The sequence below is a fragment of the Microcebus murinus genome, chromosome 2 (assembly GCF_040939455.1).
Source record: "Microcebus murinus isolate Inina chromosome 2, M.murinus_Inina_mat1.0, whole genome shotgun sequence".
In the NCBI taxonomy this organism is placed as follows: Eukaryota; Metazoa; Chordata; class Mammalia; order Primates; family Cheirogaleidae; genus Microcebus; species Microcebus murinus.
Window position 1 is genome coordinate 4,925,646 of NC_134105.1, and position 225,392 is coordinate 5,151,037.

The following is a 225,392-nucleotide window of genomic DNA, read 5'->3' on the forward strand; positions in this document are numbered from 1 at the left end:
TAAGTCCAGTTCAGGACATTTATTCTTTAGTTCCTTGGGCATTAATAGATAGCAGGTACCTTGTCGAGAACAATGGTGAACAAAAGAAGCAAGGTTCCTGCCTGCTCTCCTGAAGCTTGCATTGCAGGGTGGGAAGGACAACTTAAATCAACAAAGTAACTGCAGAAGCCTAATTCGATAGAGTCATGTGATAGACTGTGCTGCAAGGGTGGCCAGGGAAGGCTTTGCCATCATTTGGGGGCGACCTGGAGGTTAGCAGATGCCAGGTTGAGTTTGGCAGTGACCCAGGGATATACACATAGAGACGCAGTTTGGATATCTCAGTCTGGATTGGACAGCATCAGAAAAGATAGGCCAAGAAGCATATCACGAAATACATGCAGCATATAATACTATTCACAGGAAGATAAAAAATATACATAATGACCTGTGGGTACACTTGGGGTTTAGGCTGTTTAGATCAGCCTAAGCTGGGTGGTGAATACAGAGGTGTGAGATGTAACCTGTAATTTGTATACCTTTTTGCACACATAAATATCACAAAGTAAAGTTTAAAAATAAAAGGGTAAGGCGGAGGGCCTCAGCTAGGCTTTGCTAGGCCTGACTTCTGCCCCTGAGCGAGGACCAGGCAGCCACAGCCAGTTTTCACTGCACCCACACTCTGCCTCTGGCCTAGACCGGCACCCGCACCAGCCATGCGCTCAGGGCGGGCCTAGCCCTGGGCTGTGCAGTCGCCCCGCCCACACCCGCCCCCCGGCCAATGGGCATGAGGAGACCGGGCCCACACCTCCGGCGCGCCCCGCCCCTGGCCGCGCGCGCCAGGTGACGTCACGGCCCGGCCCTCCGCCACGTGACGGCCGCGCTCCTGGCTCCAGCTCGCCGCCGGGCTCGCGCCGCAGAGGCGGGTAAGGCGCCGGCGGCCACGCCGCGGAGGGCGCCGAGCGGGCGAACCGAGCCGGGCGTTGGGGCCCGCGCGCGCATGGAGACAACGCTGGCGGCCGCCTGAGGACAGCAGGCCGAGCAGACCCGGCGACCTCACGCATCCCTCGAGCCGCCAGGCGCCCGGGGCACCGGGCGGCGACGGGCCGCGGAGCCGGCGCAGCCATGGCGACGGGCACTCAGCAGAAGGAGAACACGCTGCTTCACCTCTTCGCCGGCGGGTGAGCCCCCTGGGCCGAGCCCGCGCGCCCCGCCGCCCGCGACTCCCTCGGCCTCCGCCCCGGCCTCCTCTCCGGGCGCAGCGCCGGTTACCGGCCTCCCTCCCCCCCGGGCTGAGGCGTCGGCGCCCGGGAGGAGGAAGTCCCGGCGTCCGGGGCCGGGGGACAGGTCGTGCCTTTGTTTTTCCCCCCAACCCTGACCGCATCCCCCGAGGGTGATTTTCCCCCGCGCTGGTCGCGCCCCCGCCGCCCATCCTCCTCCTCTCGGCGTCCCCGGCTTTCTCTCCCTTTGAACAGTTAGTGGCTGATGTAAGTGTCACTCGGGGGCGGTCCTGCCTGGCTTCTGTGGCTGGGGCCGTGCGCTTCCTCCGCGGCCCGGGGGTTCCTCAGGGCGGCCCGGGAGGTAATTCAGACAGTTGAAAGGGCCGCAGGTGCTGGACGTCAGCAAGGGCCTGGAAAGTGCTGGTGATGCTAGCCAGCAACACGTGGGGCTGTTGAAAGAGGGACCTCGGAAGGGTGTGTGGAAATGCTTTTCACCGGCTGGTGGTTGCTTCCAAGCGTCAGAGACCACATAATTTGTGAGATATGCCTTCTTTTGAAAGCTGCATTTATATAGTTCGCTCGTCAGGCAGCTTAAATTTTCTTCAGTGGTGGAATTAGGAATAGAGCTGTTCTCCCCTCCCCTTCCAGGAAACAAGTTAAAATGTTATTGAGTATTCGTAATTTTTTTTTTTATTTTATCGTAGCCGGTGGCTTTGGGTCCTTCTGGAGTCTTTGCACGTTTGGCGTCTTATTGGAGGACCTCATGGGTCTGCCACAGCAATTTTTAAGGACATTTTGCAAAAAATAGAATTTACTGTGGATTATCATCTTGATTTGAGTATTCTAGTTGCAGTCTGGACTGCTGCCTAGGTGTAGCTTCCTCGGGACAAACAATGGTTGAGAAACTTACCTTCCACAATAACTATGATGAAAGTGTTCCTGAACTCTGTGGTTTTACTGTAGGTGGCCACTGGCTTACTTTCTCCAGCCGAAAAACTATGGTGGTTCTTCATAGATAGGAAGAATGTCTCATTCATTTCTTCCCTGTCAGCCCTTCCTCCATGTCCCTGTTGATACTTCCTTTCAGAGTAACACAAAGGGGAAACATTCTTAAATTAAGACACTCTTTATATACATTTGTCACTTAGGGGAGTTTTAAATGAGTTGGCCATATTTTTAAAATTCTACACATTTTTAAAGCCAAGAAGGAGAATATTTTACAAAAGAATTTGTTTTCAGTGATTTTGACTTACTGTTTTTTTAGTAAAGTCTCTGTATTCCAAACTGGGAGAGTTACATGCTGGAGCAGCCTCTGCTGGTGCTGACTGTGGAATTGATGGCCCTGTCTTGGACAGTCTCCTTGTGCACCCTTCATAGTGCCCTCTGGCTGCTGCTCTCCTGCTAGAGCACCAGCCTTTTACCTGGTGAGGGAGGAAAGCTGCAGTGGCCAGCACAGTGCGCCTAGATTGATTAAGATGTGGGGAGTTTATTAGGGTAGTGCCTGAAGCCATTGTATTTAACAAGTTTCAGTTCCTTCAGTAGCAGTAGTTAGGGGTTAAAGAAAGAAAACAGGAGTTTCAAAGGGTATTTCAGAGTAACTAATTGGATTTTGATCCATTCTCACTAACCCAAAATATTTTATTTCAGTTTTCTTTTTTTTTTTTTTTTGAGACAGAGTCTCACTTTGTTGCCCAGGCTAGAGTGAGTGCCGTGGCGTCAGCCTAGCTCACAGCAACCTCAAACTCCTGGGCTCAAGTGATCCTTCTGCCTCAGCCTCCCGGGTAGCTGGGACTACAGGCATGCGCCACCATGCCCGGCTAATTTTTTATATATATATCAGTTGGCCAATTAATTTCTTTCTATTTATAGTAGAGACGGGGTCTCACTCTTGCTCAGGCTGGTTTTGAACTCCTGACCTTGAGCAATCCGCCCACCTCGGCCTCCCAAGAGCTAGGATTACAGGCGTGAGCCACAGCGCCCGGCCTATTTCAGTTTTCTTTAGGGTAGAACATGAAAGGAGCTGAGTATAGAATGGATATATTATATATTAATAATTAAAATTAGTCAACCCAGTAGTCCCACCTAGTTTAGTGGAATAGTGTTGCTTAAGAAGTCACAGCTCCCCCTCCTTTAAAAATCTGTCATATTTTTCTTGTTTATTGGAAACTATAATATCAAACAAGTTCAATGCTATCACTAATGATATTGAACAAGTATTTTTGTCAGGTATGATAGCCATGTGAATAGTTGAAAATGAGTTTTAGATCCTAGTAAATAAAAACTACACCAAAACAACCCAGTCTTTTAATTTCTTTGATTTTTTTTTTTAAAGATAGTTTTTGGATTCTTTGTGAAAGGGAAAATACGCCTACATTAACCTGTAATAGTCATATTTTTAATACAGTGTGTTGTCCTTTGAGAAGAGAATGGGAGGAAAAACCACCCACAAACCAACACCTAGAAATAAACACCTTAGGAGAGGTTCTATGCATGCAAATAAGAAATGTGTGATTTCATATTCATTTAAAAAATAGGCTCATGTTGTGTTTTTTGTTGTTGTTTGTTTTGGGTTTTTTTTTTTTTTTTTCGGGTGACTGTCTAACTCTTTTGCCCCTGGTAGAGTGAGTGCAGTGGCGTCGTCATAGCTCGCTGCAACTTCAAACTCCTGGGCTCTAGTGATCCTCCTCCCTCCGAGTGCCTGGGACTACAGGTGCGAACCAGCACTCCTGGATAATCTTTTTTTTCTTTTCTTTTAGAGACGGGGTCTCGCTCTGGCTCAGGCTGCTGGATAATGTGGGGTCTTGCTTTTTGAGCTCTTGAGCTCAAGTGATGCTCCGCCTTAACCTCCCAGAGTGCTAGAATTACAGGCATGAATGCCACCATGCCTGACCATGCTCATGTTCTTTATATTACTTTCTTCTTAGTAATATATTGAGCTTTAGTGGCAGTGTGGTATTGTATTCTCTGAATATATCATTAGCTGATCCTAATTGTCTACCATGCAAAGCCTAGGTTGTGGGGAGTTAGCAGTGAAGAAGGCAAACTCAGTTTCTTTCTTTCTTTTTTTTGCCAGTCTCTGCCCACCCCAATTCGGTTTCTGAGCCCAGTGACAAGTTCAGTGGATATCAGAGTCATTTACAACAGGGCCACCTAATTTATTCTGACTATATAATTTCTAACTCCTATCATTGCTCGTTTTTTGCCATTATGCATAAGTGGACATCCTTCTGTGTACTTTGTCTATTTCCTTTGGATAAACCAGTACAAGTACAATTGCTGAGTCAAAACATTTTTTAAGGCTTTTGGTACCCACTCTGCACATTCATAAACTTTCTGTTAGGGTGGGTTATTTCTGCATGAGGGAACCTCATTTGTTTGATGTTGATTTTTAGTACCTTTGGTATTTCTGCTTTCTTCCTTCCCACCCCAAAATCTGGGTGATACTGTCAAAGCAAAAAAGTACTCAAACACATTTTATTGTTACTACAGAACAAATAAAACTTGTCATTCATTTTCTACTGTTTAAACCATTTTGTCAGTAAAAACACTGAAACGATCTGAAGTGGCCCTTCGATGTGTAGGCCAGATGTGCCGTGGAGGAAAATCCTGTAAACTTTATCTGTCAAATAACTTGGGGGTTCTGGCTGTCTGGTCAGTGTTAGTGATGGCCTTCACCTGTCGGGCAAGTGCTTAACATCGCAGGGTGGTGATTTAGGAAATCTACTCAGCACCTGAAATAGCTGGACTAAGCTGTCCTTGGATTTAGAAGTTGATGGCCTGGATTAGATGCTCTGTGTCTTATTTTTATGGCGTTTTGTTTTGTTTTGTCATCAAATATACTTAGCCTTTAAAATGTATTTTAATGGGAATGTGGTGTGTGTGTCTTTAAGGCATTAAACTATTGAATCGACAGATATTTTCAAAGTTCAGTATTTTCCCACGTTTTATGGGCAGCTGTTGCCAGGTACTGGGGTACTTGTTCCAATACATTTAATGGTTGCTTTTGAAGTATTAGGGAATACAGAGATGGTGCAAGTTGATCTGTTTTCTAGGGGAACAGTGTAGAGAAGGTGCAAGACTTATTTGAAATGCTTAAAGACATTTTGATAAGATATAGTATGTACACAATTTTTTGTATAAGGCTTTATATAAATATATTGCTATGAATATAAATTGACTTTGATGTCATCCTATATGTGACACACATTTCTAAAAATTGGTACTTGGGTGAAAATTTCCACTAGAATTTAAGCTTCTTGAGATTAGGAACCATGTTTGTTTTCTTTACTGGTACATCCTAAGTACAGATTGCTTGTGAATTATGAACTTGGTTCCATATTAACATTTATTGAAACTGTATTGGCATAAAGTAATGTTGTTTTGGTTTTGTCTATATGTGAAAGATACGATTCTCTTCAGGTTCAGAAAGTACTAGAGTTTTTTATTCATTTGGAGTGCTATTTAAATTTTTCTTTCCAAATGAGATAGAAAATAGGAAATAGCATCTAAAGAATTAGCTACATCAAAAACTATTTTGCTTTAATCAAGTCAGTACAGAATTTGCATAACCAAAATATCATAAGCCTGTGCCAGGTATTTATTTTTTCTAACACATGACTTGTTCTTCTATGAAATAAGTCATTGTAATTATAATAGTTTGTGAAAGATTTAAAGCATTTATCTTCATGATCTTTTGGGTCAGTTATCAAGATAAAAGTCCCAAGTAAGCCTCTCTCTCTCTTTTTTGTGAAACTTTGGTGTCTGTTTAAATGGGTCTGCTTGGCTGGGCACGCCTGTAATCCTAGCACTCTGGGAGGACGAGGCAGGCGGATTGCTCGAGGTCAGGAGTTCGAAACCAGCCTGAGCAAGAGCCAGACCCCATCTCTACTATAAATAGAAAGAAATTAATTGGCCAACTAATATATATAGAAAAAATTAGCCGGGCATGCTGGCGCATTCCTGTAGTCCCAGCTACTCGAGAGGCTGAGGCAGTAGGATTTCTTGAGCCCAGGAGTTTGAGGTTGCTGTGAGTGAGGCTGATGCCATGGCACTCACTCTAGCCTGAGCAACAAAGCAAGACTCTGTCTCAAAATAATAAATAAATAAATGGGTCTGCTTTGAGTGGTCTTTCTTTAGGATCAGTTATCTTGCCTTAAGGAGTTCTTCCATTATCTTCGGTGCCTATACCAGACCCTCAATAAATGCCTGTTCAACAAACTATCAGAAAACCAAGACAAGGATTCAGTACAGGTATTTCAGGGTACTCTTTTGTATCAAATAGATTGATTGGGGGTAAGTCTCATTACATTCTAAACTCCACCGATGTCCTAGATCCATTCTGGGGATGGGAGACACTGTCACATAAATTTCTTCTCTCAATGAATTCCATTCTGCAGAGGACTAGCGATTAAGTCTAAAATCTTAGGATTCTGTGATTTATGTACAAAACACTGTGCTCACTGTGGTGGTGGTGGTGGTGGGGAACCACAAAGGAGTTTAAGAACACTCCACAATCTTATATAGTAGGATTTGGGAGCCACAGGAGAGTGCACATAAACACGTATGTTCAGTGAATTCACGGAGACAGTATGTGGGCTAGATCTAACCTCAGATTGTAGAGGTTATATTTCTACTTGCTTGACAGCTCGGTAGGAAGGGCTGTGCTATATCAGCTTGAGAAACTAAGACAAACCATGACCACCCTATTTTCAACTGGTCTGAAGCAGTGCTTTGCAAAAATTATATTCTTTCCTTTCTCTCTTACACTGAGTGCAGAGATCTGCCAAGTTTTGCTCCAACTCTGCTGGTTGAGGAGGGGAAGCCCTAACAAGTCAAGAGTCTCACAAAACCAGAGGCTTGAGAGACCCCCAGAGCGAGCCGGAAACAACCTTTCCATAGGAAAGCACCCACTCTCCCACCTGCGGCTTGGTGCGGCAGCTTCCTCCCTCCTTCCTGCTCTGCACCCCACTTCTCATACCTTCCCTACCTCAGCTCTCCAGGTGGACCAGTGGGAGATGCGTAGGGATACCTGGAGGTTGGATGAAGTGGATGCCATGGAGGCAGTTCCCTGGGCGGGGTGGAAGGAGGGCTGAGAACAATAGCAGTGACGTCAAATGGCACAGTGTGTAAGAGTCCCCAGACTGGGGGTGCTGGTGGCTCTCTGACCTCGAGCAGTGAGATGTGGCCTTCATGGCCTCCTGTACGGAACTTATCCTAAAACAACACCACTCTCCACTGAACCGCCTGACCCTCACAAAACTTCCACAATCCCTAGCTCCTCTGTGTGTGCCAGGTATTCAGATAAAACCTTACAGAAGATTATAGTGTATACAGAAAAGCAACTGATGTTTCTTAAACAGTGACTGTAGAGGTAGCAGATAAAAAGGAGAAATAACCCGAAACTCCAAAGATGAAGAGGATTACCGGGTATCTGGCAGTATCATATATTGGTAAAACCCTTTCTGTCCATATGTATAGCTGTGAGTATGGAAACCAGTTTACCATTGCTTGGGAATAATTACTGTAATAAAGAGCACACTGGCCTTGGCTTTAGTGCCTAATGGGAGTGTGCATAGGAAACAGGTTCTTGTTGAAAACATCTAGTTTTAAAAATTGCCATTGTGATTTGAAACTGAGTTAAAAGATAAAAATCTGTGTGTGTAATTTAACATTTTTTGTAGCTCTGATCACATATAGTAGAAAAACCCAGTGTGTGTGTTGTAGTAGCAGTATTTTACCTTTGTTCTGCTGTCATCAGCTGGAGGAGAGGAACCTAATCCGCAATCAAGGGCTGTGGGTAAAATGACAAAAGGTTAAATATGTCTTTATATAATAAACACCAGACATCAATTCTGGAAATGAAAAATGAGAGAAGGTAGAGAAATGGGGAGGGAGCATATTTTTATAGAAAAAGGAATGCATAGTAAAAAAGATGCAGAAAAAAATCCAGTTAATAGATTTTTTTTTAGAAAGTTAGGCAAATAGATTTGAAGTCTATCTCTTGTGACTGCTCTTAGGCAATTTAACCACTATTCGTAGCCTTTTTGCTACTCAAATCCTTCAGACGTTTGCTCTGAATGGAATATCCTACAGAGAATTTTCTCTGGACTTTGGCATCAGTGACTAGAGCAGTAGGGACAAAATTAAATTAATATCCAGGAAGTTTCCTCATACCTGTTAAAAACATAGCCTGCCACGAACATGAGTCCCAACTGCTCTTTGAAAGGTTATTTATAATAGTAAAACTCTTTAGCTTTCTTGAAAACTTTAGGTACGAAGTTTTTTGATTAGGTTCATTTAGGAAGCTTTTGGGTTTAAGTAATAGAAAATTCACTTCAAACTGGCTTAATTATTGGTCCATATACCTGAATTCTAGAGGGAGAACAAGCTTCAGAATAGGGCTTATCCATACAGCATAACAGTGCCACTATGGGACCCATCTGTGCTCTGCTGTCCAGTAACTCTGCTTGATTTTAAGGTTGGTCCCTGCGTGGTCACAAAATAGCTTCCAGCAGCTCCTTGTGTTTCTCCCACCATTGAACAAGTCTTGAGTTTGACTCTGATTGGACCAACTTGAACACATACTGATTGCTCCAAACCAGTCACTGCCCCCATGGGAATTAAGCTGAGTATCTTGGGCTGAATCGTGTGCCCATCTCTAAACAGATAACATGGCAAAGTAAAAAGTGAGTCAGGACTAAAACTGGAAATGGGTTCAATCCTATCCAAACCATATGCTTCAAGAAATTTGGCATCTTGTTAAGAGGAAGAGAGGAATGGATGCTGGGGAGGCAACCAGCAATGCCCACCACATTGGTTATACTGCCTTCAGATATATTGTCCATTTGATTGGCTTAGAACAGGGTTTCTCAACCTAGGTTGGATAAATTATTTGTTTTGTGAGAAGGGGCTGTCCTGTGTACTGTAGGATGTTTAGCAGCATCTCTGGCCTCTACCTACTAGATGCTAGTAAACTCCCCTTCCTTCCATGTCCTCAGACATTGCTGTATGTCACGGGGTGGGGACAAAATTGCCCCAGTTGATAACCACTGGTGTAGAATAGTGGTCTTCAAACTTTAATCACAAAGCCCTACGATTAAAGTGTTTGTGCATATCCCCATGTATAATTATATTACACATTAATTTTATGCATATTATAAAACATACAAATAGAAATTAAATGGTAGAGATTATAAATAAAATGAAATTTTCTTTCTGTAATATTTTTCTTCTGTGTGCCAGTAGATCGTTGTGCGCATCTCATGTAGAGTACTGAGAGAGGGTTCTTCTGTCACTGTCTCCCACTCTGTCCCCAGGCCCTAATGGGTCTGGGCTGTAGATTGAGGGAACTTGTGAGGTTGGGAGACTGGTAGCTTGCTCTGCAGCCAGATGCTTCCTGTAAGCAGGCATCTGCTGCATCAGTCCGAGCCTGCAGGATGAGAAGGGACTGGTGTGTGCCTCGAGCCAATCTTGTTGGCCCTGGAGGGCATATAAGGATACTGTAGTGGGCCTCATTGGCTTGGTGTCGAGGAGCCTGGGACTAGAGGAAGAGAAGGCAACTAGTGCTACCTGCCAGGTCCCCGGGCCAGTAAGGCAGAAAGGTAATTGGGGATGGACTGTTGGTAGGACCAATGTGGGAGCTCTCCTTATTGGGGCTTCTGGTAGGTTGAACACTGTCTACACCGAAATCATAACATTTGCTGAGGCCTCCGATACAACACACAGCCACATAGACTCACAAGACAGGGACTGATTATATAAGGCCAGCTTTCCCCTCCATATCTGCCAGCCCAGAGAATCCTAAAAAAGAGAGAAGAAAAGTAAAAAAGCACAGCAAGTCCCTTTAAGCCACTGTCCAGCTGGCAGTGATGGAGGGAAATTGTTTTTATTCTTTTTCTAGAGGTGAGGTCTCACTATGTTGCCCAGGCTGGTCTCAGACTCCTGGGCTCAAGTGATCCTCCCACCTTGACCTCCCAAAGTGCTGGAGCCATAGGCATGAGCCACAATGCCCAATTAGGGAGGCAAGTTTTGAATCAGATTTGAGTTTGATGTTTTCAGTGGACTGAACTTGAAAAACTACAAGTTATTGGGAAGTTAGGGAATCTGCCTGTGATGTCATTGAAAGGAAAGAGGGACTCAGAGAACAGCCAAAAAGGTAGTGATGGATGGGGGACCAGACATGGGACTAACATCTGTGCCCCTTCTGAACTGATACTCTAAAGAGGCTCAGTTAACACCAGAGTCAGTGTGGACAGGGCTTCAGCAGACTGTGTTGATTAGGGTTAGGAACCAGGCAGGATGACAGTATTCTTTGTATTGAGAATTGACAGGAACTTTTTTTCTACAAAGAATACAACTTATCATCTTAAATGCAAATACTTTGGATCTGACATGATTAAATAATTTTGGGAAAATTTGGGAAGCCAGTCTAGATAAGTCAGCATTTCATATTTATAGCATCATCTCAGATTGATGAATGTCTTGTATATGTTGGTTCATGAAGAAAGAAAAAGAAGTTGAGCTGAAAGATACTTGAAAAATGAAATGTTTTAAATTTCAGGAAGAATCTTTGGAAATTTTAGTTTAATATTAGAACTTGTTTTTTTCTAAGAGTATTTTAGTGAATGTGTCCAACACAGCTTAATGACTTAAAAATATCCTTTGGACATTTAACATCTAAGATTTTTTTTCCAGTAGGTAAAGAGGGACTTGCCTAATAATAATAAATACTACAGTGTTTGGTTTGCAGTGTTTTCCCATTTTTTGGTTATTTGCTGTGATACTGTATGGCTGGCATGATCCTTACCTTTTAGACAAGGCACCTGAGCCTTAGCATGCCCTAGTTCACCCAGTTGGTAAGCGGTTTAGAAGGCCAGGCCTTTCTGTCACCACCACGCTCTCCTGCTGTGGTCACAGTGTATGACATATAAAAAAGTGACAGTGATAGTGAGTGTGCCCTGCCACCCTCAAAGGGGTCACCAGCTGTCAGTAGGACATTTGCTTTTCCAAACAAATATACATACACCTTCCTATTGGTCATCCTTTGATCAGGGCATAGGTTTGGATGACAGTTGGCTAGGGCAATGAGTGCAACCGACTTTGGGACAAAGCAGTGGTAGTTGACCAGTATGGTATTTGAACTTATTGACTTTCTGATGAAAGAATTTACCAAAAAGCTCTTTTTTCAGTGACTTGGAGTTAGGCTATTTGAACATAAATAGATTTCAGATGTCCTTTATCTTACTCTATAGCAGGTAGGTTTTCCAGTATTTTAAAATGGACTTTTTTTTCTTTTTTTTATTTCAGCATATTATGGGGGTACATATGTTAAGGCTATGTATATTGCGCTTGCCCCCCCCAAATGTTGTACTTTTTAAACGTGGTTATTGTTATAATAGATAAGAGTAATTTGTTAATAGATGTAGGTTAGAAAGGTTTTTATTTACCTCTATTTCTAAACACTCCTCATTAAACCCCATTATATTTCATTTTCTTTAGATATATTCTAGTACTTAGAGCAAATTATACAGACTAATGTTAAGTTAGACTCACAATTTGTTTTGTTTTTTAGAGACAGGGCCTCATTCTCTCCCCGTGGCTGGAGTACAGTGTCATGAGCCACCGTGGCTGGCCTGTTTTTTCTTTATTAAAAAAAACACACACACACATTAGAGTTTTAAAGGCCTAATTGTCTAATCAACAGTTTCCATTTTTTTTTTTTTTTTAAGACAGTCTCACTTTGTTTCCCAGGCTAGAGTGAGCGCCGTGGCATCAGCCTAGCTCACAGCAACCTCAAACTCCTGGGCTCAAGCAGTCCTGCTGTCTCAACTTCCCGAGTAGATGGAACTACAGGCATGCACCACCATGCCCGGCTAATTTTTTCTATATATATTAGTTGGCCAATTAATTTCTTACTATTTATAGTAGAGACGGGGTCTCACTCTTGCTCAGGCTGGTTTCGAACTCTTGACCTCGAGCCATCCACCCGCCTCAGCCTCCCAGAGTGCTAGGATTACAGGCGTGAGCCACCAAGCCCGGCTAACAGTTTACATTTTTGAGTGTGAATGTAAATAGTCTAAATTAGTTAACAAAGCTATATTGCAAGTCCAGGTACAGTGGCTCACACTTGTAATCCCAGCACTTTGGGAAGCCGGGTGGGAGGATCACTTGATCCCATGAGTTGGAGGCTGCTGTGAGCTATCATCATGCCATTGCACTCCAGCCTGGGTGATAGAGTGAGACCCCATCACTTAAAAATAAAACCAACCCAACAAAAACCCACAAAGCTATATGCAATAGCTATCTTTACATAATATTCTAAAAGAAGATTCGTTAGTATAGTGGAAAGAACATAGGCTTTGGAGATGTTAATAGAGAGACTGAATTTGGATTTTGGTTCAGACACTTAGTTGTTTTGAGACTTTGAGAAAGCATGTTACCTCATTGAGACCCAGGCTCGCCATCTGTAAAGTAAGGATACATCCTTCCTCCCTTCCAATTCTGATTGTAACTCCTTAAATTGCTTTTGTGATTGATGGGCTTTGGCCTATCAGTTAAAAAAAAACACTGTGATATGTTATCATCATGATTTAAAGCAAGTTTAAGTAGCCAAAAATAGTTAATTTCCTCTGTACATTTCTGTCTCTTTCGGACATTTAGGTTCTTCATTGTAAATTGGGGCTAATTAATAATTCCTACCTCACAGGTTGTTGAAGAATTGAATTGTCATAAAATAACCATTTAATCAATGGCAGTAGTGCTACTATTTAAACAGCTTCCAGTTATCCAGATGTTACTTGCTGTATGGAACCAGTAGGCTCCTGATTTTAAAATTTTACATGGGGATTTTATTTCATTCATTACTTCAGGGTCTGTATTCAGTGCTGGATTTCCTTTCAGATTTCCAACACTTAGATCTAGCAGAGTAGGGAAGCTAACATAAATATTCTATGTGCGCCAAGGCCCATCCTTATTTCCTGTTGTTACTTTTCCCAGTCAAGAGAAGCTGGTGCTATAGCCAGGCATGGTGGTGCGTGCCTATAGTCCCAGCTACTCGGGCAGAAGGATTGCTTGAGCCCAGGAGTTTGAGGTTGCTGCGAGCTAGGGTGACACCACAGCACTCTAGCCTGTGTAACAGAGTGAGACTCTGTCTCAAAAAAAAAAAAAAAGAATCTGGTGCTATATTATTTTTGTTGACCTACCTGTTTCCCACCAGGTGCTACACTCCAGCTAAGTGCAAGAATTCATGAATTCATAGCTTGTGTCAAGGAGCTCCAGGCTAGTGAGAGGTGCTTTTTTCAAATATTTAGATACCTTAAAGGACATTTTCCTTTTGAGTTCTTTTTTTTTTTTTTTTTTTTTTTTTGAGACAGAGTCTCACTTTGTTGCCCGGGTTAGAGTGCCGTGGCGTCAGCCTAGCTCACAGCAACCTCAAGCTCCTGGGCTCAAGCAATCCTTCTGCCTCAGCCTCCCGAGTAGTTGGGACTACAGGCATGCGCCATCATGCCTGGCTAATTTTTTCTATATATTTTTAGTTGGCCAATTAATTTCTATTGCCCGGGTTAGAGTGCCGTGGCGTCAGCCTAGCTCACAGCAACCTCAAACTCCTGGGCTCAAGCAATCCTTCTGCCTCAGCCTCCCGAGTAGTTGGGACTACAGGCATGCACCATCATGCCTGGCTAATTTTTTCTATATATTTTTAGTTGGCCAATTAATTTCTATTTTTAGTAGAGACGGGGTCTCCTCTTGCTCAGGCTGGTTTCAAACTCCTGACCTTGAGAGCCACCACGCCCAGCCCCTTGTTGAGTTCTGATGCCAGGAATGCAAAGATGAGTGAGCCCCCAGGTCCTTATCTTGAGGAACTCAGATTGCAGAGCTATGTTTGCCACACAGTGAGGCCTGTGTCACCAGTAGGTATGGGTGAGGATGGAGATGGTTCATGACATTGTTAATATAACTAGCCCATCAAAGGATAAATAGGTGAATTGTCTTGAAGAAAAATATTCAGATAATAATTCAGGTAATCTCTGTATAAACACATTGAAAGGGTAGTACTCAAATGACTGACTTGGTAATAACCCTGATCCAGAGAGACAGTGTGACTAATGAAAACACAGAGGATGAATTGATTAGTTGTAAGTGAAGGAAACCAAGGACTTCATTGTTGAAAGTAAGCTTTAGCTTAATTTTCAATGGAGGTCAGATTAATTAGATTTTAATAAAAGTCTATGTTGTAGTAAACATCGATTTTCAAAATAGTAGCCTTACATGAATGAGTAGTTCATTTGAGTGTGCAAAGTAATATTCATTGGAGCATGGTAGTGAAAGTGCAAATGATATGACTGTCCAACTGTAGGAAATTGGTTAAAATATTATTCATTGATACAGAGAGATGGTATGAAACCATTACGGATGATGACATATTGACATAGCAGGGTACTCATCATATCTGGATGGGAGGGGTGAAGTTAAAAAGCCAGTAATGTAAAGCCTCAAAGGATGTGCCAACATGGTAATAATGATAGTTACCTTTTTAGCTGTGGGATTTCAACTGATTTTTTTAACCTCCTTTGTGGTCTCATTTTAAAGAGAGAAAAATTAAACTTCACATTCCGCTTGTGTAGAGAATAGCACAGCTTTTCTGATCTTGCTGTGATTTCCTTTCTTACAGGTGTGGGGGCACAGTTGGTGCTATATTCACTTGTCCACTAGAAGTCATTAAGACGAGGTTGCAGTCTTCGAGATTCGCTCTCCGGACAGTCTATTATCCTCAGGTTCATCTGGGGACCATTAGTGGAGCTGGAATGGTGAGACCAACATCTGTGACACCTGGACTCTTTCAGGTTCTAAAGTAAGTTCAGTCCCCATTTAGTCGTCCCCTCTGCTCCTGCCACTGTCAAAACAGAATGTCCATCAGGCTCATCAGATGGGATGTCCTGTTTGCTTAGTCTTGGTCCAAACTTAAGAATTAGGTTTCTTTACTAGTATCTTTGAACTCTGACCTTGCTCCCTTGGCAGTAGGGGTCCTGGTGTGCATGTGATCATCATCCAGGGGTAATTCGAGTGCACCTAACAAAGCAAACTGAAATCCCTGTGCAAATTGTCTGTTGCTCAAATCTTTTGAGGGTTAACTTGATAAGAGATAGTAAACTTTTAAAAATTGCACAAGAGAAGGGTTGTGAATATTAATATTTTAAGAGGAAGTAACAAGGAAACAGTGTTTTTATTTTTTACTTTTTGTTTGGAAATAATTTTAAATTTATAGAAAAGTTGCAATATATTTAATGAAAAAGGGTTTTAAAATTTTTGTTTTATACCTAGGCTACCTGCCCATTTTTTTATTTTTACTGCAGGAAAAACATCTAGTTCGCTTCCATAGCAGCTAAATATTCATGAGTTGATTTTGGCTTATTAGTCTCTATGTTTATTTATTTATTTTTTTTTTGTTTTGTTTTTTTCTTTTTTTTTTTTTTTGTTTTTTTTTTTGAGACAGAGTCTCGCTTTGTTGCACAGGCTAGAGTGAGTGCCGTGGCGTCAGCCTAGCTCACAGCAACCTCAAACTCCTGGGCTCGAGCGATCCTTCTGCCTCAGCCTCCCGGGTAGCTGGGACTACACCAATTAATTTCTTTCTATTTATAGTAGAGACGGGGGTCTCGCTCTTGCTCAGGCTGGTTTTGAACTCCTGACCTTGAGCAATCCGCCCACCTCGGCCTCCCAAGAGCTAGGATTACAGGCGTGAGCCACAGCGCCCGGCCCAGTCTCTATGTTTAAAGCAAAATCAGAAATTCAGAATAGCACTTGACGGTATCTGATTTTTGGCTTAGGGCCTTGTACTTTAAAAGAGATGTTCAATAATAGTTGAATTTAACTGAGCATGATATTCAGATCTTTGAAACTTATCCTTGAGAAAGAGTGTTCAGAAAGACATTGCTATTTATCAGTATAGAAATTTAGTTGGGAGATGTTAGAAAACGAAGCAATAAAATAGAAATGCTCCATCTTAAAAACCACAGTGCTTAGCACTTTTAGTCACAATTTAGATAAGGTTGGATGAGTTTATTTTTAGGTATGTTTTGTTTGTAAAACCTGCCTATAAGCCACTCAGGAAGCCATGCCAAATGTGTATGCGGGTGCATCTGAGCTTACTGAGCAGAACTGGACAGCAAGACCAGCTGTTGAGGACAAGGTCCCAGGTGAGGGAATCAGAAACCCAGCTAGAGAATGGTGAGGTCAACATCTAAGACTCTAGGAGAATTGTTTTTTAAACTAAATACTGAGAAGGGGAGTGGAAACACAAAAGGCTGGAAGGTTAGGGATAGGCATAGGAAAGACAGAAGCACAGAGATGTGGAGGGGAACTTTGATCTCAGGACAGATCCAAGCCCGTGGTCCTCAACAGCACATGGCAGTGAAAACACCCCCTTGCTGCTTTGCCTTTTCACACACTTAGGCAGTACCAGTGTCTCAGGTGACTCCCGTCGTCCAAGGAACATGCAGTGCTTTGGACATAATGGAACTGAGAGGTAATTTGTCCACTTCACTAACATTTCAAAATGAACTTCCTCTTACATGCTTGCCAAATAACTCATGACTAGTGAATTTGGATTTACTGTAATTGGGAAATTGTTACCTAGCACGGTGGGTATAAACAGGGCCAAGCCTATAAGGCAATGGGACCCCGTCTCTGTATTTTAAATTTTATAGGATGTACAGGTAGAGCACCACTTATCTGAAATGCTTGGGACCAGAAGTGTTCTGGGTTTCAGATTTTAGATTTGCTTTATACATATGGGTTCAGCATCCCTACTCCAGAAATCCAAAGTGCTCCAATGAACATTTCCTTTGAGCATTATGTCGGCCATCAAAAAGTTTCCAATTTTGGAGCATTTTGCATTTAGGGTTTTCAGATTAGGTATACTCAAACCTGTATGTTCAGTATCTCTGGTATCTTATGTTTCTCATATTTCCAGTAAACTCCCCCCATATGTGTGTGTGTGTATATGTTTATATCCTCCACCATTAGCACAATTATTTATAAAATGTTAACCAAAGGGGAAAGGCTACCCGATCTTTTAAAATGTAGAAACAAAATCCACACCGCATAAATGACAAACCTATGTTCACTATGGACCCACAGCATCCACTGGTTAATACAGCCACAGCTATGAAATACTGAGACACCATTTACATGTGAATACTTTTTAAAAGACTTACACTATATTCACTTCAAAATGTAGAATTGGAACAATGGAATTAAGTAAAATTTATTATAATATTTTGTTAGGAAAGCATTTGTAAGGTGGCATTTTTCATCCTAGAGCTCTTTTATTTAATTAAACTTTATTTTCTCGGCTTGATACATATATTTTTGAGGTTCTCTAGCACAACTTAGCTGATATTTAATAGTTTTTAAGTATAAAAGACTACTTTTATGTAGTATTGTGTTATGGATTTTTCACAGCAATCTTAGGAGATTAGCACTCAGACACGATATTACCTCTTATTTTACAGAGAAGGACATGCAGATTTGGTTAAATGACATACCCAAAGTCATGTTTAATGTGCATCTACTTTATTTCTAAGAAAGATTTGAAACCACTAAGAGTGAAGTAAGAAGCAACCATGAATACGCCCTAGAAAAGAAGCCGAGTCTCTGCTGCTTTCACGTGGAGATAGCAGTAGTTACTGACTCAGGGACTTCTAGGACCATGTCCTCTTAGACCCCAGCTGCTGCTTCTGTTCCCGCTGCTGTGCCTACAGCCCTACAGCCTACTGCCGTTGGAGAGTCCCAGAGCGCAGACTCTGGCCCACTAGCCTAGCTGCGGCCACTCCCTCAGGAGTGCGCTTAGTCTCGTGGCTGTTAATACCATCTGTGAGCTGGCAGCATTTCTCCTCTGATCCTCATGTGCTCCATCTAGCTATCTGTTTAACAGTTCTGATGTTTCCTGGTCATCCAAAGCATAACATGCGCAAAACCAAACTCCCTAGAACCTGCTGCTCCCAGAGACTTGCCTGTCTCCATGAAAGGCAACTCCATCCTTCCAGCTATACAGATCTAAAGCCTCAGAGTCATCCGTGGGTCTTATTTTTCTCAACCCCCACAAATCCTATCACCTCTACCTTCAAAATATATGTACAGAACCTGACCCCTTTTCACTACTTCTCTACTGCAATCCTGCTGGAAGCCGTATGTCACCTGTATTAGTGCATTACTTTCCTGGCTGTTCTGGCCTGAGACCTTGCTGTAGTCCATCCTCAGTCTGTTCTTGACAGAGCAGCCAGAGAACCCTGTGCTGGGATCTCTCTGTGGCTGCCATCTCCCTCTGGGTAACAGCTACAGTTGTCCCTGTGGCCTACTGCTCTCTAACAATTGTCATCCCTCCCATTACTTCTCTGACTTCATCTCCTATTCCCCCCTTGCTCCTCCAGCTTTATGCATGCCACCTTGTTCCCTTTAATAGGGCAGGGACATTTTCCCCTGCAGAGTCTTTGAAGTAGACGTCATCTGCATGGCTTGCTCCCAACTGTTACCTTTGCAGGAAGGCCTTGCAGTGACCATGCTATTTAAAACTGAACCCTCCTGCCACACCCCATCTCTCCTTTCTGCTTTATTTTTATCCGCAGCCCAGCACTTACCTCCATCCGGCATATAATGTAGTTTACTTACTTGTATTTTTTCTTTTCTCTCTCTCCTCACCCCGCCCCATGCAAATTCCTTGGTTTGCTTTAATTACTGAAATAGTCCCAAGTACCTAGAGTGTTTGTTGCCTGTCACATAGTAAGCATTCAGTATAAATTGAAAGAATGAATGCATTTTGGCACATCTGTAAGATACTGCCTATAAAGGGCTGAACAACCTCCCCAACACACATACATATGCACCATGTAAATAAATATTAGCTGCTGTCATTGTGCTATGTACCCTCTGTGTTTTTTTATAGATAAGATTTTTATGCTAACAAAAAGGCATGGAAAAGAAAATAAAGATAAGATTTTTAATTAAGTTTCTATTTGGTCAAGGCAAAAAAGGGAATATCATATTACATAATTCTCTTCTGAAGAAAGCACACTCCCTCTTTCAGGGAAATGTGTATCTTTTCCTGTTAATAAGTTCTAAAAGCAGTCTGTAACAATATACCAACACAAAAAGCATTATCTTTTGGGTGATTTAACTGATGATGACTTTTTACCCTCTACTCTCACCTGGATTGTTGTTTAGCTTTCCATTTCTTCTATTAACCCTCCCTAAGCTAAGGGCAGTGGCCATGGTTTACAGAGAAGATATTTATCTAGTGAATGATAAAACAAGGACAAAGGTGCAGGCCTTTCTCTATGCCACAAATCCCATCTTGGTTTTTATTGGAAAAAAAAACAACAACAATATGAATAATATGGCCATTCCTTTAAAATTTCTTATTATTGTCTTACTCTTTCACAGAGTCCTACTTTAAAAAATTTATCAGACAACAGAATTTATTTATAGGAAGCTTACTTTTCAATATGTAAATCATGGTTTGCTGGTATCTCAGTTTACTATTACAGAAAAAATATTCTCCGTTGGAGTACCAGTAACTTTTCTTTTTTTTTTTTGCTTATACTTACTTGAAAAGAAAAAAGGCAAGATGTTAACAGATCAGGTTCTCACTATTAAATTTACCACAGTAATAGTATATCTAGTTTTTTCAGGTGTCTTTTTTTTTGAAACAGAGTGTCAGCCTGGCTCACAGCAACCTCAAACTCCTGGGCTCCAGCAATCCTTCTGCCTCAGCCTCCTGAGTAGCTGGGACTATAGGCATGTGCCATCATGCCTGGCTAATTTTTTATATATATATTTTTAGTTGGCCAATTAATTTCTTTCTATTTTTAGTAGAGATGGGGTCTCCCTCTTGCTCAGGCTGGTTTCAAACCCCTGACCTTGAACAGGTATCTTTTTTTTTTTTAAAGTCTTCTGGCTTGATTTTTTTTTTTGTTATTTATTTATTTTTCTTTATTTGCAACAACTTCCAAATGAGGCTTGTTTTTTTTTTTTCAACTGAGCTCTTATTCTTTAAACTTCCCAGGGTACCTTATTTTTGTTTTTTTCAAGTGCCTTTTTAATCTGAAAAGTAATGTATTAGTGAGCTAGTACCTTTCTTTTGAAAACTAACTTGCTCAGATGAGACATTTGACTTGGATTAGTCTGGGGTATGCATATTATGATCTAAAACTAGTGAAGAGAATGAAATGCACCAAACAACTCTGGTTTTTTTGGTTTTTTTTAGTTTTTTTGCATTTCTTTTGAGTTTGTGACTTTCATTTGTGGGAAAATGAGTCTGAATCCATACATGCTTTATTTTGAAGCTAAAATGTACCATTTATATTAGGAACTTGACTGTTCCAGAGAGTTTTGTAAACATCCAGATAGAAGTTTGGATTATGTAACAGGTTTGGTTTTTTGCCAACTGTTAATATGCGTAACCACGGAGACATCTATCTTAAAAGGCCTGAGTCACTTGAGGACAGGACACAAGTTCCCTGCTGCATTATGGATGAGAGGCTTTTGTGCTTCCTGGAGCCAGAGATTCTTATAATTGTGTTTAAATGACTCCTGGAGCTGCACAGTGTACATTAATGGGGACCACAGAGAGAATCTAAACTTTAAGCAATTTTTTAATATACTTAGCATTTGAAAATCCTTATTAAGTACTATATTATAAGGTGCAGGTCACTTCAAGGTGTCATTTGAGAGAAAATTTTGTTCAGAGAGCTCAATCTTTTAAAAACAATACTGATTTGAGAAAGATAGTAAAAGTAAAGTATTTTAATTTGAAAATAAATTCCCATGTCTCTATTATGGACCAAATGACCTATTTTTGGCCAGTGTAAATATTCACTGAAACTCCATGAATTTCATTTTGAAGTGTTGTATTTATAGAAGCACAAGAATTGTGTTTACCCTAACCTTGTTCATGACTTTATTGGCTATTATCATGAGCTCCATATTTTTATTGCCTCTGGCAAGCTGTTTTTAAAAGAACTTTTTGTTTTGAAATAATTTCAAACTTATAGAAATTAAGGTGGCATAAATAACTTGTTTATACCTTTCTCTAGATTCACCAATTTTTAGCATTTGCCATATTTGTTTTTTCATTTTTGCTTTGTATTCATACAGATTGTTTCAAAACCGTTTGAAAATGGATTATATGCCCCATCATACCCTGTACTGTTAATTCTCTCCAGCATGTAGTTTCTGAGAAGAAAGATACTCTCTTAAAACCACAGTACATTTTCAGCTGCAAGAAATTTAGTATTGATATACTACTTTTTATTTTATTTTATTTTTTGAGACAGAGTCTCACTCTGTTGCCCAGGCTAGAGTTAGTGCTGTGGCGTCAGCCTAGCTCACAGCAACCTCAAACTCCTGGGCTCAAGTGATCCTACTGCCTCAGCTTCCCAAGTAGCTGGGACTACAGGCACGCGCCACCATGCCCGGCTAATTTTTTCTATATATATTTTTTAGTTGGTCAATTAATTTCTTTCTATTTTTAGTAGAGACGGTGTCTCCCTCAGGCTGGTTTTGAACTCCTGACCTCGAGCAATCTGCCTGCCTCGGCCTCCCAGAGTGCTAGGATTACAGGTGTGAGCCACCGGGCCTGGCCGATATACTCCTTTTTAACTAGTCTACAGTCCAATCTTATCAGTTGCTCCTTGTGATCGATTTATCATAAGAACTAAATTTTGTTTTCAAACAGGGTTCTACCTGTTTCTCTCTTCCTCTCTAGATCTTTTTCACTGAATCTCTTTCTTCTCTCCTCCTTGCCTAGTTTTACTTTTTAAAACAGTTTTATTGTTATAATTATTGATATAATTTACATATCATGCAGTCCACCCATTTAAAACATACTGTTCAACTGTTTTACTACTCAGCTTTAAGAAACGATGGTGATATAACACCTCTTGTATATTCCTGGATAGAGCTGGAACCCGTTCTACTAAATGAAATATCTCAAGAATGGAAAAACAAGCACCACATGTACTCACCAGCAAATTGGTATTAACGGATCAACACCTAAGTGGACATATAGGAGTAACATTTATCGGGTGTCGGGAGGGTGGGAGGAGAGAGGAGGGGATGAGTATATACAACCAAAACGAGTAAGATGTGCAATGTTTGGGGGATCGACACGCTTGAAGCTCTTACTTGGGGGAGGGGGGACATGGGCAATATATGTAACCTTAACACTTGTATCCCCACAATAATCTAAAATAAAAAAATATTAAAATAAAATAAAACATACAGTTCAACTTTATATTAATAGTATCTTCCAGGGTTTTGTGTAACCGTCACCACATTTTATTAATCATTTTAGAAAATTTTAATCCCTACTAGAAGAAACCTCTTAGCCATTTGCAGTCGCTCCCATCCCTCACCCCAACCCCCAGCCCAAGGCAGCCAATCATCAATCTACTTTCTGTCACTATCCATTTGTCTCATCTGAACACTTCATATAAATAAAATCATACTATATGTAGCTTTTTGTTTTTGGCTTCTTTCACTTAGCCAAATGTTTTTTTTTTGTTTTTGTTTTTGGTTTTTTTTTTTTGAGACAGAGTCTCGCTTTGTTGCCCAGGCTAGAGTGAGTGCCGTGGCGTCAGCCTAGCTCACAGCAACCTCAAACTCCTGGGCTCAAGCAATCCTTCTGCCTCAGCCTCCCGAGTAGCTGGGACTACAGGCATGCGCCACCATGCCCGGCTAATTTTTTCTATATATATCAGTTGGCCAATTAATTTCTTTCTATTTATAGTAGAGACGGGGTCTCGCTCTTGCTCAGGCTGGTTTTGAACTCCTGACCTTGAGCAATCCGCCTGCCTCGGCCTCCCAAGAGCTAGGATTACAGGCGTGAGCCACCGCGCCCGGCCAAATGTTTTTTTAAGGGTCACCCTTACTATAGCACATATCAGTACTTCCTTTTCACTGCTGACTAATGGTCTATTGTATGGCTAAATCTTATTTGAAACCCATTGCTTTGACCTTCCCCAGATGTAATGGGGAAAAGAAAGAAATGAAATGTCTATTGTGCTTGTAATGAGATTTGAGCTCCCTAGTTGTATAGGTATAGCAAAGCAAAGTATCTTCATGTGACAGTCAGGGTGGCCAGAGGGATTAGTCTGGGCCATATAAACAAGAATGTGTCTTGGGACCTCTTAAAAGGGCCTTTGTTTGTACCTGCAATAAGGAAAAGAGTTTATCATTAGAAAATTAGACTACCATCTCTATAATATTTTAAAGTATTAGATAAATGGAACTGAGGTCGAGCTTACTACTTTTTAAATAGCTTCATTAAGATTTTTTTGTAGATTCTTTAGTATTTCAGTATAAGACCATGCTGTGTGAGCATAGAGATAAGTTTACTTTTCTCTTTATAGTCTTTTTCTTTTCTAATTGCTAGCCTACTACTTTTTAGGGAAGCTCTTTTTTGTTTCCTGTGGGGTTTTTTTTTTCCTCCAAGACAGGGTCTTGCTCTGTCACCCAGGCTAGAGTGCAGTGATGTGATCATAGCTTGCTGCAACCTCAAAGTCCGGGGCTCAAGTGATTCTCCTGCCTCAGCCTCCTGAGTAGCTGGGATTATAGGTGTGCGCCACCACACCTGGCTAATTTTTTCTACTTTTGGTAGCGACAGGGGTCTCACTCTTGCTTAGGCTGGTCTCTAAACTCCTGACCTCAAGCAGTCCTGATACCTCTGGCCTCCCAAAGTGCTGGGATTACAGGTGTGAGCCACCGTGCCTGGCAGGAAAGCTCTTAAAAGTACAAATAATGCTCAAGCAATTGAAATATTTTATAAGCATCCAAAAATTAGGAGAAGAGAAGCTAAGATTCCAAATTTTTTTCTTTTTTAAGGCATCTCCTGGGAGTCTGAGGTGGGCGGATCATTTAAGGTCAGGAGTTTGAGACCAGCCTGAGCAAGAGTGAGACTCCATTTCTACTAAAATAAATAGAAAGAAATTAGCTGGACAACTAAAAATATATAGAAAAAATTAGCTGGGCATGGTGGTGTGCACGCCTGTAGTCCCTGGGCAACAAGAGTGAGACTCTGTCTCAAAAAAAAATAAAATAAGACATGCCACTGGTAGACAACAACTAGAGCGTAAAAAGTTATATAGTGATCTGAGGAAGGAAAGAGTGGGAGAGAAAGTTATGAACAGACAACACTTTAACATTATCCAACATGCCATAGACCAAAACATCAACTTGATCTCTTTTCTACCAAAAATTTCAGTTTGGATTTGGAAACTCTCTCCACTGGAAAAGTGGAAGTGGTATAAATAGAATTGGCAGTATTCACTTTACTATTAGCTTTATAGGAACATTTTTTTTTTTTTTCTGAGACAGTCTCACTCTGTTGCTTGGGCTAGAGTGCCGTGGCATCAGCTTAGCTCACAGCAACCTCAAACTCCTGGGCTCAAGCTATCCTCCTGCCTCAGCCTCCTGAGTAGCTGGGACTACAGGCTTGTGCCATCATGCCTGGCTAATTTTTTATATACATATATATATAATATATATTATATATATATATTTTTTAGTTGTCCAGCTAATTTCTTTCTATTTTTTTGTTTTTAGTAGAGATGGGGGTCTTGCTCTTGCTCAGGCTGGTCTCAACTCCTGAGCTCAAACAGTCCACCTGCCTCAGCCTCCCAGAGTGCTAGGATTATAGGCATGAGCCACCACGCCCCGCCCAGAACATCTTTTGGATAAAGTTAAAGATACCTTTTTCTTATACCTTCAGTGTAAGATAAAAGAAAAGTGTAAGGTATAATGAAGGTAAAACATTTTATAAATTTTGACTAGAATGTGATTGTTAGTTAAATCAACTTACTTAGAATACTAATACTGTCAAATTGAAGGTACTAGTTACCAAGTAAAGAAAAATCCATAATGAGATTAAATTACAGAAGACTATAATATAACAATGTAAATTCTATTAGGTGCCATGAAAATTGAGCCATTGAAACCAATTTGAAGAATCACTATGTGGCAGTGGAAAAAATGCCTCTAAGAATACTCCATGGAATCCTTTTAGGATTTTCTGAGTTTTTAGTCAAAAATACATTTTTTGTAAAAGGCATTTTGGTGAGGTTTTTGAGACATTAGAACCTTTGTGCATTGCTAGTAGGAAAGTAAGATGATGTAGCCACTGTAGAAAATGGTGGTTTCTCAGAAAATTAGAATCACCATGTGATCCAGCAATTTCACTTGGTATGTACACAGGAGAATTGAAAGCAGAGAGTCAAACAGATATTTGTATACCTATGTTCATAGCAGTATTAGTTACGATAGCCGAAAGGTGGAAGCAACCCAAGTGTCCATTGATGGATGAATGAATACTTTTTTTATTTGCTCTGTGACCTTTGAGAGAAGTATTGGATGAATGGAGAAATAAAATGTGGTGTATACCATAATGGAATAGTATTAAGCCTCAAAAAAGAAAGAAATTCTGACATGCTACAACGTGAAGACTAAGTGAAATAAGCTAGTTACAAAGGGGACGAATATTGTACGATTCCACTAATAAGAATTCATAGAGACAGAGAATAGAATGGTGGCTGCCAGGGGATGAGGAGGGAGGACTGGGAATTAGTGTTTAATGGGTGCCAAGGTTTAGTTTGAGAAGATGAAAAAGTTCTGAAGGTGGTTGATCATGATTATTGCACAACAGTGTGGATGTACTTAATGCCACTGAACTGTGTACTTAAAAATGGTTAAGATGGTACATTTTATAATATGTATTCATTACCACAAAAAATTGAAAAAAAGCAGTCACTGTATTATCTTTGGACTTGAGATACTAGGCTTTGGTTTTAAATAACTTATATCCTGCCTGTGAAAATAATTAGGTTTTTCTGTTCCCTATATCTAGGTAGAGGGTTCTGTAATAGGTAAAGGTCTAGCAGATAGGATTGTTATAAATAAGGAGTAAATCTAAAAGAAATACCATTGAAAGCTATCTCTGAACCTGATTTCTCAGTGAGTTTTGTTATTATGAGGACATTATTTCCTGTATCAAAACCCTTTGCCAGATGCTTATCCTACCTTAATAGGATTTTGGTGTGTAGTAGAAACCCTGAACCTCCTTCTCCTGTGTGAACAAGGGAAAAGGCTTCTTGACAACATCTCATGCTTTTGAAGCTTGTTTTTTCACTGTATTAAAGTATTCTACAGCCTTCTGATTCTATACTGTAATAGAATCAGATAAAAGTTTGGGGTCTCTTAAATATTTTATTCTCTTGAGGAACTAATGTGAAGGTTGACTCCTCATTATTTTGCATAGGCCTTACCAGAGGGGTTATAAAGGTATATCTTATCTTCTCTTGTCACTCAGGTCAATCTTGGAGAAGGAGGGACCAAAGTCACTTTTTAGAGGCTTGGGTCCAAATTTGGTTGGAGTTGCACCATCAAGGTAAGCATTATGTTTCAGCTTGCTCACTACCAGCAATATATAGTGCTAGGTCCTTTCTTACCAAAGGCTGATACTGCTAAATGACCATTTTCTTTTTCTGTGTTGGATTTGTCTAAATGTATCTGATATAAGGAATAGTGTAGGTGTGTCTTTTAGTGTGTGTGAGGAGATTCCAGTTACTGTATTCTTAAGTATGAAAATCTATTGTTACCTGTAATCCACTCTAAGTGTGCTACTCTGAGTATGGCGTGTGGTCAGCAGCATTGCTGTCATTGGGGAGCTTGTTGGCAATGCACACCCCAGAACCAGCATCAAAATCTGCATTTTAACAAGACCCAGATGATTCACATGCACTTAGAAATCTGAGGGAATTGTAAGGCTTTAAACTTTACTTTCTATAAAGTGATAACCTCATATTTTTGCAAGGCTTAATTCTCTTTAAAGGTTGTTAGAATATATAGAGTTATACTGTCTCAGTATGTACGGTAGCTGTTTAAATTGATTAAAATTAAAGGTTCAGTTCTGCAGTCTCACTAGCCATGTTTCAAGTACTCAATATCCACATGTAGCTAGTACCTACTGTATTAGAGAGTATAGACTCAGAACATTCCATCTTTACAGAAAGTTCTGTCTATTTATTTATTTTTGAGACAGAGTCTCGCTTTGTTGGCCATGCTAGAGTGAGTGTCATAGCGTCAGCCTAGCTCACAGCAACCTCAAACTCCTGGGCTCAAGCGATCCTCCTGCCTCAGCTTCCCAAGTGGCTGGGACTACAGGCATGCACCACCATGCCCGGCTAATTTTTTCTATATATATTAGTTGGCCAATTAATTTGTTTCTATTTATAGTAGAGACGGGGTCTCGCTCTTGCTCAGGCTGATTTCGAACTCCTGACTTTGAGCAATCCGCCTGCCTCGGCCTCCCAGAGTGCTAGGGTCACAGGCATGAGCCACCGCGCCCGGTGGAAAGTTCTATTTAGACAGTGCTAATAGAAGGAGAATAACTGTGTATGGATATAAAAGTGAAAGAGAGAATAGCATATCTCTGAAAAGTAGATAAGAAACTGCTTCTAGAGATAACCTCCAGGGAAACAGGGGCAGGACACTTACATTATTCTGTGTAATACTTGAAGAAACTTTAAAAATGATTAGATCTTAAAAATGAGAATATTGTCTTAGACAAGGTGAAGACCAAGCATTTAGAATTCTTCTAGATCTATACTCCAGTTTAAACACGTATCACTTGAGGATGTTGTAAAAATGCAGATTTTTATTGAACCCTTTTGTTCCTTTAGAATTTGATAACATGTGTAATAACCTACTTAAAAATAGAAAGTACTAGTCTGGGAGATAATATGGGGTATGCATTATTAATAGATGGTAAATGTACTGCCTGTCTGTAGAAAATAGAATTAGAGCCATGTCTGTTCATGGGCAGCGCTAATACAGTAACCCTGTTAATCCGATGTAAATTACTGGCCATAGCACCCATTTAGAACAATTGGGATTTAGGGGAAAAAGGAAGGCTTTCATATTTTATGACACAATAATGATAAGTAGTTAAGACCCTAAGTTGAAAAATATATTCTATGATTGGCCAATAGAAAAAAAGAAGCATTTTTCTTGGCATTGCTGGTGAAAGAGCAGGAAGAATCCCAAGCAGCTCCCACTCCCCATCCCCAGCAAGAGGGAAGACAGAAGGGGAAAGTGAACAGATAAGGGAAGATCAGAGGGTGGGTGTGTTGCTGATCGCTCTCTGCTGGGAGGAGACTGGGAATGAAAACACTGTATGATGACTGTTCTGTGTGATCCTGACTCATCGAAAAACAGTTCAAATTATATTTGACATTCTTATTTTGGTATAAGGCAAAATAAGTGTGGTATATTTTAGAAATATTATAAATTTTAAAAGTTACAGTATATGCTGGTGCTTAAAGGATTAACATATATCTAGAATAAAGAATGTAAAAAGGACTTTGTCTATATAATACCGAAATGTCATTTTCCTCAATTATTTTGAACACCTCTATCATCACTAAATAATTCCTGTAGGGGCAAGCAAGAACTTCCTAAAAGTACCTGCAGCAGGTTTTCATCTTAGCACAGGTGTGGGCAAGCTTTTGGTTACATGTCAACGTGTTTCCCATATTATTTTCCTAAAGTTTTCAAATGTTGCAAAGGGACACATATTTTATTGTGCCATAATGACTTCTTTATAATGTTCTCTTTGTTCTAACAGGGCTGTGTACTTTGCATGTTACTCCAAAGCCAAAGAGCAATTTAATGGCATTTTCGTGCCTAATAGCAATATTGTGCATATTTTCTCAGCTGGCTCGGCAGGTATGTTACCCTAATAAATGGAGATAGTTTCTTACTTTCCTGAAGCATGTGTTCTGCCTAACAGTTTTTCCAGGAATCAGAAATTAGCTCCCTGGCTTCCTTAGCACCTAAAATTATTTTTCTAAAGCTTTGTGTTAGAACTGATAGAATATGATTGTTTGAGAGCAATTTATAACTTGATTTCATTTGCTTAGACCACTAAGGCTTTTTATTCTCCCTCAAAATTTACATGTTCTGTGCCTGCTACAAGCGTTATGTTCTTTTAAAAGAATATTAATAGGTTTTTTTTATGTCTTTCTCTTTCCCCATTAAGTTATTTTCTAAAATTAAAGCTTCTTTCTTTGCAACTCCCACAGTGTCCAGCACACCTTGTGTGCAGTCAGCACATCTGTCCCTAACAACTGGGTTGTCCGGTGCAGGTGCAGGGCTGGCAGTAGATTTTCAGTAGGGGCACTGACAGCTCATGAAGCATGTATTCTCTTGAGGGAGTCATTCCACTTATTACAGAAAAGTCAAAGCAGGACTTTCTCCAGGAAGTATTAAATATTTTAGAGAACTTGGATAGGTATTATAAGCTTACAAGGTGTACACATCAGTTTTGTCAGCCCTTATTACTCCAAATAGAAGTATTAGCAACCTATCTGAAAATTTATAGGTAATAATTTCTGGACCCTGAATAGAAAATATTAAAATTGCTTCATACAAAGAAGCCATTTCTACTAAATAAGGAGCACTGGCCAGCCACAGTGGCTCACTCTGTAATCCCAGCACTTTGGGAGGCTGAGGCAGGAGGATCACTTGAGTCCAGGAGTTCCAGACCAGCCTGGGCAATATAGCGAGGAAAAAAAAATTAGCTTGGGTGTGGTGGCTCACACCTATAGTCTCAGCTACTCAAGAGGCTGAGAGATAGGAGAATCACTTGAGCCTGGGAGTTCAAGGTGGCAGTGAGCTATAATTGTGCCACTGCACTCCAGCCTGGGCAACAGAGAAAGACTGTCTCTAAAAAAAATTTAAAAATAGAAAACATGTTGCTCTGAGAAGGAAATATAGAGTTCTAAAACCGGTCAAGGTTTGCTTAATAGTAAGTTAGCCATAAGTTAAAGCTATCCATCAGTTTGTAACTATTGCAGAGTTAGAAGAACTCTGCTAGATAAAGCAGACCTCAAGGGAGTTATTTAAACTAGTATCTTCCTAGTATGTAATTAATCTGCTTACTCAACACTGTGGAGGGCATTAGGTGTTAGAGAAGAGGCACTATGTCTCAGACTAATACCATGGTGTTTCTTTTTTTGATTGGTCTGGAATGATTAGCAGTGCTAGGATGGAGAAGGCTTACTGAAAAAATGGTTCCTATAAGTACATAGTCTTAAAAATTCAATATCCTTAAATGATCAAGTTTTAAAAGTTCTAAGTGTAGGCCGGGCGCTGTGGCTCACGCCTGTAATCCTAGCTCTTGGGAGGCCGAGGCGGGCGGATTGCTCAAGGTCAGGAGTTCAAAACCAGCCTGAGCAAGAGCGAGACCCCGTCTCTACTATAAATAGAAAGAAATTAATTGGCCAACTGATATATATATAAAAAAAATTAGCCGGGCATGGTGGCGCATGCCTGTAGTCCCAGCTACCCGGGAGGCTGAGGCAGAAGGATCACTTGAGCCCAGGAGTTTGAGGTTGCTGTGAGCTAGGCTGACGCCACGGCACTCACTCTAGCCTGGACAACAAAGCGAGACTCTGTCTCAAAAAAAAAAAAAAAAGTTCTAAGTGTAGATGAGATAAATGGAGATTTAGTTGTTTCTATTCCAGGTTATGTGTAGGATAACCTTTTAGATTAAATCATCAACTTTTAAAAACACATTATTTCTGAATCTGAAGCTTATAGATTTTTAGGATCATTTCTTGTTTACCATAGGAACCACATTAATAGAAATATCAACAGCACCACCTAGAGGTTGAAAAGATGACATAGGGCTCTAGAAAATTGAGAGAAATTTATTTTACTCCCAACAATACCAATAGGTGTTAAACTTTAGGAGATTAAAGCTTCCATCTGCAGTATAGAAATGTAACTGTGTCCTACTACCCATTTTATCCATTGAGTTTTTTTGGATTTTTTTTCGGAGACAGTCTTCCGGCCTCATTGATTGTAGCTCACAGCAACTTCAAACTCCTGGACTCAGGAGATCCTCCTGCCTCAGCTTCCTGAGTAGCTGGGACTACAGGCACACTACACCACACCTGCCTAAATTTTCTGTTTTTAGTAGAGATGAGGACTCACTTTGGCTCAGGCTGGTCTCAAACTCCTGAGCTCAAGTGATTGTCCTGCCTCAGCCTCCCAGAATGCTAGGATTATGTGCAAGCCACTGGGCCTGGCCTCCACTGAAATCTTGATTTCAAAGTTTATCATATGATATACACATCTTTAGTAATAAGCATTGAATGTATAGTAATGATGACATTTTTGGGGTTTTTTTCTTCCAGCTTTTATCACAAATTCCTTAATGAATCCTATATGGATGGTAAAAACCAGGATGCAGCTAGAGCGAAAGTAAGTTATTAATTGTTACTTCCTTAATATGTGAATTCTTGGGGATTTTTTGTCTTCCCTCAATTCTAGCTTTGGAATAATATTCAGGGGCTGTCTACAATGTATCCAGCCATGTAATATGTTCTCATTATATTGATAATGGCTGGATACTTTCTGGACAACTCTTGTACAGAGTCCTTAGCTATCCCCTTCCTTGTTTTTTCAGAATGGAAGCCTATGTAGAAACACATTTTGCTTTGAGGTTTGTATTACAAGCATTGTTGGAGATAAGAGCGGACTGATAACAAACAAGGGAAGACAGGAAAGTTCTGTCAGCAGGGTCACTGATCTGTAGTCCCAAGGATTCTTTTTTTTTTTTTTGAGACAGAGTCTCACTTTGTTGCCCAGGCTAGAGTGAGTGCCGTGGCATCAGCCTAGCTCACAGCAACCTCAAACTCTTGGGCTCAAGCAATCCTGCTGCCTCAGCCTCCCGAGTAGCTAGGACTACGGGCATGCGCCACCATGCCTGGCTGATTTTTTCCGTATATATTGGTTGGCCAATTAATTTCTTTCTATTTATAGTAGAGACGGGGTCTTGCTCTTGCTCAGGCTGGTTTCGAACTCCTGACCTCAAGCAATCCGCCCGCCTAAGCCTCTCAGAGTGCTAGGATTACAGGCGTGAGCCACCGAGCCCGGCCTCAGCCAGGGGTTCTTTTTTTTTTTTTTTTTTTTTTATTTTTATTTTTTTTACGTTTGATAAAGGGCTAATATTCTTTGTGTTTTTTTTTTTTTTTTTAGGGGGGTTCTTAAACATTTTCTTTGTGCTGTGGATTCCTTTGGCAGTCTGGTAGAGCCTACAGGCCTTTTGTAGAAGAAGGTTTTTAAAAGTACAGTTAGCATTGATAGGTCGTATGCTTCTTAACACATTAAGTAACAAGATCTAGCAGCAGTCCAGTAACTACTGTAATTTCAAAGAACCGATGATGATAAAGTGTCCCATTATATTTGTGACATTATATTTGCGATATCTTTGTGTAAAATCATAGGTACGGCCAGGCGCAGTGGCTCATGCCTGTAATCCTAGCACTATGGTAGGCTGAGGTGGGAGGATCGCTTGAGCTCAGGAGTTTGAGGTTGCTGTGAGCTATAATCATACCACTGCACTCTACCCAGGGCAACACAGTGAGACTGTCTCAAAAAAAACAAAACAAATCACAGGTACTGATAATCCTACTGTGGCCTGTTACCTACATTCATGGTTGAAGTTTCTGATTTCAATTAGAGATTGGGGCTAAAGACACTATCCTCCCCCCACCCTCCCTGTTCAAGTTCAAGGAACTGCCTGAATTCTGTCTAGGATCTCCTGTGTTACTGTGTTGCCTAGACATGTGTGCACTAGAAACTTCCAGCTAGTCCTGTCTGACCTTCAGCCTCCTCTAAAGAAGGAGATGGGAAAGCCCCAGGAAGAGTAGTTAGGGCCTGCGTTAGTAGCCTCTGCACTGGCCTTTGACTGCAGGTTCCCCCAACCCATCCTACCAGAAAGCCTTCTGAAGTACATCAGGTCTAATTAGAACAGATTGCTCAGAATCCTTCAGTGAATCTCAGTTACTCTCAGTATAGAATCCTAATTCCTTGGCTTAGCATTCAATGGTCCTTTGAATTTTCCAAAAATGTCATAGACTCTTATGCTTGCATCTGCCTGAGTGTGCCGTCCCTCACCAGGAATCCCTTTCCCCCTTCTTGGTTGTGCTAACACCTCCCCTGGAAGCCTTTGGAAACCACTCCTAATTCTAAGTGTTCACATAGTGTCCCAATATCACTTCTGTTTAGCAACAGATAAAGGCCATCGGCTGAGGTCCTTTATATGCCTGCTGTTCAATCTACCTAGTAATGATCGCACTCAGAACATTTTGGTACTTTGTTGAGGTGGGCTTTATTAATATTTGTCCCTCAACAATGCATATTTGTTGCTTGCACTAGTCACTCGGGAAACAGCAGGGAACAAGACCTAGCTGCTGCCTTCTAGAAGCCTACTGCTGTACAGAAAATAAGTAAAAAGAATTACAGTTTGGTGGGATAGGGGCCTGAGGTGCTACTGCTGGACTCTGGAGGTCCCCGAACGCAGTCCAGGCTGGACGAGGAGAGCGGAGGTTGGGAGGTCCTCCCAAGGCAGCAGCATCCACCTTAGCCTCTGAGTAACCAGGTGGAGGTGCAGTGAAGAGTGCTTTGGGCAGAGGGCATGTTCCTATACAGAGTGAAAGTGTGGTTAGTTCTGGGGAGCTGTAAGACAGGAAGTCTCCATTTGGAGACGAGAGTAGTGAGAGAGACCACCCTGTACTCACCACCCTGCTGTCAATTCTGGTGAATTTCCCTTCAGTGTTTTCCTATTTGTATCATAATTACAATCACCGTTCACATATAATTTTGTCCTCTTTTCTGCTGAAAGCACTGCCTGTATCTCACTGTTGTTATGACTATTTTAATCTGGTAGATGTACTATAATTTACTTATCTACTCGTATTAGGAATTTGGATTGTTTTGATTGTAGTGGAGTTACGGTTCCTCTGTGAGGAACGTCATCCTCAGTACAGCTCTTTCTCAAATTAGGTCAAAGCCTGTGACTGTGTTTTTGTGACTCCCAAAACAGATGCATGTGCTCTCTTGTGGGCCTGCCAGGTGTCCAGCTAGTCAGCCTGGCCTGACGGTGGCCAGGGCGTAGCTGCCCACAGTGCAAGGAGGAGTTCTCCCACTGTATAATTTCTCTGTATATTCTGTCACTGTCGTTTGTAACTTGTCAGGGTGGTTGGTCTCACTGGAGTACCTTTTAACAGCCTGCCATTGATTTCCTTCGTGCAGGGTGAGGGGCTCCAAGCAGATGAACACACTCCAGTGCGCTCGTTACGTCTACCAGACGGAGGGCATCCGTGGCTTCTATAGAGGATTAACTGCCTCGTATGCTGGAATTTCAGAAACTATTATCTGTTTTGCTATTTATGAAAGTTTGAAAAAGTATCTGAAAGAAGCTCCATTAGCCTCTTCTGCAAATGGGACTGAGAAAAATTCCACAAACTTTTTTGGACTCATGGCAGCTGCTGCTATTTCTAAGGGATGTGCCTCCTGTATTGCTTATCCACACGGTATGTTTTGCTTTTTCCTTCCAGAACAGCAAAACAGTTGTCAGGTTTGTCATTTGTCAGTATACCTAGAGCTTTGTAGCACAAACCGAAACACAGATACCTGGAGGGAGGGTAAATGAGTACGAGTGGAACTGGCTTTCACCGAGTGGATGTGGGTCATGTGAGTAGTGGGAACCTTACTCAATGCTAACTGATCATGGCCCAAACTTGCTGTGCAGAAATGCAGGCCCTGTGTTGCTGAACTTCTTATATTTTTAAAGAAGCCAAAAATCTGCATTTTATTTAAAATTCTTTGATTCAAAAAAATTATGTAGGAGCCAAACTTAAACACATGGCTTCTACTTTGAATGAGGTGCTGAGTAAGGCTACTTTGGGTAAGTTTATTTTTAAAGAATTATAGAGTTATCCTACTGGCCTACTTCATAAAAAATGCTTAATTTATTGTGGCATGAAAAACAGGTTTTGTTTTCAGAAGCCTCCTGCACAGTTAGCTGTGACAAATGCACGTGGTCGACTCAGTAACAGTATTGAGTCCCCATTGTGTGGTGGGGCACCAAGCTAGCCCCAAAAGGCCTATGGAGAAGAGGTTGGTGATGCCATCTGGGGTGGGGCCTGAGGTCTGTGTGACAGGCAGGAGTGACAGATGTCCAGCTGTAGGTTCCTGTGGCAGGGAGAAGGGCAAAGGCTTGAAAAGGGAAGAGGAGAAATTAATGAAATCAGTGAAATTAATGTTTGTTTGATTAGGAGTAGAAAACCATGAATTATTTTAAAATTAAGTCCCACTCAATCTTTTTTTTAACCCCTTAAAAGTTATTTTATATTTTTGTGTGTATGTGTAAATATCCCTAATTGACCAATTCCCAGAGTTAGAAAACGTTCTAAAAGAACTTTTCTTTGCCTGTCTAGGTATGTGACTATCTTGTCCAAATAGACCTAAGATGGCAGACATAGTTTGACATTGACAATTATAGAGTCGTGTGCTTTGGATTCTTTCCCCATTTTATTTGAAGTGTAAAAGTGGTATTTCTCTCTCTGCAGAAGTCATAAGGACACGGCTCCGTGAGGAGGGCACCAAGTACAAGTCTTTCATCCAGACAGCGCGCCTGGTGTTCCGGGAAGAAGGTTACCTCGCTTTTTATAGAGGACTCTTTGCCCAGCTCATCCGGCAGATCCCAAATACTGCCATTGTGTTGTCTACCTATGAGTTAATTGTGTACCTGTTAGAAGATCATACTCAGTAACAGGCCAGAAAATTGTGCTCTAGAAGAATAAAACTGAAAAACTCTAGAGAATTTTTTTTCCATTGATGTTTAGAATGTTTGAGACTGAAACAGGGAAGGCCATAAAGTATCTGGTCATATCACCTGTTGGACATTTCCTTTTGGATTCGTGCTTTCTGGAAGGTTTCAATTCATTAACGTTAATAGTTAATTATAACTTTTTTTTTTTTTAACTTAAGAGGATTCAGGATTAAGCAGCAACTAAATTAAATCATGCTATTTAATTTAAGTATACATTTGGTTTGTGTCCTCTTTTATGCTCACTGTACTGTAAATTGTGGCTAAGGACTTAAGTATTTCAGTGAAACATGCCCTAGAAATGCAGAGAAGGATAAAGTCAAAATACATCTTGTTTCTAATCTGACTGCTGGACAGGGAAGAAGTGTCACATTTGGTGGTGCGACATTAAATATTTTAAACTATAAACATTTTCCTGAAGTTATCCTCTTCTTCTTCATTTAAACCAAAAGCAAGAGCTTTTAAGGAACTGTTTATCAGTTGCCTAGATCCTGGAAGGTAAGCCCAGGTACCTTGTGTGTTATAGCACAGCCTCCCAGTTCCACTTTGAATGCAGAGTGTGACGAGGAATAGCTATTCTCTCTGAGGTCTTTCACTCTGTTCTTACATCTCTGCTCTTGGAGGAAAAGAGCACAACTCAGGACTATTGCTTACAAGTTTGCTTTTATTCTGACAGGACGTGTTGGTATTGTTTAAATACTCCAGCTCAAAGTTATGAAATTACCAGAATTACCCACTTATTTTTAAAGCAAATTTAATAAGGGAACAACAAGATGGTACTAAGGCAGAAAGCAGGTAAAACCAATAGTCTTCCATTAGCTTTCCCTGGAATTTGAGTGTGTGGTACATGAAGGCTATTTTTCAATCTGAGCACCAGTAAAGATTGTTCTAATACTGATGTGTTGTAGTTTCAGATCCAATTGCGGAAACTCTGGCTGGGGAGGATATTTCCACATTGTATTTAAATTGAGTTTTGTTCACCTTTATATAGTCATAAGGGAGGCTGGCTGGTATTCTTCTACTGTCTAATATAGTTTGCTTCAACAACTTACCTACAAGTCAAAATGAGTGACTTTAGTCAAGCTTCAGTGCTTTTAAATGCATGACAGTAAAGCGATTTCCAGAAACTCATTTTAACTCTTTCATGGTAGTACTTAGTGGCATTTTAATATTCACATTTCTGTGTTTTTTTTTTAATTTTTTTTTTAACTACTGTAAATTGTCTTAAACATTTCTGTTTTAATATTCATATTTGATGATACTTAGCAACATCCTATTTTAATATCCATATTAAAACATGAATTTTTCCCCAAGATTTTTATCTAATATGAAGGTTAAAAATTGGTTGTTTAATTTTCACTGATACATTCTTGAATGAATAAATCTGATGTTGACCTAGTATAATTTAGTTCTCTGCTTCTCCTGTATCAGGGCATTGAAGTAAACTTGAGCACCCAAAATGGGAAGACAATAAGCAGGAAAGAAGTGCTCAAGAGGCTCATTGGATTTGAAAATTGGAAGCATCACTGTTTGAGCTGTTAATGGAGAAATCCCATCATTTATTTCTTTTCACAAACTTAGTCATTTGGATTTCATTATTTTCAAGTAATCATATATATGTGTATGTATGCACACACATACACCTTTTAAAACCCTCACTCCATACCCAGTGTGTGCCAGGCACTGTGCAAAGTGTTAGGTATCTTCTCATTTAATTCTAACAACCTTGGAAGTATTGTCATTCACGGGTTTTTTTTTGTTTTTTTTTGGAGACAGTCTCCCTTTGTCACCCTGGATAGAGTGCAGTGGTGTCATCATAGCTAACTGCAACCTCTAACTCCTGGGCTCAAGTAGTCCCTGCCTCAGCTTCTGGAGTAAGCTAAGACTACAGGCATGGACTTAGGACCATGACACCTAGCTAAATTTTCTATTTTTAGCAGAGATGGGATCTCACTCTTGCTTAGGCTGGTCTCAAACTCCTGACCTCAAGCAATCCTCCTGCCTCGGCTTCTCAGACTGCTAGGATTACAGGTGGAAGCTATGCCTTAGGTGGTTCATTCATCTGTTCATGACTGGTGAGAGCATCAAGGCCGCAAATGGAAAGGCTTTTGCTTGGATACTCACTTTCAAGAAAGAAGTCCAGTCCATACTTCAAGTCAACCCTTAACGGGTTTTTTTTGGGTTCCTTTCAGGCGCTCCTTCCCAACCAGTGAATGTGCATGATTAAGGTGGGGACAGATGAACAGGCAGTAGGAACAAAGATAACGTTTGCCCTGGACCCATCACTACCCACAAAGAACTTATAATGTTGACCTCAAAAAACACTGCAAAAGTTGTCAGAACACTGAAACATTGTGTAATTAGATAGAAACATTTCTATTTTTTAAACTAGTAATTAAGCTCAAGTTAATAAACACAGTTAATGTTCCCCTCTAATCCTCCCCACCAGATAAGTGTGCAGTTCAATGTTAACCATCCTCTATTTCCTGCAAACACATAAGGCTTTATTCAAATTTTGGATATTATAAAAGTCAATCTGCATGTTGCTTTTTAAAAAGCATTATCATCCCTCCAGTGTGATAATACTAGCTCTGACATTCTAATGGTTGCATTATGTTCCGAATTATGACTGTCATGACTTATTCAATCTAGTCTCTATCTATGAACGTCCTTGTTTCTAACAGACTAATTTTTTAACCATCTGAGTTGCTTAAGGACCTGCAATTCGCTGCAAAACAGCACTAAGCACATAAGCCAGGGTTTGGCTTGAGTCGCTAGACTATGGGAAGACAGGATTAGCAGGAGAAAAAGACTAAATTACAAGCAGTCGCTTATGCCCGAGGTGTTCCCCTTAGTCGCAGAAGCTTAGTGGACCTTTTGCAGCCTGAGCACCGGGCCCTCGCGGTGTGCCTGCCTTTCACGCCGGGCTCCGCGCGTGGTCTTTCCCCTCCGGCCGCTGGGGGGCGCACCAGAGCCGGCGCCGCCGTTTCCGCCGGCGCCCCGCCCACCCCGGCTCGCCTCGCGTTCCGATTGGCTACGCGGCGGGAGCGCGCCGAGTCAGGAGGCGGGCCCACGCTGGCTACAAAGCGGCGAAGGTCACGGCGGGAGGAGGCGCGCGCCGCCGCCCCGCGTCCCGCCTGCGGCCCGCTCCCCGGCCCCGCCGCCGCCCGCAGTCCCCCGCGAGCCATGGAGGGAGTGAGCGCGCTGCTGGCCAGCTGCCCCACGGCCGGCCTGGCCGGCGGCCTGGGCGTCACGGCGTGCGCCGCGGCCGGCGTGCTGATCTACCGGATCGCGCGGAGGTGAGTGCGCGGCCCGGCCCCACGCGGCCCTGGGCGCCGCCCCGCCGCACGGCCCGCTGCCCGCCCCCGGCCTGGCCTCTGCGCCGCGGACGGGCCCGCGGGGGCCGCGGCGGGGACGCGCTGCTCGCGGACGCGCGAAGACCTGCTGTGCGCGTCCCCCGGGGCGAGTTCGGATTGCCGGTCGGGAGGCGGCGGGGGAGTCTGGCTGGGGGCGGGAACTCCCGGGGCGCGGGCGGCGGCGGCGCGGGGGTTGCAAACTTCTTCCTTCCGGGAGCCCTGGGCCCCCGCATTCTGCGGGAGAGCGAGCGCGGGGTCGAGGCCGAAGCCCCCCTGGTCGTCGGCGGCACGTCGAGGGCGGTAATAGCTGGCGTCGAGGGCGGTAATGGCTGGCGCTCGCTCGCGCATTTTTCTGCACGCCTCGAGTCAGCGCAGTACGGAGTCGCACCTCCCACTCCCCCTAGAGAAGCCGAGGGACGACGGGCCGCGTAAATTGTTATTAATTAGGAGAGTCCACCGATTTGAACGGAAGGATCCTGCAGTGCTAACCCTGGGCTGGACCTGCAGAGGTGCGGGAGCCTGAGGTACCCGAGGGCTGCGGCCCCAGCGCTGCGCGCTCACAGGTCCTGCAGACCCGTGTTCAGAGCTGGCCTCTCGTCGACCTCCCTGGCCAGGGATAAAAGTGTGACCTCTTGCTTCAGCAGGGCTACATTTCCTCACCTGATCCACCTTCCCAGGGGACAGGGAGAAAAGTGGGGTTGTAAGGACACCCCTGGAGTCAGAGTAGTAAGTAGGTGGTTTTGCAGCTTCAGCGAGGGGTGTGTGAAGCTCAGGTCTTAAGTGAGGGGAGCGAAGGAACTTGCCCACACTCACCCAGCAGCAAGTGCCGGAGCTCGAACCCTGGCAGTCTGGCTAGTGGGTGTGTTCTTCTTTTAGTGATAGCGTGTACTGCTTCTCTCCCCAAGGGTGAAAACTGAAAAAGAAGTGAGAGTGGTTGAGTCACAGGCTTCCTGGAGGAGGATGAGGTGGGAGGGACATCAGCTGTGTCTGGAGGACTGAGGAGGGCGGGCAGCTGGGGATTGAGCATGCCCCCAACTCAAGGGTCCCTGACAACCCAAGTCTCTCCATGTCCCAGTTTCTGCCCAATTTCCGAAAGCTTAAGGGGTGTGCAGGACCAGCTGGTCCAAACCGGTCATTTTATACACAAGGTAACAGAGGTGAGGCGATTTGCTCAGATTCCCAGAGCATGTTGACAGCAGAGCTGAAAAAAATTCCCTGTTTCTTTCCCGGGTCATGCTGCCTCTCAGCTAACCCAGAATGGGGGAGCGTTGCTGCAAGGACCAGAGCCTGGGTGAGGGCATAGTCTCCACGCCACGCGCTGTCTCAGTTGTGTTTGGCGAGCCTGGATTTGGCCTGGGTGGTTCCCTGTGCCACAGTCGTCCGTGTCTTGGGCTGTAGCTGTTCTCAGGGGTCCAGCCTCCCCTTCCTGGCCTGCTAGCCACAGCTTTTTGTCTCCGGGTGATAGGCGCCTAGGGCCTTGGAGAGGTGTTGTGCAAGCTGGTGCAGTGGGAGCTAGGAGGGTACCTGGAAGTCCTTTCATGCCCCTGGGCAACACTGGAGGGTTGTGATGCAGCATTGGGACCATTACTGTTGACTGGGCAGAGAAGGGCCAGGCCCTGCCAGGATGCTCTAAAATGTCCTCATAGAGCACTGGGCTTCGCCTGGAGGTCATAAATTGGCCACTGTCACAATTCAGAAGCACCAGTAGTCTGGCAAGAGGCCCTTCTCCCCCCACTGACAATGAGGAAGCATTGGCTGTGGCCACAATGCTGCCTTTGGATGACCCTCGGGAGGGCATGTAAGGAGAGTTGTTTAGGGAAGGCGCTTTGGCTGGATGGGTTTTGCAGGCTCAGCACAGAGATGGGAGAGGGCAGGAAAGTGGCCCCGAGGAGGATGTGAAGGGAACGCCCTCTTGGTGCTCCAGGTCAGTTACGTCCTGTGCTGTAGGACTGGCTGGGGTGCTGGGGGAGGAAGTCCCTTTGCTGAAGGGCTCGGGTCCTCCCAGAGCCTCAGTCAGGGCTGGCCCCTGGAGTCCTCTTGCCCTGTCACAGTTATTGATGGGAGCAGCTGACACATCGGCGCGGATGATGTGCCATAAGCACTTGCGCGCTGCCACTTTGTGAAACTGGACGGCAGCCGCTCAGGGTCTTCCTGTTCTCCCCCTTTTACAGTTAAGGAAACCAAGGCTTGGGAGGTTGGGCTGCCTGCCCTGCATCATCCAGCCGTTAAATGGCAGAGCTCTGCCTTGTGCCAGCTCTTCAGCTGTTAGCCAGGCTTCACGCCCTCGGTGCTTCTCTGCACCCACTCTGCCACCGCTGTCAGCACAGTCACGGGGCAGAAGCCCACATTACACTCCCTGGGCTTGCTCACTCCTGCACCCAGGCTGTCGTGACGCCTGTAGCTTCCTCGGCTTCCTCTCCCCTTGACTCTGCTGCTTGAGTGTGTCCTTGTCCCTCATCGCATTGTGTCCAGGACTCATCCTCTGCAAGCACACCCCTGCTCTTGTCACCCTCTGCACATCTGTGGGTGTTTATTGAGATTGTCTACTTTCTAGCATCTGGCCACAGAGAGGACACACCCTCTCAGGTTACGCAGCAGAGCCTGGTGCTGGTGTTCAGAGTCCCCTCTGGCCACACTTGCTCTCCCAGTGCTGCATGCTCTCGCGGAGTTGTGTGGCCCCCTCCCTCTGCCTTTTGCTCTGCTTGTGAGCACAGCTGCTCTTTAGGGCGACAGCAGGTGCCCAGCTTGTTGGCCTCTCTTCTGTGGCATCTGTCACCAGCTGCCCTGTGAGGTCGTCATTCTTGTCCTTGTGTCCAGGTCAGAAGTAGAGTGTCTTGCTCACTTTTGCATCTCTGCAAGCCTGTCTTGGTGCTTGGTGAACTGATGCAATGATTCACCCTCTCCAGGCTGGGGTCTGTCTGTTGGGGGTTTTCTGACTCGGTGTTGGAGGCGTTGCAGTGGACTTAGCGTGTTTTGCTTTGAGGCTGAGGCCAGAGGCCCAGAGACCCATTGGGTCCTGACAGTGCTGAGTTGTGTTTTGGTGCCACTGTTGCTAAAGCCCCTTCTTCAGTTCTGCCAGTTGGGTGAGACAACATGTGTTGTCCACCAGAAGAGCAAGTGAGGAGCCACCTGTGACACTGTCCTGGGATGTCCTGTTGGTTCCCTGCCAGATGCTGACTTCTGGGTCCCTTAGGGAACCCCAAACCTGATTTTGTTTTCTTTTGTTCTCTATTTTTAGAGACTGGGTCTCATGCTGTCACCTAAGCTGGAGTCCAGTGGCCCAGTCATACTGGCTACTCACTGTAGCCTGCACTCCTGGGCTCAAGCTGTGCTCCCACTTGGCCTCCCAAGTAGCTGGGACTACAGGCACACACCACCACACCAGCTAATTTTTTTACATTTTTGTAGAGACTGTCTCAGTGTGTTGCTCAGACTGGTCGACTGTTACAATCTTTCAGAACTCCCACTGGGGCCAATACACGGTGCCCAAGGTCACTAGGCCCCTCTCGCGGAGGCCATGCTCTTCTCAGGGTCTGGTGGCCACACTGGCCTGCCACGCCCTCTGACCCCCCCCCCCCCCGGGGCAGGGAGCCAGCCCCATCAGTGCCTCCTCCACGTGGCACAGCGCAGGGCACACAGCAGGTGCCTGACCCCTGACCAGGGACCCATTTCTTTTAACTAAATGTCTGTGTTCAGGGCTGACGGAGTGGTGGTATAACAGGCACGTGTCCATCTTTTTCCCCATAACATGTGTTCTGGGATGGTGGCGGGACAGGTATGGAGCATGCAACTGCCCCGGCTCCCTCTGGGGGGCCCGTCCACCAAGGGCTGCCTCCAGCCTCCCCTGGGTCCCCAGGAGCTCAGCATCAAGGTAGCAGGAACTCAGAGAGCGGCTTCCAGATCCTCCCAGCCGCCCGCCCGCTTGTTCTGTGGGCCAAGTTGCTGTCCTGGACCTGTCCAAAACCTGGACCTCTGTTGCCTGTGTTATAGGGACATTGTTTGTCACCTCAAACCTCATCTATCAAGTGGTTTGTCCCACAGCCAAGTCGGGGACAGAGGCTGGCTTGAGGGAGAGAGTAAGTTGAAGAGTTTATGAGGGAAACTTGGGTGGCATTTCCCTGAGCAAGAACAGGGCCCGGGCTGGGCTGGTGTGGAAGAGATTGGCCCAGATGCTGCCTTGACAGGCTGGGCTGGAGCGCGCACGGGACCGCGCCAGCCTGCCCTGGGGACTTTGTCCGACCTGTGAGATGGGCTTGGGGTTAGATGGTGTTTTGCATTCGCTCGTGTGACTACCATGAGTCTCTGGAAGGCTGCAGCACTGGCAGGAGGGCCTGAGATTTGTACCCAGCACCCCATTGTGGCTCCCTCGCCCATCTGCCTCTCAGGGCCTGCAGGGCCTCTCAAAGGAGCCGTGGGAGAGGACGCCCTGGCGGGTAGAGCAGCGGAGAGAGCGCCTCCCTCCCCTCTCCCCCCCAAGGGATTACCAAGGGCTGAGGGTGACAGGAGCTGGAGCTGCTGGCCCTGGGGACAAGGGCTAATCCCTTGCCTCCTCTTCTTGCCACTGCTTCCAGGCCGGCTCATTCTAGATGCGTGCAGCCATTTCCCTAACAACGGAGCTGGAGAGTCAGAGCGAAGCATGACTTCCCAGGGCGGGCGGGCTTCATGGCAGGCTCCCTGGACTGAAGCCACAGTCCTTGCTCACCTGTCATTGGTCCCCTGGGCAGGCTCAAAGGTTGACCTTCCTTTTCAAACGGGGTAAGGGCCTTCATGGAGATGGAGGGGCCCATCACCCAGAGGCGGTTGGGTACAGAGCCTTGTCCCAGGCATGGGGCTCCTGGGTTGGGGGTAGCTGGGGGTCGGCATCTGAGAAGAGGTCACAGCCAGGTCATCCCCCATCAGGACACGCCTCCATGCACAGGGACAAAGAGGCTTGTAAAGCAGGTACAAATGAGCACAGAGCAAGCCAGTGCTTAATTGCTAGGAATGCCATGTGGGCACTGCGGCAGAGCAGGTTTCCGGGCCCCCTGCCGTGTCGCGTCTGCACCTGCGAAGCTGTGTGAATGCCCAGCGCCTTGCTCCATCCTCTTGCTGGGTCCTCACAGCAGCCTCCCCGTCTGACAGGTGAGGGAAGGAAATGGAGGCCACCGTGAGCGTGAGCACGCATGTGCTGCCCAGCGTCTGGCTCCCTTCCACGCTGGCGCCTGCTGGCTCCGAGCTGCTGACAAGACGCCACAGTCCCTTGTCCACTGTGAGGGCTTTGGCCTGAGCTAGGGCCAAGGTGTGGTGAGGCTGCAGGGCCTAGTTCCACCTCCTCTGTCCAAGCCTCCCCTCTCCCACGAGACCACGACTTCCGGGGCACTTACTCCAGGCCAGGCGCTGTTAGGCACTTCCCAGAGCCATCCCTTGTGAGGGAGATGCTCTGCCCCCAACTGACAGGTGATAAGAGGACTCCCTTAACCTGCCACCGTCAGTAGAAGAGAGTGGGGCAAGGCCCGGTGGCAGCAGTGGGTCAGGGGCTGGAGCCCAACTTTCCAGGGGCCAGCCTCCCCTCAGGCCACTGACAAACCCGGGGACAGAGTCGTGACAGAACAAGCACCTTTCTGTGTCTTCTGTCATCGCATCCTTGTAACACGTGGAAGCCGTGGGTGCTCTCACTTTACAGATGTGGGCACTGAGGCTGGGCGGGCAGGAGTTTCCCAGAAGCATGACCCCATCCTTTGTCTGAGCAGCACCTCAGGGCGAAAAGGCCGTGGGGCCGTGCCGTCCCGTTCTGTGGACAGTAGGCCATCCATGTGTGCGGGGGTTGGCTGCCCGCTCTGGCCGGGACCCGGGCAGCACCCCAGGGCTGGAGGACGACAGGACAGGGCTCAGGACTCCAGCAGCTGTTGCCTGTCACCTATATTGTGTCTAGATTTCTGGGACTGGAGGGGTTTTCTGGGCAGTTGCTGTGTGTCTCCCCCAGGCCCCATGGTGCCCCACGGCCAGCGGGGTGAGTGGCGGGGGCCCAGAGCATAGATCCCCAGTGTCTGGGCTGGGATTATCCCGCAGGCCCCACCTGTCACCACACATGTGGTCAGCAAGCACCATTGGGGGCCTGCCCGCCTTGTATCCGCCAGGGAGAGTGGGCCCCAGCTGAGCAGCTGTCACTAGTCCCTACCCCTCAGCCTCCGTGTGCTCATGCTCTTGGGGACTCTGGGAAGCACGGGAGGCTCCTTTCCATCTGGAAGCTCCTCTGGCAGCACCACTTTCTCGCCTGGGGGCAGGCCCCAGGACATGGGGGGGCTGGTGGCCCTGCATCACCCTCTGGGCACACTGGAGCCTGGGGAGCCTCTGGCACTTCCGGGGAGGTGCTTTGCCTGGAGGGCCGAGGAGCCCGAGTTGGCTGTGGCCGCCTTGTGTGGCCCTGCTGGGTGGACACAGCAACGTTCAGCTTGAGTTCCTGGCCCTTAGCCATTGTTTCCTCTTCCTCCAGCCTGTGTCTCCAGCTCGGGGCCCCTGGGTCCTGCCTTTGGCACCCTTTCCCTGGTGGCCCCAGGGGCAGGCCATGGAAAGGTTGGGCAGGTGTCAAGGTCTTCCAGGCTGACCCCACTCTTTCCTCGTCCCCAGGATGAAACCAACGCACACGATGGTCAACTGCTGGTTCTGCAACCAGGACACGCTGGTGCCCTACGGGAACCGCAACTGCTGGGACTGCCCTCACTGCGAGCAGTACAACGGCTTCCAGGAGGTACCGGCGGGTGCGGGGCCACTGCCTCCTGGACGGGCACCCTGCGGCAGCCCGCCCACCCCAGGGGCCCCACACCCCCTCCTCTGCTGGGCCCTGAGCAGGGAGCTTCACCCACATCGCACTGCCCTGGTGCCGCGTCCTCATTTGAGAGGAGGAACCAGGCTCAGGGAGCCATGGTGACTTGTCCAGAGTCACACCACTAAAAGTGGCACATTTGGGGTTCAAACCCAGATCTTTCTGGCTCTACAGCCCGTTCTGTGTATTAGCTCAGGGTTAGCAAACCATTTCTGCAACAGGCCAGGGAGTATTTTAAGCCTTGCCGGCTGTATGGTTACTGTCACAGCTGCTCAGCTCTGCTGAGCCACTGTAAATAATACACGAATGAATGAGCCTGGCTGTGTTCCGGGAAAACTTCATTCCACAATCAGGCAGCCACTTTATGGCCACGGCCTGCCGACCCCTCACTAGACCCAGGTTTGCAGGCTGAGCGGGGGGTTCTAAGGAGCGTGTTTGGTAGCAGGGTGTGGGCGAGTAGCTGTCGTGCGCTCAGGCTGGGTGGCTTCACTCGGCATCTGGGCTTTTGGGTTCCCTACGAATGTCTTTGGAAGAAAAGCTGCTGCTGTTGCATGTGAGAAAGAAAGCATGGGCTGGGCGCGGTGGCTCACGCCTGTAATCCCAGCACTCTGGGAGGCTGAGGCGGGCGGATCGCTCAAGGTCAGGAGTTTGAAACCCTCCTGAGCAAGAAGAGCGAGACTCCGTCTCTACTATAAATAGAAAGAAATTAATTGGCCAACTAATATGTATAGAAAAAACTAGCCGAGGATGGTGGCGCATGCCTGTAGTCCCAGCCACTTGGGAGGCTGAGGCAGGAGGATCGCTTGAGCCCAGGAGTTTGAGGTTGCTGTGAGCTAGGCTGACGCCACGGCACTCACTCTAGTCTGGGCAACAAGGCAAGACTGTCTCAAAAAAGAAAGAAAGCATGGAATGCCTGGGAGCCACCGTCACTTCCCCAGGATGGCCCTGCACGGGGGTGGGGTGGGGAGGGGGCCCTGGCACCAAGCCTGAGCCAGCCGGGGAGGCTCGCCCGCTCACCACGAGTCCTGCCCTCCTCTCCCAGAACGGCGACTACAACAAGCCGATCCCTGCGCAGTACATGGAGCACCTGAACCACGTGGTGAGCAGCACGCCCAGCCTCCGCGACCCCGCCCAGCCGCAGCAGTGGGTGAGCAGCCAAGTGCTGCTGTGTAAGAGGTGCAGCCACCACCAGACCACCAAGATCAAGCAGCTGGCGGCCTTCTCTCCACGCGAGGAGGTGAGGCCAGGACAGGGACGGGCCCTGCTGGGGTGGGGGTGCTTAGAGCAGCCGAGGGGACGGGCAGACGTGCAGGGTGCTGGCTGGGCACCCTCTGGGCCTCCAGCCCCTGCTCCGCCAGACAGCAGCTTTTCTGTCCCGAGTGCCCAAAGGGCCCCCGTCACCCTGACCCCTGCCAGCCATGCATTCCAGGGTGTCTCAGTTCTCCCATCTCAGTTGTAGCTGAGCTGCTTCTCTGGGTGTCTTACGGCCACTGCTGTCAGGTTCCAAGCCTGGGAACACCGTGGAATACCCAGTGCCTGCCAGTCCAGAGGGGTTTGTCTCTGGGACGAGGGAGGTAGGGACCTTGGGCTCCAGCTGGGGCCCTGTTGGACCCATCCTGTCCTCATCCCTCTGAGTCAGTCTTGCTCATTGGCAACCTGGGCAGTTTGTTCTGAGAGTTGGCAGCGAATGCTGCTGGCTTGTAGGAGAGGAAGGAAGCTAGCTGGATGCTGCTGAGAGGCTTGGCGTTAGGAGTTGGCCTGAGCTGGGAGCTTCGCCTCCCCTGTGCCCACCATGGAGCCAGGAGCCCTGTTACCTGGTTACTCCTGTCCCCTCCCCCACCCCAGACCTCAGCCAGCCAGGGTCCTGTGACCTCAAGAGGCAGATCCCAGCTGACACCCAGAGACACTGGGTTTCCCAGGGTCCAGCCTAGGAGGGAAGGAGAACAGGTGAGCTCAGACCAAGGCAGAGAGAGCTGGGGAACGTGCAGAAGGGGAAGGAAGGTGTGACTTAGTCAGGCGGCTTTCCTGGAATGTTCAGTCCCAGCAAGACAGCACACTGATGCCCCTACCAGCCCCTGCAGACTGAAATGTTTGGCTTTCTTGGAAACAGGGAGGGAGAGGTGGGACGGGACTTGTCTTCTGGGCTGTTCCGAAAGCCTAACAAGCCCTCCACCCCCACTCAGGCCCAGGCCCAGGCAGGGGCTCTCTAGTGCATTTCACACCCTCAAGGCTTCAGGGTGGTCTGTGTGGCCACCTTGCTGTGCGCAGTGGGCAAAGGGACAGCAGGTTCAAAGTGGGACGATGTGCCCATGATCACCGACTTGTGAATGGCAAGGCCAGGATCTAAACCCAGGTCCAGCCTACAAGATGGGCAGCTCAGCAACCTCCTCTGCCCCCTAAACACCGAGCCTCTGTCCCCCACCCTGCAGGGCAGGTACGATGAGGAGGTGGAGGTGTACCGGCACCACCTGGAGCAGATGTACAAGCTGTGCCGGCCGTGCCAGGCGGCCGTCGAGTACTACATCAAACACCAGAACCGCCAGCTGCGCGCGCTGCTGCTCAGCCACCAGTTCAAGCGCCGGGAGGCCGACCAGACCCACATGCAGGTTTGAGGCGAGCTCCATGGGGCGCCTGGGGCATCGAGGCCCCGAGTTATTGTACGGAACCCTCTCAGGGCTGGGCCCTGGTGACCAGACGGCAGCTCTTCAGAGCTGAGACCCTTTGGAAAACAACCTGCCCTGGGGCCACCTTCCCACCCTGCCCCCCAGGTCTCTTCGTGTCATTATCCAGAATAGGTGTCCCCAAGGAAAGTGACCGGTATCATGTTGCATTCCTTATTTGCCTACCTGAGCGTGGGTTTGGGGCCGCCTTGCTGTATGGGAGCACTCTGACACTGCCGCGTTCGTGCCTCACAGCAGCCTTGGTGCGCACTCTTAGCTGCTGGGACCCGTTGACAGCTGTGGACACCAAACTCAGGGAGGCTAAGAAACTTGCACAGGGCCACACATAAGGCCATGTACTTGGTGTGTGGTGATACCAGGGTTTGAACCTGGCTAAAACTGCTCATTTTTATCATAGTACTCAGTTAATGGAATAGTCTGGTTTTTAAAAATCAGATATAGTAGCAAGTAGTTTTAGAAGTAAAAACTACCCCCTCAAGTCCCCAGATATGTGCCCTAAGTCTAGTTGGTGTGTGGTTTCTCGTCTGCGGCTGGACCTCTGACCACACGGCTGTGCTGCCACCGCCGGTCCTTGGACCTGTGGTTCTCATTCTGACCACCGTGTTCCTGGGCTGAATAACTTACTCCTGTATTTGTAAGTTTAGCTGTTGCCAGAGTAATCTGTACATTCATGTCAATTCCAGTTAAAGTAACTATAGCCACTTTTGGTGAGAACATGACATAATGATTGAAAAACGTGTTAGGAGGAATAAGGTCAGCATAATACGGAAGAGACTTCTGTAAACGCAGAGCGTGGTGGGCAACACCTTCCCCACACTGAGTGGGCAGTGCGGGTCCAGGGCGAGACGGGCCTTAGAACCGAGCAGCACCTTTGGGCAGAGTTGTGGTGGGGGAAGAGGGCGCCTGGCGGGATCCTTCAGTGCAGAGTGGCTGTGGCTGGCTCTGTGGCCATCTCGCTGACCTGCCTCTCTCCCTCCTCCTCAGAGCTTCTGCTCCTCCGCAGCGAAGGCCCCGGCCCAGGTCATCCTGCTCCGTGCCCTCGCCTTCCTGGCCTGCGCTTTCCTGCTGACCGCCGCGCTCTATGGCAGCAGTGACCCCTTCGCTCCAGGGGCCGCCCTGCCGCTGGCCCTGCCGCCTGGTGGCAATGGCTCTGCCACGCCTGACAACAGCAGTGCCCCTGGAGCTGAGGGCTGGCGGCAGCTGCTGGGCCTGCTGCCCGAGCACACAGCAGAGAAGCTGCGAGAGGCCTGGGCCTTCGGGCAGAGCCACCAGATGGGTGTCGTGGTGCTGGGCCTGCTCACCTGTCTCCTGGCCATGCTGCTGGCCGGCCGCATCAGGTGCGTGTGGGACCGTGGGCACGGGAGGTCTCAGGGTCTGCGTGCTGGGTGGCTGCCTGGGGGCAGGAGTCAAGAGGCCCTGTTGAGAGCACAGCCCCAGGCTGAACCCTCCTCTGTAGCTGGAGCAAGACTCAGTCCCTATTCTCTAGGGGTTGGGAGTTGGGTGAGTGAGGTTGCACAGCAAATGCCCTCAGTGACATTCAGTGACACTCAGGCCAGGTTACCACTTACCCGCTGCGAGCCGGGGCCCAGCCACCATTTCTCTGCCTTAGGCTCCTGTCTGTAAAGTTGAGGTGTGGTGACCACCTGCTCATGGGCTGTGGTGGCTCACTTGGGCTGCTCCCTGAGCAGGGGCAGGCCCTGTGCGAGTCTGTGTCCACGTCACCCGCCACTCCTCGCAGTGACTCAGCGGGAGCTGTCCGTAGCGCATGGAGCCAGGCAGCATGTGATTGTGAAGGGACTCCGAGGCCCACGCTCTCCTCCTGGCTCCGGATTCTGCCCTTTGAGCAGGGCCGAGAGGCCTTGCCCTGCCCGAGGGCTCACCTGCCGCTCTCCCTGCAGGCTCCGGAGGATCGATGCCTTCTGCACCTGCCTGTGGGCCCTGCTGCTGGGGCTGCACCTGGCGGAGCAGCATCTGCAGACGGCCTCGCCCAGCTGGCTGGACACACTCAAGTTCAGCACCACGTCCCTGTGCTGCCTGGTGGGCTTCACGGCAGCCGTGGCCACAAGGAAGGCGACAGGCCCGCGGAGGTTTCGGCCCCGAAGGTCAGAGAAGCAGCCGTGACTGCGGGGGGAGGACAGACGGACGGACAGGCCCAGGCTTTGCCCCAGCCCGGAGCAGGGCACTTCTCTGTCTTGCCTCTTCTTACCTGCCTCACTCATGCCCACCCCCAGCTTAGAGCCTGGGTCCTGGCCCAACCCCTCAGCCTGCCCCCCTTTTTACTTTATGGCACTGCGAAGCCATCCCCAAGTGTCTATAGCTACTCACCACTGCCATCACCTCTCTGGCCAAAGACCCTTTTGCTGCCCCAGTGACCAGAATATAGCCAGCACCCACACAGCCTGCCTGTGACCCGTGGCTTCCTGCTGGCAGCTCAGGCACCCTCCTCTCGCCACAGCCTGTTCCTGGCTCTGATGCCACTGGAAGAGGGCATGGCCTGCTCTCTGCCCCTCTGCACTCTGCACAGTGGCTGCAGGCTGGGCCCCTCTTACATGTCCTGACCACTCAGGCTGCTTGTCACAGCAGGTGCTGCTCAGCAGAGTGACAGGCCAGAACAGCCCGCCCCCGCCTCCCATCCCTATGTGGAACCTCTGGTCTGGGTGCCACCACGGTTTCCCCACGGTGCCCCCTTGCTGGGACAGCCTTGTAGGAGGCAGTGGAACCACAGGGAGGCAGGCCTGCCCCTCTGGGTCCACTACCCAGTCCCCTGCTCCAAGACCTTCCTGAGACCCTGTGATCCCTCAGCCTCCTCCCCCGGGAATGGAAACTACAGTCCTTGGGCCCAGCCTGGCCTTGACTGTGTGTTTGTGGGTTGAGACCCTTCCCAAGGTGGACAGTAGAAAGTCCTGCTTCTTGTGGTCAGCAGGTTTGCTCTTCACAGCCAGGCTGTGTGGGAGTTTGCCTGCCTGGAGGAATCTTAGTCCTTTGTTCATCAGGTAGTCACTGAGCACCGCTGTGGGCCAGGCGTGTGTGCTCTGCCCCTAAAAGGCGGGACCCCTTTCCTGTTAGCTGGAGGCTAGAGCTGGGCCTTCCTGGGCCACTCGTTGGCCCTGCTCCCCCTTAGGCCTGGGGTGTCCTGTTTCCTCCACTTACCCCATAGGATGCCCAAGGTCAACACAGATAAGAGGCCCAAGGGACATAGGCCCTCAGTGACACCAGGCCATTGTCATGTTGTCCTTCTCTGGCCTATCATAGCCTTCCCCACCCCCTGGCAGAATGCCCAGGCTCTGCTCTCTACGTCTCTGGCCACCACAGCGCCACACAGCCCAGCCATACTCTGCCCCAGAGTCAGGTGGGGGATCCCGTAGGGTGGTGCCCAGGGGTGCTACCTCTCTAAGTCATGCCCCAGGGGAGGCCACAGACCTGCTGGTCAGTAGCTGTGCTCTGCTGGGCAGGCACTTGCAGTTCCTAGCCTCAGTTTACAATCTGGAATGAGAAGTGAGCCCTAGCCAGGGCCCACGGGCATGATGTATGAAGTGGTGTGAGGACATGCTTTGGAAATCGAGGTGCTGTCCGCATGTGGGGGAAGTTCCCATCCTGGGGGCCACATCCAAGGGTCACAGCCAGAGTTGGGGAACCAAGGGCTTCCCCCACCTGGCATGTTACCCTCTGGTGGCCCCAAAGTGGGCTGCACACTCCCTCCAGGGCCCATGCGTCCTGCTACTTGTCACTTGGAGCATAAGTTCCCCACCCCCAGGTGTGGCCCAGAGCGTGCCAGCTCCTCCACTCTGTGCTCTGGGGCCCAGAGGAGGCAAAGGCAGGTGACACGTGTGTGAGGGTCACACCCAACTTCCTGGGTCTAAGGAGGCAGCTAGGTGGGAGATACCCTGGGCACCTCCGCAGGGAGCCCCACAGGGAGGCAGACAGTGGTGCCTGGGCCCTGCTAGTGTGAATCCACCACGTTCGAGGGTCCTGAGAGGCCCCTGAACCCCAGCGACTGGATAGTAGTCCACTCCCTGCACAGCAGCTGCACGTGGTGGTCCAGGTGGGCTTCTGTGGCCGATGAGCTGTGTGGCTGCAGACAAGGCCCCGTGGGCTCAGCTTGCGGCTCTGAGGAGGTGAGATGACAGTCCCTTTGAAAAGACCGGGATGGGGCCGAGTCCCGTTGGCCCAGCAGTGAGGAGGGTGGCGTTGGGCCAGAGCAGCCTGGGGCGGCATGTGTGGCCGCCTGCCTGTCCTTTACCCCCACCTCCCACCCCCAAAAAGAGCTTAAAGGAGAAAAGGAAGCAACAGGTCAGGAAAAGGGGTCTGTCTGTCTGCCGTGCATGCCATTGCTCATGTCTCGACTCCTGTTCTCGAGGAAGTTTTGACAGTGTGACACTAATTTCTGCTTTTCTTGGCATTGGGTAGAAGCAGGACATCTGTGTGTATGTGTGTATTTAAATTAAATTATTTATAATAACCAGAACCAGCTCTCGCTGGCCAGCATCCCCTGCTAAGCAGACGTCTCTCCTGCCATGTGGTGGGGTGTGGAGGGACATCTCGTGAGATGGCCGTTGTCAGAGCAGGGATTTCTGGCTTTCTTAGAGTTTTGTGTGACTTTTTTAAATTATCCATCTATCCCTTAAAGTTTCATCACTTGGAGAAAATGCCAGCACCTTGTGATTTACTGGAGGGAATGTGAGCACCACTGCGTTTTAGCTCATTGCAGGGAAAGTGTCACCCCTGCTGGGACTTCTCTTTCCCCTGCTGGGGTCGGCTGTGAGGCCTTCCAGGGTCAGGGTGGAATCATCCTAGGTGCAGGTGACCGTCCCCGAGACAAGAGCCAGGTCTTCACCCTTGGGGTCTGGGATCCCCACCCGGGCCGAGCAGGCTCCCCGGGGACACTTGCCTGGGAACAGACCACCAGGATGTACCCTCCATACCTGCCCCGCCCGGCCCAGGAAGGAGCCTGTGTCCTTTCTGTCCATGACTGTCACCGAGTCTCCTCTGTCTCGTGTAGTAGAATTGTGGATAATTGTCTAGTGACCCTCAAATCACTGTAACCTCCGCTTCTGGCATAGATGTCGTGTTTTGGATGCTGTGTTTTCAATAAATGCCTCCAGGGCCCTGCTCTTACCCGTTGGCGTCAGGTACCGCGTCTTTTTGCTTTGTTCTTCCGCGCTTCCTCAGGAAGGCTTCCGTGGCAGGCCTGGGGGTGGGCGGACTTTGGGCGCGTCCGCAGGTGTCCGCGTGGGGAGTCAGGACTGGGAGCTGGAGACAATGATGCCAGGCGGCTCTGGGGGCCCAGCTCTCCTCGCCGGATCATACCTTTCCTGCCTCAATAAACTGCTGCTTAAAACGTAGTCCTCTCTCTCCTTCCACTCTTGACTCGGACTGGGACGGAGAAGACCAGACGTCTCCCCCAGAGTCACCATCCCGAGGTGGAGGCGCAGGCTTGCATTCTCAGCTTTTAGCCCCTCTCTGAGACGTGGTTTGGGGGTGCAGGCCCGTCTTGGAGGCCCTCTCACCAGAGGAGGTGTCGGTACCAGAGGAAGTTCTTCGGAACCACACGGAGATCGGGCTCCTTTAACCGGAGGAGCTCCCTGGTGGGGAGCCCTCGGGCGGAGCACAGCCTCCACGCGCAGCCCTGGGAACCCGCTTTCAGAGGACCCGCTCTTTGAGTGATGTTACTGGTCTCCCAGCCAGAGAACTCCCCATAGCGCCTACATATTCAGTTGCACCAAAATTGGGAACAGCACCTGTGCCAGGTGGCCGGGAGACGGGTTGGGCGCACTGGGACCGCCCCAGGTGAGCAGGAGCTGGGTGGGGTGGGGAAGCACTGGTGACGCCCAGCAGCTCCTCCTGGAGCTGACCCGTGGGGCCCAGCCGGCCGCCTCGGAAGCCCACAGCCCGCTGGGACTCTCTGCTCTCACTGCGTCCCCAGCCGGCCTGCCTGCTCTGGTGCCCTTGGCTGACTCCTGGCTGTGCTGTGTGCTGCCCGGAGGTGGGTGGGCACAGGAAGGCCAGCGCAGAGCCCTGCTGCCATCTGCTGGACGGGCCTGGCACCAGCTCTTCTCCCATGGAAGGTCATGCATGATCAGAGCAAGTGTCTAAAGGCCCCAGCCAATCCTTCACTGCCCTGCAGTGCCTGAAAGTGTCCTCCTCCTCCGGACCATTGCCTGAGGTAGTATCAAATTCTAGAATGACAAAATCTTATTTTCTATTTAGAGGTGGAACCTTCCCCAGAGCCTTAGGGGCAGGTGGACATAGTGCAGATCAGCAGGGGAGCGAAAGTGTGTCCAGCCTGGGGCCCAGGTGACCAGGCCCTTCTGCTTGGGCAGAGATGCGCCCTGCCTTAATCCCCATGTTCCCCAAACCCTGCACCTTTGGTTCCAGAGTCTAGGTGGCCTCCTGGTACCTTGGAGGGTATTAAAGGTCACAGTTCTTCAGGAAGTCAACAGCTGACCCTATGCTTTATAAAACTTTTTATAAGGGGAAAATGGCTGGGTGCCTGGTGGCATGTGGCTTGGCTGGTGGTCCCCAAGTATTGAGTGGTGATAGGCACCGATACCTTAGTCAGCTCTGGCTCACTGCAGGGCCTGAGCCAGCCTGCCCCTTCATCCGGCCATTGTCTGCTGGGCTCATTTGTCCCTTGGCACTGAGGTAAGGCTGGACCCCCACAGCTCCGTCCGGATGGCGGACTAATGTATTAACCGCCTCTGTCCCTCTCCCCCCTCTGTAATCAGGTGCCTTAATCAGAAGCATGGTTGACATTCTGGCGTGGGGCCATCGGGCCCTGTTGTGTGATTTGTACCATCTCGAGTTAAAGAGACACTGTCACCTGTCTTTTGGGCAGCCGTGTGGTTGTTCACAGGTCTTTCCTAAGTTCGAGTTAGGTGTGTGTCCCGGGAGAGCCTCTTCCGGGGATTCCAGGGCCTGGCCGCCTCCCCTTCTGCTCCACCAGGAGTTTCCAGTGTCCAAGGCCAGAGAGCAGGGGCAGCCTCCTGAGGGCAGAGCTGCAGTGGGACTTCCAGGAACAGCACCCTGTGGAGCAGGGGGCTCCCAGAGCTGCGCCTCCATTCCTGAGGTCCAGGCCCGTCTGGGAGACCAGCCAGTGTGTCTCTGAGCTCAGCTGCTCTGTCGGGAGGCTCTGGGCGTGGGACAGGAAGTGGCAAGAAGGAATCCTAAGTCCATTAACCTTTACTGAGTGCCTGGTGTGGGGCCAGGCATTTGTTTCAACGCGAAGGGGTTGGCTTGAGGTTGGCAAGGGCGACAGTGTCACTTTAATGCCGAGGCTCGTAGTGGAACTAGTTTGCTGTGAGCTGAGGAGGTCGGAGGGGGCATGCCGGGAGGGCTGGGTCACGCTGGCACCTCCCAGCCACCCGCTCCTAATGGCACGAGTGTGGTCGGACTGCTTCTCTGCTTCAACTAATGCACGCCCCCACTGGGACCCCGACTCGGGCCCTGCTGTGTAAGGCTGCCTCCAGAACCTTCCAGGCTGACCCTCTTCCTCTCCCATGCCCGATGGGCCCTTGCAGGTACTTCCCAGGAGACTCTGCTGGCCTCTTCCCCACCAGCCCCAGCCTGGCCATCCCTTGCCCGAGCGTCGGCGGCTCTTCACCGTCTCTGTTCATCCCCACCCCGCCCGGCTTCCTGCCCCTCGCCAACCAGCAGCTGTTCCAGTCTCCGAGACGGGCCTCGCCCTCCTCGCTGCCAGGCCGCCTCAGCCGGGCCCTCTCGCTGGGAACCATACCCTCTCTGACCCGAACAGGTAAGAAGAGCGTAGGTGTCCTCGGCGGGCGGGTTGGGGGCAGCCGGGGTGGGGCTGTGGTGGGCACACAGTGCAGGGAGCGCCGGGAAGGTGTGGCGCTCCCGCCACTCCGACAGGCAGGTCTGGGCTCAGGGCCTGCTGCAGCCGCGCGGGAGCTGCCCTCGACCAAGGCTCATACCTGCCCTGAGCCTCAGTTTCCCCACAAAGAAACGGGGCTACTAGTAGAAGGCGCCTTGTGGGCAGTTGTGAAGGTAAAATGAGATGACATTTAACGTGCTTCAAAGGGTACCTGGCACCCATGGGTGCTCGGCAAACATGCTCACTGGGCTTTGTCTTTTTTTGTTGTTTTTTAAGAGACGGGATCTCGCTCTGTCGCCCAGGCTGGAGTGCAGTGATGTCATCATAGCTCACAGCAACCTCCCAACTCCTGGGCTCAAGCGAACCTCCTGCCTCAGCCTCCCAAGCAGCTGGGACTACAGGCATGCGCCACCACGCCTGGCTAATTTTTCTATTTTTTGTAGAGATGGGGGTCTCATTATGTTGCCCAGGCTGGCCTTGAACTCCTGGCCTCAAGCAATCCTCCCGCCTCGGCCTCCCAAAGTGCTGGGATGACGGGCGTGAGCCACCGCACCTGGCCGGAGCTTTGTCTTTTACCACGGTTCTTACCATTCTGGCTGCTGCTGTTGCGACTGAGGGCCTGGGGACTGGCAGCGGTGCCCTGAGCCTTCCCGTGGGGTCTGAGCGAGCAGGGCTTCCATCCAGGTCAGTTGCGTCTGTCGAGTGCTCGCTGCCGTGGCCCAGACCTGTGCCCTGTTTTAAGGCACTTTGCCTCATCCCTCACCCCTCCCAGCGAGATCTTCTAGGAAGTCAGTTGTAGACAAAACACAAAGTTAAACATACCTGGAGGCCCACGAGTATTCTGTGACGAACCTCTTGACCCCTGGGAAGCCACCTGGCACATACAGGCTACCTCACTCTCGGGGGTCTCTCTCGGGGGCCGGCTCTCTGAGTGCCAGGTCTGATGCTGGGAGTGCCAGGGGCTGTCAGGCAGGATCCTAGCCTCTGAGAATGTGGGTGGCGTCACAGTTAACCCAGCCCCTCATTATTAAATCATAGTCACCAGGCTTAGAAATGCACAGCCAGGGTCTTGTTTAAGCCTTTCAACAACTCTGCCAGGCAGGGCCTTTAGCTCCGGGTCAGACACCCCTCTGAGCTTCAGCTTCCCTCCATGGCTTGCCCAAGGTCCTGCTGCTGCTAAGGACTAGGCTTTGAGCTGGGCTGTCTGAGGCGTGCAAGTGAGCGTCCTCCGAGATGGAGGTGGGTCCCCCTGCCAGCAGGGACAGCTCGCTGGAGGAGACGGTGTCTGAGCTGAGCGGGAGGTAGGCTTTGAGGCCTTTGGGTGGGGTGAAGGTGTGATTGCCCCTAGTCCAGAGATCCAGATTCTGGATGTTTCTTTGTGACCAAATACGAGCCCAGTTGCTGGGGAGAGCAGCCGCTGCCCAGCAGAGCGTTCCTAAGCCCCTGCCTGGCGCCAGGCCCAGCACACGGCCCAAGGGACAGTAGCAGACAAGTCACAGCTGAGGCCTGGCCTGGTTCAGGCCCTGGGTGCTGGGGACCTCTGGGCACCTCGTGAGCAGCACCTGGGGCGAGGGGACCCTGGACGTGGGAAATGGGGAGCCCCTACAGTTGGGGCTCTTCCCCCATAGTGTTCTCTGGAGCCCCCCTCAGGCACTGGGACAGGGTTTGAGGCCTCAGGGTGGGGGTGGGGCCCGGGTGCAGCTCAGGTACAGACCTGTCCCAAATCGTTCCACAGGGACTTGAGCTCAGAGGAGACCAATTCCTGGTCCTGGTGTTTCCCGAGAAGTAAATGCTGGGTTGAAAATGAGAGCCCCAGGCCCCGCCCTGCCACCCACCCTTCCTCTGGAGAATACCCCTCCCTGCTGCTGGGGTCCTCTGGGCCCGTCTGCTGGTCTGACGGAGGTGAAATAAGGGACACAGACTCGAGGCCACGTGGCGGTTCCTCCAGCCTCGTCACCCAGGGCGAGTAGTGTTACCTGCCGGTGTCCTGTTCCCCATCCAGGACTGGGGCTGGCAGTGCACACCCCATAGGGTGCCGTGAGGATGACACGCAGGAGACCAGAGTGCCCGGAATGGCCACATCCACTGGGGGTAGTCCATCGGCTCATGCATGTGCCTCACTGCACCCCAATCTCCTCCTCTAAGTGGGCGCTGTGCCTCCGGGGCTGTAGCGGGATGAAGTGAGAACAGCCCTCGAAGCTCCTGGCCCTCGGCAGGTGTGGCCGCTCTGTGACTCTGAGGGGGACGGATAACAGCAGAGGCCTCGCTCCTGCCCTGTGGCTAAAGTTCAGGCTGTGTTGCGTGCACCCCAGGCTGGCTATTAGGATGGTTTTGCTTCTCCCCTAAGCAGAGATGTCTCCCTGTGTTTTCAGGGGGCCCCAGCCTGGCAGCTCTCGAACAAAACTTGGGGTAGGGGAAGAAATTGTGCAGAGGGCCTGGTGCTCCTGAGAAGACTCTGTAACTGAGGCTGGTAGCACCAGGGACTTCCATTTCAAGCCCCTTGGGAGGGGAAGGTGGCAGTCCCAGGGCCTAATCAGGCCTCTGGGTTGGGGCTTCCCACCCACCGAGAGCAGGCCATCTCCCTGTTGAGGCTCAAGGCGAGGGTGCAGGACGGCTATCTAAGCTGGCAGCAGGGCTCTGTGGGGTGCAGGCTGGTCTCAGAATGCCTGGTGATGGGTGGGACTCTAAAGTCTCCGTTGCCAGGGTGGGTTAAAGGGACAACTTTTTGCAGGTTTTTGGCTCACTTAACCAGGAGACCAGGGCTCAGGGCTGTGGCCAGGGGCAGGCTTCCCATCTCTCCCTCTGTCTCCCCAGCTCTGCCCCTTCTGCTGCGGGCCTCCCCCCTTTGTCCTGCAGCCCATGCCTGGCAGGAAACCCTCTCCCAGCGTCCACAGGATGGGTCTGAAACCACTCTGATTGGGGTGCTCGGGTTACGTGACCACCCTTTCCCAGTCCCATGTGCTGGCCGGGGCCTGTGTCCCTGGCCTGGTGGGGGGAGGGGCAGGTGGAGCACTGTGACCCTTAAGAGCCCACATGGGGACGTAGCAGCACCGGCCCCAACATGGCTCCTTCAGCTCTCAGCCGGGCGCTTGGGGGAACAGAGAGGTGTGAGTTGCCCCCGCCCTTGAGGTGTGTTTGATTTAGGAAAAGGCAGTGTATTTGGTGCTCCCTGGGTCCCGTGCCGGCAGCGGGGACTGCAATTAGTGGAGAAAGTGGGGCTCTAGGTGGCCGGGAGGCGGGGCCTGTGGAAAGAAGGGCACAGAACGAGGAGTCATCGGGTGTGCCCAGATCCCCCTCCCTCCCCCCCACCCCCCCACCCCCGTCTCCTGCGTGAGCATTGGTTTCTTTATCTGCAAATGGGGGTGCTTCCAGCCTACCCAGACAGCATCTGGGGGGGCAGGTGAGCGCCTGTGTTTTTGAGAAAACCAATCTATAAATGACTAAGGTTGGATCTTGGCAGAACATCTGCAGGATCTGTGGGGAGGGGCGGGGTGGAGAGGGCGGGCTCCCCCAGTCCAAGGCCTGACAAGTGCCATATTTCTCTTTGTCCCCAGACTCGGGCTATCTGTTCAGCGGGAGCCGCCCACCGTCTCAGATGTCCCGATCTGGGGAGCTTCCGGTTTCAGGTGAGGGGACCGACTGGGAGGAGGGGCAGGGAAGCTGCCTCGGCCAGTGCCGCGTGAGGCCGGGGGACTCCAGGGCACAGTGTTTGTGTGAGGTTTGGGGCCAGACAGGCCCCGAATGTCCATTCAGATTTCAACCCTGGGAAAGTGACAAGCATGCCCATGCCTCCGTTTCCTCTTGTGTGAAAAGGGGCGGCCATAGTTACTAGGATCAGACGATAGCACGCTGCCATCCTCACCAGCGGCTGTGGTCAGGTGGCACACACGCCAAGGGGCCAGCCGCCAGCAGGAGCTTGGGTCAGCCGACCCTGAGTCTCTGGAGTTCCCTCCTGTCCGTCCTTGCTCTCAGCTGAGTAAGGTGCAAGGGGCTTTGAGTAGAAATGGGGGGCGGGGGGACATGGCTGAGGCTCTGTGACCTCCCCCCACCCAGGTGCCTGGTGCGGCGCAGACCCCGCCTTGCCCAGGCTTCTGGCGGGGCTACCTCTGCGCCCCCCACCTCTGCAGGACCTGTCCTTTCTTCCTGGGGCAATAGAGGAGAATGGCACACAGGACAGAATGGCACACAGCAAGCGCTCTGTGTCCACATTCATGCTATTGCCGTTGCTGTTTGTGTCATCCTCCCTCCAGATTACTTCTCTCTGCTGTCGGGGAGCTACCCCTCCTCCCCGCTGCCTTCCCCGGCGCCCTCCGTGGCTGGCTCGGTGGCCTCCAGCTCTGGGTCCCTGCGCCACCGCAGGCCCCTCATCAGCCCTGCCCGGCTCAACCTGAAGGGGCAGAAGCTCCTGCTGTTCCAGACCCCGCCCGGGGAGGCCCCCGCCACCCCCAGCAGCTCGGACGCCCACTCGCATCACAACGGCAGCCTCTTCGCCGTGGAGCCTCCCCAGGTGCCCCGGGGGCAGCCCGCGCAGGACACGAGGCACACCGTGGGTACGGCCTTTGACCGCCCCTCCAGGGTTGTGGGAATCCCTCTGCAGCCAAGAGGCCTTCGAGTGCCGTGGTGGGGCCCGTCCTTGCTCTGGCCATCCTGTGTGTCCCTTCCAAGCTCTGACACCCCTAGTCTGGCTCTGTGACTTGGAACCCTCTAGGACATTGCCCTCTACTGGCTGATTTTAATTTCTTCTTTTGCACTTGACCTTCAGGGTCCTCTGTTGCTTGGGACTGATTGAGAACACATCACACACTGCCGGGCTGTGTCTGGTCACAGACTTTTTTTTTGCTCAAATGGTGCTGTCCTACAAAGCATTCAACGCTTTTACTTAGGCCCCAACCTTTAAAATCTACACCTTCCACAGGAATTTGTGAATTTCCTGTCTCCTACACTGTCGGCACATGTGGCCACACTGGCCTGGATGCTGGCCAACAGAGGTGGCAGCGCAGTCGGGGTCCATGCCCCAGGCTCTGCCACCCCTGCCCCGTCGTCATCAGCCAGGGCCTGTTGGCATTGGAGTTTGCAGCTCCTGGTCTAAAACCAGCCACCCCACAGCACTGTGCAGCCACACAGCTGGGATCCAAACAAGAACCTGGTCCCCTGCTGCCTGGGGTCGGGGGAGCCAGCTGTGACAGGCTGGGTCACCACTTCTGAGGACTGTCCTGGGATTGGAAGTAGAGCCGCCCCACGTCTGACCCGGGGGGCAGCTGTGAGCACCGCTGAGACGCACGCCCTTCTCTCTGCAGACTCGAGACTGCGGCCGGAAGGAGGCAGTGCCTGCAGCAGCCGCTCCATCAAAAAAGAGGACGACTCCTCCCAGTCGTCCACCTGCGTGGTGGACACCACCACCAGGGGCTGCGCAGAGGAGGCCGCCGCCTGGAAAGGTCTTCACCCCGGTGGGGGCTGGGGGCTGGGTCTGAAGCCACCGTCCCTGGTAGATGCGGAGCACTGACAGTTACCACTTCAGCTCCTCAGTCGCACCAGCCATGTGCCAAGTGCTCGGCATGGCCGGTGGTGCTGTATGGGACAGCACAGGCACTGAGGACCGCCGTCACGGCCACGGGTTCTTGGAGAACCTGAGCACACTCAGGGCGGCTTAGTGCCGGGCTGCAGCCTGTGTGGGCGCGCGCACCCCAGCGCCTCTGCTTGCTGACCAGGCCCAGGGCGCGAGCTCAGATGGACACCCGACACTCCACCCTGGGAGGGGCCGCGCAGATGAGCAAGTGGGGATTTTCCTGAGAAGATCCTTTTGAGCTGGCTCTGGAAGCCAGTGCTGCCCCCAGCTCAGGTGGGATCTGCGGTGGTGGCCCTGCAGCGTGAGGCCGTGGTGACAGTGCAGGCTCAGGCTTAGGGTGGGTGGACCTAGGCCAGCTGCTGATTAGCTCGGGGGCCTGAGCAGGGTGCTCCCCCCCTGAAGTCCGTATATGTCCTTGTCTGCAAGAAGATGTCACAGTTACCCTTCCTCACCCAGATGCAAGCATGTGACAGCCCGGCCCAGGGCCTGCCTGGTGGCTCAGGCGAGGACACGCCTTCCGGGGCTGGGGTTCAGCCAAGTGACTTGGGCAGGTCTTTCCTGCTGGGTGGTCTTTGGGCCTTGAGAAGAACTGGGGGTCCTCCCAGCCTGGGGAGCACCTGGGTGGGGCCTTGAGGCCTTTCCCAGCCGCATCCTGGGGGACGGAGGGAGGGGTTGCTGCTCAGCTACACCCCATGTGCGTCTCTGACCAGGTCTCTCTGCATTCGCAGGTCGTTTCGGCCCCTCCATGGTCCGGGGCCTCCTGGCTGTGAGCTTGGCCGCCAACGCCCTCTTCACCTCGGCGTACCTATACCAGAGCCTGCGCTGACCCTCGGGGTGGCGCCCGGTGCATGCTGTTCCCACCACTGCCAGCCTCGGAGCCCTCCCTGGAGGGGCTGCTGCCCTGGCCCTCGTCTCCAGGGCCGTTGACCTTGCGGGACTGTGAGCCACTGCCCTCAGGACGCCTGCGCCGCCTCCCCTGACTGACAGCTGGGCTGAGTGTGGGTCTGGGGCCACTCTGCCCGCCCATCTCCTTGGCTGCCATCAGTTATGTGTTTGGTGCTGACACTCTGACCCTGAAGCCAGGGATCCCCACGGGCTGCATGACCCTGGGGTCCCCACCATTGTGCCCCGCCTGGCAGGACACAGCACTACTGTAACCCAGCAGCCCAGGCTGCCCTGGGCCCTGTGCCCACGGCCGTGCTCACATCTTTCGTACTGTACTCCCCTGGGGGAACGGAGGGGGACAGCCCTGAGCCACACATCCTCACCCTGCCTGGGGGAAGAGAACCTCCCCTGGGTGGCCCTGAGGAAGGGCATCATCGGCCGCCTTGCCCTTCTGTGCGGGTGGTGTCGCCTGGCCGTCTCAGAGCCCCCCTGGGTCTCAGCAGCCAGGAGCCCAGCTGCGCCTTCAGGACCAGTGTACGCACCTTTCCTCCCCCTCCCGTCCGGCTCCCCTCTCCTGCCGGGTGTACCCCTGTTTCATGACCTCTGGTGACCTTCCCAGGAAGCAGCCCCATTTCCCCAAGATCACAGCCCAGGGCCTACCTCACCCTGTTTTTCCAGGCCTGGCTTGCTGGCCAGGCAGGGTAGGGGGTGGGGGGCCTTCAGGTCTCTGGTGCGCTGGACCCCTCCCCCACCCTGCTGGGCACCTGGCTCCTCTCAGCCGCTGAGACCCCACTGTCCTTCCTTGCATTCTGTCCCCACTGGGCTCCACGTGACCTCTGCCTCCCAGGCCCCCCACTGGCTTTCTTCCCTGCCCACTGCCCTTGGTCCCTCCACTGGCCTCTGGCTGACGCTGCCCGGGAGGAGTGGGCGGGGCTTCGGTCTGGGCGGTGCGTGCGTGTGTCTGTAGAGTGTGCCACGGGGAGGTGTCAGCTGCCACGGTGAGTTCTGAGACACGGGGGGCCTGGGGGGTCACAGGGGCAGGAGGGAAGGGTCTTCACTCTGTCATTCAGGGATAAAGTTTAATTTTATTTTTCTACACGTTTTGCCAGGTAAGGCATTTTGCTGATAAGCAGGATGTCCCCAATTCTCCCTGCTAGGGAGGTTTCATTTTTTTAAGCTTTGGGTGCTTTTTTAATAATTATTTTTAACATGTGGGGAAGGAGACTGTGCTGACTACACTCTCCCCCTCCTCCCCACTCCTGTCCTGAGAGCTCCCCATGCTGTGCCCCACCCCGGCCCCCCCAGAACGTGGGGAGCAGGTGGGGCCGGGCCAGGACTTGAGTCCAACTGCCACAGGGTTCCAACTCGGAGATGGTGCCTCTCAGTCCCCATTTGTATGGTGGGTGTGTGTGTTGTTTTTTTAATTTTATTTTGTGCTTAACCAAACCAAACTCCATTCCCAAACGCCCTTCCTCGCCGGCTCCTCTCCCAGCCGGGCCAGCCTGGCCTCTCCTGCCCGACCGTGGTCCCAGCACCCCGAGGGGCAGGGGACAGGCAGGGGGGAGAGGCTTTTGCTTTTGTCTCAAACAGAAAACACAACCTTATTTTTCTTTACAAAAACAAAAAAGGAAACCAAAAAAGATACAACCTTTGAACTGTGCCTTGCTGTCTGGTCTTCATTCTCGTCTGCGGGGGGCTCTGGCCGGCGGGGTGGGGAGTGCCTGTGCCCTGGAAGAGGCTTAGCCCCTTCAGCGCAGCCTGTCCCAGCTGGCAGCCCCAACTGCAGAGGCAGGGGTCAGCGTGTGACAGAGACCGTGTCTTCCCCAAGCCCACTCAGAATGGCCCTGGGATCGCCCTGCCTGGGCCAGGAGGCTGCAGGGGGTGAGAGTTTGGAGATGCACCAGCCCCCTGCTGAGCAAGGCGGGGGCAGGTTGGGGTGGTGAGGGACGGGCCTCCTGGGTGTCACAAGCACAAGTCCTGGGCTCAGGCAGTCCAGTGACTGTGGGGTGGCCACAGTCTCTTGGCTTCACGGGATGGCCACCCGGGGCTGCTGTGGGGACGATTAAGTCCCAGCAGGATGCAGAGGGAGCCCCAAATAGGGTGTCACCCCACGGGCCCAGTGCCCTCCAGGCCAGGTGAGCTCCCAGGGGACCACAGGTGATCTGAGCCCCACCCCAGGGCAGGTGGGGGCAGGGCCTGCTTGCCGCACGCAACAGCTGCCCCCAGGTGGAGCCACCAACCCAAGGGTCCTCGAGATATTTCCTGGGGGGCTCATCCCACTCTCTGTGAACCTGAGGCTCAAAACAAGTCAGACGCCCACCCAGCCCCTTCTCCAGGGCTCCTTCCCCTCCCTGGCGTGGGGAGCAGTGGGGCACGGCCCCACTCATGTTGTTTCCACGAGGGAGCCTCCCTCAGGGTATATGGGACCTTATCAACACCATCTATTTTCTTATAAAAGGGAAACGCGTTTACTATGGAAAATCTAGAGATACAAGAGAGCAAAAAAGAAAGTGCCCCATACTCCCGCCATGAAACTACCAGTGTCTGGTCTTTGTCCCGTGTTCCTTATGGAAATGGGGTCTCCCTGTGCCGATCTTCATGTGACTATTTCTCACCTGACAAGCCATGAAGGTGTTTCCCTGTCACTGAGCCTCCGCGTGGCCCTGAGTGCCGAGGCCGGTCTCCCCGTGCTGCTGAGCTGCCCGCAGGCAAGTTCTCTGCCCTTGCAGCCAGCCTCTGGGGCACCTGTTTTTCTCAAGAGTCTCGTCCTTCTATCAGAGGTTTATCAAGATTCAAAAGCTTTTTGTGTGTTGCCTCGTTGCATTCCAGAAAGGTAGGATGAGTTGGGTGTTTTGAGACAGGGTCTGGCTCTGTCACCCAGGCTGGAGCGCAGTGGGGCAGTCATGGCTCACTGCAGCCTCGAACTCCTGGCCTCAAAGGATCTTCCCGCCTCAGCCGCCCAAGGTGCTGGGATCACAGGTCTGAACCACCATGCCCATCGGTTTGTTTTTGTTTCTTAAAAAATCCTAAGCAAGCCGGGCGCGGTGGCTCACGCCTGTAATCCTAGCACTCTGGGAGGCTGAGGCGGGCGGATTGCTCGAGGTCAGGAGTTCAAAACCAGCCTGAGCAAGAGTGAGACCCCGTCTCTACTATAAATAGAAAGAAATTAATTGGCCAACTAATATATATATAAAATTAGCCGGGCATGGTGGCGCATGCCTGTAGTCCCAGCTACTCGGGAGGCTGAGGCAGCAGGATTGCTTGAGCCCAGGAGTTTGAGGTTGCTGTGAGCTAGGCTGACGCCATGGCACTCACTCTAGCCTGGGCAACAAGGGAGACTCTGTCTCAAAAAAAAAAAAAAAAATCCTAAGCTGACTTTTGCTTTGAAAAGCTGCCCCTCTCTCTGCCTACCCGTTGGCAAAAAAAATTTTAAAAAAGAAAAGGAAAAGCTGCCCCTGGTTATCAGACACGTTCCAGGGGGGCGGAGGGTGGGAGGGGAAAGATGATCAGAAGATCCCAGTCCCCAGTAAAATTAATAAAGAAGGTTTTTAGTCCAGCTGCAGGAAGGAACTTGGGGGAGGGGTGGAGAGAGGCGGGCAGGGTGCCTGGCACCACCCCCCTGTGCAGAGAAACTCCGTTTTCATATGTGGGGCTCCAACCGAGTCTTTACGTTGGAAAAGTTCTGATTAAAATTTAAAAGTTCAAGCCAGCACAGGGAGGTGGCTCACACCTGTAATCCCAGCATTTTGGGAGGCCTTGGTGGGAGGATCACTTGAGAGCAGGAGTCCAAGACCAGCCTGGGTAGCACAGCTAAACAAGACCCCATCTCTACAAAAAATGATGATAGATGTGGTTCAGAAGCCACTGCTAGCCCACCACCCTCCTTACCACCAGGCTGTGTGACACCTGGGCCCCTGTGCACCAGGAGAGAAAGGGCCTAGATGACCTGCCCTCTGAGGGATGATCAGAGGCAGGAGCCCCGTAGGGGACACCTGCGGGATTTAGAGTGGCTCCACCATTGCAAAGTACTTTTGGGGATAGCAACTCAGGATATTTTGCTATGTAGGGGTGGAAGCGGGGAAAGTTGTTTTCAGTCCTTAAGGGCTGGGCTGTAGTCAGCTCAGCTTTGGGGCCAACGTGGAGTTTTCTGCGCATGGTTTTGCTGGCCGTGAGCCTGCGATGTCCAGCCCCCATTCACCAGGTGAGACCGAGCTGGACCACAGCGTAGGAGGGGAGGGACCTGGAATTCCCACAGGTTCCTTCCTTAGTTCATTCCTCGTTAGCCAGATGTGTGCAGCTGTTATTACGGTGCCCCCAGAGTGCCAGGCTGTGCTTGGAATTCACGGTGAGCAAAACCAAGCGATCCCTGTCCCAAGGAGCTTACCTGGCATGGGGGAGGCAGGCTTGGGCAAGCACAAATGGCGGTGTGATCATACACTGAAAGTGCGGCAGAGTGGGAACAGTGGGGGTGGGGGGGAGCTGAAACTTTAAGGCAAGATGGGGGAGGCCAGTGTAGGTAAGAGGAAGTGTTCGTGCAAAGGCCCTGGGGCCACAGGAACTGAAAGGCTAGTGTGGCAAGAACCACAGGAGGAAGAGGAGGGCAGGAGCCATCCATGGAGGTCCTCAGCCACATTAGGGATTTTGTCTCATCCTAAGAACAAAGGGGAATCCAAAGGTTCAGAAAGGGAATGACAGGAGCAAACTTGGTTTTTTTTTTTTTTGTTTTTGTTTTTTTTTTACTTTCCATTTTGCAGATGAAAGCAAACTTGGTTTTTAAAAGCCACTCAAGGCTGGGCGTGGTGGCTCACACCTATAATCCTAGCACGCTGGGAGGCTGAGGCGGGCGGATTGCTCGAGGTCAGGAGTTCAAAACCAGCCTGAGCAAGAGCGAGACCCAGTCTCTACTATAAATAGAAAGAAATTAATTGGCCAACTAATATATATAGAAAAAATTAGCCGGGCATGGTGGCACATGCCTGTAGTCCCAGCTACTCGGGAGGCTGAGGCAGGAGGATCGCTTGAGCCCAGGAGTTTGAGGTTACTGTGAGCTAGGCTGACGCCACGGCACTCACTCTAGCCTGGGCAACAAAGTGAGACTCTGTCTCAAAAATAAATAAATAAATAAAAATAAAAGCCACACTGAGCTTGGAGCTGGGGCTGGGAGAGCCCAGAATGAAAACAGGAGCCAGCAGGGGCGGCTGTGGGGCTCAGGAGGGAAGATAACAGGACAGAGGCAGAGTGACTCAGGTGTCTTCAGGGAGAACCTACAAGTCCCTGACCTGAGGTGGTAGGAGAAGGGCGTCCACGTTGGCCTCTGGATTTTGGGCACACACAGTGGGCTGGGTGGAGGGGTCCCTTCCTTCCCGAGGGAGACCAGAGGGAGGACAGGGTGGGGCTTAGGTTGTAAATTTGGCTTTGAGCATTTGCACTGGACCCTTCAGAGGCACCCACAGGAGTCCTCTGCTCGCGGTCCCCTGCCTGGGGCCCCACCAACTGCACGCAGGCACCTCTCATACTCAGGTCCCACTACCCAGCCACCCCCACGTCCTCTGAACGGGTCCCCATAGTCTTCAGTGTCTGCTGATGGCTTCCATTAGCCACGGGGGGGGGGGGGAGCTGCCTCATGCGACGGCTGTGCCTCCCCCTCTGGAATGTGATTTCCAGGACAGCAGAGACCTTGGCTCTGAACTACTGATGAATGAACAGGTGAAATGTCCCTGAGCCATTGCACAGCCACCTCCAGGTCTCAGCGCCGAGGAGAAGCGCAGGAGGGTTACACTCGGGGGCTCCTGGCATGAGCAGGTGAGCTGGCTGAGGCAGAGGTGCAAGCTCCTGGCTTTGGGGCGCTCACTGGGGAGGACAGGGCTGGAGAGGGGGGCAGGGGGAGCTGGGACTGCGCTGAGACCAGATCCTGAGGGATCTTCCCTCGGGGACGGCGACTCCGGCACGTTCCCTCTCCAGAGACTCAGCACCACTGTCTCTCGGCCCCCACTTGATGTTCCGGGCAGGCGGAGGCACCCTGTCCACTGGGCTAACACTGCTGCGGGGTGGAGGAGACAGGACTAAAGGAACAGTCACAAAAATGAATCACAGCTGTCACAGGAGCCAGCTGGTGGCTACTTGGGAGGTTGAGGCGGGAGGATCGCTTGAGGCCAGGAGTCCAAGCCCAGCCTGGGCAACATAGCAAGACCCTGTCTCTAAAAAACAAACAAAACTAGTCGAGAGAGACAGTGCAGGCCAAGAGTCAGCTGAAGCTCCTTCCCACCCTGAAATTCCAGGACCTGGGGGGGGGGCGGGGAGGGCGGCTCTGGGTGGGTGTGCCTGGGGCGGCAGACGCAGAGGGGGCGGTTGCAAAGGCCTGCATGACACAAGCTTTGACCCTCCTGCAGTGAGCTGGGAGCTTCCCCAGGCTGTGAAGGCCACTGGGGTATCCGGGGGCAAGGAGGGAGGCATCTCCAGTCTCCTGCTGGGAGACGTTGGGGAAACTGAGTCTGATGTGCCGTTTTGCTTCCTTGGGTCTGTGTCGGGGAAGGTGCCTGTGCCACCCACACTCTGATGGCCTGCGTGGCTTAAGAGTAGGGTGGGGGTACAGGTCCTCCCCCACCCCCTCTGTCTGGCAGGGGTGAGTGGGGCAATGGACATCTGTCAATGTCTGGCCTGGCCCCGCTGAGCTGCCATAACCCTAAACACAGGCAGGGGGTCCAGGCCGTGTCTGGGGGCTTCAGGCAGTGGGGAGTGGGGTCGAATGCCGAGGGGCCCAGCCCTGGAGAAACCTCTCGGGGACGACAGGTCCACTACCCAGCCTGATGCAGGGACACGGAGCCAGCAGGTGCCCGGGGGCCTCTCGGGAGCAAGATCATACCTCTGACCTCGGGGGCCGCAGGCAGACCCCGCACTGCTGCTGGCTTTTGACCCTAGAAGATCCAGAGATGAAGCTGCCACTGACCCCTGACATTTTTCCTGCTCCCCTAAAACCAAATAAGGACCATTAATCACGCTTAGGAGCTGCTCGTGAGCGTGTTGGCTGGTTTGCCACTCGGCAAAAGCGCTGGGGTTTGGGGGAAACCTGTGCACGCTGACTGGCACTGCCCTTGCCGCCTTGAAAATCAAACACAATGTCAAAGCGAAAGCCCCCTCACCCCAGGGCAGAACAGGGACGCCTCCACAACATGCTCTGGGCTTACAAAGTGACTTTTGGTGTGCCTCTTAGGAAGTTTTTATACCACTCAGTGCATTAAATAAGCCAATTCTTCAGGGTTGAGGGTACAGATGAAAATTGATCAGGATCCTAGATTCTAAAGGTGGAAAGAATTTTCTAGTGGTGATTTTTTTGTTGTTGTTTAACAGAAGTTGTTCAATTTTTGGATAACTAAGAATGATCTGAGCCCTGGATCTATGTGTGTGGCAACACTGTTGTGTTTGGTTTTTACTCTACTTAACTGAATTAAATATTTGCTGCTTAGTCGAATCATGTGTGGAAATTGATGAATTAATAAATACATAGGCGCTTCCTTACTGTCTGTGGTATCCTGGAATCCAGGCAGCCGGGCCAACCGAGATGGCTCATGCCTGGAATCCTTGCACTATGGGAGGCTGAGGTGGGAGGATCACTTAAGGTGAGGAGTTCGAGACTCTGTCTCTACTAAAAATAGGAAAAATTAGATGGGCAACTAAAAATAGAAAATATTAACTGGGCGTGGTGGTGCATGCCTGTAGTCCCAGCTACTCGGGAGGCTGAGGCAGGAGGATTGCTTGAGCCCAGGGGTTTGAGGTTGCTGTGAGCTAGGCTGACGCCACGGCACTCTAGGCCAGGCAACAGAGCAAGACTCTGTCTCAAATAAAAAAGATAGAAAGAAATCAGGCAGCCTATGTGGCAAGGGAGGGGGTTATAGTGCTGGAGTCATTTGCTGCTTTTTACAGGAATAGTCTCTTTAAATGAATTTCAGTCTTCCTTTTAATACTAGTGGATGTTTCCAAATTAGCCCATCTCAATTATACGCATTAGCACACGGCCAGGTTGCACGGCCCTGGCCTGCCCACCAAAACTGCCAGGACCGCATTCCCCGGGGACTCCCGGTGATGCACAATTTCCCTTCTCAGGCTGATGTGGACACGGTGCAGTGGGAATGATGGGGACACGTTGATTTTATTGCAAAGCCCAGCACCTGCACGGCCACCATCCTGGGCAGGGCATTTTATGACCTCAAGTACCACACAGAGTTTTGCTGAGCTGGGGCTTTGCCTAGAGATTTGGTTTTCTTTTTTCAATGACAGCGACATCTTGTCATAAGTTTACAGCTTCCAAAATTCACTGCGGTTCTGCTTGAGGGGTAAGGTAAGAGTTCTTTATTTTGAACTTGAATAGAAAGGAGAGGGGTAGATTCAACATTTCATTTTTATTTGGCCCCTTCACCCAAACTTGCCAAATACTAACTGCGTTGGCTGATGACTTTACAAAACAGCTTTTATAAGTGTCCCCATGTGACCTCTGGCATGATTGAGCAGTATAGGAAGAGCCCGAATTAGCAGGTCCCTTTTTCTGCTTCCATGCTGAGTAAACAGCAAGCAGCCTGAAGTTGCTTTTAAGCACATTCTGTTGTACTTTCCCCTGCAAAATCCCTGGGAATGCATGCAGTGGGTGTGGATTTTCTAAATATTATCCATTGCAAAAACAGAACCTTGTATGTCATTTGGTTAATAGTAATACCGGTTCATTAGTTGTGACAAACATACCATAGCAAGGCAAGACGGTAGCTATAGGGGAAACTAGATGTGGTCTACAAGAATTCTCTTTTACTATCTTTTCTATAAATCTAAAACTATTCTAAAACAAAGTCCGTTTTTGTATTTTTTTAAAAGTACAGAACTTAGGGAGTCCTTGGCCATTCCAGCAACATTGCTTAATGAGACATTTGCTTTAAATTCCTTTTCTTACACATTTACCCTAATAAATATCCTCACTCCTTCACTTGGCTCCTAGCTGGTCGCTCAAAATGCGCCACCAATCCCGACACAGCTTATTTGAAATCAGTATCTTTTTTAAGGCATCAACATATGCTTGTTGACAACTTAAAGTTCTCAACCTATTACTTGAGACTCAGTTCAAGTTGGGCTAGAGACTCTCACTGGAAACAACCTTCAGAGATCATAGGACCCATTTTACAGATGAAGACACAGGCCCAGTCTCTCCCTGAGGCAACAGAGAACATCAGCAGTGATCTTACGCCCTCTCAGGACTCCATATTCTGAAATTGTCTACTTTTTTTTTTTTAAGACAGAGTCTCACCCTGTTGCCCGGGCTAGAGTGCCGTGGTGTCAGCCTAGCTCACAGCAACCTCAAACTCCTGGACTCAAGCAATCCTCCTGCCTCAGCCTTCCCAGTAGATGAGCCTACAAGGCATGTGCCACCATGCCTGGCTAATTTTTTCTATATATTTTTACTTGGCCAATTAATTTATTTCTATTTATAGTAGAGACGGGGTCTCATTCTTGCTCAGGCTGGTCTCAAACTCCTGACCTTGAGCGATCCTCCCGCCTCGGCCTCCCAGAGTGCTAGCACAGGTGCTGAATATCCTGTTCATGACTCCTGGGCCCGCAGGGGAGCTCGTGCTTCAGACACTCCACTGCGGCCTCCCTTGGTTCTTAGCAACAAGCCAAGACCCGCAATGCTGGGGGGGGGGTCCAGGCTCCCCACCCACCCTCCAGCTCCGCCTCACCCTGAGACGGTGCTGCTGCAGCCCCCACCCCCCAGGGGCCTTCAAACTTTGGGCCCCTTCCTCCAACGGCGTCTTCCTTGGTACTAGAGCCCACAGGACATAGAAGTTCCATGCTGGGGGGCACCTTGAGCTGAGTTTCTACCTTTCCATGTGGGCTCTGACCTGCTCTGAGCACTGGGTCAGCCAGATGCCTGGAGGATTTGGGGCACCCGCTGGCCGGCAGGGCGTTTCTTCTGTGGGATCACTGAGAGTGGGCCACAAGAGCAGTGGTGGCAGCTGGTTCCGGATGCCCCCGAATGTTTATGCAAATAGGAGCCACGTGCCCTGGGGCAGCCTTGCTGCAGCCAGGGATTTCCCTGCAGTTCCTGGGCTGTGCCAAGCTCTTCCCCAACTGCAGACACGGGGTGCCCACTCCGCAACCCACCCCGCCCCACCCACACTACCCTCCTGCACATGATTCCTGCCGGTCTCAGCCCAAATGCCACCTCCTTGGATGCGCCTTCCCTGACTACCCCCTTATTTCACCCGTTTTCATTTCTTTTGCAAGACTGCATCAGGGGCATGAGCCTGACTGAGCAGGCCCCAGGGTGGCTCCCATTCTGGGGGCTCACAGGGCCCCATGTGCCCCAGCAAGACCCCAAGCCAGCCCAGACCACTGCCTGGGCACTCGCTCCCATTTTGCAAACTGGCCGAGCTCTCTGCAGCCTCTGGGTCTCCCCCGCCCCCTCTGCCCTGCTAACTCCACTTCAGTTTTTAGTTCAGGTGCCACTTCCTCCAGGAAGCTTTCCATCCTTCCCGTAGCACAGCACTTCCTTCAAGTGGTCCAGCGCATCTGCTTCTTCCTATCTAGGTTCTCAAGAGTGTCTCAAGGGCAGGGCTGGGCTTCCAGACACCATCGCCCCAAGCCTGCCAGGCAACTCAGGAGGCTCATCCCTCTGCAGATGTTTATTGAATGAATGAAAACACACACATTTGGTTAACAAAATTGGGAGCCTGCTGGTTTGGGTGTTTTTTAAGGCAGCTCTTTTCTTTCTAACGTCTCACGTCCTGAGCATTTCCCCTTATCATGAACACGCTAACACGCTGCTGCGTGGTTTCTGACGATGGCATGCTGGTTCATCTTCAGCTCATCATTTTGTTTAAAACAATGATGGGGGGTGGGCTGTGCCTCCACCCCTTCTGACAAAATGAAAATAACAGATGACAGCCTGTCTGGACAAGGTGTCAACTTCCAGTGCCTTGTAGGTTGGACGAAGGTTGCATGTTGATTTTCCCAGATAGATAAAAATCCCTTCATTTTACAACCATGGGCTTTTCCTTCTAGAGAATCTGCCTTTAATCAGATAAGGGAAATTCAGGAAAAGGCCCTCTGTGCACTTGTGTTTTCCAAATGCCTTCGGTTTAAAGTAATCATCATACCAATGTGGCATATTTTGGGATGTTATTTCCTGGATTCCATCAGCAACCACCTGCTGTTGGGTATTTAGGCATAATGAGAGTTGGCAAGGCTACAGGCTCAGCTGCGTGCAGGATGAGTTATGGGAAGGGCTGTGTGTGAGAGAAACTCAAAACACTTTTACTGCACATTTTAAATGTCTCCAGACTCATGCCTGCTGGGTGGGGTCTGTCTCCTGCACTGATGTCCGGGGTGGGGGGAAGGTGGAGGGGTTGGAGGGGGCAGTTGGTTCTGATACAAGAATCCCTCTGACTCAGTGGTGCGTGCCTGTAGTCCTGGGTACTCAGGAGGCAGAGGCAGGAGGATCACGGGAGCCCAGGAGTTCAAGGTTGCAGTGAGCCATGATCTCGCCTGTGAATAGCCACACCGTACTCCAGCCTGGGCAACACAGTGAGACCTCATCTCTAAAAAAAAAAAAAGAATGCCCCTGGGTTCTTAGGATTTTGAGTTTTAACAGAAAATAAAACGTCAGGACTCTCTAAATTTATTACGCCAAGGGGAATATTAAATCCGGGAGACAGAGTCACATAGCATGCTTGCCACTCCTGCTTCTTATATTATACATTAACTCTCTTCTTCCTCATTGTTCTTTTTGTTCTTTTTTTTTTTTTTTTTTTTGAGACAGAGTCTCGCTCTGTTGCCTGGGCTAGAGTGCCATAGTGTCAGCCTAGCTCACAGCAAACTCAAACTCCTGGGCTCAAGCAACCCTCCCGCTTCAGCCTCCCCAGTAGCCGGGACTACAGGCATGCACCACCATGCCTTGCTAATTTTTTCTATATATGTTTTTAGTTGGCCAATTAATTTTTTTCTATTTATAGTAGAGACAGGGTCTCGCTCTTGCTCAGGCTGGTTTTGAACTCCTGCCCTCAAGCAATCCTCCCGCCTCAGCCTCCCAGAGAGTGCTAGGATTACAGGTGTGAGCCACCTTGCCAGGCCTTCCTCATTGTTCTTGTCCTATAAATCTGAGGTCCCCAATCCCCTGTCCAGCAGCAGCTCCCTCCCCTCCTGCCTGATTGATTTCCCTCTCTCCTGGATCCCTGGGCATCTGCTTGCAAACAGGCCATTTCCCTCCCATATTAAGACACCTTTCTTTAGGGGACACGTGTTCATTTTACTACGCTTGCAGCTTTTCAGAGAGTTTGAGATTTTTCAAAATATCAGGTTGAGGGGCTGCTTTCTCATTCCTTTAGTCCTCTTCCCTTCCTTAACAATCCAGTGCAATAGCCAGGCGTGGTGGCGTGTGCCTATAGTCACAGCTGCTGGGAGGCTGAGGCAGGAGCATTGTTACAGCCCAGGAGTCGGAGGCTGCAGTGAGCTACGATGACACCACTGCACTGGGCGAGAGAGGGAGACCTTGTCCTTAAAACAACAACAACAAAAATACCCCAATTCACTCCAAAAGGCATTGGGGGAGGGTTGAGCCTTGTGGCAGCCGCCTGAGGTGGCCAGGTATGGGCGTTAGAGCCCCAAGCCAGGTGAGGGAGGAATCCCTTCCAGAGGGCAACCTGGTGAGTAGGAGGGATCAGGGCTGGGCAGGGGTGTTGAGGGTGGAGTCCTTGCAGGGGAGTCAGCGTGGAGTGAGGGATGCAATTTGCGGGGTGCGGTGGGGGGGAGCCCAAGTGGAGTGAGGAGGGCACCTCTCTGGGAGTCTGGGGGTGGTGACAACCCCCCTACCCCACTGTGTTATTCTCCACGGCACCTACCGCCATGCCAGTCTGCAAGTGCTCGTTTGTTTCTTGTCTATTTCTGTACCATCCCCACCCCCCACCCCACCGCACACACTGAGTCCTGGAGGGCGGGACGCTGGTCACCACTGTGTGCTCAGGCCGTACTGTGGCATGTGGCCACGTGTGGAATGAGTGAGTACAGCCTGTGCTCCCTGCCCCTTGATGGTCCCACACTCGGTGACACTGGGTGACACCTGCATGCAGTGGGCAAGAGAGAGGAGTGTTCTGCTCTGGAGGAAGGACAACTTTCCCCGAAGCTGGAAGGAAGCGCAAGCCAGGAGCAGGGCGCAGTTGGCTTTGGAGCAGATTCGGTTCGCTGCCCGGCAGTGCCCAGGTGGGGATGCCCGGGGGCTCGGAGAGAGGAGACAGCAGGCAGGAGTGGGGCTGGGCTGCCCAGCACCAAGAGAAGCAGGGAAGCGGCTCTGGAACAATCCACCACGTGCATGGCGGGGAATTAAGGAAGGCATAGGTTACGGGCCCGGTGGTGCGCACCTGTAGTTCCAGCCACTCGGGAGGCCGAGGCAGGAGGATCGCGGAGCCCAGGAGTTTGCGGTGTGGGTGGCAGAGCAAGAGAGCGAGACTCTGCCTCAAAAAAAAAAAAAGGGAAATAAAGGAATAGGAAGTTTGGGGGAACACAAAATCCAACTTCAGCAAAATCAGCTTTGCTGACTCAATACCTGCCGCACCAGCAGCAGCCCAAGCGGAGAGCGGCGCAGGGGTGTCCGCTCGTGCCCCCATCCCCGGGGCAGCTGGCAGAGGGAGACTGAACCCGGTGTCCCTCTTGCAGGCCTGGGCGTGCGCGGACAGCGACGCACCTGAGCGCGGCGCCCAGCCCCGGGCGCGCGGCCCCGCCCCGCCGCCAGGTGGCGCCCGTGCTCCCCGGAGCCGCCGCGCGACGCCGAGGCTGGGGGCGCGGACGCCGGGAGAGGAGGGGGGAGGGGCAGGCGCGGCCTCCCTGACTCCACCTCAGCCGCTCTATCCCGGCCTCCAGCCCCATCCTGTCCTCCGCCCGCTGGGAGCAGCACAGAGGTGAGTCCGCCCACAGCTGGCCCCCAAGCCCCAGGAGGTTCAAGTCCCTGCTCAGCCACTTTGACGCCGCCCGGACGTGGGCATGTGGCCTCGCCGCTCTCTGCCTCAGTCTTCTCACCTGCGGAACGGGAGCGTAACACTGACGTCACAGGGCTGTCCTGAGGGGTACATTAGGTAGTGGCGATGACGACGCTGATGACGACAGACGCGCACTGAGTCCTCACTAAGGGGCAGGCATCGTCCCGAGCACTTCCCACCGCGCACTCGCCATTACAGTCCCCTGCTATGTTGGGGTGGCCAGGGACCGGGGGCTGAGACCCCACGCGGGGAAGGAGGCCGGGCTTCCCTGGCGACGCCCGCCTTCCTTGCTGGGCCCCGGGTGCTGCCCTGGTCTGAGCAGCCCCAGAAGCTTCTGGGAAAGGCGCCGCTGTGGTGGAGGGCGGATGTGGCCAGTGGTGGGCGAGTGGCGGCCACAGCGCGGCACTGGGTTTCGGCCTCAGCGGGCAGCAGTGCCGTCCCTGGAGGGGGACACGGGGAGGGCGGCCAGCAGCTGGGCCGGAGATGTGCCCACGGGTGCCAGGGCTCCGGGGAAAGCCGCGGGAGTGCCCAGGGGCAGCTGGCGGGAAAGGGGTCGTGGTCAGGCCGTCGCAGTTGGCTGGAGAAGCAGAGGGCAGAGCCCACGACCCTGGCCGGGACGCATCTGGCAGGAGGGTGATGCCCAGCTCTGCCCCAAGGCCTCAGGTGGCCCAGGACCCCCGGGCAGGGCCAGGCTTGTTGGCGGGAACCCTACGCAGAGTGTCCCCCGAGTCCCCAAGGTCGGCCGGCCCTGGTCTGCCTGGTGAGGGGCAAGCAGGCTGAGGGGGCTCCATGACCGGGTGGGGTAAGCCAGGGTCCAAGTGAGGGGTGGGCCTGGGGGAGCAGCTCTCAAGGGGTTCTCTCTCCACCCTCCCCCGCACCCCAGCCCGGCCACCTGAGTCCCGCCTCTCCCCCTGGGGATCTCCTGCCCACCCTGCCCTAAGGCAGGAAACTGGGGCGCTGCTGTCCGAGTTCCAGGCCTGGGAGGGAAAGACGGTGCTGAACTCACTTGAAGCCCGGAGTCCTTTGGCCTCCCGGCCAGTCGAGGCCGTAACTACCTGAGTTTGTGTCTGGGGGCCGGTGCCCTCCCTCCGAGGCCGCCGGCTGCGACTTCCCGTCTCAGGCTCCTTTTGTCGCAGAGACCAGAGCACCTGGTCCCTCCCGGCTGGCACAGTCCAGGAACCAGAGTGGCCGGGGTCTGGTCCTCAGCGGCGGCCCCGGTCTCCTCTCTTGCCAATGGGGTCTGATGTTCAGAGAAGGAGCCAGAAACAGCACTCCCCGCCCCCGCCCTGCCCCCAGCCACCGTGCGCTCACGGGCCTAGAACAAAAACACGCCACAAATAGAACCAAAGTCTGAGAAAGAATCAGGGAGCCATGACCCTGGCGTGGGAAAGGCTGCGTGGCCTCGGCCAAGTCGCTCAACTTCCCTGAAGTCTGTCTGCCCATCTGTGAAATGGGTTAGTTACTGTCTGGGCCTTGAGGAGCTGTTGTGAGGTGAGAGGAGATGTAAGATGCAGGGTGCAGGTGTGATGTTGGGTCTAAAAATAAAGCCCCCGGTGGTGGGGTTCCTGCCGGACTCTCCGCTGCCCCCACCGCACCCCCGCAGGCGGTAGGGGACTGCCCGACCACTTTCCTGCAAGGCTGCAGGGGCCGGGCTGGCCAGCGGGGAGTGTCTGCAGCCTTGCTCTCGCTCCACTTCCTGTTTTTCTCCTCAACGAATTTTGCAGCATTACTCGTTCACCGGGGAGTGGGGAGTGGGAGGGGAGGCGGAGGCTGCCGGGGAGGGAAGCCCGGGTCAGAGGCTGCACTGCACTAGGGAGGCTGGGACGCCGCCCCTGGCAGGAGCAGAGGGGACCTTGGTTTCCCGTCCTCACTCTGGAAACTCACAGCGTTTTTCCTAGACCGAGAAGGGACCTAGGGGTGGCCCCACCCACCTGAACCCACCTCTCTGGAGGATGAGCCGCTCGCTCTAAGGGTGAGGCCAGCCTCGCTGCCTCCCTGAGGCTGTCAGGCCTCTGAGCAGGGGCGGCAGGGCCACCAGGTGTCAGGCTCCCACCTGAAGGACGCGAAGGAGCTGTTCCCGCACTGGCTGGGATGGGGACCCTGCCCTTCCTCTTCCTTGGTCACAGCCCCCGACCCTCACTTGTCTGTTCATTCAGCATGCCGCAGCCTCGCTCTCACACCTCTGGGTGCCGCACGCAGGGTGCTGGTCCGGATCCACGCGGAGCCCCCGCTCGCAGGGAGCAGCCCAGCGGACAGGCAGTCTCAGCTGAGCAGGCTGGGTGTGGGATGGCGGATGGGACAGACTGGCGGAGACGAGGGGCCCTTGGGGAAAGGGGGCCAGCAAGTGACATCTGTGCTGGGCCCTGATTCCACTGAGAAGTCAGGCAGACAAAGTTTGTGTGTGCATTTGTGCGTGCAGGCAAAAGGGTAAAAGGAAGGGCACTCCGGGCAAAGGGAACAGCATGTGCAAAAGCCCAGAGTTAGACAGAAGCCTGGGATGTTCTGGAGCTGCAAGTCCCTGCTCAGGGGAGGTGATGGGAGGCTGGCTGAGTTGGGTCCATTCAGATTAGTTGTGGTCTGTCTTGCTCCCAAGTTGTAGCCTCACTCCACACCTGGGTACAGAGTTCCTGTTCTAGCCTAAGATCGGAACCCAGCCCCTGATAGTTCAAGCAGGAAAGGGAACTTTGTTTGTTTGTTTATTTATTTTTTTAATTTATTTTAGAGACAGGGTCTTGCTGTGTTGCCCAGGCCGGAATGCAGTGGCATCATCATAGCTCACTGCAACCTCAAACTCCCAGGCTTAAGGGACCCTCCTGCATCAGCCTCCCAAGTAGCTGGAACTACAGAAACGTGCCGCCACACCTGGCTAATTATTTTTATATTTTTTTAGAGATGGGGTCTCACTATGTTGCCCAGTCTGGTCTCAAACTCCTAGTTTTGAGTGATCTTCTCGCCTTGGCCTCCTGAAGTGCTAGGATTACAGGCCTGGGCCGCTGCGCCCGGCCTGGAAAGGGAACGTTACAGCAGAGGTACAGGGTGCTCTCACTGGACCCAGAGTTGCAGGTGGCTCGTGGACATTTTCACATCGCCCTCACCTGTCCCCGTTTGCCCACCTGCATCGCACACACCAAGATGATGCAGCCTGGATCCCTTCGCTCGAAGAGAACTATTTCTGGCCCCAAGCCCACCTTCCTGGGGAGAACCTGGTTAGTGTGTGTTGGATCAAGGCCTCCCTTCTGGTCCAATCAACTATGGCTAGCAGTCAGGTGTGTCTGCCGCGCACCTGTCCTCCTGGCCTGGGGAGGAAGGGTTGCCAAGAAGGGGGCCAGATGGACGGCATAACGGCCTCCAAGCCATTCAGCTCCGGTCCTGCCCAGCACACACACCCTTGTCCAGCTCCTTTGGCTTTTCCCAGCTGTCTGCGTCACAGCTGGCCTTGCTCACCCTGGTCCTGCTGTCACAGAGTCGGCCACAGACGCCTCTCCCTTGTCAAGTGAGCGGTGATCCAAGTCTTGTCCAGCTGTTGTGCCCATGGCTCTGTTCTCAGAGCTGCCATCTCCCCCTGCTGTCCGTCCCTCTCTGTTTCTGCTGCGCCTCCCTTCAGGGTCTCCCCAGCATTCCCCTCAATCATGGGCCACGTGATCGCTTTAACCTCCTCCACCATGCCCGATCCACGGGGGCAAAGATGCGCGAGCACCGTGCAGCGCACACACCTGCTGTTCCAGGTGCGTAAACTGAACACCAGGGACAAGGTATCGCGTGGGGTGTGTTACCTTCCTTGGCTCCTCTGCTGCTGAACGTGGTGTCCCCAGGTTCTGCCCACTGAGAAGGGATTCCTTGTCTAGGGTCTTTCAGGCCCACCCTTGAGAGCTTCTTAGAAAGGCTTTGTCTGGGGGGAGTGTAGCCGCCTTAGCAACCGGGTCACTGTTGGTGCTGGTATTTTAGCCCAGGAATCCTCCAAGAGCATAAGACACCACAGGCCCCCATTTGCCAGGCTTGGTTTCCTGGATTTTCAACTCTCATAAAACCCTAGTTGATTGCCTGTAAATTTTTATTTCTTTGAGACAGGGTCTCACTCTGTTGCCTGGGGTAGAGTACAATGACATCATCATAGCTCACTGTAACCTCAAACTCACTGTAACCTCAAACTCAAGTGATCCTCCTGCCTCAGCCTCCCATGTAGCTGGAGCTACAAGTGTGTGACACCACACCTGGCTAATTTTTCTATTTTTCGTAGAGATGGGTTCTCGCTATGTTGCCCAGGCTGGTCTTGAATTCCTGGCCTCAAGCCATCCTCCTGCCTCAGCCTCTCAAAGTGCTAGGATTACAGGTGTGAGCCACCATGCATAGCCCACCTGTAAATTTTATTTGAGGTCATGCCATTTGCCAACAATCAATGCCATGAGATCTTGTCCAGCTGAATATTCAGCCTTAGACTGGGCCACGCTCCAGAGCTTGGGTTTCTTAGCAACAAGTGTGGTAGCTAGTCTCTTCTTTCAGCCTAAGGGTGAGAAGAGGAAATCCTAGTCTGGCTTGGAATAGAAAGGCTTTTTCCCCCTAATTTCCACTGGAAAGCTATCCCTGCCGGCCCTCATGCCATGTGCTAGTGGCAGGCACCATCACGTTTGTCTGGCAAGAGGAGGTCCTTTAGCGGGACCAACGGCTGAGCAGTTCATTCCTGTGGCTCTCCCCAGATATTCCCACTGCATTGCTAGGCTCTTGGTTTCACCGATATGTTGCACAAGAACTGCCAGTGCCCCACCCAGGTATAAGGAATCCTCATTGCCCTCATTGTGCCACAAGTCAGCCAGTTTCATGCTTTCTTTGAAAAACTGTTTCTTCAACACCCCACTTCAGATACCAATATCTGTATTAATTGGGATTTTTTTGGTTTCAAATAATGGTAACCAATTTGAGAGTTTCTACTGCGTTGACTACCGTTCCCCCCAAATTCATGCTCACCTGTGAAATTCGGGTCTTTGTGGGGATGTAATTAGTTGAGATGAGGTCATGCTGAATTAAGGTGTCCTTAGAATAAGAGGGAGCTGGGTGCAGCAACGCACACTTGTAGTCCCAGCTAATTGGGGGGGCTGAGATGGGAGGATCGCTTGAATCCAGGAGTTTGAGGCCAACCTGAACAACATAGCAAGATGCTGTCTCTCTCTTTTTTTTTTTTTTTTTTGAGACAGAGTTTGGACCTGTCACCTAGAGTGCCAGGGCGTCAGCCTAGCTCACAGCAACCTCCAACTCCTGCGCTCAAGCAATCCTCCTGCCTCAGCCTCCCAAGTAGCCGGGACTACAGGCACGGGCCACCACACCGGGCTAATTTTCCTATTTTTAGTAGAGACGAGGGTCTGGCTCTTGCTCAGTCTGGTCTCGAACTCCTGACCTCAAGCAATCCTCCTGCCTCAGCCTCCCAGAGTGCTAGGATTACAGGTGTGAGCCACCTCACCCAGCGAAGATGCTGTCTCTTAAAAAAAAAAAAATTAGGGAAATTTGCACAAAGACACACACACACACAGGAAAGACGGCATTTGAAGGCAGAGGCAGAGATGGGAATGGCGCATCCACAAGCTGAGGAGCGTCAAGGGTTTCCAGCAGCACCAGGAGCTGAGAGAGATGTTGGATGGCCTTTTCCCTCAGAGCCTCTGGAAGGAACCCAGCACCTTGCCGACACCTTGACTTCAGACCTGTAGAACCCAGAGCTGTAAGAGAACAACTTCCTTCTGTTGTGAGACATCGGTCTGTGGCCATTTGTCCCGGCGTCCCTAGGGATGGAGTGCGGCGTGGAAGCGGACCATGGGAGAAAGGCAGGAGGACGCTCACAGAAGCCTGGGCAGGGAGGCAGTGACCGCAAAAAGATGCAGGAGCCAGGAGCAGGAAAGCAGCCTGGAATTTTTTCTGTCATCGTGTCCCTCTCTCGCTCTCTGTGCATCTGCTCCATGGTTCTCTCTCAATCCCTCTTTCTCTGCATACCAGCTTCTCTGATTTCTTTAGTCCTTTTGACGGGCGTACGAGGCCCCCAGCACCCCAGCTCTAGGTACCTGAAGGACCTCTAACTCTACTCCTTAGGGTCTAATTCCAGACTCCCGGGGAAATCACTGATTGGCTCGCCTTGGGTCAGGTGACCACCTCTGGTCCAATCAACTTGGGGGTCAAGGGCATGTTGGGTGACACATCTGAGTGGAGACTGCTGGTGTGGCCATGTGGCTGCATGGGAGCAGTACGTTGCCACGGCACCGTGCTCGCACCATCTTGCACGCGCCCACGTCAAGGCTCCGGGTGGCGGAGGGCGTGCCATGCGCCGGCAGACTTCCCTGATGCCAGGAGTGTTCCCAGAGGACTCCTTCTCTGGAGCTCCCCTCCCTGGCCGGGGCCGCCCTGTTGCTGACGAGCAGGCGGACACTGGGGCCTCTGCCCACCGCGCAGGGTGACTGGCGCCCGTGCAGATGGAACAACCGCTCACGCAAGGACCTGGTGTGAATGGCATCAGGAGAGAGGCGCTCTGGCTTCGGAAGAGGAAATGAAGTTTTACATTTTTGCATTTTTATTACGCCTTTAGCAAAATGTGAACAGTGGGAAAAATACAGAAAGAAAGACATTTGAAACCCCCCTCCTCCCCAGCTTTCACTGTCCCGTGTCCCTTCCTACTGGCCCCACAGGCATACGTCACGCACGGCGGCGACCGGGCAGAGGCGACTCTGCACATTGGGCTTTTTTTTTTTTTTTTTTTTTTGAGACAGAGTCTCACTCTGTTGCTGGGCTAGAGTGAGTGCTGTGGCGTCAGCCTAGCTCACAGCAACCTCAATCTCCTGGGCTCAAGCGATCCTCCGCCTCAGCCTCCCGACTAGCTGAGACTACAGGCATGCGCCGCCATGCCCGGCTAATTTTTTATATATGTATTTTTAGTTGGCCAATTAATTTCTATTTATAGTAGAGACGGGGTCTCGCTCTTGCTCAGGCTGGTTTCGAACTCCTGATCTTGAGCGATCCACCTGCCTCGGCCTCCCAGAGTGCTAGGGTTACAGGCGTGAGCCACCGCACCCGGCCTGCATTGGGCTTTTTTCACCTGTTGACACAGTCATTTCCCAGGAGGCTCTAGGTCTTTGCAGTGACTATTTCCACTGGCCACTTCCTATTCTGGTAAGGGGGGGTACCAGACCTGGACAGGTCTGGCCCTGCACACGGTGACATGGCGTGTTCTCCTCTCCCCTTCTTGGTCCCTGGGCCAATTGAATGCTATCCCTTGTCCAGCGAGGCCCACGCCTTCCCCGCATGCTGCCTTCAGTGGAAAGACTGCCGGGGACGGGTGCAGCTCGCAGCCCAGGGCTCCGCAACCCCTACCTGTGAACTTGGTGCCCTTGCCAAGATACCCATGGCATTGCCTCAGTTTCTTAATCTGTAAAATGGGGATAATAACAGCACCTACCACACGGGGTTACTTGAGGCTGGAACAGGATGCTGATCGCTCAATGGCATTTTTGCCTTTTTCATTTGATTGTGCAGCCAAAACCCTTCCCAGGAGACCACATCTTCATAACAGTCACTTCACCGGGTGCATAATAATCCATAGAAGAAATGAGTTAACACCACGAGTTTCCTGCCGCTGCTACAACAACTTGTCACAATGAAAACTCCCAGCGTATTCTCTCTGAGTGCAGGAGCTCAGAAGTCCGAAATTGAGGTGTGGGCAGAACGCTCCCTGGGAAGGCTGCAGGGACAATCCTTCCTTGTCTCTTCCAGCTTCTGGTGGCTCCAGGGGTTCCCTGGCTTGTGGCAGAGTCACTCTGTGGCAGAAAAAAAAACATGGCACCCCCAAATATATTCTTTGCGTGTTTTGAGATGGCTGCTTAGAGAAATAGCTCTGAGAAGCTGTCCTTTTGTAAAACACATACATCTATAAAGGAAGTCTACGCTAGTAAACAGTGGGTGCTAACAGAGGCTTTCTCTGAGGTCCCCCCACCATCTGCCTAGGAAAGATCATATCACAGGGAAAGAGACCAGAGTGACACCCGGCCCAGACAGAGCTGGCCACAGACTGGCACCTGTCCTTCTGAGGGCAGCTCCGAGATTACCTGAGAGATTTTATCTGCATAACAAGACAACTTTTTTAGTATTTTTTATTTTATCTTCTTTTGAGACAGGGCCTCGCTCTGTTGCTGAGGCTGGAGTGCAATGGCACAATCATAGCTCCGTAACCTCGAACTCCTGGGCTCAAGTGATCCTCCTGCCTCAGCCTCCCGAGTAGCTGGGACTACAGGCACAGGCCACTTTGCCCAGCTAATTCTTTTTTTGTAGAGACAGGGTCTTGCTATGTTGCTCGGGCTGGTCTCAAAGTCCTGGCCTCGAGAGGGCCTCCCACCTTGGCCTTCCCAAAGTGCTAGGGTTGCAGCCCTGAGCCACTGTGCTCAGCTTTTTTTTTTTTTTTTTTTTTAGAGACAGTAGCTCAAGCGACCCTCCCACTTCAGCCTCCAGAATAGCCCGGACTACAGTCACATGCCACAGGCCCAGTGACAAGACAACCTTTTCCTTTTATTGGCAGTGCATCTTCCCCTCACCCTCACATAGCTTGTCGCCACCACCTCTGGCAGAAGCCCCAACCTGCCTCCCTTTCTGATGCTATAAAAACGTCAATCATCTGGTCCTTCTTTGTGAGACTCCTGTGTGTGTGCATGTGATACATTTGTGGGCTTCTTCTCCTGCTAGTCTGTCTACTGTCAGTTTATTTCACAGACTCAAATATGGAGCCTTCAGAGGGTACAGAGAGAGTCTAGTCCCTCCCTGGCAACTTCGGTCTCTGCCTCCCTCTTCATGTGGCCTTCTCCTCTCAGTGTCTCTGTGTCTTCTGTCTCCAATCTCCCTCTGTCTCTCTCTCCTTTTTTTTTTTTTGAGACAGGGTCTCTCTCGCTCTGTTATCTAGGCTAGAGAGTAGCACCATCATAGCTCATGGCAACCTCAGACTTCTGGGCTCCAGTGATCCTCCTGCCTCAGCCTCCCGAGTAGCTGGGACTGAAGGCGCGCACCACCACACCTGGCTAATTTTTCTGTTTTTTTGTATAAATGGGGTCTTGCTATGTTGCCAGGCTGACCTTGAACTCCTGGCTTCAAGCCATCCCCCTGCCTCGGACTCCCAAAGTGCTAGGATTACAGACATGAACGACCATGCCTGGCCGGCCTTTCTCTTTTTTTTATTTTTTATTTTTTTGAGACAGAGTCTGGCTCTGTTGCCTAGGCTAGAGTGCCGTGGCATCAGCCTAGTTCACAGCAACCTCAAACTCCCTATTTTTAGTTGTCCAGCTAATTTCTTTCTATTTTTTTTTTTTTTTTTTTTTTTTTTGAGACAGTGTCTTGCCTTGTTGCCCAGGCTAGAGTGAGTGTCATGACGTCAGCCTAGCTCACAGCAACCTCAAACTCCTGGGCTCAAGCAATCCTGCTGCCTCAGCCTCCCGAGTAGCTGGGACTACAGGCATGTGCCACCATGCCTGGTTAATTTTTTCTATATATATTAGGTGGCCAATTAATTTCTTTCTATTTTTAGTAGAGACGAGGTCTCGCTCTTGCTCAGGCTGGTTTCAGACTCCTGACCTTGAGAGATCCTCCCGCCTCGCCTCGGCCTCCCAGAGAGCTAGGATTACAGGTGTGAGCCACCACACTGGGCCTTTCTCTTATAAGGACACTTGTCATTGGATATAGGACCCACTTGGATAATTAAGGATGATCTGATCTCAAGATCCTTCGCTTAATTATGTCTGCCAAGAGCCTTTCTCCAGATAAGATTTCAAGTAAGACTCACAGTTTCCAGGGATTAAAACTTGGACATACCTTTTTGGGGGCCACCATTCAGCCCACTCCAGGGCAGAAAGTGGCTCTCCTTCTATTCCTGAACCTTCTCCCTCTCCTGCATGTACACTTTATCATCTTTATTTTATTCCTGTCTGGGGAAAAAGTAACCCACTGTATCCCTCCTCATAGAGGCTCTTGGGGTTTCACGTGGGGGTGCTCCACAGAACAGGTGCTTTTTGTGATAGAGGGGCTTCCAGAGGGGTATTTGTCTAGAGAGACAGAGGGTTTTAGAGCAGGGGGCAAAGTGTGGGGGGGGGCGGGGGCGGGGCCCAGCTCTACCCTGCACTGCCCCTTCTGGGGGGAGACCTGTTTGCAAAGCTTCTACTTGTCTCCAAACCACTTTCACTAAAACATCTATTTTTAGCCTCAGAACTTCTCTGAAGTTGAAGTAGCAAACCTCATTTTACAGAGGAGGAAACAGACTGGGGGTGTGGGGGCAGGGCTGGGTCTCAGGGTCCCCAGAAGAGGAGGCTCAGCACACCCTGCCCCCCAAGGACAGAGTTTCCAGGGCAGGTCCCAGGGTAAAGCTTTGCTTTGGATTTGTGCCCCTCCCTCTTCTGTGACTCCGCCTCCCCCCATTGTATTTCAGTACCTGTGCTCTCTGCACCCCCAGCCATTCCACCTGCCCCCCATAGTGTCCCCAGCTTTATAACATGATGCCTGGCCTTGCTCTCCTAAAACCATTATATTCTAGTCTTTTTTTTCATTTAGTAAACTTTACATTTTAGAATAGTCTTAGATTTACAGAGAAGTTGCACAGACAGTACAGTTTTCACATACCCCACCCCCAGTTCCCCTGTTGGTGACACTGTAAGTTACTATGATGTGTTTGTCTCAACTAATGAGCCGAGATGAGCCCATTGTGTCTCGCAGGATTATGAACTAAAAGTCCATACTTGGCCATGCGTGGTGGCTCCAGCCTGTAATCCCAGCACTTTGGGAAGACAAGGCTGGAGGATCACATGAGGCCAGGAGTTTGAGACCAGCCTGAGCAACCTAGTGATACCCCATCTCTACAAAAAATAGAAACATTGCCGGGTGTGGCGGTGCACATCTGTAGTCCCAGCTACTTAGCTACTCGGGAGGCTGAGGCAGGAGAATGGCTTGAGACCAGGAGTCTGAGGTCGCAGTGAGTTGTAATGATGCCACTGCACTCTACCTGGGCAACAGAGTGAGACCTTGTCACACACACACACACACACACACACACACAAAGCCCATACTTCATTCAGATTGCCTTAGTTTCTCCCTAATGCCCTTTTTCTGTTCTAGGGTCCCATCCAGGACACCATGTAGCATTTTGTTGTCATATCTCCTGGGGCTCCTCTTGGCTGTGGCAGTTTCGCAGACTTTCCTTGTTTTTGATCATCTTGACAGTGCTGAGGAGCACTGGTCAGGGATTTCATAGAATGTCCCTCAGTTGTTTTCTTTCTGGCTAGACGGGGGCTTTAGGTCCTTGGGGGGGAAGAAAGCCCCCAGCGCCAAGTGCCAGTCTCATCACAGCACATCGGATGCACTTGCTTCCAGCACAGCTTCTCGCTGTTCACATCGACCTTGGTCACCTGGGGGAGGCAGTGTCTGCCAGGTGTCCCATTTACATAAAGTCACCCTTTGCTCTCCTGCCCCTTCCACACTGTCCTTTTTGGAAGGAAGTCACTAGGTGCAGCCCACATGGAAGGAGTGGAGGGTCAGGCTCCATATTTGGAGTTCTGCACGGGAGACTTGCGTGTTCTCCCCCGTTCGCTTATTTACCCAATCATTGAATTATATCAGTGCAGACTGGTGGATATTAATTTCATACACTGGGTTATAATCCAATGTTACTTATTTGTTTTGTTGCTCAAATAGTTCCAGCTTTGGCCATCGGAAGCTTTTTCCGTGGCCCGGTGCTGCTTTGTGTTTCTGTTTTGGAGCACGTGTCTACTTCCCGGCGCTCTGAGATGCTCTAGGCTCGTGCTGCCTCTTTCTCGCCCTACTCCTAGAATCGGCCAGTTCTCCAAGGAGCGTGGTTCCTTTCGTTAAAGAGGAAGGTATTGGAAAGCAAGGCCAGTGGCTGGGTGTGTTCTTGTTGCTTCTAGGCCTTTTTTATTTGACCGAGCAAGGAAGTGTACCTGTGTCTATTGTAGATTTTTTTTCACATGTCAATCACAGCCCACCACTCCCCAGCTGTGCTTGGAACCTTCTCTCTGCTTCTGCGCAGTCTTGGCCACATCCCAAATCCTCAGCTACCCCCAGACACCCGCCCCTTGCTGTTTCCACCCCACCCTGCCTCCTTGCCGCCCTCTAGCCTGCACGGCTGCTCCGGGCTCCTCCCTCCGCCTGGGCTGCTCTGGCCTTAGATGGCCACACCACCCCTCCCTCCGCTTATCCAGGTCACTGTGCGCTCAGATGTCCTGACCTCGCCTTCCCTGACTCTGTAGCTCTCCCTCTTCCAAGTCTCCCCCCTCCTAGCCTGTCTCAGATTTCTCTGCAGCCCTTACCGTTTCATGACACTGTATCTTATTTTTATTCTTCATAGTTTCTCTTCCCCACTGGGGCATAAACGCCATGGGGGGAGGGCAGGCCTCTGGCCCGTACAGTGCTGTATGCCCGAGACCAACTGCAACAGGCACGGGGTGCACGTGTATGCTCTATACTTGCCGAATGAGTCAGTGTTGCCAAGCCTGGGTCACCCCGGGTGTACGGCGGGCACGAGGTTGAACCCAGCCCCCTGACCCCAAACTCTGTGGCTCTTTCACTTCCCCCACCCCCTTCCACAGGTCGCCCACACCCTGGATTAGGAAGCATATTACTGGACTTTTTAAAAAGCTACTGTTTCTTGAACTTTCTACCAGGGGCAGGACTATGGATTCATTGAATCCTCCTCCAGCCTGGGGTCAAGGAGTGCATGATTGTCCTCCTGTGCCAGATGGGGAAACCGAGGCGGAAGCGACTCCCCAAGGTTTTCCAGCTGGCAGGTGGTGGGGCTAGGATCCGAACCCTGGTAGCCTGGGTTTTGAGTGTGTGTGTGTGTGTGTGTTTTACAGAAAGAACAACGTGATTTCTGTGGAGCTGCCATCTAGTGGGACCAGAACACAATCTCCATCAGTTCATCCCTGCCCCAGAGGCCTGGGCCACCTGGGCCGCTGCCAAGCTGTCTGGGTCTCTTTGAACCCATCAGTGCAGCTCTGGCCTGGAGCCAAGGGCGGGGCACCGTTCCCTCTACCTGCGACCCCCATGCACCCTCTACCTCTGAGCCCCTCTCCAGCTGACAGGGCCCAGCCTGGGGACGGAGGCTCCTTCTCAGGCGCTCCCGCCTGGCCATCCCTCAGCACTCCTCTGAGCCTGGGCTCTCACAGGGCAGACGCTCGCTCTGGAATGCAATCTGACCTTGGCCTTGTTCTGTCACCATCTGCTCTGCCCCGTCTTTGCCATCGCCACCACGTGATCCAGGCAGCCGCTCTCTGGTCGTGTTGACTTGGACGGACACTAGGAAATGCATCTGACATGCTGACGATACAGGTGCACACACTGACGTCCCAGGAAATGTGCCCACACTTACTGCATGGAATGCAATCCCATATGGTCTCTTCTGTGCTGTTTTTTTTAAAGACATTCTCGCTCTGTTGCCCTGGCTAGAGTGCAGTGGCGTCACCCTCCAACTCCTGGGCTCCAGCGATCCTCCTGCCTCAGCCTCCCGAGTAGCTGGGCTACAGACGTGCACCACCATGCCCGGTTAATTTTTCTACTTTTAGTAGAGATAGGGTCTCCCTCTTGCTCAGGCTGGATTTTTTTTTTTTTTATTTCATATACAAGAGCTAGCATGGTTTCTTTCAGTGAGTGGGCGCCTTGGATAATCTGTTCAAGGAAGATCACTTATCCAACCTAATGAAAACGATGTCCTTCGCTTACTGGCCGAAGCACTGGCAGCACACAGTAAGGCCGTATTTCCAGATCAGGCCCTGCCGATTTGGGCAGATGGGACAAGCGCGAGAACCCTGGCCGAATTTTCTCGGGTGGCTCCCGTAGAGCTGCTGGTGACCCATCTCGCTTTCAGGAGTGTGACGAGGCGAAAGGCTGGATGTTCAGTTTTTTAAAAACTTGACCCACCCAATGGATCTCCAGCACACTAATCCCGCCCTGCTATTGCTACTATTGAAAAATACTGTTCTAAAGCAGAATATTCAGTTCCACGAAGCTCAAAGATGCTGTTCTAGAATGATAACTGGAGTGTTAACTTAAAAACTCCCATTTTCTGAGGGCTTACTCTGGGCCAGGCACTCTTATAAGCATTTGACATATATTAACTCATTTAATCCCAACAACAACTCTAAATGTTGACCACAATAATTAGCATCCCCATACTATGGAAGAGAAAATGGAGGCCCAGAGAGGTTAAGTAACTTGCCTGAGGTCACATAGCTCCACAGTGGCAGTGCCAGGCAGTTTGGCTCCAGGGAAGGTGCTCTTCACTGCCAAGCCTCACCACACTCTTCTTGGCCAAAGCAACAGGGTAAGGGCCTGAGCTGGGTAGTTTCTGCCCTGCCTGGAAGGAGAGAGACCCACAGCAAAGTGGGCTTCCTGCCAAGATGGCTCAAGGAGGGAGGCGGGTGTCTGGAGCCCCTTGTGGAGAGGCTGAGGAAGTGGCCTTCACACGTTTGCACCCCCAGGCCTCGGTGCTGAGGGTGGCTGCCCGGAGACGGCCCTTCTTGTGGGCATGCGTGGGTGTGTGGGGGTTGGTGACGAAGCCACTCGGAGTTGAGCAGAGCAAAGACAGTTTGCTGCATGCGTGAGAAGCGGTGGAGGTTGGCTGGCTTTTGGAGGGGAAGTTCTGCAGGAGAGGGTTACAGGAAAAAAGGAAATAGGCTGGGGGGCCCTGCAACTTTCACCAGGGGGTGGGGGGGCCCACACTCTGCCTCTGTCCGTCCGAGCCCGTCCTCCACTGACCAGCCCCACCCTTCAGTGACTAAGATCTCCTTCCCCCTCATGAAATGGGGCCAAAGTATGTCCCAATCACGACTAATCTCAAGAGGAAGGAGTTGAGGGTCCTGGAGCTCACGTGAGTAACACATGTTGGCCAAGCGGCCACTTTTCTTCTAGGATGGCCATACAGTCCCCACTGCAACTAGTTCGTTTGATTTACAATCCAAAGGGAACTCGAGGTAGCTTCCTATCAAACGCACATGACAACAGTTAAAAATAAAGCGAGAGAGATCAGAAACCCTATAGAGGAGGGCAGAAGGCAATTCTATCGGGAACTTGAAGGAAGGCTCTGAGTGTACTTGAGTGTTAAATTTAGCTTGCGCTTCCTGGCACCCTAAGCAAAAGAGAGGGACATGACAAGTCCCTATGGTTATGGTCTCAAAAAGGAAGTGTATCAGGTGTTCAGGAAAGTGAGACTTCTTAGGAGACCGAGGCCTCAGGAGAGGCGGCGTAGCACGGCAGAAGGAACAAGGCTCTGGAAGAAGCTAGACAATCACCCCCTAACTGAGACCTTCCTGAGTCTCAGATTTCTTATCCGTCACTTGGGGAGGATAGGATTTACCTTCCTGGGCTGCTGTGGGTGTCAAGGAGAAAATATAATTTCTCTCGACCCTCAACACGTTTGTGACCCAACACGTTTGTGACACGGAGGAAGAAACCTCCGTGGAAGGTAAGTCAAAGCAGTGGCTTCCAACTCTGGCTTATATGGCATCTTCAACAAAGAACAACGAACGTTCCAGAAAAGGAAAGCAGTTTTAGGCTTCCAGAAGTGAGAAACTGCAGGGAAGGCAAGCAGACAGGAGGAAACTAATGGAGTGAGGGGTTGCTTGTACATTTCTCGGGTGCCGTTTCTGAGCTGGTAAGAGTTGTCACCAGTAAAGTCGAATTTATGTCCTGTATTTAGGTGTGTCAAAAGTCAAAATTACAACAGCTTTAAAGATCTTAACTGGTGTTTATTCAAGATTCTAGAATAGGGCAGCCCTCAGAACCAAAGCAGGTTCAAAGACCTTCAGGCAGTAGTATGGCCAGACAGTATTTATGGATAGAAAACAGAAGTGAGGTATAGAGTTTAGCTGTTACAGCGTTTGCCTTATTTGAATCAGTTGGCAGCCTGAGATCGCCTAACACGCAGCTGCTATAACCTGACAAAACCCTGCCGTTGGCTGCCCGAGCGTACTCCTGAGTTAATCAGTTTCATTTGGCATGAATGACTCCATATTGGTTTTGCCTGTTGGGCCCCAGCACAGGGGTCTACTCTCCATCAATGGCCGCCTACAAATTTTACTTAACAGGCAGAAAGGGGCAGAGGATAGAATGATCTTGTCCTCTGCTGCATCTTAGTTACCTTTAGCTCAAAAATATTTATGTCAAAGAGGCATATTTTGGGGTGACGTTCATGGGGATCAAAGAGAACAATACGGAAGCACATCTTAGCTGTTGGCGTGCCTCGTTTCTCCCGGCAACGTCTAGCAGAGTCAAAGGCATGGTTTGATTGCTGTCGGTGAATACGTGTTCAGTGAAGAGTTGTTTTGGAAGATGCAAAACCAGCCCTCATCCGACTGTTTCTTGCCACAAACTTTGAAAACCCGGGGCAGTGTTTAAAATTGCGGCCTAGCAAAAGCAGGGTTGGGGACAGGTGCTTACCCAGCCGTCAGTCCATTTCCCTTCTGGCTTCTGGCAGGATCTCCTTGGAGCAGGCCAGAGACCTCTGCGGAGGCCCGGTGACCCGACCCTGGGGTGGGAGTGAGGTTGGGCGCCTCAGATGCTCTGCTGGGAGGATGACAGGGTGCCTTCCTAGGGACAGACCCAGCATTCCTCCCAACAGGGTCCGGTGGTCCTGCCTGTCTCCCCTGGCTTCTCCTCTCAAGCGCAGTGCAGAGGGGCAGGGAACCTGGCTTCCATCCACCCTGCTGCATTCTTTGGCTCCGCTACAAATTAAAATGACATAAGACAGATGAATAAGAAAAACAACAACAGCACACATTTAACTATGTACTTATGCACAGAAAGGAAATCCCACAGAATATAAGACTGAAGAAGGGTCAGATGATTACAGTTTATGTAGTGTCCTGAAAGGAGTAGGACATATTTCTACAGAAGGGAGCTGGGGCTTGGGGTGCAGACAACTGGGGAGCAGTCTGCACAAATTATGGCAGGGCGAGGGGGGAAATGTATGAATAAAGGTGGTCTCATCACTGGTGACAGTTTCCCACACCTGTAATCCCAGCCACTCAGGAAGATTGCTTGAGCCCAGGTGTTCGAGGCCAGCCTGGGCAACATAGGGAGACTCCACCCCACTTTTTTAAAAAGAAAAAAAAAAGGTTGTCTTGTTACACAGATAAAGTCTCTCAGGTAATAAAGTTACCTCTGAGTAGCCCTCTGCCTGATTCAGATACTTTACTAATGATTTTCTTTATAGATTCTACAAAAGGACAGTTTTTCAGAGCTACTCCTGTGTCTGCAGTTTCTCAGAATAACCAGCTCAAAATATGCCACAAAAAAGTATATTTTGAGGTGGCACGTTCTGGTCTCCCACAGTCATATTTTGGGGTGGCGTGTCCTGAGCCTGGAGCCCGGCGCTGCAGTTGCGGGTTTCAATCTCGCGCTCTGGAGCCTTTCTCTGGCTGCTGTTAAAATTCTTCCGTGTGTGAAGGTGGAAGTTTCGGGGCGCTTAGGGCCTTTATTGGGTTGTTTTCCTGTGTATGAAAAGAAAACTTGTTTTGAAGCAGGGCGAGGTGCAGCTTCCAGCGGCACCTGGGACGATGCCCCTCCAGCCGCGGGCGAGGCGGGGGGTGAGGGGGCAGCGAGCGCGGGAGGACCTGTTGTTTTTCCTGTTGCAAGTCGAAAGGAAACAAAGTGGGAAGTGGAGTGTGCGGGCTGTCAGCGGGCGGAGCGCCCCACGCGCCCCGCCTCCGGCCGTCGAGGCTCACTCGCGCCCAGCGCGCGCTCCGAGCGAACGCAGGCCCCGCCGCCGGCCGCGCCGGGACCGGTAAGGTGGGGAGAGGACCGGGGCCAGGGCTTTGGGGACCGCGCAGAGCTCTGAGCCGGCTGGAAGGCGTCTCTCTGGCACGCGCAGCCGGCGCGCCCTGGCCGGGCGCCTCCGCGCTTCTAGCGACTTGGGCACCGGGCGCCTCCGGGGCCGCGCCGCCCAGACTGCGCTCCGGACCCGGGCCCGTCCCCTGTGGGCCCGCCGAGAGGGGCGCGCAGCTGCCCTGTCCCGGTCCTGTGCGCGCTGCTCAGCCGGACGAGGGGCGCCCCGGCCGGGCGGCGCGGTTCGCGCTGCGCCCCAGCGGCAGTGCAGGCTCCCGGGCGCCGGCTGGGGCGCGGGGCGACGGGAAGCGCTCCCTGCGCCGGCGACCCGCACGGCGCCGAGGTCCGGGCTGAGTCGCCCGGTGCTCACCCCCAGGCACCGGGAGAGGGCCGCGCTCCGCTCGCCGGCGCCGGGCCCTGCGCGCCCTTCCCACCCCCAGCGAGCGGGGCGCGGGCCGAGAGCGGCGGGGCGCGAAGTTTCCGGGCGCTCCCTCCCCGCGCGTGGACGCGCCGCCCCACCCGCGCCCCGCGCTGCCAGCGCCTGTCGCCGCGTGGACTGCAGCGGCACAGGCGACATCGCCCCCGGATCTGCGGCTCAGCCCGGGTTACGGCTGCAAAACCGCCACCAGCTTTGCATTTCCGGACTTTTTTTTTTTAAATACTCTTACCCGTAATTCAGCCTGAATGGGGCTTTTTTTTTTTTTAATCGAGTTTCCTGTTTTTATTTAGGCTTCCTTTTCTGCACCTCGTTCTCTGAGATCGGGGAGAGGGGAACTGAGACGACCTTTCGTGGGCACCAGAATGGGGCCACTGCTCAGCCAGCCGCGCTCTGCCCTGGCGGGGACGTGGGAATTCAGAGTCAGGGAAGCGCCCATGGGAGGCTCCGAAGAAAAGTGCGTTCGTGGGGGTGGGGATGAGTTTCCGGGGTCGGGGGTCGGGGCGGCCCACATACTGGGTCCGCACACGGCACTCCTGAGATGTGGCCCGTTTGCGGGTGGAGCGCTGGGCTGATTGAGCAGCTGTCACTTGGTTCGGTGCCCCCTGGAAGGAGGGGCCTGCGGGTCCTGAACCCACCTCCCAGACGAAGGGGGAGGGGAAGGTTCACTGAACCAAAGGGCCTTTGGAACTGAGGAGTGATGTCTCCATTTTGCAGTTGAGGACACGGAGGCTCAGGAAAGTTGAAGAACTCACCGACCCCAGACCCAAGCTCTTCGCTGTTCTGTTCGCACTCCCTGCGGGTTGAGAGGCTGGAGCGCTTTGCCATGCTAAGTGCTTGCAGAGTGAGGAAAACGTCCTCAGTTCTCTTGGTGTGGGAGGGGGAGACGTGGGGTGTCCTTTCAGAGGTGCAGTCTCTAAGGGACCCTTGAGATACTTCTCTGTGAGATCCGCTATTGCCACTACCCCAGGGCTTGAGTGCTGTGACAGGTGGGGAGGAGGACTGTTCCTGAGGTCTCTGCTGCCACCAAACACAGGGAGCTGGAAGTGGAGCTTTCTCTCTGCTCTCTAGAGCAGAAATGTCAGCCCTTTCGCATAGTGTGATTTCTTGGTGTCGGATTCCAGCCCTCTTGGCTGGTGGGAGGACTGTCCACCAGGTGGGGTTGAGTCTAGGTGCTGTCACAAACTCCTGCAAAGGATGGAAGACGGTTTGGGGTGCAGTGGGGGGAATGCACTTAAAACCCATTGCCTGCTCTAGAGACAACCAAGCTCACCTCTTTCTGAGCCCCATTCCCCCACCCCTCTGCCATGTGCAGAAACAGCGCCGGCCACACTGCCAACATAGATGTTTCTGGAACATGGTGAGTGCCATGCTCTTCTTCTAGCAGGACAAGCTGTGTTTCTGCAGCCTCCATCCATGCTTCCGCCCTGTCTTCGCACTACGCTGCGGGCTCCATTTCTTCTCCTGCTCTGCTAAGTTTAGCCAGCATCTCCTGAGATCCCACTGGGGGCAGGGGCTCTGCTAAGAGAAATAATTAGAGACCAGCCTCTGGAGCCAAGTGGGTTTTGCACCCAGCCCTGCAGTGTTGAGGGAGGGAGTTCATGGGGGTGGCAGGGGGGTTGAGAGGGGCAGTTCCTGCTTCACCTTGTTTTTCTTCAATTGCACAGTTAAAGGGAGAAGTGAATATGCAACTTATGAAGCAATTCCCCTTTGGCTGGCTTATTTTTCAAAACCATTTTTGTTTAGAGAGCAGTTCCCTCCCTCTCTGAGGCCAGCTGCTTCTGTGGGTCTGATGTGAGGTTTGGGGCCCCAGCAAATGTTTCCTTAACGTGGGACCTTTGAAAAAGCTCTTTCAGCCAGGAGTGAGGCTTCAGCCACTCCCCAGGGGACAGATGTTTTTCGGAGCAAAGCTGTCGCCTGGGACGGTCCAGAAGCAAGTGCACCAGGAGCAGGGGAGAGTGGCAGAGCTTGGCTTGTTTGGAGGGAGGGCAACGTTATCATCTTGGTGCCAGTGACAGTGTTTCTTAAATAGCAAAGTTTGCAAAACTCCACCTCTCTCCTCTTTAGTAGCAGTTAATACTAAAATGAATTGTCTTTAATTTGGTTGGTGGAAATCCCCCACAATCATATCAGAAATGCTGCCAGTTTCAAGGTGGAAAAAAAAAAACCCAGGAACCTCCCCGCCACACTCCCCTTTCATTGCAGCCCAACACTGTGGCTCACTGTGGGTCCTACCAAAACATGGGCCACTCTCCCCTCTCTGGGGGCCCGCACGGTCCCTGGGGCCTGTGAAAGTTCCCCTTACGGCTGCGCTGGCTGGATATGCATGAGAGGAGCCCCGTCCCCAGAGGTGACAACCTCAGCCCCTCTGATGAGGGTCAGGGCTTCTGCTAGAAATGGATGCCTTCCAAGGCCCCCTAGTGTCTGAGCACAGGGAGAGTGACTGGAGTGGTGGGGGTAGCATTCTGAGAGCGATGTTTCACTTAGCTTGTTTCACTCACGCTGGGGGGGGGGTGACGTTGCGTCCGCTTAGAGAAAGCGCTGGGAGAGGGGGCTGAGAAGCTGCAGGAAGGGATGGACCTGCTTGGGACGTCTGGTCCCAGAGTGCTGCGGAACATGAGCATCCTTTATCTGAAATGCTTGGGACCAGAAGTGTTTCAGTTTCAAACTTTTTTGGATTTTGGAATAATTGCATTATATGCTCACTGGTTGAGCCCCCAAGTCTGATAATCAGAAATGTTCCAATGAGCATTTCCTTTGAGCGTCACGTTGGTGCTCAAAAAGTTTCAGATTTTGGAATATTTCAGATTTCGGATTTGGGGTGCTCAGCCTGTATTAGCCTCCTGTGGCTGCTGTGACAAATGACCACAGGCTGTGTGGCTTAAAACAGCAGAAATGCCGGGTGCAGTGGAGTCCTGGGCTGTGGTGTGCTATGCCAGTCGAGTGTCTGCATGAAGTTCAGCATCGGTACTGTGGCCTCCTGGGAATGGGGACCGCCAGGTGCCCAAGGAGGGGTGAAACCCGCCCAGGTTGGGAACGGAGCAGGTCAAAACTCCCGTGCTGATGGGTGGTGCCACCGCACTCCAGCCAAGGCAACACAGGGGGACACTGTCACTGAAAACAACAGACGTGTGTTCTCTCTCAGTTCTAGAGGCCAGAAGTTCAAAATCAAGGTGTCAGCCAGGCCTTGTTCCCTCTGGGGACTGCAGGGGAGAGTCCTTCCTGGCTTATGCAGTTTCTCATGGCTGCGTCACTCCAATCTCTGCCTCTGTCTTCACATAGCCGTCTCCCCTGTGTGTCCGTCTACCCTTCTGTCTCCTATAAGAACACTTGTCATTGGATGTAGGGCCCCTAGGATAGTGCAGGATGAAATCATCTCGAGATCCTTACTTTTGTCTGTAGAGACCCTTTTGCCACGTAGTTATTTTCCCAAATAACACACAGGTCCTTAGGGTTGAGACATGGACCTGTCTTTGTGGAAGTCACCATTCCGCCCGGTACAGGTGGACAGAATTGTGTTTCTTTCTGTGTTTTCTGAGCACCGTGTTGAGCGCTGCCATCAGCTTTGCAGGGAACCTGCCCTGTTCTGCCACTGTCCCCTGGGTGACCTTAGGCAAGGATGTCAGGGTCCCCAGTGGCCTCTGCTGCACCATTGTCTCTGCCTGGCAGCCCCCTCCCCTAACTTCCTGGGGTCCCAGTAGCAGAAAGGAAAACTTCTGGGGTTCCCAAGGAGAGAACTGCTCCTCCTCTTCTTTCTCCCCCCAAACTCCTCTCAGTTTGAAGTTTGCTGAGCTGCCTTCAGGAGAGGTGGGGGCAGGGCTTGGCTAGTGGGGCTGGGAGAGGCTTGGGGAGACCCCCATTACTGAAGTTTGTAGGAAGGACAGGTTGAGGACATGGGGGGTGCACTTGGGCTGAGGGGGCTCCAGGGCTGTCTGGCAAAGCTGCGCCTCAGCCACAGCAGGGCATTGGTCTGGTCATGAAATCTGGGAGAAGTGCTATCTTATCAATAAGGAAGCAAAATCATGGTTTTGTTATTGACACTTTGGAAAGTCACTTGTGTCAGGGGTGAAACCCGTGGTCGTCGGGGGGAAGGGACTGCCGCATGGAAGAAAAATGTGCTGTCTTTGAAGCCAGCTGCACTGGGTTTTAATCTCAGCCACTTTTTTTTTTTTTTTTTAATTTGAGACAGGGTCTTGCTCTGTTGCCCAGGCTGGAGTGCAGTTGCAAGATCCTAGATCATAGCTCACTGCAGCCTCAAACCCCTAGGCTCAATCGATCCTCTCACCTCAGCATCCCCAAATGCTAGGATTACAAGAGTCAGTCACCTTGACTGCCCCTACCTCAGCCACGTTTTTTCTGCTGGGTGACCTTGGGCAAGTCATTTCACCCTTCAGAACCTCAGGAGCCCTAGTTGTAACACTGGAGTAGCAATACTGTTAGCCTTTAGGATTTCACATATTGCCCCATGAGAAGCGCCAGGCACGCGGCAGTCCCCGCGGTGTCCACAGAGGACCAGGTGTGGAGTGGGGGCTGCAGAAGCTGGTTATTAGCATCCCGCCCTCCCAGCACGGCGCTACCCATTGGGTTTCCTTGCCAATCACTGCATACTTGCATTCTCATTTAATTAGCACTTTAATTGCAAATTTAATCACATGTGCTTTTTAATCTTAATTTATATGTTTTAATTGTAAACTATTCATAATCTAAAATTTACCTTTTTAAGAGTACAGTTGTGTGGCATTTAGTGCACCCACACTGTTGTACAACCGTCACCACCACCCACCCCAGAAATACTTTTTTATGTTGCAGAATTGAAATTCGGTACCCATTAAGCAGTAACCCCCCCTCTCCCCGTTCCTCCAGCCCCTGGCAGCCATGCTACTTTCTGTCTCTGTGACTGTGACAACTCAAGGTACCTCTCATGAGTGGACTCGTGCAGCATTTGTCCTTTTATGATGGGCCTATCTAAGTTACATGATGTCCTGAAGGCCCATCTGTGTGGGAGCGTGTATCGGAATCGCCTTCCTTTTTCAGGCTCCCTTCCTCTGTGGATGGACACTGGGTTGCTTCCACCTTTGGGCTGCTGTGAACATGGACATATAAATATCTGTTGAAGTCCCTGCTTTTAGTTCTTTGGGGTCTTTACCCAAATTACTGGATCCCATGGTAATTCTGTGTTTAATTTTTTGAGGTGTTCGGCATGTGCTTTTATAATTTGCTTTTTTTTTTTTTTACTTAACATTGGCTCATTAGCAAGTTTCTATGTTGCTTCATTTCCTAGGTACCCTTTCTGGTGGCCATAGAAGTGTCATTAAGGTGATGTGGGGAAGAAAAAAAATTACAGTTGTTGGGTGTGCTGGTGCGCACCTGTCGTCCCAGCTACTCGGGAGGCTGAGGCAGGAGGATCACCTGAGCCCAGGAGTTTGAGGTTGCTGTGAGCTAGGCTGACGCCACAGCACTCTAGCCTGGGCAACAGAGCTAGACCTGTCTATAAGAGAGAGAGAAGAAGAAGAAGAAGAAATGACAGTGGTTATACCAGTGTACTTACTCATACCTGTCCTTCCCCACCCCCTCATGCTGAGTGTGGCTGCGTAGACGCCAGCCCTTCGTGCCTCCTCTCCCTGTTTTAGACAGCCGCTCTTTCACTTGCCGGTTCCACTTCTTGGTCAAACCGTTGCTCTGAGGAGGCCGTCTCTCTGGCCTCTGGACGCCATGGGCTGTGAGGGTGATCCTTGGTCTGGAGAAATGGCAGGCGGTCAGCCACCCAAATCCACGAGGCATCTTCCATCCTGGTTTTTCTATGGCACCTGGAGCATTTGCATCTTCCAAGAGTAAGCAAAGCCCAGTCTGGGGCCAGGGTCGGTTCCTGTCACGCCCCATTTGTAGTCCCCCGGGGCTCTCAGCATCCATCACACTTGCCAGCCCTGTTCAGGGCCTTCTCCCAGGGAGTCTGCCCTGGAGCCGCTGGCAGGCTGGCGCTGTTGCTGGCAGACAGTTCTTAGTGGCATCGTGCGCCCGGGAGGGCGAGAGAGGAACGTGTCTAGGTTCAGCCCATCTCTGCACCGCTGCGATGCCCCGTATCCACTCATTTCTTGACCCAGGTGGCCACCTCAGCACCCAGGGATATCTGCTTGTTATTCCAGTCACCTTCCAAACCTAGAACAGAGACCTTCTGATGGGCCTCGGCGTGTCGTCAGACGGCTGTGCCATGACGGGCATTATGCACCCCTCCATTTTCCGCAGGGGCATCCCTGTAGTAGCCCAGCTTTCCACTGCCCCCTGCCTGCGTGGATAGCCAGGCCAGTGGCCGCTGCCCGTGAGTCAGTAAAAACCCAAACACAAGAGCTGTTACTGTAGTGCAATTCCTCTCTCACTTGCTAGGAAAACAGCGTGCAGTTCAGCCCACCTCACTGACTTGATCTTTCCTTCCTTATCAGAGTGACATTCTTTCGGATAGGATGTTATCTGTTCACCTTGGAACTGCCACCCACAAACCCGTCAGCTCTTGGTGGGTGAGTTCAGAGCTGAGTATAGGGCGCCGTGAAATCTAGCCGCTCTGCACACTGGCAGAGTCGCTCCTAGGGGAAGGAGCCTCCCCAGCCTTCCCAGGGAGCAAGATCCTGTATAAACCCTTTCCACTGTTTTATGGAACTCCTGGGCACTACCATCCCTATTTCTACATCGCCTAGGTCTACATGTTTTCTGTGTTCCAGTACTAGGTAGGGAAGTGTTCCCCAGCCAGATATAATATCCATTCTCACAAAACACTTAGGTAAAGGAGACACAACTTCTTTGCATCAAGCTTGTTTAAACATTCCAACTTTCATAATCCTATCACCCCTGACATTCTTCTGTTCTCGTTCTAATTGCTGCCTGAGTGGGGGCTTCCCCAGTGGATCTCGATATCACAGTGCATGGACTCCCATATTCAGGGGTCCCAGGACTACCCCTAACCATTTCACCCACTTGTATAAATAAGGCTTTGGGTCCCCAGCACAGGGTGAGCGAAGGGAACCTTGCCCATTTGTCTGTCTCTGCAGTTTCAGATCAGATTGCTCATTGTGATCTTTTTGCCTTTTAAAATTTCTCCAGGCCAGGTGTGGTGGCTCACGCCTATAATCCTAGCACTTTGGAAGGCCGACATGGGAGGATTGCTTGAGCCTAGGAGTTCAAGACCAGCCTGGGCAACATAGCAAGAGTGCATCTGTAGAAAACATTAAAAAATTAACCAAGTCTGGTGGCGTGTGGCTGCAGTCCCAGCTGCTTGGGAGGCTGAGGCAGAATAATTGTTTGAGCCTGGGAGTTTGAGGCTGCAGCAAGCTATGATGATGCCACTGCACTCTAGCCTGGGCAACAGAGTGAGACTCTGTCTCAAAAACAAACAAACAAAAAAAGGCCAGGCACAGTGGCTCTTGCCTGTAATCCCAGCACTCTGGGAGTCCAAGGTGGGAGGATCGCTTGAGCTCAGGAGTTTGAGCAGCCTGAGCAAGAGTGAGACCCCATCTACCAAAAAGAAAGGAAAAAAAAAAAAACCCAGCCGGGTATTGCGGTGTGAGCCTGTAGGCCCAGCTACCCAGGAGGCTGAGGCAGAAGGATCCCTTGGAGCCCAGGAGTTAGAGGTTGCAGTGAGCTACAATGACGCCACTGCATTCTACCAAGGGGGACAGAGTGAGACTCTGTCTCAACAAAAACAAACAAGGCAACTGAACACCCCTCCTCATTAAAAAGGGGAAAAAAAAAGAATGTTGTGAAACTATTTTATTTCACTTAGAAAAATAATTTTTGGTCCAGTCTTTCTGGAAAACCATTTAGCCCGGAGAGCTATAAACAGATTCAATGCCTTTGACATAATAATTCTTAAATATGGGAAAAGCCATATGCCTAAAAATATCAGTTACAATATTTTGAGAGTGGTAGTGGGGTGTATAAGCAACACACATGTCCCTCAGTGGAAGATGCTGGAGAAAATGCTGGTGTCCCTGCTTTCGGGCACTGTGATATTGTGAAATATATGTTTGGTGTTCACTTCCATTTCTCATTTTTTGTAGAGATGGGGGAGGGGTGTCTTGCTTTTCCTCAGGCTGGTCTCATACTCCTGGCCTCAGGTAAGCCTCCTGCCTTGGCCTCCCAAAGTGCTAGGATTACAGGTGTGAGCCACCGCGCCCGGCCCAGTTTCACAACATTCTTACCAGCATTGAATAACATTAAAATAAATGTTTTGCTAATATGCCTAAAGGTAATTACTTAAAACAATTTCTTTTATTACTAATGAATTTAAATAGCTTGTGTTCTGTATGCTAGCTGTATCGCATGAGGTTTGCACTTCCTTAGGTACCTGGTAAACCAACTCTCCAGGAATTGGATACATCTCTAAATTTAGTAACGTAGCTGTTAAACCCCTGAACTCTGGCATTGGCTGGGTTCAGATTCAAACCATAGCTCTTCCACCTCCCAGCTATGTGACCTTGAGTAGATTATTTAACTTCTCTGATCCTGCATTTCCTCCTCTATAAAATGAAGCTTACTGGGACCCATTCCTAGGTTTGTCTGAAGGATTAAACGAGTTACATTAGATAATGAACATCACCTAGCACACAGTTGATACTCAGTAAATAGTAGCTGTTCTTGTTTCATCGAAAAGACCACCAGGATGGCTAAATAGTAGAAAGGAGAGCTTTATTGGTGATATCAGTTTGCAAATTGGGAAGAGATCGTCTCCAGTGTGGACCAAAGGTGCTCTTTCTTCTTCTTCTTCTTCTTTTTTTTGAGATGTCATCTCACTCTGTCACCTGGGCTAGAGTGTCATGGCATCAGCCTGGCTCACAGCAACTTCAAACTCCTGGGCTCAAGCCATCCTCCTGCCTCAGCCTCCCGAGTAGCTGGTATTATAGGTGCTTGCCACCACACCCAGCTAATTTTTCTATGTTTAATAGAGATGGGGTCTTGCTCTTGCTCAGGCTGGTCTTGAACTCCTGAGCTCAAGTGATCCTCCTGCCTTGCCCTCCCAGAGTGCTGGTATTACAGTCGTGAGCCCTATGTGCAGCTGGTGCTCTCTCTTAGAAGAGGGAATGGGCAGATTGGGTTTTATGCCTCACAGGGTCTGTATCACCCAATAAAGTCATACCTATTCAGCATGTTTTTTGGGGGAAAGCTATACATATTTATGAGGGGGTTGAAGGCATGCACATGCTTATCAGAAAAGAATGTAGGCCAGTCTTGTGTCCAATCAGAGTTGTAGAGGTCTGGGTTGTAAATCAGAGTTATGAGAGGCCTGATAATTTGCCTGATAGCTCCTATTGTTAGGAAGTTTAGCAAGAGTGAGGTCTTTCTTACAGCTGTAGGAATTTAGAAATTTTCCATGCCAATTGGGCCCTGAGCCCTCAACCTGTAGGTAACTTTTGTTTTCTTAACATTAGAGTCCATCTTAGTTGATAAAGGGGCATCTATTTTTTGTCTCTCATATCACAGTTGTTATTATTTTAATGTAAGTTAACAAGTCTCCATTCACCCTGAAGACTCATCTTGCTTCAATCTGTAACTGATCGATATTTCTGCCATAGAGGTGGGTGGTCCTAGGAGAGGAGCTGACAACCACTTTCTGTCCCTGTGGACTGAGTCCTTGGCTGTCTTGCTGGCTCTGGTGGGAGCCATCCGGGGCCAGCAAATGAACCTGCTGGGTGGGGGGAGGCCGGCCTCACTGAGCGGATGGGCTGATGGGGCCGGGTGTGCGGGAACCTGGGTCCCCTGTGGTCGGTCCTGCAGCCTCTGCAACGCGGACATGGGGGATACAGACTTGCTCGTGGTTTCGTTCAAGTCCAGAATTCTTGGTGATTGTTCCGCTGTTTACATCCAGATGCTCCTTTAAGTTGTTTGGGAAACTGAGGCAGCCCTGTGGATGCCCCAGGCATTTCAGGAGGCAGGATCTGGGGTTTGACACCAGCTCGGGTTGCTGCCTGTGATGCCTGCTCTCACCGCCCTTGAGAGCAAAGTGGCCTCTGCTTTCATCTCGAGTGGACCTCAGGCAGCCTTAAGGGGAGGCGTGAAGGTCAAGGGAGTGTACCTAATGCGAGCATTTTCCTAGAGAAAGAAGTTAAGAAAACCAGGACCTTGCTCTCAAATAAACTGCTTCATGAGAAATTTCTTCTAGGGGAAAATAAAACCCCAAACTCTAACTTTTCCACCTTACCCATCCTTCTCAAAAAATCCCAGGTGTTAAAGGTGTTTCTCGTGTTCAGGGCCAAGGAAAGGACGAGCTCCCAGACCACCTCTGCTGTTCTTGGTGGAGCCACAGGTCCAAGGGCAAACCCCCAGGTCGTGAATCTTTTCCCCCCGTTGCGTGCTGTGATGAGTATTTTAATAATACAGCCCGTCTGCTGTCATTTGGAAATCAGTGATGAAGTGTGGTCTATTTTTAAATTAAGTGCAGCATATCTAATATGTGATCGTTTCCTAAGATGTGCATGGCTCCCTGTTTCAGCGGAACTGTTTCGAGAATGAACAGAAAGGTAGGATACTTCATGGGAGTATCAAAAGCAAGAGTTTTATAATTAGACAGATAGTTTGTATCTTGGCTTCACATGTAGGTGACCTTGGGCTTAAGTCTCTGGGTTCTCATCTGAAAATCGGGATAACAGTATCTCTTTGGACTGTTGTGAGGATTAGAAATAATGAGAAACCTGTATGAGGTTATGGGTACGTTGCAGTTTTTGCCACTGGATGAATACATCTTTGAGGCCCACAAAGTGGGAGGGAGAGAGGGAGCTTTAAATGACAGGTGTGCCTGTCATGCGTTGAGGTTTGCAAGATTAAAGGTTTATTTGTCCACTATCTTGTCGATCCTCCCACGAGCAACTCGTATGGAACACACAGAGCACGTGTCAATAAATATCCCCATTTTGCACATAAAAGTTGGAACCGCTTTGTTCTTTACCAGCATGTTCCTCTCAGATGTGTAAAAGCCAGCGGGTTTAGCTTTTTCAGCTTTTTCTAGCCCTTCGAGGTCAGAAGGAGCTTGGGCGTTGGGTGCGAGGATTGACAGAGGTGACATCTTGCACAGTGTTTCTTTCTCCCCCAGGGTGGTGGCAGGAGCAGCCCCTGGCCCAGCTCACGGGGCCAGGACTAGAAAGGGCTCACCAGTGAGGTCTGCCATCGTGACCTTGGCCACAGCAGTGGACTCTGGGTGGCCTTGTCACCTGTGAGCTACAACAGCAAGCTCCTAAGCAGGCCAGCTGTTCCAGAGGCAGCCGTCCCAGGAGCCCTTGTGCTGGGGGGCTCCCAGGGGAAATGGCTGGGCAGCTGGTAGTAACCTTGACCCTGGTGGACCATGCTTCTCCAACTTTCCCACCGTTCTTCTGTCCAGAAGAGCTGGGATGTACAGCCCTGGCCTGCAGCAGCCCACCCCAACTGTGACCTTGCTTTGAAGCTTCAACTTCTATTTTTAATGCTCATGTTAATTTTACATTCGATTCCATGATATATCCATGTTTATTTTTCTATAAAGAATATTTTCCCCTAACTTTTGAGTCCAATGGATGCTCTGGGAAGATGTTTATGTTTTTTCTGTGGCTTCCGTTACTCCCAGCACAGTGACTCCAATTGGAGTCTAAAGAATGTGGTTTGGGGCCAAGGAGTACAATGGGCCACTAGACACAATGCGATGAGAAATGTGTAGTGTAACAGGAGCCCCTCTACCTATGCGATTGGCTGGTTGAGCAAGTAAAACTTTGGTTTAAGTAGAGAATTATTAAAATGCTTTACCTCAAATATAAACATTTTATTTTCACTTATAGCATTATCAGTGTACACATCAGCTGCCAGATGGCCAAGGGCTTTTGCTTGAGTAGGTTGTAGTTTCATCATTCTTCTTTTTTTGTTTGAGATAGGATCTCCCTGCTGCCTCAAACTCCTGGGCTCAAGTGATCCTCCTGCCTCAGCCTCCCAAAGTAGCTGGGACTACAGGTGTGCCCCCTATGCCCAGCTTCCTGCCAATCTTTTACAGTTGTCTTGCTCAGTCTAAGTCAACAGAAATTTTATTATATTGGGTGACCTGCCTTTATTTGGTTTCTAAAGAACTCAGCTTCATTTTCATGGAAACCTCTTTTTCTCTCCACACCACATTGCACCTTGGTATGTTAGAATCACATTACTACGTAATTGCAGAGGCGAGCAGCCGGCATCAGACCGGACCGAGTGCAGCAAGCTCTTGTTGGCATGCAGAGACCAGGGGAGGGCCGGACACCGTGGCACCCCAGGAGTGGCCTGTTGGCCCCCAGCGGTCAGTGCTGAGGCCATCAGTCGGGGTATTCTGACGAGGGAACAGAGAGCACAGTCCAGCCGGACTCTGCTAGATATTGCTAGATGTCAGGGTCAGACGTGCCCATCGCAGAGCCTGGGCCACAGGCAGGGCTTGGCGTAGACATCCCAGATGGCCTATGGGAGCCCTTCACTTTGAGAGCGGGCCCAGCGAGCTCTGGGACGGAGGCATCGTGTAGACACATTTGGTTTTCTGTGAGTCTCGTCAGCAGCTTTGCCATTCACCAGCCCAAATTGGCACTTTCATTAGCCTAGTTTGCCCTTTGTCTAATAACAATAACAACAACACACGCTGTTTAGTAGGCTCTCTGTACCAGGCAGTGTTCTGAGTACTTTGAAAATACTGAACTAACTCTTCTTACGACAACCTGTGTGATAAGAACTACTGTGACCCCCCGATGGGGAAACTGGCACACAGAATGTTTAAGTCACCGACCTAAGTGGTGCCCAGCTGGAGAGCTGCAGAGCCGGCCCTTAACCCCTGCTCCGCGCTGCCTGCAGACTCGGGCGCTTGTGTACAGGAGGAAGCCTTCAGCTGGAGCAGGGAATCTCCAAAGAAATCTCCCCCCAGGAGGGGCAGGGGTGGGGCCTCTGTCTGGGAGCCAGGGAGCTGCGAGAAGGGGCTTCCTGGCTCCTTTCTCTTCTTACTCGTCCACCCCTGCCCACCCTCCACCAGGACCAGAAGGGCTCCCAGGCAGAATTCCTTGTTCTTAAAGGTCCCAGTCTTCCGTGGAGTCGGCTTCCTGGACTCTGATCCTCTACAGCTGTGGTGCCCAACACCCCCCACCCCAGCCTGGGTCCAGTAGCGATCTGTGGCCTGGTAGGAACCTGGCTGCAGGGCAGGAGGTGCGCTGAGTGAGCAAAGCTCACCTGCATTCACAGCCACTCCCTATCGCTCGCATCACTGCCTGAGCTCCGCCTCCTGGCAGCTCAGTGGGGGCATTAGATTCTCACAGGAGTGAACTCTGCTGTAAACTGAGCGTGCATGCGACGGATCTGGGTTGTGGCTCCTTATGAGAATCCAGTGCCTGATGCTCTGAGGTGGAGCTGAGGCGGTGACGCTAGCGCTGGGGAGCGGCTGCAAGTACAGATCATCATTAGCAGAGAGGTTTGACTGCACAGTAAATGTGATGCACCTGAATCATCGTGAAACCACACCCTCGCCGCCACCGCTGCCTTGGTCCATGGAAAAATTGTCTTCCATGGAACCGGTCCCTGGTCCCTGGTGCCAGAAAGGTTGGAGACTGCTGCTCTACAGCAAGAGTGGCTAGGAGGATGTAGCTCCAGCCTGCAGGGTGGTGCCTGGCCTTGCCCTCTGCCCAGAGGAAGCAGGGCCTGGGCTCTGCAATCCCAAGGGTCTCCTCGCCCAACTCTTGGGCCTTTCTCAGGAAGTTGACCTAGTTGACCTAGTTGACCTTCAGCTGGCAGGTGACACGGGCCAGTTCCTGTGCACTGGTCCAGGAGAGACAATGGGGTTTAGTGTTAAGAGGAGGGGTCTGGGGTCCACCTGGGTTCAAATCTTGCCCACCCCCTGGCCCCATTCACTAGCTATGGAGCCGTAACCTCCTTGAGCCCCACAGTTCTCATTGGTAAAACAGAGCGCCTGCCTGAGGGGCTTGTCGTGATGATTAAAAGAGAAAATGGACCTAAGGCGTCCAGGGACGGGCTGCCCAGAGTAGCCCCCAGGACAAGTCCAATCAGTGGTGAAGAGGCTGTTGCACTGGGACAGTCTGAACCCACCGCAGAGGCTCCCAGGTGCAGACGTGGCCCAGAGACCTGCTCTGAGAGTGGAAGCAGGTGGCATGAGGGCCCCTGCCAGGGGGAGATGGACCCGGACAATGCATGATGGAGTGAGGGGTCCAGAGCCCTCTATGGCACCCCTAGGATTCTCTCTCTTTGGCCCAACGATTACAGGGTTATCTGCAGGTCTGGGGTCCCATGAGAATAGGGGGAGACAACCCATGAGCCGATCACGGGGTGGGGAAGGAGGGCCCACGTGCCGAGTGCCCGGGCAGCTGCAGAGCTGACCCCAAGAGAATGGGGTGAACTGCCAAGCTGCTGAGGCCCTGAGTGTGCGCGTGTGTGTGTGATTCGGTTGAGGTCAGGAGAGAAGAAGGGAAGTGGAATTTGCAGTTTTAAAAAATATTAACTATTTGGGGGTCTTGAGATTGGGGTGACTACATCTTCTAGGAATTATAGGCTGGGATCTTCTGATTATGCATGTGGATGATTTTAATATATATATATATATATATATTTTTTTTTTTTTTTTTTTTTTTTGAGACAGAGTCTTGCTTTGTTGCCCAGGCTAGAGTGAGTGTCGTGGTGTCAGCCTAGCTCACAGCAACCTCAAACTCCTGGGCTCAAGCAATCCTCCTGCCTCAGCCTCCTGAGTAGCTGGGGCTACAGGCATGCGCCACCATGCCCGGCTAATTTATATATATATATATATATATATATATATATATATATATATATATACACACACTAGTTGGCCAATTAATTTCTTTCTATTTATAGTAGAGACGGGGTCTAGCTCTTGCTCAGGCTGGTTTTGAACTCCTGACCTTGAGCAATCCGCCTGCCTCGGCCTCCCAGAGTGCTAGCATTACAGGCATGAGTCACTGCGCCTGGCCTATATATATGTTTTATAAATATGTTTATGCACGAATACTTTTTTTTTTCAGAGGCAGGGTCTTGCTCTGTCACCTGGGCTGGAGTGCAGTGGCATCATCATAGCTCACTGCAACCTCAAACTCCTGGGCTCAAGTGATCTTCCTACCTTGGCCTCCCAAAGTGTTGGGACTTACAGGCATGAGCCACTGTGCTCGGCCTATATTTTTTTAATGATATAGAGTCAATACAAGTCAGTTATAAAAAGTTTATAAAATACAGATTTGCTAAAGGAAGAAGAAACAAATCCATAGTCTACCTACCCTAGAACCATACCGCCCAATGGTCCCTAACCTGTGTCAGATTTTGAATTCCTTTGAAATTTTATTGAAAATCCTGGACTCTCTCCAGAAAAAGACTTCAACAGGAACATTTTTGCATGTAATGGGGGGTTGTTCCTGGACATCCCCTAAGTTCATCCACAGACTCCGTCGGGGAACATGGAAGGGCTGTTTGGGTCCAACCTCTGGCTTTTCTGTATTATGAGATTCTGACCCCGAAACCAGCATCAAAGCCCGGAGAGGGCAAAACATTCTAATGCCCCTGAGGCCTCTGAAAGAGATATTTGCCCAGCAACTTGTTCCAGGTCTGTTTTGAAGCTGTTTCTATTTTCCATCTTGACCACGTCTTAGGTAAGACGTTGTATACATTTACCCATGCCATTCAAATCCTTTGTCCCACCACCCCTTTTGGGGGGCTTTTGGCAAAGACCGTCTTTCCTACATCATTTGGTGACCCCACTGTAGAGTTAGCTCATTTATGAGAGAGGATGATCCTTGGGATAGTGACAGCCTGTGGTTCTGTGGCCCCCTTTCTGCAGGAAGGGCCTTGGCCTGGGCACATGGAAAAGCATGCCCATGAGGGCTGGTAGAATCTTCTAGAGAGGATGTGGAGTCAGGGCCGTGTCCAGGCTCCTCCTGTTGGGCCCCAGGTGGCTTGAGACCAGGCAGGGTCCCCATGGGAGATGAGTGGGCAAACCCCTTTAGGCCACAAGGGGGCCCAGCGCTAGCGCCCGCATTGCCTGTTCACCTTTCCACGTCCTAGATGACTGTAGCCCGCGGCCTCTTGCCCGGGTGTGAGAGAGGCCCCTGCACTTCCCTAATCCCGCAGGTGGCCAGCCTTCCTGGCACCACTCCTGGTGCCTTTCCCTGGGCACCAGGGACTTTGTGACTTTGACTTGTGACTTTGACTCTTCTCTTCTTCCTCTTCTCCTCCTCTTCCTCATTCTTTGGTATAGCAAGCTTTGTTGAGATATAATTTATATACCATACCGTTCACTTAAGGTGCACAACTTGATGGCTTTTAGTACATTCACAGTTATGCAACCATTACCATAACCAATTTTTTTTTTCTTTTCTTTTTTTTTTTTTTTTTAGAGACGGGGTCTCGCTCTTGCTCAGGCTGGTTTTGAACTCCTGACCTTGAGCAATCCGCCCGCCTCGGCCTCCCAAGAGCTAGGATTACAGGCGTGAGCCACCCCGCCCAGCCTTACCATAACCAATTTTAAAACATTTTCATCACCCCAGAAAGAAACCTCATACCATTAGCAGTCACTTCCCATTTCTCCCCAGTCCCTCAGCCCCTGGCAACCACTAATCTGTTTTCTGTCTCTATGGATTTGCCCACACTGGACATTGCATATAAATGGAATCATCCACTATGTGGTCTTTTGTGATTGGCTTCTCTCCTTAGCACATTACTTCTTCTTTAGAAATCTGTGTGACTCATACCATGACAGTGGAAGGGCTGTTGGTACTAACTGTTCTTCAGTCACAAGTACTGATGGAGCTTCTAAGCCAGGAGCAGTGCTGGGCCACTCAGCAAGGAACACAGCAGCCACGGGTGGTGTATTAGTTACCTATTGCTGTGTAACAAATTTCCCTAAGACTTGGCAGGTTAAACAACAAAGTCTTTATTGGCTCATAGTTTCTGTGGATCAGGAATTCAGGAGCAGCTTAGGTGGGTGGTTATTGCTCAGGGTCTCTCACGAGGTTGCAGTCAAGCTGTCAGCTGGGGCTGCAGGTGTCTAGGGGTGGAGATACCTGCCAAAGTATTGTCGGCAGCCCTTGGTGACTTGCTGGCAAGATATCTCAGGTCCTCCTCCTGTGGGCTTCTTCACAGGGCTGCTTGAGGTTCCTTACAACATGGCCACTGGCTTATGCGAGAGCCAGAGAGAGAGAAAGTGAGAGCACAAGACTGAAGCCCCCATGGTCTTTCATAACCTAATTTTGAAGGTGACATACCATCACTGTGCCATATTCTTTTGGTCACACAGACCAGCCCTGCTGTAATGTGATGGGGGCTACACAAAGATGTGACTCTCAGGAAGCTCAAGAAACTGGATATGTTAAGAGTGTCATATGGAGAAGGGCCCAGCCAGACTTGTTCGTGAAGGGACTACGGTGCTGCGTCTGAATCAGCTTTGGGCCAGCTCTGAGTTCTCTGTCTCTCATTCTCTGATTAGTCCTCTTTGACCAACCCCCTCTGTCTGTGCGATTAGAGAGTTTAATATTTAGATATATACAGCCTTGCGCCTGGCTCCACAGAGTTACCTGCTTCTGCTAGAGTGACTTTTACAGATTACTTCTCTGGGTATTTATGAATTTTATTTGCATTTCTATTGAATTCATCAGCCTGTTGTTGGATTTCCTTTCATTTATGTTATCAAGAAAGATGTTGACTAGAACAGGCCCAGGACCCATCCCAGCAGGGACAGCACTCGACACTTCCCACCATGGTGTTGGGTCACCCTTGCGATGATGGCACCATCCAATAGAAGTCACCTTCTAGAAGTCATCCAATAGAGACATCCTTCCCATGAGACTGTCTTGAGGGGAGGGGTCGGGTCTCACTAAAATGCACACATATCATTACACACGACAAAGCCGAGTGTTGTGGGTTCTGATTCCTGCTCTGCCGCTTCCTGCATAGCTGTGTGTGAGTCTTTGGCCTCAGTTTCCTCATGACGATGATCATCATAACTCTCTTACGGGGTTGTTTTGAGGATTCAATGGGATAATCAAAGTTCCAGGTGTCCACAGCTGCATAACAAACCTCCCCCCAAGCTTAGAGGTGTACCAACAGCTGTGCTCGTATGCTCGTAGCTCCAGGGGCCAGGAATCCAGACAGCTCAGCAGGTCAGCTTGGCTGAGCGTCACTATACCTGGGGTCAGCTGGGAAGACTCAGAAAGGGTTGGTAATAACTCGAACAACGGCGGCTGAATCATCTGGAAGTTTCTTCGCTCATGTCAACTTGGGTGCCTACACATGGCTTCTCTTTCTGGCTTGCCTGGGTTTCAGGACAGATGGCAGCTTTGGGGTAGTCAGACTTGTGTCTCGGTGCTCGGAGCTGCAGGAGCCAGCACGCCTGTAACCAAGGAGGAAGCTGCGTGGCTTTTTACCACCTCCCCTCAAGTCACTTAGCGTCACTTCTGCCATGCTCTCTTGGTCAAGGCAGTCCTAAGCCGCCCAGATTGAAGAAGAGGCACATAGATGCGTCCTCTCGTGGTGGGAGGAGTGTTAAAGAATTTGCTTCCATGGTTGGAAACCGCCATGATGAATACAAAGTGTTCGGTAGGACTGCTGGGTGGTATGTTTCAGAAAATGTTTGCTGCCGCTGCTGTCGATATTATTGTTAGTGTCAGTATCTCTCAGGGACTAAAGTGGAACTTACTTCTATGTATTTAACTCTGTGGCTTGGGCAAGTCTCCTGTCCCCTGTCTTAACTAACTGACCTTTAAGTGCAGCTCTGTGATTGTGTTTAGTCTAATGTTGCCAGAATCATTCTTTTTATCTTCTTCAAATTTGGACCCAACTTTCAAGATTTTCCTAGCCCTCAGTGTAATTTTCTTGCCCTTGGCAGTTTCTCAAACACACCTAGAGGTTCCACAAAGAGATCTTAGCAAATGGGTTTCAGGTACTCCAGGGTAGCTTCGATGTGTGACTGTTTGTTCTCTTATTCTGGTTTTCTCCCAATAAATATTTGACAAATATTCGCAATTGACCTTTTGTACAGAGAATGTCTTTTCGTCTATAAAAGACATAAAGAAGTCTAAGACATTGTTTCCTCCCATAAGGATCATATACTCGAATTGGCGACCTAAGACTCACAGGAAATAGTGACCGCACGCAGTGTCACTGGAGGCCCCCACGTGCAGGTACCAGCTAGAAAGAAGCCCCTTGCATGTGCAGTCTGGGTGATCCTGGCTTCTGCCACCCAGGGTCAGCACTGTGGGCCGGTACCCCTTCCACAGACTAGGACACAGAACCTTTGAGGGATTAGAAACTCATCCTAATCCAGGTGTAACTCCAGAGCTTTGCTCCTACCCCTGGCTGGGAGACTGCCTACAACCACACACCACAAATGCTTTTTGGTTGACACTTGGAAGAATGAGCAATGCAAACAAAGCACCCTCCCCACCCAACTCTGCCCCAGGTCACAGACCCAGAAGCCTCAATAAACACAGACTTTTGGTCTAAGCTTGGGGAATTGATGAAAGAAAGAAGGAAGCTCCCGATTCTAATTAACTTTGCTCTTTAACTACAGATGAGCCACTTTTAGAGTTAACTGGGAGTGAGAGTCTCAAAGATTAATGAAAATACCTAAGTTTGGCAGGACAGCAGAGGCCTTGTGTAATTAGACTCCTCATCCTTGTGCTTGGAGAATAAAAATATCAGGGGAGCAAAGGGGTGGGGAGATATGTGAATAAATACGGAAACTCTCCTCTTTGAGCAGGATTATTTCCCAGAGCCCCTCCGTTTTTTTTCCTAATAGGATTAAAAACAAACACTTAGCTGTTTGCTGTTAGCTGCACCTTATTTGTTTCTGACTTTCACCTGCCTAGTCTGTCTCCGCATCAGTGTCTTATCTGACCCCGCTTAGAAATGAGGGATGCCAATTCGAGTAGAGAGAGAAAAGCGGAATCCCAGCAAAGTTCATGGTTGGATATTGCTGTGCAGCAATGGGGGAAGCTGAGATTTCATCACAGTGAGTGGCCTGGAAGTCTCAGGAGAGGAAAAGGGTGACTGATGGAGAAAATAAACAGGGTTCCCTGAATGGAACAAGGGCTCGAATGAGTTGGGGGGGGGGGTGCAGGCTCCTTCGGTTTCCCCGCCTTGTTATTTCGGGACTTAAGGAGAGGATCCACCGTTTGGGCAGTAGCACATTAGAGGGGTGGGAATTTAATTTCTCTATTTACTCTGATTTTTTAACAGTGGTGAAAGTAATTTATTTATCCTCTAAACCAATTTATTTATACTCTCATTGGTTTCAGAAAGGACTTAAAGGACTTGAGCTGTGAACAAAGAATCAGGAGACTTTGGTTTTTCTTCCATCTCGGCCACTAACTATAATTGACCCTGGGCTAGTCACTTGACTGCTTTGTGTCTGTTGTCCATGTGTGAAGGCCAGTGCTCACCATGCGTGCCAGGCACGGTTCTACAGACGTTCCCTGCACTTGTATTAACTCGTTTAATTCTCGAAACAATGTATTAGGATCTGTGTTTTTCCTGAATTTGTCAGGGCAGTTCCAGTACATCTTTATAATACAGAAAGACGACTTTTCGTGGCTTTCCCGCTTTCAAAGACTTGATTTTTCTGAGAAACCAGTGCCTGACACCCCCAATTTGAATCCTGAGCCAGGTCATTGGGTTCCATTGCTGTTGGGGACATTTGACTTTGACTCAACTGATGCTGGAGAAAAAGGGGAGTCTCCGAGCAGGGGACCAGCGCAGGGCTGGGCCGCTGGAAGGAGGACTCCCACGCGGCGGGTAGAGGAGCCGCTGAAGCCCGTCTGCCCTCTGGAAAATCTCTTTGGGAGCCTGGCCGCGGGGTCATTATACTTTCCTGGTTGCAGCAGGCCAGGAAATAGGGATACCACCCCTCCGCCCCCAGACTCCTCCCAGTCTGTCTGCCCCTCCAAGGTCCGGAGGCTTATTTCTCATCCTGGGAGCCTCCCCGCCCTGGGGTCGGGCAGCCTGCGGGGGGCCTGACTCACCACCGCGGCTGAGTCAGGGGGTCCCAGCTGCCATGGGATGTCTCCTGCTGCACCGCTCGGCTCTGAGACCAGCCACCCCGGCCGGGAGCAGAAGCGAGGGGGAGGGGAGGTGGGGAGGGCAGGGGGCGGAGCGAGGGGCGGTCCCCTCCCTGTGGCCGGGCTCCGCCTTCTCCGGAGGCTGCGGAGTGCACAGCCGGGCTGTGCGGGTGGGTGAGTGTCCGCCGGGTTCAGGTGCGAGGTGCGCGAGCGCGTGTGTCCATTTATATAATCGAGCCTGAGTATGTGTGTGCATCTGTATGCAAGCGCGTGTCTTTTTGAGTGTCTGGGGGTGACATCAAGGGATGCTGGGGAAGGGAAGGGAGGAGAATGTGCCCTCCCGCCCTGGCCCCTCTCCCCCTTGTCTCTCCTCCTTGGGGTACCCGGGGCACCGGGACCCCTGGCAGGGCCGCCAGGTGGTGGGGGAAGCGGAGGCTGCCGAGGGCCGAGGGAGGCTCTGGCCTGGGCCGCGCCCCCTTGCTGTGGACCTTCCGGGTCCCGGCGGCCTGATCCTCTCACGCCGGGCTCCTTCGAGATTCTCGGGAGCAGCTGGCAGTTTTCTCCGTGCCTTCCTGGCAGGCACTAGGGAAGCGCCTGGGGCCCACGCGCCTGGGGAGCTGGCCCTGCCCTGGGTGCCCCGCCTGGAGGAGTTAGGACCACCACTGAGTGTTGCGAGAACCACTCTCCCCGCTCCACGGGACAAGGCCGGGTGATTCTGGCACGCACACCCCGCCCTGCGCTCCACTGTGACAAAGGTTTACGTCTCGGGTTGTGGACCCGAAAGAACATCCTAAGGGGGACAAGGGCCCTAGCAGAGCAAGAAGCGTATGGGTTCAGCACCAAATCAAACTGGTCCAAAGCTAGCGCTGTCGCGAAGGGGCCCTGCAGACTGTACGTGTGTCTGTGAGGAAGAGCCCTTGCCCTCTGAGCCTGGGTTCTTCACGCACAACCCAGGGAGAACAATACCTACCTTGCGGTGTAGATGCCTGGATGAAGACTGGCGCGCCCGTGGAAAGGGCTCGCACAGGGACAACCCGCGTTATTATTGCACCAACGACCTGCCAGCGCGCGCTCAGCTCGTAGCAATGAATTTATTTTCTAAATCCCACATAAAACCGCGGCGGAAAGGGCCATTGGCTGGGGCGCAGCCAGCAGGCTGTATCTGAGCCCAGAGCCCGTGCTGGCCGATGACTCTGGTGACCCCGACTCCCGACCTGTGACTCCGTCCTGTACCCCACCCTTTCTGGGAAAGCTGTTTGGCGGAAGCCCGACCTCGCTCGCTTTGCAGATGGCACTTTCCATTGGTTACCAGGCGAGACCTCGAGGCAGGGGCCAGCGCGCGCGCCATCCGGGTCCGGGGACTGCTCTGTAGCTCCGCGCGCGAACCCCCAGGCCCCGCCCTGCAGCGTCCGCTGCGCGCCCCGCGGCCGTTAGCGTCCCGGTGCTGCCCCTGGCCGGGCCGGGAGACTTTGCCGCCGGTGCCCGCGCCGCGGCTGGTCCTGGCCCCGCCCCGCCGGGACGCCCCGCCCCCGCCGGGCCCGCCCCCGCGAGCCCGTATCCCGGCCCCGCCCCGGGCCGCGCCCCTCCGCCGATGCCCCGCTCGCCTGCACCGCGCGCCGCCCGCCTGCCCTCCGGCCGCTGCGGGCTCCGCGCCGCCGCCGGGACGCTCGCGTCCTCCTGTCACTCTGGGACCCACCCGCGCGTCCCCTGGGCAACCGTCTCCAGGGAGACCGGGCCCCGCCCCAGGCACCGACACCGGTACGAGCCCACCTGTGCGGCGTCTGCGGGGTCCCAGTGCCCCCGGCGCGGAACGCCCCGCCCAGCGCCGGGCTTTGTCCGCGTGGGGCGCGGAGGGCGGGGTCGGCGGGCGCTCCGGGTCCGGGGCGTGGGAGCTCGGGAGGCCGAGGCAGAGGGTCGCGTTGGGCTTCTCTGCTGCGGGCTGTGAGATGCTCTCATTTCTTAATCTGTAACATCCTTTTGTGCCCCGGGGTCGGATCTCAGGTGTCTCCGCTGCAGCCCCGGTGGGATGAGCAGGGCCTTCAGCTGGCTGCGCTCGAGGACGCGCCTGTGCGGGGCGAGCTGTTTACTCGTCAGGGACCGAGCGGCGGCCGTGCGCGTCCTCCCCTCCTCCTGCCCCCACTCGGGACCCAGCGTCCTGCGCTCTGTCCGTCCAGGTTTTGCCCTTGCACCTAGAGGGGCTAGAGGGCGGCAGACCGGGGCCCTGAGGCCCTGCCAGCTCCCTCCCTGCGGGGGGCCGTCTCCCTGGCCGCCCTCTTGTGAATTCTGTCCTGGCTCCGTATTTCCTGACCCGAATTCCTGAGGACTGATTCTTTCCTTGCCTTCTCTAACTCTTCCTTCTCTCGGCTCCGTCATGCTTTTTGGCTTTGTCTTTCTTGTTTTGAAAGTGCTTTCCCTGTGATCTCTCATTTCCCTGTGCCAGAGCTGCTGCTATCTCGTCCTGGTAATCCCAGTGCCGGCCAGTCTCCTTAGCGGTCAGCAGTGGGCGTTGTTTACTCCTTAGCTCTTGGTGCTGCCCTCCCATTTCTCTGGTGGAGGCGTCTCGGGAAGCCCTTGCCACTCTCCCGTGGGTGCTTCTCCCGTGGGTGCTGAGGGAACGGACCCCAAACCCATGCTCCTGGGCTCGTGCGGCGCGGTCCACGGAGCATTCGTGCGCTGGTTGGGCTGCAGCTTGGTCCTCGCGAAGTGCGTTCCCGAAGTACGCGCCTTTCCAGTGGGGTCTTAAGGCTCTGCTTTTTTTTTGTCTTCTGGGGAAGCTAGTGGTTTAGGTTTTGTGCTCCCGGGAAGCCACCCTCAGCCCTCCCAGTGGGCTCCAGGCTGAAGCTTCCCTGCTGTGGAGGTAGCCGTGCCTGTTTGGGAGAGGGGTCAGGTCCTGCTGCTGGAATTGATCCCGCTGGGCTGGACCTCTGGTGTCTCTGTTTCCCTCTTTGGGCTCGGATTATCTCCAGGAGCTGCCAAGGTGCCCGCAGAGGCAGGGAGTGGGCGGCCCCTCCCCTCACACCCAGCCTTTCACCCCCAGCCTAACGGGATGGCCTTCCCTCTAGACTTGGGCCTTGAAAACAGCCACATGGAGAACCAAAATCTCAAGTTCACAAACCTGCTTTCGCATCCATTGATCAGAACTCTGAACCCAGGCTTGGCTCAGATCAATTGCTTTGCTTTCAAAAACCAAACAAAACCAACAAACAGCTTTAAAAATGAACTGAGTCATCTGTATGTATATTCCTGCTTCGGGCATGGAAACACTCCTGGGGTTGGTTTCAGTACCAGCAAAGGGAGCCAGGGGTGGCATCCACACAGATGGCAAGAAAGGCCAGTCCAGCAGAATGTGTTTGGTTTGCAAAAAGGGTGACTGAGGTAAAGCAGTCCCTTTTGAGCTAACGTCCTGTAAAGGGAATGCACAGGTCTCTGAGACTCTTTTTAAAAAATATTTTTGTTTCTTTCTTTTTTTTTGCCCAGGCAGATAAGGAGCTCAAAGTCGGTCCAGAGCGGGATGACACTCACTGATTCTAAAGCACCTTTAATCTGCCAGGAAGAGGAGATTTTGCTGGTCTTCCTTGGCCCATTCCAGAGAGGTAGGCTGGGGGAAGGGACCAAGCAGGTCGGGGAAGGATGAAGAGATATTATTTTATAGATAGGTTAAGAATTTGAACAAAATCCACCCTCTGTGACTCTCTGTGCAAAGGAGGACTTCTCTGTAGGACTAATATGTCCAAAGGGATAGAGTGACCCAAATTTGTGTTGGAAATGAACTAGACTTTACTTCCTAGACCTGCTGCCTGGGAAGGGAAGGGATGGCTTTGCGTCCAGGAGCCCTGGGGCCCATTGTTAAGCCATAGCATTTGCTATTTGACTTGTTCAAATACCAAATTTGACCAAATACCATAGTCGAATTGGGCTGGCCTATTTGGGGACAGAAGTATTAAAACAGTTTTCTAAAGGAAGTAGATTGAATTTTTAAAATTTATTGGATTTACTTAAAAAATGTTTCAGAGACAGGGTATCACTAAGTTGCTCAGGCTGGTCTCAGACTCCTGCCTCAGCCTCCGGAGTAGCTGAGACTACAGGTGTGCGCCACTGTGCCCAGCTGCATTTTTGTAACTCAGTGTTGCTTCTCATAAGTATCCTCAGGTGGGGATGTTTTGTATTTCCAGAGAGTTGGCAGTCTGTGTTATCAGTAATAGGATGCTCTTCAGAACTTCTAGGACGTTAGCTCGGAAGATGAATGCAGTCCTTTCATTGTGCAAATGGGGAAACTGAGGCCAAAGACTGACACTGGCCGGTTGTTGGTGAAGCACTCCCACCTGGGGTCCTGGGGTAGCTGGGTGTGGGTAGTGAGCTCCCTGATTAGGAGGTCTAGCCATCCCCTTGCAAGCTCTGTGGGTATGTACAGAACATTCCACTGGGGCAGCTATGGTCGTCTCAGGACAGGAGGGGCAGCGGGTAGAGTGCAGTTCAGCCTTGGAGGCCTCCCCCAGCCTCCACCTCCTTCTCTGTGGGTCTTCGTCGGGACTTCTCAGACTTCTTGGGTGGTTGTGAATCTCTTTAAAAACTCAAACTATTGAGCAGAATGTTAATCTCTAAAGCATACAGAAACAGAGAGCCACCATGGTAGAACAGAGACTAGCCCAGAATTCCTTCCCGTCAGCACCCTGTCCCATTCTCAGCACCCTTCGAAGGCCTTGGTGCTTCTTTGGAACCCTGAGTCTCCTCTGAACGTCATCAAAAGCCGGGATCATGTAGATCCCAGGGTTGGGAGGTTCGGGGTTTAGAGTTTCTAATATACACTTGTTTATGCTATCTTCATCTTCATTTCAGAAAATGCCATTTTTTTTTTAAGAGAGACAGGGTTTTGCTCTGTCACCTGGTCTGGAGTACAGTGGCATCATCATAGATCACTGCAACCTCAAACTCCTGGTTCAAGCAATCTTCTCACCTGAGCCTCCTGAGTAGCAGGGACTACAGGTGTGCACCACCACGCCTGGCTGATTTTTAAAATTTTTTGTAGGGATGGGATCTTGCTATTTGCTTAGGCTGGTCTCAAACTCCTGAGCTCAAGTGATCCTCCCAAAGTGCTAGGATTATAGGCATGAGCCACCATGCCCAGCAGAAAAAGCCTTTCAATAATATTTTTAATCCTCATGCTTTTTTATTTATAAAAGCATGTACTTATTGTCAAATTTGGAAAATACAAAAAAAAAGTTGGATGCATACTCTTCTATTATCCTACCCTCCTCCCAAAAGTAAACCATTGTCTTCTTGTTGGAATATCCTCCCCCAAACTCCCCAGAGAGTTTTATGTATGTATATCTTTTTTATTTATTTATTTATTTATTTATTTATTTATTTATTTATTTATTTATTTTTTTGAGACAGAGTCTCACTTTGTTGCCCAGGCTAGAGTGAGTGCTGTGGCGTCAGCCTAGCTCACAGCAACCTCAAACTCCTGGCTCAAGCAATCCTCCTGCCTCAGCCTCCCAAGTAGCTGGGACTACAGGCATTCGCCACCATGCCCGGCTAATTTTTTGTATATATTAGTTGGCCAATTAATTTCTTTCTATTTATAGTAGAGACGGGGTCTCGCTCTTGCTCAGGCTGATTTCGAACTCCTGACCTCGAGCAATCCGCCCGCCTCGGCCTCCCAGAGAGCTAGGATTACAGGTGTGAGCCACCGCGCCCGGCCTGTATGTATATCTTTTAACACTTGATTTTTATTTATTGGTAAATATTATTAGAGACTTCCACATAAACAGAACTGATTGAATGCATGTATCTTTCTCAGCTGTGTTTCAAAATCCCACTAAAATGAAAGTAAAGGAATGAGAAAGTTGGAAATCCTTAAAATAGAAAAGTAAATGATGGAGGATGTGAACAAAAATTTTTGAAAGCTAGGAAGCAGGAGGGTGAGAGAACACTCCGTGGCGGTGGCAGTGGCAATAGTGATGAGCTGCAAGGTTGAGTACTTGACACAGAGGTGTCAGGGGTACAAAGTGGCACTCAGTGCTCCGTGGCAATGGCAGCAGTTTTGCCATAGACATGACTCTGCATTGTGATGTCCATGTAGTATACTGTAATTGCCTTTCTCTTCTTGTTCAACTTTTTGTTTTTCCTGGAGTCGATAGTTGCCTCATCTTTTTATTTGCTTTGTTTTCAATGCACTAATCATTAATTCCTCCTCAAGCTCTCCAGCAGAACTGTGAAACTTCTCTAAACCCAGCAAATATGTCAGATAACCCATGAGCTCCTTCCCTGGTTAATCCCTGAGAATCAGTTTGTTTGCTTGCAGCCAAGAACTCTGACTGGCTCAGAGACTGGTGAAGGGAATTCCCAAAGTGAGGGTGAAGAGAAGACCCAGTCCCACAGCTGTGCAGCTGCTCTACCGAGCAACTGGCACATTTGGAGCAAGATGGCTGAGAGCCCCGGGAGGAATTTCTCCGAGAAAAAAAATGGACTTTATAGATTATCTGACATATTTTTCCATATTATAAGGTGTTTGATAGTCCTGTTGGGAAGTTTGGAGTAGAATTAGTGGTTTGTACATAGAAAACAAAGAAAAGAAACAAAAAAACAAGATAAAAAGTTAGGCAACTATCAACTACAGGAAAAACAAAAAGTTGAATAACCAACTGGCCGGGTGAGGTAGCTCATGCCTGTAATCCTAGCACTCTGGAAGGCCGAAGTGGGAGGATCACTTGAGCTTAGGAGTTTGAGACCAGCCTGAGCAAGAGTGAGACCCCATCTCTACTAAACATAGAAAAATTAGCCGGGTGTGGTGGTGTACACCTGTAGTCCCAGCTACTCAGGAGGCTGAGGCAGGAGGATTGCTTGAGGCTAGGGGTTTGAGGTTGCTGTGAGCTAGGCTGATGCCACAGCACTCTAGCCAGGTGACAGAGCGAGATTCCATCTCAAAAAAAAAAAATTCATAGTATGCTATGTAGCTTAGCTTTGAACAATATTTAGATAGTCATGTAATGTAAACACTAAAGACTGATTTAACAAAAAATTATCACATAGCTATATTCAGAAGATGGAGGAGAGGATATTTGCATGTGTGCATATGTGGGAGAGCACAAGCTCGTTTTTTAAGGCAAGAAGTTAAAAGTTGAAAATCAAGAAATATCAGTATAACTCTGTTATTTAGAAATGTAAAGATAAATACTCAGAAACAACTGAAATTTGTTGGGGATGGTGTGTGTGTGGAAGTGGAGGTCACAGGACTATTTTTTGCTATAAGAATTTTAGTTATGATTAATTTTAAAAATCACATACTTGTATAAATTTCCTAGAAGTTGAAATTAAAAAGTTATTGTGACATCCATATTCATCCATAATATAACATTTCATTTCTCCTATGCTTTCTGAAATGTTTTGTCACCAAGCCCATGTCACAGTGGTAAATATACGTGCATTTTTAGTTCCATTTAAAGTGGGGGAGTATTTGCAGTGCTGTGTGGTGGGCACAGGTGTCATTTTAAGGACTACATTCAATTACATCGAGTTAACCCATGATCATTTGCTTAGCTATTTCCTTGTCTCTTTCACAAACGACACTACAATGCTTGTCTTTGTGTACAGAGCTAGCTTTTGACTTTTGAATCCTTAAGATAATCCCCAAGTTCCCCAGTTACCAGGTCTGAGACCATGGATCTTTCTCTTGATTTTGATGTGCTGTATTGTGGGACTCCACCTGGCTACCTGTGGCCTCCCTGGTGGCCCACGACTCGAACATCACAAGAGGCTGCCCAGAGCTCAGGGCGAGCCGCCGGCCAGCAGGGCTTCCCGCCCAGGGGGCTGTTGGGTGAGCTGCCACTTCGCTCCCCACCTGGAGGAAGGGCCGAGCTCCGAGGCACAGCCCTCCTTGCCCTCTTCTCTCTGAAACCAGGGCCCGCCGAAGCCTCCCTTGATGCTGGCAGGGAGGATGGTGATGGCACAAACACTGTCATTAACATCTTCGGAGAAATTCCTCTGCTGGCCGGGCGGGACTCGGGCCAGACCTCTCAGATACTCACAGCTGGAGAAACTATTCTTCACACTTGGGCTCGAGGGCGAGCGTCTAACCAGGAACCTCTCAGAACAACTTGGGAGGGTGGCAGTGTCCCGGGGCAGAGGCCCGCAGCCGGATGGCGCTGCTGTCGTGCAGCTGTTTCTGTGAATCACGCCGGCCAGGAAGGGGGAAAGTGAAAGGAATGGAGCTTGCTCTTGTCCTGTTTTCTTGAATATTTTATTAATGACTTAGATGTGGACGGAGGCATCGTGCCTCCCGGTTCTGGATGACTCAGTGGGGAGAGGTTGCTCACGGCCCATCACTGGCTGATACAGCCCCGGCTCCTTGGGGGCTGGCCCCAGCCCTGGCTCACCCTCTGCATCTCGGCCATCGTCGCACCTGTCCCCGTGGCTGCACAGCTGTCTGCAGCCTGCTGGCCCCAATTCTGTCTCTGTGACCACACAGATCTTTCTCCGTGCTCCAAACTGGGGAGCCCGTCCCTTGGCTGTCTTCACGTGGATGTTCAGAAAGCTCAGACTCAACATGTGAGAAGTGGGCTCTGGCCGACGTACCCCCAGCAATCTCTCTCTTCCTCGAACTTCCCTGTGTCAGTAAATGCCAGCCACTGCCTCCACCTCCCCAGCCCACACGGCGCACGGTCCCTCACTGTGCGACACCTCGTGGGATCTTCCCGCTTGCTCACCTGGGTGTCAGTGTCTGCCCTGCCTTGGTGAAAGCTCCTGCAGGGCGGGGACCCTTGTCTCCCTCTCCACTGTTTTCCCAGGACCCCGTGCAATTCCTGCCGCTTCACTGGGCTCGATAAATACTAGCGGAATAAATCGATACATCTCAGATGGAGTGATACATACAAAACCTCAAATGCAACCATATGTGAGTCCAGTTATGTTCAGGAGATGAAATTCGCAAGGATAATGGCGAATTCCTGCATTTTGACTCAAAATTAATATTCCTGCATAAGCAGGGAGAAACTGGCCTACTGTGAAAGATGCCTGGAGGGTTGGCGGCTGACAGGCTGAGTGATGGGGTCGCCAAAACCCTTCCTTGGGGCGGGAGGAGGGGAGCGTGATACACTTGCAGGCTAAGCAGGTAGGAGCTTGGTGCCCAGAATGTCTTTCTACAGGTTAACTTGCCAGGCACTGTCTGGGGCATCTTGTTAGCTTGGAGTCCCAGACTTTGGCAAAAGCATCTAGAAACTGTGTCGTAGAGAGAACGGTGAGGTCCTGGGGTGCCTGGCCCGAAGAGGAGGGGCTGCCGCCCAGCGCAGGAGTGGTCAGGTGGATGGCTCTGCCTGCCTCTCGAGAGCAGCCGAAGGACAGGGAATGGCTCTTAGAGGCAGGCTGACTTCCAAGGAAAGAACTTTGTAAACTCTAGAAGCTTCTAAAAATGGAACATGCAGCTGCATTAATGGAAATAGATATGTTCAGCTGTAAGTGACAGGAAACCCAACTCAAACTGCTGTAAGTTTAAAAAAAAGGCAGCAGGGATTTATTGGCTGATAGAACTAAAAAGTCCAGGGATAGGACTAGCTTCAGGCATGGCTGGATCCAGGGAATCAGAGGCGTCCTCAGGACCTGGGCTTGCACCTGCCACTTTGAGCTCTGCTTCCTCCGTGTTGGTCTTTTCTCAAGTTCTGCCCCTACTGACGGCACATGGTTACTAGTAGCTCCGGGTAGATTGTCTTTTCTGCTACCCCAAGAAGAAGTCCCCAAAGAAGTCTAGATGTCACCATCCACTGGACTGATATTCACGTGGCTGTCCAGAAATCACAGCAGCCAGGGAGATGACATACAGTGACTGGCTGGGCCTAAGTCCCAGTTCCCAGTTCCCCCTCCAGTCCTGTCCCACTACCTGGGGAAATTCAGGCCTCTGATTGGCTGGGCCTGCGTCTCAGGCTCTCCCAGTGGCCAGGAGTGGAGTGGAGTGAAGCTAGCCCATCAGAGCCACTTGGACTATAGGATGTGTTGAGTTTGTGAAAAGTCCGCGGCTCCCAGATTTAAAAGTTAGCAGCACCAAGAAGCCCCCCATTCCCCCTCAGTTGCTGTCCCCCCCACCCCGGGTAACCCCATCTCTTCTGCCAACATAGATGGTTGGTTCTGCCTGTGTGTGTTTCTTTATGTAGTTGGAATCAGGAGTTCATATTTTTTTGTGGCTGGCTTCCTTTGCTGAGCTCAGTGTGTGTGAGACGTGTTTGTGTCGTGTGTGCTCGTGGATCGCTCATTCTCGCTGCTATGTGACATCCCGTGGGGAGAGGACACTACAGTTTGTTCCCCACTTCACTGCCGGTGTGCATCTGGGAAGTTTCCAGCTGGGGGCTGTCATGAGTAGTGAGTGACACCGGGACCCTCCAGGACGTGTCTGTCGGCACATGCGTACTGGTGTTTCTGTGGGGCCTGTACCTGGGAGAGGAATGGCTGGGTCCCAGGGCGTCGGTGTGTTCTGCCCTGGTGGATCCTGCCAGACGGTTTTTCACAGTGGTTGTACCGATTTGCATTCTCGGGGCGGTCGTAAAGTCCCTGGATTAGCTGGCGTCTCTGTCCCGTACATACAGGGGACTGATATGTGTGGGCTTCATCGGTGGGACTTGGCTGCTGTGGTCTAGGTCCTGGGCGCAGAGGGAGGGAAGGAGCAGCCGCTGCCCCCTGTGCTGTCTCATTGGTGACTGTCTGTGGCATTTGGTGATCTGGGTGCATACGATGCCGAGTCTTCCTCTGAGCAAAATGCTTCCCTGCATCCCAGACGGCTGAGTGTGGCCGAAGACTTCATTTCCAGAGTGTAAGGGCAGGAGAGTGAGAGGCGTATCTTTCTCGGAACCCAGGCCTTCGGTCAGAGTCCCTGGGAGCTCAGGCCTCACACCATCGTCGTGGCCTACCCGGCATGAGTGGCCAGAGGTGGCCCTGACGGCCCGAGCTTGGCCAGAGCACACTTGGCGCCAGCAGTGGATCCCCAGGATTCCCCCGGGGTTTTGTGTCAAAAAGGAAGGCATCGGGCTGGCCATTTCCAGCAAGAGGAGCCCAAAGTAGGAGGTGCTCGTCCGTGCAGAGGAGGTGGGGCCCAGCGGGGGCAGAGTGGCAGTGCAGGGCAGCTCCCGCCCACCAGAGCAGCCTCTGCGGCCAGCCGCGGGCGAGGCCCGGCCCAACGGGCTCTGCCACCGAAGAACGTCTCTCTTACACCAAACGTTTCCTTTCAACTATTTTTAAAAAGTCATTTTTAAATCTAGGAGAATGTGACCTTTGGGAAGGTAGGGGAGTATTTTTTTAAGGAATAAAAAGTGTAAAACAGGCCGGGCGCGGTGGCTCACGCCTGTAATCCTAGCTCTCTGGGAGGCCGAGGCGGGCGGATCCTTTGAGTTCAGGAGTTCGAAACCAACCTGAGCAAGAGCGAGACCCCGTCTCTACTATAAATAGAAACAAATTAATTGACCAACTAATATATATACAAAAAAAAAAATTAGCCGGGCGTGGTGGTGCATGCCTGTAGTCCCAGCTACTCGGGAGGCTGAGGCAGAAGGATCGCTTGAGCCCAGGAGTTTGAGGTTGCTGTGAGCTAGGCTGACTCCACGGCACTCACTCTAGCCTGGGCAACAAAGTGAGACTCTGTCTCAAAAAAAAAAAAAAAAAAAAAAAAGTGTAAAACAAAGAAAGATTGATAAATTTGACTGCGTCTACATTAAAAACTTCTGCCCGGGCCGGGCGCTGTGGCTCACGCCTGTAATCCTAGCACTCTGGGAGGCCAAGGCGGGTGGATTGCTCAAGGTCAGGAGTTCAAAACCAGCCTGAGCGAGACCCAGTCTCTACTATAAGTAGAAAGAAATTAATTGGCCAACTAATATATATAGAAAAAATTAGCCAGACATGGTGGCACATGCCTGTAGTCCCAGCTACTCAGGAGGCTGAGGCAGAAGGATCGCTTGAGCCCAGGAGTTTGAGGTTGCTGTGAGCTAGGCTGCCGCCACGGCACTCACTCTAGCCTGGGCAACAAAGCGAGACTCTGTCTCAAAAAACAAACAAACAAAAAAAAACTTCTGCTCACCAAAGAGACAGTATAAACAAGGTGAAAGAATGATTCAGAAGACATTTCCAATTCATTTAATCAAATGGAATCTAGGCTATATAAAGAAATCTTAGGCCAGGCGCAGTGGCTCATGCCTGTAATCCAGCACTTTGGGAGGCTGAGACAGGAGGATCACTTTAGGTCAGGAGTTCAAGACTAGCCTGGACAACATAGTGAGACCCCTGTCTCTACAAAAAATCGGCCAGGCATGGTGGTGCACAGCACCTGTAGTCCCAGCTACTCAGGAGGCTGAGGCAGGAGAATCCTTTGAGGCCAGGACTTAAAGGCTGCAGTGAACTATGATTGCACCACTACACTCTAGCCTGCGCAACAGAGCAAGAAAAAAAAAAAAGAGAAAAAATGAAAGAAATTCTACAAACTGATAAGAAAAAGATAAGTAACCCCACAGGAAAACGGGCAAAGGTTATATAATAAGTAGGCTATTTGCAGAAGATAATAGTTTTATAGATAATCAAGGAAATACAAATTAAAATGGACCATTTCATTCTCATTGGCTTGGCAAAAATGAGTAGATTTGACAGTACCAAGTGCTGGTGGTGCAATTGCTAAATTTTATGAGCACTACCACTTTGAGGACAATTTAGTGATATTTATTGAAGTTAATGATGTGGTTATACCTATCATGGGTTATACCACATGTAACTCTTGAACACTTGAAATGTGGATAGCATGAAGAATAGATTTTAACACAAATTTAAAAATTGATACATGATTCATTTATTAGAAAAAAAAAATATATATATATATATATATATATTTGAGACAGAGTCTCACTTTGTTGCCCAGGCTAGAGTGAGTCCTGTGGCGTCAACCTAGTTTTTCTATATATTTTTAGTTGTCCTGCTAATTTCTTTCCATTTTTAGTAGTGATCTCCCTCTTGCTCAGGCTGGTCTTGAACTCGAGTGATCCTCCCACCTTGGCCTCCCAGAGTGCTAGGATTATAGGCGTGAGCCACAGGGCCTGGCTGTTTTGTTGGAAAAGTTTTAAGTGTGTTTAGGACAAGCTAGATCTGTGAACCTCATTTTCACCTATAGATTATATGGAATTTACATACAGATAAGTATTTCTGATGAAAATCTAGAAATGAAATGCAACACACTCCTGGCCGGGCACAGTGGCTCATGCCTGTAATCTTAGCATGAGGTGGGAGGCCGAGGTGGGTGGATTGCTCAAGGTCAGGAGTTCGAAAGAAATGCAACACGTTCCAAATGTAAAATACATGCCAGGTTGCAAAGACTTAGTACTGAAAAAAGAATGTAAAATAGTTCATGATTAATTTTTCTATGTTGATTACATATTGAAATGACAATCTTTTGGATATACTGGGTTAAATAAAATACATGACACCACTTCATTTTACCTGTGTCTCTTTACTCTCTTTAAAGTGGCTACTGGTAACTTTGACACTGCATATGTGGCTCACATATTTCTCTGGGACAACATTCACCCGCCCTCTCACATGAACAGGAGATGTGTACAGGTTTATACATTGTAGCATCGTTCACAATAACCAAGAAAAGTAGAAACAAACCTTCACTTCCTCAACAAGAGAGAGTAAATAAATTGTGGTTTCTTAGAGTTAAACTGAATGGGCTAGAGCTACATGTATCTGCCTGGGTAAAACCTAAACAACACTGTGTTGAGTGGCCAAAGGAAGTTGCAGAAAACTCACTCTTCATCATGAAGTTTAAGAGCATGCATATATATGAGGAATTGTTTGTGGACACATGTTAGTATAATAAAGTATAAACACATACCTGGAAATTACAACACAAAACACCAGATTTCAGAGTAGTGACTTGCAGTGGGGAAGGGAGGAGGGGAGCTGGACAGGGTGGGATACACGGGACCCTTAATTGTGTCTGCAACATTTTGTCACTGGCAGGGAGCTGGCGGGGGATTATGATTGGTGGGTGGGGTTTGGTATGATTGAAATATTTCAACAATTTGTTAGATGGCCAAAGCCACTTTTACGCCTTTTGGCTTCTGGTTAGAATGTTTCAAAGGACTGCAGCCTTTTGGGTGTCTCAAGTCCCGGGGTGTCTGACCAGTGACCCTGCCATCTCCCATCTGTGCCAGTGGTGGCCGTGATGGGCCTTGTAGATGTGTATGTTGACATGTGACTTGGCCTGGGTCTGTCGGTGTCTGTGAGGCATGCACCTGGGATGAGAGGTGCTCAGCTCAGCCGAGGTGGTGGTGGCCCAGGCTGGTAGGAGCCACAGGCCACGGGGGCAGGACAAGGCCCTGAGGGCGTGAGCTTTGAGCGTCCCCCAGCTGGTCTCAGTCCTGAGCCGCCTGCTGTTTAAAACTCCAACGAGAGTGTTTTCCGAAGGACTCACCCGCACAGCTGAGGTCCATCCCTTTGCCTTTGTTTCCTTCTCAGGACAGGTGGCCTCTCAGAAGTGACAGAGCAGGATGCCCCCTGGGGTTGACTGCCCCATGGAGTTCTGGACCAAGGAGGAGAACCAGAGCGTGGTGGTTGACTTCCTGCTGCCCACAGGGGTCTACTTGAACTTCCCCGTGTCCTGCAATGCCAACCTCAGCACCATCAAACAGGTAAAGCCTCCGTCTTCAGCCTGGTCCTCAGACCTTGGAGCTCAGAGAGACAGACAGACAGACAGACACACAGACAGACACACACACACACACACACATTGTTTCTCAGCCTTGAGATCCTCAGATGTGAATTTTAAAAGACATGAATAACATCCAAGAATCATTCAAAAACGTGTGGCTAAAGTCAGTGTGTCATTCCAGTTTCAGCTTCCCCCTTTAGCAGTTGACGTTTTCCTTTCCTGAGTTAGTTGGTTATTGATTACTAGAGTAGATTACAGTGAAAGCTTCGAGGGGCTGCAGCCAGTGGTGGGCTTTTGTTCTAGCCATGATTGTACCATCATTGTTGAAACCATACTTCATCCCTGGCCACTGAAGAGTTTTACAGGTCTTCGTGTTCAAAGCTGTTGCCATAGGGAACATCATCTTTGGAAAGAGCTTTCGGTTTTGTTGAGTATGTCCCAGGATAGATTACTGAGGCACAGGGTTAGATATCTGGATGATGTTTGGTAGATACTGCCTTGTGACTCTTCAGAGGCTTGTGCTGCTTACAAAGTGTGGGATTTAATGGGTCATGCCTTGGGCTGCCTGAGGGTAAGACTTTATCTCAGAATATTAAAAACCATTATTGAGAACAGGAAAAAAAAAAAAAAAAAGGAGGGAAGTAATGGACGTCCTTGAAGTTTTTTTATTTTTCTTTTCTTCCTAGGAGATTTCTTTAAAAATTAAGTTTCTCCTTCCACCACAAAAGTAATATAGACACAGTAACATTTAGAAAAAGAAGAAAAAGTAGAAAGGAAATAATCACCTATGATCCAGCCATATGCAAACAACCATTGTTAATGCATTGGCTGTTTCCTGTTTCTCATCTATATATAGTGGTGTTTTTTGTGATAATTCTGATTATGAACTTTCATGTCTTTTTTTTCTGAGTTAACATTACAACATCTTGTTCGTGTTGTTCACTTTATATAGGTATCGTTTTAAATCAGTCTTATTTTTCCACTCACAGAGCTGTGCGGCGCATGCATGTTATTAAAATTCAAACGCTGCAGAGAAGCGTGAAACATGTCCGTCTGTGAAGTTTCACCTCGCACCTCAATTTGCTTTCAAATTCTTCATATTTTTATTTATAGCAGGGGCCAGATAGTAACTCTTTCCCCCTTTACTGGCTGGCCCCATGTTACCTGCTGCAGTGATCCAACTCTGCCACTGCTGGGCAAAGGCTACCTTAAGGGCGAAAGCTGCAGGTGATATGCAGATGTGGACAGTATGCAAATGCATGGGCGTGGCTTCATGAGAGGCAGCTGCTGTATTTGGCCAGTCCACCTGTAGCTTGCCAAGTCCCCGATCCATGTTAACTGAAATGATTTCTATGGTTTTTTCCATGGAAATGGGCTTGAATTGCATCTGCTCTTTTACAACCTGAGGACTTAATGATAAACTGTAGTGTCCTCCATGCCCGCTCCTAGAGGTCTCCCGAGACTCTGTCGTAGCACTGTGTCATCCTCCTGCTTGACAGACCATAACTAGCCGTTGCCCGTGGCAGCAGCATTGGGCCCTTCCCTCCTTCCTGTCCTCTCTGTGACTCAGTGGTGAACACCTTTCCATCTTGTTGCGATGGGGCAGCTGGGGCCCCTCCCCTGAGCACATGCCGATGAACGTGCCCCACCGAGAGTGTTTTTAGGGTCTGTCGGTGGGCTAAACATTTCTGAATTAGTCGCCAACATTTAAAAGTCAGGATGAGGAACGTCAGACCGATTAGCTGGCGGTGTGTGTGTGGGGGGCAGCGCTTGAAGGTTATGTCTGGCCATCCCTTGGGGTAACCAGGGTGGTCCCTGCGCTCTGGGGGGCAGCCTGTGGGACAGCCTGTGGGACAGCCCGTGGGACAGCCCGTGGGACATGCCACCAGCCCCAGATTCCAGTGCGTCCCAACCGCCCTCCACAGAAGGGTGACAGAGAAGCCAGTCTGCCCGTGTGGCCAGCACCCAAGTGTCTGCAGAGGGCACACATGGGGGGTCTGCCCTTGCCCCCCCACGTGGGAGGGTGATGTGGGTGAGACGCCCTGGCTAGAGGCCAGCCGTCCACCTGCCTGCAGTCTGGGCCAGAGGAGCTAACCAGTGACTGTCCCCCCAGTTGCTGTGGCACCGCGCCCAGTATGAGCCGCTCTTCCACATGCTCAGCGGCCCTGAGGCCTACGTGTTCACCTGCGTCAACCAGACGGCGGAGCAGCAGGAGCTGGAGGACGAGCAGCGGCGGCTGTGTGACGTGCAGCCCTTCCTGCCCGTCCTGCGCCTGGTGGCCCGCGAGGGCGACCGCGTGAAGAAGCTCATCAACTCGCAGATCAGCCTCCTGATTGGCAAAGGTACACCTGCCGGGTGGGCGGTGGCCCGGGACTGGCCCTCCGGGTCCCCCCCCATGCTGACCCGGCCCCGCCCCGCCTCACAGGCCTGCACGAGTTCGACTCCCTGCGAGACCCAGAGGTGAACGACTTCCGCACCAAGATGCGCCAGTTCTGCGAGGAGGCGGCCGCCCGCCGGCAGCAGCTGGGCTGGGAGGCCTGGCTGCAGTACAGCTTCCCCCTGCAGCTGGAGCCCTCGGCGCGGGGCTGGGGGGCCGGCACCCTGAGGCTCCCCAACCGGGCCTTCCTGGTCAACGTCAAGTTCGAGGGCAGTGAGGTGAGCCTGGGGCCTGCTGTGTCCAGGCTTCCATGTCCTTGGGAGACACCTGCCGTGTGAAGCTCCCCGGTCATCCATGAGCCCCCAAACCCACCCTGCTCCCAGTAGCATCAGATGGCAATTGCCAGGCGTCCACGCATGTGGGAGGCTTGGCAGTCGTCCCACCGGGCAGGTTTGACATGGCCGAATGACCATGGGGTGTTGGTGGTTGGTGATTGGTCTGTTCACTCCTTGAACAAATCTTTCCTGGCTGTCACCATGTGCCGTCATCCGTGAACACCCCAGACCCTGCCCTCGAGGGGGGCCTCACCTTCGGGGAGATGGGGCTACCTAACACGGGTAGATGGGCAACGCTGCCCCTGTGCCCCAGAACCCCTGGGGGGCATCAAGGGCAGAGGGCTGACCCTCCCTCCCCCCCCAGGAGAGCTTCACCTTCCAGGTGTCCACCAAGGACGTGCCCCTGGCGCTGATGGCCTGCGCCCTTCGCAAGAAGGCCACGGTGTTCCGGCAGCCCCTGGTGGAGCAGCCCGAGGACTACGCGCTGCAAGTGAACGGCAGGCACGAGTACCTGTATGGCAGCCACCCGCTCTGCCAGTTCCAGGTGAGGCCTGTGCGGGCCCTCTGCACCCGGGTCCCCACCACCTCCACGGGCCCGGGCGGGAGTGGGCACTGGACTTCGGGGTCACAGCCAGAGCCCCCACTGCAGGTCTGGCTCACTCTCTGCACAAGGAGGGGCTCCATCTTCAGGAGGTGGGCTGGGGCAGGGAAGACCTGTGGGGCCCCTCCTGCCCCTTGGGCCTGGGGTGGGCAGTGGTCACATGGAAGCAGGTGGGGCCGCCCCTTCGCAGCTCACCTGGCGCCCCTCCCCCCAGTACATCCGCAGCTGCCTGCACAGTGGGCTGACCCCCCACCTGACCATGGTGCACTCGTCCTCCATCCTCGCCATGCGGGACGAGCAGAGCAACCCCGCCCCCCAGGGCCAGAAACCTCGCGCCAAACCGCCCCCCATTCCCGTGAAGAAGGTGAGATGGTGCCTCCTACACCCCCATCTCTCCACCTGTTGTCCCACCCAGAGCCTGCTGGTCGGCGCCCAACGGGTGGGTCCAGGGGCTGGGGTCTTTCAGTGTGGGGAGTTGGGGCTGGGGTCTTTCAGTGTGGGGAGTTGGGGCTGGAGCTCGGGAAGCCAACAGGACAGCTATCCTGGGCTGGGGCCTGTGGGCAGGGGCCTGGCTCGTGGCTGCCCTTCTCCCCTGCAGGCTCGGGGCGGGGGTGCCCTGGGCCCCCCTGCGCAGCAGGTTTTCTGGTAGAGGATGGTGTGTGGACAGGCGCCCTCTCCCTTGGCCCCCTCGTGGCCAGGGGCCTTGTCCTCGGCCTGTAACAGCCCTGCCCCCACCCCCCAGCCCTCCTCAGCGTCCCTGTGGTCCCTGGAGCAGCCGTTCTGCATCGAGCTGATCCAGGGCAGCAAAGTGAACGCAGACGAGCGCATGAAGGTAGGGGCGCCCGGGCTGGTGGGAAGTGGCATTTTTTGCACAAACAAGTGGCTGTGGCTGGAGAGGCGGCAAAGGAAGAGGGGATCACAGGAAAGCCTCCTGACCGCAGGGCCCAGCACGCTGCCTGGGGCGCCACAACTACTGCAAAACAGGAAGGGGGAGGGGAGCAGCCCGGCGCCCAGAGGCCAATTCCTAGAAACTTGGGCCCAGGCCTTCTGGGTATTTGACTTTGGGGGAGGTTGTGGGGCCAGGCCCGGAGAGGAGCTGGCTCAGGGACATGATGGCGCTGTCAGGGCTGCACCTGGCTCAACCCCGGGTGCCGAGCCCACCTCTGTGCCCACCTCTGGGACAGCAGGGAGCTGGCCAGGCTGCTGTCTGTTCAGGACACTTGCGGCCCATCTCAACAGCCTGTAGCTGTAGGTTGTGCTGTCCCCACTGTGGGACACGGTACCTGAGCCTAGAGGTTGGGTCTCCTGCCTGCAGCATATTTTGTTGGGGTGACTTTACAAACAGGGCAGGTCTGCCCCCCCTTGGCAGGAGCCACGGCAAGACTAGACAGAGGGGCTTCCGGGATGGGGCTGTCAGGTGGAGCTGGAGGGGTGGAGTGTTCAGGTGGCAGTAAAAATCCTTCCCTACCCACGTGGGGCTCGTGAGATGCCAAGAAGTACAGGGAGCCCTATGATGTCAGAGCTAGAAGGGCCCCTGCAATTCTTGCTGATGGGGAAACTGAGGCCCAGAGTGGGGGCGTGGATGGGCCCCAAGGTCCCCCAGAGTAAGGGGAGCTGAGACTGGGGTGTCCATGCACAGCCCACAGTGCCCCCCTCAACCCATGGCCACTTGTCCTGCTCAGACCTCCCTCTGCTAGGACACCCTCTTCCCTGTGGGCAGTGGGATTCAGACCATGTGAAAAGGAGGCCATTTAAGGAGGAGACTTGAACCTCTAGGTGGGGCGGGAAGAGCCCGGGAGGGAGCAGGGCCTCTGCCGCCCTCACCCTGCGCCGGGCGCCCTCCCGCAGCTGGTGGTGCAGGCCGGGCTCTTCCACGGCAACGAGATGCTGTGCAAGACTGTGTCCAGCTCGGAGGTGAGCGTGTGCTCGGAGCCCGTGTGGAAGCAGCGGCTGGAGTTCGACATCAACGTCTGCGACCTGCCACGCATGGCCCGCCTCTGCTTTGCCCTCTACGCCGTGATCGAGAAGGCCAAGAAGGCTCGTTCCACCAAGAAGAAGTCCAAGAAGGCGGTAGGTCCGAGGGCGGGCCGGGAGGGGTGCCGGCCTCAGAGAGCCAGAGCAGCCGCTTGCTGGGGCCTAGTGGGTCCCCGAGCCCAGGGCCACTTGCAATCCCACTCCCAGCGCCCACGCAGGGGCCCAGGAGGGCCTCTGCCTCCCGTCCGTCCCAGTCTGGCCACCTGCCCTGCCCGAGTGACAGCAGGCTGACTCGGAATATCTGGCCTGGGCTCTGGCCTTGGGGGAACCTGGAGGCAGCTCCCTGGGGTGGAGACACAGGCAGCGTCCTCACGGGAGGCAGAAAGGCCTGAGTCAGCGGCTGGCCTGGGCGCCAGGGGGCTGGGCGCTGAGTCACAGCCCAGGATGTGACCGCCCTCTGCCGAGCTGACTCACTCATTGCGGGGCTGCGCTGGCCCCTGGGGCTGGTGCGGCTTGTTTGGGGGTTTCTCAAGAAGCCGTGCTGGGGATGAGGGCGGAAGCAGAAGGAAGCCTCCAGGCTGCTGACCGCTGACCGTGCTGGCCTCCTTCCTGGGACCCCAGGAGGGAAGAGGAAACTGGATCCTCTCCCTCCCGAAGCAGGGGCTTCCCGGGTCTGGGCGGGAGAGCTTAGGTGGGCTCTGGTCTTCTCTTGCCCCCCAGGGAGTCTGGAAGGGAGAGGGCTTGGCCTGCAGGCCGGCCCCCTCTGCAGATGAGCATGTGTGAGTGGCTGTGCCTGACTTGCCCACTGTCCCTTCCCAGGACTGCCCCATCGCCTGGGCCAACCTCATGCTGTTTGACTACAAGGACCAGCTCAAGACCGGGGAGCGCTGCCTCTACATGTGGCCCTCTGTCCCAGGTCAGCCCAGGGGGAAGCAGCTTTGGGGACATGCGGGTTCCAGAGATGGTGGCCTTACCTATACGATGCCATCTGTCCCTGTGTTCAGACGAGAAAGGGGAGCTGCTGAACCCCACGGGGACTGTGCGTGGCAACCCCAACACAGAGAGTGCCGCGGCCCTGGTCATCTGCCTGCCCGAGGTGGCCCCCCACCCTGTGTACTACCCCGCCCTGGAGAAGGTCAGTGTTGCCCCTGCCCCAAGATCCGCATGCCCCCCCCAGAGGCTGAGGGGCTACCGAGGGGCTGCCCTGGCCCTGCTTCGGGAGCGCGGCAGAGGGTGGACCCCCAGGCGCTCCCGGAGTTGCCCACGGCCGGGGGGCTGGGTCAACGTGCACATCTGGGCATCCTGCTTGCCAGGGGACACTGGGCAATGTCTGATGACACTTTCTGTTGTCACAACTGGTGGGAGGGATGCCCTTGGCAGGCTGTGGGTAGAGGCTGGGCTGCTGTGCTGCCAAGCGCCCTACAGCACATGGGACAGTCCCCACCACCAAGAGTGACCTGGCAGTGGTGCCAATCCCGCCCCAGGGTCCCTGGCAGGGCTGGCTCAGGCCCTGGGGGGTCCTGAACGCGGCCGCTTATTGCAGATCCTGGATCTGGGGCGGCACAGCGAGTGCGGGCGCGTCACCGAGGAGGAGGTGAGCTGGGGCAAGGGTGGGGGTGTGTGGTGGTGGTGGTGTGGCGGTGGCGTGGCGCGGGGCCCTCACCCTGCCTGCGCCCTCAGCAGCTGCAGCTGCGGGAGATCCTGGAGCGGCGGGGCTCGGGGGAGCTGTACGAGCACGAGAAGGACCTGGTGTGGAAGCTGCGGCACGAGGTCCAGGAACACTTCCCGGAGGCGCTGGCCCGGTTGCTGCTGGTCACCAAGTGGAACAAGCACGAGGATGTGGCCCAGGTGGGGGGAGGGGCGCCTGGGGCAGAGCTGCGGTCGGACTGGCAGCGCCACCCGCCACCACCCTGACCCCTGGGCCTCCCCAGATGCTCTACCTGCTGTGCTCCTGGCCCGAGCTGCCTGTCCTGAGCGCGCTGGAGCTGCTGGACTTCAGCTTCCCTGACTGCCACGTGGGCTCCTTTGCCATCAAGTCCCTGCGGAAACTGACGTGAGTCCAGGCTGGGCGCTGGAGCTGGCGGGTCCCTGCTCCTGGGGAGGCAGCTTTGCCCCGACTGTCTGGAAGGGGGTGCTGGGTGAGGACCGAAATCCCCCGGTGGGCTGCTCTGGGGGACCCAGCCTCCCTCCCGCCCTGCCGCTTGCCAGCTGCTGACCCCGACCCGAGCGGGAAGCGCCAGGCCCCAGCAGCCCTCCTTCCCCGCAGGGACGACGAGCTGTTCCAGTACCTGCTGCAGCTGGTGCAGGTGCTCAAGTACGAGTCCTACCTGGACTGCGAGCTGACCAGGTTCTTGCTGGACCGGGCCCTGGCCAACCGCAGGATCGGCCACTTCCTCTTCTGGCACCTCCGGTAGTGGCCCTGCCCTGGCCAGTTCCTTGGGAATCCCAGCCCCGCGTCTCCCTGGGAGGCCGTGGGGGGTGAGGGGCCTCTGGCCTGCTGACCTCACGTTTCCGGCAGGCCCGGGTGTCCTGGCCTCCACGTCCTGCCAGGCGGGAGGGCCACGTGGCCCTGCCTCGCAAGGCTCAGCCGTCCCTGTCCCCTCCAGCTCTGAGATGCACGTGCCGTCGGTGGCATTGCGCTTCGGCCTCATCCTGGAGGCCTACTGCAGAGGCAGCACCCACCACATGAAGGTGCTGATGAAGCAGGTGAGGCTCGGCCCCGGTAGGCAGGGTCAGGCCCGGCCCGGCCCGCCAAGGCTCGGGGCCTTCCCACTGCCGCCCTCCCGTCTCCCCACCAGGGGGAAGCACTGAGCAAACTGAAGGCCCTGAACGACTTAGTCAAGGCGAGCTCCCAGAAGAACCCCAAGCCCCAGACCAAGGAGATGATGCACATGTGCATGCGCCAGGATGCCTACCTGGAGGCCCTCTCCCACCTGCAGTCCCCGCTCGACCCCAGCACCCTGCTGGCCGAAGTCTGGTGAGCCCTGAACCCGGCCCCACGAGGGCTCCTCCACCCTCTGGAGGCCGCGGAGCCCCGCTGACCGCCCGCTCTCTGCCCGGCAGCGTGGAGCAGTGCACGTTCATGGACTCTAAGATGAAGCCCCTGTGGATCATGTACAGCAACGAGCAGGCGGGCGGCGGTGGCTGCGTGGGCATCATCTTCAAGAATGGGGATGGTGAGCCCCTTGGGCCTGGGGGTTTCCCTGGAGGGCTGGCCGAGGAGACAGAGTCCTGGGACTTGGGGGCATGGGCATGGCTGCAAGTGGAGAACCCCCCAAAACCTCACGCTTTTCCTTCCGCCGGTCGCGCACAGACCTCCGGCAGGACATGCTGACCCTGCAGATGATCCAGCTCATGGACGTGCTGTGGAAGCAGGAGGGGCTGGACCTGAGGTGAGGGGCTCCCCGCCAGCCGCTCGCATCTGCACCGGCCCAGAGCCTGTGCCTCTGCAGGGCCGCTGTCAAAGCCAACGTTAGCATGTCAGCGGGAAAGGGCTGTTGTAGGAGGAGCAGGGGCGGTTTAAAACTAGGGGTGTGGGAGGTAGCGGGGCAGCAGGCTGAGACAGTGTGGCCACTGCTGGTGCTTAGCAGCCCGGTTGTTTTCTTTGCCCTGGTGTCCCTGGCTTCCTGCCCATCCTGGGAAGCAGTGGCATCTTCCTCCAAGCACCCTGGCTTGTTCTCCTCCGAGCAGCTTGGCCATGGCGTGCTCCGCTCTTTGGCCCTAGCGTCTCCAAGGAGCTTGCTTGGAGCCCAGCATCTCTGCCCTCCTTCTCAGCAACTTGAGCAGCAGCACTTCCCATGGCTTTTTTGGGTGCCTCGAGCTTCTCGGGGTTGGGGAGCCCCAGGGACAGCCCTCGACCATGGCATTTTCCCCTTTCTCCTGCCGCTTGCCTAGGATGACGCCCTACGGCTGCCTCCCCACCGGGGACCGTACAGGCCTCATTGAGGTGGTGCTTCGCTCAGACACCATTGCCAACATCCAGCTGAACAAGAGCAACATGGCGGCCACAGCTGCCTTCAACAAGGACGCCCTGCTCAACTGGCTCAAGTCCAAGAACCCAGGGTAGGTTTTAGGCCCAGGGACAGATGCCCTCCCCTTTCCCAGAGAGCTATGCTGTGGAAGGGCCTGGCTTGTTAGCCTCAAAGGGGAGGGGAAGAGCCTCTGACAGTCTCTGTGGCTACCTGGCTCAGCTGAGGACCAGCCTGTGTCTGGGTTGGGGTGGCTCAGGTCTCCATTCCTGAGTATCTGTTGTCTGTTGCTGGGTGGCATGGCCCAAAGTGTACGGCCTTAGCAACCATCTATGATTGGCTTTCAAACCTGCAAACTGAGCTGGGCTCAGCTGAGTGGTTCTTCTGCTCTTGCTTAGAGTCATCATGCAACTGCTATCAGCTGGTACCTTAACTGGGCCTGGAGGGTCTCAGATGGTCCCAGTCTTATGCCTGGGGCCTTGGCACCAGCTGTCAGCCATGCCTCTCTGTACGTGGCCTCCTTTTAGTAGACCAGCCTCAGCTTCCCTCCATGGCAGTGTGGGTTAGGGACGGGTATAAGATCTGCAAGGTAAGGCTTTGACTCTGGAGTAGTATCTGCAATGATGCCTGGCCTTGCTCCTCTGTGTTGTGCTGGTCAAAGCAAGTCCCAAGTCCAGACTTGAGGGGAGGGGAAATCACACTCCACTTTGTGGTGGAGGGAGCTGCAAAATGGTGTGGCTGTGGTTTTCACTATTCCCCACCCAGGGAGGCCCTGGATCGCGCCATCGAGGAGTTCACCCTCTCGTGTGCGGGTTATTGCGTGGCCACGTACGTGCTGGGCATCGGTGATCGGCACAGTGACAACATCATGATCCGAGAGACTGGGCAGGTAGGGGCAGTGAGGGGGGGGCGCCATGCTGGCCTGTCTCCTGGCACACAGCCCCGGGCACAGTGCCCTCAGCCCTGCTGCTCCTCTGACACCTTTTGTCTTTGCCCTTCCCTTCCCTCAGCTGTTCCACATTGATTTTGGCCACTTTTTGGGGAATTTCAAGACCAAGTTTGGAATCAACCGTGAGCGAGTCCCGTTCATCCTCACCTATGACTTTGTCCATGTGATTCAGCAGGGGAAGACGAATAATAGTGAGAAATTTGAAAGGTGAGGGTGCCTGGGCCCCAGGACAGGGTGCAGGGCAGGGACTCCTGCCTCTCACCCCCAGATGGCTGATGGGTTTGGAGCATGAGCCCTCCAACCCTGTGCCCTATGGGGCGGTGTGGGGAGAAGTGTCGTGGGTCGAGTAGCAGGAGGCAGGCTGGGGCACAGGGCAGTAAGAGGAACCAGGGCTCTGTGTGCATTTGCTTGCAGGACAAGGGCAGGCCCTGGGGGGAGGTACAGACGGGCCCTCTGGCCTGTGGGCTGGGAGTGGCTGGAGGTCCGGGAGCCTCACCACTGCCTGCCCCTGCAGGTTCCGGGGCTACTGCGAGAGAGCCTACACCATCCTGCGGCGCCATGGACTCCTCTTCCTCCACCTCTTTGCCCTGATGCGGGCAGCAGGCCTGCCCGAGCTCAGCTGCTCTAAAGACATCCAGTATCTCAAGGTGCGTGCCAGGCAGGAGACCAGGTGTCGCCGCACACGTCCAGGGTCTGCCCTTGAGCAGCGCAGCTCAGGAAAGCCCTGAACACAGTGGACCCCAAAGGGCCCTCCAAGCTCTGCGTTCCTTCCTCGTGCCAGCAGTCGGGGTTGGGGGGGAGTGGCTGGAGCCACCTGGGCTTAGTCTGCTCTGTTGCAGATGTGCTGTGCCCTTCCTTGGTCAACCCACTTGTCCTCGTAGGCTGCAGGTGTTTCCATGTGTACACTGGGAGCACTGGACGATACAGGGCTCCCTGTACTTCTGGGTTTTTTTTGTTTTGTTTTGTTTTTTGAGACAGAGTCTTGCTTTGTTGCCCAGGCTATAGTGAGTGCCATGGCGTCAGTCTGGCTCACAGCAACCTCAAACTGCTGGGCTCAAGCGATCCTTCTGCCTCAGCCTCCTGAGTAGCTGGGACTACAGGCATGTGCCACCATGCCCGGCTAATTTATATATATATATATATATATATATATATATATATATTAGTTGGCCAATTAATTTCTTTCTATTTATAGTAGAGACGGGGGTCTCACTCTTGCTCAGGCTGGTTTTGAACTCCTGACCTCGAGCAATCCACCTACCTCGGCCTCCCAGAGTGCTAGGATTACAGGCGTGAGGCACCGCGCCCGGCCTGTACTTCTGTTTTTCTATTTAGTATATACATTTATTCTTTTTAGAGATAGGGTCTCGCTCTGTCACCCAGGCTGGAGTGCAGTAGCTTTCACAAGTGCAGTCATAGCTCACTGCAGCCTCGAACTCCTGGGCTCAAGCGATTCTCCTACTTCAGCCCCCTGAGCAGCTACGACTACAGGCATATATGCCACTGCACCTGGCTTTTCTTAAATTTTAAAAATATTTTTCTATTTTATATATTTGGGAGGCGGGGGTCTCATTATGTTGCCCAGGCTGACCTCAGACTCCTGGGCTCCAGGAGCACTCCTGCCTTAGCCTTCCAAGCAGCTGGGACCACAGGCACATGCCGCCATGCCTGGCCTCCCTCTGCCTTTTAAAATGTTTTTCCTCCCTGTCTCCAGTGTGTGGGGCTGCGGGAATAAGGGTGGTGGGGCCACTCACCTCCTTGCAGGATGAGGCTGCTCCCCCTTCCTCCTCCTAGAGTCACCCGGCACCCCGAGAGGGGCTTTGAGGCCAAGACATCTTTGTCATCTCCATGTGCGGGTGGGGCAGGGGTCTGTCTCAGTTTGTAATCAGAATAAAGAGCTTTTCCCAAGGGACATGCAGGGTGGCTTTCTCCTAACGCCCGTCATGGAGGGCTGTCGTGTAGCCCACACAGGGCTGCACGTCCGAGTGGGTCCCGGCCCCTGCATGTTAACACTGCTATGATTTGGTCTCAGGACTCCCTGGCGCTGGGGAAAACAGAGGAGGAGGCCCTGAAACACTTCCGAGTGAAGTTTAACGAAGCCCTCCGGGAGAGCTGGAAAACCAAAGTGAACTGGCTGGCCCACAACGTGTCCAAAGACAACAGGCAGTAGCGGCCCCGCAGCCTGGGGAGCCGGGCACCGCCGGTCGTCCTGCAAGGGGCCAAAGCCTGAACTGTACCTCGTGGGAAGAACCTACCCAACTGCCTTTTGTTTACACTGGTTATTTATTTATGACTTGAAATGTTTAAGGAACTGAATAGCCATAAACGGAACTGCAACCTTTGTGCAGGAGACGAGCGCTGTCCGGTGTCCTCCAGAGCACTGGGCTTTGACAAGGGGACACCGGGCTCCTCGAGGCTGCACCTTGCTCTGGGCTGAGGATTGTCACCGAGTCTTCCAGCTGGGGGTCTGGGCCCAGCAGAGACCGTTCTCCTGGGGGAACCTTCTTCCCAGCTGCCCTGCCAGGCTGCCTGGTCGTGGCCCTGGCAGTCACCTGGTGCCTGCTGTCCAGATAGGACACTTCACTCCTCCGTTCACCCCCTGCCACCTCAGTGGGACCCTCCGGGAACGTCCCCCACGACTGAGTCCCGGCGGCTCCGGAGGAAGGCCGGGTGCCCTCCTATTCAGGGACGTTTGCTCTTGCTGGTCACTGTTCAAGTGACTCTCGGGTATGGAAATTCCCTCACCTCTGCTGTAAAGTGACGTTGTTTGCGGGTCAGAAAATAACAGCCAAATGCCTCACTGAACCTCCAAACTTGGGAGAGCGGGCCCAGGCCCATGAAGGATAATACCCACTGGCCTTTGGGATGTGTGAGACTCAGCTTGACTTAGCTCCTCCTGGTCGTGAATCCAGGTGAAGGTGGGTCAGCCTGGAGCAGCGCTTCGTGCAATGATCTGTAAGCTGCCCCTGAGCAGGGTTAATGAAGGACTAGGGCCAGACCTCTTGCAAACTGTCGCCTTTGGGAACTGCCGTGAAAGTGACCAGGTACTAGAGCGTGGCGGCGAGGCGAGGGGTGTGGCGCAGTCTTCCTCTCCGGCAGGGCAGCAGTATAGTGTGAAACGGTGCAGGCTCAGCCTTAGGCCTCAAAGGCCTGGATCTGAGGCTTTAGAAATAAATGCAGGTTCCGGGCCTCTCCCAGCCTTCAGGAGCCGGGGCTGGGACTCTGGGCTTTTAGAAGGCCAGGGTGACCCTAATGTGTTAGCGGCTGACTCAGGACCCCCTGGGTGCCACTGCTGTTCTCAAAAGCCTTCCGAGACTCAGCAGAGCCAGGTGCAGCTGCCCTCTTAGCAGCCCAGGTGCCGGCGCCACCCATGAGTACCTGCCGTGGCCCCAGGTGCCGGCGACCAGGCTCCTGTTCTAACTAAAGTGCTAAGATTCCCCCAGACCGCCTCATCTGTTTTGAAATAGTAATAATAGCTGTGTCTATGTGTTTAGGTTGTGTTATTTATTTAAACGAGCCCGTGTGCTCCCTGGCGATCTCTGGCCGGGCGTACGGCCTGTGTGCCTGGCAAGAAGGAATTTTCTATTTTTTTAAAACCCTTTTGTGCTTCTGTATGGGGAAGGAGAGTGCAACGTCGCTGACGCGGGTTGAGACCGGCACTCTGTGGAACCTTGCGATGAGGCCAAAGCAGATGAGAAATAAAAATCCTTTGTATGTTCTTAACGTTCTCGGCTCGGAAAGGAACAAGGGAACGCGGGATTGAAACGGGACAGAAAGCAAACCCCTCCACTGGAGTTAGAACCAGAACTTTATTATAGCGAATACACTTTCTGACCTAGCGTCAATATACACCTCTGAAAGGGGGCGCCGCGTTGGTGACAGCATGAGGATGTCCCCTCCGTGTTAGCGCGACCCGTGGTCTAAACAGAGCAGCTCGGGGGAGGGGGCGTGGGGGGATGGCCACACACAGCACAGCCGTCACTGTCCCCAGACTAGCAGCTAGGGTCACAGAAGAGCATTCAAAATGATTTCCCCCAGCTGCAGAAATCTACCAGCTTACATGTAGAGGGAAAGCAAAGTGCACGCAGGTTTTAGACCAAGACCGCCCTCTCTCCCTTCGCCGCCACCAGGCAAAGCCACAGGGCTCTGCTACCGGGGTTGGAGTTTACCCCCAGAGGGCAGCCCACGGGGTTTGGGGGAGGAGAGAGGACAGCACAGGCGGTTTTGGGCAATTCTAGCACTTTGCTTTCAGGCCACAGGGCGTCCTATGGACGTTGCGTGTACAGACCACTCAAGGCCTGTGGCTGTCTCCAAACCAAGCGGTCAGACGGCGTGCACGACACCTGTCCGTTTACATGATCTGTGCATACGTTCAGCAGGGAGACACGTGTACTGAGTAGAAGCCACAGGCTGCACGCAAGAGTCCAGGCCACTGCACAGGGAGCTGCTGTCAGTGCAGCAGGGTGTAAAGGAGCCGGGGACCCCCGCGCCCCCACCCCCAGTGCCAAAATAGGAACGGGTGGAACACTGAAGACAAGACCTGGCTCCTTCCAGCCTCCAAAGAGGGGTGCCTGATCCGTCTCCTGAGCAGCAGAGGAAGCCTGCGCCCCGACTGCCGGCCACGCCCAGCCCGGGGCGGGGTGGGATGGGGGGGTTGTTGGGGGGAGGTGGGGCGGGGAAGAGCCCGAGCGTCTCTCCTGCGCTCAGCACCCTGACTTTACATTCCAGTCCTGGAGTACACTAGCACGAGGGACACGAGGAATCCCGATTTATTTACAAAATATTAAAAAGTCAGTTAATCATCTACATATTAACCCCCATTCTGCCATTATTTATACATGCACTAGTTTGGAAAAAATAAAAACTTTTTTTTTAAAAAGAAAAAAATGATTACCGGGTGGAAGTGAGCAATCTTTACCCTTTGTCACCGAGTCCGGTCATCGTGGCTTTTCTGGAGTGTGAGGGGCCGGCGTCCTCTCGCCACTGGGAGGGGACGCCAGGCGAGTGGGGGGCCCGCGGCACTGCGGGGCCCGGAGAGCCAGACGCGGTGGGGACTGGAGAGCGACCGGGCGGGGGCGGGCGGGAGCCTACGTCCTACACACCAAGCACGGCGGACGGGCAGCGGGGGTCTGCAGACCTACTGGCCAAAATGACTTTGTACATCGTGGACCCTTGGGGCTGGGAGAACAGGCGGCGGCTTCTGCAGCAGGCACGGGCGGGGCGCGGTCAGTAGCTGAGGGTCGAGTCGTCCCACTCCAGCTGCTGCTGCCTGCTCCCGCTCTGCTGGTCGCCCTGCTCCTCCTCCTCCTCGCTGCTCTCCGACTCCGCGCTGGTGATGTCGTCGTCCTCCTCTCCGTCCTCGCTCTCCTCCTCCTCCTCTTCCTCCTCCTCCTCCTCGCTGCTGTGCTGGTCCTCGTAGGTCTGGCAAAGGGGAGAGACGGCCCGTGAGTCCAGACCCGGCCCCGCCGGCGACCGCCACCTAACGTTCACCTCCCAGGAGCCAGAGGACGGGCCCCGCCCCGTGTCTCCCTCCCCAGCCACACACGTGCCGGGACGCACTGGAACCTGCCTGGTCAAGGCGAAGGGGAGACAGAGCTCTGCCACCTCCCTGGACAGCGCCTCGCTGCCCCGCTGCTGAGACGGAGCACCCCGCCCTGGCAGGAGCCCCTCTCCGCGTTTTCTAGGCCTCACAACCTCAAATAAGGCCCTCCCCCGAGCCTCAGTTTACCCATCTGAGGAATGACACCTAACCTCCCAGGGCCGTGCATGTTACGCGATGACACGCAAGAGCAGGAAGGTGTTGGGGCCACACCGGCCCCTCCGAGGCCCTGGACTGCTCTCCTACCTCCATGGGGTTGACGGTGATGGTCAGGGCCGAGTCGTCCCAGTCCATCTCGTTCTCCTTCCCGGTGTCCTGGTCCCGCATGGTGCGCTGGTGCGCGGCCCGGATCCGGAACACTCCCAGGATGATCATGAAAACCAGGAAGCTGACGCACACCACGATCACAACGGTCGCGGTACTGGGGACAACTGCAATGAGGTCAGGACCAGAGGGAGTTTCAGGGAGGCCACGTAACCCCGGGGGCCATCACGCCCTTGAGCCGCGCAGCCGTGCCGGGTCAGACGGGCTGGCCAGCGTGCTGCACCTGAACCCCAAGGCGCCAACACACCAGGGAAGGCTCGGTGCGGGGCGCGCACGGCTCCGCGGCCTCAGGAGCTGGGCATGCTCTGGCGTCCTCGGGTGTCATGGGGAGTGACCCGAGGCTGCTCTGAGCGGGACCTGCTCTCCTGGTGGGAAACGGGCCCACCCCGACCCCGTGACTGTGCGGGCGCTTCCGCTGAGTTCTTCCTGTCGCCACCCTACCTGCGAACGGGTGGGGACTGGCCAGGTTGTGGCCAGAGAGGTCGACGAAGGAGTGATGCTCGGGGTGCACGAACTGCGGCTGGGCGGCCATGTGGCTGGCGTGGTCCACGGGGTTGGCCGTGTGGATGACGTTCACCTGCAGCGGAGACAGAGAGGCTCACTGGAGACGGGCACCCCCAACGTGTCCAGGAGGTGAGAAATGAGCTCAGCAGCTGGCAGGACCAAGGCCTCTTAGAGGGGTCCCCGCACAGCTGCTGGGGGCGGGGGAGGGGGCAGGGGAGGGGGTGGGGGGGCAGTGCTACCTACTGTCTGTGACAAGAAAGGGGCAGAAAAAAATCAAAAGCAATCACTTAGAAAGGGTTTTAACAACTTGATACTGTTACACATCTTAGAAATGTATCACTTTTTGAATAGCTTTTTTGTTTCTTTTTAGAGATGGGGGTTTCCGCTCTGTCACCCAGGCTGGGGCATGCAGTGGCTATTCACACACGCCGTCACAGCTCACTGTAGCCTCGACCTCCTGGGCTCCAGTGATCCTCCTGCCTCAGCCTCCCGAGTAGCTGGGACTATAGGTGTGCACCACCACGCTCGGCTAATTTTTCTGTAATTTGTAGAGACGGGCTCTCGCTCTTGCTCAGGCTGGTCTCCAACTCCTGAGCTCAAGCGATCCTCCCGCCTCGGCCTCCCAGAGTGCTGGGATACAGGTGTGGTGAGCCAGCATGCCCAGCCATAATTTATTTTATTGTAGCTTGAAAAGAATCCACTCACAACAGAGTGGAAAACAAACCAACGGTCCTTCCCTGTGAGTCGTTTGGGAAATGCTGGCATAGACCTTCTTCCTCCTCCTTTTTCCCCAAACCAGGGCCACGTGAAAGCACTCATCACAACCATTTATTTCCTTTCAAATCTGTTGCGCTTTGGCTCAGGCAGCGCAGGCGTGGTCCTGCAGTGTGGGGAGGACAACCCCACCTGGCGCTCACGGTGGGGACGTTCGCCTGCTGAGGGCACCCGTGGGTCCTTCTCGCCAGACCACAGAGGCCCAGGGCAACGGCGCAGCTGCTGCGTGGGCGTGAGGACTTTGGAGCAGGACGAGCCACCCTCTGGCCCGAGTCGCCACGATGGGCCCGGGCAGCATCGGCCCTGCCCAGAGGGGTCCCTGCGTGCGCGCCCCTCACCCCAGGCCAGGACCTGCCTTGATCCACAACAGGGCCAGCGGTCTTGCAGAACTGCAAAGAGCTTCAGGCCCCTTGGGCGCCACTCTTTCCAAAACAGAGTCCTCACGTCTCTCTCTCACGTGAAACCTCGAGAAACCACCTTGTCCCCATTCCTGAAGCATTAACTGCCACTTGCTCTTTGTCACCTCCCTCCGAGGCTCCTGAGGCTCTGACTCTTGGGCACCCGCTCTGCCCCGGCCCTCCCCAAGCACAACCTGCCGGTCTGAGCCGGCCAGGGCTGGCTGTGGCAGAGCCCGGCTCCTCCGCCCCTGGGAGGAACGGAAATAAATAGCTGCCACCGGGAATGCTCTAAGAACTGGCGCCTGCAGGGATGAGGGCCGGAGCCCTGTACTCACCTCCACCTTAAATTCGTTGCTGACGTAGCGGCCATTCAGCTCGGAGCAGGTGAGCTTGAACTTGCGGTCGAGCAAGGACCTGGTGTGCCAATTCCGGTAGCGCAGGAGGTGCAAGACCTCCTCGTAGCTGGCCATGGTGTCCACGCCTGCAGGGGCCGAAGGTGAGAAGGTCGCCGGTGGCTCAGGTGAAGAACAGGGCAAGGCCCAGGCCGAGGGCATGGGCACCTGGGTGGGCTGGGCGCACGGGGTCACGCGTGTGGCTTTCCAGTAGCGGGAATGAACGCAAAGCGTGCAGGGCCGTTTTTCCCTCTGAGGGGGCTACGTGCCATCACGAGTGTCCCCCCCCCTTATAAGACAGTATCCGCAGCCCCTCTTCCTGCCCTGCGGGAGGGGTTAGTGCAGCCGGCAGCAAACCCAGCCAACAGCGCCCCTCCCCACCCCCTCCAGCAGGCTCTTGCCGTCCTCGGAAGGTAGGAGGCAGGTGGCCGAGCTCCCAATGTCCACTCCTGCAGCCTGGCCTCTCACCCGTGAAGGTCACGCCCAGCTCGGAGCTGCTCACTTCGATGCCCTTCTGCTGCAGGCGGGCCGCGTCCACCTCCAGGCTCTCCTGCTCGCGGTTCAGCTCCTCCCCCTCCACCGTGACCTCACAGGCATCCAGGTCGTGCACTGTCTCCTCGGACACCAGGGACTCTTGGACTGCAAAAACACGGCACAACCAGAAATAGCAGAGGCTGCAGGGCCCCTTTAAGGACCAGCGCAGAGGCAGGGGAGAGCTGCCTCCAAGAACAGGGGGTGCTTCACGTGTCCCGAGCGAGAATGGTGGGGACACTGCACCCCTACGTGGGCCGCCCGGCCTGGCAGGGGCGAGCAGCGTCTCCTGCAACTGTCTCCCCGCGACCTCAGGCAACGTCTGGGAGCGGACGTCGGCCCGACAGGTCGCGAGGCCCCCGGGAGGGTGTCCGAAGGCCGCACCGAGCTCCGGCCCGTGGGTCAGATTCGGGAGAAGACACGAACGGCAGCAAAACACTGCTGTTTCATACGTGAAATCTCCCAGAACCCCACAGAGAAAAAGAGCCCCAGTGAATCAGCGGCAGCAACGGGGCTTCCCGCCGAGGCGAGAAAGCCTGTTACCTGTGGGGTCCTCTGCCCCGTCCCCTTCGGGCTCCACCTCTCTGGTGACGGTGCTGATGATGCGGAGCTCGGGAAAAAGGGAAACCCCTTCCGAGCTCTCAAATTCCGAAGCTGCTCTCGCAAAGTGGTGGACGCCGCTCAGGCTGATCTTGGGCTCCTCGGGCTGTAGGACCATCACGTAGCCCTCCACCGGGGGCACCGAGATGCAGGCGGCCTCGTTAAAACACCTGCCGGCAAGACACGGGGGAGGGGGGGGTGTCAGGGCCCGGGAGCCGGTCTCAGAGCCCACCTGCGCCGCACTCGGAGGTGAAGACAAGGATTCCATAAACACTGAGGGGACGGGCGACGGGCCACCCCAGGAATCTGCACAGACGGCATCCACATCTCTCCCCCACGGCCCCCGCCCACCTTCCCTTACAGAGGGAGGCCGCGCTGCCGTAAAACCTAAGCACACAGGCGTCGCTGAGCGGAAACGGGTTCGTTGTTAAAAATCAGGACGTACTTGACCGTGCTGGTGATTTTCAGCCTTCGGATTCCGGGCGTGGGGAACTGCCGGGAGTTCAGGTAGGAGACGCGCTGCATGGCCTTGTCCAGCTCCCCGACGTCGTCCCCCTCCAAGGTCAGCACCGACTGACTGGGGCTTGCTTGGATCTGAAATCATTGCCAGACAGAGAGAGAGTAAGGCTCTGGTTGCAAGGAGCTGAAGCCACGGGTTCTTTGGCAAGAAGGATCAGCCTAGGACCGACGTGAACTGGTGACTTGAAAAAGAAGAGCTCATACGATTCCAGAGAACGAGACCGTCTCTTATGCAACGGTAATGTCTACGGTGCAAACTTATCAACCACGGTGACTCCCTCATCCCACCAGCCCCTGCACTCAGGGGCCTGAGAGAGCCGGGCGGGCGAATGCTCGGGGTTACCTGCACGCCACTGTCTTCGGGGACTTGCAGGTCCAGCCCCTCTTTGCAGGTATACAGACAGTCAATCACCTTCTTATCTGCAAGCTTCCCGGAACGGAGCGTCAGGCCAGCCAGGTTACCTCGGAAAAACTGGGTCATGTGCTGGTCGCCACCTTTGGACGGGGGGAGAAAGTATGGAGTCAGGCATGCAGCCTGCAGTCTCCCGGCTCACTTCCCAGGGCTGTGTTACCGGTGGTGGCAGCTTGATGGATGGACATGCGGGTTAGTTCATACCAAATCCTGTTAGCCTTGCAATCTACATGGAAGCGCAATGAGGAAATTAAACTGTTTATGATCATGCACATGGCCTGGAGAAAAGAGGAGTTGTGGGGGGTCCCTCACCCGAAGCCACGAGGTCCCCTGAGTGTGCCCGCACGTCTGGCCACCCCCGGGTAAGGGGGGCCAACCCCGCACCCATCACCAGGTGCACGGGGACATCTCCTTCCAGCACCAGCCTCTTCAGACACTGCCTTCTCCAGCCACTGGACCACAGCGGGGACGTTCCCTAACCCTCTCTCTCTGGAACGCACAGGTTTGGGGGTGAGCCTACACCAGCACGGCCAGAAGGAAAAGGGATGCTAAAATCACCCCTGTGCTGGAGAGCATGCACATGCCCCGGCCTTGCAGACAGCTGCGACTCTGCTGAGTGCCTGGTCCTTCCTTCCACCCCCGAGCACGGCTGGGAAGCGGAGATGCTGGGAGGAGCACGCTCACAGAACGGCCCTTCAGAGACTACCGCCAAGAGCCCGAAACAGGTGAAGCTAACCCTTGTCCTTAACCTGATGAAGAGGAGACACCTTCTCAGCAACGGAGGGGTCTCGTCTGGATAAGGGCATCATCTCGAGGGATTGAGATGTCTAAGAAACCTCTATTTACATTTTAGCATCCACCAGGACGGAGTATCCGAAACGAGTCTTTTCCCATCTCGTGGTTCAGCCTCTCGGGCCCCCCACCCTGGCCTGTGAGGTCTCGGCGGGGAGCCTCGTGCAGCGGGACGAGGGCAAAACTCGATGCAGGGGGATGAATCCCACAGCGGGTGCCTGAATGCATCATCTGCCACCCGGGGCCGGGCGGGGCAGACAAGGGGGCCGGGAAGCGATGGGGAAGCGTGAGGCAGAGGACCGCGAGGGGGGTGTCGGGGCCGGAATGCAACCTGGGCATTGCATGCAACACGTGGAATGAATCAATGTCTCATCGTTTAATGAAACACAACAGTGAGCTGTAGGGAAAAGAAATCCAGCAACCTGCAGGGGCCATAGTCACAGGCTCAGTGTCATTGTCATTTTCAACTCCTGAATACTCTGTAGAAAAGCAAGACAAAGACAGCAGAGAAAGACCAAGAGGTTAGGGTCTTCGTTCAAAGTGGACCTTGAAAATCAGTTCTCCAGCAACCAAGCATGAAACACAAAGAGAACATTCCCTTCTCGTCTTTCTCTGGGACGAACTCCCCCTGGGCTCAAGTGCGTGTTAATACCTGTCCCGCGTCCCCACCAGCGACACTTACCCGCTCCCCCCACGCTTCGCTTGTATTCTTTTATTCCATCTTCCCACACCCTCCTGGCCAAAGCACGGATCGGACTCAAAGTAAGAAGAATGAAAGCTCGTTCACTGATCTCCCCGGTCTGTGCTACTAAGTAGGACATTCTGAGGAGGCACACCCCTGGCTGCAGCAGCGTGCCAGATATAAATAACACCGGGCCCTGCACCCTTCTCCCTGACAGGGGAGGCGTTTTGTGCTGACAAAACAGAACAGCACACACAAGCGCCCAAAGCCTGGCATATGGCCCTTGCAAGTGAAAGTCCCTATTTTTTTGGATGCTCAAAACAAGTTTGCATGTGTCTACATCTTAACCTCTAAGCAACAGAGGAAAGAAGACGTTTTTAAGCCAGTTTTTCTGAATGGAAAGGGAGGCTCGGAGGTGGAAGAACTCACCCAGGGAAACATAGCCCGTGGTGGGCCCAGGGGCCCCTCCCCACCTGTAGCAGCCCCTCCAGCTCCCGCTCAGCGCTCGGGGCACGCGTCTTCCTGGGCCGGCACGCACCCGGCGGCTGAGGATAGAATTAACTAACGCTGTCCGGGATCACGGCGCTGGCCTCGACAGTCTGCCGGGGCACCTTTTCCGCACCGTGGGGTGAGGCCGGAGGTGCGCCCAGGTGAGACACAGCGCACCTGCAGCCCCCACTCCCTCGGCCGCTGCTCTGCGACAGCCTCGTGAAGGCCATGTCTGCCGACAGAGACGAAGCCGCTGCCACAGCCCGGCTCTCCGGTGAATCCAAGGAAAGTGACCTCAAATCCACCGAAAGGAAAAAGGTGCCCGTCCTCCCTGTTAGCTACGTTTTAAAGAATCTGTGTCTGTCTGATTTGGAAACTGAAGTGAATTTTTCTGGCTGAAGACGTTGAAAGGGCTGAGGTAGAAAGAGACGAAAGAAGATGAAAAGTAACTACTATTTGATGGCGGAGAATACTGTGGCATGAACGGGAACCAAAGGTGGCAAGGCAGGCCACGGTGGCTTATGTAAGCAAGGCAGCAAAGCCCCCAAAATGTAAAGTAACATTTAGGTTTATACTTGTATTTTTATTCTTACTTTTAAAAGAGTTATTCATAAATCATTGTTTAATTTGGGAAGGAAATCTGAATTAGAATTGTAGGAGTATCAACTAAAAAATTTCTCGTTCCTTGGTCTCATGTTCCCTTTTCTCTTTTTTTTTTTTTTTTTTTTTTTTTTTATGCCTCTAGGCAGGACACTTAATGAGATTCAATCATGTTCCCTTTTCTCATGGATGAATTGTCACCAAAATTAACTCTGGAAATCTGCAGGAAAATTATGAAATTCAAATTCTCCTAAAATAACCAAATCTGTCTTGGGAATTAGGCTTTTTCATAAATTTCTGAACTAATTCAAAATACAATGTTTCCATAAGGAGAAAAAAATAACAAAATGGTCTATTAGTGATGATGGCACCTTGAAATGACACAGCACAGAGTCAAGTGCAAGGGTCAGAGTGGGAGGAAGACTGGGGGTTGGGGGTCCGTGAACTTGAATGGGAAAAAAAAATCACATGGTTATTTCCACTAACTGGAAATTCAGCATATCCTTTTGCTCATAAATGTAGGCTACAGACCACAGCAGTGTTGGCCATGCTGTGGTTTTGTCATCAATAGAAATCACTGGTATTCTCACATCAGGCCACAGCTGTTGCAGACACCACAAAGTATTGTCACAAAGCTCCTTTGTACTTTGAAGTCACGGCCATAATTGGACCTGCTGCTAAAGCTTGTTCTTCATTTGTTAGTGAAGCACCACAGGTATTACTATCTCACAAATTTAATCTTTTATACGTTGATAACTATATTTCAATTTGATTGGCTGCCTTTGAAATCCTATATATTTTACAGATTATTAAGAAAATATTCTGGCCGGGCGCGGTGGCTCACGCCTGTAATCCTAGCACTCCGGGAGGCCGAGGCGGGCGGATTGCTCGAAGTCAGGAGTTCAAAACCAGCCTGAGCAAGAGCGAGACCCCGTCTCTACTATATAAAAATAGAAAGAAATTAATTGGCCAACTTATAGAGAAAAAATTAGCCGGGCATGGTGGCACACGCCTGTAGTCCCAGCTATTCGGGAGGCTGAGGCAGAAGGATCACTCGAGCCCAGGAGTTTGAGGCTGCTGTGAGCTAGGCTGACACCACGGCACTCACTCTAGCCTGGGCAACAAAGTGAGAATCTGTCTCAAAAAAACAAACAACAAGGCCGGGCGCTGTGGCTCACGCCTGTAATCCTAGCTCTTGGGAGGCCGAGGCGGGCGGATTGCTCAAGGTCAGGAGTTCAAAACCAGCCTGAGCAAGAGCGAGACCCCGTCTCTACTATAAACAGAAAGAAATTAATTGGCCAACTGATATATACATATAAAAAATTAGCCGGGCATAGTGGCACATGCCTGTAGTCCCAGCTACTCGGGAGGCTGAGGCAGAAGGATCACTCGAGCCCAGGAGTGTGAGGTTGCTGTGAGCTAGGCTGACGCCACGGCACTCACTCTAGCCTGGGCAACAAAGTGAGACTCTGTCTCAAAAAAAAAAAAAACAAAAAAAACCAAACAACAAAAAAAAGAAATTATTCTGAGAAGGGGTCCAAAGGCTTCCCCAGACCATCCAAGGGCTCCAGGGCACAGAAAGACTCAAGCAAGACTCCTGGTCCAGTGGGCCCAGCGTGCACTGGCCTCTGGGGTTCGAATCCTAGCGCCATGACTGATCAGCTGCGTGGCCCTGGGCTTGTTAACTGCTCTGGGCCTAAGTTTCTTTTGCTGCAAAACTGTAAAGACGGAGTGAGATGACATATAGAAAGTAACAGGCACATGGCCTGCAACCAAGTAAGCCCGACTAAACAGCAGGTTGCTCGGTGGTCGGCGGATCCCACCCCACCCCGAGTCCTTCACCGCGGGTTTCCACAGCACCCTCCCCAGACGTGGCACTTGCTGAAGGTGAGCAGACCCCTCACGGTGTTCCCACAAGGTTGCCAAGCGATAAGCACTTCGGAAGAGCCCTCCAGGTCCCTAGCACGCTTCTATCTGGGTCCTTCATTTGGTTGTTGACTGTTGCTTCTTTGTCCTTGTGAACTTTTCCATAAACAGATTAATTTACAAATTGGTTCCCCAATTATGCTCCCTCCCAGGTTCCCAGGAAAGGTGATGGAGTGTCTCAGGCCCATAACACACCTTTACGGCACGACCATGGGTAGAGCTACGCTGTCGTAGGGCATCAGCAGTGTCCCCAAAAAGGCTATGCACAGGATGGGGGCAAAGATAAAGGAAACGAGGGTAAAGGCTGCAAAATACCGTTAAGAGCCTGCTGTCACCGACACAGTGAGGAGCTATTACTGATTCCTGGGGCGTGGGCGGGGTGCCCTTACCTTGCCAGCACGCCCCAACCACAAGCTGAGTTTCTGTCTTGGATGGATGAAGGGGGTGATCCTCAGTCACAGAGAAGGGCTCGTGAGAAACACCGTCCACGTACAGAGTCACGCTTGGGAATTCCACGTTGAGGACATAGTGGTGCCACTGCTCGTCACAGACCTGCCAGGGGCAAAAGGGAAGGGCTAGGGGCTTGAACTGCCAACTTCCCTCTCATCCAAAGACACACGATGAATGTAGTACGACTGGGTGTGGGAAGCAAGTCACTCATGTGAACATCTATCTTCCTTAAAAGAAAAAGGATTGAATAATAAGAAGGCCGGGCGCGGTGGCTCCCGCCTATAATCCTAGCAGGCTGAGGTGGGAGGATCACTTGAGGCCAGCAAGTTCAAGACCAGCCTGAGCAAGAGTGAGACCCCATCTCTACAAAAAGATAGAAAAATTAGCCAGGTGTGATGGTGTGTGCCTGTAGTCCCAGCTACTCAGGAGGCTGAGGCAGGAGGATCGCTTGAGCCCAGGAGTTTGGGGCTGCAGTGAGCTATGATGACGCCACTGCACTCTAGCATGGGTGACAAAGCAAGACCCTGTCGCTAGAAAAACAAACAAAGTAAATATATATAAATAAATAAAACAACAAAATACCTGCAAATACATCTCACCAAAAAGGGCCAAGGCAACACTGTCGTCTCTAGGGCATTTCAAACTAGGGTGCATTCGCTGCTCGCTCATCACAGGACAGAGCCCCCAGACAGGGGTTGCTGGGTCCCCCGCCAATAGCAGGGTACCAGCTCTCTAAGGGGCTGAGCTGGTCTGCTAACGGGCTGTGCCCTTTCTGGATCAAAATAAAAAGCACCTCCAATCTCAGAATAAGGTACCCTATGTACATGTATTTTCCTTTTCAATATAAAGTTGATAACCTAAATAAATATGAACCTACGGCTAGATGACACGACAAATTAAACCAACATTCCTTTCCTGTCATGAACGAGCACATGAACATATTTCGACCAACTGCCATGTATGGTCCCTTATTTGGATTGTGATTCAAACAAAATTGTAAAGACAAAAACATTTATGATACAATTTGAAAGTTGAACATTGGATATTTGATGGTATTAAATTTTATTTGTTTTAAGATGTGGAAAAAAAGCATTGTGATTATGCTTATCTTATTAGAGACAGATAATGAAATATGTATACAGAGAAAGAAATACTCTATCTGGGATTTCCTAAAAATTATTAAGTAATTTTTTAGTGGGTAATAACAGTTGTTAACAGTGAGTGGGGGGAACAGTGAAAGAAACAAGGTTTATGATCGTGAGTTCATAAACACTGAAGCTAGGTTTAGGGTACACAGGGTTTTTCTTTATACTGACCTGTTCTTTTATTTATGTATGAAATTTTCCATATTAAAGTTTTTTTTTTCTTTTGGAAACTAATTTAAAACTTTTACTTGCCTATTACATGAATTACATAACTTAATCAACGATGTCCTCCAAATTCCTCCTAACACCACCACAGAAAGTGATGAGACTTCCATGGCAGCCTATTAATAATAAATTACAGTTTGGTTCATGGTTTAATGGTTTGAATCAAAGATTGTGGAGACAGTAGAGTCCATATTAAAGTTTTTATTTTTATTTGAGACAGAGTCTCGCTTTGTTGCCCAGGCTAGAGTGAGTGCCGTGGCATCAGCCTAGCTCACAGCAACCTCAATCTCCTGGGCTCAAGGGATCCTGCTGCCTCAGCCTCCTGAGTAGCTGGGACTACAGGCATGCGCCACCATGCCCGGCTAATTTTTTCTCTATATATTAGTTGGCCAATTAATTTGTTTCTATTTATAGTAGAGACGGGGTCTTGCTCTTGCTCAGGCTGGTTTCGAACTCCTGACCTCGAGCAATCTGCCCGCCTTGGCCTCCCAGAGTGCTAGGATTACAGGCGTGAGCCACCGCCTTTAAAAAGTTTTTAAAAAGCATGTAATCAGATGAAACTAAATATGTAAATACAGACTATGGTTACTCTAACAGGACTGTACCTAAAATGTCTACCTGTGCTGTAAAATATTTTTTCCAGACTATCCTTTTCTTTAGTTTCTTGAAAACAATTATAGTGGAAGTTCCTGAGAATTATGTATGTAAACAAAAATGCCATCAATAAGAGATTCGGCCAACTGGACACACTCTTTTCCCTTCTCATTTAGGCTCTTCCATTTTTATCTGTTAACATCTTGTAACTATTTTAGACAATGTTACCTTTTAGCAACTATAGGCACATAGAAGAGTATGTCAGCTTTTGCCAAATAATTCTATGAGCCAAACAAAATGAAGTTAAAACCAAAGGTTCCCTTTCTTGTCCCTGCCTCGAGAGAAGAAATGATCTGTTCTGATTTTAATGAGGCTTCCTTGGGTTACAGCACCTCCGCATTTCCTGTAACACATGGGGTTTTTCACGTGATAATTGCTTTTTATCACAGCAACTGCTGGAAAATTAGCTTTGCAAGGACATGACATCATCGAAGGGAATGTAATGCGATCTAAGGTCAAAGCTGTAAATTAGCGGAAGCAGGAGGAGCTACTGCTACCTGAAAGATGTCGAGATTGCTGGTTCCTTGAAAATTTTAAATATCCTGTGATGCCCCTGAATTGCTGAGCCACCAGGGCTCCCTGGCATAGTTTGGGAGCCAAGGCCTTAAATAGTGAATAAATAAATCCAAGGATCTAAATTCCAAATTTTTAAGCCAATGCTGCTTAATTCAAGAAATTACTATTTCGAATTTAAAATACATATTTTTTAACGTTAATTCTTTGTCTATAAAATACATGTAAAAAAACCTTAGGTTTTCAGTAGAAAGGCATTAAACAATTTAATCTGTTAACTCTATTACCCAAAGACACAGAAATCATAAAATCACAAATATGAACTGACTACAGCCAGTCACGTGCAAAGTCGCAGGATGTAGTTAATTTCTCTTAAAAGATCATCATCAGTGAGCGTTCCATTCACGCACCTGGTTCAACTTCCAGTGGAATTCCGCGGGTTTGTACTTCTTCTCCTCGGAAGGGTCCTGGCGGAGCAGGAAGATGAGCCGGCACCCGTGGACGTAGAGCGAGTAGCGGTGCCGGTTCATATCTGCAAAGGCAGTTTCTCCGGGTGAGTGGCCCGCTTCACACCCACGGGAGACTGTTCTTTGAATGGACTGGGAAGATATGATTTTCTTCTGCACAAAGGAACTCCCGGGCTGGGCCACGGCAGGGTTTGGAAGCAAACGCACCTGGGCTTTGCCGAGAAGCCGGGCCCGTGACAACGGCTGACAATGCACTGAGTAAAAACCCACAGGTCCCAAGTGCAGAAGGGGCTCCTTGAGGACAAAGCGCCCCTCGCTGGACATGCGGAATGATGCCTATGACCAGCCAGCCAGCTGGGAGGCTGTGGGGCCCGTGGAAGGCGCCCGTCTCCAGTGACCGCCCCCCGCTGGACCCCGGGGCAGGACGGCTGACCCACCTGTCCTGTCTGAGCTGCAGAGAATCGTCTCCTTCTTCCTGCCGAAAGGCCCGTGTCTCATCCACACGGAGATTGTAAAGGGCTCCTTGGGGTTGACGGAGACGACGCCGTCCGGGACCCTCACAGCTTGAGTGCCATTGAATTCAAAGACCTGGTCGCTGTCGTGGCCGTTGTCCGTGGGGAGCCCGACGGTCCAGTTGGCGGCGCTGCTCGGGGAAGGGAGCAGCTCGGCCGTGCCGGAGGCAGCGCCTGGAACCGCGACACCCGTGCGAGGGACAGGGACGTGAGGGGCTTGCAAGGCACACACGCATTCCAAACCACGCTCAGGCCCTTACCTGACGGTGATACAACCTGCTAGTCCCAGCTGACTCTCCTCAAAAATTTAAGAGTTTGTATGACAAAATAATAAAAACCTTGTTTTTTTTAAAGCGGGGGAGAATGAAGCATTTCTTGTAGCCCCAGCCAAACACATACTATTTAGGCATAAACGCTCCCAATCTTCTCTTTATAAACATATACACATATAATGTACTTTTTAATGAAAGTAGAGCCCTGCTATATGCATACTGCACATATATTCTTATCGACAGTATTCCATAGCATAATTTTAAAATGTCTGCATATAATTTCATTGCACTGTAATTTACTTATTAGCCCATCTCCCTGGTGGAGCCTGAGGCTGCTCCTAATTTTTTCCTACTATAAACCTTGCCTGGATGGTGCCTGTGCATGTCCATCATTATTCCCTTAGGATAAATTCCTAGAAATAAAATTACTAAGTCCAGGAACCTAAAACGGTTTTTTTACGACTGCTGTTACATACTGCCAAGTTCAAAATGTTAAAATTTGTCCACAGAAATATGCTTCGCAAGCTCTCTCCCTCGCATGACTTGGCAGGACCAGCCCGATCTTTCAAGTAATGTCAGACCTCGGTCCAAATCTGAGCTCTACTCCTCCCTAAAAATGTGACCTCAGGAAAGCTACTTAACCCCTTTAGTCTCGACTAATTCCTCTGTAACAAGAGCAATGCCACCTACTGCATAAGCCTGTCAGGGAGACTTAGTTAAAACACGTGTATTAATAGAATTATCTAGCATATAATACACACTCAAATGTTAAATTCTTTCTGTTCTAGCAAGAGCGAGACCCCGTCTCTACTAAAAATAGAAAGAAATTAATTGGCCAACTAAAAATATATATAGAAAAAAATCAGCCGGGCATGGTGGCGCATGCCTGTAGTCCCAGCTACTCGGGAGGCTGAGGCAGCAGGATTGCTTGAGCCCAGGAGTCTGAGGTTGCTGTGAGCTAGGCTGACACCACAGCACTCTAGCCCCAACAACACGAGTGAGACTCTGTCTCAAAAAAAATTCTTTCTGTTCTTCCTAACTTTATTTTGCTGAGAAAATGTGCATTTCATACCATAAAAAACAGTGGCATTATGAGCGAGAGAAAGACTTTTATACATTATACTTATGTGCATAGGTTCAAATAGAAAATATTCCGACCTCTTAACTTACAAGTATTTGGGTACACGATTATGAACCACTGGACGCAAGTCACCAAACATCCTGTGTTCACCACCAGGATGGGCTAGCACAGTCTGCACTTTTCTCCTTTTGCTTATTTACCATACGACAACTTTCAATTATAAAGGAAAAACTAGTTGCCCAGATCTCATGGTTGTTATCAGGCTAGTGAGAAGACAGATCAGTTTAGGAAAATGCTCCCGGCAAAGTTGTTTCCAAGTGGCTCTCAGAACACAAAAGACACTTCTGATTATGAAGAGGCCGCTTAAGTTACTGGTATTTCATCACTGGGCCAAATAAAACATTCTTTCCCTCTGAATCTTCCGTAACAGACCTCCCTCCCTCACCTCTTCCTCATCTCGATGAACCAGAAAAATGCCCGCCATTGACAGGGAAGACAGAGAGCTGGCCTTCTGGTCCGTTTCCCAACAATTCTGTCTCTCAACTTCCCCACACAGTGCCCGTGAAACACTAAGTCTGCTGAGATCGTAAGTTAGACCTGGGTGTCCTTGGTTTTGATTTTCTGCTTCATGTTTGCCAGAGCTACTCCATTACCTACTTTTTTCTTCAATCCTTATATAAACACCTCCTTTCATATAAAACTGACTCCACTTATTCTTCCACAATCCCTATTCGGATGATTCTAGATGTATGCTAGAGAAATACTTTCTTCAAATCAGTGGTTCTTTTTTTTTTGAGACAGAGTCTTTCTCTGTTGCCCAGGCTAGAGTGCCGTGGCATCAGCCTAGCTCACAACAACCTCAAACTCCTGGGCTCAAGCGATCCTGCTGCCTCAGCCTCCCGAGTAGCTGGGACTACAGGCATGCGCCACCATGCCCGGCTAAGTTTTTCTATACATATTAGTTGGCCAATTAATTTCTTTCTATTTATAGTAGAGACGGGGGTCTCACTCTTGCTCAGGCTGGTTCTGAACTCCTGACCTCGAGCGATCCGCCCGCCTTGGCCTCCCAGAGTGCTAGGATTACAGGCGTGAGCCACCGCGCCTGGCCAAATCAGTGGTTCTTAAAATGCACACACATGTAACACTCTGACTAGACTGTTAGGGGGGTTATGCACCCCTCAAAGCCCATCTGGTGTGAAAATCGCCCAGTAAGGCAACAAAGCCACCTAGGAAATGCAGAGTCTCCGTTACGGTTTGTAATTGTGAACACAACACACACACACACTTCTAGTTGTGAGGGTCTCTCTCGCCTTCGCGGAAAACGCCCAGGGGGCCCAGGAGCGCCGGCGGGCCTCCTTACCGCAGAGCCGGTGGAGGGACTTCTCGGAGTAGGTGTCCCGGTCACAGCCTTTGCCGATGTGGCTGGTCTCCAGCTCCACCGTGGTCTGCACGGAGGCGACCGGCTCGTCGCAGGTCTCCAGGTGGATGTTCGGGAAGACCGCCAGGGCGCCCGTGCCTGGCTCATACTCGATCCTGTTGTTCCAGCCTGCGTCGGTCCCACCCGGCACGGAGGAGGGAAGGAGGAAAACTCACATGTTAGGTTTCTGTGCTGTGTCAGCTTCAAGAACAGACGTGAGTGCAGAAGAGAGAACGAAGCTCACCTTGCCACCCAGGGGTGCAGGTGGGCTTAATGCTGATCTTCACCAGAACATCCTCCGTGGCTCTTTTCTTCCCGCAATCATAGGCGGTGACGGTCAGCTTATACTGATGTTCTTTCCCATAGTTTAACTTCTCTGTGTTTTTTATATAACCTTACAGAGGAAAAAAAAAAAAAAACAACAGTGAGAGCCAGAACCCATGCTGCTTTTTGGTTTGCTATTTTTTAATTTTATTTCATTAACAAACAAAAACAAAAAAGACGGGATCTCGCTCTTGCTCGGGCTGGTCTCGAACTCCTGAGCTCAAGGGATCTTTCAGCCTCGGCCTCCCCGAGCGCTAGGATTACAGGCGTGAGCCACCGCTCCCGGCCAACACATGCTGTTTTTACTTTTACTGTCTCACGCTGAAACACAGAATGCACGTGCTTCAACTCCTGTAAATACTGACCCAGAAATAAACCTACGCTTGAGATGCTTAACACGTGACCTGTCTTACCTGAGCCTGAACACACACTAAATCCACCTTGAAGTGTGTTTAAACAGAAGGGATGAGTCTACAGCATAATCTGACCTCCAATTACTCTTACAGTTCGACATCTGGTTTTACATTAAGATTTAAAAGTTTACATACGTATATATATATATATATATATATATATATATATATGAGATCAAAAAGACAAAATAATTTAAGTACTTCAAATATTAAATACGAGATCAAGCTGCATTAAGACTTCTTGCTGAAAGATCTACTTTGTTAAAAAGAGAAAGAGGAAAAAAGAGAGGTTTTCTACCCTACCCACAGCAGCCTGCTTTTTGAATATGAGTGCAGGATGTCTGCAAAGTGTCTGCAGTGCCCATAATCCCATCAAAGATTCTGGATTGTGCATTAATTAAGGATGGAGACGCTGCCTTACTAAGAAGCTATAAGCTTACAAAGAAGCTGAACACTAGAGTGAATTACTTCTGTTGAATCACTCAGGATGGAGGGGCCTGGCCGTGGGGATAAGGTATAAACCCTCATCTTCAAGATGAGGCAGAAGATTCAAATTTAATGGAGAACAGAAAATGAGATCAATAAAAGGTTAGTCTCGCTCAGATGCATGTGGATTAAAAGGTGAGAAGATAAAAAAGTAAAAACATGCTAAGTGGTTTTTTTTTTTTAAAACAAATCCAAATAAATTTTTATTTGATTTTGGAGGGAAAGGAAAAAAAGGAGAGAGCCCCAGAAGAAAACACAGACTTTCAGGCTCCAGAGAAGCAGGTGTCGGGGGACCTTGTGAAAACGCAAACTCGAGGCAAACGCCCTTCAACCGCAGGAAGTTGGGACCAAGCACCCACACTTGGGCTGAAAGCCGGCAGGGTGAGGAGGGGCCGTCGTCTGCCAAGAGAAACCTGCCTGTCCGCCCGCTCTTACCGTCTTTGTCCACAGCGAACGGCACGCCTGGGGTGACGATCTCGTAGCTGCAGATCTGGCTGAACTGCGGGGAGCAGTCTGCGTCCACGGCCTCCACCCTCAGGATGCTGTCATACTGCTTCCCCTCCGTGACCGTGGCCTTGTAGGACTTCTCCTTGAACACGGGCGCGTACTCGTTCACGTCGTTCACCTGGATGTGGACGGTCGCTCTGGACGGAGGGGAAAGGGAGACTTTTGTCTTGGCGGCGTTTTGTTTTCTTTCTTTTTTTTTTTTTACCCGAAGGATCCCAATTCCACCCTACTTTTAAATTTCCTTTTCCTGATACCTCGGTTTCATGAAATTCATACGATGAAGACAAAAATTAAACAGAACTGTTCACTGTTTTTAATTCACGGCGTGGAGACCACAGAAAGTTAAAATAGGGATTTGGGTCGATGCTGCCACGCCCTAAGAATAAGGCAAAAAAGCAATAATGTAAATTATGAGAGACTCAGGGTTTTCTTGGACGATAGGGAACAGGACGTACAGAAGGGAGGATAAACTACATCAGACACCTGTCTGCTCTCAGTTATTAAGTATATTTTGTTGCAAAATCCTTAGAGCTAGCGAAGGAACAGAGGCAGCACGGAAAGGTTTGACTGTGAGAGTTAAAATGAACCCTGTCCTGCTGGGAAGGAACACACAGAGACACGGCATCACCCGGTGCTGATTCGACACACGCAGGAGCTCAGAAAGGGCAACCCCCTGCCTCCACTTCCCATCTCCCCAGCTCGGTTATCAAGAGAATTAAGGTGTCATCAGACCAAGCTACAAATAAAGAAAACTGGGGGTTTCAAGGACTATCGATTGGGGCACATTTCTGAATCGGACAAGGTCTTGGTCAAAATACAACCTTTTGGGCCGGGCGCGGTGGCTCACGCCTGTAATCCTAGCTCTCTGGGAGGCCGAGGCGGGCGGATCCCCTCAAGGTCAGGAGTTTGAGACCAGCCTGAGCAAGAGCGAGACCCCGTCTCTACTAAAAATAGAAAGTAATTAATTGGCCAACTAAAAATATATATAGAAAAAATTATCCAGGCATGGTGGTGCATGCCTGCAGTCCCAGCTACTCGGGAGGCTGAGGCAGGAGGATCGCTTGAGCCCAGGAGTTGGAGGTTGCTGTGAGCTAGGCTGATGCCACGGCACTCTAGCGCAGGCAACAGAAGTGAGACTCTGTCTCAAAAAAAAAAAAAAAAAAAAGGCGTCCTTTTGCAAGGGCCACGGTGACATCGCACGGTGTAAGGACATGAGAGCTTCCCCGCACTGCTCACCCAGAGCCTCCTCGTCCCGGGCGCGGTCTGACCCTCACAGCGGGCCCGGTGACGCCGTCTGGCCCATCTGCCCCTTTTCCTAGGAGATGTGCTAAGAACTGAGCCCCGACAAAACCACATTTGCCTAGCGTCAGAGGGCTGGCGAGCGGCGGAGAAAAGACGAGAACTCCAGGTCTCCGTCTCGTCCGCAGCCCTCTCCTCCCGCCGGCAGCTCCGAGCCGCAGGCCGCGGCCCGCCCCCGCCAGCGGTGACGCCTTTGAGGCTTTCGGGACTCTTACGGTGAAAGACACATACAACAAAACAGTCTTCCCCAGGAAAACGTGGGCTTTCTGGATTTTTAATGCGGGGCCTTAGTTTCTTTAATGGAGTATTTGGTGGGAGGAAATGATTCACTCGGTTATTGATTCAGAACCTTGCGTGCGCCGGGCTCTTGCTAGGAGCCGTAGACACGGAGGGACGGACAGACAGACAGACAGACACGGCGCTGCCCTTGAAAAGCTCACGATCTTATGGTGGACCCCCGAGAACTAACGGCCGCCTTCTATCTCAAAACACACAGAGGTCCCGGGACAGTGTGACAGTCGCCGCCCACGTTGACGCGGCCGTCTCCGCACCGCTCGCCCAGCCTGCTTACTTGTGAGACTTCTTCGCGTTGGCGCCGTCGGGCCCCTTCCCGCAGTCGTAGGCCTGGATGCTGAACGAGTAGTCCTTCTGCAGCTCGCAGTCCAGCTTCTCCTTCGAGCGGATCACGCCCTCGCCGGTGGACTTGTCCACCACCACGGCCTCAAAGGGGACACTCTGCCCGTGAATTTTAAATCCACAAATCTCACCTGGGGGGGGTCAAAGCGGGACAGGTCAGAACGCCCGCCACGCAGACCTGCGGCAAACCTTGCCCTCCTCCCCCCGCCTCTCCACCCCCCCCCCAGAGAAAATAAATGACAACAATCGGCAGCCAGGGGTTTGGAGGGTCCGTGGGAAAGCAGGGGCGTGGTGCTTTAACACGGGGGAGGTCTGGGGCTCTAGTAAAAAAGAAGCGTATTCTGGCTTTCCAAGCAACTTGTTTACTTTGCATCCATTCATGCAGGAATACAAAAGAGAGAAAAGAGAAAATATATAGACAGGCATTCCACAGGAGCACTTAAGACAGCTCGAGGGTAAACGGAGTGTCACTAGCAAACAGCCAAGGCCTGAGAACACCAGTGCTGCCCCGGCCACCGGGACAGGGCCGGGCGGTGACTTTGATTTGGACCAGAGAGAAGCTAAAATGCAGTTAAGTGTTGAGAGAGGAAGAAGCGTGAGATACAGGATCAGCACCGTAATTACAGAAATTCTGTCCAAAAAAAAAAAAAAAGAAAAAAAATCAAAAGAAACAAGTCTTCCTGTGCAATGAGCCTGGCTAAAATTAGGGAATCAAAAGAAACTACTAAATGAGACAGGTAGAAATACCAACTTTTCAGGCATCCATTTCAACAGCTACCATCCATGATTAAGACGTCGTTTCTATCCTGGGGAGGGGTTTGCTAGGCTTCCCTTTGTTTCGGACTTTATCCTACCAAACCTGAAAAAGACACCAGCCTGGGAATTTAACTACAGCTGAATTGGCTCTCAAGCTTAATTAGGAGTTAAAAATCTATGTTTCCATTCTTGCCCATGGGAGAACAAATATAAATGTTTTGGGGTTTACGTAAAACTGTGCGGAATATTTTTCACATAAAAATGAGACTGAACTCTTCCACAATTCCAAACAGAAAATTGTTGTGAAGCAAATCTCTTAAGTCTCTGAAGTTCAATTACATAAAAACGTAGAGTAGGATCCACATAGTTCAAATGGATGTCTGATTTCCAGATATTTCTAACCAAGGGTCTTGGTTACGTATAATTTCCGTCAATATATTTTAAAATAGAAACAAAGTAGGAGAATAAATAGGGTAAAAGAGCATGACAGTTTCTTCTGTTTAAGGGCTGATTCCCAATTTTATAAACAAAGTTAGTGGGTTAATACTCATAAGGGGGATAGAAAGAACCCTTTATCACCTTCTTTGGTGACTGTCACCTCAAAACTCTCTAAAGGGAGAAAAGATAAACCCATGTCAGTAATACAGGAAAGAATGAAGACGAATAAGGAAAAAAGTCAAAGATGCACATATTACATAGAATAGCTTGACATATAATTTAATAATAGGCTCAGTAGCCAGCTACTAGGATGGCTACAGTGAAACTGGATCCTCAGTAACAAAATGTCACTTTGAATCCAACTTACCGTGAACGACTGCATCATTCTGCAGTTACACTAACTGCAGGATAAAATACCGCTATGAAGTTTCCTTGCACCTTTCAAGTGTCATTTTTCATTTAATGAATGCTTTGATGACAACAATTAGCAAGTAAACCTATTTGTTACTTTACGGTTTTCAGATTTTCATTTTCGAGCTATTAATAAATTCTCTCAGCTAGATTCTGGTAACATGCAACTCATCATTAGCTTTAATGAAACAAAAGTTTAGAGCAAAAGGTTTTAACCCTTTATTCTTGAACTGAATAAATAACAATGTTTTTCGAACCTAAAGTACCCAACCAAGGCGGCAAATACAACCCCCTCTGCTGACAGAACACCTGCTTACATGTGAACGGAAACCAGATTTTAAAAACTGCAGCAGAGCTACCACAACCACTGTCTTTATTACGTGAAAACAACGTTCTGCGCTGTTATACCCGGTCAGCGCACGTCCCGCCCGCCACACCCCCCATCGCAGAGGAGTAAAATCTGAACAGGTCAGTCCCGATGCCCCTCGACACACACAGCACGCGCTCCCTGCTGGCACCGTCTCTCCCCAAAGGTGACACAGCCTGGACTCCCTTGCTTTTAAAAAGAACGGGTTATGTGTTTCCTCTGAACAGTGTTGTTTCGTTTTGCTTGGTTTTAAGATTTTCAAATCTTATCAATGGTATCACATGGTATGCAGGTTTTTGTGACTTGCTTCCCCCCTGCAATCTTGTGTGTCTAAGATTCAAGCCGACGTATGTCGCCGAAGTTTATCCACTTTCCACCACTACCTACCGTGTTTCCCTGAAAATAAGACGGGGTCTTATATTTATTTTTCCTCAAGAAGACACCCTAGGGCTTATTTCCAGGGGATGTGTTATTTTTTTTAAGTACGGTACAACAATCTACATTTATTCAAATATAGTTAAATTATCTTCTTCTGGAACATCATCATAATTCTCCAAACCCCGAATTCCATCCTGAATTTCTTGCGACTCTATTTCCTTTAGGAACCATTGGCCCCAATCTCTCACGTCGAGCAACAGAGCTCTCATGGGGCGGATGAGAAGGGCTGCTTGTCTTCTTTACCGCTCCACGACGACACGCACGGGTTGTGCAGATGCGCTGCGTAGCCACGCCCATCACTAGGTCTTATTTTCGGGGTGGGGCTTCTATTGCGCAAATGCTTAGAAACCCTGCTAGGGGTTATTTTATGGGTGGATCTTATTTTTGGGGAAACACAGTAATAGTGAGAATCCGATGACTTAAAAACGTGTAAAAGGCACTTTCAGAGGCCGAGGCAGGAGGATCGTTTGAGCTCAGGAGTTCAAGTCCAGCCTGAGCAAGAGCGAGAAGCTGTCTCTACCCAAAATAGAAAAAATTAGCCGGGCATGGTGGCGCATGCCCGTACTCCCAGCTACTCGGGAGGCTGAGGCAGGAGGATCGCTTGAGCCCAGGAGTTTGAGGTTGCTGTGAGCTAGGATGACACTATAGCACTCTAGCCTGGGCAACAGAGTGAGATTCTGTCTCAAAACAAACAAACAAACAAACAAACAAACCAACCAACCATGTAAAGGGCTTAAGATGTCGCCTGGCATAAAGAGAGCACTCAGCAAACCTTTACTATCAACTAACCATTTCCCATTGTGTGGGAATTCCTTTGCTTTGCTGTTCACGAACAGCGCTGTAACAGGTATTTCTGCCCGTGCCTCCTGCTGCACGTGCACAAGAGCCTCTGCAGGGCCGCGCTGCCCATGTGTTGCCCGCGGGCCACGTGGGCTACACTCCATGTAAGCTACACTCCATGTTAAAATGAAACGATATTAAAAATCCAGCTCCTCAGTCACACTGGCCACATTTCAAGTGCTCAGTAGCCACACGTGGCTGGTGACTGCTTTAAGGACAGCGTGGACACAGGGCCCTCCCGTCACCACAGCGAGTTCTACTGGACAGCCTGCTCTAGAGCCACGGTCTGTCTGCCCACCGTGGTTTCTGGGCCACATCCAGCCTGCCCCTGTTTTGGAATAGCCCTCTTGCAAAGAATGGTTTTAACCTCTTAAAATAGTATTTCGCAACATGAGAAAACTAAATGCAAACATCGGTGTCCATAAATGATGCTTTATTGGAACACAGACACGCTCGTTAGTTTAACGTATGCCCCGTGGCTGCTTTCACACTGCAACGGCAGGGTTTACTGCTGAGCTACGTCATTGCAAGAGAGACCCCGTGGCATGCAGAGCCTAAACTACTCGCCGTCTGGTCCTTTACGGCAAAAGTTTTGCTGATGTCTGCTCTAGAGCTACCACCCGAGTAGAACTGCCAGGTACCGGCTGTGTCAAACTGCTTTCCAGGATGTGCCAATTCACTATATTATGATTATATTTTCTGGATGCATATTAATATTGCATAATACATTTAAAAATAATTCAGGTTGCCGAGCTTTAATTCACAGAAAACTTCTGTTTTCAACTTGGAGCCTACTGCTCTAAAGAGCAATGGTGGGTTCCACGGCGTCTGAGCTGACGCTGACTGCAGTGTGCCTTCCTAACAAACGCCACTCCGTAGGTGAGTGCAGATGCGAGTCCCCTAGCAGGAGGCACGCGGCCTGCACAATGCTGCCACTGCAGTGCACTGCTAAATAAGGAGTTAGATACATTCAAGCAACGCCTTTGAGATTGTTTCTGACCATGAGATTACCAGGAGGAGTGGAACCATTTGCCCATAGTCCCAAACTCACTACGTCTCTCCCTGGGATATCAGACTGCCAAGAGGGGCGGGAGAATTTGCAGTGCAGGACGGCACCAGAGTGCCTCGGGATTTTTGTTCTAAACTAGTCAACTGCAGCAGCAGTGACACAGGGGGAAAAGAGTAGAACAAGGAGTTCGGTCTGTAGCTGTGAACAGTCAGTTGAGATAACTGCCTATACCCTCAGACCAGCCTGGGTGTTTCAGTTTTAGATTTCATGCATTCAGGAAAGGCTTCACTGATAAAACGAGGTCTGAGTAGAGACTAGAGGAACTAAGGGGGCAGGCCACGTGATATCCGAGGAGGAGGAATTTCAAACGGAAGAACAGCAAGTGCAAAGGCCCTGAGGCACGAACCAGGATGTCTCTGCGGCTGGGGCTGCTGAGCAAAGAGGAGAGCAGCAGGTGGGGCTGGCTACAAGGCACGGAAAGAACAGCAGCTTTTCCTCCGAGTGAGGAGGACGTGATCAGAGGGCCCAGAGCACGTCTCATATTCTGAAAGGCCCCCTCTGGCTGGCGTGCTGAAGTGAGTCTCTCAGCGGGCAAAGACGGGCATCTGAGCAATCCTGGCAAGAGGTGGCGAGGGCCGGCACCGGGAAGGTGAGGAGAGGTCACGGTCCAGGTGTGTTCTGCAAGCGAGGGCAGCGCCGTGGGGCTGTGAGAAACCTGGAGACGCAGCTGGTTTGTACGGACGCGGGAAAGACCCCGGCGGGAAGGCGGGGGAGGACTGGGAGTCGGCACACCAGCCGTGGACGCGCGTCGGCACTGCAGCCTGGCAGGGGGACGCACACTCTACCGTCTGGGAACAGCGTCTCAGAGGTCTGATCATCAAATGTAAGAATATACATTTGAAAACTCGTTGTGTATTTCCAGGCTATTCTCCAAAAGACTAGAACGGATCCATTTATAAGGAGAACAGCAAAAACGTGCAACTGTACCCTTTCCACACAGCCTCGCCTGTTTTGAGTATTTAAGTTGGCTACTTTAACAGGTTCCACCAACAGGACCTGGTGCCTCAAACCCACTGGTGCTTACTAAACTGCCGGTCAGGCTGCGTCCTTACCTGCGTACAATGACTTAAAACTCGTCTCGGCAGGATGGGGGGCCGGTGAGGCAGGGGCCCACGCACAACGGGCCCGAGTCTGCTGGGCCGCCTGCGGAGCCGGCCAGGATGGCCACCGTGCGGGTTCATCTGTTCGTTCGACCGACAACCCTGATTTTAACGTGCAAGTCGGATCGGATCCGACCAGGGCGAGGCTGGGGCAGTGAACAAGCCACAACTACAGCAGCACCGGAGATGCGTCAGGATGAGGGCTGGACAAGGGCAGTGTCGGCAGGAAACACTGGAGGGACTTCGCAACCAACTGGACAGAGAGCGAAAGTCTTGAGTAACTGCCCAGTCGTTGGCTGGAACTGGGCAGTCGTTACTGGAACTAAAGGCCAGAGAAAGAGAAAAGTGCCTGGGAGAAAGGTAACAAGAGCTCGGGCGCCTATCTCAATTCTCCCTGGCAACTTGCTGGTTTGCTTGCTGGAGTGTTGTAAAGCAAATCCTAGACATTACACTGTTTCACACACAAATACAGTTGTCCCTCAGTATGCTCGGGGGATTGCTTCCAAGAGCTCCCCTGGATACCAAAATCTGAGGATGCCCAAGTCTCTGATACAAAACGGTGCATTTGCATATAACCCATGCACACCCTCCTGTGCGTCATCCTTAAATCACCTCTAGATGATAACACAGTGTGGATGCTGTGTAAGTAGTTGTGGTGCAGGTTGAGTATCCCTTATTTGAAATGCTTGGGAACAGAAGTGTTTCAGATTTTGAAATTTTTTTCAGGTTTGGGGATAAATGCACATATGCACAGCGAGCTATCTAGGGTACCCAAGTCTAAGCATGAAATTCGTGTATGTTTCATAGATACCTTATACATATAGCCTAAAGGTAATTTTATACAATTATTATTTTCTTTTTTGAGAAAAAGTCTCACTCTGTTGCCTGGGTTAGAGTGCTATGGCAGCAGCCTAGCTCACAGCCACCTGAAACTCCTGGGCTCAAGTGATCCTCCTGCCTAAGCCCTAAGTAGCTGGGACTACAGGCATGCACCATGACACCTGGCTGATTTTTTTTTCTGTTTTTAGTAGAGATGGGCTCTCACTCTTGCTCAGGCTGGTCTTGAACTCCTGAGCTCAAGCGATCCTCCTGCCTCAGCCCCCCAGAGTACTAGGATTACAGGCAAGAGCCACCGCACCCGGCCTACAACTATTTCTTATAATTTTTTGCATGAAACAAAGTTTTCACTACATTTTGACTGCAACTCATCATTTGAGGTCTGGCATGCAATTTTCTACTTGTGGTGTCATGTCAGTGTCCAAAAAGTTTCAGATTTTAGAACATTCTGGATTTCAGATTTTCGAATTAGTGATGCTCAACCTGTACTATATTGTTTAGGGAATGACAAGAGAAAAAAAAATTCTGTACACATTCAATATAGACACACCATCTTTTTTTTCTCTTTTTAGAGTCTTGCTCTGTCACCCAGGCTTGAGGGTGGCAGCGGGATCACAGCTCACTGCAGCCTTGAACTCCTGGGCTCCAGCAATCCTCTCTCCTCAGGCTCCCGAAGTGCTGGGATTACAAGTGTGAGCCACCATGCCCGACCCCATCTTTTTATCTTCTTCCAAATATTTTCAATCCAAGCTTGGCTGACTCCATAGATTAGGAACCCACAGATACAGAGGGCTGACTTTTGTTTAAATACAGTAACATTATCACAGCTGACAAAATCAACAATAATGCCTCAGATATTTTCATAGTGAATATTCCTGCTGCCTCTGAAACTTACACTCAATTTATATCTTCCTCCCCCAAACCAGAGACCAATTTCCATCAATGACACTCCATTCTCCCAGGAACTAAGTTTTATTTTCTTATTTTGTTATTTTTTCTCTTTTTTCTCTGAGATCTAGCAAGAGAAGGAGCTAAGTTTTTAAACTTCAAAGTTGTCACTGCCTTCTCCTTCCCTCTCTCTCCTTCCTGCACTGTGTGTGCAGCTCACAGCAATTACGTAAATTGCATGGAGTCACCACATATTAATAAAGGCACACCCCACCTCTTGGCTGCCCTAAACCCAGCCTTCCCTCAACCTCATACAACCCACACACCGCAAGGAAGGACCTCTCACAATCACCTCTCACATTCTGGTTCCTTTCTGCCCTGCCCCTCCCACTCAATCCAGCCTCCGTGCACGGCTCTGCTGGGGAACTCACCTGGAACCCCTTTCATCCAGCTGGAGATGCCCTGCCAGGCTCCCCGGAGACCTCTAGCTGGGCTAGCCTGGAATGGGACAAATCTCTCACCCAGTCTCTTTCCCCCCACTTCATTCCCCTGAGACCATCTAAAATAGTCAGAAGGAACTTTACAGAAGAATCCTTTAAAAGCCAAACATAAAAATATAAAAAAAAGATGAACTCAACCAAGTCTGGAGCTGAGATCTCCAAAGTCACGCCCACAGTTCTCAGCTGACAGCACTTACTCTTCACATCCCTCCTCTGTGCCTTTAAGAAACCCCAGCTTCAGCCCAGCCCCCCTATTCTTTCAACGTCTTCTTCCCAATCCGAGTGCTCTCTCCTACAAGTCTCCCGGGCTCTCAGGGGATCCTGCCCTTAAATTGCAAGTGGTTCCTTCACTCCTTATGGAAGTCATTGGTGCTGGCTCCGACAGTTCTCTCTGGTTGAGAGAAAGGGATTTGGAAACAGCCAGATACCAAGGTAGTTCCAGAGACCAGGAAATAGGAATCACAACAGTTTCATGGCAAAACCACCTGGACAGATGGCACAGAACAGCAACTGTTCTTGGCATCTTTGTCTCTATGCTCAATATTCAAATTCCAAGGACAGAGAGAACATCTGTTTAGCCTAGCTTGGGTTGTACACGCGCTGGGCTGGGAGAGGTGGGGTAATGGGTTGTGGAGCCACCATCTGTACCCAGTGGGGAAGAGAACAGGGAGCTGTTAAGGAAAAATGGACACTTGCTGAGCGGCAGGTATGCACCTTCACCATAACTGCTAATCCAACCATTTTTTCCTACCCACTTCTCACTGCTCCACTTGGCCTTGGTACCCAAGCCTATCAGCTGGGGGTCCAGTTTGTCCGTGCTTTTTGTGAACTTTGGCTTCCTTGCTTGCTAGTCCAGGCTAGTTTCTGGGACAAGCTTACATGCAGCTATAATTAGTACAGCTTTTCAAGGTATCTTAAATACACAGTAATAATAACAACCACACACACTCCAAGGGTTACGCTTGTGTAAGTTCCTCATGAACTACGGCACTGTTTATCAAATTCTAGGGTGACAAGAATTATCTGGGAAGCTTGTTAAAAATGTGGTTTTCTAAGCCCCATTCCCAGAAATTCTGAATTAGCAGTTCTGGGGGCAGAGTCCAGCGATCTGTACTCTGAACAAGCACTGGTGGATGGCTCCAATGTAGACAGTCTGAAGGCCTAGAAAAACTGGCCCATCAGTGGTTTCCAACCCCAGCTGGCTGGTACGAATTTCTTAGGCTCCACCCTTGGAGGCACAGACTTAGTCGGCTGAGTGTGGAGCACAGGAACCGAATTCCACAGACTCCAGGTGATATGGACACAGAATTGGAAAACCACGGGCATGATGTCATCCCAACTATTCAGCTTAGCAACAAAAACCACATGGACTCAAGCTGACTTCCAGCCCTGTGTCCCTCCCATGCCCCATAAGTGAACAAGCCATCTACTCCCGGGAAGCCCTACCAGCTCCCACCTCTGCTCCTACTTCTCCCCTGCCTTTGCTGCCTGTGCAAATCCCAGGGACGTGGGCCCTGCCTTGGGAATCACTCCCTTGCCTCTTACCCTGCACCCTCTTTGCCTTCCCACTTGGCACTGAATTACACGGCTCCCAGGAGCCCTGGCTAACTCTCTGCCAATGCTGGTTTTGCCTTCCCATCTAGATCATCAGTGGCTTTGAGAACAGGGACCAACTTGTATGCATTTTTAATATTTTCTAGAAGATCTAGTGTAGTTCACTAGTATTTAATCATTACCGTTCCCCAACCTTTCCTGGAAGGCAAATACATCCAGAACGAGAGCTCATCCTAGTGAGCTAACATGAAGTGTCTGTCCTAACATCCAGATACTTCCTTAAAACTGCTACTCAATGCATTATTAGCTTCTATTAGGTTGAACCATGTGAAATTTCAATTTTTTCAAATATTTTTATATTTTCAACATAAGAAAATGGCAATTTCACACAGGTTGACCTGATACGTCCAATTCACTGCAGCAGACACAATGTAAACTCAGCTGCATACGCCAAAAAAGCGAACTGGGCAGTGAAGGATGGTCATTAACCCCACCAGCCGTCCTCAAAGAACATGAATCTTATAAACCACCAAGAATATGGAGAAAAGTAGCATAGATCTTCTGAGCACGTTCTACTTGAATATGAATGAAAATAAAGTTCCCATTCTTGCCCTGAATTTTTTTTTTTAAGACAGAGTCTCACTCTGTTGTCCTGGCTAGAGCGCCGTGGCATCAACCTAGCTACTGTGTTTCCCCCAAAATAAGACCTACCTATAAAATAAGCCCTAGCAGGATTTCTAAGCGATTGCGCAATATAAGCCCTACCCCGAAAATAAGACCTAGTGATGGGCATGGCTACACAGCGTATCTGCACAACCCGTGCATTTCGTCGCAGAGTGATAAAGAAGACGAGCAGCCCTTCTCATCTGCCCCATCGTGACAGCTACTATCCCAGAGGTGACTGGAAAGGTGCGGCAGCCCCACCAACAAGGTCGGCTCCCCCTGTCAGGTCCCGGCCATCCTGTGCGTGCTGCAAGCTGAGGCTTTGAGGTGAAAATAACACATCCCTTGAAAATAAGCCCCAGGGTGTCTTCTTGAGGAAAAATAAATATAAGACCCTGTCTTATTTTGGGGTAAACACGGTACTGCAACCTCAAACTCCTGGGCTCAAGAGATCCTCCTGCCTCAGCCTCCCGAGCAGCTGGGACTACAGGCGTGTGCCACCATGCCCGGCTAATTTTTCTACTTTTTGTAGAGACTCTAGCTCAGTCTGGTCTCAAACTCCTGGCCTCAAATGATCTTCCTCCTTGGCCTCCCAAAGTGCTAGGATTACATGTGGTATGAGCCAATGAGCCCGGCCTGAAATGTCTTCTGGATTCTATTCATATCATTATTATTTAACCAATCTTGTAAAATATCCATACTTAATCTGGATCTGGGAAGGCAGGAAGAAGAATGCCAGAATAGAACCACCCACCAAAGGGAAACACTTAGAAGGGAGTGGGGAGGGGACGCGCTCAGCCTTCTGACACAGGCAGAGTAGAGGTGTCATTTTCAAAGCAGCAACAACGTGGCCCACATACCGGGTTCAAGCTTTTAACTCTTCATTAAATACGTAAAACGAAAGATAAGTTTTCTTACTCATGTCTACTCAGGCTTTTAGCAGATTAAGGAGGAGAAGTGGAATAAGAAATTGAGTCATTTAAATTTCCTAAAATACTTGACAAATATCAAGACTTTGTTCCCTTAGTTTCACCCCAAGAAAACAATCTGGGCTAGACTTTTTGTTTAACATGGATGTCTGATTGGTGACAGCTCACAAGGCGCTTCAGAGACTGAGCTCCCAACGTTACGCATGCATTTATTTCAGAGCTGTGACAAGAGTGAGCACCACTGGTTACCCACCCACACGTCTTATATGTTCACACACCGAACCTAAGAATCCAGGCAGGAGTCAGACTGCTTGGCGCCATGCGGGCACTGTGTGAGGTTGAATGGTACCATGGGGGCAGCGTTCTAGGCTGGACGGTACTACGGAGGCAGTGTTATATGTCGGGTGGTACCATAGGGGCAGTGTGCGAGGCTGGCTGGTCCCAAGCCAACAGAAGAGGGAGGAGGGGGACATACGGAAGCTGGGAAGGTGCTCCCTTCCCTGCCATGCAAAAGTGCTCACTCCTGCGGCAGAGGGACCTGGACCCCAAGCTTCAGTCAAGAGTATCAACTCGGCCGGGTGTGGTGGCTCACGTCTGTAATCCTAGCACTCTGGGAGGCTGAGGCGGGCGGATTGCTCAAGGTCAGGAGTTCAAAACCAGCCTGAGCAAGAGCGAGACCCCATCTCTACTAGAAATAGAAAGAAATTAATTGGCCAACTAATATATATAGAAAAAATTAGCCGGACATGGTGGCGCATGCCTGTAGTCCCAGCTACTCGGGAGGCTGAGGCAGGAGGATCGCTTGAGCCCTGGAGTTTGAGGTTGCTGTGAGCTAGGCTGACGCCACGGCACTCACTGTAGCCTGGGCAACAAAGTGAGACTGTCTCAAAAAAAAAAAAAAAAAGAGTATCAACTCCACTCCTAGGTGCACACCCTAGAGAACCAGAAACCTATGTCCACACAAGACTTGTACATGAGTGCTCACGGCAGCATTGCTGATAACAGCCCCAAAGGAGAAACAATCCACACGTCCACCGATGGATGAATGGATAAACGAAATGTGCTCCGTCAACACAATGGAACACCATCCAGCACAAACGAGGAATGAGGGACTGGCGGACGCTACAGCATGGGTGAACTCTGAAATCGCCATGCTGTGAGTGAAAGACGCCAGTCACAAAAAGTCACATGTTGCACTTATACGAAACATCCAGAAGCGGCAAATCCACGGTGGCTGCCAAGGGCCGGGGTTGGAGGAAACTGAGGAGTGTTGCCAACAGGTGCAAGGGTTTCTACTTGGGGCGATGCGAATGTTCCGCAGTTAGATAGTGGTTGACAATTACAGTTTTGTGAATATATTAAAAACCAGTGAACTGTATACTTTAAAAGGGTGATTTTTTCCCCCTTGCTTAGTTCTTTGTAGATTCTGGGAAAGGGGTGATTTTTATGGTATATGAATTATGTCTTTAAAAAAAAGGAAGAAAGAAAAAAGAATATAAGAGTAATTATGCTCCCCCATGACAATCTCCAGAAAGAATTCACTGGCTCATCTGTTGACTATGGCAAATCAAGTCTGGACATGGGTTGGATCTAAATTGCTTCTTTTTATAGTTAGTAAAAATATCCCAATATAGGCCGGGGTGTGGTGGCCCACGCCTATAGTCCTAGCACTCTGGGAGGCTGAGGCAGATGGATTGCTCAAGGTCAGGAGTTCCAGACCAGCCTGAGCAAGAACGAGACCCCGTGTCTACTATAAATAGAAAGAAATTAACTGGCCAACTAAATATATATATATATACACACACATATAAAAAAAATTAGCCAGGCATAGTGGTGCATGCCTGTAGTCCCAGCTACTCGGGAGGCTGAGACAGGAAGATCGTTTGAGCCCAGGAGTTTGAGGTTGCTGTGAGCTAAGCTGACGCCACGGCACTCTAGCCCAGGCAACAGAAGTGAGACTCTGTCTCAAAAAAAAAAAAAAAAAAATCCCAATATATAATTTTTATACACCAATAAAAAAAAAAAAAACACTGAAAATCCCTAAAAACATGAAATTTTACGTATTATTTCAATTATAATACATTAAGTCTGATAAATGATACAATAAAGTTAAATGTAATACGAAAGGAGAAATAAGTGTTATTGCATGGATGTGACTTTTTCCCTCAAAGTTAACACTCGATACACATTTCACTTCCTCCTCCCTCTGTAATTTCCTGTGGCTCCAAATGCAGTTATGGCCTCGTGGCAAACAGCCATCCTGGCTGGCGTGGACGCCTGCCTGTGTGTGACACACCAGCCGTGTGGCCCAGAGCAAACGATGTCACTGCTCTGTGCCCTTGCTTCCTCCCTTTAAAATGAGAATGGCAGACAGCACATTTACCACATTTACCATTTATAGTTGTTGTGGATTAAATACAAATTTGTATTTGTAAAGCACTCAGAATAGTGCCTGGAACATTGTTATACACGCTATGTAATGCAAGCATATGAGGCATCACAATGCCGTGGGTCGTGCTCCACTAACGATGGGACCGCAAACAGCTGATACCTCATGGAATAGAGAAAGGCCTGAAGAGTAAATACAGAATTCTTGACTGCGATCACTTCTTAAAATGCATGAAATGTCAGAAATGGGCCGGGCGCGGTGGCTCACGCCTGTAATCCTTGCACTCTGGAGGCCAAAGCGGGAGGATCGCTTGAGCTCAGGAGTTCGAGACCAGCCTGAGCAAGAGCGAGACCCCGTCTCTTCTAAATACAGAAGAATCAGCCGGGCATGGTGGCAGCCACCTGTTGTCCCAGCTACTCGAGCAGTTGAGGCAGGAGGATCGCTTGAGCCCAGAGTTTGAGGTTGCTGTGAGCTAGGCTGATGCCACGGCACTCTAGCTTGGGCAACAGAATAAGACTACCTCAAAAAAAAAAAAATGTCATAAATGTTTATAAATCCACTCAAAAACAATCTATTAATAGATAATCCCATTAAAAATGATCTGTATGGCACTCAACGTCACACTCGTGAGGGACTGTACACACCGAACACGGTGTGCATGTACACAGTCACATGCCACGTGAAGATGATTGGGTCAACGACAGAGGGCATATACCACGGTGGTCCCACAAGATTATTACTCCGTATTTGTACTATACCTTCTTGCTTTTCTGCTTAGCTATGTCTAAAGACACACATGCTTACCACTGTGCTACAGCTGCCTGCAGTACTCACTGCAGCAACACACCGCGCAGGAGTGCGGCCTAGGGGCGCAGCAGGCTGCACCGTCTAGGCTCCTGTGAGTACACTCCGTGACCTTCACAGGACGAAATCGCCTGTGATGACACATTCCTCAGAAGGTATCCCTGTCATTAAGCGACCCATGACTGTATGTGTATGTGCACAAACACTCAGAAATCTGGTTAGTTACAGAGAAGATCCACGTGCAATGTTAAAAATGATTTTATTTATTTTTGAGACAGAGTCTCGCTTTGTTGCCCAGGCTAGAGTGAGTGCCGTGGCGTCAGCCTAGCTCACAGCAACCTCAATCTCCTGGGCTCAAGTGATCCTCCTGCCTCAGCCTACCGAGTAGCTGGGACTATAGGCATGCCACCATGCCCGGCTAATTTTTTCTGTATATATTAGTTGGCCAATTAATTTCTTTCTATTTTTATAGTAGAGACAGGGTCTCACTCTTGCTCAGGCTGGTTTCGAACTCCTGACCTCAAGCAATCCGCCTATGTTGGCCTCCCAGAGTGCTGGGATTACAGGCGTGAGCTACTGCACCCGGCCCAAAAATGATTTTAAATCTGTGGGAGAAACACAAAAGAAATCACCTTGGCTACTAGACAAACACTGTGTGCGTGTATGGCACAGTGTGATCCCTCTACCCTCACCCTCATCGATTCCTCCCTAAAAATCAATAAACACGTAAACAGACCGGGAGGCTCAGTCTCCACGACACGAGCACCCGCACAGCACGTGCTGGTTCTCGGGTTGCCTTTCTGAAAATGGGGTGTGGCGCTGAAACAGAATGCAGTGCAGATTTATCTTTTAACTAGCTCTTCAGAAACAAACTCACATTCATTTCCCTCAATTTACTATGGTGAAATTAACGTGTGATACGTTTTATCCAAGTTCATCCAATTTCTCTCACTTGTCCCCAGGCAGACAGAACACTCTTTAGCATGCGAAGTTTTGATCTGGAAAAACATCATGCAAAAAAAAAAAAAAAAAAAAACCGACTCTTTAAAAATTAGCTTTACGATGTCAGTTCCAACTCCAAGGCGAAGAAGGGTGAAGCGGCGCGTCCCCCAGACCCCCGTGCAGACAGAGCAGCTCCGGCTTGGGGGCTGCCGTGAAGCGTCAGCCCTGCAGAGGCTGCCTCGTTGCAAAAATCTCCCAAGCAATTCTAGAGATTTGTTTCTACAGAGACATGGGTTACAATCTTAGGAAGTAACTCAAGTTAAAAATTCATCAAAGGCATATGCTATGCCCAAAGTATTCCTCTTTAAAGACTGCTCAACTTTTTTTTTTTTTTTTTTTTGAGACAGAGTCTCGCTTTGTTGCCCAGGCTAGAGTGAGTGCCATGGAGTCAGCCTAGCTCACAGCAACCTCAATCTCCTGGGCTCAAGCGATCCTACTGCCTCAGCCTCCCGAGTAGCTGGGACTGCAGGCATGCGCCACCATGCATGCCCAGCTATTTTTTTCTATATATATTAGTTGGCCAATTAATTTCTTTCTATTTATAGTAGAGATGGGGTCTCGCTCTTGTTCAGGCTGGTTTCGAACTCCTGACCTTGAGCGATCCGCCCGCCTCGGCCTCCCAGAGAGCTAGGATTACAGGCGTGAGCCACCGTGCCAGGCCAGCTCAACTTTTTAAGTCAGTCTTTGCAGGTGGCTGACGTCTATCTAGGTAACGCAAGGAACTCTGGAGCTGAGATTCTGGAGGTCCTGGCCACTTGAGGACCGGCAGCACCTGGGAGCAGGTGAAAGGAGGCAGAATCTCAGGTCCCCCCGGAAAACCGTGTCCACGTCTGCACTTTAGCACAATCCTCGGGCACCCCGCGTGCACGCTACAGGCTGGGGTGCACTGGCCTAGGTGTTATCTGGCTACATCGAGACAAAGAATACAATGATGCAATTGAATCAAATATGCTTTTCAGCTGTAAGAACAGGTTTCTTTGTCAGCTACCCCAACTATTAAAAGGAAAAAAACGTGATGCCCAGGAGCCAAAAATGACCCTCGGCTATATCAAGACCTTTTCAGAAAGGCTCAGAATGATCCAAACGGGATGTGGGATACGCTTCCCGTCCGGTCCAATTTTGACAAGAGTAAATAAAAACCACGTTCCTACCTGCAAAATGCAGAGGTGCGTCTTTATCCAGGGCGATCAGCGGGGGGTCGAGCAGCACGGTGTTGTCGTTCTCTGTGACTATGCCGTGATAGGTGGGCTCCAGCCACGGCTTGTGCTTGTTAACTACGTTCAAAACCGAAGAAAAAGAAGAAAGAAAATGGACGAGGTTAGAATTGTTATTTCAAACTTCACTCTTTCAAAGACATTCATCTTCTATTATTATTTAGGAGACAGGGTCTTGCTCTGTCGCCCAGGCTGGAGTGCAGTGGCGTGGTAATAGCTCACTGCAGCCTCTGACTCTTGGGATCAAGTGATCTTCTCACCGCAACCTCCCAAAGTGCTGGGATCACAGGCATGAGTCACTACATACCAGCCCATACATTCATTAAAATAAAACTTTTTTTTTTTTTTTTGAGACAGAGTCTCGCTTTGTTGCCCAGGCTACAGTGAGTGCCGTGGCGTCAGCCTAGCTCACAGCAACCTCAAACTCCTGGGCTCAAGCGATCCTGCTGCCTCAGCCTCCCGAGTAGCTGGGACTACAGGCATGCACCCACCATGCCTGGCTAATTTTTTCTACATATATTAGTTGGCCAATTAATTTCTTTCTATTTCTAGTAGAGATGGGGTCTCGCTCTTGCTCAGGCTGGTTTCGAACTCCTGACCTCGAGCAATCCGCCCGCCTCGGCCTCCCAGAGTGCTAGGATTGCAGGCGTGAGCCACCACACCCGGCCGATATTACTCATTTTAAATCAGCACTACAAACAAAAATGCAAAACATATTTCTAAATGTACTATGACATATAATTATGAATATAAAGTATTAAAATAAAACTACATGTAAAACTCCTAAAAAAAAAAAAAAAGACTGAAAACAAGACTGTTGAAGAATAATCCACGTTGGAGTCGGGCAGGGGGTCCAATTCCAGCTTCCCTCTACCAGGGTTTGCATGACCTCGAGCACACGAATTGATCTCTGAATCTCGAGTTCCTCCGCCCCCCACGGGGGTGGCACGGATCACTGGAGAAGTGGTATTCTTCCTTCTTGACTGGGCACCGGAACTGCGACTCCTGTTTTTAAGGTAAGAACTGCTGTTCTGGCCCCTGCTTACTTCACTCTCCTGATAAAAGAAATGTTTCCCTCCGCCGCGTTTTGCCGGGGGTCGGCTGGTGATGCCAGGCTGTCTCCTGGTTCTGGCCACAGCCCCTGGGCCCGCTCCCAGCCCTGCCCCCAAAGCTTAGCTTTTTCCCTTTCCATGCCCCTTAGGAGGGTCGACAGCTGCCACTACGACCCCGGCTCTGTGTAAGCAGGGAACTCCTTAATGAGGCCGGTCTGAAAAGACAAAAAGGAACGGCAGGAAGACTTTGCTTCCGAGTAGTCCGCGCCTATTTGCTGGATGAACCACTCAGGTTCTTTTCTGTAAGCGTGACGTCAATCCAGAAGTATCTTCGTGTGACATCACCAAGGCATGGTGCGTGGTGACTGTCACGGGTGACGGGAGGGTGTGACGATCGCAGGGTGGCACACACTCACATGTAAAACTCGGACGGAGCAGGCGCGTGAAGGCCTACATGCGGAAGGGGAAAAGGCCAGCACAAGGCTGCCTTCCTTCTCTGAGCAGCACCACGCGTAGCAGACATCCACGCACGCCGGGCCCAAACAGAGCAGGTCTGTCGCCTTCACTCCCAGTAACCCCAGACCCACGGGGAGCTGCTGCTTCGTGGGCGTAGAGTTTCAGTTTTGTGAGATGAAGAGACTTCTGGAGATTGGCCGCACACCAGTGTGAACCAACTTTCCGCTTCTGAACGGGATGCTTGAAAATGGCAAAGGTGGGAAATGTGTATTTTACCACCAGAAACCCCAGAGGCGGCCGTTTCTTATCCTCCCTACGGCTCACCTGACCACCACAGAAGCTGAGCAACCTGCCCCCCCACCCCCCCACCCCCGTTCTCATTCCCGCACTTCCTGGGCCCCCGCAGCTGCTCTGTCTACCTGCCTGCCAGTACTTACTGCACTGGAAACGAAAACCAGGAAAAATGTTAATATTTATCAATTCATTAAAAAAAAAAAGAAACAAACTCCACTACCTGTTCGCATAAATAATATTTTATGAAAACAATTGTATTTTTTTTTAAAAACAAAGTTTACTAAGAGGAGTGGCACCAGTTTGCACGTCTGTAAATCTTTTGGCTGTCTGGCTTCAGGGAACACAGCCAGGTTCTGTCCCTCCCCGCCCCGGCAGTCAGCATGTTCCCTGCTACCCACCGCGCAGCCCTGGGACACTCCACTGCACATCCGTGAGAGGATGGAAAAGGCGAATAACATCAGTGTTACTAAAACAGTTCTGCCCCCCGAGTCTCGCCAGGTTCTCAGGGACTCATTAGCTCGCTGGGGCTCTGTTCCAGGGTCCCTCCTGGAGCTGCCCTTGCCGCCCTGCCCTCCCCCGGCCCATCCCTTCCAGCACACAGGGAGGGGACAGCGGGGGAGGCGCCGGACCCGAGGCCCGCTAACCGGACAGCCCTGCCTGGCTGCTGACTGGCCTGCGACCTTGGGGCCTTAGCCTCCCCATCTGCAAGACGAGGACAAGGACGTCCCCATTTCACAGGCTGTTGTGTGATTAAACATGTAATCACACGTCACTCCATGAAAAATGCCCAGAACAGTGAGTGTCCAACACTTGGTAAATGTCAAAAGGTGGTGGTGTTATTTCTCTTCCAGGAGACAGACAGACAGACACACACGCATATACACGCATGTACACGCAGACTCCGTGAGGGTGTGGCCTCTTTGTTCTCTGCTAATCCCCAATACCTGGAACGATGCTTAGCACACACTCACTCAGTAACCGTTCGGTAGATGAATAAATACGGAAGTAAACTCATGCAGCACAAATATTAGTGACATCAGTTGCCCCGGTTTGTAAATTCTCTCAGAAAGAACACAGCTTTGGAACGGGGAACCGAAAAACCAAAGGTATGATTTGGGGCTTTACACACTGGGAAGGTGTCTCCTATTTTTTGTCTGATTCTGGCAGGCGGATGCTCTGAGCAAGGGAGGTAGGAACCCCAGAGGCGGAGCATGAATCGGAGAGGACCGAAGCGGCCAGGCTGGACGCGGTCAAGCCTTGGTTAGGTTGTGGAGGAACAGAGGGACCGAATGTGAAGTCAAGCCCGGATTGTAAAGACCAACAATCTGAAGGGCCTTTGACACCCGCCTGCCCCTCTCCCAGGCCGCTCCCGGGACAAGAGACGGGCAGAGAGCGGTGGCACAGCGCCCTCCTCGCCCGGCAACGCTCCCAGGCCGGTGCGAGCCGACTGGCGGGGCGTCAGCCCACCCCAGCCTCCCAGGCAGGCGTGCGTCTGGTCGGGGAGGGCTCCGAGGCACACAGAGGGCGGCTGCGCTTTGCACTGAGCTTACCCCTTACCTAACAGCTGGGACTCAGCATCCTCCCCAGGGATCTTTTTTAACCAGCCACACTCGACCGACCGAGGCTGGAACACAGCCTGTTGTTATACAGGTGAAACAGGTCACAAGCCACTTTAAAGAAGGGACTCTAGGTGGCTCACGCCTGTAATCCTAGCACTCTGGGAGGCCGGGGCGGGCGGATTGCTCCAGGTCAGGAGTTCGAGACCAGCCTGAGCAAGAGCGAGACCCCGTCTCTACTATATAAAAATAGAAAGAAATTAATTGGCCACCTAATATATACAGAAAAAATTAGCCGGGCATGGTGGCGCATGCCTGTAGTCCCAGCTACTAGGGAGGCTGAGGCAGGAGGATCGTTTGAGCCCAGGAGACTGAGGTTGCTGTGAGCTAGGCTGACGCCACGGCACTCACTCTAGCCTGAAAACTCCAGTTTGTCACCTGTGTCTCATTCTAAAACACAAGCTAGTGCCATGAATGGCAATACTTGGTTCTGATCTGTTTTCATACTTTATGATGCTTGTAATTTTATTAATAAAACCTTAAACATTAAAAATGAAGATTATTTCAATATTTGAGTCCATAATTACTCCCGAGACTTAAACTAAATTGCCTTTATTTAACCCAGCAGGAAAATGAAGACACTACGCAGGGCCAATCACAGAAAACCCGTGATGAGCAGCAACATAAAACGTGAGTTTCTGCGGGCCCAATGGAAAGGCTTACAGCCAAAAAGCGTTACTCATTCGGGGAAAAAATAATTTTATAGCTATATTCCCAAGTATTCTAATTTTATAATTCAAAATTTCTAAATTGCTCCTTTAAACTGACAGTAGAATGATGAGATCTGGCCAGTTCCAAAGACTGAACTTTTAAATATTTAATGAATGATATTTTTAATATTTCATCGCATTCAATTTTCATTATGAAACATTTATAGAAACAAGTGACTGATATTTCTGTAATCATCCCCCCCAAAAAAATCACAGACAAGAGACAACTAGCTGTGAGTTTAAGACCATGTCACCTATATCGAAAGTCTATGCCAGATCCATTCCATCACATTCTAGGTCATTAAAAAGCCAACTAAAATTTTAATGGTATAGCATGAACTTAAAATAATGGAACAGCAAAGCTGGCAATCAGACCTGCTGCTAAGTGTGGGATATATCTGGGGTATACACCTATTATTTTAGGACATGACTAGTTTTTTTGTGGTTATGGATTTCAGTCATTAGAAATGATGCTTAAGTCAAGATGAAAAGAATAAAATAGTCAACTTCAGGGTTAACTTTAAATTTAAAAGATATGCCTCCCCAGCTCATCCAAACTCTGCGGGCTAACGAGAAGCTGGTCCCGTGCCCAACTCGCACAAGTGAAAGTCTCTGGCAGGCTGGTGCCAAAGCCTGTGTGCTGACCCCAGCACACCACGGTGGCCCAGACACCAACCCGGACCTCACACGGCTCCCTGCTAGTTTATCTGTTTATAGAGACAGTCCCCACTTACGATGGCTCAACTTAGGATCTTTCAACCTCCCAATGCGTTTATCAGAATGCAACCCCATCGTAAGGCAAGGATCATCTGTAAGTAGAAACCCACTGCCTCCAAACGAGAGTCTGATGTCTGTTCTTTCAGAACACGTAGGCTGGTCGTGTTGGCCCTTATAAAACAACAGCGGAATGTTTCCAGAGACTGTAGGCATTTCACCTATAAATTCTAGATGATGTTACATGGTTTTTGCAGCTTCAATTTTCAACCTTGGTCCATCAGAAGAATCTGCAATTAAGAGAAACTGCCACCAGGTGGCGAAAGGCGCCTTTGACTGCATGCTCCAAAGTCTCCGGTTTTGACTTTAAAACCCTGCTAGTTATCTACCAAACGAGTGTTAGCAGGCCCTTTGTTAAAGATGGTAGGCATAGAAAAGTGTCTTCAACTATATGTTTAAGATCTCCAGATGATTATTTTTTTTTTCCTCAAAAAACATTTGGAATAGGTAAAATATTCACACAGCTCCAGAATAAAAACATAAAAAGACATATATTCTCTCGGACAAAGTACTAATATAATAAACTCTTATACTAGAATCAGGCCAGGTCAAGTGCAGTGGCTCACACCTGTAATCCCAGCACTTTGGGAGGCCGAGGCAAGAGCTTGCGGCCAGGAGTTCAAGACCAGCCTGAGCAACATAGCGAGACCTCTGTTATTTAAAAATGAGCCAGGCACGTGCCTGTAGTCCCAGCGGCTACTCAGGAGGCTGAGGCAGGAGGATCGCTTGAGCTCAGCAATCGAAGGCTGCAGTGAGCTATGATGATGCCACTGCACTAGCACAGGCACAGGCAACAGAGTGAGACCCTGTCTCAAAAACAAAAACAAACAAACAAACAAACAAAAAAACCCCAGACCATCCCTGGTCCTTCAAACCAGCTTAATGTCAAAGGTTATTTTAATTTCTCATAGCTACGGACTCTTGAATTTGTTCTAACAGACCTTCCCTGAACACCTACTGTGTATAAGGCTCGTCTGCTGCAAGGTGCTGGGCTCCTAGGGAACTAAAGCCACACTTTGCCGGAGAACGCAAACACCATCTGCATTCCCAAATGACGTGGCTATGATGAAAACACGTACCAAGTGTGGTAGAAAATGAGAGGAGAGCGATGCACTCGGTGTTGGGGACTTGGTTGGGGCAGGCGGCCCATCATAGCCACACATAGTCACACCAACAGGGCGAAGCTGCCACTCAGGTGTGCATCTCAGGTGTGCCCACTCCCCACGCCAGGGCAAAGAGGCAGAGCTCTTCGTAGCAGCTGAGTTTTCCACCCACAAGGGACACAGATCACCCCCCCACCCCAAGCTCATGGGCCAAAACTAGCCACGGGGCCTCACCCAGACTCAGAAGTGCGATTCTACCTCCTGTGCAGAGAAGACAGCTGGGGGCTCTGAGCACGACCGACCGTAGGGACCAGCAGCAGCACAGCGGGAGACCTCAAGGGCGGCCTTAAAAGGATCACTGAGGTTCCTTGGGTGTGGCGGAATATTTTAAACGAATACAGCTACACAGGAGGTATGAAGGTAGAAACGTACGGCTCACTCTGGCCTGAGCGACCGCGACAAATGTCTGGCCCTGAGAGTCCGAGGAGGTCAGAGTGGGCCCTGTAATTCGGGGCAAGGCTGCGAGCACCCCTCTTGCCTGCCGCGCCGACAGCAATCCCTGATCCAGCCGGCAGCGGCGTCCCTTAACAGTTCTGAAGAGTGTGGGGTGGCAGGAAAGGCAGGAATGTTGAATCTGACAGAACTTGGTTCACGTTTGAATTCTGCGCCACCATGCCCGGCTAATTTTGTCTATATATATTAGTTGGCCAATTAATTTATTTCTATTTATAGTAGAGACGGGGGTCTCGATCTTGCTCAGGCTGGTCTCGAACTCCTGACCTCGAGCAATCCGCCCACCTTGGCCTCCCGGTGTGCTAGGATTACAGGCGTGAGCCACCACGCCAGCCTAAACTTACATTTTAAAGTGATGGAAAACTTATACAGGAGACATTACTTAGACCACGGTTTCTCCATGTCAGCACTGCTGACACTCTGGGCCAGATGATTTTTAGTTGGGGGCCCCCGCGTGTCCTGGCGTTCGCGGCATCCCCGTCCTGAGACGCATCCCTGGATCCCTGGCCTGCAACCACTAGCCGCCCGCAGTGCCTTCCCCCAGCCGTGCCGACCAGAATTGCCTGCAGACACTGCCAGAAATCCCCTGGGCGCCATCGGCCTCCCTGCTCCCTCGAGAACCACTGGCTCGGATCCACCTCGTTAAGGAAAACCAACATCTTCCACATTAAAATCGCTTGTATGTTTTAAAAGAGCCACTTTTATAGTGTGTGCATTACATCAACGTGAAATTAATTTCTGAAATAAAAATGCATTCAGGCCGGGCGTGGTGGCTCACATCTTTAATCCTGGCACTCCTGGAGGCCGAGAAAGGAGGATCGCTTGAGGTCAGGGAGTTTGAGACCAGCCTGACCAAGAGTGAGACCCATTTCTACTAAAAATAGAAAAAATTAGCTGGGCGTGGTGGTGCACTTGTAGTTCCAGCTATTCATACTCAGGGGGCTGAGGTAGGAGGATCGCTTGAGCCCAGGAGTTTGAGGCTACAGTGAGCCATGATGACGCCACTGCACTCTACCTGGGGTGACAGAGCGAGACTATGAGAGAGAGAGAGAGAGAGAGAGAGAGAGAGAGAGAGAGAGAGAGAGAGAGAGAGAGAGAGAGAAATTGCATTCAGTGTAAAATCAATCCTTAAATTAAGCTAACAAGCAATTCATCTTTTTAACAGCACAGTGAGACCTTCCTATTGTGTGTATTCACTTTGCACAGGACAAGCCTTGCACGAATAGCTTGGTCATTTTACAAAAGGTGACAATGGTTTCAAGCACATCCGGATCTGGCCCTCTGGGGCTCACAGGCTCAGACACCTGCCTGCCCCTCCACCAAGGGGTTTGTCGCTGGGCATGGGCCCATCATTGGCCCAGCTCAGAGATGGAGGAGACACACGTGGTGCCACGTGTCGGGAGAACATGACACATGTATGTGGGTGTCACAAGACGAGATGGGAGAATGAGCAAGAGAACAAGGAGGAGCCCAGATGCCCTTGTCCCCAGCCTGACGAGGAGGAGGACAGATAAGTGAGGAGGCCAGGAGGAGCCCAGCCCCTGCAGGGAGGACCACCTGCCTCAGGGTGGGAGGACACAAGAGGTGCCTCAGGGGCAAAATGAGAACAGCAGGAGCTGAAGTGAGGCCGCAGGCCAGCGCCCAGGCTTCCAGGGCACACGGCTGACAGGGCGGCTGTCACCATCTGGGACTGAAAGTTAAGGAGGGATGACAGGACTGCAGAGAATCCAGGGGAAGGGGCTTCTTTTCTCCCCTTCCATCCAAGGGTCCTCTTTCCTGAGCCCCAGGCCGTCCTCTAGGTACCAAAGAAACAAGCGTGAACAAAACAGCCCCGCCCTGAGAGAGCTTTTACATCACAGTTGATTAAAATATTATTTTGAAGCACATTCTGCAAAGTAGTTTTAGGAAGCAAAATGATCCTTTCTATAATTCTAACTTTTGACAGCTTAAAGTGGGCCTTCTCATTTTTCTTCCAAATTCCAAATAAGTTTTTTTTTTAATTGTGGTAAAACGTAGCAAAATCTACCATCTTGCCACTTTTCAGTGCGCAGTTCGATAGTATTAAGTGCATTCACACTGCTGTCCGACCACCACCATCTTCCAGCGTCAGAACTCTTTTCATCCTGCAAAACCAGAACTCCGTACCCATGTAACGATCAGTTCCTATTTCCCCAGCCCAGCCCAGCCCCTGACAACCACCATTCCACTTCATCTCTATGAACCTGACTCCTCTAGGTGCCTCGTATGCGTGGAACCATACGGTACTCGTCTTTTGTGACTGGCTCGCCTCATGCGCCTAATAATAACCTCAAGGCTGGTCCCTGTGGCATGTGTCAGAATTCCTGCCTTTTCAAGGATGAATAATATCCCATTGTATAGACAGACCACATTGTGCTTAGCCACTCATCCGTCAATGGACGCGGGTGGCTGCCACCATCTGGCAATTGTGAATGATGCTGCTACGAACACAGGTGTACAAACACCTCCTGCTCTCTATTCTTCTGTGCATGCACCCAGAAGTGGAATTGCTGGATCGCACTGTAATTCTATTTTTAATTTTTTGAGGAAAACCGCCATATTGTTTGCCTCAGTGACTGCACCATTTCAGCATTCCCACCAACGCTGCACGGGGTTCCGATCTCTCCACGTCCTCACCAACACCTGTTAGTTTCTGGTTTTTGACAGTGACCTTCCTAATGGATGGAACCACACAAGTTTTATATCAAGTAATTTTATCTTTTTATATTATGTAAAATTTATAACAGACACAAAAGTAGACAGAATAATGAACACATGTACTCATCCGTCAGCCACTATAGCGGTCAACACAGGGCCAGTCTGGTTTGACCCCATTCCTGCTCCCATCAACGATTTCAATTTTTTTTTTGAGACAAGAGTTTTGCTCTGTCGTGCCAGGTAGAGTGCCGTGGCGTCAGTCTAGCTCACAGAAACCCCAAACTCCTGGGTTTAAGGGATCCTTCTGCCTCAGCTTCCCGAGTAGCTGGGACTACAGGGGCATGCCATCACACTCAGCTAATTTTTCTATTTTTTAGTAGAGACGGGGTCTCGCTCTTGCTGAGACTGGTCTCAAACTCCTGACCTCAAGTGATCCTCCTGCCTCGGCCTCCCAGAGTGCTAGGATTACAGGTGTGAGCCACCTTGCCTGGCTGCCAATTGTGTATATTCAACATCAAACACAGGTCATATTTACTGAATGACGTGCACGTGTCAGGCACTGCTCAGTTTTGCTTACCACTGAGAACAATTTTCCAAAGGATTCAGCTACATGATTAGGCACAGCAATCATTACAATGCTTTTTTTTTTTTTTTTTCTTCCAAGACATGGTCTCCCTCTGATACCCAGGCTGGAGTGCAGTTGTATGATCACAGCTCACTGCAGCCTTGAACTCTTGGGCTCAATGATCCTCCTGCCTCAGCCTCCTGAGTAGCTGGGATTACAGGCACGTGTCATCACATCCAGCTTTTTTTTTTTTTTTTAGTAGTGACAGGGTTCTCGTCATGTTGCCCAGGCTGGTCTTAAAGTCCTGGCCTAAAGCAATCCTCATGCCTTGGCCTCCCAAAGGGATTACAGGTGTGAGCCACTGAGCCCACCCCACAATGCTATTTTTGAGAAATCAGGGTGTGATGATTACAAATGTACTTTTAAAAGTTAGGATAGGCCGGGCGCGGTGGCTCACGCCTGTAATCCTAGCTCTCTGGGAGGCCGAGGCGGGCGGATTGCTCGAGGTCGGGAGTTCAAAACCAGCCTGAGCAAGAGCGAGACCCCGTCTCTACTATAAATAGAAAGAAACTAATTGGCCAACTAATATATATAGAAAAAATTAGCCGGGCATGGTGGCGCATGCCTGTAGTCCCAGCTACTTGGGAGGCTGAGACAGAAGGATCGCTTGAGCCCAGGAGTCTGAGGTTGCTGTGAGCTAGGCTGACGCCACGGCACTCACTCTAGCCTAGGCAACAAAGTGAGACTCTGTCTCAAAAAAAAATAAAAATAAAAATAAAAAAAAAATAAATAAAAGTTAGGATAAAAAAAGCCAAGTGGAATTAGTGTTTCTGCTGTTAAATCTGGCTTAAATATAGCACCCCCAAACCTGAAAGACAACTGAATGTCTGTCATTAAAGTGGCAGGACCTCCTAAAGCAAAGTTCGTAACTTTTTCAGATAACAGGCTCTTGAGAGTCCGACAAAAGATATGAACCTTCACCCAGGGAGAAAAAATGTACAAATACCCAGAACACTTGACAGGAGGTTGACAGAGGCTTCTCACATCTGCAGAAGCCAGTCCAGGTAAAAGTTTACTATTCCAAGAATACAGGGAAATTGCCATTAACTGACCCTCAGAAATCTGGCATCTTCATCTAGCACTGCGATGCAACTAGAAACCAAACTATGAAACCGCATTTCTTTCATGCTTATTGTTCTAAGATTTTGTCTTTTTTTTTTTTTTTTTTTTTTTTTTTAAGAGATGAGGTCTTGCTATGTAGCTCAGGCTGGTCTCGAACTCCTGGGCTCAAGTGATCCTCTCGCCTCAACCTCTCGAGTAAAGCTGGGACTACAGGCGTGCACCACTGTGCCCGGCTAACATGTTGCTGGCATTTAATGGCCTTCGGCAGCTACATCCTAACAGTTCAGAGACTCCCTCTCACACTACCCCAGGAAAGAGATCAGAGAAAAAAATACAAACAGGTTGCTATGTCTTTAAGAGGGCTTAAGGGCTGTGACACAGAAAAAGGTTGAAAGTAACAAAGAAGTTCACCTGCAGCTGGAATGACAGACAATGCTTTGAATACCGGTGAGTGCGGCAAAAACCTGATGCTCTTGTGAACAACTTAAAAAATAACTTCCAAAAAAAAAAAAAAAAGAAAAAAAGAAAAATAACTTCCAAGAGGAATGCTTCCTGGATTGGTTCCCTAATTAATTTTATAGGTGGGTATCTTTGTGACATTATTCGGGAGGTAATACAAAAACATCCTCACGTCACCGTTTTGGGAAAGACGAGAAGGAAACTAGCTGGACAGACGGGCAGGTGGATGGATGACGGACGCATGATAGATCCGAAGGCGTCCTTCTTTAAACGAGGCCAGGTATGTGCTGCAGAGGGGCCTTGGAGATTTCTTCCATACACACACCACCTACTGCATGGTACAGTAACTGACCATAAGCCATCAAGGATGGTTAGCACATTTTATTTACTAATATTTATCAGCGAAATGTGTCTATTTTAAAGAACTCTCCAACAAAAATGTTTTATAACGTTTACATTCAAACAGCCTATCCTTGGGTTAACCATTAGCTCAATTTTCTACCACTTGGATTTTCATAAAAGCTCACATTTAATTTTCCAAAATACCTCAATCTCACGTTCACAAACTTTTCTAGCAGGTACATAAAAACATTTCAGTAGGATCAAGTGCAGAAGTCAATTACTTTTCTAATCAAATTCTTTTTTTACTCAATATTAAGATTCACCCCCTAAAATGAACAGGCCATGTAATGCCCCAGAACGTAAGCAGCAAGTCTAACGGTAACGTCCGCAGTCCACATTTATTTCCGTCCCCGAGCTTCGCAAACAACTCTCACGACTACTGACTGAGAGCCTCTCTTTAATGTCACAACTGTGATGCGGCAGCCACCCTAGCACGGGAGCCTCGTGTCCACCCATGGCAGTAAGATTTCTAGCAGCAAAAGCTTTGTCGTGACTCTTCCAGAAGTTCCAAACGTCGAGGTCCATTCCTAAAGGCCATTTAGGAAACAGGAGGTCGCCCGTAGGACTTGGGAGAGTCAAGACGGAGGCACTCCTGAGGCCACAGGACTCCTCTTGCGTCCTGGTACTCAATACCCTACAGCCATCCCTGTCCCCCATCCCCCGACCAGGGACAGAGACCCCAGCCATGTCGGGAGCCGTGCCCTCAGCTGCGGTATCCCTGGAAACAGAGCACGCGCTCGGGCCTGAACCCTGGGATCCCCCAGAGATCCTGCGTAAAGGTGGGTGCCTCCAGGAAACGCACCTTTTGCAGGTCGACATCTCCAGGGAACTTGGGGGTCTCTGACCAAAGTGGGTGGGTGCTGGGTTGGGTTCAGGGGCACTGTCGGTTTTTCTTAAGCTCTGTGCCCTCAGGTAGCAGATGTTCAGGGAGGGACAATGAGCAGCAGTATTTCAAGAACTAAGTTTTCTGAGGAGTGAAAAGGGGGTAGGGGAGGAAGGGACAGAGCTAGAGAATGTCTTTCTCATTTAGATGTTTATCTCTGGAGTAAGCAGAGGTGGGAAACTGGGAAAACTTCATTCACTAAAATGAGTGCCCTAACAGAGGAGGGGACACCAGACCAGACAGCACAGAGGTGTCTCCATTCACTGACAGCAACAGTGGTCCACAATGGGGTGCCAGGCAGAACCTTCTGGCATCTTCTGCCAAATTGCACCTCCTGGGCCCCAGCCTGAGTGAGTCAGCCAGTCTGACCTAGGACTCAGCAGGTTTGCTTTAGAACATTCTCTAGGAGATTCTGACGCACTCCCCAACAGAGAACCGCATCAGAGAAGGCTCACGCATAGAGGCCGTTGGGAAAGCTTTTTTTGCAAGAGTAGTGACGTTCATCTCCTTACTGGGCAATTTTCACTTTTACTCTCTTAGATGCCTTTTGCCCTCTGCATGTCCCAGTCTTACCTGTCCTTAGCTTTATTTCTCTAGGATATTTATTCACAACTGTTACCAGCTACGGCCACTGCTCCTAGCTTTTGTTTTAGTACAAGACCCCTCTGTAAGCAAAATCATCTCATGCATGACTATTAATCCTCTGAAATGTAACCTACAGAATTCCCCACAGACAAAGCAATGCAAACCTGTGAGCTTTATTTTCCATGTCACCCCACTGCCTTTTCTGTATATACTGCTACCAGGTTTCTAGAGCCTCCCCTGGTACCTGCCCCTCCTCCTCCCTCAGTAAATACTCCTAGGTTTTCCTAACCACTTCATGAGCATCACGTAAAAATTCACCCGCTCCAACTTTCCATTTCCCCACAGTCCTGCTAACACCAGCCAGTTAGTCTGAGAAACGAATCTGAGTTGGACGCTAATGAATGGTAATGACTTAAGGTACCCACGCTCTCATTTTGCAAAGAACTTCAACGATTTAATATAAAAGTAGAAACTAAGCTAACAGTGCAGGGCACCGTGCAAGCTGGTTCAGTTCAAATACGTATCTGACCACCTTCCTCAATAAGCCAGCCACCCAAATTACTCAGAGCGTGTACAGTTTTCTACAGAATAAAATATATAGCACTGCAGCAACAAATCCACTGCCAAACCACTATTAGAATATTTCAAACTGCTGACCTGTAATTAATAAACATTTGTTTATTAATTAACTCTTACAAGGCCAGCTGGTCAGAAATCTAGTTTACAAAGTACAAGCCATGATTTCCTTCAGTTTCCTATTTTGCAGTGTTATCAGAAAATACAGGCTAGGTTTGCCCTTTTCTTTCTTCTGTATTACATTTGTCTTAAATTAAAATAGGACAGGGCGCTGTCTGAATCGTAATATAATAGTCCAGTGGTAATTTCCAAGTTCTCCGTGTGTTTTTTGTCTCCTGACCTTCATATACAATGGAAAATTTTATCATACAGAGTTCAAAAAAGTTGCCCAGTACTCAAGACCTTCTGACATTTACAGCTGTTACCCAAAGTACCCTCATAAACTGACTAGGAGTGTCTAATGAATCTGTGAAAGCCAGTCAGGAAATCAAGATTCTAGCCTTGGTCCCCCCTTCCCTTTTTTTTGCTCCTTTATTACTTACATTCCTAAAATACTAACAATAGCGAGATTAATGGTATCACATAAGAGTTCTTACATTATTTATAAAATAAATGTTACGATTTTTAGCTAAACACAGAAAATGAAACTGCTCAATCTTATTTTGCCCACTGAGGCTCTCAGGAAGCACATAATTATTTTTATTAGAAAGAGCAGAATCAATACAACGAGAGAACTATAGTCCAAGACTGGGGAAGACATAGAGAAGAAAGCAAAGGATGTTTTGCCCTAAGTTATCCCGGATGTTTTCAATCCTAGGACACTGAGAAAAACACATGGTATGGTCAACCCACACTATGGTTGATTTTTTTTTTTTTTTTTTTTTTTGAGACTCACTCTGTTGCCCTAGCCAGAGTGCCGTGGCATCAGCCTAGCTCACAGCAACCTCAGACTCCTGGGCTCAAGCGATCCTCCTGCCTCAGCCTCCCCAGTAGCTGGGACTACAGGCATGTGCCACCATGCCCGGCTAATTTTTTCTATATATTTTTAGTTGGCCAATTAATTTCTTTCTATTTTTAGTAGAGATGGGGTCTCGCTCTTGCTCAGGCTGGTCTGGAACTCCTAACCTTGAGCAATCCACCCGCCTCAGCCTCCCAGAGTGCTAGGACCACTATGATTGATCTTTAAGAAACCTGGATTTTCGGCCTGGCGCGGTGGCTCATGCCTGTAATCCTAGCACTCTGGGAGGCCGAGGCGGGCAGATTGCTCGAGTCAGGAGTTTGAAACCAGCCTGAGCAAGAGCGAGACCCCATCTCTACTAGAAATAGAAAGAAATTAATTGGCCAACTAATATATATAGAAAAAATTAGCTGTGCATGGTGGCGCATGCCTGTAGTCCCAGCCACTCGGGTGGCTGAGGCAGGAGGATTGCTTGAGCCCAGGAGTCTGAGGTTACTGTGAGCTAGGCTGATGCCACGGCACTCACTCTAGCCTGGGCAACAGAGTGAGACTCTGTCTCAAAAAAAAAAAAAAAAAAAAAAGAAACCTGGATTTTCAAAACAGGGAGAAGAGGGACATTGCAACCTAGACACAAAATTCTAGATTGGTTTCCATGTCTGTAGAGGACGACAGGAAATCACAGAGAGCTGGTGACATCACTTACAAGAACAAGTTCTCTGAACATTTTCTAAGAGGTTATTAGGAAAGCCAAGCGAAGGCTGCAAGAATAACATCAGCTGTAATTTATTTAGTGCCAAGCACCTTGCCACAAACCTTACTTACCACAATTCATTTGAAATTCCAGAAATAGTAAACTGTGAGGAGGCATTCGATTAGGCGTCTCCTCATTTCCTGGTGAGCAAGAACAAGGTGGAGAAATGGGAACTGGATAAAAATGAAGGTGGGTGGACTCACAATAGGTTTCGTGGCCACCCCAAAAGGTCACTCAATGATGAACCTGGCACAACCTCCGGTAACCTTCCAAAGGCTTTGCACTTGGCTGGCTCTCTTCAGCCACTACACCGAATCTGAGAATGACACGAACCTAGAATGAACAGGTGCAGCATGGAGTAAGGATTCAAAGTTACCTGGCAGACAGAGTGGAGGGCCAGATGTGACAAGATGAAGTGTAACGAAGATAAATGCAAAGACTTGCACTAGAACAAAACAACAAGTTTAAGGGCGAGAAGCACGGTTAACCATCAACACGCGGTGGGGCTTGGGAGTGCCAGCCCCATGCCACTCCCGGCCGCCCTTGTGCAGGGGACTGTTAAACCCTCTGCCCCATCTGAAAGGCAGTGTCTACACCACAGAGACACTCAAGGAGAAAGAAACCAGGCTGGCTGGTGGGGACTTTGGAAACAAAGTCACACAAAGAAAGGCTGAAGAGGCCGGGCGCTGTGGCTCACGCCTGTAATCCTAGCTCTTGGGAGGCCGAGGCGGGCGGATTGCTCAAGGTCAGGAGTTCAAAACCAGCCTGAGCAAGAGCGAGACCCCGTCTCTACTATAAATAGAAAGAAATTAATTGGCCAACTGATATATATATATATAAAAAAATTAGCCGGGCATGGTGGCGCATGCCTGTAGTCCCAGCTACCCGGGAGGCTGAGGCAGAAGGATCACTCGAGCCCAGGAGTTTGAGGTTGCTGTGAGCTAGGCTGACGCCACGGCACTCACTCTAGCCTGGGCAACAAAGTGAGACTCTGTCTCAAAAAAAAAAAAAAAAAAAAAAAAAGAAAGGCTGAAGGAACAGAGGAGGTAAGGCCAGGAAATGAAAGTTGATGCGGGGAGGGAGGGAGCACGGTAAACTCTCTCTGCAGGTGGGAATGTGAAAAGTGGCAGCCACTGTTTGGCGGTTCCTCAGTAAGTTAAACATAGAATTACCATTAGACCCAGCAATTCCACGCCTAGGTATATATCCAAAAGAACTGAAAACAGCTACTGAAACAAAAACTTAGCCTGAATATTCATAGCAGCACTATTCACAACAGCCAACAGGTGGAAACAACCCAAAATACGCATCAGTAGATGAATGGACAAAATGGGGTATATCTACAACAATGAGCCATAAACAGGAATGAAGAACTGACAGCTGCAACATGTATATACCTGAAAAACATTACAGACCTCAACGGCATTATGGTAAGTGAAAGCAGCCAGACACAAAAGGTCACATGCTATGATTCCATTTATATGAAATATCCAGAATAAATAAATCCATGGAGACAGAAAGCAGATTAGCAGTTGCCTGACACTAGGGGAAGAAGGGAGTAGCAAGTGCCTGTTCAATGGGTATGAGGTTTTCCTTTAGGGTGATGAAAACATTTTAGAATTAGACAGAGGTGGTGGTTGCACATTGTGAATATGCCACTGAATTGTACATTTTTAAATGTTACCCTGGGAACTTCTAGCTTCCAGTCCAGCATGCAAGGAGCTTGGAAGTTGCCATTCCATCCTGATATGTAAAACGCCAAACAGGCCAGGCTTAGTGGCTCATGTCTGTAATCCTAGCACTTGGGAAGTCAACGCAGGAGGATCACTTGAGGCCAGGCGTTCGAGACCAGCCTGGGCAACATAGCCAGACCCTATTCTCTACAAAAAATACAAAAATTATGCAGTCGTGGTGGCATACCCTGTAGTCCCAGCTACTCGAGAGGCTGAGGGAGAAGGATCACTTGAGCCCAGGAGTCTGAAGTTGCTATGAATTAGGCTGATGCCATGGCACTCTAGCCCGGGCAACAGAGTGAGACTCTGTCTCAGGAAAAAAAAAGATATTACAAGATAACTACAGACCAGTATCTCTCATAAAATAGATGCAAAAATCCTCAACAAAACACTAGCAAACTGACTCCAACAATGTATAAAAAGAATTATACACTACAACCAAATGGGTTTTATCTATCTCAGCTATATGAGGCTGGTTCAACATTCAAAGAATTAATTAATGTAATCCATCACATCAACAGATTAAAGGAAAAAAATCACATAATCATATCAAAGATGCAGAAAGAGCATTTGACAAAAATCCAACAACCCATTCATGATCGAAACTCTCGGTAAATTAGGAATAGGGGGGAAATCATTATTCTTAATGGTGAGAAACTAGAAAGTTTCCCTGAAGATCAGAACATGCAAGGACGTCCCCTCCCACCACACCTTTCAACATCATACTAGAAGTCCTAGCAAATGTAATAAGACAAGAAAAGGAAATCAAAGGTATACAAGATTGAGAAGGAATAAAACTGTCTTTATACACAGATGACATGATCATCTATGTAGAAAATCCAAAAGAACGGACAAAAAACTCCTTGAACTAATAAGCAATTGTGGCAAGGATGCAGGACACAGGTTAGTATACAAAAGTCAATCACTTTTCTATATGCCAACAATGAAAAAGTGGAATTTGAAATTAAAAACACACTACCATTTATATTAGCACTCCCCAAAAATGAAATACTTAGCGATAAATCTAACAAAATATGTATAAGATCTATATGAGGAAAACTACAAAATTCTGATGAAAGAAATTAAAGAATGAAATAGAACCGAACAGACCTATATATATATATATATATAAAAGAAATTGAATCAATGGAGAGAAATCCATGTTCATGGATAGGAAAACCATACTGTTAAGATGTCAGTTCTTCCCAACTGGATCAACAGATTCAACACGATCCCAATGAAAATCCCAGCAAGTTATTTTGTAGATATTGATAAACTCATTCTAACATTACTATGGAGAGGCAAAAGACCCAGAATAGCCAATACATTATTGAAGCTGAAAAACAAAGTTTGAAGACTGAAACTACCTGACCTCAAGACTTACTACAAAGCTATAGTAATCAAAACAATGTGGTACTGGTAAAAGAATAGGCAAATAAATTAATGGAACAGAAAAGAGATCCCAGAATTAGATCCACAAAAATATAGTGAATGGACAAAGGAGCAAAGGCAATACAAAGGAGAAAAAAGATAGCCTTTTCAACAAACGGTGCTGGAACAATTAGAAATCTGCATGCAGGCCGGACGCAGTGGCTCACGCCTGTAATCCTAGCACTCTGGGAGGCCAAGGCAGGTAGATTGCTTGAGGTAAGGAGTTCGAAACCTGCCTGCGCAAGAGCGAGACCCCATCTCTACTATAAATAGAAATCTCTTCTATAAATAGAAACAAATTAATTGGCCAACTAATATATATATAGAAAAAATTAGCCAGGCATGGTGGCGCATGCCTGTAGTCCCAGCTACTCAGGAGACTGAGGCAGTAGGATCGCTTAAGCCCAGGAGTGTGAGGTTGCTGTGAGCTAGGCTAATGCCATGGCACTCACTCTAGCCTGGGCAACAAAGCGAGACTCTGTCTCAAAAAAAAAAAAAAAAAAAAAAATCTGCATGCAAAAAAACCGTAAAAAGGAAAAAAGAATCTACACACATACTTTTACACCCTTCACAAAAACTCAAAATGAGACCTAAATTAAAAATGCAAAACTATAAAACTCCTAGGAGAAAACACAGGAGAAAAATCTAGATGACCTCATGTATGCTGATGATTTTTTAGATACAACACCAAAGGGATGATTTATGAAAAAAATAATTGGTAAGCTGGACTTTATTAAAATTCTGCTCTGCAAAAGACACTGGCAAGAGGATGAGAAGACAAGCCACAGACTGGGAGAAATCTGATAAAGGACTGTTACCTAAAATAAACAAAGAACTCTGAAAACCCAGTAAGAAAATGACTTGATTAAAAAAAAAAAAAAAACGGCAAAAGACCTGAAGAGACACCTCCCTAGAGAAGATCTAAAGATGGCAAGTAGGCATATGCAAAGATGCTCCACATGCTATGTCACCAGGGACATCCAAATGTGAGCAATGAGCCACCACTATAAACCTGCCAGGATGGTCGAAATGCAAAACACTGAAAAACGCCAAATGCTGGCAAGGACGTGGGACAGCAGGAATTCTTGTTCATTGCTGGTGGGAATGCAAAATGATACAGCCACCTTGGAAGACAACTTGATAGTTTCTGACAAAACTAAAGACACTCTTACCATACGATCCAGCAATCACACTTGCTGGATTTACCCAAATGAACTGAAAACCTAAGTCCACACAAACCTGCACACAGATGTTTGTAGCAACTTTACTTATAGTTGCCAAAACGTGGAGGCAACCAAGATGTTGTCCAGCAGGAGGGTGCATAAACAAACTGTGGTACCTCCAGACAACGGAATATCACCCAGCGCTAAAAAGAAATGAGCTATCAAACCATGGGAAGACATGGAGGAAACTCAAATGCCCATTACTGAGTGAGAGGAGTCAATCTGAAAAGGCCATATACTGTACGATTCCAACTACATGGCGTTCTGGAAAAGGCAAAACTACGAAGACAATTAAGAGGATCAGTGGCTGCCAGGGGTTGGGGTGGAGGGAGGGGTAAACCGGCAGAGCACAGAGGATTCTCAAGGTGGTGAGACTGTTCTGTACGGTACTGAGACAGCGGAGACACGCTATTACACAGCTGTCAAAACCACTCCAACAGTGAACTGCACTGTGAACTATGAACTTTCGGTGATAAGGCCTCGATACTGGTCCATCAACTGTAACAGACGTGCTCCTCTGGTGCGGGATGTTGACAGTGAGGGGGCTGTGGCGGAGGGGAGGGGGGTAGATGGGAAATTTCCATATCGTCCACTCAATTTTCCTGTAAACCTAAAACTGCACAAAAAAAATAAAGTATTTTAAAAAGTAAAACTAATTTTTCTGGCCAGGTGCGGTGGCTCACGCCTGTAATCCTAACACTCTGGGAAGCCGAGGCGGGAGGATCGTTCAAGGTCAGGAGTTTGAGACCAGCCTGAGCAAGAGTGAGACCCTGTCTCTACTATAAATAGAAAGAAATTAATTGGCCAACTAATACATATAGAAAAAAAATTAGCCGGGCATGGTGGCGCATGCCTGTAGTCCCAGCCACTCGGGAGGCTGAGGCAGAAGGGTTGCTTAAGCCCAGGAGTTTGAGGTTGCTGTGAGCTAGGCTGATGGCACAGCACTCTAGCCCGGGCAACAGAGTGAGACTCTGTCTCAAAAAAAATAAAAAATAAAAAAACAATTTAAAAAAAATTGTTCATTTTACATTACACAAATTTCACTTCCATTTTAAAAGGGGAAGAGGGAAGTTACAAGGAATTAGGTTAATAAAACAGCAAACACACATTCACTATAATGTCCTAAACACTTTCCAAAATTTGTGTAATCCTCCCGACCACCTTATGAGACAGATATTTTATTAGTATCCCCCTTTTACAGACGAAGAAACTGAGACACAGAGAGATTTAAGCTGTCCAAGATCACACAGCTAGTGAGAGGCAGAGCTGAGAACTGAACCTCAACAGTCTAGTTCTAGAGGCTACACTCTTACCCAGTCCACTATACTCCTATAGTGCCCCATTAATAAAGTGGAAAGGCTACAGTACCAAAGGATAACTCCAAATAAGCCCGATTTTACTGCTTACGTATAACTTTTCACCTCCTCTCACCTTCTTCCTTATTAAAATGTGTCCTGCAGTAAAATTTAAAAGGAAACCAGGGTAAAAATCCACAAGCACACAAGATCCTGATTCCCATGCAGACGGGCACTAATCGTCCACCTGTGAGGGACCCTCACTGGCCGCAGCACCTGCTGTGCATTATGGGCAATTCCAGGCCTGGGGGCTGGAACTCCACCCACCTTCCCTACTCAAGAAAGCAAGGGATCCGGCCAGGGCAACAGCAAAGCCGTCTCTACAAAAAAAAAAAAAAAAAAAAAAAAAAGTTAGCTGGCACAGTGGCAAACACCTGTGGTCTCAGCTACTCAGGAGGCTGAGGCAGGAGGATCGCTTGAGCCCAGGAGCTGGAGGCTGCAGTGAGCTATGATGATGCCACAGCACTCTAGCCCAGGCAACAGAGCAAGACTGTTTAAAAAAAACAAAAAACAAGAAAAAGAAAAAGCAAGGGACAATGTAAACGACAGAGAGACATAATTACAATTAGTTAGGTAGAACTAAGACCAAGGACTTTCTGACAGGGAGGGCTGCCCTCCAAAATGAGAAGGCTCCCCGATTAGAAGAGTTCCAGCAGAGACCAGCTAACTGATGCCAGTACACATCGTAGAGAGGCATCCTGTATCAAAAGCTGCACCAGATAATTTCTAAAGTTCTTGTCAACCCTACAACTGTGGCTGGACCACAGTGTGCAAAACTAAAACTAATGTGACTTTGTTAACACAATGTACTATCCGCCCAGAATTTTTTAAATTCCACTCTCATTTTATAATCTACTTGCCTAGCTCAACTGCACATGAAAGAGGTATGTTAACAAGTCACCCAAATTTATGCTTTTTGAATATTCTTTATTACAGAAAAAAAAACAGACACTCCAGACTGGACTGCACTGTTCATTCCTGCATTTCATATTCTGAGCTATAAAAGTATCATGGTGGCGACAATGAAAACTTCACCTGTTTCCTGACTGGGCTAAATTCTAGAAATTCCATTTCCAAAATTCTAGCCACAAAGTTCAGGAGCTGATTTTTAGACAAATTAGATGTAAGTTAAAAAAAAATACTTAACATTCTAATGCATTAATAAACAAGCAAGCAGAGCTTATTTAAGTGGGAAGGCAAGTTGCCAGATGTTAACTGCAAAGGACTCGATCATAAAAGGGAAGGAGGATTAGATAACCTCTCGTGGGGAAACTGGATTTATGGAATGCAGTCCAGGCCAAAACCGGATCACTGGGAATCAAGAATAAGGCCAAAACAAACAAACGAACTGCCCCAGAACAGCGGCTCTCAACCTTTCCCACCGAGGGACATGGCGCAGGTGCCCGCCCGTGGCACAACTATTCCACGGGCAAAACCAGATTCTGAGAAAACCCCAAAAGATTCTTCACAAAAATAAAGCAAACAGCAGCACAGAGGTCTTTTATTAGGGTAGCTATAAAAAGTGTTCTACAATGACATCAACCATTTAAAGGTCTCAAAAAGGCCATCTTGTAACTAAAAACAAAGATGGTAATCTTTTTTAACTATTGAACTTTTTTAAAGCCTTGATTTTTTTCCCCCTAGATCTCATGAAAATATTAATAAAGTGAAAAGGCTATACTACCAAAGGATAACTCCAAATAAACCCGATTTTACTGCTTACGTATAACTTTTCACCTCCTCTCGCTTTCTTCCTTATTAAAATGTGTCCTGTAGTAAAATTTAAAAGGAAACCAAGGTAAAAATCCACAAGCACACAAGATCCTGATTCCCATGCGGACGGGCACTAATCGTCCACCTGTGAGGGACCCTCACTGGCCGCAGCACGTGCAGTGCATTATGGGCAATTCCAGGCCTGGGGGCTGGAACTCCACCCACCTTCCCTGCTCAAGAAAGCAAGGGATCCCGCCAGGGCAACAGCAAAGCCGTCTCTATAAAAAAAAAAAAAAGTTTAGCTGGCACAGTGGCGAACGCCTGTGGTCTCAGCTATTCGGCAGCTACTCAGGAGGCTGAGGCAGGAGGATCGCTTGAGCCCAGGAGCTGGAGTTTGCAGTGAGCTGTGATGATGCCATGGCACTGTAGCCCAGGCAACAGAGCAGGAGGGAGGGAGGGAGGGAGGAAGGGAGGGAAAAGGCAAGGGACAATGTAAACGACAGAGAGGACATAGTTAACAGGAAGAAGCGGAATTACCTCTAATTTCGTTTTTTAATAAGGAAGCTTTCTCTCTTAATTCCGTTGCCTCTTCATCCCTGGTGTGAGCCAAGGAGGGCATGATCGTGACGCTGCTCCCCGCAAAGCCTTTTAGAGCTACCCTACGACTCCGAGGCCCACTCACCACAAAATTGTAACTATTGACAGTACTTCGTCGCTGGTTTATAGAACAACAATCGTCCCCCAGTGTCCTTGGGGGGACTGGTTCCAGGACCCCACTGCACGCCCAAATCCGCACATACTCAAGTCCCACCTTTGGCCCCGAGGAACCCGAGTATTTGAAAAGTTTCACATCCTGCTAATACTGTTGCATTTGGTTGAAAAAAAAAACAACCTCGGATAAGTGGACCTACACAGTTTAAATTCATGTTGTTCCAGGGTCAACTGTACTTATATTGTAATGTGTGTGTGTGTGTGTGTGTGTGTGTGTGTGTGTGTGTCTGTGTGTGTGTGTATGCGCATGTTGTGTTTTCACTGCAGATTTGCCCAATTTCCACTTATTACAGGTTAAATAGGTTTCTGACAGTCACTTTTGGAGTTTAAACAGTTCATACAATGTTCCCAGTGAGAAAATTCATTTGGGTTCCAACTTGAACTTCTAATAGATAACATGAGCTGCCTTTTGGGTCATCTGGGAATCAGAAATGGCTGAGGTCCCAGGAAACAATGTATCTAAATGCTGAGCTGAGGCAGTTAACAGTCTCTGGAAGATCTCACCGAGAGGAGGTGGTCAAGGAGTTGCAGCTGGCGCCAGGCAGTTCCGCTCACCCAGGCAAGAGGACCCGAGAATAGAAAATACAACCTGCCTGAGCTTCAGGTGAACGGGTCTCGATTGGACCCTAGGCATGGACTAACCCTCCTTAGCCACTGCTGGGGGTTTCTCAGGTGCTGGGGTTCCACGCTGCTCTCAGCACCAGCTTGCCTCGGTTTGCCTGTTTGTACTTGGGTTTCCAAACGATAAAGAAGTACAGTCAGGACCACTCTATCCCAAGCCAAGGCTTTTGCCCCAAATCCTTATCTGCTCTCCTACCCACTTGAGCTGAGTTTCTAGATAAAAAAGAAACCTCAGGAAACCCTTTTACCTTTCTCCCTCAGGCCTCAACAACCAAACCTGACCTAAGTGGCCCTTTGCCTCTGGATTCGCCCTGTCCATCAAGAGTGGCAACCCCACAAGCAGAACACACTCACCAGCCAAGCTGGCTGGACATTAGGGCCCTGCAGGCTCTGCCCTTACTCTCTGCCAGGGCTTAGACCTCTGGCCTCATGCTGTCACTGTGACCCCCCGAGACCTCAGACACCCTCCACCCAGAAGCCACCCTGAACAGCCCTCCCCGACACCCAGAACCTCCGCGTATCTTACTCACTTGACATTCTTCTGTCCTTTGTCTGAGTCTATACTCAGCTCTTCCAGCCCTGCCGGGAGGCTCCTCCAAGAACCGCTCTGTGCTGTGCACTGCGGAAGATCACTGATGACCCCTCAATCACCAGCCTAACTGCCTTTCCTCGGTCTTCGCGTGTCCATTCATCTCTCGAAAATCTAAACTACTGACCACACCCACCTGGAACACCTCATTCCACACACATCCTGATGCTCTCTGCTCTCACCCCTGCACCCCAGCAACTACCTAAGACAGACTTCATATGAAACAAGAAAAATGCAACAAAGATACAGTCTGTTCAGATCCACTCTTATATGCACTACTCTAAGTAGTGATAAAAAGTTCGAACCTTTTGAGAACAGTCAGAACGACTAATTACAGAAAATATGGGGTCAGTAAACTTTACCAGGTGAGTAAACAAATACATATATTCATCACTGGCATTAATGACCTCTTTGGAACCACATCTCACTCAAACAGATATTAATGTTGTAGAGACTATTAAAGTCACCAAAAGGGAGGGGAAAGGCTGTGTCATGAAATCACCCCAGCGTTACTTAACATGTCCCAGTTTAGAAAGTTTTAAAGTGTCACATTTCATATAAAAGAGAATTTAAGTCAATATTTATTTTCTGTCCGAGGATTTGAATGTTTAGGTGTGTATTAGTTGCTTCTTAGCCAAGCAAGAGAAGGCTCTTGTGTTGTACACTTGGGCTCAGACTCCCTTAAACCCTTGCCAAACGAAAATGTTTTATACAGGAATCAAGAGCAGATATCAATGGATATTTACAAACAACTCAGAAGCAAGGTCCAGCCCTGCCAACTCAGGGCTTTACGACCCAGTGCAGGATTATCGAGATCCCTACCATTAACATAGTAACTGAGGTGCTCAAACACGGAGAATGACTGTGGCCCACCTGTTAGTTCCCCCCCACCCCACTGTTCCTTTGATAATTTTAGCCCAGAGAGAGCGGGGCTTAAGGAGAAAATTAAATTCAAGTCAGTGCATTTTGCTACTTACTTACCACTCCGACAAATGTTTGAAATGCATGGCAAAAAGAAAGATTAGGGATTATCCAAGAATTTTAATTATTTCTGTTATCCTTGTTACTAATTCCATAAGTAATAGGAAACCGGCATGAGTAAGTCAAGGCATTTAAAAGGTAAACATAATCTGCCTGACACAGGACTTCAATCCCCCAAATCATAAGAGACCCTATTCTTCAATCAGCCTCTACCTAGGATTTGTTCTCATTGTCTACTGTGAACTGAGTACAGTCTGCCCTTCGCTAGGTGCTGCGGGCAGAAAAAAAGAGCGGGCAGCCTCCACCTGGAGGCCACTGGAGAATAAAAGATGGGAGTCTTCCCACGTGGGGGTGGTGCGGAGGGGGATCAGCCGGCAGGTGCAGCCAAAGAAGGGCCGTGCATCCGCTGCTTCTGAGAGGATGCCCATAGGGTCCATGGCTCTGGAGAAAACCTGAGGGCTAGGCCTACATTCTGACTATAAATACTCTGCCATCTAAGTGGATCAATACTCAGGGCCAGTTTCCTTCGTGTGCCAGGCCCCATGCTTAGAAGGGTCCCGTCCACCATGTACAGTTTAATGCTGTTGCCATACTGAAATCTTTTTTTTTTTTCTAAGAGATAGGGTCTCACTGTTGTCCAGGATGGAGTGCAGTGGTATGATCATAGCTCACTGCAGCCTCAAACTCCTGGGCTCAAGCGATCCTTCTGCCTCAGCCTCCCGAGTAGCTGGGACTACAGGCATGTGCTACCATGCCCAGCTAATTTTTTCTATATATATTAGTTGGCCAATTAATTTCTTTCTATTTATAGTAGAGACGGGGGTCTCGCTCTTGCTCAGGCTGGTTTCGAACTCCTGACCTCGAGCAATCCACCCGCCTTGGCCTCCCAGAGTGCAAGGATTACAGGCGTGAGCCACTTTGCCTGGCCTCTACCAAAAAATTTAAAAATTAGCCAGGTGTGGTGGCATTTGCCTACAGTCCCACGTATTTGAGGAGGCTGAGGCAAGAGGATTGTTTGGGCCCACAAGTTTGAGGCTACAGTGAGCTGTGATCATGTCATTATACTCCAGCCTGGGCAACAGAGTGAGACTCTGTCTCTCCAAAAAAAAAAAAATCAGCCCAGTGTAGTGACTCACGCCTGTAATCCTAGCACTCTGAGAGGCTGAGGCGGGAGGATCGCTCAAGGTCAGGAGGTTGAAACTAGCCTGAGCAAAAGCGAGACCCCCATCTCTACTAAAAATAGAAAGAAATTAATTAGCCAATTAAAAATATATAGAAAAAATTAGCCGGGCCTGGTGGCACATGCCAGTAGTCCCAGCTACTCGGGAGGCTGAGGCAGGAGGATCGCTTGAGCCCAGGAGTTTGAGGTTGCTGTGAGCTAGGCTGATACCACGGCACTCTAGCCCGGGCAACAGAGTAAGACTCTGTGTCTCAAAAAAAAAAATAAATAAATAAATAAAAGAAATTATTAATTTTTTAACAAGGAGCCCCACACCTTCACTGGCCCCTTGGATTATGTAGCTGGACCTATCAATGTTCACGATTAACTATGTCTGAAACACAGAAAACTAAATGCGACTGGATTCTGCATTTCAGATGGCACAAATTATATTGTGTTAAAGCCACTTAACAGGCAACCTTATATGTACCATCCTAAAGTTACATTCCTTTAATATAAGTTTATGACATTCAACTGTTTCTAGGTGGTCCTTAAAAAGAAAGTGCTACATAAGAAAAATTTTTGTATTAGGAAGAGCTCGGAATATGTCTGTCATACTCTAAGTAAATAAACAAAGATGATATTTATTTTTACTGAGTTTTATTTTTTTAATTTTTTAATTATTTATTTATTTATTTATTTTGGAGACAGAGTCTTGCTTTGTTGCCCAGGCTTATTTTTTTTGAGACAGAGTCTCACTCTTTCTATTTTTAGTAGAGACAGGGGTCTCGCTCTTGCTCAGGCTGGTCTCGAACTCCTGAGCTCAAACGATCTGCCCACCTCGGCCTCCCAGAGTGCTAGGATTAGAAATGTCATTTTCTAAACCAGTTGTAGTTTGAGAATTCTAGGGTTTTTTCCAGTCCCTTTCATGAAGTTACACCCTGCTCCTAGGGCCCAGGTATCTACTCTGCAGGTGGTGGCTGGGTGGGTGTCCCCCAGCCACTGCGTCTGCAGCACTGTGCTGGCACATTCCTCAGAAATCCACCAGAAATCAAGCTCTAGGCCCCAAAGGCTCCCAGCCGCTCAATGTGGGAGGTGGTAAAACACAGAATTGCAGGGCTGGATACCAAGGAGTGATAAGATTCAGTTCTAAGGGAAGCCGACTGAAGTCTCAAACAGTGTTTTTAAGAAAAGGGCTGCTTTGTGAGCCAGCAAGTGCCCAGCACAAGTAAAGTTCACAGAGAAGCTGAATGATCAACACTAAGGGGCACGTAAAGGAACGTCTGTTTCACAGGGAAGGCTACTTAAGTATAGAGGACAGAACTTTCAAAGTTCCTTTCAACTAAAAGGCTGAAGTCCTGGGTAGAAATTCTATGGGAGACAACGGCAAAGGAAGGAATTGTTCGGATGAAATGCCAGTTTGCACCTAGAATAGGAAAATAAACAGCAACTTAAAAGTCCAATGGGAGGTCAGGAGTTTGAGACCAACCTGGGCAACACAGAGACACTGTCTCTACAAAGAATAAAAAAATTTAGCCAGGCCGGGCGCTGTGGCTCACGCCTGTAATCCTAGCTCTTGGGAGGCCGAGGCGGGCGGATTGCTCAAGGTCAGGAGTTCAAAACCAGCCTGAGCAAGAGCGAGACCCCGTCTCTACTATAAATAGAAAGAAATTAATTGGCCAACTGATATATATATAAAAAAAAAAAATTAGCCGGGCATGGTGGCGCATGCCTGTAGTCCCAGCTACTCGGGAGGCTGAGGCAGGAGGATCGCTTGAGCCCAGGAGTTTGAGGTTGCTGTGAGCTAGGCTGACGCCACGGCACTCACTCTAGCCTGGACAACAAAGTGAGACTCTGTCTCAAAAAAAAAAAAAAAAAAAAAAATTTAGCCAGGCTAAATTTAATAAAAAAATTTCAGTCCAAGTTACTTGGGAGGCTGAGGCAGGAGGATTGCTTAAGGTAAGGAGTTTGAGGCTACCGTGAGCTATAACTGTACCATCGTACTACAGCCTGAGCAACAGAGCAAGACCCTATCTCTCAAGACAAATAAAAAAATAGAATTAAAAACATGAAATTTTTTCTAAAGTATCTCACAGTTGCTTCAAAAAAAAAGCAACAATTTTTTTTAAGTCTAATGAGAAAACTCCTAGACAACTATGAAATATGTATTTGGTTAGAAAGATGCCCCTGTGAGTGATTGCAGAGGTCAAGAGTGGGTGCAGGATGGAGAGCCACTTTGGAAACCTCTGCTAGTTCCTCAAAATGTTAAAATGTAAGAGTTACCATAAGACCCAGCAATTCCACTCATAGGTTAATACCCGAGAAAACTGAAAACATAGGTCCACACAATATCCTGTACACAAATGATCATAGCAGTTTTCATAACAGCTACAAAGTGGAAATAGAATGTCCATCAACTAATGAATAGATAAGCAAAATGTGATATATCCATATAAGGGAATATTATTTATCCGTGAAAAGTGATCGAGTTCTGATACATGCTACAACACGGCTGAACCTTGAAAACATCATACAAAGTGAAAGCAGCTAGTCACAAAAGGCCATATGCAGCATGATTCCACTGATATGACACGTCCAGAATAAGTATATACATAGACAGGACATAAACTAGCAGTTGCCAGGGGACGGGGAAGAGGATGATGGGGAATGGCTGCTAACAGGCTTCTATTTGGGGTGACGAAAATGTTCTAAAATCAGATAGTGGTGATGGTTGTACAACTTTGTGACTATACTAAAATCTCTGAATTATATCCCTTAAAAGGGTGAATTTTGTGATATATGAATTATATCTCAATAAAGCTGCTTTTAAAAAAAAAAAGAATGAATATATTAATAGAAAAGGTAATCTTTTGTCCTGGACAATGAGTTAAAGGAAGTACAGATCAAGGTAGACTTGAAAAGTAGCAGGCTCAACATAAGCTCTTGTCACAAGAGAATCAGACTGGCCCAGAACAGATGGCTGAAAGGTATTATTCACATCTGACCAAAATGGTAAAAGAGAAAAATATGATTCTTCCTCTAGGATGCTGCCACATGCTTCTCACTGGGGCTCTGGAATGGAAAGAAGTTAACTTTCAGATGCGTTTTATAGGTTTTTAAGCCATTCTAAATTCAGTTTACTTTGAAGTGATTGAATCTCTGCCGAGAAACTTTAAAAATAATAATTAAAAAAAAAAAAACCCTTAGCAACAGATCTTGTGAAAATGTTTGATCTAATAATAATGCCCTAAAGCTAAATGAGAAAACGAGCAAAAATATGCCTAAAACATAGGGGGGAAAGGACCTATCAAATCAGACACAATTGGATGCACCATTCCAGTTCCTACGTGGTGGTGAGTCTTCGGGAAAAGATGGGTACCCCGTGTCAGTCTGACACCCAGGGAAGGGAGGCTGTCACCTTTTCAGGGTCCCTATCAGTGGCCTTTGCAGGGCTTCTTCTGAGGCTGCTGGTTTTTTAAAAAACAATGCAAGACCATGACATTGCATAAATCATTCCCACCAATCATGAATCCATATTCCTGGTGGATTCCACTAAAAATCCACTAAAAACTCCACTAAAAATCTGTATTTTATAGCAAATCAACATTTTAACATTCATTTGTAAAGATACATTTCTTCAAGCAACCCTTTTCCTAGCAAATCAAGAACACAGAAACAGCAAGTTAGGCCGGGCGCGGTGGCTCACGCCTGTAATCCTAGCTCTCTGGGAGGCCGAGCCGGGCGGATCGTTTGAGTTCAGGAGTTCGAAACCAACCTGAGCAAGAGCGAGACCCCGTCTCTACTATAAATAGAAAGAAATTAATTGGCCAACTAATATATACAGAAAAAAATTAGCCGGGCATGGTGGCACATGCCTGTAGTCCCAGCTACTCGGGAGGCTGAGGCAATAGGATTGCTTGAGCCCAGGAGTTTGAGATTGCTGTGAGCTAGGCTGACGCCACGGCACTCACTCTAGCCTGGGCAACAAAGCGAGACTCTGTCTCAAAAAAAAAAAAAAAGAAACAGCAAGTTATAATGATATAAAACTTCAACCATGACACGTGAGAAAAAGAGTCTTGGTAGTTTTGAGGATAATCAGATCTTCTATTTTATTTCAATTCCTATAAATGAAAACTCTAAGAAATTACACTTACCAGTCATAGAAAGCAATAATAAAAATAATTTAATCCTTTTTATCTATGTTCTAAAATTTTAATTATCTCAGCTTCCTCACTTTAAACATTTGCACTTGGTTTAATAAGCTTAACCAAGTTGTGAAACTAGTGTTATGAAATTACAGAATTTTCTAGTTTCAATGCAGAAATAATTATATTTTACATTTCATAAAAATTTCATTTATTGGCCATATTCCTCCTATCTAAAACTGAAATATTAGTAGCTCCTTTTGGCTTAAAAATCAAATACTCTCATAGGTAATGTATGATATGAGCTCCTACACCTTCCCTTTGAACTGCTTGGCTTTATGAATTTTCTCCTAAAAGAGGTATACAGCCAAAGGATGAATTCTGGTTAACTGAAGGTTCCAATTAAAAGGGGTAAAGCCCTTAAATTGGAACATGCTCAGAATTAGTAATATTATATTATTCCTTTAGAAGTTATAGGTCTCCTCCATGAGAAGTAAATGTTATTTAATTTCAGCATTAAAAATGTTAGACTAGGAGTAACATTCAAGTCTACATTCAAATGACATTTTTCCTCATAGTTGCTTCTGAAAAACAAGGTAACAAGTTAAAAAACCATCTTCCCCCAAAAGCTGAGGATTACAGTATTTTCTTAAATAGACCCAATGGTAGTCACAGAGCTACAGCCTTCAAAGGCAGAGACAGATTTTTATCATCTAATATCCCCAACATGGCAACCAACAGAATGGATCCTTGAAAATGTATCTACTAATGAATTCCCATATCCACACTGCAGAATTTAAGTTCTTACACTCCATGTCTACAATGCTTTTTTTTTTCAGTATATAGCATTTACCTGTCAGGTGAAAATTAAGATGTAAAAATACTATGCTGTCTCAACTGAAATAATACTTATCCATCCATCGATCACTCAAATATTGTGTGCCTACCATGTGCTGGTCATAGGATACATATTCGAAATAAACAGCCTTCCACCCTGGGGCACATGTTCTACTGAGAGTAACAGACAATAAACAACATGAATAACTAAACAGGGCTAGAATGGGATGAGCACTATGGAAAAATGAAACACTGAAGCAGGGAAAAGAGGATTCAAGAGTTCAGGGAGAGATGATTTCAGACAGTATGGTAAGGAGAGGTCTCTCTGAGAAGTCTGTACACAAACAGAAAAACAACAGTGGATATTATTTGGCTTTGAAATGCACTATATGATTGCATCTTTTTAAATATTCATATAAAATTTCTATTTTCTCTCCTTCAATCTTCTATTTCCTGATCATATTTCCAGGTCTCCAGGATGGGAGAGAAGACAGGTAGCCTGCAGACGCTGACCATCCAAGGCATGCCAAGGGTATATTTCCTAATATTTCAGTTTACTTGATGTTTTTTTTGAGAACTATAGGTACAATTAAAGTGAAATGTGCGGGTCTCTACAAAACAACTAAATAATAGTCAAAATGCAATTTATATTAGAAAATCTATCACTCTCTCCAGCAGTTTGTACATAATCTCTCATTAACAATTATTAAAGTAGCTAGAGTACGAAGTAGTTCATGCCATACAGTCTTGCAGCAATAAAAAAAAAATTCAGATATTAGCTGAAATGATCTTTTATAATAAGCCCATAGATCCTAGCACTCTGGGGGGCCAAGACGGGCAGATCGTCTGAGCTCAGGAGTTCAAGATCAGCCTGAGGTTCAAGAATGAGACCCTGTCTCTACTAAAAAAAATATATATATATATATAGAAAAAATTAGCGGGCATGGTGGCACATGCCTGTAGTCCCAGCTACTAAGGTGGCTGAGGCAGGAGGATCTTGAGCCTAGGAGTTTGAGGTTGCTGTAGGCTAGGCTGACGCCACGGCACTCTAACCAGGGCAACAGAGTGAGACTCTGTCTCTAATAATAATAATAATAAGCCCATAGAAAGTATCTCCACAAATTGCATATTTATATATAAAATGCATTTGTGTTATTTCAAAATGAAATTGTTTTATTAGCACTTCATATAATACCTGAGACATTTTTTAACTTGCAAGCAGGAAAAAAAAGCAACAGTCACTGACATCTAAATGTTTTTATTTGAAGACTAAGAAGTTTGAAGTATATAACTGCACCAAAAGAAAAGCTTAGAAAAAGTTAGCAAATTACGAATGACTCGAATACTCAACACATCTTTCACATCAAATTTCTGTCAGCCCACCATAACGAAGATATTCAGTGCTTACAATGTATGCTGTTTAAGTAACCAAAGTAATTAAATGAATAGCAAATGTAGGTGAACGTGCAAACTTAAGAAAACATGAATTTTAGCAAGAAATGCTATCACTGACTAAATATATTCGAACTGTTCCAAAAATACCAATCCAAGCACATATTTTTAAAATGTGTGGGTTTTCCCCAAGAGAAGCAAAACTTTGACATTTTTTTTCTCTTGGATATATTAGACTTTCAGACCTCCATCCTACATCTGGGAAGAACATTTCAAACGTAGCTTGATGTAACTTTTAACAACCAAATTGAGAGCCATTAGATACTTAGTGGCTAAGAGCTGAATGTGACTGAGTCAACAGAATGTTAGAAATGAAATAAAAGAAGTATTCAAAGTTTATCATCCTCCGTGTGAGAAAAGGGACATGGAACAAAAGATGCATTTGCCTCTTCTGCCCTTTAATTCGTGAACACCATACTTCTCTCCTTATGTCATGCCAAGGAGGAGAAAACGAGAATTATTAAAAGCTTGCTAAATTTAAATATGGCCATTTCACCCAGACATCTATCAACCTAGTCCCCAAAATTTGATTTAAAAAAAAAAAAAATCAGAGGGATAGATTGAAGCGCTGTACAGAGTACATCCAGACCCCTTTGCTCCGGGGCCAAGGAAAATGTTTACGATTTCAAGACCCATTGGGAAGCATATACAGTATCTGCAATGCGTAAGCTTTTCGTTGGCAAGACCAGTCAATATCAGAAGATTAAGTGGGTGAAGGTTAAGAGGCAGTAATGAATTAGCCAAGAAACACTATTTGCCACCTAACCATAAAACAATTTTGGTCCTAGCATCCTAAGGAAATCAGTGGGGTTTCTCGTTTCTGTCGAGGCCACCCAACCCTCGCACGATCTAAATCACCGTCAGAAAAACTGACCGCACCACGGCAGGCGCCAGCGCGGAGGGGACGGAGATTTCCCACGCGGGGTGAGACAACAGTCGCAAGCCCCACTAGGATGTCACCTTTGGGTGAAAAGGTGGGAGGGGAGCAAGAAGTTTCAGCGTCTGCTCGTGGAAACAGACGGCGTTTCAAGGCCCTGGGAGGCGGCGGAGAGGGGCGCAGCCGCGGTGTCCGCGGTGCAGCAGCAGAGAACGGGGATCTCGGCGAAGGGATGCGGAGGAGTGGGCGCTTATGTAAGCACACACCAAAACCCGAGCGTGCACCCCCAGCCTGATGCACATCGGAGCGCACAGCACACGTACACGGCTTCGCACCCAGGGGTGCGTCCCCAGCCTGCGTGCGCTGAGGAAGGCAGACTGACCCCTCGGCCCGTCTGCACGTACCCCCCAAATCAGCGCAACCACCACTTCGGGCCGCAACCGGGGCGGCCAGAGCCGAGGTGCCCCGCCTGGGACCCAGCCTGGCTTCCCCGGGCGCCCGCAGCGCGCGCCCACGGTCTCCTGCGCCCCGGCCCGACTCCGCGCGCCCAGCCCCGAACCCCACGCCCTGACGGGCTCCCAGCACTCAGACCCGAAGCCCTGCGCCCGACCCGACTCCCGCACTCGGACCCCGACCCCAGCCCGAGCCCGAGCCCCGACCCGACTCCCGCACTCGGACCCGAACCCCTGCGCCCCGACCCGACCCCTGCGCTCAGACCCGAGCCCCTGCGCCCCGACCCCGCGGCCCGGCTCGGCCCCGCCGCTTACCTCGCGCGGCCCAGACCCCGCCACCGCACAGCAGCCCGGCCAGCAGCAGCCAGGCGGCCGGGGCCAGCGCGGGCGCAGGGCGGTGCAGCATCGCTCGGACTCCCGGCGCCGCGGCCGGCCGACGCGGGAGCGGCAGGGAGGCGCGCAGGACGCCGAGGGGCTCTCGCGGGCCGGGCCCGGCTGCTTCGCGGCGCGGCGAGCACCGGGGTCCGAGGAGCAGCCGCCGCCGCCGCCGAGACGCTGGGCCGCGCGCTCGGGCCGCGGGCGCCCTCCCCGCCTCGGAGCAGCGCTTCGCTGGAGGCAGCGGCAGCAACTAAGATGGCGGCGGCGCTCTCTCTCGGGTCCGGCGAGGGTACCCGGCCGGGGGCGGGGTGGCGACGGGAGGGGCGGGGAGGGGAGCGACGCGAGGCGCGCGCGCGGCGGACCCGGGGAGCGCGCGGGCACGCGCGGGCGGGGGAGGGGCGCGCGCGCACGGCCGACCTGGGGAGCGGGCGCGCGCCTCCCGACCCGCCGCGGGGCCCGGAGCGCGCGCCCGCGGGGACGCGCCTTAGGGGCGGGCTCGGAGCGGCGGGGAGGGGCCGGGGACTGCACCCCCTGCGCCCCCCGCGCCGGCCGCAGCCCGAGGGCAACCGCCCCCATCCCCCCGCGCGCCCCGGGCACCTGGGGCCCGCGCCTCCCGTCTCCAACCGACTCGTCCTTCCCACCGCTTCCCCCAAGCAGTGCGGGCCCTGGGCGCCCGCACCCCGTCCCTTCGGCAGAGTCGCGTCGCCTCCCGCAACCCCGGTGTCCTCTTCTGCCAAGCGCAGGTGAGGAGAGGGAGCTGGCGGGGTCGCGAGAGGTGCTGGAGGGACCGGTCCGCGAGACGCGCCTGGTAAACAGCCGAGGGCTGCGCGGCACGTGCCGCACTTGGGCCGGCGCGGGCGGGACCCGGTGCCCCAGGGAGTCCGTCCTGAATTTACTAAAGAAATTTGTCTGTGGCTTTTTACAGACGGCCTGCGTGCCCCTTCTTTCTAAATGTTCTCAGTGTGATGCTGTCTGAGACATGTCCCAAGGGATAAGGAGAATAAAGAAGCCCCTCCCCCACCGCGGAGTCCCGCAGGAATCTTTGGGGTCCTCCCATCCTCCTTGCCCTGGGGCCCCCTTCTCTCAGCTGGAGCCCTGGCACTGCCCTCCCCCCGCCCCCCGCTGGAGGAAAGGCCTGGAACAGTCAGGATGGGCTTCGTGTGCCAGCCACCGCGCCCTGGGGGAGACATTATTGGCTGCATTTTGCAGGTGAGGAACCCAAGAAAGGTGAAATGACGTCCCCAGTTGGGACAACTGTTGTAGAAAGAGTGGTGGTATTAGAGAGAGACACCAACAGCGGAAGCTAACAATGAAACGTTCACTTTTCAAGACTACGCTGGAAGAGCTATCACTGGACCCCAAGGGCCATGTCTTCTGGGAGGGTCCTGCTGCCAGTGTGGGGCGGGGGTGGAGGAGGCTGGGCAGCACTGGAGGGTGGGTGGAGAAGGGTTTGTGGGGCGCAGAGGACTTATTGAGGAGAGTAGTGGGCAAGGAGCCCAAAAAGGTAGACTGAGGCCAGATTCCGAGGTGCCTCACAATAACAGGTGAGGGGCTGGGACTTGATCCTACAGTCAACAGGAAGACCTGGAACTGCTGTGAACAGAGTTTGCTGTGACCCGGAGGGAAGCTTCTAAAGCAATCTATAATTGAATTCGCTCCTCCCTGTGCTTTGTTCCCCACAGCTCCCCCATGAGAGCCTGAAGATTCCATCTTCGTAGTGTCCCTCCTTCCCCCTCCACCCTCTCCCCTGGGTTGAGCAAGGCTAGCCTTCCCTGGGTTGGACCCTTCAGCAAAGGCACCTGCCTGGCCCCTGCCACCTCCAGGCCACGCCCACCGCTCCTTCCAGCCAAGGCTTTGAGTCATCCTCTCCCTCTCCCGCCCCAGGTCATAAACTCAGTGAGTGACTCCCTGCTGCCACCCCATCAGGTCCAGACAGCAACTCTGCCCTGCTTGGCTTCCCACTCCTCAGCGCAAAGCCCCACCCCGCCGGCCTCAGGGCATGGTGTCTGCCACTGTCTCCTCCATTCCTGCCCAGGGCCACCTTCACATGGCCCGGTCTCTCCCACCCCTGCCCTGGGCTTGAGGTCCCTATACCGGAGCCTCTGGGCTGCCTCCTCCAGGAAATCCTCCTATCAGACCCTCCCTCCCCAACCCCTACCTGCTGTAAGTGCACAGTCCAGGCTTTGTAATCTGCTGCCAACTGACTAATCCTCTGTGTCCTTGTCTCCTCCCCACTGTATTCTAGTGGGAAGGACCCAGATGGCACAGTCAGGCAGGACCGGACTGGAGTTCTGGCTCCCGACACTACAAATGACCTTGGACAAGTTATGGCACTTTCTGAGTCTCTTTCCTCGCCTGTGGAATGGAATAACAATACCTACTTCCATGCGTTGTGAGAATTCAATGAGATGATGCAATTAAAATGCCTCTTAGCACCCAGTATACGGTATGTCAAAATATGCGGTCATTTCTCTTAGAGCTCCTCGTATCCCGGTGAACACATAGTAGGTACTCAATAAATACTCAGTGATGAACTAAATGAATCGCTGTGTTAGGTCTTTTAAGAATTATTATTATTATGAAGATCATAGCTCAGAGGGTGAGAGAATGTACCCTGTAGGTTTCCAGGGACCTTTAAGCTCTACAAAACATAAAGTCAGAATGGTATAATCTCAGAGCTGTGTATGAGTGGAGTCAATAGGCTGATGATGCCAAGAAGGGAAATTTAACGTGTTCAGTTCCATTAAAACACAAACAAAAGCTCTTCAGTGCCTGGAATCCTGATCCCTTTATCTTCTCACCCTCACTGTCCCTTAAAGAGACAAAGAGATAGATCAGAAAGGTCCCCCGGCAGGTGGGGCAGACAGACAGACGGCTGGTGAGATCAGTGCAACATGCACCTGCTGAGATTTCGCCCACTTGAGAGTCAGTCCAGCTGCAGCGCTCAGCCTGCGAGTCCTGGAAGGGGGGGAAACCCGTGCAGTCGGTGTCTGGTCTGCCTGACAATGGCCTCGGCCCTGCCGGCGCAATTCAGAGGTCTCCCCCATGATGGATTAGTTTATCCTTAAAATGGCCCCGAGATGGGGTTAATTCAGGCTTATGCTGCGGTTAGCAGGGAGAGGGGCCTTGCCGGAGCTGAGCCAGCCGCCAACACAGTGGCAGCGTCAGGGGCCCTGGAGCAGTGGGGACCGACGCAGCACGCAGGCCTGTCCTTAGCGGGGAGCATAGACTTGGTAAGGAGGCGGCTTGGTTAGCTGGTGGAAAACACTTAAACTTTGAACATACCCAACCCGCCCGAGGCGGTAGGTTGGAGAGGACACAGAAAATTTTCCAAGGTGCCGCACCGTTTGAGATGACTCTTGCTAATAACAACATGTCATAATCACTTATCGTTTATGTCTCCAGCAGCCCTCTGCAGAGGGCAATTCTATTGTTTCCATTTTACAGATGAGAAAAACCCCAGATTCGCTCAGGAGCACATTGCTAGAAAGTAGGACTCCCAGGATTCCATTTCATGTCGGTCTGAGCCCAAAACGGAGCATCAGCCCCTATGTGAAATTACCCCCCCCCCCACAGATGCCGAAATAAGCCTGGCACGTGCTCCCGCAGCTCGGAATCCGCCTGCTCCTCCACCGTGGGGTGGGGCTCAGGCTCTGGTTGTGCCACCCTCCCTCAGTACGGCACATGGCAGGCAGACCTGCGCCTGCGATCCTCGCCGGGGACGTTAATTCCCAGGTGCGGAGCTGCCGTAAGGACGAAATGCGATCACACGCGGGAAAGCTCTCTGCCGGCGACACGGAGCCATTCTCAGGTGGGCGTGTCATTACTGTTGTGCACAGTGTGCCTTTGGCTCGCGCGTGTGGCACGGAGTCGGAGGCAGGTAAGCAGTTATTACAGCTGATTTCCTAATGATGTGCTTGGGAACAAGCCCACGCCAGGCCAGCAGCAGGAGGAGGTTATGAGAATCTGGATGGAGCAGCTAATTACAAACTCCTGAGAGTGCTGAAATCACAGCCCCCAGAACCACCACCAGGGTCCCCCACAGAACCCCAGAAAGCACAAGGCCTGGCCCCGCCTCTGCCTTCTGGTGGCCTGGCCAGGTCACTTCATTGATGTTGAAAGGGATAAATAAATGGGAGGCAAAAGGATGTCTCGTGCTTAGGAACAAAGACACCTGCTGTCATGGTTGGACAGACCTGGGTTCAAACCCATTTCTACCCACTCCTTCCTTTTTATAAAATGTCAATTCAATTTTGTTGTATAGTTAAATATTTACATAGTTCCAGAGTCATATCTAGAAAACAAGGTGTTCAGAGAAGTTTAGTTCTATCCCTCTCTCCTCCTGCCCTTATGGTTACCATTTTGCCTATGTTTGGCTTGCTTTTCCATTGTGTTATTTTTGTGTTATATATATTTTTGTGTTATATATATTTATATGTTTTTGTGTTATATATATTTTTGTGTCATATATATTTTTGTGTCATACATATTTTTGTGTTATATATATTTTTGTGTCATATATATTTTTGTGTTATGTATTTGTATACATTTCTCTCCCTTTTCTTAGATGGAAGGCTGCGTACGACATCTGCTATTCTGCCTCTTGCATTTTTCACTTAATAAAACATCCTGGAGATGCATCGCTCCGTCGAAGCACACAGGTATCATCTTCCTTCGTTGTCACGGCCGCATGGCACTCACCTGTGTGGACATACCAGCGTTTATTTCATCAGCCCCTTACTGAGGAATGTTTCTGCCCCGTGGATGGGTTGCTTCCAACCTTTTGCTTTTACGAAGAGTGCTGCAGTGAAGCCTTTTTGTATTTTTTGCCATTTCTGCCTCTTTCTACCTCTGCGGCCTTGGGCAGGGTCCTTCACCTCTCCAATCTCAGTGTCTCTACCCGTAAAATGGAGGCAAGTCAGCAGCCCCCTCCCTGGGAGGTGGCAAGGAATAGATGAGCCACGTGCACAAGGCAGACAGCAGAGGGCCCATCATCGCCAGAAGCAAATGTTAAACAACACTTATTGGTTACTATTATTCATTGTTCGTGCCTCGGAGCTTCAGGCTCCTCTGGCAGAGACCCTGACTTGGGAAAGGGTGTTCCTGTGGTCTCCAGGGACTCAGGTTGGGGCCTATGGGCTCATTTCAGACTTTCCTGTGCTTTCTGTGGCTCTCCATTTGCCAAGGAGCTAGGAGAATCCCCAAGGATAAAGCATCAGCTATTGCTGGCTGGTGAAAATTTCCAGGGAAGGAAAGCCTTAGCTTCCCGCAGAAGCCAGGTCGCCCATTTCTGCACCTGAAAGGTGCAAACTTTGCTCCCTCCCGCCACAGAACCGAAGGTAACACACAGCCAATCCCCCTCCCCGCCTTAGATGGGCAGCCAGGGAGGTACACGGACCACTCAGCATGAATCACACACTCCGTGCACTATGTGGCACACGTAACATACGGGCGAACATGGTCCCCACCCTCTGAGGAGGCACAAGCCAAACATGATGTGCCCTGTCCACACGTAACACCCTGGTGGAAAAGGACTGGGTTGGGTTTCCAGGAAGGAGCAAGGGAGGGGGAGGGAAAGGCTAGGGCAGAAACGGCCACTGCTTTCCACTGTTTGGGCACAGTGAAAACAGCACCAAACTTAGAGTCAAGAGACCTGGGTTCCATTGCTGTCTCCCTCACATTTGTTGGAATTGTGGGAAGGTTGTAAGGTAAAGTGGTTAAAAGAAATAGGAATGTCTTACTCACATAGTCTTGACTCGGATAGAACTGGGTTCAAGTTTCTAGCAGGAAAGACCAGACAACCTGATTACTCTGAGCTTCACTTTCCTCATCTGTAAAATGGGCACAGTAACATCACCTCCCTTAGATTCTTGTAAGCATTAAATGAGAGGACGTAGATAAAGGGTTTAGCTCAGTGCGTGACACATAGTAAATGCTCATGTAGTGGAGACTGCTCTTAGGATGATGATGGTGGTGATGATGTATTGACATGTGAGTATACTTCGAAAAGTCTAAGGAGATGATGATGGTTATCATAACTGCTTTCCTGTAGCACTTTAGAGTTTGCATTTGTTTAGTGCACTCCCTTTTTCAAAGGGCAGCTATATGCATCTGGGCTTCACAGTAATCTCCAGGTAGAGGTTCTGATTCATCCCCTCCTAACTGATGGGAAGTGGAGTCCAGAGAGGTTGAGTGGCTTGTCCAGCCCACCTGGCTTAGGAGCAGCAGAGCTGGACCTCAGCCCTAGAGGAGGCTTCTCTGGCTTTTTTTTTTTTAAGACAGAGTCTCACTCTGTTGCTCTGACTAGAGTGCCGTGGCGTCAGCCTAGCTCACAGCAACCTCTTGCCCAGGCTAAGTGCAGTGGTGTCATCGTAACTCACTGAAACCTCCAGATCCTGGGCTCAAGCGATCCTCCTGCCTCAGCCTCCTGAGTAGCTGGAACTACAGACATGCACCACCATCCTTAGCTAATTTTTTCTATATATTTTTAGTTGTCCAGCTAATCTATTTCTATTTTTTTAGTAGAGATGGGGTCTCGCTCTTGCTCAGGCTGATCTCGAACTCCTGAGCTCAGACGACCACCTGCCTCAGCCTCCCAGAGTGCTAGGATTACAGGTGTGAGCCACCGTGCCCAGCCCTCTCTGGCTTTTTTGATGCTTTCTCCTTGACCTTGAAGCTCCCTGGGCCAGGAAACTGAAATAAAAGTTGAGAATTAGACTGCAGAATTTCTGGTCCTCTCCAGCCTCCTGCTCATTTAGTTGCTTGGGGACACCTCTTTTTCCCCCTTCCTTATCTGCGTAGCAGGGATTAATCACCCTCACAGAGATCAAGAAATAACAAGCACACTGCACACATTGTTTGCCATGGGCCAGCCCTCCAGGAAGCACTCTCCGTGAGTTATCTGATTTCAGGCTGGCCACAATCCCATGCAGTGAATGCAATTATTATCTTTCTTTGACAGAGGAGGATGCTGGGGCTCAGAGAGGTTAAGTGATTTCCCCAAAATCACACAGCAAAGTGGTAAAGCCAGGATTTGAACCTAGATCTGTCTGGCCCTAAAGCTGAAGCTCTTAGTCACAACATCACTGCTTTGATGGTGAAAGTTTCTCCAAGGCCATGAAAAGACAGAGGGATGCCAAGGTGAAAGAATTACTTGGCCAGGTATGGTTGCTCATACCTGTAATCTCAGCACTTTGGAAGGCTGAGGCAGGAGGATTGCTTGAGGTCAGGAGTTCATGACCAGCCTGAGTAACATAGCAAGACCCCATCTCTACAAAAAAAAATTTTTTTTTTGTTTTGTTTTTTTTTTTGAGACAGAGTCTTACTTTGTTGTCCAGGCTAGAGTGAGTGCCGTGGCGTCAGCCTAGCTCACAGCAACCTCAAACTCCTGGGCTCGAGTGATCCTTCTGCCTCAGCCTCCCGAGTAGCTGGGACTACAGGCATGCGCCACTATGCCCGGCTAATTTTTTTTATATATATATCAGTTGGCCAATTAATTTCTTTCTGTTTATAGTAGAGACGGGGTCTCGCTCTTGCTCAGGCTGGTTTTGAACTCCTGACCTTGAGCAATCCGCCCGCCTCGGCCTCCCAAGAGCTAGGATTACAGGTGTGAGCCACAGCGCCCGGCCTCTACAAAAAATTTTTTAAAATTATCCATGTGTGGTGGTGCACGCCTGTAGTCCCAGCTACTCAGAAGCTGAGACAAGAGGATCACTTGAGCCCGGGAGCTGGAGGTTTCAGTGAGTCATGATGACACCACTGCACTCTAACCTGGGCAATGAAGCAGGACCCTGTCTCAAAAAAAGAAGGACTTGTCTGATGTCTAT

General features: G+C 50.3%; 4 protein-coding genes and 2 long non-coding RNA genes across 11 annotated transcripts; 5 read left to right on the forward strand and 1 right to left on the reverse strand.

Annotated features, from left to right (window-relative positions):
• Positions 1–836: 836 nt before the first annotated feature.
• On the forward strand, positions 837–36,136 carry SLC25A33 (solute carrier family 25 member 33). Its single transcript, XM_012791457.3, has 7 exons — positions 837–1,160; positions 14,869–15,048; positions 26,554–26,631; positions 28,870–28,970; positions 31,445–31,511; positions 34,347–34,627; positions 35,666–36,136. The coding sequence occupies exons 1-7, from the start codon at positions 1,105–1,107 to the stop codon at positions 35,866–35,868; spliced, it is 966 nt and encodes a 321-aa protein (XP_012646911.1). The 5' UTR covers positions 837–1,104; the 3' UTR covers positions 35,869–36,136.
• LOC142861651 (uncharacterized) lies at positions 28,977–30,831 on the forward strand. Its single transcript, XR_012912871.1, has 2 exons — positions 28,977–30,387; positions 30,734–30,831. It is a non-coding gene; the product is annotated as an uncharacterized LOC142861651 (long non-coding RNA).
• A 2,890-nt stretch (positions 36,137–39,026) lies between the features above and the next one.
• TMEM201 (transmembrane protein 201) lies at positions 39,027–64,703 on the forward strand. Its single transcript, XM_075993822.1, has 11 exons — positions 39,027–39,224; positions 45,888–46,008; positions 47,126–47,320; positions 48,513–48,689; positions 49,749–50,101; positions 50,663–50,866; positions 56,282–56,514; positions 60,147–60,218; positions 60,843–61,142; positions 61,890–62,027; positions 62,887–64,703. The coding sequence occupies exons 1-11, from the start codon at positions 39,112–39,114 to the stop codon at positions 62,982–62,984; spliced, it is 2,004 nt and encodes a 667-aa protein (XP_075849937.1). The 5' UTR covers positions 39,027–39,111; the 3' UTR covers positions 62,985–64,703.
• Positions 64,704–94,187: 29,484 nt separating this feature from the next.
• On the forward strand, positions 94,188–144,929 carry PIK3CD (phosphatidylinositol-4,5-bisphosphate 3-kinase catalytic subunit delta). 3 transcript variants are annotated; one of them, XM_012791438.2, is made up of 24 exons: positions 94,188–94,843; positions 119,815–119,930; positions 130,816–130,988; positions 133,122–133,350; positions 133,434–133,663; positions 134,085–134,264; positions 134,536–134,685; positions 135,064–135,153; positions 136,170–136,391; positions 137,115–137,211; positions 137,300–137,430; positions 137,839–137,889; positions 137,976–138,143; positions 138,227–138,348; positions 138,562–138,705; positions 138,902–139,001; positions 139,094–139,272; positions 139,359–139,471; positions 139,609–139,687; positions 140,190–140,357; positions 141,029–141,152; positions 141,274–141,419; positions 141,727–141,859; positions 143,245–144,929. In XM_012791438.2, the coding sequence occupies exons 3-24, from the start codon at positions 130,848–130,850 to the stop codon at positions 143,380–143,382; spliced, it is 3,135 nt and encodes a 1,044-aa protein (XP_012646892.1). In that variant the 5' UTR covers positions 94,188–94,843; positions 119,815–119,930; positions 130,816–130,847; the 3' UTR covers positions 143,383–144,929. The 3 variants fall into 3 exon arrangements, with proteins under 3 accessions (XP_012646892.1, XP_012646898.1, XP_075849954.1); XM_012791444.3 differs by having other exon boundaries at positions 119,819–119,930; XM_075993839.1 differs by lacking the exon at positions 119,815–119,930.
• Positions 144,930–145,002: 73 nt separating this feature from the next.
• On the reverse strand, positions 145,003–217,835 carry CLSTN1 (calsyntenin 1). 4 transcript variants are annotated; one of them, XM_075993841.1, is made up of 19 exons: positions 217,504–217,835; positions 182,292–182,414; positions 167,491–167,520; positions 166,091–166,286; positions 164,149–164,357; positions 162,735–162,884; positions 162,434–162,619; positions 159,646–159,894; positions 159,152–159,273; positions 156,144–156,306; positions 152,480–152,536; positions 151,197–151,348; positions 150,780–150,928; positions 150,278–150,504; positions 149,672–149,842; positions 149,147–149,292; positions 147,577–147,712; positions 147,058–147,242; positions 145,003–146,633 (listed from the first exon to the last, which is right to left on the reverse strand). In XM_075993841.1, exons 1-19 carry the CDS (start codon positions 217,592–217,594, stop codon positions 146,439–146,441), a joined length of 2,937 nt encoding a protein of 978 aa, XP_075849956.1. In that variant the 5' UTR covers positions 217,595–217,835; the 3' UTR covers positions 145,003–146,438. The 4 variants fall into 4 exon arrangements, with proteins under 4 accessions (XP_075849956.1, XP_075849961.1, XP_020137407.2 ...); XM_075993846.1 differs by lacking the exon at positions 152,480–152,536; XM_020281818.2 differs by lacking the exon at positions 167,491–167,520 and having other exon boundaries at positions 217,504–217,834.
• A 487-nt stretch (positions 217,836–218,322) lies between these two features.
• LOC105886065 (uncharacterized) lies at positions 218,323–220,008 on the forward strand. Its single transcript, XR_001160935.2, has 2 exons — positions 218,323–218,775; positions 219,812–220,008. It is a non-coding gene; the product is annotated as an uncharacterized LOC105886065 (long non-coding RNA).
• Positions 220,009–225,392: the final 5,384 nt, after the last annotated feature.

Coding starts and splice junctions, on each gene's coding strand:
- SLC25A33 (XM_012791457.3), top strand. CDS start 1,105: ATGGCGACGGGCACTCAGCAGAAGGAGAACACGCTGCTTCACCTCTTC. Junction 1,161..14,868: donor CTTCACCTCTTCGCCGGCGG/GTGAGCCCCCTG, acceptor CCTTTCTTACAG/GTGTGGGGGCACAGTTGGTG. Junction 28,971..31,444: donor TTTCTCAGCTGGCTCGGCAG/GTATGTTACCCT, acceptor TTTTTCTTCCAG/CTTTTATCACAAATTCCTTA.
- TMEM201 (XM_075993822.1), top strand. CDS start 39,112: ATGGAGGGAGTGAGCGCGCTGCTGGCCAGCTGCCCCACGGCCGGCCTG. Junction 60,219..60,842: donor TGGGGAGCTTCCGGTTTCAG/GTGAGGGGACCG, acceptor TCCTCCCTCCAG/ATTACTTCTCTCTGCTGTCG. Junction 62,028..62,886: donor GGAGGCCGCCGCCTGGAAAG/GTCTTCACCCCG, acceptor CTGCATTCGCAG/GTCGTTTCGGCCCCTCCATG.
- PIK3CD (XM_012791438.2), top strand. CDS start 130,848: ATGCCCCCTGGGGTTGACTGCCCCATGGAGTTCTGGACCAAGGAGGAG. Junction 137,212..137,299: donor CATGTGGCCCTCTGTCCCAG/GTCAGCCCAGGG, acceptor CCCTGTGTTCAG/ACGAGAAAGGGGAGCTGCTG. Junction 139,688..140,189: donor CAGGAGGGGCTGGACCTGAG/GTGAGGGGCTCC, acceptor CCGCTTGCCTAG/GATGACGCCCTACGGCTGCC.
- CLSTN1 (XM_075993841.1), bottom strand. CDS start 217,594: ATGCTGCACCGCCCTGCGCCCGCGCTGGCCCCGGCCGCCTGGCTGCTG. Junction 159,895..162,433: donor GTCCCTCCACCGGCTCTGCG/GTAAGGAGGCCC, acceptor TCGCGGTTCCAG/GCGCTGCCTCCGGCACGGCC. Junction 150,505..150,779: donor AAAATCACCAGCACGGTCAA/GTACGTCCTGAT, acceptor TCTTGCCGGCAG/GTGTTTTAACGAGGCCGCCT.